The 234,493-nt window shown below is 28.5% G+C and overlaps 11 protein-coding genes and 1 long non-coding RNA gene across 18 annotated transcripts; 5 read left to right on the plus strand and 7 right to left on the minus strand.

Annotated features, from left to right (window-relative positions):
• The first annotated feature begins 1,855 nt into the window (after positions 1–1,855).
• On the plus strand, positions 1,856–23,444 carry LOC132919762 (proton-coupled amino acid transporter-like protein CG1139). The gene is made up of 10 exons (XM_060981584.1): positions 1,856–2,017; positions 2,223–2,296; positions 8,531–8,650; positions 12,366–12,516; positions 15,137–15,258; positions 16,261–16,345; positions 16,597–16,869; positions 17,806–17,984; positions 18,859–19,031; positions 22,244–23,444. The coding sequence occupies exons 2-10, from the start codon at positions 2,250–2,252 to the stop codon at positions 22,483–22,485; spliced, it is 1,392 nt and encodes a 463-aa protein (XP_060837567.1). The 5' UTR covers positions 1,856–2,017; positions 2,223–2,249; the 3' UTR covers positions 22,486–23,444.
• Positions 23,445–25,040: 1,596 nt separating this feature from the next.
• On the minus strand, positions 25,041–28,223 carry LOC132919078 (uncharacterized). Its single transcript, XM_060980427.1, has 3 exons — positions 28,142–28,223; positions 27,220–27,305; positions 25,041–25,289 (listed from the first exon to the last, which is right to left on the minus strand). The coding sequence occupies exons 1-3, from the start codon at positions 28,221–28,223 to the stop codon at positions 25,119–25,121; spliced, it is 339 nt and encodes a 112-aa protein (XP_060836410.1). The 3' UTR covers positions 25,041–25,118.
• A 14,086-nt stretch (positions 28,224–42,309) lies between these two features.
• Positions 42,310–44,177, plus strand: LOC132920913 (uncharacterized). The gene is made up of 2 exons (XM_060983644.1): positions 42,310–42,516; positions 42,651–44,177. Exons 1-2 carry the CDS (start codon positions 42,445–42,447, stop codon positions 43,974–43,976), a joined length of 1,398 nt encoding a protein of 465 aa, XP_060839627.1. The 5' UTR covers positions 42,310–42,444; the 3' UTR covers positions 43,977–44,177.
• Positions 44,178–44,528: 351 nt separating this feature from the next.
• Positions 44,529–47,043, plus strand: LOC132923117 (actin-like protein 6B). Of its 4 annotated transcripts, none has more exons than XM_060986947.1 (4): positions 44,529–45,395; positions 45,489–45,651; positions 46,362–46,541; positions 46,614–47,043. In XM_060986947.1, exons 3-4 carry the CDS (start codon positions 46,431–46,433, stop codon positions 46,827–46,829), a joined length of 327 nt encoding a protein of 108 aa, XP_060842930.1. In that variant the 5' UTR covers positions 44,529–45,395; positions 45,489–45,651; positions 46,362–46,430; the 3' UTR covers positions 46,830–47,043. The 4 variants fall into 4 exon arrangements, with proteins under 4 accessions (XP_060842930.1, XP_060842931.1, XP_060842928.1 ...); XM_060986948.1 differs by having other exon boundaries at positions 45,489–45,566; XM_060986945.1 differs by having other exon boundaries at positions 44,529–45,651.
• Positions 47,044–59,165: 12,122 nt separating this feature from the next.
• LOC132920647 (uncharacterized) lies at positions 59,166–81,276 on the minus strand. The gene is made up of 6 exons (XM_060983194.1): positions 80,864–81,276; positions 76,084–76,549; positions 73,105–73,213; positions 61,474–61,806; positions 61,124–61,392; positions 59,166–60,783 (listed from the first exon to the last, which is right to left on the minus strand). Exons 2-6 carry the CDS (start codon positions 76,536–76,538, stop codon positions 60,294–60,296), a joined length of 1,656 nt encoding a protein of 551 aa, XP_060839177.1. The 5' UTR covers positions 76,539–76,549; positions 80,864–81,276; the 3' UTR covers positions 59,166–60,293.
• Positions 81,277–93,723: 12,447 nt separating this feature from the next.
• LOC132919462 (melatonin receptor type 1A-like) lies at positions 93,724–204,042 on the plus strand. 3 transcript variants are annotated; one of them, XM_060981097.1, is made up of 5 exons: positions 93,724–93,959; positions 131,656–131,801; positions 177,355–177,619; positions 191,562–191,899; positions 195,446–204,042. In XM_060981097.1, exons 2-5 carry the CDS (start codon positions 131,775–131,777, stop codon positions 196,079–196,081), a joined length of 1,266 nt encoding a protein of 421 aa, XP_060837080.1. In that variant the 5' UTR covers positions 93,724–93,959; positions 131,656–131,774; the 3' UTR covers positions 196,082–204,042. The 3 variants fall into 3 exon arrangements, with proteins under 3 accessions (XP_060837080.1, XP_060837081.1, XP_060837082.1); XM_060981098.1 differs by lacking the exon at positions 93,724–93,959 and adding an exon at positions 104,259–104,451; XM_060981099.1 differs by lacking the exons at positions 93,724–93,959; positions 131,656–131,801 and adding an exon at positions 168,654–168,800.
• Positions 152,968–195,452, minus strand: LOC132919465 (uncharacterized). Its single transcript, XR_009660630.1, has 3 exons — positions 194,978–195,452; positions 153,301–153,401; positions 152,968–153,243 (listed from the first exon to the last, which is right to left on the minus strand). It is a non-coding gene; the product is annotated as an uncharacterized LOC132919465 (long non-coding RNA).
• A 1,664-nt stretch (positions 204,043–205,706) lies between the features above and the next one.
• LOC132919464 (queuine tRNA-ribosyltransferase catalytic subunit) lies at positions 205,707–208,529 on the minus strand. 2 transcript variants are annotated; one of them, XM_060981100.1, is made up of 3 exons: positions 208,434–208,529; positions 208,262–208,341; positions 205,707–207,307 (listed from the first exon to the last, which is right to left on the minus strand). In XM_060981100.1, the coding sequence occupies exon 3, from the start codon at positions 207,253–207,255 to the stop codon at positions 206,077–206,079; it is 1,179 nt and encodes a 392-aa protein (XP_060837083.1). In that variant the 5' UTR covers positions 207,256–207,307; positions 208,262–208,341; positions 208,434–208,529; the 3' UTR covers positions 205,707–206,076. The 2 variants fall into 2 exon arrangements, with proteins under 2 accessions (XP_060837083.1, XP_060837084.1); XM_060981101.1 differs by having other exon boundaries at positions 208,262–208,506.
• A 3,604-nt stretch (positions 208,530–212,133) lies between these two features.
• On the plus strand, positions 212,134–218,199 carry LOC132921638 (uncharacterized). The gene is made up of 10 exons (XM_060984773.1): positions 212,134–212,336; positions 212,630–212,901; positions 212,966–213,162; positions 213,499–213,576; positions 215,081–215,170; positions 215,231–215,445; positions 216,114–216,223; positions 216,290–216,447; positions 216,519–216,677; positions 216,740–218,199. The coding sequence occupies exons 1-10, from the start codon at positions 212,326–212,328 to the stop codon at positions 217,574–217,576; spliced, it is 2,127 nt and encodes a 708-aa protein (XP_060840756.1). The 5' UTR covers positions 212,134–212,325; the 3' UTR covers positions 217,577–218,199.
• Positions 218,200–221,586: 3,387 nt separating this feature from the next.
• Positions 221,587–222,028, minus strand: LOC132919079 (uncharacterized). The gene is made up of 2 exons (XM_060980428.1): positions 221,913–222,028; positions 221,587–221,860 (listed from the first exon to the last, which is right to left on the minus strand). The coding sequence occupies exons 1-2, from the start codon at positions 222,026–222,028 to the stop codon at positions 221,587–221,589; spliced, it is 390 nt and encodes a 129-aa protein (XP_060836411.1).
• Positions 222,029–222,116: 88 nt separating this feature from the next.
• On the minus strand, positions 222,117–223,864 carry LOC132921085 (uncharacterized). The gene is made up of 5 exons (XM_060983920.1): positions 223,422–223,864; positions 222,854–223,106; positions 222,541–222,795; positions 222,289–222,474; positions 222,117–222,190 (listed from the first exon to the last, which is right to left on the minus strand). The coding sequence occupies exons 1-4, from the start codon at positions 223,623–223,625 to the stop codon at positions 222,290–222,292; spliced, it is 897 nt and encodes a 298-aa protein (XP_060839903.1). The 5' UTR covers positions 223,626–223,864; the 3' UTR covers positions 222,117–222,190; position 222,289.
• A 6,340-nt stretch (positions 223,865–230,204) lies between these two features.
• On the minus strand, positions 230,205–232,085 carry LOC132919085 (formin-like protein 2). The gene is made up of 6 exons (XM_060980433.1): positions 232,014–232,085; positions 231,175–231,253; positions 231,001–231,047; positions 230,829–230,919; positions 230,708–230,770; positions 230,205–230,634 (listed from the first exon to the last, which is right to left on the minus strand). The coding sequence occupies exons 1-6, from the start codon at positions 232,083–232,085 to the stop codon at positions 230,225–230,227; spliced, it is 762 nt and encodes a 253-aa protein (XP_060836416.1). The 3' UTR covers positions 230,205–230,224.
• Positions 232,086–234,493: the final 2,408 nt, after the last annotated feature.

Below are 234,493 nucleotides of genomic sequence, written 5' to 3' on the forward strand. Positions count from 1 at the left end.
TAATAATATAACAAACAAAATAAAGTAAAATAACATCCCCTGTTGGTAACTTACCAATACTTAAATAAAATAAAATAAAACAAAATTAAAACATATTAAGGACATCACATCAAAAGTTATGATAAAACAAAAAACAAAATAAAAATAATTAATATATCAGCATTTTTAGTAACTAATTAATTATTACTAATACTAATTTAACGTAAATTAAAAATATTCACAATATTTTTTTTTATATTTTAATGGTTTTTTATTTATATTGTTGATAACAATAGAGATGGATAGACCACTACGACTTTCCCTCCAAAACTGATCTTGTTATTTATGACTTCTATAGTTCTATTGAAGTTAGGAATGATATGTAAACAATTTTTAATTATAAAATAAATATAAATTAAAAATTTAATAATTTTTTTTGTTTATGAGATGATGACAATATAAAATAAGTTCGTTTTGAAAAAAATCCATAATCAAAATATTAAAATTATATTACAACTACAAAGGAAAAAGATCATTTTGATAAAAAAATGGAAAAGGAACGTTTTGCTCAGAAATTAAGGAAATAGTACATTTTGCTATGAAAAATTTGTTTCTCCTATGATGCTGACATATGAGGAAAAAGTGTATTTTGTAGGAAATTGGAAATAGATCATTTTGATTTAAACGTACACCTAAAAAAGGAACGTTTTGCAGAAAAACGCGATTTTCGATCGACTATTCCATAGGGAATAAGTGAGGTTAGCCAAAAATTAACCTCGCCATTCGATTTCCCTCCATTATTTCTATTAGAATCAATACCTAACTCGATTTTATTAAAAATGGAAAAAGTCCGTTTTGAATTGAAACCTCTCAATTATTGTACCATAATTATTAATCGTATCAGTCGTACTCGGTTGTTGGTATATATAGAACTAGGTTCATAGAAAATATTTATCTAAATTGGGTATCTTGTAATTAGAATGGGAAATTATTTACGATAACATTTCAAGGAATGAAATAAAAGTTGTATAGAATATAGATATCAGAACTTGACGTTTTGTACCACAGATTTCTATATAGAAATGTCAAATGTGTAGTATAAAAGTCTATATTTTGTACTTTTTTTTCTTACCATTGTAATATTATAAATGTTATTTTTAACAGTTTACTATGGAAATTCGAAAATAAATGCATTTATTATACATTTTGTACTGTACACTCCGTACTCTATAGCTAACAATACATGATATTAATGTATTAATTTACTTAAATTTTTTTTTGTTCGTCAAATGTGCGTGCAAAATGATACTTCTGTCCCTCGAAAGATTATTCGTGGGTGTAACACTACACCCACATGACCTCACTTCCCCAATAAATGCCACCACTGAACCGGATCATATATAAATTCAACTATAGAAACATGAGCAAGCTAATATTGCGAGTGCTGCCCAATAAGGATGTTAAAAATTGGCTGGTAGTTCGTCGTCACCGCGTGACCGAGAAACGGACGGGATAAAATAAAATAGTGTATGATACGACGAACCATTATTATTATTACGGTTGTTATTATTTTTGCCATGCATTTCCCCGTTTCACAGACACGTATAAATATAGGTGCATCTTCGGGACATCGACAACTACGATAATGTATGCGTAGGTACGACATTGTTTGTTAATATCACGAATCCGTCGCGGTCGAAATGAATGGGAAACGTGGGTCGTGCAGCCCTTTTTTCCCGTCGGGCTACCCGCGATCGCACAACGTCAACAACAACAATAATAATATATCGATCACGGTCGTTCGCCACCGCTGCCGCCGCTGGTGCCCGATAGTGGGGCGCATGCTCGACACGAGACTGGGACGAGTGCCGCTGCACTACAACGAGGCTACCATACGCGTTCAGTAGTTGCGGTCCGCCGGTGAGCATTTATTGACATTTCGGTTATCCGTCGTCGCGCGCGCACGCACGACAGTCTACGTCGGTTTTTTCTCTCGTTATCATATATAAAATTCGTTTTACCGCCAAAATTTCCAAAGGTGAGACTCGGTAGATCGTAACACACGAGACCATAATATTTTAATGTTATTGTACTGTACAATTATTGTTGACGGACAATCTCATTAATATTGTACGCTCATTACATGATTTTATTGTAGTGCACGTGTTTCGATTTCTTATATTATTCTCACACCACCACTATCACCCGAACATCTTGTTAATTAACGATTGCGTTTTTTGCAGGTACTTACGAATCATCGCAACGGCGACATGTCTGAATCGCTTTCGCTGACCGGTATTGGACCCCCGTCCGGCACGTGAGTATAATGATAATATAATACATTTTTATATATATACATATTTATACGATACACTTATATTATAATGACATGAGCATTTTCGTCTTTCTACCCACTAACGTGTTCGCGTATTTTGTCCGTTAAACAACCGCTGTTTTACGGAGGGTGTGGTCATAGGGGGGTTAGATATTGTATTATATTATTATATATACGCGTCGTCTACAACTGCGCATTTCAGCCGTACACCACGATGTTTACTTGCGTGAGAATACGAGTTGGATGCCGCAACACTATACTCACATTTGTATTATTAACGCCAAAATCGTCATCGTGGAATTCGTTTTCAGAGGTATTTCTTCACTGTGCTCTATTGTCCGTTTAGTCTTAACACGATTCACGCATTACGTCCCAGCTGGATGTAGAAAAATCGATACAAATCGAAAGATGTTTACATTTATAATACGTGTTTTGAAAATGTGGGCACACGAAAACAAAACACGGCCTGTATCACTTTTACCTACCTGGTAAACCAGTTTTAGGTAAAATTCTTTTGGTAGTTGTAGACGTGGATGGGAGAGTGGGAGCAGGTAGGTGTAGGTCGTTTGGGTCGAACAGTTTTTAAAAGACCGTGTGTTTGGGCTTTAAATGCACTCTTGCAGCATACGAGAATTTGGACGGAATAACATACAACCCGTACCAACAGCAAAATATATTTTTATGCTCGACGACATGGATAAATGTCTGTTTTTGCACAACAACATGCCTATTTCGTTTTTATTTAAAGACATTGGATGGACCGTTTGTAAACGCGTTAAAAGATACGAGATCGGACGTTTGGGTAAAATGAAATATTTTCTTTCGAAATGCTCAGTGGAAAACGGGGGACAGTAATCATTGGTACATGTATTAAATAAACTAATTGTAAAACATGGTTTACGATCATTAGATATACACTATTTAGCGGTTGCATTATACTTGCTAATAGATATTAACTACTATTATGCAGTAAATGAGACCAATTCAATGCACGGACGTTGTGACGTGTGTATATATTATTTTATTTCACGTGTGCGTTATAGAAACAAAAGATTAACAATGAATATTGTAATGAAAAATATTATGTTAAAAGGTTAAACGCATTATTTTTACCAAAATATTTGTTTTATTTTATTTCTATTCCAATAAATTTTTTATATGCAATGGTAGTATGTACTATCATTGATTATAAATACATTATTAATAGTCAATGGTACTATGTATGATGTTAACTTAATTTTGGTCAATTATTGTTAAATTGTGCTATTAGGTCAAAAATATTTTTATATTGTTTACGTTTGCGTAAATATGATGTACATTAGTAACTAATAATATGTTTTGTGTTCACACTTCAGAATCTATTAATATTGTTTGTTGTGATTAAAGAGAATAGAGCCGATCATTATTTTTCTAATATACTAAAGTGTTGTAATAACAAATTTATATTATCATATTATAGTTGTGTGGCTTAATAATAAATTTCATAAATATTGTATTATTATTAAATATTTCTGAACTTTGTACCAGGTAGTGATTGTTCATATTCGTTAATATTCGAATGTCCGATCGGCATTAATTGGGTACGTTCGATCGATGATAAGATCATGGCTATCGATTACGTGTTATTCGTAATTTGTTTATTTTGGGGTCGACAATAATGTTGGTTTGTTTCCTACAAAATAGTTGCGAAACGTCCAAGCGGGTAACCGGATATTGTATCCAGGAATTTTTGTCAATTGACAATGTAATAAATAATAATTGGTGCTTGTCCGAAACATTATCGTTCAATGCACAATATAGTTATTTTTAATTAATGGCAATAATTGTGACATGATACTGTGTATTATACTATGGTTTCTTGATATTTTGTCTGTCACACTACTTAGCAATTAAATATCCAGCCTTTTTCACGTTTTAGTTGTGGCTATTTTTTATTGTTTGGCGACGAAAAGTTTTCTTTGTAAAGATGATATTATATGAATACGGTCCTCACTTTCCGTTAACCAGTTATAATTAATTTGCATCTTTCTCACCAGATTGTGAATTGTCAGACTGTCCGTTTTTTAACCGTTACTAGCGATTGAATTGTATAAAAATAATCGGATTTAAAGGGTTCATAAAAAAGTATCCTAAAAAAAAAATACCAATTTAACTCATTATTGCCCTTAGAAATGACATACATTTTTTTGGTGGGTCAACTAGTAAGAGAAAAACGGTGGTTTAATTTTTGGAATTTTTAAAACTTTTTTTTTTTATATATTATGTCTTTTTATTATTAAAAAACTTTTTTATCTTAATTAAATTAACAATTACATAATATTGTATATTATATGTATATAAAAAAAATACTGAATTTAGACACGTATTTAATTGAACGTGTACGTCATATTGTTAACATAATTTATTTACAATTTCGTTGAAATTTTTAATACACGATTAATTTTATGTATTTATTAATATTTCTATTTTCAAATTAGCTAATATTTTTTAATTTATAATTTTTTCAATAATAATCAATTATTTAAATTTAAATTAAATTACAATATTTAATTAAACATGCGGGTACATTAGTTTTTTTGTTTGTTTACCGTGGGTTTATTTTCCGACTAATATTTTGGTCTACCATTATTAAATCATGTGTTTCGTTGAAAAAACATATTTCCTGAATACTCATACAATTTAATATCGTCGTCGTATTATTACCTTATAACTGAGGTTTTATTTTGATGAATTTATTGAATATTTACCTCTATATTTATTATTTACAGTAGGTAATTTTATTTTATGTACAATAAGTAAACGTTTTAACGAATACAGCAGCATTGAGAATGACAAAAAAAAAATATTTATAGCTGTTACATTAATAGATACTCAGGGGAAATAAATTAATAAAAGTGTACAATTAACAACATGATTTGAATATAAATAAATAATTTCTTAAAAGGTTTTAACTTAACTGTGATAATATTAAAGTTAAATATCATAAATGTGAATTATATTTAAAAAAAAAATTGAATCGTGTTTCACATTTCTGATTTATTTTTAACTGAATTAATTTTGTTTCCCACAAATTTATCGTAAATAATGTACTCGAATTTAGATTTAATTAAAATGACAAAATGTTCCTCGATTCACAGTATTTTTTAAAGCATGCTCAGTAATTAAAGTTATTATAACTGTCTTATCAATATAGATACTTCAATATTAAAGATAGTACTTGTTAATTGTTTTTATACATTAGATAATTTCTAAGTTCATTTAAATGCGATTAAATGTACCTATTCTTTTTTTGATAACGCTTATCTAGCCTATTAATATTATTAATTTTTTATTATATATATATTATCTTTTACAAGTCTTTTAATATTAAACTTTTAAATATTTATGCATTTGAAAAGTACTATTAATTTAATAATATTTTGACACCTCTTCTTTAAGTTGACAATTTAAGCATTTTTACTGCTGCATTTGATTATGACTCAAAAATATAAAATATTAAAAAAAATAATATAAAACCAATACATTTATCAATGCTTAAAATTTTAAACAGATTATTCAACTTGATAAAATTTAATTAAAATTAATTTTAAATCTATAACAATGTTTTATTTATCGATAGAAATATTCAGTAAACCGCCCAATTTTATTTTCTACACGAGAAGAATAAAAAAAAATAATAACAAATATTTGGATATTTTGCAATTTATATATTTTGCTTTAAGTACAACTTTTGTTAATTTTTGGGGTGTTGCCATTGGTTGACTTTCACTCTCACGTCTTCTGATTCCTTACTTCCATCTTGTACTAATTGTTTATTGTACAGATTGTAAGTTATCATATTTTAGATTAAAAAAAAATTATTTTATGTCCTATAATATGTGTCAAATGACCTTTTGACAATTAATACATTGTCAACATCCAAATTAATTTTCACTAAAACGTATTCGACTGTTTTTAATCAATTCCTCTGCGGCTCTGCGTCAAATATGTCAAATATCTATTATTAATAAAATATGTATATCAACTGAGAACTTCTCGTTTATTTGTGCCATATTACGTATTATATTTAATATGCTATGTTTAGGATATGTATAAACACTATAAACAAGAGGTGTCCATCCAACTACATTTAGTTGCCCAAAATTAGAACATTTATAAATTCAATAAAGCGCTGTAGAAAGTCTCGTCACTGTAAATATAGTATTATGTGTAGAAGATTACACTGTAAAGCGATTGTGTTGTTGTAAGTCTTGTAACCATAGAATCCTGGTAACTGGTAAGTATTCGCTTGAAAGTGAATTCGCCATTGCGAAATTAGATAATTAATTTACGTTAATATTTAAATTGTAAATAAACTATACCGTCATTATATTTGAAAATATTCAACCTATTAAGCTTTTATTTAGTTCTATTCGTACCAACTGTTTTAGATTCAAAAAAAAAATTACGGAGAACAAAGTAATACCTATTATTTATTTATTTTTATTATGTTAATTTATTATACCTATTAATTACATTATAAATTCCAAAGTAATTGAATCATATATTATAATTATAATTGTAATAAACTATTAGCAAGTAGAAAGGTTAGTACTATGATTAAATAAATGTCTACGAATTATTTAACACTTGATACAAAAAAAAAGAATGAATTTCTAAAACTCATTTTTATAATATACATTTCTTTTACTACTATGGCTTTTTTCTTTTATTTAATTCGACTTTATACGATATTTTAATAATTAAAATATTTATGTAGTATATACTTCAAATCAATGATTTTTTTTTCTTATTAAATCGTGTATAAAAAATTAAACGTACAATTTGTGAATTTACAATTATAAATAAATTATATTTCAATTTTAATTGCATCAAAATATTTTTTTTTCCATACATTTGTTCCGAAAAATTTTATTCTGATTTTCAGTTAAATTCAAATAATCATTTATATTTTTAAATCAATGAAATATTAATTATTGTTTGCTATCAAATAAGTTTAGTAATTAGTGGTGTTGAGTTATATTTATTAACTGTTATTTACAATTTCTTCTTTAACATACGTTAAATGGAAATAAAAATATATACTACATAGTACATAGGTACGTACAACAATAAGTACTAGTTTTGTTCTATGAAATAATGATGATACGTCTCTACGATTTTATACTTGAAAATAAAGGAAAGGAACGCGACCAATGGTTGCGATAAACCATGGGGCCCTGGTAGCCACTTCTATGAACATGTCACAACGCAACATGCCTAAAAAAAACTTTTTATCTATCTAAAAATTCGATCAGTATTACTTATTATATTTCTTTACAAAGCGTATCGTTTTAAACTTATTATTAGTAAGTGTTAAATTTGAATGCAATGACAGGTATTAATGTATACGAAAAACGATTCTGAACGGAGACGATTTGTCAATCTAGGATAATTAGTAGGATATATTTTACTCGATTTCGTAAAAAATAAATTTCATATGCTCATAAAATTTTTTCTTTATTGACGTTGGAATTTTTTTTTTACAGTTATTTGAAGAAAAAGTTATATAGAAAACCTTGTATTGGGTTTTTCTAACGTTAGATATATTTTGAAAATTTAATCGTAAATAAATAACGCTAATATAAACATTTTGTGAAAATTTCAAGTATTTACAGTGATACATATTTTTTCGAGTTAAGCAAAATCAAAAAATTGATTTTGTTGAAAATGGTTATGCGTAAAAATTCTCGTTTTTCCATTACTTTTTCATGGTTTTTTCTGACGCTTTTGAAAACTACTGGAAATTTTTTACTTTTGACCCCCTAAAGTACCAACTAGATTCAATTTCAGTCAAGTCAAAAATCAAAGCACTATTACTATGTGATGACAGACAAAAAAAAAACACATCACTCTGTTTAGAATCTAAAATATCAAAACATTTTGAGAGTTTAATTTTAATATACCTATTTATGTAAAAATTGTTGTTGGTTTTTGAAAATTATGTACATTTACCTCTGTTATATATAAAATGTATATAAATAAACTTGGTATATTAATTAATCAAAAGGATTTGTGGAAACTAAAATCGTTAAAAAAATTGGAATTGTGATGGAAAGATAATCACATGCATTATTTTATATATGTATATAATATATGTGTGCAGTAGTTACAGATTTCTTTAGGTCAGGTACCTACATCAATTAAAATTAATTCATATTTTTTTTTTATTTTTAGCAAAGAACAAAAATCAAAATCATACGCGGTGAACGTACCACAGGAAAATGCATCGCTCAACGCCAATGGATCTCCACCATACGATCCTCACGCGCACAGGATACTTGAACATCCCACTACGTGAGTTTCATTGATTTGTTAATAATTAATATTACCATTGTTAAAATATTCAAAATCACAAATCAATGTAGTAAAATTTTAGTTCATATACTAGTACTAGTAAAATAGTACAATTGATGATTACACATTTACATCCAACAGTTAAATCGAATAACGTAGTTACTTAAATTAGTTTTATGATATTTAAAAAAAAATGTAATATTATAAAGGCGCGTGAAACTAAATACCCCTGTTAGAATTAAAAACACTTATTTTCAACTCAAAATATCGATCACTACTTCCAATTTTGGGAGTAGTAATATTGGTGTATCATTATAATATAGCCATACCTGTTTATCATAAATATTATTATACATGTTACAGTCAACGTATGAAGTGTAAACCATAAAGCTAAAAAAAAATAATTATATGACCAATTTGTATGGTTGTTAAAACATAACCGTGTTATCGTTATGGAACTAAACAAAAAGTCGTCATAATAGTATAATACATTATTATTTATTTAACTAATTTTAAGTTTTAACGAATCAAATAGCATTGGGGATAGTGTATACTTAAAAAATACCTCACCTAATAAACTGTCATTATTTGTGTTGTGGTGTTTCAATAATAAGTAGACACTATTATAGATTTTGAAATTTGTTAGTCTACGCCATTACTCATTATTGTAGGGCTTAGGACTTCTAGTACTTAAAAATTTCAAAATATTATGCACTTATGCGCTCAAAACTATGCTCTAAAAATTTTAATTCAATGATCATTAATTGAAATAAAAGTTATTTATAAGAAAATATATATTTAAATGAAAAAGTGAATTGATCGAAAACTTAAGTTTCTTTTTGTGCCATACACGTTACGAAAAAACTAGGCATGTGTGCATGAGAATATATTTACAAATTACAAATCGTGACGGATAACTAAAGTTTATTTCTTACGAGGTATGTACGAGGCCCAGTGTTATTAGCTCAGATACTATCTTACCATGGCGAGAATTTTTTTTTATACCAAAAATGTTTCAAATGTGTTTTTATTTATTTAAATTTATTCAAGACTAACTGATATATTATATAGAAATTCCAAAATGTGTTCTCATTTGTTCTAATATAAGTATACCTACTTATTGAAATATACATTAATAATATATAATATAATAATGATAAATAAAAATATGTAAAATTAAAGGTTTATTAAATTATATAGGTATCACTCATAATTGCTTACTGAATAAATATTAAAAAAAAACTAGAAGTTTTCAGCTCTAATCATTAATTATTGTGAAATATACGCCGGATATTTTATTAAAATGTATTTACAAAAAAAGAATCTGCACTTATAATATAAATTTCTAAATTATCAAAAATATTCAAAAAACTATTTCCTGACTTTTATTTCATACAAATTTCTTAAAATATGAAAATATTTTACACTCTATCTAGCGAGCCAACCTGCAGGGAGTAACATAGTATATTTCTTAATTTCATTGCTTACCACTTCATATCACGTATGCGTGATCAATAATATTGCAGCTAGTAGGTATTATACTATTATAATTTTTGTACATGCGTTCCGCAATAAACAATAATTGTCATCGTTTGAAGACGTGCACGGCCATCAGATGAACAATGTTATGGTTATTGCTTCTTAGTTATTATATTATAATATGCAATACTTGACTGTGCACGCGTTCAATCCTACCATCGTGTTGTATGATAATAATATACAACAGATATATATCGCATATGACTTTTATTTAAATTGAGAACTCGCGCACAGCTTAGTTCAAATCGATAGCGATGGCCCTTCAGATACACTCGTCTCGTCTGACGAGCGTCGTACTAAATAATAATATATCGATAATTATGATTATTGCCACTACCGCTTATTCGATGTTCATCGTATGTATACAGTTTATTAAAACCTCGATTAAAACTATAATAATATATGTGTGTATACTGTATACATAAAATCGTTGATGATAATAAATCGTCGACGTTCATAATTATTAATTATTAATAATTATTATGCGTTAATTGTTAGTTTTACTGTTGAAATGACAGCAATTCGTGTAAATATTTTTGTTTGTTATTATGTGTGACGTATACAGTGCAATAATAATATCACTGTTAAAAAATTATAATACATATATACATCGTGTCATTGTGTACAACTATGGTACAATTGACGTAACTGATAATGTCATGATTAGGGTTCGGAACTTGTTGCACTTAAAATTATCGAAATATACAGTCAAAATCATCAAATATGCAGCTAATTTTTTATTTTGTTTTTGAAAACACAAAAAGCATATTATAGTTATAAAAAATAAAAATAAAAAAAAGTGAGCAAGTGGGTATCGCTCTGCTGTATAATAGAGATGGATAGTAGGTCACTATAATGGATGTGTTAAATTTGAATGCAATGACAGGTATCATTGTATACGAAAAACGATTCTTAACGGAGATGATTTGTCAATCAATGATAATTAGTAGAATATATTATATTATTACCCATATTTAAATTGTAATATATCGTTATTTTACGCGATTTCGTAAACAATTAAATTTCATACGCTCATACAATTTTTTCTATATTGACGCTGGAATTTTTTTTTTACACTTATGGATAACCTTGTATTGAGTTTTTTAACCTTAGGTATAAATAACGGAAATTTTATGAATTTTCAACTACAAAATTATTTGTAAACAAAAATTACATTTTAAAGATTTTTTGGAAATCCAAATTTTTTTAATCGGCATTTAAAAAAAAAATGTTGAAAAATCGAAAATTTCAATGGTTTTTAAATAGTTTAAAAAAATTCTAAATATTTTGAAAATTTAATCATAATTAGATAATGCTAATATAAACATTTGGTAAAAATTTCAAGTATTTACAATGATTCGTTTTTGAGTTACAGCAAAATCAAAAAATCGATTTTGTCGAAAAGTGTTGTGTGAAAAAAATTTCCGTTTTTCCGTTATTTTTTCAGGGTATTTCCTGACGCTTTTGAAAACTACTGAAAATTTTTTAATTCCCCCCCCCCCCCAAGTACCAACTAGATGCATTTTCCTTTTCAAAGAGGGGCTGAAGTCAAAAATCAAAGCATTATTATTACTACTCCAAAACATGATGACAGACACAAAAATAAAAAATAAATATATAAAAAAAAACACATCTTTGTAGAATCAATACATTCACCACTCCATTCAGAATCTAAAATTTAATAATTAGATGGGTACATAATCGTGATTAACGAACGAACGTGTACCTACTGTATTTCATTTTGTCGTACGATTTATAGAATCTAGATGTCATTAGGTTTTACTACAATTATACAATTGTGGATAAAAATGTTGATTCTTAAACGACAAAGAAACTATTGTAAACAGACGTACGAGTCAGATACAACCTTAATTTATTTTAAAAAATATTTTTGATTGTTTTCCAATTATGATTTTTCCTGACAATTGTACGTACATACAAATTTAAAAAATGCAAAATATGCACAAATATGCACTTTTCCAAAAATATGCAAAATTAAACTTAGTATTTAGTAATTTAGTTTTTCCATTTCATAAACAAATTTATAACTCACCTAAAATAATTTATGACCTCTACAAAAAAACATGCAAATGCAAGTAGTCCCCCGAGCCCTAGTCATAATAGTATAATACACTATAATGTAATATATTTATGTTTATTCTTTCGCTACTTATAGAAATAACGAGACACTCATTCACTTGCTCAAAGGCAGTTTGGGAACTGGGATTCTGGCTATGCCCAACGCCTTCTACAACTCTGGACTGCTCATCGGAACCGTGGGAACCATACTAATCGGCATCTTATGCACGTATTGCTTGCACGTTTTGGTAAGTACCTACCGTTCGGATTGTGATTGTAACGTTTTTGTTGGGTGAAAAATGGGAATTGGTTATCACTATGCGTTTTGATGAATCCAATCTAAACGGATGTCCTCTGCATAATCGCATCGTGTTGCGTTCGGTCAGCAGAAACATCGGAATCGGGTGCGTCAACCTGCATCCCGAAAAAGAAATTTTGTACTTTTTTTTGAAAAATTAGTAAGCTATTTGTAATAATTTGTAACCGCAAAATCAGAACTTGAAACTAAGTCTTAACTAAAAAATAAATGTTTTCTTAAGGAATACTCAGTTGGTATCCCGAAATCAAAATTTCGATTTCATATCAAACTAGAAAAATAGTATATGTAGGTGAACCGCCCAGTTATTGAACACCCTCCATTAATTGAATATCGCTCACAAATGTTTTAATTTTAAGAAAATTATGTATCTAATATGAAAAATTAATTAAGTTATTAGTATGTAACTAATAATATGTTTAAGAGTCATTTGGTTTTTTATTGATTTCTTATTAATAATTTTAAAGTATACAGGTATACCAATCTTCCAGTCCAATTGTATAAATATAAAATAAAATGCCAATTTATGATTACTTTACAAAGTAAAAGTTACAAAAGTAAACAAATCCTAAACTGTCCAATCACTGGTCTGTTGACTCTATATGATTTGTCATCTTTTAAAATTATTTTTACTCAACTATCGAATCTATATTAACTTCCTTGACCCAATCACTTTCTTGATATACAAAATTATATTAATCATCTTAATTCAATAGTAAATTCTATAGTACCTATACTATAGATTATTTTAAATTTAAATTTAAGGATAATTGTCAAATTTAAAACCAATTTTCTCATGATTAATGTATATACTTATCGTTTATAAAATACTACGGTTATTGTTACATTGTTTGTTTACGAAGTTTCATCATAAATGATTATTGAAACATATTTCTTTTTTGTCTGTTAAATAAGATTGGTAACCTCTATACTAATTAACTAATTTTTGAAGAAAATTATCAAATCTGATTGGCATGGCGTCATTATTAAATACTCTGTTTTAGATAATTAAAATTACTTTATTAATTTTACTGATTGATGTGGTAACCAAATATTCCGATTACAACACTATACCAACAAGTCTTTTATTAAAAGTTGCTACATTACCATTTTCAATTGCAACGTCGGAATTAACTTAGTCAACGCTCATATTGGTAAAAACATTTTCGTGAAACACTACTAGAGAAAACCAATTAAATGGTCGTCTTATTAAGTGTTTATAGAAGTAATTCTGAAGTATTAAAGTAAATTCATGAAACATTCTAAATATATTTATTTTATAAAAAGAGTCAATAATCGTATTTGTATAAATTAAAAATTGTTTTATAAATTTAATATTAGAACGATTTGTATTTTATATTTATTATTTGTATTTGTACTTTAAAATTTTATGCATAACAAATTAAATCATTGTTTCAACAAGTTTATAAAGAAATTAATATTCATTAGTATATTTAATTTAATAAAGTACCTATTTAAAGGTAGGAAAAAGGTACTTTAGCTTATTGTAGATCTTTATATATACTATAATTATGTTATGTAGGTAAACATTTATTTTTTATTACATAAAATAACAAATTATAACAATATATTTGAAACAAAATTAAATTTTATATTGTATTATTGATAATTAAACATACTATAATTTTTTATAATTTACGGTTATAAATTATTAAGAATTGGTTACTAATTTTCTAGTTTGGTTTAAATTTATAGTGCAAGTCTGACATCAGCTCAGCATTCGAAAAAGTAGACACCGATTCAGGGTAGAGACTTAGGTTAAAAAATTTATTTTGTGGTTACTTATTATTACAAATAGTTATAAATTTAAAAAAAAAAAAATTTGCAAAATTTCACTTTATAGGGATGCCATGTTGACGGACCTGGAAGAAACGCGTCGCGAGAGCTGGTTATGTTTAACTACACTAGTATGTAATGTAAAATTAAAAATCCTATTCTTAATTATCTTTTGTGTTTTACGCGGCCGCATTGAAAACCTATTACATTAGTGATATCTATGTATGCTACACTAGTGTGTTACCGATTCCTGTTCTTTTCGATATTTCACGCCCTATATCGGGCACCGCTATATTATGATGCGGTCAAACTGGTCATGGGACGCCTGTTTCACACGTCGGCGGATAAAAGTAGTTCAGTTAATTTTTTAAAATTTTGATGGGCAGTTTTTAATAAAAATTTTTGATCGATCTTACATACGAAATTGTACAATATAATAGTATTTTATTAACAATAATTATTATGGTGTTCACTATTTTACTTATTTGAATTAGTAAGATACTACAATGCAAAAATAATATTATATAAGTTATAACATAATATTCTTTTTTTAATTATTTATAGTTATTTAAGCAAAAATGTATTAATAGCATGTTAAATTGTTTAATAACAATTTTAAATATTATATTAAGTAGGTAAATTAAACATTTTAACATAATAAAACGTTTAAACGTATAAAAGGGACCTTCTGAACGGTCTACAGACGTATATCTAAGTTTTTAATAATATACTTTTTTTTCCATTACTGACAATAGGTTAGATCTCAGTACCTGTTATGCAAGAGACTCCGAGTGCCCATACTCAGTTACCCGGATTCCATGAAATACGCCCTACAAGACGGTCCGGCCTTTTTGAGATTCGGAGTTCCTCTTTCTGCGTTGGTGATTTTATTTCAACTCTAACGATTATACCTATATTACGTCGTATAAATATCTGCTTGCTCTTAAAAATTACAATAATATATTATGTGAAACGAAATTTTGAATTTTTGATGGTATTTAATAATACAATTAAATATTTTATACGTATGAAAAATATCAAAGTTTACTTTTGAGTGACAAATAACAATTACTGAAAACAGTTTAAATAGTTCCAACTTGACAAATTATTTAACATTTAATTGGTTTATAGTTTAACTAATATTTTTTAGTTTTTATTTAATTTACTGAAATTAAATTTCTTATTATATTTTATTACAAATTTCAAAATTTGTGTTTTTGACAATATTTTTAGTATATAATATTTTATGAACGTAAATTCTGCATGTACCTAGGTCGTATACATTATTAATAAATTTTAACCTATAACTTTAAAGTGTTCATAGTTAATGATAATATAATCCGTAGTCAATTCTATACATTTCTCTCTTAACTAAATAATCATGTACCTATTACTGATTATGGTTTACGCTTGTATATAATATATATTGTACAAAAAATAAGTTAAATATATTTAAAAATATGCACTTTTATCTGAATACTATCATTAAAAATATTATAAGAAACTGAAAAATAAATACATGAAATTACATTGTGTAACTATTAGATCATCATAATATGCATAAACTTAAAAAAAAAACAATTCTAAAATTCTTCAGTTACCGCATATATTTATATTATATATGCAGTGCAACGCAGTAACGATATACTTCCTACGTGTTTTTGTCATCATTATTATGACCTTGGCAGGTCGTTATTTAGACCATCAAGCGACTGCTATTATAATATAGACCAATCTGTTTAAGCTTTTAAAAAGTTGAGAAAAATAAATAATCAAACCCATTCTTATATAAGCAGATTACCTATTTAGTAGCGTATTAGTAGTACTTAATTTAGCGCTGTCGTTCGGAAATATATAACGGATTTCCGTTTGTGTGCAGGTTTGTCGTTGACGGGTTCTTGATCGTCTATCAGCTTGGAATATGTTGCGTGTACATCATGTTCATCGGAACCAGCATCAAACAGGTTAGTGATTATAATATACATAAAGTTTTATTGCTTGTGCAAAGTACAAGGGCCGTATTTGGATATTTTACGCTCTACAGCCACTACATGTGTAAGCCGTTTGTCCACTAAACCTATTAAACGACGATTCAAGCCTCAGGGTCAACATATTATGTATATGTTTTTGGTGATATATGGGGGGGTTGCTATAATAGCTGTATATCATTTTAATCATAGCTTTCGTGTAAATAATCGTTTTTTCTGCTACACAGGTGGTGGACATTTACATCGAACCGATGAATGAGCGGTACTACATGTTGATGATTCTGATTCCATTGGTGGCCATCAATCTCATCAGAAACTTAAAGCTTTTGGCGCCCTTCTCGCAAGCAGCCAACATCATTACTTTCGTCGGACTTGCCATTGTACTCTGGTACATATTCACTGACCTGCCACCCATAACTTCGAGACCGTTGATCGGTGAACCGAGAAAATACACCCTATTCGTAGGCACAACCCTATTCGCGTTGGAAGCCGTCGGTGTGGTAAGTTTATTGTAGCTTCCGATTAGCTGTCAAAATAGTTCTGAAGTCTTAACATTAATACGTATATTATATTATGAGTCATAATTTATGACATTATGTACAATAATCGACAATTGAAATATTACTTTTTTCTCGTTGCAAGTATCATAATTATGTCATCGTTTGAACACTATATATTATATATTATGTTACCGTCATTGATGTTACGACATTGACTTGTTAAATCAGCTGATATTATAATTCGATTCATTGGCTAGTATATAATAATATTATATATTATAATACAACATCTAAATACAATAAATGGATTCGTACTTTAAAATGTAATAGAGGTTTATCACGTGGAAATAAGTTATGTGGCATAACTTATGTCCATACATGATCTCTATATAACAGTAATACAATTTAAACACATCACGTCCTTATCACAATCCTGTTAGTTTTATATTGACTAAATACTCTTAATTACTAATGACAATGCTTAATCATACAAATGACATTTTCATATTAAATTGTTGTTTGTATAACTTTAATTCAGCATTCCCTAAAGTACTTACACCAATATTATCAATGCCTATGAAAAATAATTAGAGTCAACATAGACTAGCTCGTTTAATAATGTCTATAAAAATCATTGATGGTAGTATTTATATATACGTGTAGATTTCTCCTACGTACGATATAGATACCTACCAATCTTGTGTAGATTTTTATGAAATTATTTAGATATATAAGTATTTTCAACATTTTTATGCAGACATAATTGTATATTTAATCACGTTTTGCATGAGTAATGCGTATTGCACAAATAAAATGAAAATTGAGGTTTTAAGCTACCTACATTTTTATATTTTTATTCGCCCTCCTAAAAATTCACCTTCTGACTATAAAAATAGTATTAATAATGCATATATATATATATATTGTTGTATATAGGTATTGGCGTTGGAAAACAATATGAAAACCCCGGCATCTTTCGGTGGTACAACTGGCGTACTTAACATCGGTATGACTATCATCACAATTATGTATGTTGGAATGGGCTTCTTCGGGTACGTCAAATACGGCGAAGATGCAAAGGGAAGCGTGACGCTTAACTTACCGAATGCGGACATGTGAGTTTTAATACATTTTTTTTATGTATATTCCGTATTGGTAGGTATTTGTTCATTTAAATTTTTCGTTAAAAGTATTATGCTTCAGATTACGGAAATTAAGAATGTTGGTTACCATTCAAAAAAAAAAAAGGTCTAGAGTGAACTCTTCAATTAACTGAAATCTGGCTTATGGGTAAAATAACTGAAAAACCTAATATTTTACCATAAAATGTATGGTAGTGTACAAATATTGTAAATTGTTTAGAAAGATTAAGTACAATTAATTGTTATATTATACATCATCCTATATATTATTTATTTTTCCAATCTTCGTTCGTTTAGATGAATATTTTTTATTCCTAGACTATTATTTAACTTTTTACTAGTATTATTTATCCAATAAAAATAACAGTAATTAAAAAGGTTCAAAATAAACCAGATTAAATGGCGATTATCGAGTTAACATATTGTTATTAATTACTCGATTATTATTTAAAATTTTAAAATATGTGTAATTAAAATATAAATATTTTACATTTATATTTTATATATTTTAAATATCTTATAGTGATCGAGGAAGTATATTATACTGACAAAATATTCAGATTAATTACATAAAAAAAAAATCGTATTTTTTTTTCTTTTAGTTGCAATAAAATTAAATATTGTAGTAGGGGGAGGGATATAAATAAAAATAAATAAATACAGGTGCCCACCGAAAGTTACAATGTTCCAGTTTTTTTTTGGATTTCGTGTGTAAAAAGATGATTTTGTTTCAGAGGATGAAGGAGTCAAACAGACTAATGTGAACTTAAATATTATTAGTCATAGAAGCCTTTCCACTATTATGTACATTGTATTATACATTTTTTACAACTGTTATTTGTTTCAGCCTCTCGCAAGCGGTCAAACTCATCTTTGCGTTCGCTATATTCATCACATACGCACTTCAAGCGTACGTGCCGGTAGATATCATCTGGAATACATACATGAAGAAAAGAATTCAAAACTGGGACAAGACGACCATGGAATATCTGCTCCGCATATCCGTTGTGCTCATTACGTGTAAGTATAATAATAAACTATAAACACAAAATAGCTCTATGTGTTGCTGCTGGTTACTTAAATTGGAAAAAATGACTGTAGGTCCAAAAAATATGTTTAATTTTTATGATTTAGGGGTAGTCCATTTTTTTCTCTAGGAGGAAAGGAAGAGTTAATTATTTGTAAATTGTCATTATTGTCAAGTTATAGTTTAGCTACAAATATATTATAACTAGGTGCTTACTGCTTAGATACGTTCACGAAATTCCAACTAACAACACCCGCGATAGGTAATTTTTTTAATATACACATATAAGGTTGATAAGTACGGTTTATTTTAAAGCCGTGTTAACTTAAATGTGTTCGTCAAGATAAATTGGTTAAAGATATTTAATACAGGGTGTAACAGAAAAAATTGTCAGATGTAATTAACCAACTTGTAATAAATTTTATTTTAATCAATCTTATCATAATTTTAGTTTTTAGTTACTTATTTTACGCAATTTAAGCCCAATACCACTTCCAAAATGTATGGGGTTCTCTACGTATTTCTATAAATACTATTTCTTTTCCATTTAACACTCCTAAGATTTTTAGATCTTTTTAGCCCTATCTTCCAACTGTTACATAGGCTTCCCCCTAAAATGGTCATATTTTATGTCGGCTCTATTTCGTGACTTAAAATTTATTTTAATATTTCATTCTTTCTCTTCATAAGTCCCGACCACTTAACTCCGATGCTTACACTTATTGTATTTTGCTTGTTAAATGAAGTATTCATTTCTTTGTTAGATATTGTCTCATAAATGTTAAATATATAACGTGCCGTATCGATCGTAAAATATCATAAATATTATAGAATTGGACATAAAAACATAATATTAAACCTACCCATAATGTTTAATAATTTGTAGTTATACAGTCTAATACAGTCCTATAGGTACCTCTATCTATTTTAAGAACGAGTTTTCTATTTATACTATTATTTTAAATTAATTTTTGGCATAGCAGATTTATTTCAAACCTACCCGTCATCGTTTGTAAATTAAATCCATCGGGAAATGTAAATATCCAAAATAAAGTAAAGAAAAAAATAATTTTTAACCAGTTAGAAATGAAAATATAGACGTTAAGTGTTCATTTTTACCGTTTAATTTTGTCATAAATGTTTTACATTTGAAAATTATTTTTTCAGCAAAATTATATAGTTGTATGCATTCATCTAAATAATTTAAAAAAAAAATTATTTAGTTTTATTTTCAGTCCAACCCAAATGTGTTTTTAATACTTAATGATAATTTATACATAGAATCGTGTCGTACATTCGTCTCGTTTATCGACGAGTACATGTTATTTGTTAAAATACTATGGTATAGTTATTAGTCCTTATCATAATATTATTATGATAACATTGCAGTTTAAAGTAATAGTATAGAATTGTATATAATGATTACACTTAAAAAACTCATACCTTCGGTATGATATTGTTAATTGCCAAACATTCACTTTGAAGTAAGTCGCTCGTGCCAAATGTCGACGATCATGTATATATATATTTTATTTATACCGATTGCCAACACGCAAATGGTTTATAAGTGTATAACATAATATATTTTGTTTCCAAATGTCGAGCTTGACAGTCTACAAAATATTATAATATACTAGGACCTATATTTAATATGTAATACATCGAAAATTCAATTACACAATTTCAGTTGGATACAAAACATGTAGTAACATCCTACGTCGTAATGTCGAATGAAAAAGTTGAATTTCATATCCTGTTTTTCACGATTGTCGTTTACATCTTCTATGAATCACAATGTGTATAATTTATTTACTTATAACGGAAGTAATCTCTAATGTTTTATATTTTAAGGAAAGTCTTAAAACATGTTCTTGATAGTCTAACTAGGAAAAAAAAATTAACATACCTACTTAATATATAGGTACTAAAAAGATGCTTGCTTACACTGTTAGATTATACTGATTATAGTACTATTTTAGAAGGCAGAAGTACGTACATTGGTGGCCAATTGATAGATAAGATTGTATAGACGTAGAGTAATCAAATTCCTATTTTTATCAGGCTTTCAATATCATGAATATGAATAGATTATTATTATTTGCATTCTTTCAGTTCTTTTTTGTCGATGTACCTATGTGTATTTTTATAACGTTTCATATAGGTTTTATAATTTTTATCATGTACTATACATTATATTATAAAACAAATGGGAATATGTACTTTAACTCTTACAGAATATTACGCATGATAATGGGAGGGCCATAATAACAAGTTAGGGTTGTGGACGAAGGCGGGTGGGTGCATTTTTATCCTTTAAAAATATTTATACGTAAAACGTAAAAAAGTTATTATGTATAGTTATAATAATTATTTATTTTTTTTAAATGTATTAAATTATATATAATATGTCTTAAGCACATAGTAAAATCAGGCTAAATGTCTATTTTAAGTCAGGCAAATACTTGTAATAAAAATGAAACATTTTGTATTATTTTAAAAATTTAATGTATTTTTATTAACTATTGTTATATTATAAAAAAAAACCTATGTATTATTTATTAATGTGTAAAATACATAGGTATATGAAATATTTTTAATTTCGTGTCCTTCGGTACTATTGTTTTAAAATTTAAATTATAAATAAACATAAGAAATTACTAATTAGGTGTGATAGTATGAGTATACCTAAATAAAAAGGTTATTTTAAAATTATAAATTTTTGTTAATTTTTAGTTATTGTTTGTTGTCATGTGTTATTGGTTGGTGGAATTTTCTGGAACATTTCACTTTTTTTTTAAAACAAAAACACCGAATGGATTTTTTTTATATATAATAGGAATATATAATTAATAAGAAAAATATTGTTACATTTTTAAAATAATACAAAATGTTTCATTTTTTTTATTTGCCTTACCTGAAATAGGCATTTAATTAAATATATAGGCGAATAGTAAAATTGAATAAAAATTAAATTATTTGACTTTATGCCTACGACAGTACGACATATACATAGTTTATTTTTAACTGATAAATAAAATTACTTAAAATTATTCACCGTTGCAAATCAATAGCGATTGATTACACACGGTATTGAAAACACTGGCAGTTTAAGACATCTTTAAATCGAAAAATATTATGATTACTATTTACTAATACTGAAGTGTAAACTATATATCTAATATTTGTCTTAAATGAATGTTTGCAGTCCTGTTGGCCATTGCCATACCGCTGTTGGAGCTGTTCATTTCGTTATTCGGTGCCCTGTGTCTGTCCGTATTGGGTATCGGATTCCCGGCCCTTATCGAGATCTGCGTCCTGTGGCCCGAACGTAACTTCGGCCGCTTCAATTATGTACTCATCAAGGACATCATATTGATCATCATTGGCATTTTAGCCCTGGTGCTGGGCACGTACATCAGCTTGCAGGACATCGCCAGGAAGTTGTAGTGCGAATACAATATTGCATGATTATTTTAGTCTATTAAGTTATTCCCTTTATTTTGCGAAGAAAAGTTTTACTGGCCGTGCCTATAATTTACTATTATTATTATTATTATTATTACGATTGTGACCATACTTTTATTTCAGTTTAATTAATTTATTATTTAAATTTAATTTTTGCGTGAACGTAAATCGCGCGTGTTCACAGGGTCTCGTCGTTTCGAAGTATATTGTACTTTAAAAAAACAACGAGGTTTTTACGTTTCACGAAGTATTTTTTTTTTTTAATTTTCTGATATGCCGTAACTCGGTGGTAAAAAATCCGTCGGATCTTGTGTACAGTTCAATAACGGAATTCGTGATCGATTTGATCAATACGTTATTTTTAATCACTGAAAGGAACAGTATCTTTCCCATACGCATTTTTCGATAATTTTTTTTTTCAATGATAGTTCTGATGTTTATATTTGCCTCCGCCATATGTAGCGTTTGACACTAAAATATAGGGCGAGAGTAGCTCAATTTATTTTGTAAAAAAATAATAAGAAATTACGTTATTAGCATGAGGTTAACATTTTGAATGATGACAATATTTTATTTTTATACAATAAACGGATTTTTATAGTGCCTTTAGCCAATAAACTATAATAATAATGTTAAACTTAATGAATATTATACTGTTTAGAAGGTGTTATGAATAGTTTTATATTATATCTTTAAATTTACATTATAATTAAAAGAAGAAAACAATATGTGCTGTTACTGACATCTTTCAGTACTCCTCTATTTTAAGTTGAATTTAGTGACTGAAACTCTATTAGTAATAATAATATGTTTGTTATATTGCAATAACATTGTTATGTTCGGGCAAATGTGCCCATAGTAAAGCTGATTATTTTTAAATACTATATAATATTAAGGTTTTATAAAACATTGTGTAAATAAACACTATTATTTAACAATAATATGGTGTTTTTGTGTTCAATAAGTGCATTTGAATAATTGTCTAGTTTAATGGTATTAATTTATTATTATACTTATGCAGATACGCAGACAAATATATTATAAGAACTTCCTATTTCTAATCGCTCATTTAAATATCATATTAGTGATATCTGAAAACTATAAATATTAAAAATATATGTTTTATACATATAGTCTACAGATGATGATAATAGGTCTTTCGTCATATTTAATAATTTAAGTGTTTACTATTATAGTATATAACTGGACACTTATAAAACAATAAATATTTGAAGTGCTATTGTTTTGATGTTATATCAAATCCTACTCAATAAAGTTGAATTAATTTAATATTAATTTAATATTTATACATATTTGCATTTATTAAAATCTTTAGTAATCTGATCCCTTGCACAATTGTATCGTATGTTTTTGAAGTTGTACATAATAACAGTATCAATTGTAATTGTTATTGCACAATAATTTTAGGTAGTGAATATGTTATCGTAACAAATATAATTTATAAAATGTTATTATTGGTTTATGATTAAGTCATTATTCATTAATAACTCAGTATAATATATATGTGGGCAATTTTTAAATTCCATAAAATTCATGATCAGAAAGCAATAATACAATGTAAAAATTACATGTATACTAAATTAAATTTATGCCAATAATTTACACATTGATAATCGTACTATAAACTATTAATGTATCATTACCACTGAAAAATGATCTAATTCAAGAGGATTACTCATTATTAATTTTCTCTGTGTGACACATAGCAAATATTATGTTGTTTGCTTAAATATAGTAGTGAATTGACCTATATTTAAACTTAGTGTACTTAAGCTAAGTTAAACTTAAACACTAAGTGTTGGCATGTTAGCTTTTTTGTAATATTTAAATTTCCCCGTGATAGGTATATGTATGTTTTTAAATTGTAATATTTCAAAAACGCATAACTTGAATTATTAAATGCAAATATGCTACTTTGTTTGTAACTGGGGTACAGCACATAAGGATGTGATGTTCTCTTGGTTATACTTTAAATTAAAAACATAATATGAAAATAAAATAAAATCTTCAATTAGATGTAGGTATCATACAATATACACTACTTAGTATTTAAATATATTATATGGGTTGTTATTAAATGTTGGAAAAATAAAATATAATTATTATTAGGTATTGACTAATTGTTGCCTGTTAGTTAATTTTTCTAAATCTATTCAGTAATTCTTGTCGGCCAATAATTGTTTCCGATAATCGCTATCGCCCCACGTCGAGTAGCAACCGGATACAATTTTCACACGCGCATGTCAATACATCATGAAAAATTAAATGTATTATTGTTCATTCCGGAATATCTATGTGTAATTTACTATTGCCTTACTGGTCTAAAACTTATGAAAAATACGCGAGCGGCGATCGTTTGCCTCGAAATTGACTACGTGTGGATGTAGCGAAATTGCCTATCCAATTCGCCGAGTTACGGACATTTTTATGTTCAATAATACGAGATGAGTAGACGACGCTACGACAGGCCAATAAAAACGTAGTAAACAATAAACAAATTGGTTGGGTGGATAAAATAATATAATTTTTATTGGACGCAAAACATGGTAACAAATATATGCCAGCTAATGACATTAAGTTTTTTCGACATTCGTTCATAACTGTACTTTTTCACCGGTCTCTGGATCGATGATGTCTATGGCTTTGCTCCTTTTCTTGGATACTATCCGCGGAAACGAAACTCTGTTGCCTTTGTACGTAGGCCACGAGCAATCGTAATGCGATCCGTTTGCGATGCACGTCGATGCGTCGTCATCAACAAACGTCTAAAACACGATTAAGTTAATGCCTGGTTAGAAGCGCTTCTGTTTCATAATCTTTAGACTCGCTAAAATGTTTAAGAATGTTTTGGATGATTATATTTCTTCCCGTTAGTGTCTAAAATTGATGTCCAGTCAAGTCTTCTAAAAGATTAGGTGTACACTGGGCAGACCCACAAACGACAAAAAAAAACATAGTTCTATTTTCAAAATATCGAAGATTTGAACATTTTAATATCAACGTCAAAATTGATTGACAATAAGTGACAAAAATTGAAGAACAGTATTAAAGGCTTTCAGTAGCGTATCAAGGAATTTTTCAAGAAGGATTCGAATTTGTTTAATATGTAAAATGTATTATACAATCCGTGATTTTAGCATCTTAAGAATTTAAAATTCTGTCAATCAATGGGAAGGGTCCAGACTCTCCCCCTTGGGTACACCCCCAAAGCTTATTTTATTTATTTTTATCGTATTTTAATCACTTATCTTAGCAAGCATAATACTATAATGTACCAGAAATTACCTTTCTTATATTCAGCTATTATACAGGGCAATAAATTTCAATAAAAGGTGGTTATAGTTTAAAATGAAAATAAGTATACCATGTTATAATTATATATTAGTTCATATTAATTAATTTATTTGGACTATTGGAATAATGCTAGTTATTTTTAAAATACATTATTTTGAATTATTGAATATTAATATAATAAAATAATGCATTGTATAAAAATTTACATTTGTGTTGTATATTTTATCAGAGTTTTATTGTAAATTGTAATAAATATGGAGCCAATATTGATCAGTATGCAACACGTGTCTCTCATATTTAAATGTATTTGTGAGTAAATCTTATGCAAAAATTAAATACAAAAGTATTACGGTAAATAGTTACAATCAATAATAATATACGATATACACAGATTAAAAACTGTACTCTCGAGGTTTTTTTTCCACTTCAAGAAAATATTGAAATATTACTGATTTTAAAAACATATCCATCAAAAGTCTTAGTAATGTTTTTTTTATGAGCGTTAACGAACTTCCTGTCGGATTTCCCATAGGACTTCTCACGGCTTTAATTGATAACGTACGAGAACAATAAAAACACTAAACGTAAAAATAAATCCAATATAGATGAAGATTCATTAATGTTTCGTTGATGAGTATTTTATTTACTCTTCTCGGTAAGCATTAAACATTTTAAACACGTAATGACACCCAGATAATATATTCTACACTGTCTACTAAACAGTCCTTAAGTGCCAGACTTATCGTCGAGTGTGACTATATACGTCATAAACTCATAAACGCGATACTTATAAAAAATATTTACTTGGCAAATTGATTGTTTACTTTTCTGAAAGAAATCGATATTCAGAAATCCTCTCTCGAAGTCTCGAATCGAATTAGTATTTATTTTGTTTTATTTATAAATATGATAATATGCGTTACTCGTTCGTCATTACTCATTTGTAATAAATAATAATATAAGTTATAGCTGGGAATGGATTTATATGCATAAATGTATATTTTAATTAGAATAAGATATTTAAAATAGGTAGGTAATAAATGTTTACAATTTAAATTATTCATAATACAATTATATCATGTTCGTAAATATTTTGGCGTTTTATTCATACACAAATACATATATTATTGTCGTATTTTTCAAATATGCGAGAAATTATTTCAAAATTAGATTCAAAAACTTCTATGGCAACCGGAGAAGTTCAAAAAATTATGCGAAATGATTTAATTTTCATCTCAGAAAATTATAATTATATAATATATTATACATAATAACTAATAAGTAACATTTAACATTCAATTATTTAAATAACTCAGTGCACATTAATAATATTATATTGATTTTGTCTTGTATACTATTCACTAATAAAATAAATAACTAATAACGTGTGTTATAACTCACCGGCCGATTTCCGCCACTTCCCATGCTATCGGGTTTGATGACGAAGTATTCGGTTTTGACTTCTTCCATCTCTCTGTCCAAGTAATCTGCGAAAACACGGAAATGTCGATCGTGAAAAACGGCGTACTAAACTGGTACCCATTGGAAGTAAACCGTTCCGATACCAGGGTCGTATAAAGCGTTTTTATTTTTTTTTCGTTACGTTAGAGCTCGCGTATACCGTATTCAATGTACGTGTACAAAGTAGGTGCGAATGGTGCGATACGGCGACGATTAAAAAAATTATATCTTAAAAGGGAAAAAGGCAATAATTGTGTTAAAATAAATGCTGGACAATATTTTTTACGTTAACGATAAGTCAAAATTAATTTCGATTATTAACAGAATAATTACACATTACTACGTAATAATAATTATTATTATATGCGCTGAATACCGTTGAGCAGATCCAGTTGCGACTTGATGTCAAAATCGACCATCTTGCTTTTAATCTCAAAATTTTATTTCAAATTTACTTCTTAGTAAAACACACACTACGATCTTGGAAAATATACAATGTAAATAACGGGGACGACGTGGTTTTATCTGTCGCAAACTGTTTGTGTGAGTCGACATTGGCAACGTATACACCTGACTTTTCTAGCCAGTCAAAGTTTATTCGGTTGTTTAATTTTACTGTTTTCATAAAATCGTATTTTTGCCAGTTGCCACTATCAGTGCCCGATGACTATGATGAATGCGATCTGGGGGATCTTAGACTTTACAAATTTCAGTTTAGAAAATACCCTTTCACAAGTCACTTGAGTAGAGGGTAACAGTAGTACATATTTATAAACTGTAAATAAATTAAGAAATTAATTTTAATGAAATCAAAGTTCATCAATTATAATATAGGCACAGGCAATGCATTTAACACATTTACCACAGTCTACTAATTCAATTTTTTCTCCATCTTCGCTAACATTGATACTATATGTATCATTTAATACACTATCTGGAGCCATACTTGGTTGAAAACTTTCAAACTGACCAGCGAACTGCTTCAGCGTACCTTACAAAATACTTTCTGTTCTACTCCAGCCAACTCACAAATGGTTTCTAAATCATCGTTAGGAAATATATTAATCGAATTAATTGATGAAGAAGTTTTAGGGCCCAACCAATGACAACCTTTGAAAAGCCCTTAGCAACACGTACCTATAACCTATAGTTTGTATATATATATATTATAGTGTAGTTTTTACTTGACTACTTCATTTCGATATAGCAGTAATGTTAATAATTAAATAAAATATTTATCAAACCTATTGTACGTTCGATCGCTTGTACGGGGGTTCGGCATATTTTAAGTTCCACTAATAATTAACTAAAAAAAAAAGCTCGGGGCCAGCCAGGCCGACACTGAATATTACATATTAAATACAAATATATTATATATCATTATATACCTACTTTTTCGGATTTGTAGCATATAGTACGATTGTGTTATCATTTATTAAGTATAAATCGCATATGATATTGTATAATTTTTATGTCATGTAAATTATTATAGAATGATATAACTTAACAATTCAAATAGACTAAAATGCATTGGTACGCTGAATTGTTCGTTGTGTGATGTTAAGCTATTATTTCAATAATAATAATAATTCAAATTGATTTAAAAATGAAAAATTCGTGTAAAACGATCGAATAAAAAATTGGCAAAAAATCTGGGCGGCCGTGTAAAGCATGCGCCGCCGCAACTATGCCGCCGTGTCCGGATTCGTTTTTGCTACATCTGCCTTATGTCTAACCTATGCATTGGGACCTAACGCCTAACCCTATATATATATATATATAAACTACAGTTTGAGTTGAAAACTACTGCCGAATATCGAGCACCGTTTCCTAGCCGTGACGAATTTTGAGTTGAGCACTATTTATTTACCTATATGCAATTCGTATAGTTCGTATGTCATGACTCATGAGACTTGGATATTCTTATTTCTTATTAATTGTCTATTTTTTGTATTTGCGTACAATATCTGTTGACACATTGTCATTTTTACGTGTATAACATACATTTATAATAAATGAATAGGTAATATAATAGTAAAGAGTACAGTACCTACCTATTTGAATTTACCAATTTTATTCAAAAAATTTATTTCCCGTAAAACTATACTTGAATAATCAATATAATTTACATCAACACTTCAAGCAATAAATTATAGTCCAACCCAAACTTATTTATTGTTATTATTAATATTATTTAATACTGCATATTGTTAGCAAAAACATAATAACAACGTCGAACAGCAAAATGTAAACTGTACATAATATGCAATATACATATAGTGTGCATGGTTGGGTGTGATGACATATTATATTTATTTATCATACTATAGTGTATACACTAATTTAATGTACCTACCAAATTTATTCAAATAAATGCTTACACCTGATCACTATAATTCCATATTATATACAAAATACATTTTACAAATGCCTTTTAAAATATTACTATAATTATATTATTTATTATTTGTATTTATTTTTTATTTTTTTTTTTATACATGCTTTTTTTATTAATACATGTATTTTGTATTTGTGTTTAATTATGTAGGTATATAAAATAAATATGATTTATTGATTATTCAATATTTTAAATCTTGTAAGATCAGACATGAATATTCAATGTAACGTATTCATAATTTTTTCTTCAATTTTGTATTGTTTAAAATAACACAAAAAGAGTAATAACTATTAACTACATTTCAATATATAACTATATAGTATATACTATAGGTACATGATGCAGGTAACTAGGTACTTAATAAACACAACATTTTATATAATATTAACTTTTATTAAATATTAATACAAAATAATGAATAAGTAGTATAATTTATGATAAAAATATTCTTTGAAAATGATGTACTCCTCGACAGACTGGACACATTCTAGGATAATGACCATCCAACACTGAAACGCATATTTCGCAGATCCAGGCATGACCACAAGGTATCACTATATGCTGAGCTACATTTTCACCAGTAGTAGTTAAACAAACCATACAATTCCTTGAATTGTGTGCTACTTCTGGTGTATTTTGTGGTACTTCTAGTTCGACTGGTTCTACAAAGTCATCTTCTAAAACATCATCATTTGACTCATGATTATGTTCAATACCTAGTGCCCAATGTCTTTGCCTTCTTTCATAGCCAGCACAGGAATATGAACATTTCATTAAAAACATAGTACAAATGTGTACATAGTTGAAATGCATGTACCATCACGCTAAGACTGCGGTCGAAAGAACTAAAACGAAAGTGAACGAAAGTAAATCATAGCGAAAATGTCGTAGATCTAATATCAAAGGACATACCCAGAGAATTGAAAGTTTATGGCGCCCTCTAAGACTAACAATCGTGAAAAATATGTGTGGTACAACTCCAGATTTTCTTCCAAGGTGTAATATATAAATATATTTTAATATAATAATAATACGAAGGTATGTATATAAATATATAATACAAATTACAGGTATCTCATTGAAACGTAGTGGAGAGGTATTAATAAAAGTGACATATTTAACGCTTTTCTGAGGGACATGGCACAAGCATTTTAATATTTATTTATTTTATTTAAATTTTTTTTATTTCATTTTATATTTATTATTGAAACAAATAACGAGACGGCGAAAAACGAAGTCGTGCGTTGATAATATATATATAATAACTTAGGTGCGCATGAAACGGAAAGTAGGTAGGTCCTATACACATCTACACAAACACATTACGTTGAGAATATTCAGTAAAAAACAAAACTTTTTGGTCATCCCGAGCCATCTTCATGAGTTTATAATAATGATATCTTCGCGTCATGCGTGAGTGCCTAGCTATTTTCACATCCTATTTGACAATATATACCTATGACGTTACGCTTTTATATAAAACAATACACACAATATACAATCTATGCAACTGGCACTCAGATGACTTTCGAGTACATAAATAAAAAAATAATTGCATTTCGTTTCTTTGTCTATTAATTTTATTTTATTATATTTGTATATTACTAACTTATAATATTATATGTTCACCTTTTACAATTCATAATCAAATGTGCCTGTTAAAGTTATAAGTACAATAACTATCAGTTAAAAAATAAACTGAAAAATATTTAGATATTATAAATATCCTACCTCAATGAAAAGTAAAATAATCTTCATCCCGACTTTTATTTCTGATTTTTAATTTTTTGTTTACAATTAAAACGTTTTATTACAGTCGTATACATAATAAACCAGTGTCTGTTGTGATAATTAAATATTAAAGTATGTGTTCTTTTTTGATAGAATGCAATACAGATCGCCATTTATTTTTTAAAGCGGGACGTTTTTTCGTTTTTTAGGAACAGGGTGACTATGCCGTCCAAAGTGGAGCGTATAGCCACATTAGTTATTTATAATATATTGTTATATTTAGGTAGGTTGAATTTCATTTCATAAATAATATTACGCTCTTCTAATGTATACCTATTCAGGTATATATATAACTATAATATTAATAATATAATATAAAGCAACCGCTTTTGTTGTCGAGATGAAACAATGAACGACTAAAATCCAGGGAAATGGGCCACCCAGAGAGTTTGATACACTTTGCGCCACCGCCGTCTCTACACATGTACGCGACCAGGAAATTCGCTCGCCTACAGACACCACAGCCATAATCTACGGACGCCTTTGCAAAATGTGTGGGAAATTCTTTCTGAAATCGTGTACATAGGTGATACTCTAACCTTATAAAAGTTGAAAGTTATAGCTTATGGTTATGATATTATGATACATATATCATCGGAGATACATACAACTCCATCATGAAGTGAAATGTATAGATATCCGTAAGGACTTGTACGCCAACACTATATTGTCTGGAGGTACCATCATGTACCCTGGTATTGCCGACAGAATGCAAAAAGAAATTACTGCTTTGGCTCCATCTACAATGAAAATCAAGATCATTGCCCCGCCAGAGCTAAAATACTCAGTATGAATTGCAGGAGGATCTATCTTGGCTTCTATGTCTACCTTCCAACAGCTGTGGATCTCCAAACAGGAGTATCATGAATCAGGTCCATCCGTCGTGCACAGAAAGTGCTTCTAAATACTTTTATATTTATTTTCCTAAAAAACTGTAAACTGGCTTTGTTAGGTGTAAGTTAATACGAATGTTTTTTAGTCTATGCTTATACTTTGGATTCAATAACCAAAAAAATTATAATTTGACATTTTAAAATTCCCGCTAAAATATTAATTCGCATTAAAGGGTTTAAATGCATTTCTTAATACCGGAGTAAGAGTTAATTCGATTTGACGAATCGAACTAAATAATAAATGCGCATCAGCTTAATGCGAATTAAAAATGCGTTTATACGCACTTAACTGTCTTAACTCTCGGACTAACTCAATGCGCATTGAGTTAATGCGCATTAAGTTATTAACTGCTGCATAAAAACGTATAGTATAAGTGTAATACTTTATACTACTATAGATATCTTATAATATCTATGCATACTACTGGCTTCTGTCCTATCCCGTCCATTAATATAGGTATTTAGTATTTATTATTTTTCTCAATTCTTCTTAATTCTTAACACGGTATGAGACTGTTTTAACTTAAATTCAGTATAACATATACTTATATTTTTATAAAAATCATTTATTATTGAAAATTGGTATAGCACAACATTCATATCAAAATTAAACACGAATAGCGGCATGCTATATGGTGAGGATGAAATCGGGACCATTATTTTGATTTCCTTTTTATAGGAGAATGAAATTGAAGTGATTCCACGTTATATGGTAGCACAAAAAGAACAGGTAAAAAAAAAGAAAAGCCAGTATTGAGAAAGAAAAATACACTCCCTGAGGTATATAAATATAAGCAATCAATGTTAAAAATGATCAATCTTGTGTGACTTAATGTATTTAAAAAAAAATTAATAAATGGCCTGAAAATACTTAGCATAAAAATAAAGCATTTTAGAGGATATTGGTTAATCTTAAAAATTAAATTAAACAGGAGTATGATGAATCAGGTCCATCCATCGTGCACAGAAAGTGCTTCTAAATACTTTTATATTTATTTTTCTAAAAAACTGTATTTTTTTATTTGATTTTTTCCTGTATTTTATATTTTAACAAGAATCAAAATTATGAAATAAATCCTATGCATTATGCTTACATTCCAGTAAGTTATTTACAACTCAAAGCATTCCTTTATCATAGCACGTCTGTAATATACCTTCTTATACAAATATGATGTATTTCTAATCTTGAAGATATTTTGTAAAGATTGCAGTATCTGTCTGCGTGGGTTACCAATTTTAATTGGCCCACAGTGAAAATAATCTCTAAATAGATAGGCCAACACCACTGTGTGGGTGTAACCGATTTCATCTTGAAGCTGTATCTACTAAGTAATGAGTAACAACATTTTACCTAGTTCTGAATCATTATCAGTCGGAGCGAGGCGATGGATGCATTTGTTTTAAATATGTGTTTTATTTTATTCTTTTGTAAAGATGGCGTCATCTTTAGTAATTGTAATAATGTTTCAATTGTAAAAATTGAGAGTAGCTTATGGTATGAACAATTGAATCTATACTATTTTCATAAGCGCGTTGTATTCAAACTTTTAACTTTTAAATTCTAGTTGCTGTGATGACAAAGTTTATAAACAACTGCAATCGACTATGTGTAAAATCGTTCATCTGGTGGAAAAACTCGTGTAAAATTGATTTTATGATATAATACTATACTTTCTATCTAGATGAATTTAAAAATATAGTGAATATGTGGGTAGGTATCGTCGCGCTGTAATTCCTAGATTCATGACTAACGCATTGTGATGTATGTAGTGTGTATATTGTCCAGTGACAGCGACAGGATTTTTAACGCCCCAACAGGGGGGGTGAATAATTTTATTAGCAAAGCCTCCCACAGTCCACACCCTCCTTTATTACAATATCATATCAACTTATTTTACATTACATGCACAAAAATGTCTTAGATCAAACTTATTTTTAATATTAATTTGTAATGTACGTATATGCTATTTATTATAAAATTCTCAAGTTAAGTATAGTCAAACAAATAGAATATATATATAAAAAAATCCATCTTGAAAATATGATGTATATAAATAAATATCATTCAAAGTAATGTTTATGTTATTAAGTTTTTTTTAAAATCCAAAACACTACGACCGTATGTCATTTTTATGACAAGTTTACCCAGCTTACTAGTACTACAATATTTATTTATTTATTTATTTATTTATTAATTTTGTGTATATAAAGACTAGACTGCTGTACGTTGTGTACACCTTTGTTACTAACACGATATAAATTATAAAATAAATGTCATCGAGATCATTATTAGTACCTAAATCAAGACGCTAAAAATAAGGTAATTGTAGTTACAAAATATGATAATATAGTGTTTCCGTGTATTTCAAAATTAAACAATCCGTTATATTATTCTGCTTTGTAAACAATAATAATATTGTTTATAGCATTTTTCATAGTTCAAGATATTAAAATATATTTTAGAAACTTTCTGGGAGAGTCAGTGATCGGGCACCGCCTTCGATATTGGTGATATTGCTATCTGTCACGAATTCACTATGATAATAATATATTATTATTTTTATACATCTATATTTAGTAAATATCACTATATCAGTTTGTGAATAACGTGACTTCATCGAATTTACAGTCTTTCGCAAACGATCAAGAATCAACGGAAGTCATCTTGCAGGACGGCATAATAGTGATGAATGGATCGTCCGATTATAGAGACTCAGGCGTGGATTAGTAAACACAGACACACAGTTATTATGTATATACATATGCTAAATTTTTTATGTTAAAGTATAATATAATATTTACAGTAAACATTACCACGCTAATTTTATTATTATTAGCAAGTACCTATATAATCATGCAAACGTGTAGGTATTATTCTTTTTAAATCGGATTACAATCAATACATTTTTTATTATAAGATGACGCAACACCGGAATGAAGTGGTTGTCTAAGTCTTATAATCGTGCAAGATGTAACATAACAAATTTATGTGTAGAAAACGATTTTATGTTTTTAACTTAAATATCAGAGTGAATTGATCAAACCTAAAGATAAGAACATAATATCTGCTATTTCTCGTCGCTTTTTTTTTACAATAATATATTAATTTTTAAGCGATGAGCTATGACTTATGAGTATGCAAAAATATTAAAATTCTTATTACTCACTATAAATTAAAATATCGTAAAAACTAACAAAAGATCACAACGTACCCGGTGTTCTTTCTTTTAGTCAATTTATTCTTATTTTTAAGCTAGCTAACCACACAAAATTTATTTTATTGAATGCTAATTTGCTTTGTTGTATGTTTGTAAGACGGAGACCACCTAAACATGTGGGTGTACTATCCTCGATATTCATTCGTTGTCTCTTCATGCACAGTACTAAGCTATTTAGATATACAAGCACTAAATTAACGCTCCACAACACCAATTCAGTTTTTTTTTCTAAACGAGTAAAATTTCTTTCTATGATTAGACATAATTGCGATAAAGTGATAAAACATTGTCCAGGCTCTACGATAAAATTTTTTCTATATTTTAAATTTAAAGCTAGCCATGGTGATAAATAATAAACGAGTAACCTATATAGGTACTTATTACTCAATTTTAAAAGTCATCGCATAAAAACAACATTATAGAGCGTGAAGAATACCGTTTTCGAGTTAAATGTAAAATAATATGATATAAACGTAATAATAATAAATCTTTTATGGAAATGCTAGTGGTGTATGTAACTGCTGTCTGTTTATTCCTTCGGCGAGTGTGCACGACGTAGAAATACATAAAATATGACCAAGTTTGTTTAATATATTATGTACGTATTACGTTCTACATTTGATCGTGACCGTTTAACCATTTATGTTTATATAATATTTTAGTGTACCTATAGACTATTGACTTTGAATGCTGGTCTTGATGATCGATATCGATGAATTATTATTATTACTTAATATTTTATAGAATATAGATCATAGAAACATTATAAACTATATGCTTCATTGAATTAAGTACCGACCGCCCGGCGAACCGACTCTTACGTCGGTGTACGATAATATATATATTGCATAAATCTATATATTAGTAAAAGGTAAAAAAAGGTTTGTGTGTAGCCGTGTAGGTTAAAAAGTGTTATAAAGTTGTAAGCAATCTACAGCTAAGTTTATGGCCGTAGCTATTTTCCTCCAAAAACGAGATACCATTTTCCTCCCCATTATTTTTGACTAAAATTATGTCTATTTTCCTCCAATATTTTAGCCAGTGTTGTAGTGTTCCGTTCCGAATTATAAAGATAAAATATGGCTAGGATCACATTTTACGCGTATCTGTTGATTCAATTCTGGTCACTTAATTTCTAGGTATGTAATTACAAAAAGTAAAATAATTATTCATATTATGTCTAATTTTTATTTTCTTTAAACAGGTATTCATTTGTTACTTAAAATGTCCTATATAATTATAAAAAATATATAATATTTTACAATATATACTGTATAGTGATTTTACTATATTTTATATTTTACATATTGTCTGGTTGCATTATCATCAACCCTTATTATTAATTATTATTTATTATCTAATATTTTATTATTATTTTAATTATTGATTGATGCATCTTTATCGACGTACGTATTTTTTTTATTATATTCACTCTGATTTTAGCCACCCGCCAAGTTCGGCGTGTAAGGTGGATTTTATATTATTATATTTATACTTCAAATATTTTAACAACGAATGACGATTTTATTATTTTATTTATTGGAGGAAAATGGACAGTGGAAGAAAACAGTATATCTTGTTTTTGGAGGAAAATGGACCCGTCCAAGTTTAATCACACCCGTGGTTCCGAAATTTGGTTCATAGATAATCGCTAATCGTACACGGGATAAACCGGTTAATTGTTATCATAATAAAAACAAATGCATACATTTCTTTTATTGTGGTTTCATGTAATAAATAGTACCTATAGTCAGTGCTTTGGGGGATTCAATTTTCAGTACCATTTTACAAAATAATTAAAAATTGCATTAAATTAAAGTTAAAGTAGTAGTTTCTGCTGCTTTATACATTATATGTATTAAGTAGATTAATGTAATTGGAGTGTTAAATTTAAATTAGAAAAAACAATACTGAGACGGTCAGTCGACCTATATCACTTAAATATGATGTATTATTATGACTCATAATATTATATAGTTTATTGGTATTGCAAAGTTATTTATTTTATTTTTTGTATTAAGTTCGACAGATCATAGATTACATTTTTTCCAAAAACATTGAATTTGTCATAATTATTATTTTATAAATAATAAGTATAATTTATACCGTATTATATTCTTGCAGCTATTAACTTTTGAGCCAATAGGTACAACCTATTTCCGTAAAATAATGTGAATAATACATTATTAGAATCAATACTTAGCTTAAGATTAATCTACATTATATGTCAAAAATATCATTGTGTATATTATAACATACTCGTAAAAGTCTTATGTTCCTAAGCAAAATGTTTTTAAATAATAAAAAAATAATGAACATCTTTAATACAATATATAACTTCAAAATATTTTTAAAATAATAGCATAAGTAAGAAATACTCTCATAAAAAATTGGTTAAAACTTTAAGTTATCAGTACATAAGATTATTTGTTTTTAAACTATAACACATTATACAAATTGTTTTAGAAGAATTAGTTTTTTTGGGGGATGAATATTAATACACAATAAGTCTTAAAATATTGAACTTCAAACAGTCATAAAAAAATAATGTGACTTACCGGTAAACCTTTAATTTTTGTTAAAAGTAAAAAAAACCAATGAGAATCACAATATTAAATTTTTAAATTTTTATATAAAAAGACAATAATAAGTATATGAATATCTAATGAAAAAATAATAATTTGAAAATTGTATAGATTTAGACAAAATTTGTCAACATTTTAATTTAAAACGTTTATAAGGAAATATCGGGACAATATATTTTTGATTACAGTAATTTAGTTAACGACTGATGAGGAACCCTGTATTAAATTTTAAATCATATTTGCCAATTACCTATCAATAATTTTTTTTCGGCTTAAAAAAAAATAAAAAATTTTAATTGTTTTAAATAGTGAAAATGTTTTTAAAATTAAATAATGTACAGGAAATCATAATGTAAACAGTTGATAAAATGTTTAACATTCTATAATTAGCATTTTTGAATTAAAACTAAATTAATAAATTTATTTTGCCGAAATTATACAAGTATGGATAATAATTTCAGTTTTTCTTAATTTTTTTTTTCCAATATTTTGACAAGATCTGAAATTTTTTATTTTATTTTACTATTAACCACCCAAATTACTAAATAGATCATATTTGCTACAAGAATTCACGACAGACGAAAAATAAACTACATATTTGTAAAATCAATATAACAATATACATTCATTGCTACGTCCAGGATCCAAGGTATCATTATACTTGACTTTATTTTATGCATCGGCCTAGTGGTCGGTAACCTTTTTGGACTCTCGGGCCATATTCACAAATTAAAAACAGTTTTTGGGCCAGACAAAAATAAAATTTTTAATTCTTAAATTATTTACTATGAAAAAAAAAATATTGTCTAAAACTTTAAAATAATAAAATATTTAAAAAAAAAAATTTAAAGTCGGCCGTATATAATAATAACCCGCCGGTTGCCATTGGACTGTATTGGACGATCGGAAATAAAATATAGGTACCTATACGTCGTCCGGGTATCAGCTTGTAAAATGCAATAAACATTTATTTTAATATGAAAATATACTAACGGAAGTATCCTTCTACGCTTTTCGGTAAAATATAGAGCTGTGCCACGTTTACAGTTCAAACGACCTGTACCGTCACCGAAGAAAAAGCTAGCTTAATCAATGTAATTATTGAAATATTTTATGAAAATGAGAGTATTTTTCATGTTCTGAAGGTTGTGGTTTGACTTTGACAGTTTGACGACTGTTCAATACAACTATTAGAATTTAGAATTTTTAATCGTCTCCTACGAATGACGACGATTGTCGTTTGCCACGGATGATAGATAATATGTTTTATTATAGAACTCTTTATGATATTATAGGATTTATTTTTCTACTAAGGGGCTCTCTGGTGAAACTCGATTCCGGTGTGTAGAAGGCGCCTTCTTGGTTAAGTGAAAATCGTTTCACCTAACCCAAGGTGGATATATACGGTGGACCAGCTCAAAAAAAAAAAGACACATAAATCACTTCAGCTATTTTCACCACTAGAGCATGATGTTATCAATTGGTGTCTCAAGTAATGAATAGGTACATAATCTTATATTATAAAATAATATATAAACCAAGTGATTTGAACTTAATTTTGCATTACTTTTAAACCTAAATTACATTATAATATTAAGTAAAATAACAAATATGCTTATTACATTTTATTTTAAAAACAATTATTTATACAATAAAAATTAAATGAGTTTAGATATTTTTTTTAATCTCTTTTAAGTATTTTTTTTTAGCTTCAACATCTTTATTTTTTTGTTTACATGCAAAAATCATTCTTGTTGTGAGATAAAACTTGGTAATATGTTTAGACAGTTGAAATTTATGTTCATCACAGCCAACTTTTGGATAGCCACGATTCTTAATTTCATTTAAAACTAAAAAACAAATTAACTTATTAATATCATATCAGCATTTATTAACATTTTTAGTTTTAAATTAATGTTTTACCCTCAAATAAAATTAGTTGTTGAAAATTATCTTTCTCCAGTATTTTAACAATTGCCTGTTTATAAGTATATATTAAGTTAAGTAAAATATCTGATGGTATAAATAAATTGCCTCGACTCCTTTGTAAGGTGAAGCAATCATGATCTTCAAAATCTTCACATTTGATTAATGTTTTAAAACACTCTTCACAGGATTTTGCAATTGAAAATTTCCGTGCCTGTCTGACAACATATCTCACAAAATAGGTAAGAGCAGAAGAATCAATGTTATTTGACATATATATGTGTATATCAACACATGGTTGTTCAAAATATGTGTGATCAGTTAATTCACTAAAATCTCCAGAATCTAATAGTTCATCCAATTTATTTTCAAATTTTAATTTTTCAGTCAGCTCGGTATTAGAATTAGATTTTATATGTATAAAAGAGTTCAGTATTTCTCCACCAGAAACGTTACTACCCCTTGGCGGTTTAACTAATGAGTAAAATGACAACAGCCTAAATACTTGAATAAAATGAAGTGGATCAGGATGCTGATTTGATCCACATGCATTACGTAAGTTTCCAAAGAGATGCTGAAATGTTATATTTAATGTTTATATATCTTTTAAATAAATATTGTAAAAATATTGACAATTTTACCTCCAGTGCATCTTGGTTGATTCGCCTTGTCATAAAATATTTATAACCAACTTCATCGCAAATATGTTTAACAAGTTCAAGTGTACCTTTTAATGTGACAACAAGTCCCTTGTATGTTTGAATTGTCAAAAAATCATTTGGATTTGTTATAAGCTGTTTCCAATTGTATAAATATTCCAAGTATTCTCGTACTACCTATAGTCAGTAAAATTTTAAGTTAGGTAATCATATAAGTTGATACAATTACAACTTTTTGTCCATGCGATGCTTTGTCAGATGTTATAGAAGTATGTGCAGTTCTAGAGTTCATAATATCAATTAACAAATTAATTTTCCTAATAAATTTAATAGTGGGAAGACATCCTTTAAAATCTTCTAAACCTCGTTTGTGCAATTCTTCCAAAGCATCCGCCACTGTGCCACTAAAAAACTAAATATCAAGAAAACATATTAAAATATGTTTTAAAGTTGAAAACATCAGTCTTACAGTCATTGCCATTTTTACATTCATTTTTTGAAACTGATGAGGGTATATATGATTTTTATTTATTTTGTAACACAATTTAATATGATTTAATATGATATCCACCTTGACCTAACCTAACCATATTTGTGAGTTATCAGTTTTTCTATAACTTATCATTTAAATGATAAAGTTTATTCCATCGCATGCCTGGTTCTTTTTTTAATTCAAAAATAATAATAACATGCCGAAAATTGTAATTGAGTGTCTAGGTTTCAGTCATCAATCGGTAAAATACCGTGTCCCCGTCGCTGGCCCGGTTTTATCTTTGAATGAAAAGTTATGGAGACATGGAGTTAAAGTAAAGTTATATTTTCACAAAAATGTTATGAATTTTCAACTCCCAAAATCCTTGCAAATTTTCGCGATTTTAACATATTTCGTAAATATTTATAGACTTTTGATTTTTTTTTTTAACTAAAATAAGTACAACTTATTATAGGTTTATAATAAACCTAGTAAATTTTAAAGATTTTTTGGAATGCCAATTTTTTTTATTGGCATTTCAAATAAAAAAGATTTAGATAGTGGATTTCCGTTATATTTTTGTTAGTTATACACTTATACGAACATATAATAATATAATATGTGACATATGTACAAACATTTTTAAATTTTTAAAATCAATATTAATTATATAAAATATTTTGTATTTTAGGAATTTTTGTCCAACTTTTTTTAAACGGACTTTTGGTTCGCGATTCATTTATTAGGTTATTAGGTTGTTATATAATAATAGTTAATGTATCACTGACAAGTACAATTTAATTTGTACGGCTTAAACCTTAAACTAATAAATTGCTTAAATATATAAAACAATAAAAATTGTTCTGACCAGAAAAGTATAATTAAAAACTCAATATTGATAACAAATTAATTAGAATCACGATTAAAGATATACTTATATATTATTATACAAGGTGGATATATATATAATAAAAAAGAAAAAAGTCTATTCAGATTAACCTTGCCCACTCGACCGACGAAAACTTGTCCGGTTTGCGCATGTTTGTTGCCACGGTGAGCCGACGCGTCGCAGGTATATACGTAGTGAACAATAATATCACACATATTGACGATTCTACGGTGCCACAAGTGTTTCACGCGTTCAATTCGTAGCACGTTAAAAAACCGCGCACCCTCCATTATTGTTTATTTGCTATTTTTTTTATCTTTATTGTGAATTCAACATGGCAAGCAGTTCTAGCGAAGAAGATGCTCAATATGTCCCATCACCAATTAAAAAACATAAAATGGGAAAAGTGAGTATCAATATAATATAAAAAATGTATCATAACTTTTTTTTAAATGTTAAAAGTATTTAAATAAAACAATATTTGATTCTCAATTATAAATACTTCCTCCAATACGGCATTTTTATTAAGACTTATTTCAGGCTATAAATGAGGAAGTAAGAATACGAATTGTAAATATGTACAAAACCATCATCATGAACGAACCTAGCATCTCCGTGAGACAAATTCGTAAACAGATATCGGAAACGTTGGGTGTTGGTGAACGTTCAATTCAAACAATAATCACAACGTACAAGAAGACAAACACTGTGGCTGCTCCAAAACAGACACGTAAGAAAAAATCTTTTCGCGATATTTTTGATGAATTTTCAAAAAACGCAGTACGCAGACATGTGCATACCATTTGGTTTCGTCGTGAAATTCCGACAGTCGATAAAATCCACCAAGCCGTATCCGCCGACTACAGTTTGCCTTCAATATCGCGTACCAATTTATTTCATCTTTTGAAAGATTTAGATTTCCGGTACAGTAAACGCAGTAGGAACAGTGCTATGACTGAAAAAAATGAAATTGTTGTGTGGCGTAGAATGTATTTAGATAACATTAAAAAATATCGGGAAGAAGGTCGACATATATATTTCCTCGACGAAACGTGGGTGAATGCTGGAGATTGTACATCGAAAACGTGGGTTGACACAACAGTACGATCTCACCGGGACGCATTCCTAAAAGGTCTATCGACAGGTGCTGTTAATCCCTCGGACAAGGGCAAAAGGCTCATTGTACTCCATATAGGCTCAGAAGATGGCTTTCTACCCGGTGGTTTATTGTGTTTCGAGTCGAAAAAAAACACAAGCGATTACCATGATGAAATGAATGGGGACACATTTCGTGAGTGGATGGAGGGCATTCTACCTCTACTACAACCGAACTCCGTAATTGTTATGGACAATGCGTCCTACCATTCTGTCAAAATTGACCGAGCCCCAACATCCAGTACCCGAAAGGCGGATATTATCAAGTGGTTGGAAGATAAAGGAGAAGTAATAAATCATTCAATGGTTATCCCTCAACTTCTACATATTGTCAAACGTTTGAAGCCAATACACAATAAGTATGTTATTGACGAACTTGTAAAAGCGAAAAATCATACAGTTTTACGACTCCCGCTATACCACTGTGAGCTAAACCCCATCGAACTGGCTTGGTCATCAGTGAAAAACCACGTTCGGATGAATAACACCACTTATAAGCTTCCAGACGTAAAAAATTTATTGATAGAGGGCATAAAACGAGTCGACGCAGAAATGTGGAAAAATTTTATAAGCCACACCAAAAAGGAAGAAACAAAATTTTATAAAGTCGACAATATTATTGACGAAGTCTTGTCCGCGGAGAAATCAGATGATTTGACGATGATTATCACGGGAGACACTTCATCTGAAACGGATTCAGATAGTGAATAAATTTTTTGTAAATATGACCAATTTTTGTAAATAATTGTTTAAATTTGTGTGTAATTTTTGTAAATATGACCAATTTTTGTAAATAACTGTTTAAATTTGTGTGTAATTTTTGTAAATAATTGTTTAAATTTGTGTGTAATTTTTGTAAATATGAATTTAATTTTTGAAAATAACATGAAATAAAATGATTTTTTTTAGAAATATGAGGAATTTTCGTAAATATGAAATTGTATTTATTTTTTAGTTTTAATTTCTTACTAAATTACATATATTGATTACTTTTTGGTTTTAATAATAAGTATATACAACGTAGGTATTGTGTTTGGTGCAGAACAATAAGGTAAAAGTACAAAAAACAGTAAAAAACGGTAAAGAATAAAGTATAGATTATAGCATTATAACCTATTGGTAATAATTATTTCGATCGTGTTATTATGATTCCCTGTATGCACGGCGGCGGCTATCGATAACGTCGCGTTACGATAGCAGTCGACAACTAACGACCAATCACAGTGCACCTGACTCTTGCCAGGGGGGTCGGACGATTGCCGGCGGCTCAGTTGCGTGCGCAAAAGTGGGCAAGGTTATTCTGAATACAACGTAATTAATTTTATGGTGTTTTTTTCGTTTTAAATAATTGTAATGAAATATTGTGCAATATTGGCAAGACTGGATGGCGGTTTTGAGTCGTATGTTAGAACATGGTGCTAAACTAGGCAATCGAATCAACGCAAACATCAAATATTTGAATATTTCATATTTTCATCGACAATCGACATTAACTCGTTGTGTGTCCCTTGAAAAGGTACTTTACAACAATACCTATAAATACCTTCAACCTCTGAATTTTAAACAACTTTTATTTTTTTATCAAATATACTCTTATTAGGTATGGTAGTTGTAAGTTATATAAAAGAAGTGTGAGTTGCTCCGCTGTCTATCACAATATCAGTAGAGCGGCCATAAACATTCGTAGCTAATACAGCATTTTTGCCCAGAAAAGTAACTGGCACATTATACTTTTCAAACACTAATTCGACCAACTTTTCTCTTTTAGATCTAATGTTTAATGAAGACTCAGTAAATAATACTGGATGATATTGTGATTCTGTTTGTAAGCACTTTGAGTAAGAGTAATCCAATATTTTCTCAAACAAATCCCAATCGTCGATCATACCATCCTTCATATAGCTTACAGCTTCCATACCTAATAAGAGCATATATTTGATAAAGAAATAAAATATGTTTATAATTCATTAGCTGAAGGTATTAATTATAGGTATTATTATAAAGTACCCTTCTAAGGGTCACACATTGAGTTAATGACAGAAATGGTTATGCCTAAGAAGATACACCAAAAGCAGCAATACCAGCAGTGGCCAGTAGTTGGTGTCTCGAGCGATGGTACAGCAGAAACTAGTATGTTAGAACCTGATACAAAATCAGGCAATCTCATCAACGAAAACACCAAACATTTCATCGACATTAACTCATTGTGTGTCCCTCATAAAGGTCACTCCCTGAAGTAACAACTTCTTGGCATAATTATATGTTTAAAGTAGTTATTCAAGACTTGAAGCATTCTATACTGTAAGTATCTGAAGGTCCATATGATGAGAGAATAATATCAGCTCTTCCGACTTCTCATTTTGAGTTTCTTAATGGCTATAATCAAGTAATAATTTAAATGTTAATTAGTAAAACTTAGAAATGGTTATATTTTTCTAGCTATTTTGATCTTAAACTTTGTAAGTGATTGGATGATACCAGTTATAATAAATATTAAAAAAAAATAAAATTTCATGTCTCTTCAAAACACTAGCTAACATTTATTAATTGAGCAGAATCAAAAAGTCTAAAGCTGTTAAATTATTCTATTAATTTACTTTTTTGGGTTTATTTATTTTAATTAGTCAACGCCAGACAGCAATTACACAGTTTAATAATATTAACAAGTTTTTTTTTATTTATAATTAATATAAGTGATTGTACAGTAGGTTTTTAATATTTCAGTATTATGTATTTACATGATATGTTGTTAAAGTGGTATATAAACAATCACTTTTAAAAATTTTCTTTCTTGTGTGACTTAATGTATTTAAAAAAAGTTAATAAATGGCCTGAAAATACTTAGAATATCAATTAAGCATTTTAGAGGATATTGGTTAATCTTAAAAATAAAATTAAATAAAAGATTTTACTATTTTAAATGACAATATAATTTTTAATTTCATATTCTGAAGCAGAATATTTTTTATAGTATTTCAATACAAAAAATTGAAATTTGAACGAGTAATTTATAAGGTTTTAACTGTTTTAAGTATTTAAAATTTAGATATTTTCAACTAAAGAGATAGCACCTTATATTTTGCATTTCATTTTTAGGAATTTGGCAATGAAAGATTCAAAATACCAGAAGCTTTATTTGATCCGAGTGCTAGTATTGGTGATTCCATGTTGGGTATGAGTCAGATTGTTACCACAAGTGTTGGAATGTGTGATGTGGATGTAAGGCAAGCATTATACAACAATGTTATTGTCACGGGGGGAAATTCATTTTTACAAGTAAATTATTGAATTGTGTATTAAATTGGAACACATAATGTTTATTAATTTTTGGCATTTATAAATTCAAAGGGTTTCCCAGAAAGATTAAACAGAGATCTTTCTGCTCGTATACCAGCTAGTATGAGATTAAAATTGATTGCACCTAATGGATCCACTGAAAGAAGATTTGGTGCCTGGATTGGTGGTTCAATATTAGCATCAATTGGAACTTTCCAACAAATGTGGATTAGTCATCAAGAATTTAAAGAAGGTGGTAAAAGTCAAATTGATCACAAGTGCCCATAGTAGATTATTACTTATTATTTTATATAATACAATTTGTATACATTTACTTACTCTTCATACATACTGTAGTATGTATTTTATAATAATAATAATATTAAATTAATATTAATTTAAATTATATTATCATCTTGGTATAAGAGTATGCATGGTGAGTTATTAGTGTTCATAATTAATGTAAATTTGTTATTAATAATATAATAATTATTATTTCTTATGTGATCCAATTGGTATGTTTGATTGTAAGAATAATGAGTGAATTATGAATAGTAGTTAAAAATTGTTACTACATCAGCATCTTAATATTTTTCAACATTGAATTTATGTTCAATACACATGACTACCCTCCAGAAAAAGTGATTTATGATTATGATAAACCAGTATTTATACTATTTAATATATGAAGTGGAAAAAAACAAACGCAAAGAAACTGCCTAAAATAAAACTAAAAATGTATTAATATATATCTTATAATATTTTATTACCTATTAGGTAATGTACATATTTTGTACATGTTCAAATCTTCCATTACTTGACTCATCAGATGCAATAATTCTTCTTGAGATTTTTCTGATTGATCACTTTTAGAAAGAAAATTATTTTCTACTTCTATGTTTAACTGCAGAACATTGTAAAATTAATATTTATTATTTTATTTTCAATTATACAAACTCTATACTAAGAACCAGCACAAATGAATAATGAATTTATAGTTAGGGAAAGTATATTAAAAGTAAATTTAGTCTTGTCAACTATTTGCTAACAACTCAATGACAAGAATACTAATTTTCTTTACTAAAATCTTAATAATATGACTGAGGGCTAAGGGGTAAACAAATGTCACTGATTTCATTTGCTTGCCCTGAATATAATTAAAAATAAAAGCACATACTCAAAACGTAGATAATTTTTTACAGTGGGTTCATAATGTAATATTGTAATGTATGAGAATTATTGTCGCAAACAAAACACAAATTAAAATAGTATGCATTATGAAGATATTTTTGATCATTAATTTGTATTGGTAATTTTATTTATAAAAAAATTGTCGTCCCTTGTTCTAAAACAAATTAGAGATACTCATTGTTTTAAAAATAGTAAACTATCATAATGTCGCAGTAAAAATGTTGTTATAAAGCTGATATTGATAATGATTGGCTATTCCAAACTAGATTATACTCAACCCTATTTTTCATATAATAATGAATTTATAAGTTTCAAATTTTGTAATTTTGAAATATAATTTAAGGATATTTTTATATTCTACACTGTCCACTAAACAGTACTTAAGTGACTTATCGTTGAGTGTGACTATACGCAATAAACTCATTACCGCGAAACTTATTAAAAATATTTACTTAGCAAATTGATTGTTTAATTTTCTGAAAGAAATCGATGTTCTCGAAATATCGAATCGAATTAGTATTTATTTTGTTTAATTTTATAAATATGATATGCGTTACGCGTTCATCATTACTCATTAGTCATTAGTTATAAATAATAATATAAGTTATAAGTAGCTGGGAATAGATTTCTATGCATATATGTATATTTTCATTAGAATAAGATATTTAAAATAGGTAGGTAATAAATGTTTACAATTTAAATTATTCATAATACAATTATATCATGTTCGTAAATATTTTGGCGTTTTATTCATACACAAATACATATATTATTGTCGTATTTTTCAAATATGCGAGAAATTATTTCAAAATTAGATTCAAAAACTTCTATGGCAACAGGAGAAATTCAAAAAAATATGCGAAATAATTTAATTTTCATCTCAGAAAATTATAATTATATAATTTATAATAATTAATAAGCAACATTTAACATTCAAGTGTTTAAAATAACTCAGTACACAATAATATTATTATTAATTTTGCCTTGTATACTATTCACTAATAAAGTTTGTTGTAACTCACCAGTTACCGGGCGATTTCCGCCACTTCCCGTGCTATCGGGTTTGATGACGAAGTATTCGCGTTTGACTTCTTCCATCTCTCTGTCCAAGTAATCTGCGAAAACACGGAAATGTCGATCGTGAAAAACGGCGTACTAAACTGGTACCCATTGTAAGTAAACCGTTCCGATACCAGGGTCGTATAAACCGTTTTTATTTTTTTCCCGTTACGGTAGAGCTCGCGTGGCGAGTTTCTGCGTAAATCGTATTCAATACGTACGTGTAAAAGGTAGGTGCGACGATTAAAAAAATTATATCTTAAAAGGGAAAAAGGCAATAATTGTGTTAATATACATGCTGGACTTTATTTTTTACAACATTTTTAACAAAATTTAAACATTTCGCTTTTTCGCCGATAGGCAACGTTGCGGTGTATGATTTTCGTTTCCGTGTCGACACTGTTTAAGAAATTGTTTTTTTATCAACACTATTAGTGCAATTTTTAGATCAGGGGAGGGGGATAATTTTATCCTCCCAACCGGGAAACAAGAGTTAAAACCAGAAATCTTATAAAATTAAAATCGATATTTTTAAGTAGGTTACTTCTAAAAGGTTATTTTTGATTTCAATAAATTTTATAACTACCAAAAAAAAAAGTTTATATATATATATTGATTGCTTTTTCAAAATCTCACAGGGAAATTATAATATATTAATATAATAATATATAAATAATAGACAATTCGATCTTAATCTAAACACCCCTTAACATTAAATATAAATATATTATATATTTTCTGAAAGTAAATTTGGATGCATCATGCATAAATTATATTCCGATTTTATTAAATAACATATTATCTATTTAAAATTTAAATACTAGTTGCTTAGATTATAGTTAAATTAATACAAATGGTAGGCTGTCATTTGTTAATTTATTGAGCAGAGAAAGGGTTAAGCTTGGCATATATTTGTCAATTACCTACCTGTAAACATAAAAACACGTACTTGATTATACCTACATAATTTTAATACAATTTTAAAGAATGTTTATGTATTATATATTTTTATTTATGCAGCAACATAAGTACACGAATAATATATTTTATTTTTTTTACAGGAGTGGTTAACTGAGTGCCAAATAATTGTGTGGATATTGGGCTGGGTAAATTGAGTCCGAAAAACTTTAGCGTCCTAGGTGAACTGAGTTCCGATTTTTCGAACGAATAATTTATAAATAACGACGATGTACCTACTTAAAAATAAAAAGTCTCTACATTCAATGAGTACTGTAAAGTGAAACAAGAATTTTGAAATATGAAAATAAAATATTTCAAGATTTGAATTCGTTAAGAACATGTCAAATAAATTTTTATCATGTATTATGTATACATAATAACAATAAATATTAATAAAAAAAAAAAGTTAACTTGAATTTGTATAATATTATAATATATTATTATATTTAATGAATTGTGATTTGTATGTACAACGTATAGTGAATTATATTAAATATTAAAAACAAAAAAAAGCACATTTTTAACCACGCCAGTTGTTAACATAACAGATGGTCCTAAGCCTGTAAAAATGAGAAGGAAAATGTGTGCTGTTTTGGAAACTAAACCTATTATAAGCCAGTTTACCGTATACCTTTTCAAATCCGGAATTCAGTTTACCACATGCAAAAACGGTATTTCTGACTCAATTTACCTAGCTCCATTTTTTTAAACTTCTTACATAATTTATGGAACTAAACATAGACTTGGCGGGCCTAAGTGTAAACTCAGCTTGAGATTACGAAAATCAATTAATAAAATTAATCTATTTTATTTAATCTAATAAAATCAATATAAGAACCTGTTAAGAGTCATAAGACTTCTATATCTAAAAATACCAATTTTAATTTTAAAGGGGTTTCGGTTCTTTGCGGTTCAGTTCTTGGCGTGTAATTTTATTCTGATACATATAACATAAATGTAAACAAGATATTTAAAAGTATACAAGTTGAAGCAATTAAAAGTCAAATAATTATTTTAAAAAGTTCAAACTTTTTTAATAACAAGTTATACCTACATAATTTGAGAAAAAAATATTTTATAACTAAAATTAAATTAATGCTAAACTAAACATTATTATTTCAAAAATTTTAATTTTTAGAAAAGTTGACGGCTAAAATAAAATTAATTAATTCAATGCCGATACTTTAAACCAGAAGAGTCGTAATATAATACATGTATTATATACACAAAAATACATTATTTAAATTATATTAAATTACAAAATAATATAATATTGATAATAAATAATAATATCTTTACTGGATCGTTATTGTATTAAATATAAAATTATTGGAAAAAAACTTTGTTTGTCGGAAAAATGTGTCACATATTAGAGTTAAATCGAAAAAAATATATTATATTTAAAAAAAGATACCTATAAGTATAAAATGGGTATAGTACAGAAATCAAAATTCTCGTTAAAATATTATAGTACCTATACTTAAGTGGGTAATATTAAATAATTAATATTTTTACAATATAATAATGTTCTTTGGAAAAATAACGGACATATGGAATGACTCGTCGCTGGCTAGTAATAAACAATCTGTTGTCTGGGAGATTTTCAATTTTTTTGTTACCGACCGTAAAATATTTTAAAGGCTCATTAACAATAAATTCTCCGGACATATTACACATTTAGTCTCAATAAATACGATAAAATATTTATTAGTGTAACAGTCATGTCAAGAAATATAGAACAGTTTATTGAAGAACTAAGGTTATTCAATAATGAAAACGTACGAGCGATACATAACGATCTAGTCTTGCGACCGTTAGTGTCTAGTGAAGATCGTTCTCAATTTATTGACGACTACAATGCAATATCTACGGAAATATTGCAGATGGAATCACCCGAAGATGACTTGATTGGTACAAGTAAAGAGGAGGATATAGAAATGTCTGATGGTATACCAGAGATAGTGGAATCTTTGTCGACCGATGATAAACCACTAGATGACGATGCTAAAGCGGCAGCGGCAATCGATGCGGACGTCGTGGAGATAGAATTGAAAAAATCGTCGCCCGACGTTAACTTGGCCGATACAAGCAAACAGCAGGAGATAACAACGTCCGTGCAGCTGGTACCAGAAATAGTAAAATCTTTGTCGACCGATGATAAACCACTAGATGACGATGCTAAAGCGGCAGCGGCAATCGATGCGGACGTCGTGGAGATAGAATTGAAAAAATCGTCGCCCGACGTTAACTTGGCCGATACAAGCAAACAGCAGGAGATAACAACGTCCGTGCAGCTGGTACCAGAAATAGTAAAATCTTTGTCGACTGATGATAAATCGCTAGATGACGATGCTAAAGCGGCAGCGGCAATCGATGCGGACGTCGTGGAGATAGAATTGAAAAAATCGTCGCCCGACGTTAACTTGGCCGATACAAGCAAACAGCAGGAGATAACAACGTCCGTGCAGCTGGTACCAGAAATAGTAAAATCTTTGTCGATGACCGATGATAAATCACTAGCGATTAACACTGGCGATGTTAAAGCGGCAGCGGCAATCGATACAGAGGTCGTGGAGATAGAATTACAAAACTGTATACCAGTCAAAATAGACAAGGAGTTACGTGAAAATGAATTGGTTGGTGGAAGCGAAGTGGAAGCGATAAAGAAGGATGTTGTGATGGCTAGGGGCGAGGAGGTAAAAAATAATCTTGGAGAATTAGTCGGGTGGTTGGCACCGGGTGCAACCATGCAACCACTCGTCACCCCTCCACGTCGTCGAAGATTTTCGACGGCGTGGAAAGCGGTACGACGGGCTTTGGGATGCATGTGCTGCATCCGGGCCGATTAATGGCTCGAAGTTCAAGATCAGATAATCATAACTTATTGTATCATTAAAATATCAGTATTAAAATATAGTATATAGTATCAATATTAGTGTATATTTTTATAAAACTATAAGTTGTCAATTTTGTAATAATTGATTTATATACTTAATAGTTAATAATACAAAAAAATACAATTTTTAATTTTATTAACATTTTTTAAAAATAACAATTTTTTGAAAAAAATCAAAATAAATTGTGGCCAAAGGGCTCAAAAAGCATATTAAATTAAATTTTGTAATATTGAACAAATAATTAATAAAAAGTGTGAAACATTGTAAACAATAACTAAAACAAAACGTGTTAACATGAACAAAAACAATTATTCTTTTAAAAAAGGAAAAACAAAATCAGGTAAAGGGAGGCGTGTAAGCGTATAAGAAATGGCTTCTGCAGTCACCTGTGCAGCGTTCCCGCGACCCTGTAAATACTTACCTGATACATTTTTTGAAAATGGTAACAATAATTATTATGTCATTTGGTTTTATAGAAAAAAATCATGCCTTTAAGGCTTTAAATAAAACTAACTAGTTTGAATAAAATATATTTTAATTGATGTACTTACCTACATGTCTTATTCATCGAATTAAAATGGTTGGAACCCAACAAAAATACCCGGAGATTATTGTTATACTGTACCTACAACAGTAAATGTCGAGTTTAGTAATACGGTGGACAAGATTTCGAGAGTTGGCTATACAATGGATGTATGATTTGAATCAAGTCGTCTTTTTTTGTTAAATTAAAATAATAGGTAATCTTCGTAATTTATAATATTACATGTAATGATTTTATGTAAGTACGGTATGTGATTAAAGTGGCTTTATTATTTTATTGAATGACTATGTAATGACTAATGAATTATCTTAGTAAAATATTGGCATTCCAATTATTCAAGACTACAACAATCAAAAAATATTTTATATTTTTTTTTTTATAAAATAATTTAAAACTGCTAAGGATATTAGGTAAGTACAAAACATAAAATAAATAAGTTGTGAAAATAGTTTATTTTCGGTACCTACACATATTATATTGTTTTTATTACTACTAAAAATATGACGTATTTAAAAAACAGCGAATTATTTTATCGACTATCGAGTAATGAATTTAATAACCAATCACTGTTTTGAATTAAATATAATACGAGTATTGTTGCAGTTTTGAACTGGACAAATGATAATAAAAAAATTGAGTACACATATATTGCCATCAAACAATAATAGAGGAAGAAGTTGGTAAATCACGGATATTTACCATATTTAAATTTAGTCAGCTCATATTTTTAGATTAACGAATATATAATATTCTCTCCTAGTTAGATGATTTTTTTACATTTTATTTTAGTTTCCCGACTTTTTTATGAGTTATCTCTGACATTTTGGGTAGTAGAAATCTAAAAACCAGACAATTTTTTGGATATTTGGAATGTTAGAAACGATTAATATTTTTTAAAATTATTTAATTGTCTATTATGTAGATTATGCAGATATACATAAAATATGCTTTAACGAGTGTATATTTATTTATAAAATGTATATTCTATTAGGAACTTCGCATATTTTCATATATAATACGTTAAAAATAAAAAATCTTACCTATATGTTATCACATTGCAGATAATATTATAGAATTTTGTGTATATTTTTTTATTAAGCGGTTGAGTAAATAATCAGTGATAGTTATAATGTAGATCATTATGGGGGATGCAGTCGGTCGAGTTTTAAGGAAATTAATTAATTAATATAGGCAATATAACATGATGACATTAAGTGTTTGCAATGTAAACGAACATAAGACGTGTGTTTAAGTTTAATCTGTAAACGTTTTCGAACAATATTTCTTAGAAACCATCCTTCGTCGCCACCAAACATCGTAAACAATGAACAAATTATGCGGGTCATAAAATATGTTGTTGTAAATAGTAGATTATATATTACCATTTTTACTATTTTTTATTACAGTATACCTATTACCTGTAAACGTTATAGACTATACACTTTTATATAATTACCCAATCATTCCATACTTTACATTTGCTCAGAATAAAACTAGTAGCATTCACTGTTTACTGTATTTTTTTGTTGGGTTTTTACATTCAAACACGAATATTGGAATACATATTATGTTATATGTATGAATAAGGAGCTAATATATTACAGGTACTGTATAAGTCACTGCTTACTGATCGACAATCACTAAAACACTGATTACTAATGAAATTATGTGAATGATAATGCATTTACAAAATAAAACAACTGTACAGTTTTGGTGGTAAGTGGTTGCCGTGTATTATTATATTATTTTATAAACATTATTCGTATCATGAAGTTATATAATTATATAATTATAATATTCGGAATATACGAATTTCAACAGATATAACAGTAAGCACTATGCTCCTATAATTTCACTCCGATCGGTTGTTACTTAAAATATTCGGCGTCAGTTAATTTACGTACGTGCAGGCATTGAAAATAATATTAAATTATGATGAACCTTTTTCAATTTAAAAAAGTGACTTTTAGACCAAAAAGCCAGATAAAACTGAAAGAATTTGGTTTGATGGATTTTAATTTTTAAAACTGATTTTAATTTATTAACAATTTTACTGGGTTATTGTATAGGCGATTTTGAATATCTATTTTTCAGATGTGTTATCGATCAATAAAAATATGATATTTTTTTATTTATATTATTCATATTATACTTTCAATACTTGGAATTTTAAAAATCGCCTCTACAATAACCCAGTAAAATTGTTAATCAATTAAAATCAGTTTTAAAAATTAAAATTCGTCTAACCAAATTCTTTCAGTTTTGTGTGGCTTATTGGTCTAAAAGTTACTTTTTTTGTCATCGACTACAGACCCCTTTACTAAATCATTCGCAATTCTTAAATTATCGGTATTGAAATCAAACTGACGTTTAAAACAAACACAAATATAGATTAGGTTGTATATTTTAAAGGGTAATGACTAATGAATGATAAAGTGTACCCTGTTTTCTGGGACACACGGTATATATACCTAATATAATAAACGTGTATCACTGAAACAATATTTTTATTATCATTGAACTAATAATGTATTGTTAATTTAACAAAACAGCTACAATAAAATAATGTCATTCCAATAAATGTTAGATGATCTATTTTGTCAATATATAATTAATAGTATTCTTTTCAGATAATTAGCGTCTTGTAGGTCGCTGAAACATTTCGTGTTTGTTTGAAATGTTTGCGAATCCAAAGACGAATCAATTCCATATTTTTTTTTCATTAGCTGCGTGATTTGCAACACACAGTCCATTGTAGACATCTATAAGAAGATATATACACAACGTATTACATAGGTAAATTATATTGTCGCACGCAACACGACGTGCCGATATCGTGGTAATCGATATTTTTAAATTTTTATTCGAATTTCTACCGACCTGAGAAGTTATGAAATTAAGTTGTGCTTACGGATTCCGTTTTGCCCACTCCAATAGTGGCGTAAACGTCAAACCATAATATTGTCACCACGAACCGGTTGACAGACGCATAGACCTTATAAGGGATATTGGACAGGCGTCGTTTCAAGCAGAACCAAATAAGTTAGCAGCGCCAAGCAACCCAGTGGCGTCTTTTGGCCCGTGCAGGGTATACATTTGCGTATTTAAAATCTGATATTGTAGTAATTTGGCTCACTTTATAAATTTATTGGCCTGAATAATTGATAGTGGCTTACACTTAAGTGGCCTAATCTATACACCGTGCGTAATAAAAAAATTGAAATGACTCCACTGAAGCAACCAATTGATCACGTTAACGTAATAAGCAACGTTTTTAGTGTGAAATCATTGCCATAACAAGTATCGTTCTGAAGAGATATTATGAATATATATATATGATAGCCGATAGGTAATACAAATATATTATAAATGTATAATATATATAATTTATTTATGAATATTGAATATAGAATTCAGAGGTCAAAAATATATAAAACTCAAGACTATGGTATAATACAACATAAAACCAAAATTGAAAATAACAATCAACTCTATAGTTGGTAGGAGCCTTTTGAAAATTGAAAAACAACAAAATATTACTATATTAGTTTTGTTAAAATTGATACTATAACAACGCGAATACGCGATTACGCAATAACGTAACTATAATAGGTCATAGGTATAATTATTTTAAATAAAATCATTTCTTGTTTAAAATTTATTTACTATGAGTCTTAGAGCACTGATTTATCTATAATATATTAATAATCTAAATAATAAGATAAATATAAAACTACTTAAAGGTCACTTTCTATGATATATACCAACCTCTCCACGATGTAACTAATATAGTTCTTAAATAAAAAAAATTAATAAATTAATATTTTATATTAAACAACGAGAAGTAAAAAATAGGTCAAAGTGTAAAATAAAACCTAGGTCTGATGACTATGTACATCATACATAGATTGTCTACGTTTACTATTATTGCTTGAAAATTATTTTTTTTTGTTTTTAATAATCGTTTTGAAGGTCTGAAGGGTTCCTGGTCACTTTCTCGCTAGTGAATATATAGTGATATCCATTATCATCGTGTTAAATGTTGTATGATGTTAGTTTTAGTGCAAACCATATAGTACCTAGTACCTACTATAAACGGATTCAATATATTATATTTTTTAATGTGTACTTTAACATTTGTTTAATTCTTATATTTCTTATATTTCTTATATTCTCATATTTAAATATAAGATGAAAATGTAAATTTTAATGTGTAGGTACATCACAAATATAAAATAAATTATCATTTAAATATTTAGATTTTCCGATAAATAAATGGCTCTGAGCAAATTTTTGATCGATTTATCGAGGAACTCCTAATAGCCGGAAAACCGAGGTAAAATCATAATAAATAATCGTTGAAAACATAATATATAAGTTCTAGTCCCACAAGTCCTCTCTTCTCGAGTTACTCCACCTATATAGAGGAGGGTGGTGAAACCTCACAGTGAAAAACGTCTATAATACCTATAACGGCTATACAGTATATACACCGCACCATCCAAGACGCTCGCCCAATCGCGATTGGATTTCGTTGTAATATTCTCTACACATTTATAAACATCCGTCAACCGACCACTGACACGTCGTAGACTACGCACGTGTGCGGTATATTTATTTATTTTTTTTTTTCGGATAGACAACCTCGTTAAACGGTACAACGTTAAATATATTATAGAAAACAAAAACAAGCGAAACCCACGCGAATAGCCAAAGTGAACACGTGTAGGTTACTCGTACGAATAATATATTACGACGGCGCGCCATTAAAATTCATTGTCGTTCGTCAAACACTACAAATACATTCGCACACCGCAAAAAAAACCTCACGGAATATAATGTCGTCCGCCGATTGTTATTATTAATTCACTTTCGTGCCGTCAAACGACGCGCGGACGGAGTCGGTGAATTTTAAATCGATCAAAACAAGACACACGTGTCATAATATTGACAACGAAAAAAAACAATTACCGACGGTCACGGTGTAAAATATAAATATCCGAATATAGCGATCGAATTCGTTTATAATCAGAACCATATCGGGTAGTACTTGCGCGGCGTCGTGCAGCAGTTCTGCAGCTCCCGTTGAATACTACGTTACAACGAATAAATTGTACACGGGTACCTATACAAACCGCGGCGTTTCTCAAACTGGGTCGAGAGAATTTTTTTTTTTTAGATTCAAAGATATCCATATGCGTTATTTTATACCGTATAAACATAATATAAACTACATAAATTATAAGGTGCTGTTGTATCAGTCACAGCGGGAAACTTCGTATACGCCTCGTTATTAAAAATATATTTGTAATATCATATATAATATATGTATGAATTATAAAAATACATAGACTTAAAAGTATGTAAAGTATAATGAAAAAACTTTGATTTTTTAGGACCACTTATTGATCCTGTAAAAGTGAAACCATGTGTGTATAATAATATGGCAAACAAACACGGTGTCCCACTCACTTTTTTCCGTGTCGACTGTTGTTGATATTTTGCCAAAAACAATCAGCACTGCAGACATTATTATTATTATTATCATCATCATCATCATTGCTTACAATGTCGACGAACCGATGACTCGTTTCGTTTATATCCCGTTAAATACGTGTTGTATATTTGTATATATAGTATATTCGAGACTTGCACACCATTATAATAAGTTATTATATTATTAATAAGTAATAACATAATATAATCGATTTAGCACTTTTAGCAGTTTCAATATTGTTATTGTACGAAAAATTTGTTCCGAAAACGTACGCTGCGTTGTCGTTGTCGACGGTTTCGCAACAATCATTGTCAGCCGAAAAAATATTTACAATATTACGCTTTTGGTAATTCGTCCTTTATAAGAATATACTGTGTCCATACCTACAAGGCTACAAATAAGAGGTCACGAATTCGCCAGCTTCAAGCTCGAAAATTATAGCCCGTACGCGTGTATACGCGTGATAAGAGACAACGTAAATACATAATAGTTTTATTTTGCTTTCAAATCTGTTTGATATATTTATATTAAATTTAATTATACAACGAACAAATAAAGTATACAACACATTAGCAATATTTTTTGTTTACACGATAAAAAAGAAAACTAAACATTATTAAATTACAATAATATTTAGTAAGTATACATACTTCGAAGACAGTAAAATTTTTTATTTTTTAAAAGTAAAGCCTAAGGCAAACAACGTTATTGGTCTAAAAAAAAAAAAACAATCTATAGTAAAATATATTAATTATTAAATTAACCAATTACATCGTGTGTAATATATAGGACCATCAATAAACTAATACTTATTTTAATGTCTTTTTTAAGAAACATCCGTTATACTCCTGATCCCCGTCAGTATACAAACATTGTCTTAATAGATATCGTAATATAATATAAATGCAACACTGCCATAAATAAAATATTGTTAAATAACAAGTAAGCGTATAGAATTGATAAATAAAAAAAATTGAAGAATTCATTATTTAATATTAAAGATACATAGGAATAACATAATATCGTTAAATAGGAATGATGGGTTTTCTTGAACATTAACGATATGATAAAGTAAATATATTAATACTGCAATTATTGTAAGTTAAAAAATAAAATTAAAAATCGTAATAAAAACAATAAAAATAGCGAGAGATAAGTATGATGATTAATATATTGTAACGTAGGTACATCACACGAAAAATCAAGACTTAAGCACCTACCTCTACGTACCTATCGGCTAGTCTACCCACATAATATTATATATCTACGAAGATAGACTTAGTGTAAGTAGCGCAAACAAACTCCGAGTGAACAACGACGGCGTTGATAAAATTTCGTAAAAATAGTTTTCGTGAGTACAGGCACGTCTTTCTATCAACCCCCCTCCCCCCAGTAATGATAAACGAGATATTTGATACACCAGTTAAGTATATCAACAGTAATAACTTCCCCTAAATTAATAATTATAATAATAATAATAATAATATAAACAAACTAAAATTAAAAAAAAAATAACAATACACGTGTTGATGTAGATAACACTTTTGACGGAAAACTTTTCCAAACCTATCTGGTTGCGTGCACATATTACATTATTATTATTTTTACTGAGACTCGTCGACGTGCTTCTTGGAAGACACGCGTCTGATAAGCTTCCTGAACGAAGAAGTCCACTTGGCGGAACGGTTGAATGACGTGGACGACGACGGGCGATGACTGCTACAAGCCGGAGTTATCTTGTTTGGATCAGTTGGCGTGGCTGACGACGACGAGATTCCAGAATCTGAAGAGAACTGGCGGCGGCTTCCGCTTCCGGTGCATTTGGCTGGTCGGCCTCCGATGTCACCACAGACGTCTTCATCATCGCTGGCAGAAGAGAATGCGTCGTCGATGTACGATACGAACCGGGACAGCGATCCACTGGCGACCGACCGTTCTGGCGTCGACGGTGGCGTGTGCGGGAACGAGCACGCAGACAGGCGTTCGGCGAGTTTTGCGCACTCCAGTTCGATGTCAGACGCGGACATCCGGTCGGAGGAACGGCGAAGCTCGTCGAGCGGGAAACAACCTCCGATGAATCTCGAAGTCTTCTCCCTGCATGTTTTGAGGGCCAATAAAAAAAGATGAACATTATAATATATAAATGCTGACTAAGACGGTATATTATAATATAAAAATTTAGAGCGATCTATATGGAAAAAAAAAAAGAGAGGTAGTTGTGAACGCGAAACTTAATTATTTATTGACTAAAGTAAAAATATAGATTTAATAAAATCCTCAAACTGTTTACTATATATAAGTATTAAGCAGCGATATTTTTATCCAACATAAAACAAATGATGTACTTGACAGGTTAATATTGACAAAAAAAAAAAACGAATTTACCCCTAAATAAAATTATCTATTCTTTACTAATTTCGATGTTTGGACTTACCCGTGTCTGCTTGATGTGTACTCTCCAAAGGTAGCTCTGGTATACGAACAAACGGAACACTTCTTGCGCCTGCATGTAGCCAAGTGTTTCATACCTTTCTGCAGCTGACTGTTCAGAGTGGCTGACTGTTTGGCCATCAACTTTAGTTCGTTTACCTCGCGCTCCAGACCAGACACGCGCTTGGCCTTTTGACTGGCCTGTCTGCTGTTGGTGTGATACAAGTCGGCTTTCCGCCCGAGATCCTCCAACACTTCTTTAAGCCTCGAGTTCTAAAATAAAAAAACCAACAAAATATAATTAACAAATTTCAAACATTTTCTGCAAATAATTATAACATATAATCGTTATACCTCTTTTTCAAGGGTGTCCTTTTCGGCTGCAATCTCCGAAAACTGTCTATACGCGTCCATACGCGCTCTTTCCAAGTTGCGCCTAGTGATTTCCGATGATTCAGCCTGCATCCGCAGCTGTCTGTACGCTTCATTTTTCTCGCGCTCCAAACGATCCTTCCACTTGACCATTTTGTCTTTTTCATTGCGCAATTTCTCGCAATCCTCTTCTAATCGAATAACCTTTTCTAGCTGCAGAAATAGTTCTTCTTCTTTTTCGTGCAGTTCCAAGTCCCGGGTCACCAGCTGTTTCTCTAGCTCGTGGTGCGTGTCAATCAAACTGTCACGTTCTGCCTGCAAAACAACGCAAAAAAAACATCGCCAAAGTTAAATATATATATATATATTTATACCCATTATACATAGATACATACAATACTATTATAATAGTATACTCTCAATGACCGTATTTTACCCTCCCTCCCGGTGCGCTTAGAGCCGTTCATCAGAACTATACATACAATAATCAGGTCAACAACGAGCACGGAGTCCAGCGGCACAACGCTACCACTATTTTCCACGCACCGTATAACAATACAAGGAAAGATACCGGGTTTATAATCATATTATATACGTCACGTTTTCGTGTCTATTGTGTGCGAAACTAGCGTTGTAGGCTATTCTATCGATTAATCTACGAGACGATTTCGATTGGTTTCGTTCTTTTATACCTAATAATTATTATTGTTATTAACGTAGAGTCGTATACCGTATAGTTATTATTATTTCGTTTTTATATCGTATACAGAGTGTAACAGAAAAAAACCAATAAAAGTAATTAACTCACTAGGTACCTTGTAAAAAGTGTTGTCATTATTGATTTTAAAATTAGGTAATATATATTTTTTTTAAATGTGATAAGTATTGATTAGAACAAAAGTTATTGAATAGTTAGTTAATAACATTCGTCAGCTAATTCTGTTACACTCTGTATATACAGATAAATTAAACATCAGGCAATTCCCGAATTGTACACAATTGCTCTCACCATCCGATGACAGTTTACCGTTATGGCGGCTACCAATATCGTCATCATCACATCAGGTCGGATCTCTATATATGTCGAGATATTTCATGCTGTACTATTGTACACTGTTAACAGAATACAACTTTTGACCTCGCTATAGTGCCACGATTTTTATTATTCTTTTTAACGCAACACTAGGAATTCTGTTAATCTGCCAAACGATACTTAAATCGGTTACACGCTCGAAATGTTAAAGTGGTGTGTATATTTACTCAAATGACCGCAAACGGTTTATGCATATACCGCACATAACCGCTCTACGCATAATATTATACCACTACGCTGTAGGCTATAACACAGTTTAAAAGAATTACCTGCATATATGTAACATTTTAACGATGGTGATATAACTTAAGTAATATGTAGGTATATGAATCAAAATCATAACATTTAAATTACCTATGTATGTAATACAATGTATATGTAATACCATATTTGTGAATGCGAATATTATAGTGCCTACGTAGAAAAAAAATTTTTAGATTACATAGTTAAGTTCTCAAACTCGTTTGATTTGCTTTATAATTTTCAAATTAAAAACACTGAGATACATCATTGATGATTTACCTTTCTCTTGCGTACACAGCATTATAGGAAAAGAAATGCAATTTTGAATCTCAATTCGAAAAGTGAACACAGGTACTATAGTATATAGAAAAGAAGACAACGCACGAAGTACAAACATTACAAACATGTCTTATACTCTTATAAAATATATAACCGTTTTCAGGAAGTCAGTATTATATGACTATTATAAATTGTATATCATTATCTATTGATATAAAGAAGAATAACGCGGTCTATAATTATTATTATTATTGTAAAAAGCTTTCATTGCTGAGAATATAGAACATATATAGAAATTTATAATGTATATCTGTGTGACTGCCTGTGTTTAAAGAGAACGCACATACGTTTTCTATACAATTAAATTAATTTTTTTTTTTAATTTCGAACACCAATCCAAACGACTTATTTGCGTTTACCACAATTAAACGACGGCAAAGACCTAAATGGAAATAAAAAAAATCGATGAAATACGGGTTCATTTTTACCGCAAGCAAATTCGCGACACCGCTAACTCGAGTCAATATATTATATTATACACGCTTCACGGGACACCACAACCTGCAGTCATTCAATATACTTAATACCTTCCTCGCGAATATTATACGCAGCTAACAAGTGTTATAGCCCACCTACGACTTACGCACCGTCGTTGGTTGCACGATAAAACATATTACATACGAAATACGAGACGAATACGATGTAGTCTTCTTTTCGTCTTGTCGTTATCCAATTAATAAAAATGCCCGTTGAGAATAGACCACATGAAGTCAAACAAGCTACGTACTTATAATCATTTACCGCATGTGTATAAAAACGGTAAATGAAATCTCTGGTGTCATTATATTGTACTTTGCACCGATGCGTATATAAACTGCAATAAATGATTGAATCGATAGTAAACTATTATTATATACGAATACAAGTTTTATCGGTATATATCGAAATAAAACAAAATTGGAAATTTCGTTTGCGATAAAATTGATACATTATAAAAGGTTTTATATATAATTTATATGTCTTAACTTATAATAATGGAATACTCTGTGCAGTATGTTCAGTCGAATCGGAACGGAAATGTATGTTGAGCACGAACTGCTGTGAAATACGTATTTTTAGAATATATCTTGCAGTACGTTGCCCTTTTATATTACTATGAATTCGGGACCTTTACGCAGCGTAACCAACTGGTTTTATTGGAAATATTCAATTTTGAAAAAACGAGCAAGTAGGTCAGTAGAATGATGATTTTGTGGTTTTGGCTCGTTAATATCGATTAATGTCAATTCTTCATTTCCTACGCATTCGAGACCATCATGGAATTAAATAAAAAATAATTACAAAAACAACGTAAATACAAGATGTTTATATAATATATATTTTTTTAAATCTGAATCAATACGTAAATCAAAATCGTGCATTATTGAATTGAGCATTTTTTTGAACAACTCTAAACGTGCTTTGAGTATATAAACAAATTGCGATGTATGAATTCAAATTGTACTCCCACAAAATGTCAATTTACACATATGCGGTACAAAAGAGAACGTCTGTCTGCCAAACGTTCCATATTATATAAATTTTCGACTTAGCCAAATCACGCATTGCCAAGACTAGTTTAGAACCGTTATTACCAATCGTGGCCGTCATCGCATGAACCTTTGTACAGTATAATATAAAATAAATAACATACAATGATCAGATTTGTTCTACAACGCATTTCTATGTTTATAAAAAACCTAATTTTATCAATTCCGGATACAATTCGATTCCGTTTTTGGGTTTATTTTCACATACAAGACGATAGGTATAACTGCAGATAGTATCTACAATATTATGTTAGACGATAGTGATTGGTCGGATGACTACGACACGTGAGCGAGTTTTTCTTTGACTTCTAAAGACACATATGAATATATGATGTGACGTCGTAACCGGAGAAGTCGCCGTATTTGGTATCGGTCCTGAGTAATTAGATATTATAGTCACCGCCGCGTGTGTTATATCGATAGAATTTTTCTTTTCTATCGTATCTCCGATGATATGTATCATAATATCATAAGCTATAACTTATTAACTGTTATAAGGTTAGACACACCAGTATTTCATAAATTTATTTTTATATATATAAACGTGTTAAAACTTAATGTACATAGTAACAATTTATTACTAATAATAAAAGTGCAATTAATACGAAAGGGAAATCACTCGCAAGAGGTGTGTATCCCTACAACTATGTACACGATTTTAGAAAGAAAACGAGAATTTCCCACACACTTCGCAAAGGCGGCCGTAGACTATGACTGTAGTGTCTGTAGGCGAGCGAGTTTCCGGGTCGCGTACATATGTCTAGAGTCTAGACGGTGGTAGCGCAAAGTGTATCGAACTCTCTGGGCGGCCCAGTTCCCTGGATTTTAGTCGTTCATTGTTTCATCTCGACAACAAAAGCGGTTGTTTTCATATGATATTATTAATATTATACTTATACATATACCTGAATTGGTATACATTAGAAGAGCATAATATTATTTATGAAATGGAATTTAACCAACCTAAATATAACAATATATAATATATTATAAATAACTAACGTTCCGCTTTGGGCGGCATAGTCACGCTGTCCCTAAAGAACGCATAACGTCCCGCTTTGAAAAATAAATGGCAATCAGCATTGCATTCTATCCAAAAAAAGCACATACTTCAATATTTAATTATCACAACAGACACTGGTTTATTATGTATACGACTGTAATAAAACGTTTTAATTGTATATAAAAAATTAAAAATAAGAAATAAAAGTCGGGATGAAGATTATTTTACGTTTCATTGAGGTAGGATATTTATAATATCTAAATATTTTTCAGTTTATTTTTTAACTGATAGTTATTGTACTTATAATTTTAACAGGCACATTTGATTATGAATTGTAAAAGGTGAACATATAATATTATAAGTTAGTAATATACAAACATAATAAAATAAAATTAATAGACAAAGAAACGAAATGCAATTATTTTTTTATTTATGTACTCGAAAGTCATCTGAGTGCCAGTTGCATAGATTGTATATTGTGTGTATTGTTTTATATAAAAGCGTAACGTCATAGGTATATATTGTCAAATAGGATGTGAAAATAGCTAGGTACTCACGCATGACGCGAAGATATCATTATTATAAACTCATGAAGATGGATCGGGGTGACCAAAAAGTTTTGTTTTTTTACTGAATATTCTCAACATAATGTGTAGGTATGTGTAGATGTGTATAGGACCTACCTACTTTCCGTTTTATGCACACCTCGTCCATATACATTTAACGTTACATCAATGCGCGGTATATATCATGATGTCAGCGCAAACGACGATTAGACAGTTTTATTATATTGTTTATTCTTTTTTTAAATATTTTATTTTTGTTATCACGACTTTCTAATATACACGACACACATACACTCACACATACACAATGCACGCAACACGCAGGTCGCCACAGCGACAGCGCTGTGCGTGTCCTTTTCGCGAAAGGACGCGAATTGCAAAATCGCATTATTATTATTACCCGTATATAATAAATATATAATATAATATATATAAATATGTGAATAATACAGACAATACTCGTGTTTGTATATACGAATTTGCGGTAACATCGGCGTACCGGGTACAACGGATTCAAATATATATATTATTCTGTGGCCTTGGTAAACACGTTATTGCAATTATGTCCGGTATAGATACGTATTATGTATATACACACACTTCCACTGCGTCACACCGGTGGCTAGGTGAAAAATATAATAACGTGTTTAATGTACAATGTCGAAAACATTATAATGTTTTACATATAATTTTTTCATGCAGCGCAGCGTTATTATTTTTCACATTTTTCACGGCGGGCATATTTGTTTTTAATAGGTAACCGAAACTGACATTAATTTATCGACGTCAACAGACAGGAATATTATTGTTTTAGCGAGTAAAACAAAACGCAAAATAGAATTGTACAAGTATAAGTACTAATGTTAAAATAAATATCCAAACAGAAACAATTGACGGCTAACTAAGCCGAATTTAGGAATCAGGGCCATAAACATCATATTCACCCAGAAGGTTTACAGCGCAATTACACTCGTTTTAAAAATATAAGTAATTAATAATTATATAATATATTACTTTAAATGATATATAGCTGCTTTGTTTACACACATATAATTGCACGCAATATGAACTAGTTATAACTTAAAGACAAAAACAAATTTAATTAATGTAGTTTGTTTTAATTATATTAACTTGTAGTACACCCTTCCTTTTTATATAAAACAGTTAACAGAAAATAATTTATACAATGACAATATAATGCATGTAAAAACATAATTTTATCGATTCTGATGAATAATTCTTTATTTCCAGCATTTTTCTTCTCGTTTACACATTTTATATTTTCCCCTGCAATAATTCAGTCCTATGTAATTATGAGAAGATTGAGGCAAAATTGAAAACAACTCACGATACTAGCACTGCTTTCGGTATAAATAGAGTGTGTGTTTAATATTCAATATATTGTTGTATAACAAACAATATCTGCGTGTAATATAATATTAATATATATAAGAACGTCCTGGCTGATCGCGCTTTTCAACTAGGTTTGCACTGCACGAATTCCCATTAATGTGTATACGGTATGTCGAACTACTAGAAATGATTGTTTAAAAGTTTTTACTTGAAAATATTATAATCGATTTTTTTCTCATTTTAATCTTTGTTAAATCTGTCACATCACTACCACCAAAACATATTTTACTACCTATTAAGTTATTATAGTATTATTTACGATATTTGTATATACTGTATGAATGTTCGATCATTAAACTTAAATCGATGATTTAATTGGTTATTGGAACTTTGTTGCAGTAGGAACACTATGAGACATATAAGTTATAACTTATAAATCACTTTGAGATTAAATTAATAAATTGAGTTTTTACACATTTTTACACAAAACAAACAACTATATTAATCAGTAAAATGTATATTGAGATAAGATGCATTGTTTTTATTTATTTCTGAAAAGGAAACAAATTTAAATAAAATTAGATTTTATACTTATTTAATTATGGAAATGTGGGCACATTTTATTAGCATCGGTAAAATAGAAATTAGAGGGTCCGCAGTTCATGAAATTTCTTTCAGAATCGTGACGGAAAAAACAATTGACGCTAATAATACAATAACTTTTGTAGTAATGTACAAGTTCATAACTAATACATAGATATGAGTGCTCGCTTGACGTACACGGTACCTATATATATATTATTATGTAAACAGTATTAACGTAGCGCGCACAGCCGAAATACTCTATTGTCAATTTATTATTTTTGTATACGTATTGGCGTATTACCTACGTACGTAATTTTTTAAAATGAGAGGAACGATAATATAATAATGTCCTCAAGTATATTATTTAAAAGTAGACAGTAGTTATTATTTTTTTTTTACCACTTTAATTATTAACGGCATAATAAGAATTAATAACTAATAGTATAATAATAGAAATCTGTAAAAACACTTTCAAGCTCAAAACTATACAATACCATTATTTGGACACGAAACACGATCACAACTCATAACTATTACTACTATAATATATATATATATATATTACTACTATATAGTATAATTTAGTACTCCAGTACCGTACTGAGTACTGAACTACAAACATGGTCAAATCTTATGTTTAAATGCTTTCATTTTGTTTAAAGACCGAATCATCTTGCGCTTGTCTATTGTTCGTATAATATCGTAATATCGTATACTGATTATCATATGGGCGTTTGAAGAAACGGAAGTACCTACACGATTTCCCGTTACGGATGCACATCGAATATTTGAATAATTTAACTTAAGTGTATTCACGACATAAACATTCTAAAATATCTCAATGGGATTTTTTTTTTATCTACACACGATTTATCATGCAACAAAAATATCAATACATCGTTGACCACGGAGAGTTCGTGCACGTTTCACAGTGATACAAAATAAGTGGATTAACAATTAACATGTAAAATGTCTCAGATATCACTGTTGATAATAATTATTTATTATAGTATTGGATTGAGAACGTATTGATTTCGATTCGAAAATTATGCAATTCTCTAAGTTTAAATTATATTTGAACTTTAACACATTTCGAAATTTAGTTATTGTATTGATTATATTGGCATCTGACATCTATATCACCATAAAAAAAAAACAACGAATATTTTTGTTTATTTTTTAAATTTTAATATGAATGACAACAGATTCAAATTGAAAAAAAAAACTAACAGAAATATAAAATTAAAGGTTAATCTCACGAACAAAACACAGATAACAACAAATATTAATACATACAATTCTAGTAAAATGTTTCAATATTACCTGAAGTACAGAGATTGGCAAACGATATCCCTGAATGGAAGTGTATTGTGAGACCCGAGGTTAAAATATTAAATAAATAATAATAATTAATAATTTTTAATACAATTATAAATAAACATTATTTACTCTTTGTGTACTTTACATTCTTTACTAAAAAAACATTTTCGTGTATCTATTTCACTATAAAATTAAAACCATGAAATATACCTGTTTAAATGTTTTTTGAAATATTACTTAGGTACACCGAGGTCTAATAGTTATCATCAATTTATAAATAACTATGGGATTATATAAAAGAAGTAATAATATTTCAACATTATAATAATTTATTATAAATAAAAAATAATGATCGCTAAATGACCTGATTTTATAATAGTCCAATTTTATTTGTCTATGTAGGCCACTAGACATTGTTATAAATTTATAATCATTATGTTCGTAAATTATTTTATTCAAAATTATTGATAGATTTGATTAAACTAATTAAAAATTGAATTACAAAATATAAAAATATAAAAAATAAAATAAATATTATTGATCAGTAGAATAACTGAAGAATATGTAAAACAAAAATAAATTAATACGACTAGAGAACTTTGAATAACATATTAAAACATATTAAAACTAAATGCAATTATAATATAATATGTATACATTTATGTTTATAAATATATAATTTTAAATTCGTTCAAACAATAAATTAACCAGTAATAATTTATTCAAATAAATATTTAGTAGGCAGTATATTATTAAAAAAATACATATAAATCAATAATAATATTTAAAACAAATAACAAGATGATGATGATAATAATAATATGTTAATCAAACATTTAAGAATCATAATTTTCTTGACGTTTCTTTTACATTAATTAAGTTATAAAATTCGATAAACTGTCAAACACGAAATATTGAAGCACTATATCCAGACGCCCAAAATAAAAATCGATTTATTCGTTGAGCATGTACATGTTTCATTCATTGTAATATAAGAAATTACACACTAAAAACAGAAACGACCCACCCCGGTTAGAAGATAAATGATAGCTTGTCGACTTCCCGCACGTGTATGTTAGTAGTTTTTCCGAACAATTTGGGTGGAGCACTAGCTACTTTATTTCAAATACATACTAGTTGCAACAAACTTTAATATGATGGAAATATTTTTATCCATTAAGAGGAATACGAGCCATGGAAGTATGAGACCCCTTTATGTAAATGTAATTTGTATAATAATAGAAGTAATTTTAGAATGGGAATTGAAAATATTTGTTTATTTTCATTAAAATTATATATTCGAAAATAAAAACTAATGGACGTTGACCAAATAATAAAACATTATACATAATGCATACCTATTCAATATTTAAAAAATTAAAATGTTCAAGTAACAGTTGATATTATCGTATTATTTTAAAATTACGAATAAATAATACACGACATACCTAAATATTATTTAATCATTCATACTTTGTTGGGACAATATTCAAATACGGTCATTTAACATGTATTTTGGTCCAGTCAAATTATTATAACAATCTATTTTTATATTTGTGTAATCTACACTTGTGTAGTTAAATCTTAAGCTATTCGTTTTGTAAATCTAAAATAACCATTTTATATTTTTATCATAATTTTCCGACGTTATTCAAGAGAAAAACATCTTATAATTGGTTATTAACCAATGGTTAATTTAATTGTATAAGCTAAGCATTGTATTTGTGAAACATTGTGAGATCGGCGTCTAGGAAAACGTTTAAAATTAAAAGTGTTTATAATTATTTATAATATATTTCCTCGTATGTCACGTTGTTTACTACGATAAGTTGTTAACAAAAATATCTTTTTCGTTTTTATTGTCTGTAGTTTAAAATAATTATGAAACAAATGGTTACAAAATAGTAAATACCAATATAGAATTCGTAATGTATTCGTAGAACCCGTACCGCTGAAGTTATGCAGACATATTTAATCATTTTTATTTTAGTTTTTAAAATAATTTATTTAATTTATTATAATCTGGAATTTAAGAAATTGAATAACTATTACATTCATAACCGTACAAAGAAAATATAAATATATATATATATATATACAAAATGGCAAAACCCAGGCTTCAAAAACCAAGCTCAATCAATACGTAGTTTTCAAAATGTTTGACAAACATACTCAATATATACAATTGAATTCACATCGAATTGTATTTTATAGATTATTCACAGCGACATTTAATACTTTCTTTGTACTACGTAAAAAGGTATAGAAAATAAAAATAAGACCTCTAAGCAGTCTAAGCGACTTTTTACACGCGTATAATAAAAATGAAACGCATCCTAACCACCGTCACTACCGATCATTTCCCGATACGGTATCCATTTCACATACGTGAATCCAGAGCCGCCTGTTTCTTTTGACGTTAAATGTGGGTCACGCAAGAAGCTGATCTCTCGGCAAAATGATTGTGTCAGTATATGCCCTAAAGGCAGAGTACACACCACAATCACCACAACTGCACACACACCGGCCTCACCGCCGTATTACACTTCACTAACTAGAGGTTATAATTATTTCTTTTCGTTCTTACTGCAGTTCCCTTACGGTCGAGACCCTCAGCGGATTTATCCATCGTCGTTTTTGCCTTGGAAACGTACGCATCAAGGAGACTCGTGTGTTATAATATAATTATTCATTCAAAAATACTTTTTTTTTTTAACGATATTGTATAATAGTATAATACCAATGACCGGGGAGAATAGGTCAGCAAACACCATATACACATAGTCATTATAGCTGAGTACGAAAAACTTATCGATAGGATTTCCTGATGGAGAACGGTAGAGGTAGTAGGTGCCCACACGAACAACTCTCACTTCATGTTCACAGTAGTTACATAACGAGTGGACAACAATTACAATTTATTACTACTTGCCTTCGTTGATTATTATGTGAGCGTAATGATACATTTATTTTTAATAAACCACGAGGTTGTTACTTTTTTAGCGTTTCTCGTATTTATTTGCGAATTATTTAATAACAAACGGTTTAATTGTTTCAAAAATGATAAGACCTGCCTACCTGCCACATCATTGGTCATATGTTACGAACAGGAAGTTAAATCAGTTTTTCTCCGCTTCGTCGGTAATCACTAATCAGTATTTTTGACACTCGAGTTAATATCTACAATTAGTAGAAACGCCTAGTATATTGGAAACGACTAGAAGACAACATAATATAATGTACTAGGCTTTCTCCTGTTTTGCTTATGTGCGTAATTATTATTGCCGATGACCTAAATACAGTATTAGTGTCATCGAGACCCACCACTATGTAGAATCAATGTTTAGGCTTAGTTTAAACGAATATAAGAATCATCTTTGGCCTCCTAATGCGCGGTTTTATATCATTGTGGGTGTTGTCGCACAAACCAAACATTGCAGGAATAGTGAAAGTGCTAATAACCACAGAATAACGAATAAAACAAAATATAATAATATGTACGAGTATATCGACCTATATATTCGTTCCGTATTATTCTAAACTCGCCGAACAATAGTCGCATATGGGAAGAGAAAAACTCACCTTAATTTCATGATATTTTTCTTCCAAATAGTATGCCAAGCTTCGAGCTTCTTCGTATTTTCGAGATATATCAAGATACTTTTCGTAGTGACGTTTGAACAACACAAATCTGAAATAAAATATGAACCTGAATTAAATCTTTATTATTTATCATAAAAGTTGACGTTCATTACAAATAAAACGTTACAGAGAATGAAGACATCCAATCACAAAATGAATAATAAATCATTAAACAAAAATAAATAAATCAACGTAAATTAAACTTTTTTGTCTATAAAACATGCATAACTCTAATACGAATACATTTTTGCAGTTCAAGTTTTAATGAAACTTAATAGCCTTTTTTGCAAAAAACGTTTGAATCATAACAAATGTTTTTATTATAATTTCTAGTTTGATACACTAGGTGTCTAATTCATTTCTGTAGTATCAATATGTACTACTCACACGCGTTTAAAATTGTTAGCTTAACATTTTTATTTAAAATAAAATTTAAAGCTATAATACTACTCTAAACCAGCGTTTCCCAAAGTGTGTTCCGCGGAACCTTAGGGTGGGACAATCTCAAGGGTTCCGCCAGATGTATGTGATTATTGAGAAAATTATTTTATATTATATTTGGATTATTTATATTATTAAAAATTATTATTTTAAATTATTTAAAGAAGGGGGTTCCGCAAAACACAAATTATTTCTCAAGGGTGCTGTGGTCGTAAAAGTTTGGGAACCGCTGCTCTAAACAATGTTCCTTAGAAATAATTAGATAGAATTTCTTGGGAATTTATCTACCGGAAATCTTATTATCGAATTAACCTTGTGATTTGATATCTCGTGAAACATGAATGAACTCGACAGAGCAAAACCGCATGTCTTGTAACAATTTTCACCTTTCAGCGTTACAATTTCATAATTAGAAAATAATGTATTAATATATAACGGGTTTTAATTTAAAAAAAGTCATATAGTTTATACACATCAGTAGATCGATACACATTATATAGGTACGCAAAGTACTAAGAACATTCTTTATATTATCCTAATAATATATATATATTAGGATTTAGGACATCAGGTACTATAAAATAGTTTTATATTTTTATAACGTATTATACAAATCATTTGATATTTATCATGTAAGTAATTAACACAAACAAAAATGAGACTAAATAATAAATTAAACTAAAAAAATTATAGTTTTTATTTTGAAGAATATAGTATTACATTATAAATATCTATGTATAAAAGAAGCTATTATTATTCTATAGAATAATAAAAGTTTTAATATTCTCATATACGCGTAAACAAAATTTTTTTTAAATAATTAGGCAATTTAACCTGAATATACATAATACCTAAACTATCAACATTTTATAGCTTACAAGAATAAATAGGTAGAATAAACTTTAATTAAAATTACTCATAAAGGTAATAAAAATAATGAAGTCATTTTCTTTTTTAAATTATGTATACTACAACGCATTATAATTATAGTCACAGACGGTATTTATAAATATATAATATATATGGCACATTTAAATTTAAAATTCATATTAAATATCGAATTGAAAATTTTATGTTCATTATTTCTTGATTTTTATTACTAATTTAGTATGTGCTGTGGCTATTGTCATAAAATTCAAAGTAATATTAGTATATTACACAATGAAATGGTAAATATTTATGACAATACAACAATTCGGTCACACACTTAATTGTACCACTCACGTAATAATTTATTCAATTAATAGAGCCACACAGATAAAATTAATCGTATTTAAATATTTAGTTATTTTTAAATTAAATAACCAAATAGCAATATAACCAAATATATACTTTATTTTTTCTTCGGGAAATGAAAAAAATGACGCAATTATTGTTATTAATGTATATTTGTAAATGCAAGTATTGAAGTACACATAACATTCCATTACAGATACATTTGTACTTATAATTTATTATAACACACTTAAAATCGTATAATAACGGGATAAAAACAAGTAGTTAGGTGTTATTATAATTTATGGTTTGGATTCCGAAATAAAGAATATTATATTGGTTTAAAATTATGTATATTTTTATGTTTGTAAATTGTTGTAAACAAAAGAAGAGATCGCCATTAATTTTATTAAATTCAAATCTAAAGATTATTTTCAAATATTTGGTCATTAATAATTATTTACAGCACACCTTACCATGAAACTGGTCAAGTTAGTTAGATATTATTAAAACTCTGAGGTTATAAACGTGTTCGTCAATTCGTCATTATGCTCAAGGATAATATTCATGTAGTCATACAATAAAAAATTGCTTATTTATTTCGTACAGTTGTAACAAATACTTTGAGAATATTGAATTACATATTACATCTTATTAGAAATAGGTATCGCATTATAGTATATGCCATAGGAATAAAATTAAAATATAGGTACTATACTAAGATTTAATATAAACCATTAATATCTCAAATTTACCATGTTCAACAAAAATGTCATAATGATTAAAATAATATTTATGAATAAAAACAATGACAACTAAAATAATTGGAAGAAATAATTGTGTACCTATGAAAAGATAAGGGTGTATATATTAATTGTCATTTAATGTTTATTATTTATGGTATTAAATGAAAAAATTAATTTAATTCTAAAAAATTGTATTAGGTAATTGCAATATATTTTAAAATTTAACTAAAATGTATAATAAAACATGCAAAGAATATAGTTGTTATTCAATACTTTTAACAAACCTAGCTTTGATGACACAGCCATACAGAAATTTATTCAAGTTTTATGAATTTATTAATATCTAGTTTATTTAAAAATGTTTACATTAACAAAAATACTTTACGAAAACTGTAACATATTAAAATTCAATTAAATTCTTAGCTAAATACATAAAAAAATAATTTGTAATAATAAAAGAAGCAAACTTAGTTGTATTTATATAATATTAATTTTTATGTAAACTGTTATTCATTACCTGTAAAAGTCATTTTGAGATATGATGTCACCAATGCTATCTTCTGGGTCAATGCGATCAATTACACTACTTCTTTTATTAGCACCCTCTGATGAAAAATCTCCAGTTAACTTCAATAGCGGTGTTTGATTTGATTCTGGGGCAATGATAGGAGATTCATAGCAAGCCACAGATATTCTATGATCATTAACTTCATCGTCATACACCACACATGCATCTTTTTGAATTTGAAATGCAGCATCACTAATACCATGCTGCATATCAGGTGGAGTATAAGGAGCACCTTGTAATATTAGATCATCACTACGGCTATGTTTGAGTTCACTATTCATACGAAAACTACTACGTGGACCAAGTACTGGTGAGAGCATCCCACATCGATACACCTCACGCCGAGGAGAGTTATCAGCCGAATGTACCATTATATCAGCCATAGTATCTCGTTTACAACTCATATGGAAGGACACTAGAATATAAAAGTAAAAAATTAAATTAAATAGTACACTAAAATTATGTTAAAATAACAGATAATAATCTAGTTTTACATAATTTTTACTTAGGTATAAGTTATGAACAATAAGTTAACACTTATCTTTAATTGAATGAGTTTAAATTAAAACAAATCTGAAAATATATTTCTAACCTACCTATTTAAATATGTACAACTGGTACACGTAAGTATTAAGTATTATGATGATTTTATGTCTCAATTGATTAAATAATAAAAATTACAAATTATAGCTATCAATATTATTCTGTAAATTAGGTCATTCAGATAAATGTAAAAGTCCACAGGGCTGTTATTTAATAACTGGTAATTACCTATTATAAAACATGTGAAAGAATACCTTGAATAAGCAATTAATTTTACAATTTTATTTAAATACCTATTCAATAATTTATCACCTATATTTGAATTTTAGAATGTTAAGTATGAACTAAGAAACATCATCATTAATGATATAGATAATATGTCTCAAAATCTGAAATGTAAAGTGTATATCTAGAGAGAGATAGGTAATCAATATTTTCAATTTATTCTTTATTGAATACATTAGCTACCTTCTTATTCAAAAGTATATTAAAATAAAATATAATAGGCTAATTCTTTAAATTCATAAACTTGTAGTTATGATAATTCTAAAATTACTTATTCTATGCTTGCATAAGACAAAATAAATATCATAAAAAAATTCAATTAATTATTTTTGTTATCATAATGCAAAATTATATCTTAATTAGTTTATTTCTGAGTTTTTTTTAGTGATCTTCTAATTTTTTTTAAGTAGATACAACTAGAGAAAGGATATAGACTTAGAGAAACTAGGGATACCAAATTGGGAAGAAAAAGTACAAATTTGAGAAGAATGGAAGGAAGTGTCGGTGGCTGCAAAAACTTTTAAAGAGTTGTGATGCTAGGAAGAGAAGAAAAAGAGAGATATTAGATATTATTATTTTGTCTTATTAAATTTATTAATTGTTTAAGTGAATTACATAAAACATAAGCACTTAATAGTGTATGCTTGATTATTTAATTTAAATTTTAGGTACCTATTAAAATGAAATTCTTATATAGAAAGTAATATATTTGCTAGGAACTATCATAATAATTTCTATATTTATGTATTACACAGACATAACAATTTAATAATACTAACACAAATATACTGAGTTAACTATTTGATACCTATTGGCTATTACCTAAATATTATAGTTCAACAAAATACAATTTGGACATTTAGTCATAACTATCTTTGATCTATTTAATTAAGTTCTACATATTGACATAAAGTACAAGATTTAGAATGAACTATTTTATAATTAGTGCCAAACTGGGTATAATTTTTATCCTGATAACTGTAGTTAATGATAATTGACAATAGTTAAGAGGACGTCTCACCATAGATAATATATGCGTCTCACCCGCATGTGTTGTCTTCGTCTTACAAACATACGATATAGTAAATTTTTATTCACCAGTTTCAATAGTGTGCTTTTAGTTTTAATATTAGAGTGAATTCACATATTATCAAACTTTTAGGCAAGAACATTATCTGTGTTCTCTCATTGGTTTTTTACGATTTTTTAATTTTTAAGTGAATTATAAGCATTTTAAAATATTAAATAATTTCATACTCATAACTCACCTATTAAAATTAAAAGCACACTATTGAAACTGGTGAACGAAAATGTACTATGTCCTACATGTGTAAGACGGAAACAACATATGCGGGTGAGACGTCCTATTATATTCTCGGTTATATTACAATAGTTTAGACATTTTTTGACAGCAAGCCACTAATTATTTTCAAAAAATACATTACATACTTAAAATGTGTTTGTAAGCTTCAAATTAAGTGAAGGCTAGCTGCACATGGTTAGCGGGCTGAAAACCCTGCTTATATAGTTAGATAATAAATAGTCTAACTGCATGTGTTTCTATTATATTGTAATCTAATAATATAAATTAAGTATTGAAGTATAATAATTGTGATCCCATTAGGTTAGAATAGATACTAAACCAGAAATTTATTTTTTGGAAAAAATTGATGGAAGACATAAATAAACTGTTTTAAAATATCTGCGTTGTGTGTGTATAGGTAAAATAGTGCGATGGTAAAATCATAGTATAGTAAAAATTTGATTTAACATCATTCTATGTTATCCGTTATCATTATAAAATATGCAAATGCAACTGGCATTCTCAAATCATACACTAGAAGGTGATTGGAAAATCGGAGAAACCATGTGCATTCAAAAATTTTAATTATATGATAGCCTGTAATTTATTATGTACATTAAAATGCTTGGATAGATCAAAAAAAAATTCAGGTTGGGTTCTATAATGTGTTTGTACCATAAAGGGATGCACTGCATAGAGCTTATTATTGGACATTAATTGAAGCAACAATAAAATAGAAATGTTTAACTCTAAATCTATATGTTTATTTTAAAATTTCTGTTAACTATCATAGTCCAGTCCTGATGTTGACATTTAATTAAGTTTCCATTATGTACACTTTCAAAAATGTAATGTACTAGGTATTTACTCAATTTCCAATTAAATATAATGATAGGTTACCAATAAACTATAATATTATGATTTGTGTTATATTTCTTAAATTAGGAATCCTAATCCTGAAATTGTTGCTAAAATAAGAAAAAGGGTCTATACATTTTAAGGTTATGTCACAGTTATTGAAAAATACATCATCATAATAATTATATTATATAAAATTTGCTGTAAACCATTTTTATACCATTCTAGTTGGTAACTGTTTTTAAATTTTGTTATTGTTAAATGTACATACAGGTTAGTGTCATAAAAAGTAAAAATGATTTATTTAAAGTTGAACTTTTTCATATTTTGTTAGTTTTTTAAATAATTTGGGTATAAAAAGAATTTTAAAGTATAAATATTTATTTAACTGTTAATAATTTATTATGCAATGTTATTTTTATTTTTATTATATTTAACACATTTATTTATTTTTTTGAAAATAATGAAAATAAAAACACAATTTTAGTAGAATTTTTAGAATTTAGATCCTTAGAAAGGCAAATTGATTTTATGATTTAATTAGTGGTTTTCTTCTGATGTTTTTTTCTATTTTCTGCCAATACAACTGGTCAAAAGTGGTATGTTATTGAAAATATATATCCAAAAATGCATTTAAATTGTACAATAGGATTCTATTTGTTTACTTAATCTTTCTTTGAAACCAACTAGGGTTAACTGAATAAAACTAATATAATAAGTACAAAATATACTAAATAATAAACCTACCTAACTGTGGAAACTTTTGGTAAACTAATAATTAATAATATATACATTATACTTACTCATATTACACTAACAATACCTACTAATTATTGAAAATTCAAGAAAATGATTATCTAGACATAGTTGTAATAATGTAATAATATATTATAAATACTGAATAAATACATTATATCTCATAGAAATAAAAGACTTTGTTCTAACTGTCCAACCTAATTTATAATTTTTAATTATAACATTTATCATTTCCTAGGTCAGGAATGTTCCCACTGTAGAACGCATTAACATAGTGTAAATACCTACAAAGCAATTAATTTATAAGGGAATTAATTATTATAACTATCCTTAAGATATCTTTAATTTTGAAATATGTTTTGATTTAAGAATGCATGTGAAAACTTATTACTGTAGTAAAAGAGATAGGTAAGCAACTCGGTAACCAACTTAGTATATTATACATCAAACTTTAGAGTGACATAACTATTTTTCTGTTTGCTTTGTGCAAGTCTCAAATGATGCGAACGTTTGTCATTTAATTAAATGTATAATAAATATTCTCAGTGTTAACGAGTAGTGCAAAATTTTTTGAGAACGTTCAGTAATATAACAGTTGCATGTCATCTAGCTGTCATTGGTAACCGAGTGCTAACATTTTCTGATGGCGAGATAACACAACTATACCTATCAACTTATATTCCTCTACGACAGGCTGGTTTTTGATCAGCAAGATTGAAAACTATATAGGTAAGTACTTGATCTTGGTCCCTTCAACATTGTATTCATTTAGAGTTTAGACGAATAATAAAAAAAAACCTAACATTATCGCGTTATCTTTTTTAACTGTATAGTGTGGAGTTGAAGTTTTCCAGAACGATTTAGGCCACCCGCACCCCTGATCCGCGATGTGCGTAATGACTGACACATCTGAATCGACCACGGTAATACATAAAGCATCTCGCACCCTATCATCCGCGCCTAGATAATCGAATTAAAACTCACCATCAAACGTGCGACGTTCCTGTTACTGGTCAATCGATCGCCGCGGTCACCACGATGCGCGCACACAACTATTCGACAGTGTCACGGATTCGCACGGCGGACGTGTAAAATTATTATTATCATTTATCAACTTGTCCCGCACATCGGGTGGCGTAGACGACGGAAACGACGACGACGCGACTAGCAGAATCGAAACGCACTGCACACTGCAGTGCACGGACACGACGGCGCGCACGGGCACCTCGACACGGGCACAAACAATTGTGGCGGCGATTGTTTTTACGTAAGCGTGCGTGATGATCGATTTTTTTTACGATAATTGCGCGTGCAAAAAAAAATCGTGAAACGCCTTTTACAGTTATACCGAACCCCAAAAACATACACTTTGACTGGTTTGTCTATTCATATTATTCTTACGACGGTTTTTCGACTTTTTGGATTGCGTTTTCTGAAGTCGCGTTTGTTTATTTCATTGGAATCTGCAAACTGAAAAGTTGCGACTATCGTGTCGATAGCACGGCTATAATATGGTATCTATGGTCGTGGTTGACGGCAATGTCTGATAAGGGAATGAAACGCATCATGGCAGCGCGGATCGTCGTACTAATCGTACTATTGCTTTTGTGGTCGTGTGCGTAAGTTGTGTTGCCCCGCGACCTTTTGTCCGGCGACGACAACACGCCGAAAACGCTCCGTGGCAAACGAACCCCACCGGACATCGCGTCGTCCACATTCGTATGAATCATGAACACTAGAGAGTGTTGATGGAACGTTTGTTTAATGTCTATATGACTATATTGTATAATATTATATTATTTCGAAAGATGGCACTGGTAATGTCTAAAGCTGTGTAAAATTTGGTAAGTTTCAATATCCACTGATAAAATAAACAAATGTTGTTATTTATTTTATAATATGTTCATGAATAAATCTTCAAACACGTCTTGATGTATCGTTAAGTGAAATTCGTAATATTATATCATATTTTCGTGATCAATTAAAATTTTTTTGCACTATAACCGAAATCGTTGCAAATTGATTGTTGGTTCACATCATTGGTAGAATAATTATATAGAGAATATAGTATTATATGAAACATACTAAAATGATGCAGAACTAATAAACATAGCCACAAAGTCACACAGATAATACCTATGCGGCTATGCATTATTTTTATGTATTACTGTATTAGCTGTGCCTCATTAATAAATTATTATAACCACCATTAAAACTTAAAAGTATTAAGTATGCAATATGATTATGATTTAAAATTTAAAATTATCCATGTGTAGTTTATATATTTAAGAATCATTTAATATAACCCAAAAGACATTGCGAATCTTGTTAATCTAGATCAGGGGATAGTTCCTACTAGAGACAGTTCTCGATAACAGGTAACATGACGTATGGTACATATTATATAATTCTAATATTTACGAAAATTCTTAGATAGGTTTATTTATAAACAACAGTTATATTTATATAGGTAATAATTAATTGTATTTAATAATTTACTATTTTATGTCTTTTATTTTAAAATTCTTTTTTTCTACAACTATTGACTTTGTATACCTTCGATCAGGTGTGTACTGGTAAAAAAGGGCACGGGAAGCTACATATAATGTTTGGATAAATAACAATACATTGTTAATACATAATAATAGAGTACCTAAATATAAAAAATAGCTGCTCAAAATGATCAACTTATTTCCTTACTAGCTACTATATTGATGTATTATTTATGATGTTTATTATGTAGTTATTTAATTATCTTATAAATATTAGATTTAGATCTATGATCCATGAATTAATCAGTGATTATTATATAACTTATTCATTAAAAATTCACATTAATTTAAGCTAAATTGACTTAAGTATATTTTTACCAATTGGACTGTAGTATCCCAGCAACTCAGCAAGTCCACGCCAGTGTACGATATGATACATTTCTTGTCTGTATTTTGTGTATATATTTGTTAAAAGAATTTTAAAAATAACAATCTATTTAATGATTAATTTAATAAATAAAACAATTATTTTTTTTGGTATGTTGAATTGGGTATAGCGTAGATTGACCTAATAATTTGCAAAATATATAAAAGTATAATAACATATTATATGTTATATGTTATATATAAATATAATAAAATTATCGTAGAATAATGATGAGTATAGATTTGTAATATAAAAAAATGAAAACTTTATTTTTCAAAAATATGCTTAAAATTGTATTATACTTTTAATTAAACTTATTGAACAATTTGAATGTTTCAAGTTATAATAGTTTTTTTCTGAATTTAATAATACAATTTGTTCTAGAAAAAAACCGCTATTTCACGCGTGAATATCAAATGTTTTCAAAATATAAGCTTTTTATTTATGCATTTAATAATAATTGTTTGGTATATAATATATTGTTATATGTTGATCGTAATTGTATAGGTTTTTTCATATGGCTTTCGATTTCTGGATATCACCATTTCACTGATTTTTTTTTTCGTTCTTAATCATCATCACCAATATATTGTCAATGTAAATTTATAAATTCTTGAAAAATATTATTAACTAACTGTTAAAGGAAATCATCATTACATTTATTTAATCTAATTTTACTTTTACTAGTCTACTAGTAATCGTTATAAATCTGGTGTTTTACATATAATTACCTAATTTATTTATTTTTTAATAACGGCTACAATAAATAAGTTTAATGTCTAATATATCGTACTATTAACAGTTAATTTCTTCTTTCTTCTTATTTCCGGCCTTGAGACCATTATATAGATAACTCATAAGTACCTATACTTTATTTGTATTCTTCATATAATAATTTATAATTATTGTTTAGAAATCCAGTTACCTATAATAATATAACTTCTTACATACTTTGCAAGTTTAAAAAATATATAATCGAGTATAACAAAATTTTGATATACGATGTATAAATTAAATTCTTTATTTTATTATACTAATATTCTTTTATAAAATATGAAATTACATATGTCTTTTATTTATTTTATATTCTTATATATATATATTTAAAAAAAGTTTTAACATTAAACAATTCAATATTTTTTACATATTTTCTTTTGAATAGAATTGTTTAAAATGTTAAAAATGTAAGACAAAGGACAAATAATGAGAATTTAAAACTGACATTATGCACATATACCACATATTAATATGATATAAGTTATTCAGAATTTTTTTTTGTCTTAAACATTCTTGTACCTTTTTTTATCTCACTATTATATTATTATAAATTCAATACTCAAAGTATAATAACTTTGACTAGACTGCATATACCTCGGTTATAATACTGAATAGTTAGATAAATATGTGTCATATGGTTGTATTCAGTAATAGTGTATAAAATTATGCTCTTAATCTAATATTAGTGTCGTTGCCTGTTAGCTTCTTTAATAATATTTTAATGGTAAAAATTTAAATAGGTACCTATTTTATTTCCCAGCATATAACAGTGTTTTTTAAATTTCATTGATGGTGTACGGGAGTAATAAACTGAGTCACAAATAATTGGGTGGATATTGGTACTAGGTAAATTGAGTCCTGAAAACTTTAACGTGTTAGGTAAACTGAGTCCCGAGTAATAATATTTTTCGAAAGAATAATTTATAAATAACGACAATGTACCTACTTAAAAATAAAAAGACTCTACATTCAATTAGTACTGTATAGTGACTATAGTCACCAATTAGTGATTATCGATTACTGATTTACTTACTTAAATACATTTAAATATATATATATATATATATATATATATATATATAACGTAGCAAAAAGGTAGGTAATTAAAATGAAAAAAATAACAATAGAAAACAATTTTTTTTGAGACAAGAAATGTTGAAGTATATGAAAATAAAAATATTTCAAAATTTGAATTTGTTTATATAACTGGCGTGGTTAAAAATGTGCTTTTTTTTGTTTTTAATATCTTATATAATTCACTACGTTGTACATACAAATCACAATTAATTAAATATATAATATATTATAATATTATACAAATTCAAGTCAAATTTTTTTTTTTATTTATTACTATTTATTGTTATTTATGTACATGGTAAAAATTTATTTGATATATTCATAATTAATTGTGATTTTTATGTACAACGTTGTGAATTATATTAGATATTAAAAGCAAAAAAAGTACGTTTTTAACCACTCCAGTTATGTTAATATAACATAATAGTACCAAGCCTGTAAAAGTGAGAAGGAAAATGTGCTGTTTTGGAAACTAAACCTATTATAACCAGGGACTCAGTTTACCTTATATCTTTTCAAATCCGGGATTCAGTTTACCACAAAAACAGTATTTCGAACTCAATTTACTTAGCCCCGATGGTGTATGCATTGAAAACAAAAGAAAAAAAAAGATATTTCAGAATTTATCAAGTTTTGTGACCACATACAGTTACATATATAATATTAAGTATTTTTTAGATGGTGAGTATCTAATTTTTCACAATATTTGACATATTTACCAATTTTATCACTTAAGCCACTTAGAATTGCAGGAAGTAGCCTATAGGCTGATTGTAAAATTATTTTTTGTTATTTCTCATAAAAATAAAAATTGATTACCAGCGATAACCCTGCAATTTCCAGGTATAATATGTTCACACCGAAACCTACATTTATACTGTCGTTCAATTCGTGACACAATGTGCAGTAAATCGTATTAGTCGCAACAGCGCTCTAAGTGATTAAGCCTCGAAATGCACTTCCTAAATGCGCTTAAGGTATGGAAATTCATAAATCTAACTTTAAATTCTGTAAAATAAATACATTTATAAAAGCAACTCAGCCTTCCTAATTTTTCTGAGCATATGAAATAAAACCATCATTCCTCGAAACTTCAACTAAAAGCCAGCAAAAGTTTTTAAATACGCCGATAATCACACGTAAATACGCAACGCCATCTTTACGTTCTTAGTAATATTTACTGCGTTTTTGTAATTTAATTATCAAAACTATTGATAATTTCATCCTTGATATTCTTAGAATATATTTTTTTTAAATATTTATAGTTTTTTAATCAATAATCTAAATTTTAAGTAGCGTATTTGTTTTATGATTTAGATCTTAAACTTTAAAATCCTAATGAATATACTTTGAATAATAATATTTCAATTTTTTAAAAAATAATAAAGTTTTTTGTATACTACAGGAGTACCTACTTACAGACAGTTATAAATATGAAATATTCTTTAAAACATAAGAAGGTAATATATATTACCTTTTTTTTTTAGAAAAATAAATTATTAATACAGGAATAAGGTCAATAAACTAACGTATACTAAGATTGCAAAGTTATTATTGTAAACGCTGACTTTATGGCGAGAGCGAAATGTCAGTTTTCTTACTTCTGTTATCTACCATGGTATCAATATAAACGTGTTTGTGTGTAACGATGGTACGCGGGTAACTGACGATCTAGTCACAGACGAGTGTATTTTTTTTTTTGTATAAGTTTAAGAGTTTCCGACCATATTTTCAATTTTGTTTAAACTCTTTTTGGTCGTAACTATTTTTACCTTGAAGTTTTATTGTGCTGTTAACTTAAGTCGTTGCAGAGTTTAAAGGCATAACGCATAAACGTAAAATATAAAACGTATTATAGCTTATAGGTATGTAAAACGTAACTATGTACTTCATACTAAGGTTACATAGACAAGCGCTGATAATTTCAGATAGTATGTGATGTGTGGTGCTGGAGATACTCTCACAATGATCTTTAATACTCATTGTATAGATTTCTATAATTCTGAATCTCTCATCAAAATAAAGTAAATATGTATAATACACTTGTAAAATAGTACATTTTTACCCTAATGTAAGAGTAATATGTTATGCAGGTTTGAAATGTTATATTATATATATTATACAGTAATTAATATGATAAAATACACGATCACACTGGAGAGTGTGGCAGGGGCGCAGGGCTATCTAACTAATATATAATATTAATAAAGTCATTAAATCTAAGTAATGCGTACTGATGAGGAAAAAACGGATTATATTGATTATAACATAGTGTAAAAACTTTAGATTGCATTGAACAATAAGTATTAACTATAAACTTAAAATTAAGCATTAGCATAACATATTTTATGTAACCACCACTCTCAACAGGATTATATAGTATAAGGGAGCTGTCCGTTAAATGATCTCGTCAGATAGTTTTCAGTTAGACTTGACAAATATCTTGTACAGCTTTTTATAGCTAGGAATATAGTTAAGACACTTAGGAGATAGCATAAGTACCAATTACTAGTATTGATTATAATCTGGAATTTGGTTGCAACATAAGTTCATAACTCAAATATCTTTAAAAATATTTAAATTTTAATTAATTATTATTGTTTTAAAATTTTAATAAATAATTATACCTACTATATCTCAATTACAAATGAACAATGTTCATTATTTTAACGTTAAAACGAACAAACATTATGGACATACACTATAATCAAACTGTATTGTAAGTGTTATGTTATTTGTATTAAATAGAATATTACTAAGTGTACTTATATTAAAGTCTATTGTATACATATTAATGTAAAATTAATAAATTGTTATACTTTACAAGCAACCATTAATTTTCTTAAAAATATCGTAAAAAATTGTACAAGCTTATTTTTTTTCAAAACACAGATTTATATAATATATATATATATATTTATTATATCATTATATACCTACTATGAATATTTAATATCATAATATCTAAATGGTTTTGGAGTTTGGTCCTTTCCAAGTAGAAGAAACACTATAATTTAAAACTATTAATTTTAAAATGTACATCACTTATTATATTGTTATCAATTATCATGTATAGGAATTTTTTATAGATTATATGAATATAAAATATCGTTATAGAAAATTAGATGGAATAAAATATTTAAAAATTATTTAAAATTTAAACACGTATCATAAATGTGATGACATGTATAGTTATTATGAAAAATGTTTCCCCTATAGGTAAAGCCTGCATAAAAAAGTTCTCCCTCGATAATTTTAACCACAAAAATCGTAATCCAGCTAATAGATATATTATTTAGGTAGTATTTGAAATTTGATTGTAGTTAGATTATCGTAGGTAGGTTATCGTAAAATCTGTTAGATACATGAAATAACACGTTCGGTTAAATCGTTTCATGTCACTAAACAATGAATAAAATACCATTAAAAAATCCATTATAAACACAAAAATTTATAAGTATACATAACATAGAGCCACAGTTTACAAGGCACATTATTGACAAATGTATAGATATAGCAACGCGCGGTTATTGCAGTTAATGGCTATTATTGGTAAAATAAAATAATAATAATTAGCATAGACACGTAGGAGCCCCGTTAGAATTCCTCGTTTTAATTGAATGTCAAAACCATTGGATGTAATTTAATTGTCCAGTGTGCTTTTATAAATGTGTTATTAGTTATTAGTGATGTTTGAAATATCATTGTGCAAAAACAGTACTTCTAGTGACTAGCTCCTATATCATATAATTTCATAAAATTAAATTATGTATTTAATATGTATTAATGTATTATAATTTATTAAGGTGAGGCTTATCTGTATAATTATAAGGATGTGCCGAGCCTTTACTGATTAAAGTGTAATTGGATATAATGCGAATTTATACAGAGGTCAAATGAATAGTACGTATGACTTTATCGTGACATCGTAAATGTATAATACATAGCATTACGTTGGGTGGTGTATTTTGTGAGATGATATACAGCGTAAACATTATTAGTTATCTGTATATAATTGTAGTTCTTATTAATATTGAAATTTATTCGTTTAAAATCAGTTTGTATTTCTTGTGCGAACAAATTTACATAAAATGTACAAAATTATTTTACTCAATTAACTGTTATGTTTTCAACTAAATTAATTATTAATTAATTGTATGGAATTGTTAATATATTTCTTATGATACTAATTGAATAAATTATAACTTATTCGTAATAATTTTTATTTTTAATTTAGGACTAATTTTTCTATTTTTCGTATTCTCAAGTTAAAGTGATACTTTAGGGGCATCGATTAAAAATTAATAATCAAATATTAAAATAAATAAATCATGTTGTTTAGTTAAGACAATATTTATCATTATTTAAATTCATTTTTTATAAAATTATTTTTATCATACTATTTTATAATAGGTTTGAACTTAAAACTTATCACACATATAGTATATAAGACAGAGTTCTAAATAATCCATAATTCAGTAACTACTACATATACCTATTAAATCATCGTATATCATTATTTTTCTATTTATGTGAATAACTAAAATATAAAAATAATTATAAATGGCAATAATTCATAATATATTATGTATCGTAAGTATAAAATGTTGTGACCTTAAATTGCCTATACGACACGCCGTATAATCATTATACTATAATGTATTAAACATGGTTATAGAACGATTATCGTTATAATGTGTACTATAGGTATTATAAATAACTTCTATTTAGAGTTGAAATTAAAGAAGCCAGACGAATACTGATACTATGACATGATATTTTTCAATCGTCAATATTAAAATTACATTTCGTTGTTGTCGTGGCATGGGAGGTTTTCGATTAGAGTTGTTAGTAGTTATGTGGTGAATCATACACAACGGTGAATTATGAACGGTGTATTTAAAACAGAATGTTAACAGACAAGGTAACTAGGATCGATGCTATGAAGTTAATGGAATTCGTAGTTAAAAACGAGTTTCAAAAGAAATATAATACATCACGCGCAATAGAAAAATAGGTACGTTCACGATTTTGGCCACGGATAAATATAAGTACATAGAAACGGTGAATTTCTAAACAAAGTTAATTTTTGTTTTTTGTGAATAATAGTAAGTATAGTTAAAAATTATTATGCCATCGATAAAATATTTTAATTTACTATAGGTACTGTGCATTTTTATTCACCTAACTTCAGTGTAATAAATTATAAACGTAATCGGAAAAATATTCAAGAAAATATTATTATCAATTAAAAAGATTAATAACCTTGTATTGGTATTGTAGCGCGCTCGAGTTTATATTTTCGCGAATTTTTTTTAATAAACTGTTCGGCGGGGTGTATATATACTTGATTATTGAAATAATTCACGTTGGTTTGGATATTGCATTTTCAAAGTACCATAATTAAAGTAGTCGTACGCTTTCTTCTCCAGCCGTAATATTGGACTGAGGTAGTAACTGAGGAGAGAGTCTTAGCATATTGAAATCGGTATTTTAATTTATAATATTATTTAAAATAATGGCTCTTAAGCGACGACTGAATTATTCTATGTACACGTGTAGAGTATAAACAGCAAACAACACGTCTTATTGTTATACAATCATAGTTCAAGATTTATGATCAGCTCGTAATGATTTTTTACTTTTAAAAATATATATTACAATTTAAATTATTTTTGTAAAAGATAAAAATATTTTTTGTGCTCTCTACAATTATATTTTATTTTGAAATTCGTTATAATATCATGATCAATGATTCATAATTTCATACTTTATCAAAATTTTTAGAAGAATATTCTGTTACAGAATATAGAAAAATAGGAATGAAATAATAAAAATATAGAGAATATTATATAGGCGTATATTAGACATTAATAGCCTTATATCACTGCAGGTAGTAAGGATAATATAATATGACATTATAATATTTATGTAATAATGAATGCATGCTGGGTATATATGTTGTAGTTCTTAGGTATTTTATTTGTTGTAAAATGAAATATGAAAATGATTAAAAACAACCTTCGCTCGAATAATATGAAGGAAATTTGTGAAAAAGACCGATGTTAAGTGAAAAACGAGATGCAGCACGTTCAGTTTGCACTAAAATAAAAATAAAATAAATAATAACAATAATAATCAGATTTAATCCATCAATTACATCGGAAACGAAATTTAAAAGCAAACTGAACGTTTCGACATTTTCCAAATGGTTTTTAAGGACGGGACGTTGTTATATAATATACTATTTTCTTTATTTTAAATTATGATACGTTTTTTTGAATATAATTTTTATTTAAAATTATATTTTATTGATACAATATTTAACTGTTGTGACTGTGTGCATCGTAAATAACAATTTTTTTTTTAATAAAGATTATTATCAGTTTTTGTTATGATTGTTTTACTAAAAACGTCATTCTGTACCAAATACCAATATTATGTTATATTTAAAAAATAAAAATAAAATTTTGTTCAACACGATAAAAGCAGCAATATACCTCTCGCATTCTACGTTTTAAATACGAACGAGTTTGCAGAATCGTAAATTTATGTTTGATGACCGCATTTGCTTAGCATTGGATTATATCTGAAGCAGCTATATAATAATTTATGAACTTGATTGAACAATAAAATAGTGTTATATTATTACAAACAATTATTATAATTTGTTTAAATATATTAACTGTTACCAAAATACCTAATATCATAGTTTGATAATATTTGGTGTATGCATTACACAATGTATGTTATTATTGTTAAACATTCGTCGTATATTGTAACATTATTGTAACGGAACGCACACAAACGGATGGAAAGCGTACTACAAATGACAAATTAAAATTTCAAATTTATTTCACCATCACCATATTATATTATTAATCACTTCACTTTTCGATAATGTTTTTAGTGTTTTGGGTTCTTCGATATATTGGTAGAGTTCAGATTTAATAAGTTTTCAAGCAAATTCGCTAAGTTAAGTTTCAAAATGTATTCACAATTATGTTCTGCGTCGGGTAATTGAAAAACTTTCCTCCATTAATTTAAATATGAAATTATTATTTTAAGATCTTGCTGAGTTTGCACTATATTATTAAATTGACATGTGAAATACATATTTCAAAGATCTGTTGATTATTGTTAATACAACTGTTTGAATTATAAATATATTATATTATTTACGTAATGTATTGCATACTTTGAACATATTTACACGAATCGAATATAATATATTATATATCTAGGTTAGAACATTACTTCCATTTTCTGATTTCGTAGTATACTACATACAATATTTATTATAATATATACATATAATATTATATTATAAAATATTAATATATATAATTAGTATAAAGTATATTATTAATAAATTTACGTTTTGTGTAATATATGCAAGAATTCAAATTGTCAAAAAAAACTTTGTAAACATTTTTATTTCAATTTAAGTCCATAAAAATGTAAGACATAAATTAAATATTGTATAAATATTATAAGACTTTATGCACAAAACCATTCCGTATAGCCAAAACAATTAAGTAATACAGAGCAATTCAATAAGTGATGATTAAACGCTTTATATTATAAACTTTTTAAATACACACAAACGCTCTTAGACCTAGTGTTTTTATGTAGATTAAAATACCGTTATCTTCTATAACGTTATTGTCGGAAAAATTATCATTAGTGTTATAAGTAAAATAACATTCACTAATAAAAACATTTTATTTTTTTTTTTCGTTGTACTTAAGCTAACGCTAAATATAAGTATACTCGATAATGTTATCTTTTCATATAGACATTTTTTTATATTAATCGATTGAATCAAAAAAATGTTATATTTTTCGCTAGGTATATGGTGTATTATGTAAAACATTAGTAATTCAAGTAATTGAAAAATATAGTTATTAGTTCCAGTAGAGGCGATGACAGGTGCAACAGCGATTAAAATTCTTAAATCAAGACACTGCAAGCTATGTAATAAGTTTTAAATTGTTCTCTTAAAGATAGCATAATATATTATTCATAGTACTTATAGTACACACTACACATCTTCTGACAGGGCGTCACCCTACTTATCACTGTGCACGTAATTACGGAACTGACTAATGTAGTTATGTATTTGGGGTGGCACTATTTTCCTCTAAAAAGCAGAGAGTTAATATATATTTTCTCGGAACATAGTTTTAATGATTATGCATATACTTCTATAATCTATATAAAAATAAGTAAACATGTTTTTTATACTAATTAAATTTACTAAATAAATTATTTTCTAATAAAATCGAAGGACTACCGAGAAAACCAACGGCGTGGAGCAATCGACAATGCAATTAATATACTGCAAAACCAAGAAATTTCTAAGTAGGTACACTACAAAAAGTAAAATAATTATTTATTTTTCTTAAAAAATAACTTTTGTTTTTCTACCCGAGACAGTCGTAATTTTAAACAAAACGTCTCTATTTGTTCGTCATTGATAAATAATATATTGAGTAATGAATTGTTGCAGATTTATTCAGAGATGAAAAAAAAATGTACAAATAAAAACCGTTTATTCCACTACCTAGTGGCCTATTCACACAAGCGCATGCCGTATAATGAAATTTATATACGAGACAAATACAATAAATTGAATAGGCCGGAAAAAACGTGTATAGTCATAATAAGTACATAATCTTTTTATATAATTACACATCGCCTATTCGTGAAAATGAGTAATTATAAGTTTGAAACGGAGGGAAAATTTGAAGACGACGAACTGAATAATAATATTAACATGTATTTCAAACACTGCAAAGACGAATACATGGGAGCTGCAATGCTGCATATGTAAGGTGCCTGCTGATATAATATTATACATACGCGTATTGTTGTCGTCGTTCACCCATAGCCGAAGTACAGGTACCTGGTGGTGCAGTTTCAAGGGAGCCATTTACCCGCGCAAAAACAGACACTTTCGCACTGGTCGGTGGGGCGAGCGTGTGGGGAGGCGTCACACCACACGACTAGCCGGCGTGCGGCGGCGTCGGCGGCGGCGGGGCGGCTATGGTGGCTGTCCGCTTTTCACCCGCGTTCACTACCCCCGGGAAACAGTAGTGTAGCCGACCATACCACGAGCTGGACGTTCCGAGCGTGTATTATATTATAATATACATAGTGTGCGTGCACCGGCTTTGGATTTCGATCAGATTTTTTTTCCACTATCCACCCTCGTCAACACCTGTAGCACGGTACTATCTGCAGAGGTCTGCGATACATACGCATTTAAAAACATAACGTTATATACACGGTCATCAGTGAACAGGTATGTATATAATATAGTGTGTAAATTATTATTTTCATCGTCATCATTTTAATTTATTGTTACTTTATTAACGTAGTTATACGTGGAGTTATCGAGTCTGTTAACAAAATATTAGTTAATTTAATTTTTGCGTTTTAATTCAATCATTGCATTCTCATCACTTACTTATGGTCGTGTATGGGCTACTTGTTCATATAGGAATGATGATTATAAATTATACTGAAAATTAAATATATTTTTTATTTGTAGATATATTGATTGATTATTTTTAAATGCAGCGTACCTACTTAACAAAAAAATAAAAAAAATAAAAGGCTTTAAACGAAATTTAAACCCACCATATTTCGTGCATATTTCTGCAACGGACAATAAAATTCCATCTGCAAACGATGCGAGTCCTAAAGGATTCGCTCATTTGATAGTTGGGGAATGACACCTATAGAACGTTGGAATATTTTTAATGCGCTTCTACTGTTTTCGTTCGTCACCTGCTGTATATATATATAAATTATATATAATTTCGATTAAATTTTTCACTTGTTATATGTACCTACACACTATGCATGTAACTAGTATAACGCTAACGGCTATACACGAACGTGACTGGTAACTGTAATGCACTTACGCCGAGAGCAGTTCAAATAATATAACATAAATAGCAAGACAAAGCGATTTCCCGGCAATCCAGCAATTACAAATCGAAACGAAATGGTGAGAGGGCGAGGGGCTGTAGCCAAAGGACGTTTGTAATACTGAAGTAACAGAGTAAAACCGAGTAAATAGAAACAATTTTAGACTTTGGAGTTGGCTTTCTGTAAAATAAAATAACTCATGTTATGGTAATATTATATAATTCAATTATATATAAACGGGTAGGTACTTTATATGCTGTATATTTATGAATCAAAATGTTATTATATTAGATTTTATATACATGTCTGCTTATACCTACTTATTATGAAACCAATATACCAATGTAACAATAGGTACAAATATGTGGTAAATGGTAATTTAACTAACAATAATATAAAGTTGACAAATAACGTATACTGTATATAATATATAAAGAGATAATAATTTATTATGATGTTTATAACTGTATAAACTGATTTTAACGGTTGTTTTACAATAAAATTATAATAGTTTAGTTCAGTTATTGAAATTTAAAAATAATATTATTGTTTACCACCGAACAACTAAATCAATTAGATTTATTTTAATATATATATATATATATATATATATATATATAATGTTTTAATAATATCATTTATAGGACTTGTATAAATAATATATGAATGTATATAATTATAATATATAATAAAATAAATTAATAAGTGTTATTGTATTTTCTATTTAAATATATATTATATTTAACAATATATATTTATAATAAATTATAAATTCATGTCATTACTCATTAATAGGTATTATGTACAATCAAATATTTCTAAAGAGTATTATTGAACAAGGTACATTAAAAGATCAACATTACATACGAATATATGATAGTATAATATAATGATATAAAGTAGAATAAGCCACTGCGATGGATAATAGGATAGGTTATAAAATATTATACATTCAGAGGATATACCCACGCCCCACGAGGAAGCAGAAAATCAAATATCAGTAAAGGATGCTTCCGTCATCGTATATATGTACACAGTGAATATATTTTGTTATGTTGGTCATCACTCATCACTCATTGACCCATGTTTATATAGGGTAGAAATCTCTCATCGTTTTTAAACAACAATTTTTATTAATTTTAAAAGGTAATATTATGTACATAAAATTGTAAGTACGTAGTATCTGCCCATTCATTTTAATTTGACTCTGCAAAAAGTTCTTTATTCATTAATAATTATAGTCTTATTTTAAACGTATGTTAACATAATTCAAAAGTTAAAAGAAAATTGTTTGGTCATTTATGGAATTGCAGGTACGCAAATGCGGACATAATAAACAAGTAGTGGCTTTATGCTTATAAGTCAGTTTTTAATTTAATTGCGCTTTATTTTTTAATGACGTTTACTTTGATTGTTTTTTATGTACTTAAATACGAAATCTAGATGACAATTTTTTTTACAGTGAAAGTTTGTGAGAAGAGTTCAGGCATGATTATGTATTAATGTATTAATGTATAAACGTCTTCAGTCTCGATTATTTTTACAGATTTATAAAATATGTACGTATAATATTATGTGAATGAAAAAAAAATACTATTGAAAGAAACATATAAGTTTTATGCCTGCTAGTATAAAATTTTAAGTTATACAGTCTTATTACTATAGGTATATACTATATTGTATTGCATCAAGATGGGCAGATGATTTTTGAATTGTGTCCACGAGACAAAAGTTCTGGGAACATTAACGATAAGGTTTGAATTATAACATTTTATTACGTTATATTACGATAAAATTATTTTTATTATTATAGTCATTAAGTACTTTTTCTGTAAACGTTTAAAAGTGCTATAATTTACAAAAAACCAACATTTTATTTTTAAACCGTTATGACAAAAACTGATGTGACAGATTTGTAAGACGAGATTAAAGCATCGACTTAAATGGTATTAACCAAAAGTTCAAGCTTACTTCCTGTAGGTATAATGATTATGATCATGTATTTATTTTTAGGTACTAAACGAATATTGAAAGCAATTTATTTTACGTTTAAACGTTTTTCTTTCATTATTATTAATTCGATATTTATGTGCGAAATACCTTTCATATCTTTGTTTATTCAAAATCTAGGAAATTAGAAATAAATTGTAATTGAAAAATTCTCGAAATTTTGAAAATATATATAGGTATTCATAATTTCCACCTGTACGTTTTAGAAAATTCATAAATTTATTTATAAACTTTATATTATTATTGTAATGAATTTAATTTTCTTCGTGTTCTTTTTTAATAATACGATCCAATTTTAGATGCTTTACGAAAAAATGTAGGGTCTAAAGTCTATCTATTTTACAATAATAACGTGCTGTTATTATTAGTTTTCAAGTTTCAAATAGCCAATAGGTGTGATATTAAGGTTTTTTTTAAACTGTTCTATGGATTGAAAATAAGATACAAAGTTGAATTAAACAAGTAATAAAAAGGAATTGTATAAGCTGATTAATTTAATTAAATTTTTATTACTATTATATTCAATGTTTGGTGTAATATAAGGTATATTTTTTGAACGGGTGTGTGTATGGTATACAAGGTAAAATAGTGTCAACAGTTGACAATGACATATAATTATTTTTCATATATCCTTGGAGAATTTAAAAAATATCTACATGTACGAGGTATTTCACCAAATGTATACTATGACAATTTTTTTATATTTAATATTTTTGGAAATGATCATCGCGGTAATTTTCATTACAGTAGTTTTATTTTATCTAAATTTATGTATATTTATCATAAGCCAATAGAGGTAATTCATGTAAATAAATAAAAATAAAAATAAATAATTATCATTATAGTAGTAAAATAGATATGAATGTTTTAAATATTAGGCTAGATACAGGCATTTGAGTGAATATAGTGTGTACGCGCAAAGATAAACACAGTGAACATTCTGTAGGTAAATGACGCACACTTAAATTTGACGAGACTAATTCAAAATATTTCGCTGTTGATACAATTCAGTATTCTTTGGTAATTATATCTAATAAAGCATCACTATTTTCATTTATCATGGTTCATTATAGTGAATAATGATTATATATAAATAAAGATTTTAATCAAACACAATATATATTCGATATAATGGATTAGATATTTAGGTATATGGGTGAAAACGGTTAAATATACTATGCAAAATATTCAATTCAATATTAGGTAATCCATGTTGAAATGAATTAAATAATTTATAATAGGTAATGATGTTATTAACCGAATTTTTTGAATTAAAAATGCATATAAAAGATATTGTGTTTGTATAAAAATATAATTCCGTTTTAAAAAATGTACATGTTTTCACCGCATTCACTCGTTCAAGGATAAACTTACTATAATTATGTAGGTATGGTAGATTATTCTTTGTACGTATAAAATATTAATCTATACAAAGAATTTTAATTGGTATTAATGTAGGTACAGCATATACCATATATAAATCATTAATTATAACCATTATATTTTTCTTAAAGAAACGAAAAAAAGGTACCGAAAAACTACAGGATACAAGATAATATTATTATGTTTTGCGTTTGTCTCACTTTGCCTGTTTCAGAGTAAACCATCATAATTAACGTATTATCATGCATCATATTTTAATTTCAGTTCATCACTGTTTATTGAACTTTACACAATAATTACTAATTAGGATCATAATATAATAATATATGTATATGTTTACACAAAAACGGTTAATTTTTATCCATTTCATATAGAACAACTATTGTAAGTTGTGATGTCTAGTTCATTACTAAACATGGCTAAACAAAATGACTGGGATTTTATAGAATTCGTTAGTCAAAAACACGTCAATAATATAACATTAAAAAAAACGGATGTTCAGTAAATGTAATAAATAAAATATATTCTGAGAATCTGAGTTGCTTTTTAGCCTAAAAACCCGGAGGAAAAAAAAACATCATTAAACTGATATTATAGCTACGTTCAGTCTTAGTCATGGACCAGAATTTCAATAACAAAAAATATATATTAAACGATCATGCCCATTGTCACGCATCGTCACCGCACGGTGGAATGCAATAGAAATTTGCAAATGCCATTTTGAACATAATATAATATAAGTGCATCGTGTATAATGTATAATGATGTAAACGCACGCAGTCTCTTTCGCAACCATATTATATGACATACAGCATAATAAATACTCTACAGGGATTTTTGCTCGGCTATCAAAACAGGGGTTTCTACTTAATTTCCTCAAAGTGGATAGGAAGTAAATTATAAAAAAACACCACGAGAAAATCAAACAGAATTATAATATTATTTTCATGCGTTTGTGAATTTTTTATTTCGCGTTTTGCAGACAAATGACGTGATGACATATACACCTAATATTATTATAGCTTCGGGCGTACAAACCGCGAACACAATATAAAAACTTCGTCGCTGTATTATTATATTACTTTATGTATAGGCACACGTTATACCATTGTATTGTACAGTTATTAATTACGCCTTTAAGAGCAGTTCGTTTATTGCAAACAAATGTTGTCGACGAACACTGTTATCTATATGTTTTCATGTACGTAAAAATTATTATTATATTTTTAATGGCACTCATTTTAAACGATCGTGCCGAATTCGTTACTCGTTCTATATGATTTATCGAGAGTCCTTAAAATCCGTATTTTTGTTCGTTTTCAAATAGTATACGAGCTATATGTATAGCCACGTTATAAAGTACATCCTCTACTTTAGCTAGCTAATTATATACGGAACAATATAAGTCATTGCCGTCGTATAAATTGGATTTCTACCGTATTATTTTGTAGTTAACCCAATCTGCGGACCGTTTGCCGAAACACCAAGCTACAGATTAAAACGGGGCCCGTGCCAACAACTGAACAGCGAACTCGATATCGTTGTACATACTCAGACGTCTCGATCGCCTGGCTGACTGCTGGGGTTAATACACTGGGAATATTATGTAAATACTCAGTGGTCGTCGAAATGACTTAAGACAAGACGTATGGTCTCGATTGGCGATATAGTGAAAATGTAATAATATATTATATATTATTACGAAAGTATCAATTATCAAAGGTTTTAAATTACCTTTAAAGTCTTGACCATATAATAACATCATTAATGCTATTTAGAAATTGTGCTATAAGATATTAAAATAAAATAAATATGTGCATGAAAAAAAAATCGAAATATATTAATTAAACCAGGTAGGGTATACTAGGTGTAGATATATGTATGTTCAAATTTTAATATTTTAATTTGTTTAATTTTGTTATTATTTTCGTAAGAATAAGAGGTACAAAATGAATTTATATGTATTAGTATAAAATTATGTTCACCGTTGAATGATCGGTCTCCGATTGGTGAATGAATTGTGTTCCGTCAACAGTAGACCGACACAATTTGCTGTCCACTTCAAAATATATTAATACAAATTGAATTACTGAATAAAACAATATCACTAGAAATTTGAAATAATAATCGAACATAATCCGAAGTGTCATTGAAAGCATAATTACCCTTTACCCTTAACCCGATCTATACGGAAACGGTAACAACAATAATTATGAGTAGGTATAGGTGGATTTAAGGAAGTAACCATTGGATGACGTACGATAGTCATACGCCGCTGTACACAATTTTATTGTGGCGGCGTTATCGCGTGCATAATTAATTATTATTATCTTAGTACCGACAAAACGATCAGAATTGAAACTCTGTCGTCATACGGCTGCGTCACGCACGTCTCGATCGGAAACGTGTCCATGGGCACCTTTGAGGGTTTCTCGGAAGAACTTATAAACGCGTTAGTGGTACAACGATAATAATATTCATAAACGCACGTTTGTATGTATTAATTTATACACGGTGGTACCGAATTAAATAAAAAAGTCCCATTATTATTCTGTTATAGTGTTATGAAACCAATAATATTTTGATAAAGGGTCGTAGTATATTCGATCGACCGATTATTGAACGGAGCTCGTCTACAAAAACTTTTTCACCACTAGAAATGTTATCAATTATTTTCACTGTTTATGTATTTAGGTAGCTTTTACCGGCGTCCTTATGCTCGCGGAGTAACATAAATCTAGAGAAAAAAATCGCCATCTTGGAAAGTACCGGCCGAATGAGATTTCACGTTCCCATAACGTAAAATGTTCGACTTTTAAAGTTAACATCATTAATACACATTTTAAAATTTTTATTATAAAAATCATAAGCCGCGTATGATTATACAATACAAGACTGTATTCACCGGAAAAGTGCTGAAGCTCGGTTGATCCAACGCCACAATTACGCATGGACTTAATCAACTAGAATAATATATTATTATAGTACTTACCATATGTTATTGCATGGTGTTATACATTATTTAAATCACGTTTAGACATTGTAATAGTGACTGAAAATTGCTTAATCGTCGTAACTGATACTAATTTATATCCGCCTAGTGTACTGTAGCAATATTTAGCTAGCCAAAGTGTAAACATAACGTGAAAAGTATTATGCACTCATGTATACGCAGGAGTGAGGGAAACTCATGATGATGTTTATCTCTTACCCCAATTTATCTACGAAACTTCGGTAACTTGACCCCTTTAACATAAATAAATGATACAAAATAATTAATGGATAATTATAAATTGTTTACGATATGTTGTGTGTATCATAATAAAATCATTAAAATTTGAAAGGTTGTCTATAACTATTTTCATTTTTGTACTAAACCTTATTTTATAAGTTTAACCCTTCCTTCTTTTAGGGGATCTATTAAAAATAATTGTCTGGTCCTTCATGCGAAATTCCAATAAGTACCTACACCTCTATATATGTGACGATATAAATTCCAATATCTGCATACGTAATAAATGTTTTTTTGCTACTAATAAATAAAATATGTTAATTATTTGGATGATAATGGTGGACGTGGTACACACTACATTATATTATTGATTTTTTGGGTGACCACGGAGGCATGGACTTTTGGTTTATTGAGTGATAACGGCCTCACTAAGTACCTTTTTGTATCTATTCGCACGTTAACCTGATCATCTCGGAAAGTTAAAATGGGTGCACACTAATTGCGTACTAAGACAGATATCTAACGTACTTTTTTGAACGAATTTCATTCCGGATGTAACCCGTGTTATTTTTTCGCTTACATTTAATTTCATTAGTGATTTCTAAAGCTATATTACCAAAAGCACATACAATTAAGAAATTTAAATTTGCTTAATAAGCTTGAACTTTTTTTGACCTATAAATTTGAAGGAAATACTGAATTTTTACTAATATAGGTATATGTGTCCAATAAAAAAATCATATGTACTTACTATTAACGATTTTATATATATTATAAAGATGTCTGGCCTATGAACTATTATTTAATTACTGAGAGGGAATCAGGGAAATCCATATATTTCATAATATTTTTAATAAACATAAAAAACCATTATTAAAACTAGTTTCATATATGTTTATATAAAATATAAAATTTATTATTTTTAGCTTAATGTTGTAATACTAAATATTTTCACAAAAAATAATTATAGGTACATTTATAATATTTTAAATCAGTTTGGAAACCACTGAGAACCCATAAAAATATATGCTTAATAATTCAACTGGAGACGTAATTCGTGTTACCTTTATTTTAAGATAATAGTAAAACGCAATTCGGGGGACTGTAACAGTATTATGCAATTCGTGTGTATACCTAATAATAATAATCACTTTTGCAACAACAAAAAAAATACATTAACATTTACTTGATATAAATTTAACCGCAGTGAATTGTATATTTTTTAAACATGTTAAAATCATACTTTACTATTATAGTCACTAAATAAATATTATATTGTACGTATGTTATATAAAATGAATAATATCTATAAAAATCGATTTATATAAAACATTCACGTACTCGTTCGTACTTAGCCATATTTTATACGAACACGGTATTCGTATATTTTGTACAGCTTACAAATAATTCGTAAAATGTGTTACTTTATTCAGTCTAGCAGTGGTTTTTAATTTGATAGAACTGTGCGAAATAGTGTTTTAATCTGTCTTCACCATGATATATATGTTTGAAATTTGTTGAATATGCGTTTCTTTGGAAAGTATACTGAGTATATTATGGAAATGTATCGTAAGAAAAAATCTAGTCGTTATTCATCTACTTTATTTTTAGTGAATAAGTCACTTATAACTCTTGTTGCTAATTAATATTTATACCAGATCAATTATCGAACGAAAAAAACTAATAAGACCTTATCGTTGTGTTTCATTTTATACAAGCAATATTTAAATAAACAATATTATAGACATAAACGTTTTATTTATAAATATTATGATAAATTTATACAGTAAAATAAAAAAATTCATTTTTTTGAATTAAATAAAACAATAAACCGACGTTCACTCGAACAATTTATTATAATATTATAACAATAGAAACAATACGTAGAAACTAAAAACAATAAAACACTACCAGTGCGAAATAGCGTAACAGAAAATTATTCTACCGATATTAATACGAACACATAAACAGTTCACGATAATAATAGTAAATACTTGATAATAATAATGATATAGGACATGGTAACAGGTTATTATATTCAAATTACAAGGTGTTTTTTATAAAGATAAACCGTTATTTTCTAGAGAAGTATCTACAGACGTTTTTGAAAGTATTTTTTTATTTTTATATAGTTTAAAGTCATTATACATATAATTATTTATACTTTTTTCGTAATAATTTTTCTTTAGGTTTTATTTTTTTAATAACCATGTTTACATTTTTATTTTTATACTTCAAATTTGTGAATTTTCTATGAATTTCAATAAATTAAATTCAAATAATGAACGTGCAGTCAATTATATAGCTATATTCATTAGAAATATTTAAACTTAGATGATAGAGATTGCAGATAAGTAAACCGCACAATGTTGGTCCGCTTCACCGATAATCTAAACTATAAATACTTACTTATTTTTCGAGAAAAACCGCGTATGTTTATCGATATCGGTATCATCGAATTAATGCGTTAGAAGTATGTTCAGACACGTTGTCAGCATATAGCGAGTGATTGCGACCAACGGTATCAGTGGCGTGCTCACGGGGGTAAAAGTGTGTCATATCATTCCGTAGGGTCTTATGTTTGTCTATTGATTTCTCATAACTTCTCATTAAAATAAAAATTCATATTTTATCTTTTTTTCAATGTGATTTTTAATTTTTTTTCTGTAATAACGTGGTCGAGAACAGTCAAAATTTCATATCCCACTCAACTTTTTTTAAACCAGGATGGCGAGCACGACTTGTCGCGTGCGATATCCGCTTTCGGGAAACGGCCACAGCGTTAACGATATATAGTGCATAATATTATAATATATTATAGTACACAGCTACGGTGACGACATTATTATTCGTTGGCGTCGACGCACAATAAATTCGCGTTAATCCGACCGGACAAACACGAACGTTACGCGAGACACAATAATATGCGCGTCGCTGTGTGAAAACCGCAGCAGAAAACCGATCTGGTGAGCTATCAACCGGACGCGCATAGTATTATAATAATAATATAATATAATACACGCCCGGTCGAGCGTTTAATCGGACAGATGTTCGCGTGATTTTCCTCATCGCTCCCGTCAGCGGATTCTGTAGACAAATCCGTCTACACGGCGATACCGTCGCTGTATAATATATAATACTACATGCATAACGCGTAATAATATATCGGACACAATATGTTTTCAGGCCGTTCGATGTTGTGATTTACGCGTATATACAGTGCATGAACTGTACCGTAAGTATTTCATTATTCTGTACGGTTAGAGTTTTCTTCACCCCCGTTCAATTAATATAATATAAATCGATTACATGTCGATATGGTTATATATATTATTGTCTTCAAATGACGTTTGGATTACAATTAAACGTACCGATTTGTTTCTTTCACTAAATTTGTCCCGCGACTATATGGGCAATGGCATGTAATGTAGTAATACTGATGACGTGTCACTGCCATTAACGTAGTTATCGATTATTTTAATTGGAATTTTTTTATATATACGTCTTACGTGCGTAATATTCCCTAATGTCGCTTTTTTATTAGCACTCGAATATTCTGTGTTTTCCGATTTTTTATTATATTCAAAATATCAATTCGATTAGAAAAGGCTATACGCGAGTATATCTGGACACAACTTAAAAAATGGCCACTATTTATAAAGTCTTAAAACTATTAAACAAAATACATCCTACAAACGATCATGAAATAATTTAAATACTCTAATTTATACTTGATAAATATACTTCGAGTAAAGAAATACGCATTAGCATGCTAAGTATAATATATTAGAATAATGTACGCGTATACGTGTACGCAATTATTATATTATACATATAAGTATAGATAATATACATGATTATATTTTCATATACGTACGTGTATGAGCGATATTATATATATTATATAACATAACTATATATAAGTAACGCGCTATGAAAAGTTTATGCGCTTTATCGGAAATCAATATTTCGACGTTCAAATATATATTATAAGCATGCGCGGAATATTTTTTTTATGAGTTTCTTATTATGCAAATACAAAGTGCTTTAGCTATGACGTTTATTTGTTTTTATTTTTTTACTTCTCGTTGATATATTATACGCCTCTAATTTCAGCGTAAAGCTACAGGTAAATAATATATACACATTTCCAACTAAACGTAAGACGTCAAAATCTAACTTAGTGGTCAGGGGTTTTCACCAATAACCACAATAAGGTTTGGCATTCACATCGGGTTGTAAGAACGGGATTGTTCCTGAAAGTATAAAACACTTAATACTTTAATTTTTATGTATTTTTTTTTATTTTAACAATAGGAATATACGTTAAAATTTTAAGTTGAAATTAAATTTAAAAAAATGTTGTGATGTAGTAAAGAAATAATCAGTAAACGAATTAAATGTGGATCGTTGGAATAATTTGGTATTATGGTGTTTAATAGCATCGATAGATAGATAACCGGCTAATAATTCGAAAACATTTGCTAATTATATAACATTTAATTATAGTTATGTATTGAAGTACCTACTATATGGATATAATTTTAAAATGCAATTATATTTCTTTGCTCAATAGTTTTATTATAGGTATTGTAATTTATTTAAAATGTTCTTATTGATTTTAAACGATCTATATTGTCAAACCAATAACTTCAGCCAAGTTTTAATCATTTCGTGGAAAAACATATATCTAGGTGCAACAACTCAGAACAGTGGAATAACGAAATACAATTCATTCAACTTACAAGTTATATTTGTACTCTCATATACATTTTAGATCAGAATAAATTTAATTTTAATTAAAATAATTAAAAGTTACTACATAATGTCACTATTTTACTCATAGAGTTCAATAGATACAAATAAAAACTATTTACTGTGAAAATTAATTTTATATAACTACATTCAAATATTAAATACAAACTTACAATATATATATACACATAATATAATATATAATTTATAAATATGTGTAACCAAATGTTAGTCAAAACACTGGAATTTAAAAACTCCAAGTCGAAGTATAATAATATCCAATTTGATAGCCAATTTGCACCAATAATTAATGATAACAAGTAATAATAAATTATTGATTACCACTACGCAAATTGCGGTTAGCACCAATGTCCAATATTTAGCAGCGTATATGCATTACAAATAATAGCTATCTAGTTGTGTTATATGTCTGTGGTTTTATCATATTTTTATACTGGTCTTTGGTGTACGCACGGTTTACCTTGAATTATTACTGTGTACGGATATAATACAAATAAAAAAATTAAATTAAATTAATTATATTACCACTTGCTTAATTTCATAAAAACCGGCGCAGTTTACAATATAGTGGAATGAAATTAAAATATTAGATTAAAGTCCCGAATCATTATTATTATTATTTACGTTATGATATTCACGATAAAATTTGTTATACAATTAACAATTTAAACGACGACACAGTATAAGTGGGCTAATTGTTTCCTTGTTACTTTTATACTTAATACTAAGTAATACCCATCATTGGCCTGCTGCAAAAAATCAATCATACGAGTTTATAATATATATATATTTGCTGTTGTATTAAATTAGCTTTTATATTTTTAATCGTCGATATAGAAATATTATTTATAGTACAACAATGGCTATTTTATATTATAAAAGTCGCATGAAAGTCAACTAAGTTCGGTATTGAAATTTATAGTTATATCGTTATTAGTGAATAGCGAGTTCGTTATTGCAGTAAAAAAAAAAAAATTCTTTTATTGATGACTTCAGATTCGGCTATCACTAATCAGAATCACACATTTTTGGCATGCGGTTTACTCGTTATCATTATTGAAAGTTTTAATAATTATAATATCTTACCTGCAAAGAATAATAATTATCGTAAAAGCAAAATATAATAAAAAAGAAGTTAACATATTTTTTTTCGAAGATGATTACGATTTATGAGGTTGAAATACAATAAATATACATTTTTAAAAACGCTTACAATTTAAATAATGCTAATCGACATCTATTATTATTATTATATATTATCAAACCATTTATATAATTTATGAGAATTGTAGTAGATTATTGATTATTAAATTATATACCTACTAAATACAATTTTAAATTGTCCCTCTTCAATAGATAAAAAAAAACAACGTTGAATATTTTAATAGATATTTTTGTAATATATTTATGTATACGATGCAATCATTGTACATAATATTTATGATTTTTTTTTCAATTACTTTGAACGATTACACTGAAATCTTATCGTTCGCTTTAAATTCAATATAAATGTTATAAAAAATATATTATATTTATTAGATCAAACACATTTTTTTTTTCTAATCGAATTTTTAAGGCTTCAGAATCTATAAGACTGCTAGTCTACAAAACATATTTATTGAATATTTATGATTTATGATTCAATATCTTATAAACAGCAATATGTTTCCGTAAATTTATAACTCAATGCCCATATACATTTACCGCATAATGATTATTATCGTCATTCGACTCGCCAAGTTCAAAACTGAATTTTCCACTCAAAGACACAGCAGCTACACATACATAGGTACATACGTATATCTGTGACTTCGTTAATATTTGTACCATTACGACGGGGTAAATCAAAAATATAAATAATCGATTCCACCTAACTGACGATTGTTTTTGTTAGGTACGTCGACACGTCGCTGCAACGTGATAAATGTTTTCACAGTCAATCTCTCTCAAATCTATAGACCATATATATAATATATACACCTACACACATACACAAGACGAGAATATAACGTATATACGACTGCCACAGGCTTTCATTAAAGTAAATCGAATTTGTTAGATCCATCGAGTTTCCATTTTTCCGTCCTTTATAAAATCGCGAACGATGAACTGCACGAACACCACCGTCACACAACATTCATCAAACTTGACGGCGGACAGCGTCCGCCGGTCGGTTACGTGACCGAAAAATCGTGGCGGAAATCAATGCTGAACCGGGGTGGTTGCATTATTATGCGCGTATAATCGATTTGGACGGACTTTATGCAGCCTTGGCAGTAAACCGATTTTGTGCCGGCGTATATTATTTATACATATTATATAATATAATACATAGTAAACGATATTGCAGTTTCGCATGTACAATATTTGCGAAAAAAATGTTCGTAAGTTTGCGGTGAAAGTCTGTAGCAAAATATCACGTTTGTCATTAATCATATACCTACATTTCGAGTAATGTGTGCAAATTGAGCATAATGTACGCGTAACTAATAGTATCAAACGTACGTTTATACCAATATATGAATCTGTCCGTATCTTTGTATTAGTGTAGCCTTTGCAATTATTCTAAACTGACGTTTTAAGACACATTTGATTTTCAAAAGCTCGCGCAAGAGTATAAGGAGATATTTTGTAAAATTTAAACAATAATTTTGAAAAAAAAATTATATATTTTTCTTAAAGATTTTCATATTATTAATGATATTCTAGAGATAATGTTTGTCTGTTTAATACATGGATGAAGAAGGTACCTTTGTTTTGCGGATCCATACTATATTACGCTGTGCAGTATGCCAGTATAGGACATGATGAGTCATGCTTATCGATGACAACTGTTCGTCGTCACTCGATTCTCGTCATTCGTCACTAGTCACAAAAGCCGCTGTTTATGGCTATTAACATTGCTTTCAATAATAATAATTCTATATAAAACGATAAAAATATTTATTATTTGCTATTTACAGATTTTGATTTTAATACTACTACTTTTATTACTATGTGTTTAATAATATTGAAATGATGGGACACGATGCTTAAAAAAGGGATAATCTCGTTTTAAACGGAACGAATAGTCATTTTAATTATATTATAATATTATACCGTTCCAAAAGAGAATACATCAAGAGACGGACTGGTTTCCGTCTAGCGGCGCGCATCTCCCACATAACGGCATAGGCAGTGACAAAGCGTAATCACCATATCGCCTATATAGCTTACGATAAAAGAAAGAATTGTTGAAAGCTTGAATAACATGTTTTTGAAATCGAAAAAATAACACAAAAACGCTAATCAAACAAAATAAAATAAATCACTATAGAAAAAATGTCCTTCTAAATTTGTTCAATCAATAAAATATTGCGAGTTATGTGGTTCGCTTAAACAAAACATCATTGTAAACCGATAAATTATTAGATATTTATATGATTTATTAGTGTTGTACAAACCAAACTCGGTCACTTTAATTTTCTGTGTCCGTTTGATTTTCCAGTATAGTCGCCAGAAGGGTATCAATTATATTATAAAAGTTATAAGGTCATGCTTATATCGTATCGTTATAAAGTTTTTCATGACAGAATAGATTTGATTTAATCCAGAAAAAATATATCAATACGACCAATGATAACTTCGTGATGAATCATTCAGTATACAACATTATTAAAACATTTGTCTTAAGAAATAAGTGATTTTTAATTAATGCATAAGTATATAATTACATATTTCTAAACATTTCTAAACCAATAAAATGTTACGCGCATAGGTATAAAGACCTTTTTAGTATATCAACAAATCGTTACTGTTTTACACTAATGAAAAATAATTTTACTTGATTGAAATATTGAATACTATAGTTCGTAAGTCGTAAATTATATACTTAAACTAAGAATAATATCTTAAAATAATAAAATAATAAATTATTACATTCGACATAATTTATTACTATGACAATTTAGTTTTTAAAATTTTCTTGGTATACTTAGAACTTATGTACAAAATTATAATGTATAACCATAAGCACTAGTTTTTCGATGAGTATACTAATAAATAAATAAATAAATAAATAATACAATTATTATTAGCATAGAAAATAAGAAATTTAAAAAATGGTGCTAAGTTAATGTAATCCAGAAAAAAGGTCTTGGTGAAAATATTATTAATATTATATTACTTTAATATTTTAATTATTTGTTAAAGTAAAAATAAAAATCAATCATTATTATTTTAATAATTAATTCAAGGTCGTAATTTTATAATTTTACCTGCTTTCATTTGTCCTTTTAATTTAATGCATTTATGACAATAATATTATAATGTCGAGGATATTTTTAACCTAACCTTTTTAATACCTAACAGTGATGTTAATCACATTTTTATTACTTTTTAAAACATCTCTTGGGAAATATAACTAAGAAAGGTTATACCATAAGAAATTAATATTATTTATATCGTACAACGCGAATGCTTGTTTAATTTTACTTTGCAGTTATCAATAATAATAAGTTATTGTTTTATACGCTTGACACAAAATTATGAATTTTACATTCAATATCTTTAATCAGTTTTTGTATTTTTTTTTTTATTATAACTTATAAACTGATAACCAGTACTAACCAGTACAAAATTGGTAATATTTTTAATTTTAAGAAAAAAAAATCCGAACCACTTGTCTTATATCTTTAATTTATTCATCTCAAATTGTATATCAGTACAAAATATTTAAAAACAATGAAAACTTTACAAATAATTCTGAGTATAGTCACTCATTTATATCAACATAGCATAATATTAATAAGTCACATTCAAATATCGTTCGAATAATACATATTAAATAGATACAATAGACATTTTTAAAATGTGTACTAAAATACCTGTTGTATAGGGATTATAACACTGAAAAATAATTTATTACGATCACTGTTAAATTAAAAAAATAATATATATTAATGTTGTCAAATTGGTATATCCTGTATAACAATTTAGTATGTGTTTGGTACTAATGATAACAAATTACAACATAATATAGATATAATAGTGAAAACAGGTATTTTATTTTATATTTTTAATGTAGAATACTAAAAGGAATGTTACAAGTATGTGATGAGTTTTGTAAAATATTACATTTAATGTAAAACTAATTTGTTTAATCTCAATATGTATCTAACCAATCAGTTAATTCATGGTAAATAACTAAAATGTTAAGATAACATTTATATATTTTTTTATAACTTTCATATCAGCAGATATCAACATAACAAAAACGCTTAATTTAAGTGGGATTAGAGTATTGATTATCAGTTACCAAACACATAGATTTTTGAGAGTGTGTATGTTAATTGTATGTTAAATTATGGACAGTTTTAATGAAAACAACTATTATAATATTAATGTACCTATCTGATATTTTATTTTAAGATTTACTGATCCAAACCAAATAATTTTTTTATAAGAATGGATTAAAATAATAGTGGAAATTTATTATACAAAAGTTGAAGATTATTAATAATTAGTCACGTTTTATCTTATTTATAAATTGTGGTGCAGTAAGAAGTTCTTACTCTAAAGTTTTGTATATACAAAAAACTAACAGTTAAAAAAAGTACTTTTTATCGTTTTGAATACAAAACTTCAATACGGAAATGTCAAAAGATATCCCATATACAGATTATTAATATAATGTTATCGTTAATCACGTTATTTTAGTTACGCGTTTACTTTTTTTATTACTCAAGATACCTAATAATAATGAATTTTTTTTATTTATACAACGTATTTATTATTATGTTATAGCCAGTCGATATCGAGTAGTATTTGTTTTTATATTAAGATTTTGTGAATTTAATTATAATAATATGTTGTTTTATTAAAATCGGTTCATCGTGATAGCTAAATGGCTTAAGTACAATAACGTGTAATTTAATTTACATAATGCCGGTCATATAACTTTGAACTTTCAAATAGCTTAAATAGTTAAATCTTTATATAATCTTTATACAAAGGGATTATGGATATAGAAATTTCTGTACTGACATTTTACATTGTAACTTCTTCAGTCGCTTGATCTAAGTTTCTATTATATTAATGGAATAAGAATGTACTTATTAGCTAACAGGCGCAGTATATTTGCATTTTATGTGCAAATGACGTACATATTATATATATGTTGCAATTTCTGTTTGATGCTGCTAATTTAATTATATTTTCCTTTAGAATTCGATACTTGAGAGTATTATTATCAAATGAAGGTAATGATATTTTATTGAAATTAACGGAAATTGTAATATGTCTGAAAATATTAAATATTGGGTTGAGTCGTAACGTTAAGTTAAAATTATTCATATTAATTTTATATAGGTGCAAAAGAAAAATTGAAAAGTAATAAAAATAAACTTTTTTTAAAAATTAAATAAACATCCACTACAGCAATAGTCATGGAGATTATAGAAAAGTACAGAGATAAGCTTAAAATTAAAATTACTGATAAATTATTGTTTTATATTTCTTGGTAGATATAGCCATTTTCATAAATATGAACAGTTAGATTGTATAGCGGTGGGGTCGGTCAAAGATGAGGAGTGAGGACTATTAGTTACTTAGGACTAAGTAAAAGAGAGGGTTCATTCACGTTATTGTATTATATTGTTGTAAAAATATACTATTATAACCATCAATGACCACCACCAACCAAAAAAATAAAAAATAATGAATTTTATTTTTTACTTATGCTTTGTTTTCGTATAGACTACGAATATTCATATCTCATAATGTAATATATTGTAATTGTTACTTATAATTATATACCATCATGGAATACATCTCAAGTTCCAACGATGAATAATTCATAGTTCGAATAGAAGGACACTGTAATAATTATAATAATTCTCCGTGCAATATGGCAATATGATATAGAGAAGAACTAGTTACTGATAAATATTTAGATTGTTTTGTGTAAACGTTCATTTGTTACTAGTACAATAGTATATTTGCAGTTGTTTGATGGGCTTATATTTTCGGAAATCAACTGTTTTTTTATTCTATGAATAAAAAAATCTTACAATAGACAAAAAAATAATTTATTGTTTATGATAAAAGATTGATTTTGTCTAAAGCTGGTTTCGCGTACAATTTCACGTTTTATAAGTTTTTATTTTTTTTTCCAATTATTTAAAAAATTCAGTAAGTTCAATTTATTCCCAGGAACCACTCTAAAAGTCGGAAATCAAACCATTTTTTCATCTACTTATCGCGTATACATATGAAAAAAAACATCATTGTAAAGTATTTATCGTTCCGCTCATAATCTAAAACGAAATAATATTATAGATATTTTATAACAAAAAAATATTTGATGTATTAAAATAATAAATATATATGATTATTGTAACCGTGTATACAATTTACAGTTAATACAGGCACTCAATAAGCCCATACACACGCTTAAAATGTAAATACTAGTAACAGACATTAATTTTAATATACAAAATAATATAATAATTTAACAAATTGTTACGAGTAAATTAAATTATTTGTACTATTTTAATTCGTTTATCTATTATAATAATATTATGTATATAATATGTCACTTAATTAACAACATATAACGTAGGTACATGTTATTATTGTATTCAAGAGACTGTATAAAAGGAACAAAACTAATATTATTTAATAAATATACTTAAGTGAGTTTCTACTAATATGACAGTACTTGAATGGTTGAATAGCATGAATGACTTAAAAGTCACAGAAAAATAATTAAATTTGAAAGTGGTAGTACCGTCGAAACTCAGATTATACCATGGACATACCTGCTGCTTAAAGTCGACGTCTTCAATATTCTGCAGTATTTATCGATAAAATGTGTAATACCTACGTATTATGTTATTTTTAGCGCGTAATTGATTATGTGGAACAAGAAATTAAGCATGAATGTATGTAAAATATATAATTATACCATATTATAACTATTATGAATTAATTTGATCCACCGTAACGCGTTTGGAAAAAGTGTATTGACCGAACAATTTGAACAGCTATTTTTCTCTATGATAAAGGCTCATAAGGATCCTCAATATTTTTATTATGTGTAGTATAGGAAAGTTGTCTTATCGTTTTATTTTTGTCGTTCCGAAGAGTCGAGACTCATTGGAATCAATTCGTCTCGGTTGTATTCCCTCGGTAATCCATTTCGTCTCCGCGTACACATATCACACATATATATATATGTACACGGACGTCATTATTGTTATTATTTTTTATTATTATTATTATTACTACGTAGTTCTTTGTGAAAGTCATAAAAAAAAAAATCGAATAAAATTACTGCACCGAACGTCCAACGGCTTTATGTTGTTCCGATATAAGCAAACGGTAGCAGAGTTGTGTAATGACCGAGTGCGTATATATATTATCTATATATATATATATATGTATAAACAAGTAGGCATAAAATAAAATAAATGTTTATTATATCGTCGTATATACGGATGGGCATCCGGGAAAAAAAAAAATGACATGGGCGGCGGGCCTGGTCGAAACGTGTGTGTACCTATAAAACGTGCGTGCCGTCGTTCAATTAAGTCAATAATTTATGAGTCCGCGTTGGTTATGCGGAGCGGCATACACCGTGTAATAAAAAAACATTTCCCACCGGGCGCCGCCGCGGCCCGTTATCGATGATTTTTCTGCAAACGCGGTAAAACAGGTCGGGAGAACGGACAATGTAAAAATGTTATCACGATATCCATAATCCATACATTATCATTATGTCGAGAAAATAAAAATAGAACCGCACGGACCGCGCGCGCGATGATCGATTTGCGGACGGCGTCTTGGCTTATATTAATTTTCGTGCACGGTCCTGACACGCGATGTATATAGACGTGTTTTCTCGACAGTCGCCGAATATTTTATATTTTTACCCGCACTGGCCGCACTCCACATTTGTCCGAATTGCCGTGCCGATGAATTGGCAACGATTTATCGGTCCGGAAAAATGTCCTCATTTCATACACGACGGTTATACGTGTTATATATATAATGTGTGATGTATATTGGATATGTACTTAAAATTTGTTCATGATATCAAACTCTTATTGACCGAATTACGACAGGTGTAATACGTATTGTTGTTTGTTTACTTTTACATCGCGAAATCGGATATTTGAAGTACACAAATAGATACTGTAACGCCGTCAATATAATCGATACGAAAGTTCACGGGTCATATTATTTTCGTGTAAACACCTAAGACTAAGACAATATAATATAAAACACGAAAACGCGTCAGAAAACTTTCAGACTACCTAGCGATACGTCAATCCATCTCCGAAGACTGATCCGTCCAACAGCCGACCGTGGATTCGAGCACCGGATTTTCTATAGTCATATTATATTTACGTTACCATAGCAACCGGAAAAAAAATGGACCCGCTAAATCAAGATTTTTGCAATTCGACTTTTCACAAGTTAACTCCTATACATACCATAGAGACATCGCTTGTATATTATGTTATATACTGGTTATTCTCGTGCATTTCGTTGCCCGTACAAAATATATCAAAGTTAAATTTGGTTGCCTAATGCTAAAATTTAGCTTAACGAGTGTGGATAGATAATATTTTTGGTTTTCTGATTTGGTGTAAAAATTCTATTTTTGACTATCAATTTATATAGCTGTCCCGTCTAGCGCTGCCCGTGCAAATTTTTTTAACCATTTAAACGTAACATTTTTAAAAATTATTTTACACTCAGTTGATCGGTGTTAGATTAAATATTTTTTTAAAAGTATTACTCAAAGTTTCTATCTATTGATTTAATAATATTTCTTTGTAAACTATAATATTATTCGTTTTTATGATCAGAGGCATAGATGTGTAAATTTTTTCTGAGCTCATACGGCAGCAAACAATTTCTATACTATATTATACACTTATATAATTTATATTTGTACACTTTGTCGCACATCAAAATTACACCTTATGTATGGTCCAAACTTTGTTCAGCTCGTTATTTTTACTCGTCGCTCACAGATGACATGACATTCCTGTATACTTTTTTTGCATATTTTTCGATTATTTAAAAAATTAATAACTTGATTTTTAATTAAATTATAATATACCTAATTGAAAATGGGCTTATACCCTTCTCTGCCCGAAGAAACAAACAGTGCTACATCGTTGGATTTCGGGTTTTTATCAGTTCCATGGAAAATTGTTAATTATTTTAATATATTTTTATAATGGTTTTTTTTTTAAATAAATGTTACAAATTAACCTAATACAATATTGACAATTCTTGTAATTGTATTAAGCTCGACTTTATTATTCATATTTTATCGTTTGATATTTTGTGGATGGGAGTTTAGTCCTTAAAACTATACCTATATCTGCTCTGTAGTGTATTTTTTCATTTAAAAAAACCGCACGACGATCGTATGAGTGGTTGACGATGTTATGGACATTTAAGATTTAAACATGTGTTATTTAAAATATATTTATGTCAGCATTTCCTAGAACCCGATTGCAGTGCAATCTACCAGGGTTGATTGTAAATCTAAGCCGCGCAGAAATTCAAACACACAAACAATCTCATCAAAATCAGTTCATCTGTTTAGACGGAATTCAGTGGCATACATACCTACAGAAGAAATAGATATATTATGGTTACGCATTTTTTTTTCAATCAGAATTTTAAAATCATTTCTATGATCCAATATAATATATTCTGTGCAGTAGAGAAAATATCAAGTAGCTCGGTACGTTAATTACCGATTTATTTTTTGGTGTACGTCACGCGTCGGACGTATACCATGGTCCATGATCATTAAAATATTAAGGTCTCCGTGAGTTTATCGATAAACTAGCCTACATACCAATATCGACCTATTCAATAATAACGACGAGCGCACGCATCGATATAATATTACGACCACTGTGCAGACGCAGACCCACACACTACCACTAGTTCAGCATTGCTTCCTCGACGACTAAACGAATAATAATTATTGAACGAGTCGACTGGCAAAGACGGTTCATCGTGTCTCCACTCATCGCAACACTATCGTGTACTGCTATCATGTTAATCGTTATATTCACCTGGATCGATACACGTCGATGACTCTTGCACAAATGCTTACTCGACGACTGAACTATCCCGACACTGAAATATTCGTGACCGACCGGCGTGCACGCGTGTGCGGGTTACAATATGGTATCGTGGCAAAATGTGTTATGCGGGCGAATTCGTTTTACGACTAAGCCGTCACGACATTATACAGCAAGACGTCTGCAGTACACGGTGACACGGCATACGCGTACTATATTTCTCGCGTCATTTAATCACCGGCCGATCTGCGGCGACAGTGTGCGGGGATTCTGTATCGCAATAAATAATAATGTGCTTATCATCGACATTTAGATAGGAGATTTGTAGACGGGATTCGGGCGACTGATTCCGTCAGCTAGACAGATCGGTATTTGGATCTGCTGCGCGTCGATCGATTGTCCATCATGCGGCTTTACAGAACCCGATTTTGCGGGACAAGGCTGCTGCAGATACACACCACGAGTATAAAATACACAACAATGTAATATGTGTTGCACATATTACGCGAGGGTAGATATACGCGTTTCGGCCGAAAACCGCCGACGTTCGCGAAAAGATACGATTTTATTTATAATAACGAAAAAAAGTCGATTCACAGCAGCAACTCACAAACATTTGTTCTGGGAATTACGTATTTTACCGGAGTGACGGATGTATAACATTTTCTCCTCTTCTTGTCCAATCCGTTATATGCGGTTGACAATCTCGGCCAATGACGGCGGCAGTGACGTTCCGTTAAAAGTCAGGACCAGTGTACCGAAATTAATGTCACATGTCACGAAATTGCGGTCGTGTACGTTTTATGCTTTCCAAAAGTATTTTACGGTTTTAATGAAACATAATACTTATCACATACTTAATTTATTATTTAATCATTTGTATCATAGTAATTCCTACTGCTACATTACTGTTTTTTTTTTATGATTGCTATTAAATTATCATGTTTGTTTACTATTTATCCGGTTTTGTTAATAATTTTCTGCCAAATTCACAAAGTTAACACACGAAAAAAAAATTAATTATTCTCAATAAATGTATAGATGTAAATGACAAAATAATAAAACTGGTTTATCATCGTATAACTTTGTTATTTTTGTATTAAATATTGCTAATTTTTCGTTAAATCTGTTTTTTTTTTAATAATACATAAACATAATTTTATATCAGTGATCGTGTACAATTGAACACCGTTTACCATTAAACGTTAATCAACCTGTGAATATGATTTTAACAAATTATTAAATTAATTGATAAATAATTAATTTAACTATAAAATACAAAAAAATACACTATACAACCATGCATAGATAATAATATATGAAAAAAATAATATAATATATCATGTGTGAATACCGCCCGAGAGTGATCTACACGCCCGTGTACCGAAATTGCATATAGGCCACGCCGACTAACGAACATAATATTATTTTATCCAATTTATCCTAAAAAAATAGACATTAATATATTATTAAAAATAACAATATTAATAATATTTCAAATGAAAAATCGTATACCTACCACATACTGGGTTTATACTTTGGACTCTGGTGCACATCTAAGATTCATAATAGTTATAATTAATATTTCGAGCACTGAAAATGTTCAATTATAAACTTTAAACGTATTACGATTTATTCTATCAACAAATTATTAATAAATAATTAACATGATTTGAATTAGTTAAGTAGATTTAAGCTACTTTAAAAAGCAACTTAGTAACTCACATTTATAATTTATACTACGTATCATAACGCATTGGTTAGACATTTATTATAGTATGGAAAAAGCCATTGAAATATTTTGTACTTATACTAAAATTGATTTTTTTGATTCCATTATAAGTTTTTACTTTAAGACAATTTGTACATATTTATACGGAGGATAAATAGCTGTAGAGAAACTTCTTAATTGTTAGTTTTAAGTTTCTACAACATCATCAAATGAATTACAAGAATATTATATTCAAAACTTTAACCGTAAAATATAGTAATATTGTAAGTCACCAATATAAATGAAATAGAAACGTCGGACGTTTGAGTTTATTTGTGCACGAACGTTCTTCTACAAAATATCAAACGAGAACACTTTGATTTTTGCTAAATTGTTTAGCCGACATTATATTATAATATGTCAGTTTTTCAGATATTATAGTTGCACAATATATTCTAAATTTAAAATAATAATAATAATAATAATAAATTGTTAATAATATATTATGAAAACTAATGTTGTAAATATTATTAATATTATATTCAATTATCATACTATATTTGTGGCCCTTTAAACAGCCGATGTTTTACCGTTCACTAATAAATCAAAATATTCTAATTGACTGTTAAATATCACAGGTAATAAAAATAAGGCATACCGAATGAAATGTTCAAACAAGCGGTCGTCAAAATATAATTGATTTAGTGACCTAAACCGTCGAGTTGTTTTAAACAGCTATCACAATAATATTTTTTGGTAATAAATCTTACGACTCCGAGTATATGCACACTATAATAAAGCTGTTGCCAGCTGTTTTCAGAACTTTTGGTGTATCGCATACGATAATACCCCTACCAATTCGCTACCGGTGACTGTAATCGTTTTCAATTCACCGCGGTGGAGACTTGGCTGATGTTAATGCGCGGTTACCACGGTTTAATGTCCTCCACATAAATGTTCAAGACTTGGGTACAAACGTTGGTCGTATGAATCAAACACCCATCACAAACCGTTTAAAATGCAATTATTTCAATATTATAATATTATATTTATAAAAATAAAGTAAAATGTCGATTAGTGACTAAAAAACGATAGCTGCTCGATATAAGCTGGTGTTTGCTACGCGTACTTTTAAAATTAAAATAAAAGTCAGAAACCATTTTTTAAATAATCAATAAGAATAAGAAAAAACTTTCGGAGTGAAACTTTATTGAAAATTCGATGAAATACAGGAAAAATTGGTATATTTACTGGTATTTACAATTTACACGAACCTCCCAAAAGTGTTGAGATTTTTTTGTGATTCGTTTATGGTTATTACAAATAATTCGTATACGTCCAAGTGTCTAATGTCATTGATACTTTTTTATTATAATAAAAAAAAAGTGCACAATTAATTTTATAAAAAATAATGTGTCTTAAGTAGAAATAATTTTCTTTACGCATTACATGAAAATGCATGAAAATAAAAGAACGACTTCTTTAAATTAAAATGTACCTATATCAACATATTTGCCCAGAACATGATTACAAACAAATAAATAAAAACACGTAATATTAAAACTAAATATATTTCTTGTTTTCTCTCAAGATATTAATTGTTTGATTCATTCTCGTACAATTCTAACGGTTCGCTCGATATAATGCATATAATATTAATTATTAATATATATGCGATTTATTTGCTTTAACAACAGACAAGAGCTGAAGAACTCTAAGAATACCAAAAACGTTCTCAGAACGAATTCGAATATCAATCTATTTATAAATTATTCAGACACACACACACACACACACATAGGTACATTCGTCGTGGTTTAACGCCATCTCCACTATCGTATACACACCGCACACTCTCTGTGAAATTTTCAATTCCCGAATAATAGTCGATTTATTTATATTTAAATTAAAGTTCACCCGTTAGACGAATAGGTACTTTATTATGGAGTATAACACAAGTGCTGTGGCTCGCCTGTCATTCCGAATATAACGATACTTGTTATATATATACATATATTTATACCGTTCCAGCTGCATTTGTGCCGTAATACTATACCGAGAGAAGAGAGAGAATAATAATAATAATAATGTTTTACGTTCATGATGAGACGCATGTAAGTGACAACGGGAGACGTCTTGTGTAGTTGTAAATGGTGTATTTGTCTATAGCCTGCATGTGGTTAATTCACGCTGAATTCATATATATTATAATATAATTTTATGCGCTTGAAATGATCTCCACACTCAAACTTAATTGCTACAAGCCTTGGAGATTATAAGAAAATAAAATATAAAATCATTTTTATTTCTTTAGGATAATTTTATTTTTTTACGTTACATCAGCTGTTTACAGCTAGCGAATACATAATATGTCATATGATATATCAAATTATATTATTATTATATAACTATAATATTGTTATTGTGGTTTATGTTGTAGTATATATTATAATGGCTTCTATTAGAAAGTATTAAAATGTAATACCGATGATGATGATCTCTCGAGTACAGAAATATCGATTTACCATTACTAGAGTAGTAGAGTAACGACTTTGTGGTCTAACGTCGTGCAATTAGTGATAGGTATTGTTGTTTTTTTTTTTTTTTTACTGTTTCTGTACATTTCTTCGTGTTTTTGTCTACATTTTAAATTATCTTTATTTTTACGATTTACACTCTACAATAATTATAATAAGTGTATATTATGTATAAATAGCATACATTGTTATTAATCGTAATATACATTTTTTGTTTAAAAATACCGAATTGCGCGCGATCAGAAAATGTCTAGTCTTTATTGTCGCGTATATCGTATGCAAAATATGTAGTACTTAGTACTGGCATATACGGACGCGTGTTATAATACATAATATATACACACGCCCTGCAAATATAATGCAGTATAACTCACGCATAAATTGGACCGAAGAGAACACTGAGACGCGGTTTTGCACTTAGCGCCGTTTCGAAAATTGATTATTGAGAACGTTTTAAGCGATGTTTCGCCGCGGCCCGGTTCGGCCACTAACCGTATTTCCAATCAAAGTCCGGTTAAAAAAACAAGTGGAATAATCCTATTATAGTTTATGAATAATAAATTTATGCGTACGTATCGCATATAATATAGTATATTATACAGTCATCATCATTGTTTCGATTTCTAGTTTGTGTATCAAATGTATTATTATATAATATATATACCTAGTGACACATCATATCGTATCATAGACGTGGGCGGCTCGATCGATTAACTGGCCCTCTTGTCTTCGTATCTCACCCTATCCACGTAGGTACACCTACATAATATTCTCCGTGTACTGCGAAAAGCGATATACCTACTACGTGTTGACATTTACATAACACGCGCAGTTTGCCGACGACCGCGTGTCGTACACTTCTTATCACGATTTTCAGTTTACTCACGGGCACAATACGACTGGCTACGTCATTATACGCGTATTATAACGAAGAATTTCAGTTAAACTAACGTTGGGCTCCAGTGTTTTATATATTATACAAGGGGGTGTGCGAGAGAGAAACTTTTGAAATGACCGTAATATGGTATAGTCAAATCGATAATTTAATGAGCGCCCGTCGCGGCGGCACCCGTTACATATTTCATTGAGGTCTGTTGAGGGGCGAGTATTTTATATACGTATACACATAATAACAATATAAACACAGGTAGGGCGTAGCAAGATGGTCACGGTCTGCTTGTGTGCGCTGTTGAAAATACTGTTGATATGCACCTGACGATTCGTTTGAGACTTTTGGTGCGAATAAACTGTAATAACCGCATTTCTACATCGAATTCGTTATATATATATATATAATAATAATGATAAAAGGACGATAGAGTTTTGAGAAAAATAATCGTATCGGTATAACGTATAATACTCACGAAGAAAAGAAACATTTTGGTGAGTGTTCTGATTAAAGATAAAATATTATTAGGTTAGACGACGGTTTTAACTTTGTGTAAGCTATAATACTATCACTGCGACCTTGATACATTTTTTTTTTTAATGGTGTAACAAGAGAATATTGTTTAACTTTGCACCATAAAAAATAAATAAATAAATATTATTCATGAATATAATTATGGTTTTTATCGTTTTGAAATAATGTCCATTGTAAAATTCTTATTCTCGTAGCTTTTATATGTTACCCAATAAAAAATATATAAATGACAGACAGCGCAGCATTTTTAATATGTTTTACTATTAGTTTATCACTTCATATAATATGTAAAGCGTATTGTAGGTTTTCGATTAGGCAACGTTCGTATATTTTAAATAAGTTAAGTTTTGTGTTTTAGTACTCGACAAGCGTGGTCAAAACGCGTTTATAAAATTAAATCAATTATCAATTTGTATAGTATCTATGGTGATAATTGCTATACACAGCTGTATTTATATATTTATTCTTCAATAAGATAATGGGCTCCGCCGAACAAGTTCATTTCGGGACTGAAAGAATATAAATGGGCAGCACAATTAATGGTGAAAACATTTTAAAGTTCGACTTTTAATGTAGTATTTTTATACAGCGTCTAACGTGTAATCTACCGTACATGCTATTTACGGTAAAACGTGCAAACTACCGATATACCAATTTACTGTACAACATTTTATCAAAACTACAATTAAGATAACATTATGTCTGTTTAAGAAAAGGTCTTTTCTTAATAAAAGATATTTAACCATACGATAAAAGAGAATTTTAAATTAGTTTAACCGTGACTATTGTTGAGGTTGATGCGATAAATTCGTATGGTTTTTGTGTGATTTTAATCTTTAATCAATGTTAAAACTATTGGACATTTATACAGATATAATACAGTGTAATGTCATGACGAAATCATGTGTGGGTAATTTTTTTTAAATTAAGACGTTTTAAGTCCAATGTATATAGATTTTTTTGAAAAATTTAAAAAGTTTTGAAAAATAATTTTAATTATATACATATTAGGTTTGCAGGTTTGATAGAACTCACATTTTAATAACGGTAGATCAACAGTATAGCCGGTAGATCGCAGTGCCTATTTTCAAGTAATTGCGTTTCATTAATTATAAATCGATATCACCCGATCCTATATTATTATTCATAGAAAATACGTACGAATTTCAATCAGTGCCATAAATAAGTATAGTTTATATATTATAGAGAGTAGAAAAATGAATATATTGATAAATTCAATCGAGATGTATACATATAAATATATAACGTATCCTGTAGTTATCTTATGATCTAAAAAATATATGCTCATAATTCAGTATAAAACTGTGCGTAATCATATTATCTACTTACACGATGCATCGATTTAGTAGTTATAATAGATAGAATAGGTGGTATAAAGCATTATAGATGGCAAACGGGACCAATATGATGTTGTATCGTCATAATATACTATTTTTAAATGAAACATTGATTATTTAAATAAATATTATTGTTTAGATTGAATTTTTTATCGGATGACTTTTTAAAACGACATTTTTTTAACATCCAGGATAATTTTTTATTCATTTTACGATAAATAATTATTATACTTTTAATTATTGAATAATTTTATTACTATTTTTAAATTTATAATACTGACGACTTTCACGAAAGCTACACATATTACATCCCAATAACTCATAAACGAGTGTGATCGCATACAACAAGAAATTATATTTATTAAAATGATTACTGACGTAAGCTTCTCTCGTAACGTAAACTGTAGCTAATGGTTCTCTTGTGTTTGCATATAAGCCATGCTGAAAAAAAATATTAAATTATATTAAGAGGGTTTTTGGAACAATTACAATTTACATTGAAGTATAATGTATATTTTAATTGAACTAATAAATGTTTAATACAAGCCGACACCCAATATATAATTTTCAGTAAAACTTTTAACATTAAAACGTTCAAATAATATGCACTGCTATTATTTTAGTTTTATACATTTACTTGTTTACCGTCAACGTTAATTTATGGTAACTAAGTAGTACATAATACAATATAACACTATAACACGTGAAATAAGAGTATACTCGTATAACAAATTATTCATACTAATACAATAGAAGTTTGTATTATTCTGTACAGCAGTAAATTTTAAGTTATTATATTTTATGATAGTAAAAACACCGTAATAAAAAATGTAATTACGAAAATTTATAATTTTTTTTTAATTATTCTCTATAGTCTCTTACTAATCTGTTCGTTATGCGTATCCTTATTCGATTTCTCAATCAAACATTTATATATAATAGAGTGAATTCAATATTTCAATGTACAAACCGTAATCAATATAAATTATTACAACCACATTAAGCTTGGGTGTGTTATACGTATGGAAAGTTTCTTCGGACATTATAGGTATATACTTCGCGCTCATGTGTTATATTGAATAAGTCGCTTTTAATTGTTTTATGAGCACTAAAATTGAATTAGCTAAAACACGTTGATGTCGATCCGTATACTCAGAATACGCTACATTACTACACGGTAGAAGCCTTCGTGGTAAATATTAAATGTATTTAAACAAATTTTTAAGTTTCTAATAGTAATTTATAGTAATAAATATAGTACCTCGTTAATTATTATTTATGATATTTACCTACTCGTCACAAACAGTTTTTCGCACAACAAATGATCTGTCCCGCGCAAAGTATACTTACTTGAAGGATTAATAATATGTTTTCGGAATAAACGAGATTTACGTGTACATGAATAAATCGATCTTCACTCTCGTCACATTTTCTGTGTAAAAAAAAAAAAAACCACGATGATTTACTATTCACACTACAATGACGTTTCCGAGTAGAGGATAGATTGTTTGTTCAAAAAAATGCGCGTTCGTGTAGAGCTCTCGAGTTTATCAAGTTTGATAATCATTCTAGATCCGCGCAGATGTTTTTTGATATTATAAAAAAAGGTAAATAATTCTAGTTTTGTATATAACGATATAAGCGTATTATAAGAATAATAAATGTATTTTTGTATAGCAACATATTATAAAAACGAAATAAAGATATGTATTTACGTATGCTTATATTATGCATTTTATATATCATATACAGTATACAAACATACGTGGAAAAAACTTTTATTTTTATATAATATCTCATTTCTTTTACTGGTCTCTGACATAAACCATTTAATTTGGACACGTAGAAACAAACAAACAAAAAAAAAAACTATTCTAAACCGACCGTGTACATGCGAAAATAGACATTACCTACCTACTAGAAAATGTAATTTATTTCATTAATTAATGTTTTGAAATTTATTTCAGTCACCACGAACAATATTTCATGTCTTTCGAAATGAGTTTTTGCAAAATTTTCAATCTGTTTTATAGAATGCTGCACCTTATATAATTTGTATGTATTTTTTTCCTTAACGAACACTGTAACTCAGATACGTATCGCATGTGAACCATATTGTTTGTATTATTTTATTTGTGATGAACTTATCGGAGTCAGATCAAGTAACTCTAAATTTTATGTCGAAACTTGTGTGCCAGCGAACTTATTATAGTGTATATTTAGGGCGTAGGATTACAACGATTTGTGTGTCTTGGACGCAGATTTCTAGGCGCCGTTCGGTTAAATTTGTCTGCGTCTAGTCGGGAAAAAATCATAAACATGTCGCGCACTACATTATTATTATTATATTATACAATGCAATAATTCGCTATTTCCGTTATATTATTTAACGGTCAGATATAAAAGCAACGTCGTCCGTCTAGTTAATATACGCTAACGATTGAATTTAGGCTTTTATTAGCGAGAAAAATAACGGTATGTATATATATATATAACTCAATAATACAGTGCAATGATAACAACAGTGTAAACAATATATGCACGATGAGTGTGTACGAATGCATGAACATATAATCCACTCGAAATCGACGAGCACTCGGGATATATTGCTGCTCGAGGGTCCTCGTTTCGGTATTATACCTGCGTCGTAATAACGACTCGAGCTTTTGGAACAACAATATTATTATATTATACTATACACAATACATTGCATCTTTATGTTCACTCATAAATTACGAAAATTCTATAACACACGCACAAAACTTGTATAATATTGTCAATTCTACCGTTATCTGTCATCGGGACTTTTTATTTTTTGTCAAAATAATACCCTCGTCACCCCCTCCCTCCACAACATCCGATGTTACCACACGACTGTCGTTATATAGGTATTCGAGAAGAAAAGACAAATTTAAAATAGCTTACAATATAATAAATTATGTTCCTATACAATACATGTATATAATAGATGCATGGTGTCAGCTACCATAAAAGTTATTTTCACTATTTTCCTCCAAGTTGTTGCATGCGATTTATTTGAATCGAATCTAACGTTTATTTTATAATACATTTTTGCAAGTGACTGATCGACGATACCAAATGTCTTTCCTGTTCTAAATAATAAATTATTTTTATATTTCAATAAAAAGTATATTAATATTTGTCATATTATAAGTTCACACGTTGATTAAAATGTGTGTGTGTGTGTGTGTGTCTGTAAACACTTTTTGAAGTAATAAAATGCTATGATTTTTAAAAATGAGGTCAGTTACTAGAAGAAAATTGGATCTAGTCGGTACAATTTCATATACAAAAAAATATAAAATAATAATTAATACTTAGCAAATTAAGAAAGAATACATTTTACAAGGATATATTTAATTTTTTTTGCTATCAACTTATTTTTGGTTTTTGTATATTATTCAAGAAATGCTTCACTTGCATTTAAAATCTACGTCAGCTATCAAAATGTTTTTGAAAAATGGTAGCATACTTACCCGATTTTGACCGAGCTTTAAGCTAAACAATTTCTTGAACGCTACGATTTATTATAGTACTCACTTTCAAATTTATAATAATAATAAAGTACACCGCAGTATCCTGGTCCTAATGTATAACGCTATACCGCCCAGCTTTTTAGTATTTTGATTTAAATCAATACGTACAGATATTGGAATATAAATTTGGACCCAGGATAGTTATTATTCGTATTTCGTTTGTTATTTATTGTTTCGACGTCGTTAGTGCAACGCATGGTAAGGTTTAAAAGGCAATGTGTCCGTAGTGAGACGAGCGTGCAGCCATTGTAGACCGAAAATATTAATCATCGACCAGAATAAAATGACGTATAAAGGCCCACAAACTGAAAACGCTCCAGTAAACCCGATTAATCTATATAACCTCACGGCTCTTTATTGGCAAGTCTAAACACAAAGTTTAAGTCGATTGTATAGTTTCCTGTATTCCTATTTATTATAATGTTTGGTATTATTATCATTATGATTTTCGTATCAATTTAAAATACATATAATTATTTATTTATTTGTGTCATTATGTTCGCTAGTTGTGTTTTATTTAACTAACAAGTTTAAATGGCTTAGGCTAAGTCTTACCTGTTGCAAATAAGTGTTGATTATTTTATTTACCTACCTCGTTATTTTTACCCCTCACGTATTGTGAGGTGTCAACAATGTGAATAATGTTCAGTTGTAGAAACACGGAAAGTTGCTTATTGGATTTTTCAATCATTTATTATAAAACATTTATTTTAGCACAACGTTACTAGTTTTGTACCTTAATGAAGTACGAACTAGATTTGTAATATTTGTATTTTGTATAAAACATTTGTTGACAATCTAAAAAATGTTTTTTATTAATAAAGTATATATAGTTATTTATGACAATATAATATGCATGAAACAAGTATATAAAACAAATAATACTGACTCAATTTCACAAAACATCGTTAGTTATATGAAAATAACATTTTTAATTATTATTTTACAGAGTAAAATGAAAATAACTAAAAGCGTTAAAGAAGCACAGCGTTTGAATCATAAATATTTTAACAATAAATGATTTCGTATAAATCGTACCAACGGTTATCTTTATATTTATACACGAGAAAGTAATTTACTGAATTCCTTTTAAATATTAATGATTGATTTTGAAATTGAATAAATACGGAAAAAGTGATTTTAATGATTGATAATAGTATAAATTCATTGAAAACTTGATTAGAGATTAAATAAAATGTACGTTGGGAAATTATACGAATACATTATGAACAATGATACGTTATGACTTATGACTAAAAAATAAATGCTTTAATAATATAAATACTATTTTATTTTGTATTAAACATTTGTTTATTACATAATACACAACAATAAATATATTATATTATTAATTTTCACTATTTCATATATATTTCATAAATTATTTTTTTTTATTCTCAATTTTGTAATGCTCCAAAATGATACGAATAGTATTAATTACAATAAACTATATTTTTTTTTTAAATTTTTAATTGATATTTATAACTTATAACTAGTATATTTAAAAGATTTTATTTTTATATTTTGGTAATAAATATTTTTTTTATATGATTTTAATATTTAATTATTTTAAATATGATAAAATGTTAATTATATATGAACATTTGGTACATTGTTAACAATTATACGGTAGCTGATTTATTATTATTTTTATTATTAATGTTTTTTTTCCTTGAAGAAGATAAAAAAGAAAACGTAAGATTAAAATTAACTTGTAGACTAAAATAATAAATTATACATTAAAACAGATTGTGCACTAAATTAACAGTTAATGAAAATGTTTGGGTACTTTGACATAGTATAATAATTATTAAAAATAAACTTACCAAACTACTAATTGATGAATATTATACAATTAAAAAAAAAAATGCAAAGACTTTAACGCAATAAAATGTCGGTTTAAAACCATTTAAATCTGTAAACCTAATATTGTTTGAATGACATAAATCCCTGTAGAATGATAAGGTATGTTTAATCCATGACCAACAAACGACATTGAACGAGTATATGTTTAGATATACCTGAAGACCAAAGAAAGTCTGACAGTTTTAGATTAACATTTTACACAAACAAACAATCTTCAAGAAAACGTTACATATGCATGTTTTTTATTTCAAATATAAATTACGTACATTATACCAAATTTGAATTCAGCAGAATCAATTTTATATATTACACTGTTGTTACTTTTGATATCAGAGTGAGTTTGTTTACTATTAAACTTAAAAGCAAGAGCATTATATTTCGTTGTACATCGGTTAACGTGATATTTTAATATTTAAGTGAATTATAAGTTCAAATATAAGATATTGAAATTAAAAAATACGAATAATTCACTCAAAAATTGAAATATCGTGAAAACTGATGAATATATATGATATTACTATTATTTTAAGTCTAATTGTAGAAGCCAAATCATTATAATCTCAAATTACCAAATAATCCAAATAAATGTAGTTAAAAATACAATCCGATATACGCAAATCTATTGTATTGTACCTACGTTTTAAGACGGAGATTATATGCGAGTATGACGCGTACTCTAAATCTTAGAGTCTAAGACAATATGTATATACGAATTACGAGTTAGTATATTTATTGAACTAAAATATAGCGAAGAGCGTAACTATTATATGATTATTGATTATTATTTAAATTATCGTTTATTATTTATAATTATTCGTTCCATTTAAAGTTTTTTATAATTGCAGTAGGTACAGCACACTTAACTGTGTTACGGTGTAATCGTTTTGTTTATAATTATGTTTACAAATTATTGAAAATATTAACCATACATTCTTTAAAAGTTTCACTAATGTATAATACAATGACTATTTACATAAAATGTGTGCTCATAATAAAAATTATAAACGAATCCTTATTTACTAATACCGTTAATAATTGTGAAAATTAGCTGCATTATGCGACGGAAACAGAAAAAAATACACATTTTATAGATATAGTGAGTAATAAGTATATTTTGAAATATGTTTAATAAAATTATTTAATATTATTAAATTTAAATTAAAGTTGCACAAACACTATTTTGTGCAAATTGTTGTTAGTTCGTGGCATCACGGGCATCTAACTAAAAAACTACTAATAAAAAAAAAAAATTACGTTTTCTTCAGTATAATCTTAAACTTAATTAGTTACTTATATGTTTGCATTAAATATTAGTTTCTTAATAATTACCATAATTAATAATTATATTGTGTTACGTATATGCAATCATAGTTCATCAAATAATTTGATTTGTATACATGAATATGCTATGTATTACTATTATTTTTATTAATATGAGAATTCTATTGTTGTGATAAGAGTTAGTAAGCTATTAGTTTTAATCTTCTTTGTACCTACTTGTTTAGATTTAGTGGCCTAACAATATGTCGTCTTCCGATTAATAACTTTTAGTTTCATTTTTCAAAATGTTGTATCTATATAAAGTAAAGTTTATAAATTTACTTTCAATTATACAGTTCAATTATTTTAATACCTAGTTAAACAATAATGATATAATAATAATACAAATTATAAAAAAAAGGTCGGTTAATATAATTAAAATATTGACAGCTATAAAAATTATTAAAAAAAAGAAAAAAGTTACCTATACAAAAATATTTACGCAAGCATATTTCGATTAAAAATGATAATAATATTTTATACAGGCGAAGTATTTAAACACGGTGTACATAAATATTAACGAGTACTCGTTAAGTTATTAAGTATATTATAACGATGTTTAAATTACATTATCATAATTATTATAACAGGGATAACTGCAGGAAACGGTGTTATTTAGTATAATATACGACAGCGATGGTTCAAAGTTTCAGACATAAAATTAATCTTAACGATGATAGGTCTAAATACATCTCTCAATTGTACACGTTTTAGTAAACCGACATTTAATTTAATAATGCACTGGGAATATACTGTACAGATATAATTTAATAATTGTATACGTTGTGTTTTTAGATCGCTGAGCAATAAATTCGAGTCAATTATCGGGAATAAACCGCTAAGAACGAGAGCGGTGTTCACCATAAAAGAACGCTTCATTAGCCCCACAAGACGTGGTCTAATTGGGCTTATGAATGTTTAACATGTCTACTAACCTAGAAGTAAGTCGTTACGATATTTTAGCTTATACGTTTTTATCGCGCGTGAACATTATGTATTTGTTACCCATCTATATTTCAGTGTTTTAATAAATAACAATAGGATATCATATGCATTTCGAACGAAGTCAATTTTAAAGCCATCTGTTAGGTTTAAGCGTAAATCGTGTGATATAACCGCAGCTAGTTGTTAGCTATTTGATTTCAGTTGTATTTTCAAACAATCGACGTGAAATATATTTATGAAACAATAACACTTTCGCATCGATGTATTGGTGGTCCGTAGTAGAAAATCACAAAAATGTCATACATTATATTATTTTAGTAAATACTTGAATATACTAAAAAAATAAACCCAACCTAACGATTAAAGGTTTAGTTTGAAATATCGCGATTGAAATTAGATACAATCGATGTACGAAAAACCAAAAATAAATTAAATGATTTAATCGTTTACAATCGTTAACGTTATCGTATACAATCACAATCTATTACGAAACGAAGATGTTACAAAACCGACAATCTGTAAAGTGTATGTATTTACAACTGTCGTGTATACTTCGGGTATTTGTAGCTCCTTATCGATAGCTGGGGCATTTTGGTGCGTATTTGAATGCATGTCGAAACGGAATAACGTACACACTGATAAAAAAGATTTACAACGAAATATATCACTCGTGAAATCAAACGTTTCCGATCGCGAAATTTAAAATCCCCGCAGTGAAGTTGTATGTACATATTATATGGGTTGGCTATAAACATGTTCTACGTACCTATACACAGCATCGTTTGATTTATCGGTAGCTCCTAGGGTCTTCGCTGATTTTTCATCCATAATTACTCCGATCTATCATGAAATATTTATTCTTTTGCCTACTTCAGTATATCAGATTTGATGTTGCATTATGGTAGGTATGATTTTTTAAATAAAAAAGATAATGGCTGTGATATATATTCCGCGAAGCCCTTTTCCATTAAGTCAATATACCTACCTAACCAAAACATCATCATTATATTAAATTAACTCCGACGTTATAACAGCGGTGCAAGCCACAAAATGACGATCATTACACTTTCGACACTTCATGACTAATTTAAACGGTTTAATCGTAAAATCGGCTGTTGCACACGTATACCATATATGTTTTGTGGTCACGGCTATCAACCCCTAAACAAATTCGCTTCCTCGATTTCATCCTTATACCGATCACTCCAAATTTCAACCTTAATTTGTATATAATTCCTTCAAATCTCTTTTCCTACAATCATCCCAACATCTTTCTCTCAAATTTAAATGATCATCTTGATTATTTATTTATTATAATTCTTCAAACTTTTCTTAATGCACACATATCAGTGATCCATAACGACCGTAACACATAAAAAGTACCTAGGTTGGGTTGCGTATATAATATATATGACACTTACTTATCCAGTTTTAACATATATACTAGATATATATATAAGCAAACATGTATATAATCGAACTTTTGTATTTTTATATAAAAGTTAAGGACTCAATAAAATTGTATAGTGTCCTACCTGATAGAGCTAAGGAACTCCTATTGCTTCCTATTGGGATATTATTCTTTAACGGATCTCGGTATTCGCGTCATTCAACTGTGCAATAACCCAAATCTATATTAGTACTGTAGTAACTTAATAAATAGTGTTTTTATAATGGTTATAACTGTAGTAGTTGTGTTGTCGTAACAATAATATCTTTTTGCTCGGAGAGTTGGACGACGCGGACGAGACGCAAACGAGCGCACGCTTTTATTCCACTAATGCCGTCTCCACCACCGCCACGTCACGGCGTTCGCCGGCAACAAATAAACGTCTCCACGGTTAACGTTCTCTTTTTTTCTTTTTCTTTCCTATCATTTTTTTTCCTTCCCCGCCCATTCCGACCATATTCCACCGTGATGACGGACCAGACGATTTGTCTTCGTCGTGTACTTTTCCCGCGCAATCCCTTTACGCTCACGTTTACGGACATTTGTATGTGTGTGTGTGTGTACTCGCGCGTATATTAATACACACCTCCACGTGTATGTATACATAATAACATCGTTTACGCGTGTACACAACAATCGGCACGGCCGGAAGCGGCCGGGCATTAAGTCGGAGAAGGTATACGAGATAGACGCACACACAGAGTCGGCGTTAAAAATAGCCTGGATGAGGGGATGTTGGTGAGGATTGGGAGAAGGGAATCCTCAAACAGCGCGAGCGAGCACAATCGATCGGACGACCCTCTCACACTCGCGGTAAAGAGAATACTCGCGTGTGATTGTCTGTATTATTATTTTCTCTATAGAAGAGGTATACCCTTAAATATATAAATATATATTCGGTATAAACGCGAAGCCGAAATCTCAGTTTCGATATTACAACGGTCTACCGTTTTTTCGTCTCCCCAGTTTGTGCTGAACATTGAACGCACATTGAGCGTGAATGGTTTGCTTGTTAGTATTTTTTTTTTTTTGTTACCAGAAAAGTAATATAATGCTGCAAAATAAATGTATACACTTATTATACGTATATAGGTATTTATTTGTGATGTGTGTCATTATATTTTACGAAAACGGTCATATCGTGCGTATAATATATGATCGACAGGCAAATAATCTCGGAACAAATATACCTTTACAGTATATCGCTCCATGTCTCGATATAATATAAAACATCAGCCAAAATGCATGATCACAGGTGAAGATCTTTAATACGAATATAAATTATTCCTTTATATGTGTATCGCATGTTAAGAAACTTCACTCGTTTTTTAAATTTACGGTACGTTGAATATTCTATTTATACAGAATTTAAAGTAAGAGCCATAGGACATGCGTTGTTGTATGTATTACGTTTCATTTTAATACCCGAAAACTATATTTTTGTGTATTGTATATATATATATATAATATAATAGAGTAGTATCTATAGGAGAAATATTTTTTTTTGTTTTTTTTTTTGAGTATAAACAGAACATTGTGTTTTATTTTTATCAACCATATTGTAATAATGTAAAAAATAAATAATGAAAATATGAATAAACATATTATTATAATATGGAATCACTTAAAATAATAAACGTTGTTGATCAACATAAGCTTTATATAAACACACACATTAATAGGTAGTATTACACATATTTCTCCAAATCACCAATTACACATTTTAAAATAATGTTAATTTTTAGTGTTAATTGAAAAAATTACTTTTTAATCATATTAGATTAAATACATTTTTATGTTTAGTTCTATTAGACAAAGTACATACTTTCTTCTTAATATTTGGTTGAGTGTTTTAACTTAATATACATATATACGTCGAAAGAAGTAAAACAAACATCTGAAACCATTAAATTATATTCAAACCTATATTTGATCGATTCCGAAGAGAATTACAAATGCAATTTGTCCATCAATATTGGATCAGCTTAGATAAATAACTTAAGTGGACGTTTCACCCGCGTCCCGCAGAAGTTGTGTGTCTGAGTTAGAAACGTACAACTACACAATACATTTTCGTTCAACACTACAAATGTTGTGTTGTTAACTTAAACATTAGTGTGATTCTATTATCAAACCTAAAGAATAATAATATCATCTATAGAATGCTTTATAGGCTTTTATTAAAATTAATAATAACTATGTAAAATATTACAATTTTAAAGTGATTTATAACCATGTAATAAATTAAGTTTTAAAAAGCTCATAACTCGCTTTAAAATTAACATATCAATATAAAAACCCACGAGGTGCCCTATATAAATACCTTAAGATAATGATATTACCCGAAATTGGTTTTCCTGAATACAGGTTTTCTATAATACGCTTTGTTTGTACAACAGAGAAATAATACATGAGGGTTCGGCGTTCGCGTAATCGTCCTCTTCCTTTTCAAAAAGATTTGAATTATTTTTACTAATATATTAGCCACGCGCCAAATGTGGACTTTATTCTCATAAAAATCATTAAAAATATTTTCCTATGTACATTATACAATATTTTTGAAAAATATGATCGTTTATTTAGTTTATTATTTATACTATTTTACAGTGTCGATAAAAATAGTACAATAATACGGACGCAATTATTCGTTTAAACATAGGTACTGGATAAAAAATATATATGTTCGTGACGTTATATATAATATTACGTTTATGCTCGATATTGTTCACGTAAGTGTACTCGTGTATTTATTCTTTATTCACCTGCATGAGGGTAAGTCACGCATTAGTACTACATGGTTTTGTCTATTGATAATTTGAAATCTGACGATGAAGCGTGCTTGGGAGCCACGAAAATATTCGAATCCAATATTTCTTGAGACGAGTACGTTTTTCCTTGGGCCTTAAGCTTGATTAAAGATCTTATACGTACTCTGCCAGCTACAATTATCCGGACATTTTTATTATTATTCCGTGCCAAAATAATGTCTGAGGATGCTTTTTAGTAATCTTTTAAATTAAAACTTTTAAGATCCGATAAATGTAAAACCCTTCAAAATGACGTAAGAAACGCGTTGTGTTACAAATACAACGGAGTTGTAGTTCTATATCTTAACTATATTAAAGTTGTACGACTGTTACAATAAAATGAAGAAAATATTCTGTAAATAATTCAATGTACGCACAATATAAAATCTCAAATACCACCAGTGTTGGTTTGAAAAAATAAATATTTAACTTTTAGACGTATAATGTATTTTAAAAGTAGGTGCACAATACAATATATTTCTTTTGTCCTTTTTTTTTATTAGCAATGACACTTATTATGATGAATTAGTATGAAATTATACTGATTCATGTACAAGAAATTAAAATATACATTAAGTATTTTACATTTTATTAAACAAAAATTATAAAATATACCTATAGTTAGTAGGTAATTAATAATTAATATATATATATATATATATATTATTAAATACGGTTATTGTTTTTATGTCTTTACTTTAAATTAGAATAATGAAGAAGAATTTAAAATGATCTATAAAACTTATAAGCTGTAAACTTAAATTTCAATTTTAATATACTAGGGCATTGTATAGTTATAGAAACATTATTATTGAATATGAACATTATGTAATTACAATATTATAAAACTAATATTTAGCAGCTAATTAAGCATAATAATTAATGCATTTTGAGGTCAATATTTTGCTGATTAATTTAAAAATAAACTTTTTTGTTTTGTTTTAGGTAGTATCTTTATAATAAACTAAATGTCTTGTTTTGATATTGTAGAATACTTATCACTATATAAAAAAACTATATATTCGGGTTGTACGCTGAAGGCGAATATAAAATAAAACAAAAACCCATTAGGTTCCAAAGTACGAGTACAAAAGGTAAATTTAAAAAAACCCCTATGTGAGGCATATACTAAATCAAAATTATTGTCATTATTTTTTGTTTTGTCATATACCCAAATCAAAAAACGATTATACTTCGAACATCAAGAGAAAATCCATAGCATTATGACATTCTATCGTGTGCAGGCATTACTTATTCGTTTTATCATCGGAAACTGCAGTGAACTTTCCGCTGCATGGTTGTTAAATGACAAAATCAACTGTGGTTGTTTTGAAACCTTTTAGCGTATTATTATTAGAAATGCAGTACAAATAAAGGATCGTTGGTTTTGAGCAGTGTACCGTAAACAAATAAACAAGCAGACCTGACACCTTAATGCGTATACGCGTTCAACATATAGCATAATAACAATACATATATATTATATATACAGTGTATATCAGTCAAGCATCAAAGCTACTATACGATCGACATACATATACTTGTATAATATATTTATACTGATCTATGACCAGAGAGCAGCGCCAGCCATCAATCTGCATGTTCAATAGACTTGCACATCGCGTCAGGATTTTGTACCATTGGGTACGTGTATTTATATATTGTTATAAAACAGATGTATTATACATTTAATTGCGGGTGGGTTAAAAAAATGCATACACGTGAAATACCGTTGTGATATGCAGGTTTTATTGAGTAAAAAAACTTTAAATTGTTAACACCTATCGTGAATTATTGTTCTTGACAAAAAAAATAACCATTATTATACAAATTTATCATTAACAATTATTAAATCAATGATGATATCCAAACGTATACACGTAGTCGTTTTGAACGTTTTGAACTTGCCCGATCTATATCGTTATATAATGAATTATGGTTTAATTGCTATAGCCCTATAGGTGCCCGTTGATATACTTACTTTAAGAACTGCTGTGAGCACGATCGATTAACAAATGGTACGATGTTGGAAGGGGGTGTGTGAGATGTTTATTTTGTGTAATAGAGTAAAAAATATTATTATGTAATGTCGAGTAAAAATAAATATATTTAGTAAAAACTTAAAACACAAATTTCAAATAATGAAAGGTCACGTAAACATTCTATTTCAAAATATAAAATCGTGAACTATACAGTATAATCTATCAACTTGCATAAAGGTCCTTAAGACTCGGTGAAAAACACATTTGAAAATAGTGCTTTCGCCAACTACCTTGTATATGATATGCTCTTCTTAGATGGCCAAACGGACCTATCTGACATCTCGCCATCTCGGTGATAATTCTCACAGACTACCTATTCACAATGATATGTGTGCTTGTTGAGTGCTGACGCAGAATGACATTCTATATTCACATGTAAATTTCCCATACCTTATCCTTCTGCCATTTATTATTCACATTGAATAGTTTTTACACTTATGACTTAGCATGGAATTAGGTTACATTACAGAAATAATACATCCATAGTTTTCAATATGAAAACTGTGTGCGTGTGTAGATGCTTATGACTCAATATATTTTATATTAGCCCGAGCACGTACCGAGCAAATGTCACTACGTTATATACGTAGGTGTATACCACGTACGGCTATAAAATTTATGTCGCCGTCCGGTTTCTAATCAACAAGGTTGTAATTTATTAGCAAAGCCCATTTTCTGCGCGTTTTTGCGCGCAGTTCAATCCAATATCGGTTAATTTGATTTCACTGTAAAACACGCGAAACTGTTCATCGGTGCAGCATGTGATCATTGCAGTGATTGCTACATAAACATTTGTATAAACACACGTCGACCTTTCTGCTATCTTGTTATTTAAACGTATAAATTAATTACGTTAATGGTGTTTTTGGTGCAAAACAAAATGGTAATAAAAATGGAATAAATGTATGGTACGTATATGTATAATATACGCTTATGGTTTTTCATTTTCACCTACTATATTATCATAATTTGATTTGGACGTCTAAACATAAAAAAGATGAATTTAGGTCACGAATTGACGAAAACTAAATAATATATTAGTGAGACAAGTAAAACATGTTTAGTTTATTAAAAGTTCCAATTTGTCATAAAATTAGAATGCTTGTGATGGACATTAAAGTCACGAAATCATAAAAAATGTAATTAAATTAGGAAAACGAATAGAGTAGATTAATTTTATTAAAAAAGACTGAAATAAATGATGAATTAAATAGCCAATTTTCACTAAAAATAAGAAAAACTAAACATTTTTCTTTCTTTTACATAAGTGTTAAATTGTAATTATATTAAACTAAATATAAATGGTTATTTATTTTTTAATAATATTAAAAACTATAATGCATACAGAAATTATACATATAACAATAGATAATGAGTATACTTTATTTAGCATATTTAAGTAAGGAAATTCCTCCTTTAAAATAATTCAAGTATTTAAACTAATAGCATTAAGTATTTTAGTCCTCTGCGTATAATTATCTATTTATAATAATCTATTTTATACTATCATAAGATAATGTCCTTTAGATTAATAGTATAAACATATCAATGTCATAAACTTCAATTTTCGCTTTCAAATTGCTTACAATAGTTCTCATTTCTATTCATTTGTATAATTTGTTTTAATTGCCTCTTGCCTCCTCCCTAAAAGGTTTTATTAATAAAAAAGTTTCAGACAAATGTATTCATTTTAAACTGTATTACAAAAATTTAGCAATAGGTAGGTAGTAAAAGTTGAATTTTTTTTTAATTATTTAATTATTTATTATAATTAATCATAACTTAAGAAAAAACTTTACAATAAATATTTAAAGAGGTAAACAATAAAAAGATAAATTGTCTATGATTTGTTATTTATATATTTTTTTATAATTATTAAACCTATATTTATCTATACAATATGAGTTAATATAAATCATTGATATGATATTTATAGTATTATATAAACTTTTAAATCGTTACGAAATTATTTTACAAAGGTTAATCTTGGATTTTTCAAACCTAGTGTAATGTAATATCAACGGTCAATGAATTCTTATTTCTAAATAACGTGCGTCTTTGTAATTGTTTATTTCAACAACTGACTTGTAAATTATGCATGTGATTTAGCGCAATTTGTACTTCTGCTTTGACGCAATGCCTGGCGCCTAATCCTCGGGAGCACAGGATACGGACTACACGTGTCGTCAGGCTGTAATTACACAGTGTTCAGTTAATATTACATACGTAATACGCATTCGCGTATAACGACGTAAAGAAATTCGATTATTCATGGTCAAAAATTGTCCGTACTTACAGTCACGAATACAAAACTAAAATACACAAAAACAAACAATACTGAGAGCTGATATTTTGATAGAAAATAGTTTATTTGTAAACTCGTTTACAACGGTCGTAACGACTATTTTATAATATACGGACCAATAGAAAATACGTGGTTGCCCACTGGACACGAGCGCTTACCGTAAACCATAGGATTGACGGGACCTTTGGGATTTAACAGTTCACCAATCATCGGGTTTCGCCTATAAATATTTAGGTAAATTTACCAAAATGTCCGTTTGTGAATTCCAACGAATTACTAACCTTTTTTGTCTCGCGGCTCACCAGTGCGAATATCCAGTAATGTACAGTGCACCGAAATTCCATTGAATTTGATGAACTCATACAAGACCCACAAAGTGCAGATATTATCACTTAAGGATCGTCGAGACGCGTTGCTCTTTTTTCCCGAGGATTACGTTTCAGTTGCAGGAACGTTAAGGTAGAATTCACATTAGTCATTTATATTATTCACAGGTGCCAAATCCCTTATATGAATACCTACAATTCCATACGCTTTTACGAAGATTATTTAGAATTTAAGTATAACGTATTAATGCGCGGGTATATTATATCTATGTTACATGTGTAGCTTTCTACAAGCACTTGTACGCTAACTCCGTGTAGACTTGTAAAATCATTGTAAAACCTCCGTAAAACAGTCGCGGAGCATGTGCAAATTGTTGTGTTTTATCAACTCCTATTAATTTCGTATATCGCATATTATATAATATTATACATATAATACAATTTAGATACTAGCATAAATTTCGAGTGTTGTAGATTTGTCACATTAGTGTAGGTATTATTATAACAGTATAATAAATTTGATGTATGTTAAATGAAACGCAAAAATATCTACTGTTCATGCGTCTTATAGTATTTAAATAAAAGTGCATGAATCTATATCGCATGCATAGTATAAGTAATTCACCTATCCTTTGATATCACGATCTAGATTCTAGATCTTCATATTGCTGTTTTCTTTACATATTAATTTTTAATAAAATCGTTCTGTGGTCTTAAACGCTGCACAGCAAAAATTACTTTTTACAACAAAAAATACTTAAAAGATTTCTTGTATAAAAAATAATAATAATAATTAAACATTATATATTAATAATCGTATAAATAGGTACCTTTGCTAATCGTTTCGTACTAATAATTGTTTCGTAAGGTTTATGATAATTTTTTAATTAATTTTTACGATTGGTCCAAACGTTTTAACGTTTTTTAACGTTTTTTTTACTGCGTGGCACAGTAAATTGGTATCGATCAAGTGTTGACACAGATGTTTAACCGAATACTGTCGGATAAATCGGACATTGTCTCTGCTGTAGTTGAACACCGGAATACGTCCTGAAAATACACGTGTTTCCGCGTACGGATTACGAACCGCAGTAACCTCGCTGCACTGTTTGCACGCAGTGACCTCATGATTTCCTTGAAAATACAAACAACAGAAACAACAACTGAATTTAACAACTAATATAAATACTCTCGACATTGCCGACTACGAGACACGCTTATCGTGCACGAAATTCCGTCGCTGGACTTCGTTCTGCCCAACATGTCCATACGCGCCGAACTAATGTACGATTGCCGTCGTCAAATCCATTGCGGTACAACAGTAACTACATAAATATCCCGGAGAAACAGTAAAGAACGGCAACACCAACATTTGTGTGTTATTTAAAATAGACCCACCTTATTGTATGTATATCTATAACTTATTGATTCTATATGTATAGACGAATATTACGCGTGTACGTGGAATGAAATACAAAACTAATTCAAATCAAATTTCGAATAAATACATAGGTTATTATGTCATTAAAAAAGGGACGAGAAGGTGGCACAGATAAGACGTATAAATAATTTTGTATACATATAATAAACGGTGACCGGATAACCAAGCATTAATGTATACGGCGAATAGTTGAATATTATATGCATATCTATTTCAACGTTACTTTGAGTATATATAGGAATTAGGGATTAAGGATATTACATGTCTTATGGTATAAGTAACTGTTTAAGTCGAGAATTATAATAAATTATTCGTATAGGTACACGAGATCGTATGATTATAGTGGGTTGTTATTCATGAAATATGTAATATAGTGATGTAAAAATGTAATTTACCGTATTTAATATTTTATTTGTGTAATACCTATCAAAGTCTTATTAAATTATACATATTGTCGTATTATATGTTATTAAGATGTATGTGTACATATGATATCATACGGCATTTAATAACAAATAATTAATAATATTTTCTACTTTATAAGTATCAAACTATCAACAGGACTTTACAAAAACCTTAAAATATTTGTAACTACTCAATATATTATATTATACAAATACGACAAGCGTCGGGCTTGTTCAAAACATAGTTATTGTCTATTCTCATGCTAAATTATACCGTTTTCCATCAAACACTACTAACAAAGTTGTTTATAATATTGTCGTTAGGTAAAACCATAGTTGAATGACCATTCTTGATTTTGAAGAATTTATTAATGTCAGTTTTTTTAGTGTTTATGTATTCAAAAATTGGCTGATCAAGTCTGAAATTATTAACCCTCATGTGTAAATGTCACGTATAATAAAATACCTATTATAATATTTGTTAGGTATTTAAAGCCTTTTTGTCTAAATGTGTATTATGAAACAACCATTGTTTCGTGTAGGGGTGTTCCAGGAGCTTATGCACAAGCTCGGATACAGTAAGACCAAAGATTTGATCGTAAAATGGTTTCGTTTTTTTTACACAGATATCAATATCGTGTACAAGGTATTAATATAGATACCGTTAAGACTCCGAAGACGCATTCATATTATATTTTACCGGAGGAATTATGCAAATTTATAAAATATCTACTGCAGATGAATTGTATTCGAATGTAATACAATACAATTTAGTCTGTATTAAATGTAGAAGTTTGAAGTCAAACAATACTAATTCTTATATTGTTTTTTTGATTTTTCTTATTGGTTAGCCATCGTCAATCGTTATGGATCGCCACGCAACGATAATTGCAACTTAAACAATACTACAATAGATTTTATGTAATATTGATAAAATAAATTTTATGTTTTAGCCATTTCGTTAAAAATCATAAATTAAATAACAAACATAAAATTTGATATTTTCATTATTTCATTCATCTTTGAATTATACCAAAACATTTTAGATTTTTTGAAATATGTTAATAACAATTACAATTTAGTTTTTTCCCAAAATGCTATTATTATTATTATTTTTTATTTCTTTCGGTTATTTTATAAAATATTAAAAATTATTTTCGTTGATCTTCTCATTTTATCCCAGGAACCACCCTCGTAGTTAGAAGAGTAAAGTATTTTTTTTTTACTATAAAAAGTGTCTTCAGATAAAGAAAAGATACATCATTGTAAAACTAATAATTCATCATTACACACAGAATCCAAAATATAATTCATTATTTAATTTATTGTACTTATACACGAATATAATAACAGATTCAAATTATATTTATTAAAAATAAACATATTATAACAAATTGTATTAATTATTATTTATTAATAAATAATTTTTCTATGTATTAATTTTACTGGAATGATGTGTGTTTTTTAATTTATTTTTATGTCTGAAAACACTTTCCCAGGTAGAAAATTGCTCGGATCATCGACTTTAAGAGGTCTTTGGTAGTAAATAGCAACTTGTACTGGTACTTTTAGAACGCCAAAATAAAAAATTATCAGTACTATTTAATGGCAATCAGGGTAAAAAAATATTCAAACATTAATTGTTAAAATATTCATGTTGTTAATAAAAGAAAAATATTTAGTAACCTTGGTTACCAAAAGAATTAGATCATCTTCACTCAGAATCATTTTTCATCGTATAAAATGATTTATCATTCAATTCAAATTTAACACATCCATCGCCTATTATTATTATTCAATAAAAAGGTATCTAAACGTTGCACCTACTGTGCACCATAGCAATTACCTACTTGATGCTTATTTTTTTTATCCTACTTCAATAATTAACCTTTTTATACAAATCATACTTGAGGTGCACTTATTTATCTTTTCGAAGAATAGAAAATAAAAATTATGTGACGTAACCACTGAACAACATTTATTACACACGATTATTTGATACGGATAATATTTTATTTTATTATAACATCAATGTAGCCATCCTACAATGTTAATTCATCCGTGTGTTTTAATCGTTTTCAGAACAACTAAAGCAATTGCCAATTAGACTAGTAATTACGTACGATTGAGATGATTAATCTGTAGACATTAATTATTTTATATACTATATAGTAAAACGATACAATGTGATAATTATGTGACAATGTTCCAGAAACCAAAAGGTTCTTTTAAAGACTAATATAATACAGTTTTTCAATTTATAGTATTATATCGTATTAAAGTATTATATAATATATAAAATAGGGAATTTTACGATTGAAGTAAGAATACTTTGCACTTTTACCAGCTCCAACTTATTTTATATTGCTGCGCACTCGTGCTTACCGCATGACTATAATATACTCATGGTTCAATATAGTTTGAACTATTTGTAATATACGTTTGCTAATTAATTATTACTAGTTACTTATAAACTTGAGTAGAACTCAAAATTGCAAAAAGCTTACGTAAGGTACTTGTTATAACTTACAACTTACAAGTATAGTCACGGGCGTACTTATGGAATAACTGAATAGCCATGAACAGTGTACAATTTAATAAACATGGTTTTATCATGACTAAACTTGTACAAGTATACAATATACAAAAAGTATATAGCTGTCTTGGTTAAAACTGTACATATAAAATAATTAACTTACAAATGTTTTCTGCACATTTATTATTTCATTAGAGATGTAAGCTTTGGAAAAGTATTTCAAATTAACTATTGTAAATGTTTTATATATGTATATATATAAATACATATTATAAAGTTATTCTGCATCGTTATAAACGTCAATTTAAAATTCTTAAACAAAAATCGTTATGTCAGTTTAATAGTTTTTGATAACTTTTTGTGTTTTCTTGTATCCCTAATTTGGATTATTATATTATGATTCGCGACTAATTTAACTCATGGGATAATACTACGTTACAATAGTCACACGCACACAACATATACACACACCACACACGTACAATCATGTTGTACCTAAACGTATATCGTTGTTACTCTTTTTACTACATTACTAGTTTAATAGTTTCATTGGTTATATTTATTGCTTAGGTTGCTGTTGCAATCGTTTTTCAACATTTTACGACAGAATATCGCCGCGCGTACAACATTAACGTATAAAATATCCTTCGTTTTATGTGGTATAAAGATATAATAATGACCAACTGTATTATGCCCGGCATTGCCCGAGGATAATGCCGAGATTGAAAATTCACCTGCGGTAGATAGTAGCATATAACTTTTTAAATTAAACGAATATTTGGTTACGGTTTTAATACTATTAATAGCGGGTAAGTTTACCTAAAATAACTGGTTCAATCTATTGTCTAAACCTCCCTCATCAGTCGTGAAAATCGGCCAAATATTTTATTTCTGAATCAATAAACTTCAACCATACATTTTATCTGAGGTTCCAAATTATACATCTGCAAAATTTTATGACAATTTTTCAAAAAAAAAACTGTGGATTTTCAATATTTTCATATGTATCATTTAAACAGAAACTGACTAATCATACTTGTAAGTATTAGTTGACAATCTATTACCATTTCCGTTTTTGCCAAAATCGGTCAAACATTAAGAATATAGACCCTAACTATTCACTTTGTTTCTTATATATTATAAAATAAGTTACATAATTTAACTTTTACACAGATTAACTTTACTAAGTAGCTCTTAAATTAAAAAAAAAATAGGTACATCAATACATAAAATGATATCCAATCATATAGTGACCATTTTATTATCTGTATTAATCTGCGACAAAACCAGCCACCCACGTACGAACAAACAAATATATTCGATTAAGGTGATCCGAAACAAAATTCACGCGATTCTCTCTCAAGTAATCTTGACTTGTATTGAAAACGATATCGTAGTATTTTAATCCGTATGTTATAGACGACAGAGAAATATAGACATTACGATTTGTATATATTTCATTTTTTATGGGTATGGGCGGCGTATTTTATAACGCGTTACAAAAAATATATTATAGTCGACGCGGCGTGCACCGTACGCGCAGTATAAGCGCGTATAGGCAGTGTGTCGTTCGCATGAGCTCCTAGTCCGGGTCCACGGGAACGTGACGCAACACGTCTGCCGCCACACGTACACAGACTCACGACGACGGTGATCTCGCAGCATACGGATGATGATCTGATTGGCGGGGGCGACGGCGGCGGCGGTTTTATCTCGACCGTCGCGGTACACGCGTACCATATAATAATTATTATTATTATTATTATTGTACGAACAATTCAGATTCGTGTGCTGATCACCGGCACGCAGGCGGCGGTCCACATGAGGCCCTGATGTCGAGGGAATTGAAACGGACCCGGTGCGTCGGAATACGCGTCGAAAACGCACTGCGATGCGCGAACAACCGAAATGATGCGAAATCACACCGCTCACTGCACACCCACTATATATAACACGTAATATTATTATTGTGTGATACGATATTGCGCCCCACCCCCCCCACCCCCCAATAACAAACCGGACCAACGCGACGACGCCACTGAATCGGTATACGGCGGTGTCCCCGCGTATCGTAAGCGTGACGGGGCTGATAAAAATATTTACGACGATATATTAATATTTATTTAATAATATTATCATATATTATTATTATTTCTATTAAGTAGACCAACCGCGAACGGTGTCTGAAATACTATTACCCGCGTATAAGAGCTGCTTAGCTCTCCGGCGCGCGGCCCGAGTCGCATGGGATCCTGATACGACGCAGTCGATCTATGTCATAACTCCGCGGGGCAAGTTGACCGGACAGGTGTACCGAAGAAAATACGGCGATCGATGTGATCGTAACCGGTCGATACGCGTTAATAAATATTAATAATATTAATATAATATTATCATCGTCGTTATAATATTATTATAATGCACGCGCGGTTGTTGAATTCGAGTCTGTCCGTGTCCCGATAACGACGTGTAACGTGCGTGTTCGGCGGCCGCGCGCGCGTCCGGCGCAACACGTGTGCCGGAAAGAGAGGACGATAATATTATACGCGTCCGACGTTTGAAAACAATGTTGTTTGACCATTTTTTTTTTTTCGTTTCGTTTCTTCAAATATTATTATTTTTATTATTCGACTCGTCCGTCCCCGCCGCCGGCTGATCGCGACACAGAAACCGTTCTCCGCCGCGGAGGAGGAGGCTGCGGCTGCAGCGGCGGCGGCGACGGCGGCGGCAGCAGTCAGCGCTCTATCGATTGGACGCGCGTCCGCGGCGGTCGCCGCCGCCACCGCCGCCGCCGCCGCTGCCGCGTGCTTCTTCTCCTGAAGCTGCAAAAGTCTCGTCGAACACGCGTCGCGCAGAGTTCGCGGAAATCGAAAAAACCGAACGCGATGTGTGCCGGAATTCGTGACGTCAAATCGATCTCTGCCGGATCCCGGGTGTGCCCCGCCAACGAAGACGTGTTCGGTTCGCGGAAGTTAGGTACACGCACATTATAATATAGCAGTCAAATGTCTATTGAAATATGTTGGCGTACCGGCAAAGGGTGCATATTTGTCGCGAATAGATATCGCGTTATTGTCGTCGAGCGGCTGCACGCCCGCGAGGTCTGTCGCATTCGTCTCGCGACCGTCGTTAATTATACCTTTATCATAATATATTATTATAACATTACGAGAAACCCGAGTTCGCGAAAGTCCATGACATGATAATATATATCGGAAAAGAGTTTTTGAGGTTTACAAATCAAAGGAATAAACCATATTTTTTATGAGACTTTTATACGATTTTTTTATTATTATTATTATAAAATGTATGGAATATTTTTCATTGCATAGTACTGCAGTCTATTACAAACATGAATAGTCGGCGTATATAATATAATCGTGGCCGTGGTACGTGTCTTGAATAGTGCGAAGATGACAGTTAGTGGAACTTTTATATCTTTTGTCCTTTAATATTAAAAGAAATTGAATATAATATTATATATTTGAAATTTAATAACAAATACCTTAGAATACGATTTATAATCTAAGTAACTAGTTATTATCTGCTTTACACGCTTTTTTTTAGTAATTGACTCTACTTAAACTTTTAATAATGTTTAAAAATAAGCAATGAACTTATACACTCTCAAAAATATTATTTTTACAAATTTTTTTCACACAAAGTATTTTAAATCTTAAAATACTTTTCTATCGTTATGACAACACGTCACATAATATTAATAAACGTTGTTTGAAATATGAACTTTATGCAGGTCACATTGGACTCTGATTTTAAAATATCAAAGTGTATTTTATATTTTCAAAAGATGTAATAAACATCTTTATATCATATATACTTTTGATTAATTCGAAACTGATCTTATCTTTTTTATCGTTATTTAAAGTTGATTAAAAAATGAATCCTATGTGACCTGAATAAAGATTTTCTTTTAAAAAAAGTGATCTTTTTTTTATTAATTTGTTAACGATTTTTGTATTGGCTTGTTTTTATTTTAAGTATGAAATTTGCCCGAATTTTCAACTAATACCGACTAAGAGATTTTTTTAGTATGTTTTTATAGATGCCCCACTGCCTAAAATATTTGAATATTTTTAATACCTTTACCTTACACCAAACCATGAAAGATAAAAATAAAATATAAAAATTAATAATTTTTTTTTTTTAATCATACAATAAAATAATATGTGATATAAATATATGTATAATACTATTATAATAATTAAATACCAATAATATAATAAACAAAATATTTTTGACAAAAATTAATGCAATCTACCGTATTACTGATAATAAAATAAATTACTATAATTGCAATACCTATAAACATACGTATATCTTAAAATTACTCTATTAATATTGGCAAACAAGCCTATCAGACCGTCTTCGCTCTGAATCATTATTGGTATGTAAATATAAAAGATTTATTTAACTTAATGTCTATACTCTATTTGTTATTTACTTTGCCTCTTTTAGTACTTAAAAATCAATGTTTTAGTATATTCAGGATTAAATATTCTTGCATTTAAATCTACGTCTTGCATACAAGGTTATGATATAACTAAATCATATAAATTAACACAAACATATAGCCATATAATTATGTATAAACGTCCGTGTTTACATTAAAAAACCTCTTTGAGATACAGATAGCTTTAACCATATTTTATAATGGTTACTCAATTTAACTAATGCATTTGTTTTTTTATTCAATATTCATAATTCAATTTAATATTTTAATACAATATGAACTCAGAACACGAAAATCGTTTATTTATTTTTAACTTATTTACAACATTGTATTACATTTTAAATCAGTTTTTTGATTCTACTTAAATGTTAGGTTTTCAAGCGAAAATAATTTTCTTTATCAATGCTTATCAAATTTGTACTCAATCTGATTTTTAAATACGTTAGATCAGTGTTAAAATAAACTATTTCTAATTTCATAATACAATATGTATCTAATATCTATATCTACCTATTTGAAATGATTTTTCAACGTTCAATATTAATTTTATTTGTAATTTTTTTTTTTTAATTTAAAGTAAAACGGTTTTATCACCAATAATAATGTAAGAATAACACGATGAATTTTTGTGATAAAACTTTATTTTGTTTTTCATTGAATTATACTATATTAACTCTTATATTTCTCCTTTTCAAAACAATAATAAACCATATTTTTTAATTTTGTATTCTGTAGTGCAATATTTTTCTGAATATATTTATTAATATTGTACACGCTCGATCAATAGTTTATTATTCAAAGTTTTAATGAGTGGGGTTGGAGGAACCATTCAATGTATAGCCGCAAACTTTTAATTCTGATAAATAAATGATAAATTATTGATTCAAGTTTGACTTGTGCAGTAGTATACTCTAAAAAATGTTTAGTAAAATATTTTAAATGTTATTTCAGAAATTAAATTTAAAAAAATATAATTCCCCTTATTAAATACATGATAAAAATAAATAAATGATTGTCGTGTCTTGACAAAATGCAGCTACATATTATAATTGTTATTTTTTATAAGTATATACTATAATTGATCCTGCACAACAATGCTCGTGATAAATAAAATTCCTTTGGGTTTACCCTTCTTAAAATGTGTTAAATGTAAACTGCACAGATTTTATACACGGTTATTTGGATTGTTTGACCAGAACAATATAAAATAACATAGTATCTTAAATAGATGTATCCAATCATATAACTACTTTACTGTTTGTAACTAATAGCAACAATATATAAATTAAAAAAATTATAGCTTTTCATAACTATATTCAACATGTATGAGTTTAAAAATAAAAAGTAAGTAATAAAAAGTAGCCTATTGCACTAGGATTTTGTTAAATCTATTGAAAAAATGCCTATATAAATCTATCAAAAACTGTGAATATGTGTAAGGATAATCTGTTTTTGGCTTTTTTTTAATAATATTAATCATCAATTAATATTTTACAGTTATACAATAATTACCTTATAATATAGTAGATGCTTTTAATTTAGTATTTAATATTGAAATTTAATCAAAACTTAAATTCAGCAGAATAAATACTTACGTAGGTAGGTTTAATGTCAAACGGAGTCTAATATTAAAAATTAATGTCACTTTAATCCACAAATCGTAAAATTCCTTACGTTTTACACAAGTGTCTCCAATAAAAAAAACATTTTTTTAGTACAAATGTACAATAAATTATATAGCCAATGACTTTTAGTCATATTAATATAATAATATATATAATATGATATATATATAATATCAATATACATCAATATATAAATGATTTGAAAATATATCAAAGATTTGAGTATAAAAGAACAAACTTTAAGTAATAATATATAGTGGAAAAAACAAATCAAACTACTATGTCTATAGTAAAGCTTTTCAAATTATATCTTTTAGTTCATGGCTTGGATGATGGAACCGAGTATCACTTATTTTCAATTTCAAACCATTTATTATAAAAGCATTATTTATAATAAATTAAAAACATAAAATATATTTTTATTAGTATTTATAGAATAATGTTAAAACAAAATTGTATTAGACATTATTTTTATTTCCTAGATCATAGTGTAAAATATTAATTTTTGTGGATTTCTATAAATATGTATAAAAAATGTTCTTATTTAAATTGTGCACTTAAAACAGTTATATTAGTTATCTACCTTAGACTCGTCTGTACATCGTATTGCATAACGATTTGAATACATAGAACAAATATACAATATAGATCTATTGAATACACATAAATCGCTAAATGATAATAAATCATTACCTAAGCTGTGACAATAAATTAATTCTGTCACTTTTCGGTACGCATAATAAAAATTAAAAAACAACATTTTCCAACGTCGTGCTGCGCATAGCAAAATGGTCTAAATTAAGTCTACACTACTGCAACCGTTGATAATAAATGACCAAACCTCTAAATAACCTATTATCTTCCTGCCATATGAATAATATACTACCTAAACTTGCTATACTCGCGTATTATTATAGGTATAGGTAACGTGTATATGCTTGTATACAATATATGTTGTTTTATTGTGTATAAATATACAATATACACGCCGAATAAAATATAAACAATGCCGGATAAGGTTTTGAAAATGTTATTTAGTGGAATGCTTATAGCAGCCGTACTTTTGTAGTTGGAAAATTAACAATATAGTGGAAAAACGATAAAAGTAATTTGGTGAGCGTATAATGGACCTAGCCCGCTGCTAATGATTGCTTTGGGCTTTTCTTTCCACTCTCCATTCATAAAAATCCTCAGCCGAAAACCTTTGTAAGCATTCCTATACTTAATTATTTTAATTTCTTGTACATTCTCAGACGTTTATACACTATAGGCTACTCTCTATCTCTGTTTCATTCCTACGACCCTATACATGCTTAAATATGTTTTTTATTCTATGAATAATTATGTGTAATCGTTTTTATTACTGACGTGATTAACATGACGTATATAATATCAAATATTTCGTATTCATACTTTTATGTTCAATGTTTATAGTAATTTATGTTGTTACATTAAGTAAAGTTAAATAGTCCAAATAATTCAAACCATCTACATTTCAAAATGTATTATAGTACTCTAACATACCGACATCTGAACTATTCCTATTTCCAACTACCTTAACGTTTTATTTGCGAGACGCAATACTACAGCAGAGGAAAACAATATTAAACAGTTGCCAGTTGGTTTAATTTAATACAATAAGTTCTTTTTTCATAATTAAAGATTACAAAACTATTTTAACTATATATAACTAAAATTAACTAAAAATTTGGAAAATTTATATTTTTTAATTGAAGTTGTTAAATTAGTGTTTAAAATTCTTACAATGCTATAGCCTATAGGCTATACATATAAATACTTTTGCATACATATTGTTATATACTTATATCTTACATGTATTTAATTAAGCTTAATAATAATATAGACTAGGAAATAATTACCTTTATGTAAGGTTTGAGGTTATACATAAAATATCTATAGCATATTATAATATTGGTTTTACAACTATGTGTATTTTAATTTTTCTAACGTCACATTTTGGAGCAGAAAATTCCATCCAATCTTTTAAAATCTTCTGTGGTGATGCCTATTCTAAATATCTTCATATTAACACGGGAAATCTTTAAAAAAGAATATGCGTGCACTTACTTTCTTCAGAATGTATATATCAGATATCCCGCATAACAACATCACAACTTTTGGCTCTTTTGCTGATGATAATGGTTATATGATTGCCTCTGATCCAAATCCTGAAACAGCATATTTTGAACTTCAAAGTCATTTTAATCAACTACAAACTTTTTTTTAAAAAATACGGAAAATAAAAATTATTAAATCAAAACCCTTATACTATCACTGCAAAAAAAAAATATAAATATATTATTACCTATACAAACTATTCATCTTTACTATAGATTTTTGTGAAATCCAATTTAAGAGAGCACAAAAAAATCAAGTATACGAATTATACAAGTTTTTCAAAGCAATAAACAATGCGTTTTGCTATTTTAGTGATCAAATCTTTCATGATGACCATCACTGAACAAGAATTTTAATTCAACAAACAATTCCATTAAAAAACTGCATTATTATTCATATCCTGTCATATCATTTTTATTCTCTCTAGACTTGGCTGGTACAATCCATCGATTGAAAAAAAGTGGACCATGTACCAAATTCTTATTTATATTCAATTTTATTAAAAAAAGATAGTTGAACTCGAATATCTAGATAAATTATTATACTTTCATTATTATATATGTGTATGTATATATAAAGAATAATATCAATAGATATTTTTTCTGATCATGTGAACTTCATATCATATTTTTCTTTGATTATTAATACTTTTATGTTAAGTAATACAATAAAAAAAAATTGTATTCCTTTATATAAATCATAAATAAAAATAATTTAATTTAAAAAATATATATAATTTGGAAATTAATAACCTATAAAAACTTAACATTTTCATTTTTCACCAAATACTTTTTGCTTAGTTTAAGTTATTTATAGATAGTATTTTAAACTTTATTTTGTATTATTATTTTAAGCGAGTCAAAAAGTTTGAAAATTTAATACAACATTAGTTTCTAATAAGTTATTCTTTTATAAATTTAATAATATTGAAAATACATACTAGGCTTAACTTTTATAAAAACGTTTAAATTCAAATTTTGAAGAAATAAGTTATTTATACGAAAAATACCAATGATTTTTTTATTAATTTATTTTAGTTATTTTGTTTTAACTAAATAGATATAAATAGGAAGTAGCTTTTGAAACTTTTCGTCAGTAAACATATAATTATTTTTGTACACATTATAGCCTTTAATATTTCAATATTTTAACTAATTATATTCTATTTAATCATCTAATCTATTTAAAACATGAGAGAATTAAATAATAATAATAATGTAAACAATAACAATATTATGAACGTTTATTTATCTATTGATATTTATAAATATGAGAAATTATATTATTAATTTATAATATTTTCATGGAAACGTTATCGTTGAAAACTATATTCTAAATAAGATACTATAATAATTCATTAAAACATAATCTTCTATAATATACTTTGTATTTAATTTATTTTATTAACACAATATTTTTTTTTCAATTTTTAACCTATTGATATAGAATAAACACAATATGTAGTGTTTTTAAGTAAGCGATTTATATTATTTTTATTTTTATAGTCATGAAAAGATGTCAAAATCAAAAATGAGAACAAATATGAAATAATTGTTATAAATTACTTTTTTATATAGGGGGCACTTTTCTATGAGTTATTTCACTCGGAGTCTACAAAAAGCCAAAAAGTAAACTAATTAAGTCCATATACGTACTGATCACAGAAGGCTTTTGAATGAGTATTGTGTATATTAAAATGTATTATATCTATATGAATTTATGTAAATATAATTTGTCAAATGGTTTTAGAGTTTGTCCCCACTTTTTTATTTTTGTAATTAGCAGTTCGAAACATTAAAATATATTTGGCTCCATAAAAGTTTTCACTGGGGTTACCAATCCCTCGTCAAATAAATACTTTAATTTAATATCTCAAAAGTACGCATATGTGTATAAATTACAATGGTTATCGCTTCATTATATTTTGATGCTAATTATATTATGATTATTGCACTATTACGCGTTCCGTTCTATTTTTTTTCATTATAATAAAACACCAAGCGTGTACGGTGCTCGTCGTAAACAAAAAATTATAGTATTATCACTGTGTGTCGAGAAATTAATGACGATTAATCAATCAGACGGTTCGACGGTAAATATTGTGTGCATTGTAAAATTATAATTATTTCAAATATTTGGCAATGCTGCGCGCGGATGTCACTGCAGTATTTACACGACAATCAAAACGGATTATTTAGAAATGCCAATATATTATATACACGTAGCATATACGCCAAATATAAAAATTTTAATCCCAGAGTTTAGTGGGAACACGTAATTTATAATTCATACTAAAATCAAATACCGCCCTGCAAAACTCGACACTGTACAAACCGCCGGCGATTAAAATACATAATAATACATCCTATTGAACGCACGAAACTGTGTGCATATGCTAACACACACACACACACACACAATTTTCTATTCTATAATATACCTATACTGTTAAAATAATTCCGATGTCGAATTTCAGATAAAACGTATTTCCATTTTCGTGCAGAATTATACACAATAACCTAGTTAATATAATATTGTAGTATAATTGTGTTCACGCGGTTTTCCGTTAGTAGTTAGGTATATAGCTGCAGCATGCATAATATTCCTAATCATTTCGTTGAATACTCTTGTTCAAACACGCCATGATAATATTCCATAGAGCGATTTTACCAAATTCGCATGGTATATATTGTGTATACGTATATACAGGCATGAAAATAAATTTATAGTATTTTGTTTTAAATATATAAAAAAAAAACGAACTAAAAACGTTGAATGTTTTCAAAATCGACGACTAAAATATTATTATGCTGGTACTGTAGAACAATTCGCTAAGCTCGATAATGGTCTGTTTACATGAATAATTTAAAAATTCAACAATTTTTTATATTTGCTGGCATAGCTGGTACCTACGTGAAATATATTCTAAATATATCGTAATTTATGTGACTATATATATATATATGCATGTATAGGCAAACACTGCAGTGGCGTGTTAAAAGGAATTTTTTTAATTACAGTTTGCATCATCTTGATTAAAACGAATTTAAAGGCTAGATTAATTCGGTGGTCGCTGTATAATTATAATACATTAAACGTAAAAAAATTGTGTTGACTATACACTGAGTATACAGTATATATAATATAATGTAATTAAATATAGTTTTAGAACATTTCTGTTATTATATTATATAATTTCAATTTCTTTTAATATATGTATAATGTATATGTATATAGAATACAGATGAGGTTTCTCCTCTCATTTGTTTATAAACTATAAATGTTTAGAACTTTTGGTGAACTAAAATTATCTGCATAATACGCAAATAACAATGAGATACCATAGAACATAGGTATATACTATATATATACATTCCAATGGTTGAATTACACTTTTAGTTTTCAAGTGTCCAATCATACATATAAACTCGCAACGTTTTTAATTGTTTTATTCGGCCGATTATAACCGTCAAGTTTACTGTGGGTTAGTTTAATAAATTGCCGTAATTTAAACTTGTTTAAGGCGGTATTATAACATGCACGTATTATAATATTTTACAACTTACTTTACTCAGGATAAAGATATTATTCGTAAAAATTTTAAATCGAAGAAACTGCATAGTGCATGTATTTTAAATTTGGATTTATATCTTCCACAAAAAATAAGCGAAACTAATATATTATAATAATGTATTTAATAACTAATCAATTCTTAATTTTTAGTTAGTTTAATATGAGTACAATTATACAACATTCAAAATACAAATAAAATTATAATTTTTCAATTTTTCATTCTATAATTTTAAAAGGAGGTTGTATACAAATATACTAATTAATACTTCTATGGTACAAATAATTTGTTTATTTTATACGTTTTAACTTTTAAGTCACATAATAATTTGCGATTTGCCATTTAAATAATATATTATAATATTAAAAGCTAATTAAAAAAAAAAAAAAAATGTTTAATACATCTACTATAGTAGGTCTGTAATACTTATAAATTATCACTGTTTTCTTGATTAAGACAAACAAAACTTTTTGTCAACAGTTTACGACTTTTAATGTATATTTTATATATTGTAAAAACACTAAAAACCATTTTACATTGAAGTCATTATAATTAATTTCACTTGTTAGTTTTATTCATATTTATCTTATTGAAAAAAAATCGTATTATAAAAATAATGTATAAAATATAATGTGCATGTGGTGTATTGTGTTAGTTATTAAAATTATATTGTAAAAATAAAAGAATAACGAGCTTAACCATTAGGTATTTTTATCGCAATATGTTTATTCCTGGCATGACACGCAACATTACAAAAAACATTGAATTTTTTGCACATCTATACTATTAAGTATATTATACATTTTATTTTTTTAATTGTTTACATTAAACATATACTCTATTCTATATAATATTTCGTTATTAAACTCTATAAAAGTGTACACGTTTAACTGTATTAATAAATTTCTCATCGGCCAAAAACAAAAAAATTGTTGGTGCTTTTATTGGTACACATGTTTTGTATTTACCTTGATTTAATTTATTTTATTGGATAAAGCACTATATAGTATGTATACTACAGAGGTTATAGCCATATATTTTTAATTTTAAGTTTTGTATAATAACGATGGTCAGAATATGTATTTTCAAAGGAAATGCTATTTCCATAAATATTACCCTATGGATTGTTAGGTTATTGTACATCCAAATGGTTGCTTATTAGATCTTGGTTTTAAGTTTAATAGTAATCTCAATCCAAAAGGTAACATTGTGGTAATATAATATATAATATATTGTAGGACATCAAAAACTTTCGATGTATATATAACTTTTAAGAGGGGAAAATATTATTATTTATTAGGTAATAAGTATTTATACTATATAGTTATTAAGTATCATAAGGTATTAAGACTTTTTGTAAACGAAGATCTTCATTCAAAATCAAACGAAGGATAAATCCCGTTAATTGCCAGTTACGTGTAAATACGGGTAAGCAATCCATATAACTATTATAATTAGATCTAGTTTAACATACCAAATTGTAGAACTTATGTGGTTCGCTGCTCTATACACATCACTGCTCACATTAAGTTCATTTTCAGTTACTTTTATAGTTCTCAAGTAAAAATGTAAAAAAACTCAATATTTTATTTTAAAACAAATAAATAACATCATCTCTATAACTTACCATATCAAAATATGTGTTGGTTTATAATTTATTAAAAATACATGTCCAGTAGTCATAAAACAATTAAGTAATATAAAAACGAGCGCAGTAAATATTCTGTACAGCGTTCACAACAATCGTTTATGATAGATACTACCTAATAAAACTGATTCTAAACCCTTATTTTGCTTATTAATTTTAAACTCCTCAATGCCAGATCAGACTTTCTCCCCTTTTAATGTTCCACTATCCATATAAATACATATGAAAGAACCTTTAAGATGCCTAATGTTCTTATAATGTAGCATGTAGCTAATGTTCATTCTACATTTCATCAAAATAAATACATTTTATACATATTAAATACTTAAATCACATAAATTTATTGCGATTTTTGATTAAAAAAAAATGTACTTATTAGTTATTTAGTTATTTATCGTTACTATTAAATTATAAACGCATATGTAACTTATTGATAAAGGGTTTTCTCGCTTATTTATAAAATAAATACACACATTAGCAGACTGCATAGAATTTATAAAAATAAAGTGTTTTTTTTTTTTTTTTAATAATAATACTTTATATATTATAAACGTGTTCCTGCAATTGTTTTATGAGCTAGTGGTGACCACTATAATATTATACCAATATATTGTATAGGTTACATAATTTATTGAACTGAATTTATCGCAGTGAGGCTCGCATGCTTCAGAGTTGTGTGGCAAGTAATTTACTCATTTCACAAATGTAATGTATAAAAATAAAAGGTATGCTCAAATCGCATAAGCCACAGAACAAAATTCTCCGAAGGGAGTATGAAATAAAAAACAAACTGATATTTTATGTATTCCAATATCGTCGAGATTATTACAATATTTCGTATGCACTGAAAATGCACCACAGCGTGTATGGTGTATATACATTTTTTCACAACAATAATTGTTTTGGGAGTTGTATATTCACATTTTATTTAATATTATTATTATTTTCTCGTAACTACGTAATGTCAAATGTGTTGTTCGAACTTATTAATCATTATACAGAGTACTTCACAAATTATACTCATCCCATATTTATTTTTATAATGTTGTTTTCAAATTCTAATTTTTGAGATTTTCAAGTACTTATACTTAAATATCATATTTCGAATACTTCATATATATATTTTGAACCATTAAAGCAGTACCCTGTGGTGATACAAAAAGAGTAAAAATAATTACTTTGAATTATTTAGCAGATGACAGTAGTTTTCAACAATTAAACGTTATGAAAGTACCAAAGATAATAAATATGGTTTTACAAATGGGTAATATAATATATTATGTTATATTTATTTGTTTATCTTACAAAAAATCTATAGATAAGAGATTCAATAAAACACAATGGATAGTTTAAATGATTTGCAAATTATAACAGGTAATCTGTAAATAAAATAATAATCTATTAGAATTTTAAAAGGTGTTTATTGTCTTAATAATTACTAAAAATAACATAATAACTAAACAAATAGTACGTTTACATATTACATCTATTTTAATTTTAATTCTAACCATAGTCGGGGCACTCGAAGTAATATCATAGATTTATTATCCTTAGTAAATACATAAAGTTTAACAAGTTGGAAACAACTCCCTTGAATTTTTATTTAGATACATTAATATTAAAAAAAAAAAAAAACTAATGAATAATTTAAAGAAAAAAGGGTGACTTCTCGTTTTAAAATCAGAATTTCGCCACAAAACCCTCTTTAAATGGTATAAAAAATCTCAAGTATTCGAAAATATATAGTATTTAAGCAATTTTTTACTATTATTATATTTGTTAAAAACTATTAGTCTTAACCACGGTATATTATAATATATTATATAATATACCGTGGTCTTAACATTACAATTATTCAACATTAATATATTTTAGATAAAAAAAAAAATAATACATTTAAATTGATAAATTCGATTATAATTAACAATTAATTTAAATAGAAATAAAGTGTGAGATATTAATAAATATCTAATATTATCTATATTTATTTTAAGTATATATATATATATATGTATATGCGCGCGTGTGTGTATAATCCAATACCAATTGAATATGTCTAGGTTCCACATTGTAGAGTATGAACATAGGTACTTGTTGGACCCCCCTGTATTATGTAAAATAACTGTTTACTACTGCACAACTGTATTAATGTAAGATAATTCAGTATAAAGAATTAAGAACATCGGTACTCCACAATACAATCAGATATCATACGATAAAGCTAATGATGCGTTTTTGGTAGGTATAATGCTAATATATAGTATAAGCAATATAAAGTATAAATTATGAATATATTATCATTTATATGTATGTAATGTGTGTATGTTGAAAACGAGTTTTCGCGGGCACAGTTACAGTTTTTTTTTTGCCCGAGTATTTTTTGTTACTCTTTTCTGATTTTTTGCAAGACCACGAACACATTTAGAATATAACATTTTTAGTGAAAGTATAATCTACATGTTCACTTTTTAATCTTTAAAGGTGATACGTGATGCATTTTGAACTTTTTTACTGCTCTTTATGACGTATTTTCCAAAAAAACCACTCATTAATGTAAATCCAACTTATTAAATAGTAATTTTACTACTTTTTTTAATTTGTAAAAAAAATCTTATTTATTTATGAATAATTTGTTTTAATCTTATTACATTTATTTTACGATTTAAAATTTAAATAATAAGAATTGCTATTTACTAATTATAGTTAGTAGAAATTACTAAAGTACAGATTTGTATGCAATTAAATATTAGTATTCTTTTTTATAAATAATATTTTCAAAACATGACAATTAAAAAATGCATTAATAAATTGTTATATTATATATATTTGCATAATTTATCTTCAATGAATATTTAAATAAAAATTATAGCAAAATATTATAGTCAGTCGTCAAATAGAACGAAAATAATACTTCAGCTATTTATACCACCATTCAAATTTTAATAAACAGATTTATAGTTTTTCTAAATTAATTGTAAGAAAAAATGAATGTTATTCTTGTAGAAACACTTTAAAGAGGCAACTTTAAAAACATAATTAAATAATATTTTATCTAAAAAAACAGTAATAACTTATTATTAACAACACATTAAACAACAGTAACTATAATTTGTACACGTTTTTTGTCGATGTTTTTAAATCAAGTGAGATATTTATATTCAGTAGAGCTTTTTAGATTTTCAGTGGAGCGATGAATGTATTGATTATACAATGGTGTGTGTATAGTGTGTGTATCTTTTTTTGTGTCTGTCATCGTCTTTTGAAGTAGTAAAAATGCTTAGATTTTCAACTTCAATATCTTTTCTGGTAGGACAGTGAATCTAGTTGGTACTCTGGGAGGTCAAATGTAAAAAATTCACAGTAAGTACTTTTCTTAATAATTGGAAAAAAAAATAATAAGGAAAAAATGAGATTTTTACGCAAAACCTGCAGTTTTTGGCAAATCGATTTTTTTTATTTTTTTGTAATTTAAAAACGAATAACCAATGATAAGTCTAAGCTTGAAATTCATTGCTTATATTATTATAGTTACTTATAAGTATTTTATTTTGAGATAAAAATTGTAAAAAATAAAAACCGACAGTTTTTTTTATAAACATTTGAAGTATGAATTTAAACAAGATTAGATATTTACACTAAGATTAATAGTTATAATTATTTTATTATTACCTATTTAAAAAATATATTGGTTGACACTTGAAACTTTTGCGTACCTATATTATTGAAATTGATTGATATATAAAATTTTGAATTCAAAATAGTTAGATAAAGTTATTAACTATTTATACTACAAGCACTTATGAATAGCTTATCCTATGATATAATGTTACTGACTTAAAAGTTAATAAAAATAATACATTATATAAAATGTATTAATATATACCATTATAATCGTACTTTATATTATTAATATAATAAATGCTATGTTTTCTACTAAATTAAATCAATTTACCATTATATTAATAGTAAAATAAATTACTTTAAAAGCAATACCAAAAAAACATTTCATGAAATACTTATAGTAATATTAGTTAACAAATGGACTTCGCTCAGAATCGTTTTTCGTAAACAATGATTTATCTTTAAGTTCAAAGTTAACACATACATTACGCAATACACTCGACACTTACTGTACAGAAAATCTGTTACCTAATTTCTCCCTTTTTTCTTTATAATACCTATATTGTACAAAAATCAAAAATTTAAATTATAATTGATTAATTTATTTTTATTAAATATCTATTAGTTATAAAATAAATAATATACATTATATATTTGAGATAATTGTAATGGTTTATGATTATTTATTTTTCGTATAAAGTTTGTATACCACTAATTTATAAGTATTTATTTAATAAAATACTTTTATCTCATTTATTTGAAATAAATTTGATAATTATATTTTACTTTTCTTGTCAATAATAATTTTAATAATTTAGTTTACGGTGATAATATATGTAATTCTTTTTTATTAGCTTTTTAATATATATTTAATTTAATTTAGTTAAAAAGATGTAGAATAAAAAGTTAGGTGTTGAGGTATTCATATTTTTTTTTAATCTTGACAATAAAATATTTTTATAACATTATTAATGTACATATATTATGCTTTAATAAATAATTTTTATCAGTGTTATTTACTTACAATAAATTATAATGAGTACAATATGTAAAACATTCTTTTTTATTTAAAAAAATTAATAATTTGTAACAATCTGTACACGCATACATAATAATAAGTTATTATGATATCAAGATAATTTGTCAACTATACACTATATTTGTTGACATTGTTTAAATTCAGGGATTAGTAATATAATTTTTGTGTGAAATGCTTTTATAATGCAGTTTTTTAAGTTAATTTGTAGTTTTTATTAGTAGGTCATTGTGTAAGTAGAGCTATTGGCTCGTTATATACAAAAAGAACTAGTAATGATACAAAGAATAATATTTAATACGCTTGAATGGGATGAATAATGCTTGAAGATTAAAATATGTTTAAAATAAATTTATAAGTACTCGTAAAAAGAATTTATTATTTTTTAAATATATTGATTATATATTACGAGTAACCTTGTATTAAATGTTTAATTCTTAATAGCTATACATATTATATAATCAACCTAAAAGTAAGTTTGTCATAAAATTATAAACATTTTAAATATTCATAAAACAATATCACAAGTAAACATTTCCAAGATATATAACATAATATTATAAAATGCATAGTATTAAATTCAATAACCTTGTATTAAAATGTTATGTAGTTTAAAATATAGCTTTTATGGCTCATAATTATATACGTTCGAACAAAGGCAGTATAAATAAATGTATTTATATAAAAACGTCATAAAAAGAATTGATTTCACTGTATGCAGCTCAGTTAAAATGGCCACGAAAATTATTTTAGCGTCGTATTCCTTATGCAATTATATTTTTGTTTGCCTGAAAAAATATTTATAATTTCAAAAAATATTTATTTTGAAAGTACCAACTGTGTCATTTCTGTAATCAATATAAATGCATTATTCATATATAACTTTTTGAAACACTTAGGGAGAAAATGTTTTTTTTTGAATAAACCTATTCGACTATAATTAAATAAATAAATTACGAATACTTTTTTAAAATTTAAAAAAATATTTTTTCTTTTGTATTTTAGATAAAAATTTTTAACTTAAAAGCTCTAAAAACTTTGATATACTTCTAGAACTGTAGCATTTCTCTATTTATCGTAAAGTAAAACACTCAAAGAGAATAGAATTTCCAAACGTCGTCCCAAGATATTAAACCATCCAGACTCATCAATTTGTGGCGCCATATTCTGCATTCAAAGAAAACGTTCTTACGAAACGTTTTCGTCTATGTTTTGTACTAAAGTTAAGTTTAGGTGACAACACATTATATTTGAAATACGTTCTACCTCAAATTAAGTAAACATTACTTAGATTTTCGAATTTGTATTAAAGATTAAAAAAATTAATTTTTTTGTTGTCTGTAAAGCTGTGCAATAATAAAATTCAAAATTAATATACGATATTGTAAAATATATTTTATGATTATTTATACCTATATAATATTATATTTTAACAATATAAAATGAATGAAAATAATGCAGTGCATTTTCTATTAAATTCATAACATCATCACTGCAAATGACACAGCATTAAATATAACAAGAGCAAGTTGAAGGATTATTTTAATAAGCTTAGAAAATCTGATATTCAATTCTTCAGGAAAACTTTAGGGTGTATCGTTATCCCACAATATTCTCCGATTACTAATGATAAAAAATTATCTTTTGTTGCACACCACGTTGTACTGACCTAAATTAATATACTTCCACTAAAATAATTATAACGAGCAGCCATAACTTATAAATAATTGTCACATTAAATAAGATAATGTTTAATAATTTAAAAGTAAATATAATCAGAAATTAAAACCTATATAGTAAGCAGGCCATGGATTTTATTATGAAGTCAATATATATATAAATATGTATATTGCCTTTACAAAATATACTGTGCGCTTAATTCGATTTTATTCATTAATTTAAACTTTGAATAAAAATGTATTTCTAAAATGTATATATATATATATATAATACATAGTTATTTTAAAGAGTTTGTAAATCGACTAAAATTTATAAACAATTTCAATTTTTCATTCAACTACTTTTAGACAGTTTTTCGATTGATAAATGTCTCGTATTTCAAATAATTTTTGAAATAACTTATCCGTTTTGTACGCTATTTAATTTATGGAAAAAATCTCATTTACATACTTATTAGATAAAAATTAAACTTTTGATTTGAAAATGATTAATGGGTTTGTCGATTATAATATATTTGTTGTTATAACAATATAACTTATAATCATTTAACCATGTTGATATTACCCAATAATGTAATATAATTCACTAAATTAATTGTATTTTAATATACATAATACCTGTATATCCATGTGTAGATATTATGTGTTATCTATATGAGTTTCTATTTTAATGACTTTGGCTATCTCAGTATGTATTCTTATAAGTAAAATAGACCCACTATATATCATAGATATTTTGGTTATTTATTAGTTATATCATTATTATTATTACTTTTTATCGTAAAAAGGTATAATTAATTTGTTGTTTATTAAAATAATTGTAAAAAAAGACTTCTTGCGTGAAAAATAAGCAAACCTTAATTTTAAAAGTTTCTTGAATGTTATAATATATTTAAGTAAATTTTTTGCAAGTATCAATCATTCTTTATAACTTATAAGCCACGTATAATTTTTATAAACTTTAAATTACAATTTTCTCTACAACTTTCAGATGGATTGGAAATTATAGTTTTATGTCAAAGCCGCAATAGTTACTAAAAGTTATAACTTATATTAATCTTGATTTTATTGTTGTAAACCATTAAAAATATTCCACCGTAGTATTAACTGGAAACATGGGTACTTAATGTTCATATTTTATTTTTTTTAAGGATTTTAAATTTAATTAAAAAACGATGTATTATTCTACAATTATATTAAGTTTACTTATTATTATCTTATATAAAAATGTAACTTAGCCACCGAAAATGGTATGCGTTGATATTAAATTATATATAATGGAATATAAAGTTTAAATATAATTTTATAGCCCGAAAACACGAGTATATGGGGTAATTTTTATAGTGATTTGAACCTAATGGCTTGTAAAAAATATTACTGGTGGGTGTTGACTCTGGACGGAAATGTTTATTCAAAAGGAAAAAAAAAACAGATTTATAAACAAAAAACTCAATACTAATTTACGAGTAATAAAGCTGTTATAGTCTCAGATTTAAATACTTTTCATGGATCATGTTCTAAGCAATTGATTTTAAAACTTAAAAAAAATATATTAACATATTGTGTTGTTTTTAATTTATTATATTATGTGCAAAATATTTTTCAATATATTATAACAAAGAAAATATTTTATTTATTTTTTAAAATCAATACAGTTAAGTTAGGCTATATTTTTTTCATAAAATATAATTTATTTTTAAAGTTCTGAACAAAATTTGTTTAAATATTTTGAAGGATCTCAATATTAGATAATACACTTAAATATACTTTTAAACGAAATTAATAGCGGAACGTTATTGAAATAAAACACATTTTCCTATGGATTTTATATTTCTAAATGTTTGTCTTACTTTCGTACATCACTTCGTCACTATATACGTACTTATATGTATATAAACTCGATTCACCGCAAGAAGTATCGAAACATTATGTCATTAATCAATCACAACAACAATTTATTATATACTGTATGAGTAAAAACTTTGACGTATCCACACACAATACATTTAACAAGTCAACTCAACCGAATATCGCTATATTATAATGCTTTTATTGTGTAGACTGTAGATATTGAGGAAAAAATTAATATTTATTTTTCGGTTATTTAATAAAAACAAAACGAATAACTTATTATATAATTTGGCTATAAAATCGAACTGAAAAATGATAAATCTTTTTGAGAGACAATATGTACCAATAGTATGCATCGTAAAACAAATATTATGGTGCTAAAAATGTAGGTACAAAATAATTTTATAGTTTATTCATAGATAATTTTAGTATACTTAAGATTAAACGAGTAACAAGTGATTCACTTATAGGTAATTTTTTTTTTTTTAAACAAAATTTATACCAAGGAAAATATTTTGTTTCATTAAAATATGCAAATATGTTGAAAATCATATATTGTTATGTACCGTCGATGATCCCGTACTATAATGAAAATGGATACAAATTTAAAAATTACCCACCCGAATGTATACGTTTTAAATTTATAATTATATAATAACTATACATTTATCATTCTTGTTTCTGGGAAAATTCAAAAATCATTTAATCATGTCAAATTTTTACTGTAGAATCAAAATTATTTGAAAAGTTTTTATTTTTATTCACGAGAAATTATTTTATTTATTCTATAATTTTAAATATTTTTTTAAAAGTCAAATAATATACGTCATATAAATTATGCATAATAAATTTTAAAGTACTAATACTTTGAGCAAAAAGTTTTTATTCTTTATTATTTTGCATAAGGATTGTTCTATGCAAACTTTTTAACGGGTTATTTAAATATATATACACGTATCATATAAAATCATAAAGTATAATAATTGTTACACAGTGTAAATAATAAAACAAATGAACATAAATGTTATTTCTGTTTTAAAAAAGCGATGAAATAAAATTGTAAAAAATGCGACGAACGCGTAAACAATCGTAAATGTTCTTCGTTTCACTACGTAGTCACAGTGATAATAAATTATATAGTATACAGTGAGATAAATAATGATCATAACCAGAGCGGCAGCGATGGCGTATAACTATTGCTAATTTAACTTGTCGTAGAAGACTGCAATCGTATGGTTCTGGAACAAATCATATTATAATATTATTCGTCGGCCAAAAACCATCGACACTCCTTCGTCCATAAGAGGGGTAAAACAAATTATCGTCGGAGATGTATACCGCTGCCTGCACCCGTCCGTGCCAAATCAGCGTGTTCCCGTTTCACCGGCTAATGCCAAAACAGAGTTACAATAATAATAATAATAATAATAATGATAACAAAAAAATCGACTATATTATATTGTTCATTGGCTGACGTATATAGTCGTCTAGACAAGCGCGCGTGATGTGTTACACGCATGCAGTGTACTCGTAAAAGTGTTCGCAGCAGTGTACGCCACGGATTCAAAGAGTAAAATAAGCAAACACGATGCGAAAAACCGGGTAAGCGCAAAAAATACATCCATGAGTATGTACCTACGTCTATTACGTCTATATATATATATATTTGTACTGACGTATGGACGCTTGTTTGGTTCAATTTCTAAACTCGTGTTACGATCGTAAATTCGTAAAGTCTAACGATCGAGTGGTATAAACACGAGTTTGGCGTTGACCGTGGTAGGTATATACCACGGTACAAAGAATCACACACTGTAGACACATATGTATATACTTTACGTATCTCTCGATCGATTCATTTAAAACCACACGGTGCGGACGTTCGGAGTGATGTATTTAAGCCAGCATACGTCGTGAGACTTTAGTCTGAGTTTTCTCTTCTTTTTTTTTACACTGAACGATCGGTTAACGAGTCGTATTTTTCACCGAAGCTAGTTTTTTTGTCCGTCCCTCGACAAAATGGACAATACTTTGTTGAAAAAAGTAGGTATCGCTTGTTTACTATATCTACAATCCAATCGCCGCAATCGCCGCGCGCCCAAGCAGACCGTTGTGCTGATTTACGATGTAATATAGTTTTAATTTATATTATATTTTCATCAGGGTTTTTTTTTTTTGTTTTTTTTTTAACTGGTGTGTGACACGTTATAAAAATGATTCAGTCCCGATTCGCCGACGTTCAATTATCCGACTACTCGTTTTGCCGACGTGGAAACCGGTATTCGGTAAAAATGGAAAAAGTTCCTATTCTTTGACAAGTCGTAGTTTTACAAAATACAAAAAAAATGATTTTATTCAACAAACAAATTTCAAACTTTACTTCATAGCACAAAAAAACTGCAATCGGCCACAACAAATGAAAACTAAATACTCGTACAGAAAATAAGAAAAAATATTATCATTTTCAAAAGAAAGGTATCGTATTTATAAAGTTGAATGACAGATTGACATATAATAATACATTTTTCGTCTATTAACGTTACAAATTATAATTTTAAAGTTGACTTGAACAATGTATTGTAAATTCATACATATAATTTAAAATAGTAAAACAATAATATTTTTTAATATAATTAATTTTGAACTAAATATAATGGATGAGTTGAATTTCGGATATCGACAAAACGGTGTGTCGATGAATTAACATGTCGGAAAATCGGTACGTCATGATAAAAATCGTATTAAATTATCTCACGCGTAGACATGCCTATATTACACCACTGCTCTGAAAATTATAAATCGAATAGCATTATTGTTGAAGATACACATGGCTTACCTAAGCGTTATAAGAATCAAATTAAATTAGCCTACGTGTAGACATACCTATATTATACCATTATTCTGAAAATTATAAGTCGTATAGCATTCTCGTTAAAGATACACATGGCTTATAAGCGCGTCACGTTTTATTTCAATTGCTGGCAGTGGTTCGTTTATACCTTTATAAACGCTTCGTTGATTTTTCACTATTTACAAAACGTAACGAGACTACTGATACCTATGCGTTCAATTCCATAAAAATGGTCTACATAGTTCTTAAAAAATTAAAGAAAAAACAAAATAAATTGCAAAAAGGTTTTAGTAATTTGTATAGCAAATAATGTATTTTGATATTCAGAGGACCATTGTACAACTGTTAGCTTCACAAGTTAAAAGTTACCTTTAACTAGTATAAAATTAACAGCTCATAGATCTAAAAATATATTAAAAAACGTATCTAATCAGTCCAAGAAACAGTAACTAATTATTGTATATATACATATATATTATATATACCAATATAATATAGCAATAATATACCTAATGTCCTAATATAATGTATAGGTCGGAGTATAGGTACTGTATATTATAACTGCAACAGTAAGAAACATACTTAGTGGGGATCTGAGGGGGCTTGATTCACGAGTGGTACAATTGTAAGGGTGTAAGTGAATGTAAAAACATGAAAGTATCAACAAAAAAAAATGATTATTTGTTTTACATATAATAATATTATATAACGATAGTATTATAAGCTATAAATTATAATCTTAGATTATAATGACATAGTTTATAATTTGAGAGAAGGGAATTATATTTTAAACCTAAATACCTAAATACAATGTGGTACATCAAATATAATATTATCATAAATAATATAAAATATGTATAATATTAGTAGTTATCTTTTCCACCATTATAAATATTATTGAAATGTACATTTACTAGCAACCTAATGGATTATCTGAAAATAATGTTCACTTATGAAATATATAACCAAATAGGAATAAATATTCATGTTGCATTCAACGTTAACATGAATTTTATGTTAAGATAAAGACGTGTTGAATACAATATATCATTATAGCATTATCTTATTTTTTTTGTAGTTAATAAATAAAATATGAACAAATTTAATATATTGAAATTATTTTAATGACTAAATGGAAGTTTTCAAAAAGTAATATACTAGGGGTGCAAAGAAATATTTCGTTGATTTTAAATAACTTGTATAATTAAAATCCAACTATAATAAAATACTTTTCAAATCTTATATTTCAATTTGTATAAGTACATCTAATTAAAGTTTATGTTTAAAAATTCAAAATGTCACCAAACAATGTATAGGTTCATTTTTATAAGTATCAAAGTTAGTCTGTATTTACTTTACAGTTTTTATACAGCAATCTGTATATTTTCGTCCTCTTTTTAAATTTATCTTTTATTTGTTAATGATTAGAATCTTGATGATTTAATTTAAACAAGTGTGTATATAACAAGAAATAATAATAATAATTTATATTGTTCAAAGAAATCTTAAATAAAAAACAAAAGAATTTAAATTAAATTTATATCATTAAAGGTATATGTGAGAAAACTTTATATAATTCAATTACAGTCATAAGAGAAATAAGTTATCAGAGCAAGTTGAATGTTAAAAAAATAATAAAAAAAAAAGCTTGCAAATCTCTTTTTTTGTTATTGTTAAATTTAATATTCATTTAAAAATAATGGCGATAAGTTAAATCGAAAGTTGTACTTAAATTCACTGTATTAATTTATATGCGCGTTGAATATTTATGTATTCATTTTTAGGACCCTCAAATTCTAAGTATATTTCAATAATCTTTTAGTAGTCTGTTTTCCTTATTATGTACTTTTATAAAGATTTAATTAAAATCACCTTTATGCTTAAAAGCTATTACATAAAGACAGGACGGATGACTTAATACTATAATAAAATTACACAACAAATTAATTATTATTCATATTGTATTAATCCTATTAACAAAGTTGATTCAATAATAAATACATTAACTCTTGAATTGAAAAAAATATATATTTTAACCTAACTCAATAGGTATATTATCTTTAAATAAAGTCATACTATTATATTATTATGTATAAATTGATATACAACTAATGAGAATCGTAGTTACAAACACACACATTTTTTATGTGTATTTATACAAAACGATAATATAATAAAATGAGTTATAACGAACTGTCAATGCATCAATACAGGTACATACTTCAAATATATTATATAACTATAAATACATATTCAAAATGTAATGCATTATTTATATTATAATATAAATGACAGGTTCAAGAATATGATAATTGGTGCAATTCGGTTGCTAACCTAATAAATCAATAACATAAAACTACAATTATTAATTGCTTCAAAAACTAGAATACAAAATACTAATCTAGATTAATTATTTTAATCACAAATATTTGTTCACGCGTCTGCAGACGAAAAGAAATTTCAAAACTTTGTTTTTAAACTTCGTGTAATTTCCTTATTTATAGAGTATTTTACCAAGCATACTCACCCCCATTCTTTTATTTTATAATGGATTTATTCAGATTCTGAATTGTGGAATGTTTAAATATACTTAGAGACCATATTTTCAAATTCATGAGACATTTTTTTGTACTGCTTAATGAATGTCTTGTGGCAATACAAACTTCTGTTTTTCAAACGAGAACTCCTTCCTTTTTAGTATTAATTATTTAATGAATAATTTTTTTTAAGAATTTTGATATACCTAATTCAATATTCGAACGAGTAATTTTTTAAGTTATTAAAATGTTTATACTAATGATAAAAGTCTATAAATCAGGTTTAATAAAAATATAAAATAGATGTAATTTACCTAGTGTTTATTATACTTGCACTATTTTTACAAATTACAAATGTTGATAGATTAATATTAACTACTAATAGTTTCAAGTCTTCACAGCCCTCATACTTTAAATTGTATTTTGATTTGTCAACATTTTAGAAATAATTCTGCTAAATAATTTACTATAGCAAAGTGTAGTTCTCATTTGAAAAATAGAAGTTTATATTCCACAAAACGCTATTTATGTAATACAAAAAAATATTAAGAATTTAACATGTATATTTAAAAATTAAAAAAAAAACAAATTTTGAATAACAGAAATATTAAAAAATAAAAAAATGAATGAACATCCTTATCGTGAATCAAATTGTATAATACAAATATTTTGCAGTATAACATTTTTTTATTTAAATTATAATAACTATACAGATTTATAATATTTAGAATAAAAACCACATTTGATCGTTTCATCGTTTGAAATAACATTATAGTCATATTTTAATATCATGTTTAATCTTAAACAAAAATAAACTTTCAAAAAGACTATAATTAATAATTATTATAATAATAATAAAAAAAACAGAATAGCATTTTACAAGCTTATTAATACTAACAAAATATATCAAAACATTTACATACGTACAATAAGCTGCACATTGCACATATTATTATATTAAGTATAATATATTATACATTATGCATATACCCTATACATGCTCATATTGAACAGGTTTTTTACTGACACTTCAGTGATTTTTTTAATTTCAAAGTTTATTTTGTCAAAACGTTGTTTTCGTTCTTCGTAATAACATATTATATTATATTACAGTCTTATATGTCGAACCCGGTTTCCCGTCACCGTAGACCTCAGAGAAGTATAATTTTCTATACGTATTCTTCAGAATGACAAGGTCGCACTCAACTTCAAAGTTATGTGATTAATAAAATACATGTCTAGGCATCAACTAGTTAAAAGTTAAATTTAAGTTACTTTTAAATAGTTTAACGAGTTTCTTTTATAAAAAGCTAACTTCTAACTTAACGAGATATTTTCCATTTTTTAGGATAGAAATAAAATTGCATAATATTAAATATTCAGTCATTGTTCTATGTGAAATTTTTTGTTCGATTGACAACAATACGTCTTCGATGTATAAGTATAACATTATTTATTACTCATTTTGGGAAGTCGGTTGTCACTCATCAGCTTAAGCTTAAGTTTTAATCACGCTTAGTTAGAATTAGTTTAGAGTCAGAAGCCCGATCGACGATGGACTATCGGGTTCTCGGGTGCGTGACTCGGGTCTGTGGCCTATAAGTTGTTTGTATAGCTCTGCAATAAGTTTACATTCAATTATTTAACTTAAATGTTAAAGTTTGTATGCATTTGTTGATAATTATAGCATATCAATATACAGTGTTACGTAATAACTGTTTATGCAGAATCGGGTTGTATTGCTTTTTTATACGACGACGTTGATAATGATATAACTTCCTTTTGCTTTATTTAAAGTTATAAAGTTTAATTTTCTTCATTCTTTGTTATTTTAGGCATAACTAAACCCACATTAGGTACACATATTAATTAAGCTTATGTGTTTTGTGTATTTTGTGGAAATTGTGAAAACGATACGTTTTGTTGTCGAACTGATTAAAAATATACTATACACTGTTTATACTTACCAATTTAATGTTCTTGTAAATTCATATTACATAATTTAGTTTATCAAAAATTTTAATTGGATCTAATTAAAACTATTTAATACTTTTTAATAATAACCTAACTTGAGCTGAAAAATAAAATAATAGATAGTTGTTATTAATTGTATAAATAGTGTATGTATCGTATTTATCAAAACAAGTTATTCCATAGGTAATGCCTAGCTGATAAACAATAATTACTTATACTCATATACTCGTACCTAACCTACCACTCATATTTTTAATAACTTTTACCTTAGCACTGAGATTTTCTCGATAATGGCATGCGTTTATAATTATAATATATGCTAAAATAAAAATGAAATATATTAGATTTTTAAATATTATTTTCTACATTTTAATATTTATGTATTTCATCAACTAATATATTGTATAATATAGTAAAGATAGAATTTTATTCAAAATACCATTACGCATAATTAGGTAAAAAATAAAAAAACTAACCTATAATTTTTCAAGAAAATTAAAATATATATTTTTATGTAATAAAGATAATTATAAATAATTATCATATAATAATATTTCAAAATTGAAAAAGAAATCACATTATATTATTATGCATAAAACAAATATTTTTGAATGTGCTATGATTATAATATTATTGATGTCCATATCATTAATTCGTATTCATCACGTTATGTTTTGTATTATTTTCATTCTATACAATTATTTCAACAATAAGGGTTAAATGTTTACACTCACGTTAATTTTGTAAAACCGTTTATAACGTATTATAATAATATTATCTATAATAATCTAACCTAACCTAAGTGTTATTATATTTATAAAGTTTGAATTCTTTTGTTGCTTATCAAAAAAGGTAAATAAAAAATCTTTCCGGAAAGTCCAACACACGCCTTGTTACATCTTCATGTCATACATAATTTAAGTAATCTAACAATAACGTACCAACATATTTTATTCGTGTTGACCACACGTGACGTATAATATTATATTTTGTTTGCATACATCCAATGATATATACTATTATTATACGTTTCGTACGTTAAAACGCACTATAAAACATGCGAATAATAAAAATAAAAATTGATGTACGTAATATATATATTTTATATTACATATATGTATATATTGTTCTAGTTCAGTTCCCATTATCATTAGGTAGGTACATCAAATTGAATAAACACTCCGATGATGAATACTATAATATATTAATATACATCATATTATTGTAGTAAAATCTTTTTTTATGAATACCTATGAAATAAAAAAAAGTGTTTCGTGGTAGATTTAATTTATTAAATGTGTGGTAGACATCATATAATAAAGTTTTAATAATAATTTTCAACATCAAATAAAATTTCAGGGATAAATCAATATTCGATATCGAATACAATACGTCTTTCTTTTATACAATTTATTTTCATTATGGTATATATCTATGTACAATAGGCTTACAAATGTAATACCCTAGAGGATTATAGCTGGAATAATGTAGCTATATGTCTAATTAAACGTAATCACACATTTACTGGAACACATAAAAATATTATATCTTATTTTAATTCGCAGGAGCTCCCCTACTTTAATCTTATAAAAAAAAACTATATGTCTATGTATTATAGAACTTTAATTTTAACCAGCAACTACAGCATATTACTTATATTATATTATATCGTATTATATTTGTCCGTGCCTACAACACTGTAAGAGCCGGAATATAAATAAGATAATTTGATAAAACTCGTCTTCGTCACAATGAACATATTGTTCAATTGCAGACTACTCAAAATCCTCAACATTGCCATTCATTCATCAGTATATTTGTTTACGATTATAGTTCTATCATTATTTCTCTCTCTTTCTCCGTCAATGTCAGATCGATCCATTTCACCATGGCGTCGTCAGTGGCGGCGTTTGACATGTTTATTAAAGCACGCATGCGACACGTTTTCTCCAAGGTCGTTTTCTACCAGAAACTCATTAAAAGGAATTTTATTGGTAACTGCTAAACCCGCCTGCGCCCCATCGTCGCATATATCCTTTGCGAAGAATCCTTGGCTAAAGTATGGCGCCGACCAGCGTAATGTGTCTGACGTCGATCTGTTCAGAGTTAATCAACTCCCGCGACGGCGTCGCATGCAATTATTTTACTCCTCAGTTTTACTCAATAGCGTGTTTAAATTTCATTTGCAGAACTCGTATAATATAATAAAAAAAAAAAAATATACATTTATTTTATTAAAATAACAGCACCACGTCCGTCAGGGTATAGCTTATTACGACTGCTGTGAATAAACTAAAATAGGGTAATAGGTATTAATAGTGGATTTAAGAATTTAGGACAAAATATCCTGTACTAAAATATCCAATGGATAAAATAACCACTGTACAGGACAAGATATCTAAATAAATATTTTTTTATAAAAACCTGTTTAAAAAGAGATTATTAACACATTATTTTTTTAGTTAGATACATTGTTTAAATTACAATTTAAAAATATTGAATAATAGGTATAATAATTATATCTCTAGTTAGGCTTGGACTAATTTATTATGTCTACTGTGATATAAATTATAGATATGATACACGTAATTGCAGTGTAACGCCGATAACTAAAACAATTTGTAACTAATTTACCTATTATTATTTTATAAATGTATTATTAAATGTTATTGGAATGTGATTTAAAAATAAACAATGTATTAATATTCTCTTTTTAATCAGGTTTTTATAATATATTTTTTTATTTGTATATTGTCCTATATAATTACATTGGTTATTTTATGACAGGATATTTTGTTCCAATACACAGTTTTAAAGATACGTTTGCATATTTAAAATTCTAAAACAAAAATCACGAAGTCAATAATTGTATGGGGTGCATTTTAATGTGTTTCGAGGTTATAAATTAAAAAGTAAGGTTTTTCGGAAAAATTATTATTACTGTAAAATCAATAGCCATAAGACAGAGTTTTGACCCAACCCATAATCTAATGTATATAGGAAATATATTTCATATTTTTATGTATAATATTATATAAATGATTATAATGTTATACATACATTTATTTATGCATTACGCGTACCATAATAATAATATTATTCTGGATATAGTTCCTAAAAATTATTATAATACCTAATAGTAACATTCTTAGAATTGTGTAACGACACCTAATAAACAATTTTTTTCTAGTACCGTAAAATATAATTCTTATACTTACTTTGTTTTTAATTTTAGAATCCCATTTTAAATTTTGACCAATTCAACGTGACGAACGCGATAAACGAGACGTCCAAAGCTATCGTAGAGTCGGTTATGAGCACAACGATGATAAACGACGGACCGCTGGTGGACAGCGACGCCGTATCGCCTGTCACGCTGAGCATGGAATGGAGTAGGGTGGCCAGGCTGTTGATCATGCTCGGCCTGTCCGTCATCGGCAGCATCGGTAACGTGTACATGATCAGCTCGGTAATGATTGAGGACCATCTCAACAAAAGGGGTGAGTACTTATAATTGTGCACCAACGACATTATAATGTATAATATAATATTATTATTCGAGTTATAGAACACTGCACAGGCTGATATTTTAGATTCTGAGTGGGGCAATGAATGTATTCAATGAATGATGTCTGTTATTTTTTTTCTGTCTGTCATCATTCTTTGGAACAGTAAAATACGCTTCGCCTTTAACTTTGACGATGTTTTTTGGTTAGCAAATTAGATTTAAATGAAACTTGAGGGAGAAATCGAAAGGGAAAAAAATTTACAGTACCTTTTAAAATATAAAGAAAAAATAAAGAAAAACGGGAAATTTTACGCAAGACAAGTATTTGACAAAATTGTTTTGTATTTTCGGTGTAACTCGAAAACAAATAACAGCAAAAACTTTAATTTGTTTACAAATATTCTATAATACGTGATAAAATTTTCAAGATTTTGATTTTTTCAAGCTAATTTTAAATATTTTTAATTTTATCTGCAAAAGTTTGAATATTTAATACAAAGTTATAAGTAGTTTATACTAAAACTAAAATATCTTAAGGATATTTAAACACACTTTTCTTTTCATAGACATTTTAAATTCAGATTTAGATGATTTTAGTAATTTTATTGTACTTAATTTAAAAATATTACTCATGGATAGTTTAAACTTTTAACATATATTATTATATTTTATGTGCACAATGACATTTTAAAATGCCACGTTTTCGGAAAAAATTGAATTAATCTAATAACTAATAGTAAAATGAATTACTCTAATAGCAATATAAATAAACATAATATGACATGAAATATAGTTAGTAATATATTATGCTAACAGACCGTCTTCGCTCCGAATCGTTTTTCATATGCAATGATTTATCATCGAATTCAATTTTAATACAATATACATTACAGTGAGTTACGCCTCAATAACGAAATTCACTCGACACCTACAGCAGAGCAGTTACCTAAACTATTTCCCCTTTTTTAAATATGAATCAGCAATTTATGGCGTGATTTTTTAGTTTAATATAGATATTTTTAGTGGTTAGATACCGAATCAAAATAATTCTGTGAAACATTACAATATAAATACGTTGAAAGATTTTACTAGGAGTAATTATAAATTGTCCATAGTAAATAACTATTATTATAATGCTAGTCGGACGAAATGAAGTGTGGTGGCCGATGGGGTATTCCCATGATATTCGTTGTGCTTTTGCAGAATATGAAATCGAAAACAATAAATAGGTTATTGGTATTTGAAAAAATATGAGCTATAAAAATATTGAATAACTCAGAAACGGTTTAAATAGAGCACTCGAATTATAATGAAATAAAATCAGATTCGTATTTACTTTAGAGGAAGTTGGCGCAATATTTGTTTTTTTCTCTCAGACCCAGCGCAACATACACAAAACGTATTCACATAAAATAAAAACATTTATTATTACAAAAATTATAGAGAATAATATTATTAAGGTTTCGATATAACATTGGTTTTGTATTTTATTATTATTATTATTTGACCTATTTGACTTTATATTCGGAATTTAAAAACAAGAAAACTTTTTTTTTATTTAAATATATTTTAAATTATTTTGAGAGAGACAATATTTAGTCAAAATCGATTTTCGATATGACAAACCTACAAAAATATTATTCTCTATAATTTTTTTAATGGGTAATTTTACTTTAAAGATTTCTAAAAACACAAACAAAAATGATTTCGCGTGAATACGTTTTGTCCGTGTTGCGAGTTGGCCAGAAAAAGAAAACAAATAATGTATTGACGTCCTCTTAAAACCTTCACAAATAACCGCTGGCTAATTTACTTCAAAAATATCGCTCAGTTACTCGATAAAATAACAAAACACCCTTCCGACATCGTACAGCAGCCGTGCAAACCGTAGTTAAACACCATACAAACCATATTATCAAGTCAGCTAGCGGTTATACGTATATAATATTTTACGTTCAGTTCAGTTCTCGGTACCGCACTACCGCGTAAAGCGTATTGCTGCGCTATAGAGATTCAGTGAGAGACAAAATTAAAACATAAACGCGATGCAATTTAAAAGTAAAAAATGGTTTTCTCCGCTCGCGTTTAGTGTACATAAAAAAAATACATATGGAACGATGCCCGCAACGTGCTGCGGCAGTCTGTATGGCGACATCGTGTAGTCTGATGTCAAGATGGACATTCGTCTCGACAGCCAGGTGTTGATTGTTATAGTATTATTAATATTATTGTTCGTTGTCGCTCAAAGTTTTGTACTCAGCATAGACGTGTGTGGCTATACCAATATATATGCGCTAGTCCGTCGTGTCGTCTACTCGACGTCGTGTGATGCAGACAATAGGTACGATATATTATACTATATATACGGTATTAAACGATATTTTATAAAATTTTCAAAACCGGATAAATTTTATGGAAGCGCTTCTGCACGGATATTCTATTCGAATGGATTTTCTTAACACTACTAAGATACAGACAAAATTTATAGATATCGTCGCCCGTCGATCGGTCATTTGTACACGTATAACGCGTATAAGTAATAGCCGAGACGTGTATATACAATATAATATGCTCGCTTAATGTACGAACGACATTCTGCTATAACGCAGTATAGGATATCGTCTTCTTTTCTTTTTTTTTGGACTTTTAAACATATATATATAAATATATATATATATATATATATAGACTCTAGTCACTATAGAACAATTTAATATTATCAATAACGGTTTATGTAGATATATACAATATATCAGGACGCGTTAAGTCCGTTAAGAGTCCGAGTCGTTTTCGACAAGGGATCGTTTAAAATACCGCTGTGTATATTATTGTATTATATATATAATTTAGTCGGCGGTGGCGTGTAATAGAGCTAAATTTATTGCAAATTGTTATCCGGCATGCTTTTTTAAAACACCTCGCTCTATTTTTACGTTTAGTTAGAGAGTTCTCCCGCCGTGCCTAGTCCCTATATACAGCAAAATATATTATGTTCTGTGTACATGATAAACATACTATGTATTTACTTACGATATAGGTAATAGAACATAGCAAGTCTTAGAATCCACATATTTTTTTTTTTTTAGTTCTGTAAAGCTATACATATTATGAACATTTCATACATTTAAAATTGATAATATTTAGTCATAATGTTTGTATACATTAAAATACCAACAGCCATTAATAAAATGAAATACTCGCTTAGGAAAACCATACAAAATCAACAACTGTTAAAAAAAACTCTGTATAAAAAAAAAGATAAATTATTGATCGAGATGAACATAAATTATTGATCGAGATGAACATAAATTATTGAAAACTTACTAGAGTCTCAGCTATCCACAAGTATTTTCGACATTTAGTTATATACCTATTTTAAATGTATATAAACACCACCATATTTCTAAGATAGAACTATATAATATGAACTTACGTACATAATATTATATTATAATCTAACATTTAGATACCAAGCTCTATGTCTAGTTAGTAGTAGATAGTATCTTTGTTCGGTCCTGTGGGTATTTGAATAAAGGTTTTCTTGAACGGTATCTCCGGACTCCGGATGCTGTACAGCGGTGGCGTACAGAAAATGGGGCACTTATATAGTTATATCTGAACGACCTATGGGAATTGCATTTATGCGTATGTACTATATACACATTGTACGTATAAAATACATGTGTGGAAGTAACGAGACTTGTTATACGTATATATATATATATATACGGAGTACCGTGCTCGATCTTTACCACGTCGTTATATTATTGTAATATATGTATATATATATATATATAATATTATGGTCGACGTTGGCCAGCTGGTATTTATAAGCTGTTGATGGTTTACGCAACTGTAAGATTCTAACATAATACCGTCTAAAACAGATACTGGAAATTGGAAAAGCTGCCCGGGTGGTGTTTTTAAGTTATTTCACGTGCACGGGTAAATATCCTTTTTGAATAACATGTGTAATATAAGGATAATAATAATAAAATTATTATTATAATCCTTCCAGATTTCTTCTTAGAATAAGACACAATATTTCATAGTAAAATATTTACATAATGCATAATTTATACAACACTACACTAAGTAGTATTCCATTTCCATATTAAAATAACTTTATTATGTACCTAATAATTCTGTTAATGCATTTTGATAATAATCTATACTGCAATAATTAACATACTTTATGCATTTAACCGGGCGTTTTAATAAAAATAATTTTATAATTATTCTATGGTATGGTCCCTGTGACCTTGTTATAAATTATAAGAAATTCATGTGACTATACCGAGGAAAATAATATTGTTTGTTTCTCCACCTTTTTGACCAAATATTTATAACATATCGTTCTTCATCTTTCTCGTTCTTTTATCAGACCGTACTAATTTATATCTAAATAGAGACTTATTTATTTAAACAGTACTCTTAACCATCGATATTTTCTCAGTGGTCTTTTTCTTATCAGATTCTTCTTTACTGTAGTAAAATATATATTTATCGTGATTTGTATTAAATATTATAGTGATAATTCAATAGGTAACATATTTTTTTTTTTTTTTTTAATAATGGTTAATCTCATAATGAATTATTGAATATAAAACACAAGTTTTTGAATTTTTTTTCTTAAAAAACTAATTATTCATTAAATAATCAAATACGAAAAGGCAAGTAGCATACATTTAAAATGACCCATAAGCCACATTTACATAAAAAATAATAAACTTGAGCATATCAAACGTCAAGACTATAAGGTAAAATGTGTTAAACTATAACAAAATTTAAATAATCTATTCTTTGGTTCTATCGTTCTATGGAAATACATTTGAAATTCAATTTATGTATTTAGAATACCAAATGACCTAGTAATATTATATTGTTTAATCTACTTTTCAAACTTTATTTTTTACAAGCTACTTTTGAAGTTGTCCTATTTTTCTTACATGAGCATGACACTTAGTAATGTTTTCATAATTTATATATTCGTACTTTACTATAGATATGTCAATTTCAATTAAATCCTGAAATAAATCAATGCGTATCCTCATTTCTAGATGACTGCAGCAAAAATGATTCAGCTCAGGAAACAAACTTTGAACGGTTATATCTAAAGAAACTTGTACCGTTCCATTAAAGCCCGTGAACTAGGTATAACAAGTCATTGCGTTCGAGCAATAAATTACTTCTAACTAGTGAGAGCACAGACGAATACACATCGCGTTCGTTTTGATTTACTGAGCCGTATGATTGAAATAACTACATACTTATTCTATATATAACTCGTTCGCCATATGAACGCATTATACATATACATATACATATGCGTGCACGATGCATACACAGTGACGTACATACGTATAGGTACATAATTGCATACCGCTTTTCAAATCAAATGTATACCGGTTAATGGGTTATCTATATTAATATTATAAAAGCTAAAATACCGAACATGTAAATTAATATTTAAAGTACCTGCGGTTATTATAAAACACGACGTTTTCATACCAAAGAACATAGTCGAGGAATCTAATCATCATATTACGCGCGATATAATGTCTATCACCTACTACAAATTCGTAACGATATATTGTGAACATGTCATAACAATATCATATCATATATTTTTACGTTTTTAAGTCGAAATACCAATACCGCACAACAGCGTTATGTCGACAGCAGATATCACTACTATACATTGCATCGCGCTGTATTTCACCAGTTCCTTTTTCAGGGACCGTGCGTCAGTCGTGTTTGTTGGCACACTCCCTCTGGGGCTAAGGCTACGAGCCGTGCTCAAAAACGAGATCTTGCGCCATCTGTTATTTATCATATGCATTTATTGCGTGTCGTCATGCCCGCGGGACCGATGTCCTGTTTGCTCCGCGGTGTCTACTGCATGTTCGTTCGCATGCAAAAAGTTTCGAAACGGAGCCAGCAGAATAGAGATGCGTTGGAAGCTCGGGTGGATGCTGTGCGGAAATCGCGTGACCCGAATGCACACGCTGTGCGAGGAAAGTGCGATGAAAAATGTATAAACGTGACCTAAACTCTGAATACCTCCGTAAACTGCAAACACTGAACCCGCGATTTATGTACAGTGGTAATCCGCGTGGGACTATAATATCTGAATATTATAATATATACGGGCCGAGGCCTTTCTCTCTCCTGTTCAAACACGTGCATGATAATATAAACGAATTTCATTAATAGATCTATGTTTTTACCTGACCTATCTTGTTCTGCGGTGTGCCTTTAAAAAAAAAAAAAAAATGTAACAACATAAATATGATAAAATCATATCGTTATAACTATTATCAACGATCTATAACGATAGAGTTTTATAAAATTACCAGACACTTCGCTTTACGTCTACTGTTAACGTAATTTATTTCTAAATATCACATTACCAAACCTTCTATTAAATTATTATATTATTATACCTAACCATGATTTATATATTATAATATATACTTCCCGCAGCGTATAATATACCCCGTATGGCCGCTATCATGTTTTATTTCAGCACTGTTGTTCTGCAACAGTTAAACACTTTTCGTTTAGACCTACACGAAGTCTTCGTTTTCTTTAAAACGTACACACGAGTTGTGATAGTATAATTTTTATATTATAAAGATAGCCTGCTCCTACATGCTTTTTTGCTTTTGTTAGAGACAAATAAAAACGATTCAAAAATGTATGCACTTTGTGTATATAGTACTGTATATATTATTATTTGAAAAAAAACAATTCTTACGGATAAAATATTCACGAAATAATCGTAAAAGGCTTCTAAATAATATACACTTACGAATATTGTCCGTTGTACGCTGCGTTGACACGAGTTTGCCTCTGACAATTGTATAATATTATGTATATACGCGCGATTATACGAAAAAAACATGTTGCAATATAGCGGCATTGCAATACGGTAATTTTACGCAAAACTATCATATTAGATCGGTATTATTATTATAATATATTTTGCAATGCGTACAAGATCAAAATTGTATAGTATATCATACAAACGTCATCGATTGTTGGTTATGTTAAAAATCTCTCGAAATACGAAATACCTTTTTTTTTATGAAATTTATATCTGTAAACTATTTATCAATACGAGTATAGTCTGTATAAAAATTTACATTTAGTTTAATAGGTAGTCTTACTAACCTACAAAATGTCTAAATATAACCAACAGATAAAAAAAACAGTGTATAGGTAGTCGGCACCTAATATAATATTATAATATATTTCAAGCCTAAGTTTGTTACCTCTACTTGTTTCTAGTAACTTTCTGAAAAAAAAAATAAGCAATTTAAAAAAGTTCAATGTTTCAGCCTTCAAACACTATTATTCTCATACGAATAAAAGAATAAATATATGATATACATACTACACATATATTATTTACATTAAAATATGGCAGACAGACGTGTGCAGATTTAACTGGGGTGAAACAACAATATATTTAAGTGCGTAATAGTATATAACTTGAAAGTATATACGGCACCGCACACGAATACACGATCACTGCTTGGGTTTTTGGTTATACCCTGCAGTGTGCGTATGTCTGTGTGGAGAGGGGTGTAATAGATCACCCTGAAAAACTTTTTCATCACAAGAAATGTAAGTTTTGTCGTCATTGCGTTATCGTTAAATTATATGAACACAATCACATACTCGCGAAAAGTTTGATCAACTATAAAAGAAACAAAGAAAAACAACGATGTCGTCGTGTGTGTTGGACCCTTGTAATGAGACGTAGGTACTGCTTATTGTTCAAATCCTTGAAAATGTAAAATTATTGCTTGCAGCACTCGTCCTTCGTCTAGCCTGTAAATACGTGTTTATATCAGAATATAAAAATTGTGATAGACATAAAAAAACACGCTTTTATAAAGCCAATTAATTCTCGGTAGGTCGGAAAGACCGTCCCGTGCAACGCTTATGATAGGTAAGGTTTTCCCGCTGAAGGACATCTCGCATGACGGTGTACTTGAATAGGATGTACACGGTACTGCAGAAGCGTATTGAATTCTCGGGTGTGGCGAAAACCACAATAACATAGTCCGAGGTTTTGAACGACATTGTTTTGGTAAAAGATAATAATTTAATATTATTTTTTACATAAAAGTCAAAAATATCGTTTTTTTTAACATAATCAATATGTCCAGATGAAACAAAACTACACTTATTGCTATTATACTTTTTATTTACTATATATTTTTGTTTTCGAATTCCCAAACCATCAGTTTTATATTTTCTATGAAAATGCAAACGGGTGTACGTTACGCATTGTGCATAACAAAAACATTTTCAAATGATAAATGTGTGTGTAGGTTCGCCAAATTCGCGATGATATTATGATATGTCCATGGCAATAATATTGTAAAAGCTGCTCTACGATATATAGTAACACAACTTATCGGTTTTTCTACTTAATTATTAATGGGCATTACCACTAGGTGCCAATCCATTCAAAAATGTCTGTAACTTAAAACAAACTATAACTCTTCTTTAGTTAACATTAATGAATTACATAAAACTAATAACAAATTCAAAAAAATATCCCAACTTTTTAATTTTTAATCCTTTATTCTTTTAATAAAAACTTGTATATATTTTGTTAATCAAAATTATTTATTATGTAAATTAATTAATACTAAAATACGTTTTTTAAGTAATAATCTAAATCTAAATACGTAGGTATTTATGTATTAAGTATTATAATATTATGTTTTTTTATATATTATATGTTTTATTAAGTGCCTACATGCAATGATGGTTCTATAAAATATTTTAACTAGGTATTATATTCAATTAAATTATCAAATGAGTACCTAAATCATTAATTTTATTTTTCGTGTATCTATACATAAACTAATAACTATATACTTGGAAAGTAAATAAAATCAGTTTCGATTAATTTTAAGACTATGAAAACGGATGTTTTACAAAATTTGAAAAAAAGTCCACCAGCAATCAGGAGCCAAACGGACATTTGATTAAACGAGATAGAATTTTTTGTTTTCAATTTACGATGTATACATTTTTATATAGGTACTATTATCTTGCTCTACTATCACATATAAACCGCAGTGTTTTAATAAACGTTCTGTACTCATAAACATTTATATAAAGTACTTAATACTCATCAAAGAATAAGATTGTCTACAACAATGATAAAATAAGTTAAAATTATTAGTAATACTACTATTTCAATTTGGTTTGTTTACTTATTATTAAGTTGGCTTTAATCCTATAAATAATGGTTATATAATACCATGCGCACATTGTATAGAGATGGTAAATATTAAATCGTAACACACGTGTAAAAATTCGGACACGGACGTGAAAACTAATTGTGCTTTAGTGTGCTCCCAAAAATAATCGTTAAATATGTGAACGTTTTGATCTCAGTCGTGCCTAAATGGATAATATTGTGTACGGATCGTGATAATATGGCGATTGACGTTTATACGGTGGTTATATTATTGTACAGCAATATACGTGTAGCACTCGCTTTGTATCGGACCTCGCAAATTACATACAGCGACGAATTCCGCGCTCACAGCGTCCGTAAACGAAATAATGGTCTGTACACACATGTACACATCTCACGATGATATAGTCATTTTACATATGCGTTTTATGTCACAATTTCGTCGCAGCGGTTGCAGTCGACCGACGATTTGGGGCTGCAGTTCTGCGAATGAAAACAAAAGCTCGCCAACTGCAGAAACCCCGGCGTGTTTCCTACTCGTACAACACACCGTGCACTGCATGCAACACGCCTCACCATTTCGTAAAAAACATAATACAATATAAAAATAAACACAAACAATAACGCGTATCCAAGTCATACAACATTATATCCGTTTCAATTTGGAAAACGCACGTAACAGCGCATATCTATTATATACGTAGTGCGTGAACAAGCTACGCTAAAATATTGAGTACCTATGCGCCGTATATACTGCACAGGCATCGATAACAATGCGTATATATATACAATAAGGTGCCCGGCGAATATCTGACGTATTCACACGTTGTTTTTATGTAAAATAATATTATCACGTGTTTCTGATACACTCATCCGTACACCTAACCTTAACACTCGTATTACTATTATACTTCCGCAACAGTCTTTTCACTGCACCTTTCGTATATAGTTCTATTATACTTAACCACGTATAAGCTCGTAAATTAACTTTCCGGCAATCAGTGCGTGGTAAACTTGGTATACTAAATTATATAGCTTAAAAAGTTTAAGTTTGACAAAAATATATATAGGTAGTTTATAGTATTCAATGGTACGTTTTATCAGATAGAAATTAGCTGAATTCACGCGTCGTCACATATTCTACTGTTTTGTAAACTTATTGAACCGTACTTACGTTCTACAGTATTTACGCAATATTATCGCAATACGTTTTTTATATTATATACAATAAATGCACTGTTCAATAAATGCTTAATATACATGTATAAATAGTATCTACATACATACATACATATTGTATATTAAACATATTATCGAGAAAAAAACATTTACAAGCCCGTCAATTAAATTTTTTTGTGAGAATGTAATTGAAATTGAAATGTCAATTGCATACCAACATTTTGTTTTTTACAATAATTATAATAAAGAACAAATATAATATCGAGTTTATTTTATGTAATAATTATTCATTTTTTTTTTTTTATTAAAATTGTATATGATATTCATCATTAATTGATTTATATTTTTTAAACTTGTTTTCATTTAAATGTACAATATATTTCTGAACTACTGCATTCACGATCGAGTGAATAATATATATATATTTATAATTTTTTTTTATTTATTTATAATATAATCTACAACTTGTTACAAATATAACAATAAGTAACAGTAATTAACGATGTGTGATTTGAATGACGAATTTAAGAAACCTTTCAGTAAAGCCTTGCACTTTTCAGTTATTTATATACATTTATTTACGTTCATAATATTATAAATACAATTTGGACATTAACTAAGTTAACAAATTCTGACACTACTGCTTTTTTAGTATTTTTTTGAGATTATCGGGTATATTGGTTGACGCAAGTACTAGGATTTGTGTAGTTTTGAACATTTAAGTTGAATTGTCAGTAAAAAGTTTTAGCTACGTCATGGACGAGTGAGTAGGCAAAATCATTATGTTAGGACTAGTTGAAAACGTAAAAGGGTGCTTTAGTTGTTATAGTTCTGAGGGTTTAGATTGGAGGCATTGCATACGGTTGATGTTTGAAAATTTTTCATAACCCGAATTGGATTTCGTACATCTACATTGACATTGGTATAAATAGAGTTTATATTTTAGTAGTTATGTTGATAATTTTATGTAGCTGACCAAAGTGCCATCATAGATGTTGCATATTTAAAACAAAATATATAAAACATGTATACTAATAATTTTTTTTAAATGCTACATTAGAAATCGTATATAATATATTCTAATATCAGTTATTAATTGTTTTATGAAATTTTAGTAAACCAGTAAACGTTCATAATTTATACATATACCTAGTCACAGTAAAATAAAATATTTCAAAGTCCTCGTGAAGTACAAATTTCTTGAAACATGTAATTTTTTAAAAACTTTCGCACTTAATTCGTAACACAGTAATTTGTACCTTCTACGTGGAAAAAATCAAAGATCGTCTGTTCGAGCCTTGAATGGTCCAATATCATTCAATTGGAATTTTAATAACAAGAAAAAGAAAATTAATAAAAGAAATTCGCCTTAGACAATTAAGACAACTATAATCAATAATCTATATTTCATATATTTATACTTATATAGAGAGATTGGACTTTAGTGATAGAATGGTCGTTATATTCGCTTGCTGTCCTAGAATATATGGTCCTTCTACGAGCATATTATATTGTTATATACGAGGAGTTAGGTTAGGGCCCTTTAAGTTTAAGAGCGTAAAAACATCAAACCATATGTATAATAGATTCTGAACGCGTTTGAGTTTCTTTTTTATACGGCGCAGAAACGATGAAATATATGAAAAATAAGAAATAATAGGGGCATCAAAATCAAATTACACTACCCACTTGCAGCGTTAGCAAAAAAGTTTAATAACTTTTTGTGGCTTGGTCATTAAATGTCGAAAAAAATGTCATTTTTCTCTTTTATACAATATAATATAATGTCAATAAATAGACACATTCGTTAGCACTGCAGCGGTGTAATAAGATTTCCGATTCCACTTGAAATCGTTAGGACTGTACGATAAGAGTCTGACATACTCAGACTACGGAAGATTTATTTATTTCGATCCTCGTCGGCGCAAAACAGCTGCGCAGTGTAAATTCATTGTGGAGTGAACCATGAGGTTGATATATAATATAAATAAAACATAATACACCTCGTTATCTATATAATATCGGCTCAATCAGGATTAACAAAAATATGTGAAACTAAAAGACTGCGAGACGATATACAAACGTGTGTGAAGAACAATATACAGTGTATTATCATGGCATTATATATATGGTGAAATACTGTGAAAGTTAACATCAGGCCCGGATTGGGCCGTAAGATTATTATGATACGTGGGCCGCTTGCCCATGTATCTAATAAATGTATCAAATATCTGGCTAAATTAACTTAAGCTTAAGAATTGGGTGCTAATCCGGCCCTGGTTAACATTTTAAAACCCGTTTAGCTATCATTTTAATTTGTAATAGTACGTTTGTAACGAACACACCATAGCTTGTTTTATTTATTTTTATTCCCCGAAACGCATTAATCTCAAAGCAATAAAGCGATAGTAATATAACAGAATAAATTTGATTTAATTTATATTTCATTCATTCTATGGTAATATTGTGAACAAAATATAAGCTTAGTACCCTGCAACGGATTTTGTTTGTTGTGATTGGAATAATTTTATAGTGTATAGGTATATAATATAATATTATGTATATAATGTTTTAAAAGAATTTAATTAACGTGTACATAATAATATTGATCGTGTATTATTATATTGTATATGTATATTATCTCTCTATTGTGTCATACACAATTGTGTATATTATTCCAAAACCTACGCTGTTTTTATACACATGGCACATTCCATGGTGTTTTATATAGGTAGATACAGAAATAATATTGTTATTGATGAAAATCCGCCGAAAATTCGTTTATTATTATAGTGTATTGAGTGTGTACGTGTAGTGTGTACACTACACATATCGGTAAGTACAACGTAATCATGTTTACACACATATTGTCACATTAGCGTATAATCATGCAAATGGTTCGCATTAGTAGTGTGTAGTATATTTTAACAATAAATATTAAATAATCATTGTACAACTATACGATATGTACATAAAACCAATATTAAAATTTATCTCGTAAACTAGTATCAAATTTAATGGAAAATCTTAACTATAGCCCGTAAATGTTCATAATTATAAATATTAATAACCAATTAAAAAAAAACTTAGTTGTAGATATTAAGTTGTTACCTTGTTTTTTTGACAATTATATGAGTGTATATACTGTAAACGCTCCTCATCGTTTACGTCTCCATTTCTGGTTGACAGATCGATAACCATTAAGAGATTATCAACTTCACCACATTTTATACTTTTGCTATGGAAAAAAAATAATGATTACTTGTTAATTTAATTTTTTGACGGGGTGGCTCAACTCTGTAATACCTCTTGACAGTGATGTACTGACTTTACGGAAATCTATAACGTTGTATCGTTCGTATATTTTTTGCAATCAAAAAGTATTTTATAATCTTATTAAATTGTGATAATATGATATTATTGTATTAGATTTAATCGCAAATAATAATAACGTTCGTCAAATATCCTGAGTAGACTGCGTAGAATATATTTGTGTTTAATTTAACGTATTGTACACTCGTTTCAGGCAACACTTTCGTGGCGAACGTGGCGCTGGCCGACCTGTTGATCAGCGGGCTCGTCATTCCGGCATCTGCTGTGGTCATCCTGTCCGGTCTACAGGATTCTCCGCCGGTGTGCCAGTTTCAGTGGTTCCTGTCGATTCTGTGTTGCCTGGTAACCGTGCTTACCATGGCCGCAGTGGCGGCCGAGAACTACATAAGACTCTGTCTGACGCCCGAATGCTACGCCAAACTTACCGTCACGAAAATCACCACGCTCTTGTTCGCTATTTGGATCGTCAGCTCGATCCTGGTCACGTTACAGTTTGTCTACAAGATGGGACCGGACTATTGCGCCAAAAAGGTAAGGCGAGTGCATTTGTATAATATCATTAATATCATATTATTTTATAGACGTCGATAAATAATTGTATAAATTATACAAAATAACTGAAAATAACTGTTTGAGTCGATATTTCTGTAACACATCTTGGATTGTATGCAATCAAATGCTATACTTAACGGTTGTATGTTGTGTAACTGCTTACTATTTATGACGTGAATAAAACATAACTATTTTTTTGCGTATTTTAAAAATTTTAAAAGCTGAAATTAGAATATTATAAGGTTTTTGTTACATAACTGCATTATATAGATTATCGGGGAAATAAAAAAAGGTGATGTTCACTGCTTACTCCTCACGACTCAGTATTCAAGTTTTCCAAAGTTTCCTAAACAATAATGCACGACTTTCTCCCTAATTATATCTCTATACCACATTGCCACATGTGGAAGACACATATTGTATAAAGTATAAATAAATATTATAACTCGTACAGTTAATTGTATTATAATACATGTATTAGGTGTATACTTGTGTATGTAAATCATGATCAAAAGTAAGTCACGTCAAAAGCCATCTCACCCGTCAACTCTTTTTTTCCAAGACATGAACTGCTTTTTTATCAGTGCGTCATTTTTCTGACAAGAGGTCAACAGATAAATGCGGCGTTGAATTATATATTTTTTTCGTCGACTCTTCCGAGAAAAATAGAAGGCACTCGGAACGTTCAACGTTATTTTCAGTTTTGAAAACCTTCTGGTATATCTTTATATGTTCGTACAGCCTTTGATGTTGTTTTACTAACATTGTTTTGAATTGTTGATAATATACGCATGATGGACAATGGTATTATTATACTAATTAAATAATAAACATCGGACCGACTTCATATCATAATAATACGCGCACGTTCAAAAGAAACGAGACGCTCAAATGCTCAATAGAGAGAAAAAATGCAGTCACCCGTGAAAGACTGCAGTATAGCGAATATTATATAATAGTATTGCAAAAATAACGATTCTTTTCCATTTTTAGACCTTTATCTAGTAGTTATTTGACCTTATAAGGTTGGATAAGTTTTTATTTTTGTGTATCACTATGCTGCAATACATTCTGTTTTTCTCATTATTGGTGTTGGAATCTGTATAGATGTCGAATGAAGACGCCACTGTCCCCATTATTATCGGCAGAGATTTTTTTCTTTACAACCGAATTAACAACAGCAGCAGCAGTAGGTACAGCATGAATGTTTGATTATGTGACGCGGCTATTGCAGCACAACAATAAAGAGAATCGCACATAACATAGATACACCAAAAAATAAAAATATATCATTATTATCTATTAATATCACTATATCGTGTGTGTTTTCGATAACCATTATCTATTTTATATTATAACGATCATTATTATCAACGATGATGAAGTAATAGTTAATACGTTTTCGATACTTTTTTAGACGTAATATTGACATCAGTTTAGAACGCATTGAACTATAACGCTCATCGTGATCGACCCTTCCTCCCTCTCAAAAACTGTCACTCTCATCTCGGTTGTATTAATTTTAATCAAAAATAAAGAGAAGAAGAAAATAAGGTTTCGACTTTATATTCAATTACACACTCCCATGAATCGTTCAAAACTTTAGTAATTTCGTTGACTGCAGTGTGTATACCCCTATATATTAATTATTATTATATTGGCAGGCGGTCGTCACTTTGATAAAAACCGTTCCCATGACAATGGTTATTTTCCAATTTATTTTGTTTTTCAGTACACGCTCCCAATATCAAGTCTTCTACACCAAATTAATCTTAACATTTTAACAACATAAGCTCGTACGAGGGGACATACACTCGACAATACTAATTACCCATAGTGTCTTCTCTGAGGTCAGATAGAGAATACACATCAGGGTTGTGAATTTAATGCATCACTAGTACATTATTTTAATTCTGTTGTTTTTTTGCAACATTTTAGAATAAATTAAGTTTGATCAAGATTTATCTTATAAATAAGTTCTGTATTATTAATATGCACATGCACGTACTTATATAATATATACTATTAATTTTTAAAATTGTTTAATGCATTCATTTTACTGCAGCAACCCTACAGTTTATTATTATTATTATTACACAGTTTTATCGACGTTTTCGCGACGCGCGCAGACATATTTTATCTATATAATAATACGGATCTACTTAATATATGATATGTGTCACACCCAGACGTGCGTGATATGGATAAGAGCGTTTTAACGGGAATATAATAATAGAAGATAGTCGCTATGGAATGATGCACACGCGCGCGTATATTATAAATTCAATAATAATATTATATGAAGTGTTGTATAGGTATTTTTTCGAGAATATAGAATCTATCCTATAGGACAGGGGTAGGAACCCAGGGATTTTTGTAATATAAACCAATATTGAGACCCGAAAAATATAAATTAAAATTCGATTTTATTATAATGGAACAAAGTTTTCTAAATTTAAGACTTATTATATTTTTTTTAATGTATATAAATTCCCGATTAAATTTTTAGTGAAATATATTAGTAATTTTTTACGGCTTTGAAAATCACGATTTTGCAATTATTTATAAAAATAGCTCATTTGCATACAAGAAAAGGTTCTGAACCTCTGCGATAGGGTATCGTATACTGATTTTCGTGAAGATACGGCAGTCGTAATAAAATCAGTAACGAGTCACGCGTATTATAATATGCAGCCTGCAATAGCCACAATACTTATACACAATAATATGAGATACGTCGTAAAGCTCCAGCGGGACGAACTCTGAGCTAATATAATTTACAGATGTATAGGTTAGGTTAGGTCATTGTTGAGTTTGACATATATATATATATATATAATAATATGCATACAAAACGCAATAACATATATTATAGGGTAAGTAATAAAATTTGTTCGAACCAGTTACACTATTAAATATAATATGACTCTAACATAGCCTACGGGTTTTACTACATAGAGCGTTCAATTCCAATATAAAAGCCTTAAAAAAAACTGACAAATTTTATGTGTCTATGTACAATATACATATAAATATGTAGTTATATAACTGACTTACCCTGCAGCAATGCTGGCCGGACCTGGAAAGAAGACGCTATCGGGTTCGATTTGATATTTTATTGCCAAAAAGTGGTATACAGCATTACTCCAAAGGTCTCTGTCTACAATATACGCATATAACATTACTCCGGAGAGAGGTCTATAGTATGCACGTGATAGTAACACATGATTTTTGAATCCGTCCAAACTCATCTCGCTGCTTTCTGTTTATATATTTTAACGATAGCCGATACATGACAAAATTCAGTACAGTTTTATACGATATAATATAAAAAAACACGTATGAGACGTAGCTATATCGAGACGAATATTCCGACAACGCGCGTTAGCGAGGGGAGGGCTCTATTGGGATGCACAAAAATACTAAATAATAAGAGATATTACAACATACGACTACACAGCTGTATACTATGAGTTATGACTACACGTGTGTTCGTTTACATAATTACATGCTGCCGTGTTGCAGGTGAGCAGCATCGTTCCGACACAGGCGCTGGCGGCCGGTGCCATCGTGCTGGCGCCGTTGCTCATCACGGCCGGGCTGTACATGCGCATCACGTACCAGGTGCACGTGGCCCGGCTGAACCCGAGCTTCAAGCCGCCACTGGCGTTCAACTGGGACTACTCGCTGATGCTGGCCAACGCGTACAGCTTCGTCATGTTCGTCGTGTTCTGGGCGCCGTTCGCCGTCGTCCTGGCGCTGGCCACCGTCCAGCGGCTGTCCGCGCAGGTGTTCTACAACCTCGCGTGGCTGGCCCTCAGCAAGTCGTGCTTCAACAACCTGGTGTACTGCGCCGGCAACCGGCACTTCCGCAACGCGTACGTCAACCTGTTCCACTACTGCTGCTGCAAGACAACGGTGACGTTCTCGCGGCGGGCCCGCGACGGCGTCAGCCGCCCGTCCGGCGACGTCCGCGTGCACATCATACCCGGCTACAACATGTACTCGTACACCAGTCCCACCAGGTCGCGCGAGTCGGGGTCGTGCCCGCTGCAGGGCAGGCCGCGGGCCAGGGCCAACGGCGGCGGCGGCGGCCTCGGCTGCGGCGGTGGTGGCGGCGGCGGTGGCGGCGGTGGCGGCCGCGACGTGTACGAGCTGTAAGCCGCCGGCCGATGATACTATAATAACAATAATAATATAATATATGATACGATATTACCCATACAATATATAATAATAATAATAATATGCTGTTAATATCGTCCGGCGCTATATTAATATAATGTTATTATTATGACTCCGCTCCGAACACGCATTAGATAGGTATATACCGTTATTATTATCATTATTATTATTATTATTATTACGCGTGCGATTCATATTAATATATGGCAATATATATTGTATATATGTATACATGCGCACGATTTTTTCTTCCCTCGTATATTATATTACATAAATATTATATAAATGCACACATATATACACGACATTACAAACCCCTACCCCTCTGGAAAAGCGCGTTCGCAGCATTTATATACACACGCGCGCGTCACACTCGCATCATTATACGTCCTATACATACAACCATATTATACATAATAATACGCCGTAATGCAATACAATAATATTATATGTGTATAGTATGCCGAATGATATTAAATTATGACATGCGCGCGCATGGTCACCGCCGCCGAAATTTTTAATTTGCGTTAAGGCGTGGAACGTAAGTCTCGTCGATTCGTCGCGTGTATATGTTGCGCGCAGTAAAAGAATAATCCTCGTAACTGCGGGGTATGTGCGAGTTCTATGGTCGGGAATGTCGGGCGACACGCGTCACGTGCAGACATAATGCAGTTATAACGCATATAATAATATTATTACGGATACGTGTGCGGGGTCGGCCGACCACATGCGGCGGACGAGTAGGATATTTCGGCTAATTAATCCCCTCTTCCCATAGCCGCCACCAACTACAGTCGGACGTTTATAACGAGACGGCCAGTGCCGGGTTTAACGAGAGGGTGCTGCAGGGGGTCGCACGGTCAAACGGGGCCTCGAGGCCGAGTAGGTACTTTTGGAATAAGCTTCGGGTCGTCGTCCTAGATTTTCTGACTTAGTAAAGTGATAAATATTATTGTGGATATTGAATAATGGTCGAGAAAGAGATTATTTTAGGGAATTACCCGCACCCGTTGATTTCAAACTATTCTGGACTCTCTTTCATCCCTATTGTAGTGACTCTAGGAACACAATATGAGCCCAATCATAGTTGAAACGTTTTCTTTTTAAAATCCATTTTATCAAATACGAAGAAAAAATATATTTCATAACTAAAGTGTCAAATTACTTATGAATAGATTTTTCCAAGATCAGCCATTATTAGTAGTTACACCCCCGGACTCTTGAGATCTAGAACCGGCACTGGACACAATCTCTCTGTAGATCTTTTGAAGCCGACGTGGCAAAAAGGCCTTTACCCGCGATCGCCGATAGGTATAGCGTGCAATATAACGGTGCAGCGCAGTCGCTTCGCATGATATGATTATTTTATTCACTCGTCAAACCGTATTTATTATAATAGCGTACGATGCCGATATACATGGGCGGTAAGTAGTGTCAGCTAGCGGACGGGAGGAGGGCGGAACAAAAATAGAGCCGTCCGTCATCGAGCAAAACGGTGCGCATCACACGCCGCCGCCACACGTGTCAATAAACGACGTCATAATTGTACGCTTACAGTAATAATGACTGCAGTAATAATATGCAATGTGGCGCGATAAAAACTGGTCGACTCTCCACGACTATATACCTATATACATACCTACCTACGGTTTGGCTCGAATGCCCAGACCGACGCGCACTTTTGTGAAACACGAAACGGAGGCGACAGATTTAGAATTATATTTTTCTCCTCGAGTAATATACAGATGAAGTACATATACCCCATACGTATTATATAAATCCTAAACAAGACGGCGATGGTGGCGGCAGCGACGACGACTTATTATGTGTGGCTGCAAAAGACTTTCTCGGTATCGTTTCTGATTTTTCGTATTTATTGCTGATCACAATGTACACAGTCACTGTACACACACTTGTTGTGCATAATATTTAGCACGTGGCGGGGGTTGAAAAGGAGCTTTTAAAAGCATGGTTTGAATGGTACTCCACGAGAACATTGTCGCAATATTTCATCGAGAGCATAGGACCGGAGGTATGATAATATACTCGCTAACATCCTGATACTTATTGTACCGACTACCTACCGCCATAGGAATATCGATATATAAATATTATTTTATTCTTCAATTTATCCCCCCCCTTCAACCCACACTTGCATTCCGACGTGGAACTCACCCGTTGTTCCGTATATTCAGGAAACCAATGCATTCCATCGTTGATTTATAATATATTACATAAGAATGTATATATATATATTATATATACTATACCCGTCCACTGTCCCGAGCCAAACAAGCGTTGTCAATTATATTACATGTATATACAGTATATATATTTATTAAACTATTTATAGCCCATATGGCACGTCTTATTTATTACACATAGATATATAATATATTTACACTGCAAGAAACGCGCAATTTATTTGAATCGTATCGGATCGGCGACATAATTTATATAATAAAAACAATTAAAAAACGGCAAGTCTAAGTAACATAATAGCATGATACATTATTATACGGTGACAATTATTAAATGTTCGATTTATTAATGTGTGATAAATAATAACATGCAATCGTCGTTTCGATTATAGTCGTATAAATATCATACGTTTAATAACTGGTATAGGTAATCTTTTATATTTTTTTTTTTCATCTACTGTGCTAGCTTATAATTTTTGCACGTCCTCTGGACTAGTAATAGCTAATAGTATACAATATGTTTGTATACGTTTATCAAAACTTAACAAATAACAATTTAAATTTATATATAGAAGATACAGGTATATTTGTGATAGCCATTTCACTCGGTTACACCACCTGGTCACCGTCGGGTTAAATATAAGATTCAGATTTATAAATATATATTATGTATAATATCATATGCGTTTAACATCTATTCGCAATCCCAATAAAAGCTGAAGCCTGGACAAATAATAACATAATTCTGTCGATTTAGATTGAAATATTATGGACCGTGGCTTAATATATTGTATATATGTGCGGGCGAATTTCAGCAATTTTAGCGATTCAAAACAATGAAAAATTAAATTCGAAAATAATCCCAAAACTACTTTATCACATATCTTCCACTCAATCCTCCCCCGTTCGTACAAAACAAATAACTGTAATAGAACCGTGTAATAATAAATTATAATATTTATCACGTCCATTTATATTGTTAGATATAACTTATAAGAGTATTACTAATACATCATAATGGATACAATTTGAAATTTGGATTTAGGGACCACTCGACAGCCGATATAATATATTATACAGGTTTTAGCTGCTCACGCTTGCAAATGATCAGTGGTCGTCATGATTTAGTTTTTTCGTTTAAATAAACCATATGCATACTAGCACAGTATAGTACGTAATATAATGCTTAATCTGTATTCGAAATTTCCGCACACATACATAGACGGTTTTACGAAAACAAAAGCGGATCGATGTCCACCGATGCAAATATACCGGAACTTTTTGTTTGTTCGTATTAAAATATGAATATTATATTATTCAAAACGTTATAAACGACTGAGTTTCCGACCATATATAATATTTATATATAAATACATAAATAATATGATGTAGTATTAAATATGTATAATATAGTCATTTGTATATTATATAATACGGAATAGGTAGGTAGTAGGTGTATATGTATAGGTATACTCGGAAATGTCATGGTAATAATAATTAACATAAAAACATAAAACACAAAAGGCTCTTATTCACAACTATTCCCATTCGCAGTATTATTCTGTATACACAACATAATATATAATATAATAATATGGTGATTTTGATTGTTTGCTTTGACTTTATGAGTTCAATAATAAATAATAATTGCTATTCGTCAAATTTCTGTTTTTCTTCTCCAATTACCCTATATTCTATAATAGTAATATGATATATTATATTACACTGGCACACCGCACTCGATGCAATACCTAACTATTTTTTAATTTATTTCTATCGAACTGAATCGGAACAATTAACAAAAACATATTCACGAACTCACGTCTTCCAGTAGTATCCGAAATTCTCGACGTTTCCGTAGTACCTAATGTGCATAATTTGTTCACAGAAATAAACTGGAGAAGTAGTATTATACATTTTAATGTACGCTTTTAAACGACTTTTGATTGCCATCGCCACCTCTATCGTGTAAAGTTTGAAGTACAAAATATAGTGCGTGTTCGAGGTTTACTGTTTGGTATAAAAAAAATCACAATAATTACGTAGGTCACATAATAAAAATTATAAATTTGCTACCACACACTGTTGTACTTTTACTTTTTATACCTAAAGGCTAATGCATTTGTGAATTGCAGTCAAAAAAGGAACAACTATATTTTGGTTTCTTCGATTTCTGTTTTTCATAATAAAGAGTACTATTATATCGCCAAAAATACTTATTCGTGATTACATAAATAAATAGATAAACTAAATTTACTTTTGCACCCTCTCATTTAAAAAAAAATAGATTCTTATAAGTATCTGACTTGTAAATAATAATTATACTATTATATTGTTATAACATTGGTTAGAGGCGTATAAATTGTATCTAAATATAAATACCTACCTCCGAAGCTGAAACACAAACCTTATACAGTAAAAACTTAATATAATAAATAATAAATACCGTATATTGGTATTTACTATTTATTTTAACTACATTAATTTAATTTTATATTCAAATTATAAGACCTGTAAAGAGATACTCTACCAAAAATTAAACCACGTCCATTTTAAAACGTTAATGGCCGACATACTTTTAACGTAACTAACTCGCGTTTTGGTTTAAACAATCTAAATTATTATTGTCTTAACTCTTGGCTCTTATTTTACGTTTTATTTTTATGCATTGTAGCTTACATTGTTTGCACATTTACACTTTTGTATGCACAATTCGTTGTTGTAAAGCCTTTTGGAACACAAAATTGCATTATATGCGCTAAATATGGAGATCTTCTTAAATAGGTTGGTATAAATGAAATACTTAATAAAGAATTCGTAAAAGTGAACCAAAAATACGAATTTCTACATTATCGTTCAGAAGTCACGTATCGAAAACTTGAGTGACAGGCATTATATTATTTAAAAATAAAGTCTATATAATAATTTATTCCTACCTACTACCTATGTGCTACGTCTATTAAATAATAGTGAATATATGCTACCTGTCCACATTTTTATTTGTACAATTATACATCAATTGAATAGAAATATCGCTACACACGTGTGCCATAGTATATATTACGAAAAACTTTTCAAAGACCACAATAATTGATTGTTAAACACGCCTCTGAAAGGGTTTCGTGTAATTATGTTAACATAAGTTACTATTACCACTATGTATAGGTATACGGTTCTCCATTATAATAAATATATTATATTAATTGTTTGTAAATAAACAATACGAATACACTTGAAAAAGTATGCGTATTCCAAAGACAAGATATTATAAATGTTTTAGAATATATTATTGTGTTATCAATACATTATTTATTTTCAAAACATACAGGCACCTAATTTTAAAAATTGTGAATAAAATGTCTTCAAATGTAATTATTTTATTTGTATACCTAATTACACAGTCACATAGATAGACGCATAATAATTTTACTCAATATAGTAGGTACTTACCAATACACTGCAAGTACCTATTCATAATAAATATAGGTACATAATATACAATCCCCCTCGATTTTTTTATTGACTTAGAAATAAAATTATATTATGAAAAGTATATAAATTATGTACTATATTTACCTTAATCTGTGTGTGTGTGTGTGTTGTAAAAATTAAGAATATCACATGCTACGTGCTGTGATCAGCTGTAATTTTTAAGTACCTACCTAGTATAACATACAATAATATTATATTTATGTATGACTATATTATATATTTTATAAGTAAGATTAAGTTACATAAATATTGTCATAACAAATTGTATTACACATATATATTATACTATTTAAATTTATATACATATTATTATAATATCTTATCTTAAAACTTATTTTATTAATTAAAAATATTACCTATCTATGTACTATGTAATTACTATATGTATTGCTATACAGCAACTTAAAAAAATAATCTTATAATAAATAATATGGTGTACCTATTTTAAATTACAAGTGCTTCGTACTTAAACTTAACTTTAGGTAGGTACCCATTATATTATTAACATATAACATGATTGATATTAGGTAGGTACTTATACTATTATTGTTTAAAGATTTAAGTTTAGACATGCATTATACACAATGACCGACCTACCTTCAGGCGGTATTTTTAAATAGCCTATCACTGTAATGAAACATGAAACATCCAATTTAAGACTAAATTTTGTGTCAATTTAATCTATATAGTAATTTTTGAACATTTTTATCAAAACATAAATTATTACGTATATATATATTTATAAAATATATAGACCTAACCACTTATATATTATACCATCACTAAGTTTGTCGCAAAATTGAACAAAACGGTTTCTTTTTAAGTATACTTACCTATTACCTATGATCTTTGTGTGAACCTTCCAATATTCTTTACTGTAATATTGTACTAAATAATTTTATAAATTTATGGTATAATTATGAGTTGGATGATAATTGTTTGTTTCTTATCCAGATAGGTGCCTTGTGCCTACATTATTCGATTTCACTTTCAATGATTAATACTAATTACCAATATATCATACATAAATCTATCGCTTTAATTTTATAATTATTTTACAACATCTTAAAATATTTAATTCAGATTTAATTTATTACATATCATTTGCATTCAGATTAACTCGCAGCCGGTTTTTTTGTTTTGTAATAACGAAATAAAATATTTTATAGACATATTGTACGTCGTTAACAAAAAAAAAAAAAATCTCGTGAAATAATAATTGGGACCACAATATTTTTTCTACTGGTAATTTTCAACAACAGATTATAAGGCTATAACAATTTTTTTTTTTATTAAATATTTGTTTTAAAAATTGAAAGTTATACACGTATTGTTTAAAATCTAAATCTGTGATACAATAGAAAGGGACGATTTTTGAAATTGACAAATGCTTTAAAAGGGTAATTATATTTAATAATTTAATTTCTTAAACTTTTAACGTCATGCTGTTCAACACAAAAATATGTTATACAAAAATTTATTTTTTTCGCTCAAACATCGTACTATTCACTATTAAAACATAATTGACAACTAGGTACATTTAGTTATTTTAATATGGCAATGGTAATATGTACTGTAGTCCACAAAATAATGTATAACTAAACAATAACTCATAAATAGTTCACAGCAACACTTGATTTTGAAATATTTATAAACCATATTTTTCATAGGTCATCATTTTTATAGTGGAAATATTATAATCCCAATAGGCTACCTAAAAGCCAAAATTATTAAATCATATTTAAATTTATGGATGTCAATATATATTTAAAAGAAGTACACACAAATTATATTTCAGTAAAGTTGTGATTGCGTAATATAATTTATACAAATATTTTATATCATTTTTCAACATAATATATTTTGTTTTTCATTGTGTAGGTCTCGTATTATAATAAATTATAATTATAATTTATATGTCTTTCCACATAGAAAAAATATTATTATTTTTGTTCCTAAAATATAACTCGTAATGTTAACATTTTTGTATGTCAATAATGCATATAATTATAGTTGTAAGCAAAAACATCTGTAATTTTATACTTAATATTTTGTGTGCGTAGAATTTAAAGTAAAAAACAAAATTAATACAAGAAAATTATTGATTACTATTCACCTATATATGCATAGGTACAATATTATATAACAGTAATTTATATCTTAAGATAAGGTGCTTTTTTTTGTGTATAACTAAAATTATGCATGTTTAAATATCCATAATAATACAAATACTTGAATGTTTAATTTGTCTTTTATTTTTTGAATCTTGGTCTAAAATCAGTGTTTAGAACTCAGTAAGTGAGTTGATTCCCAAGACCTACTTTATATATTAGTTGTTTCCCGGCCGCATTGGCGCAACCAGGGGGGGACTTAGCTCCCAAATTTTTTTGATTATTTAAGATTAAATAATAATTTAAGCATAAAGTAGTGAAAATGTGAGATAGGTACATCCTACATCCTATGCAATATGACGTAGATAATTATTATAACAGAATTATTCAAAAATAAATTGTATAAATATAAAATACTTAAGTTTATTTTGCAATATACATATAATTTAATAAAAATATTTTTATCTAATAAATATTATACGGGCATGCGGCATCTACCAGTGGCATTGCGGCGGTCATCGTCAAATATTTTAGTTTTATTTTGATGATTAAAAATGGACAAAAAAACTTATTTAGTATTTTTAATGTACCAAAAAAATTATCCGTGTTTGTACAGTTGTTACTATTGACTATTGATATAAAAATAATCTAGACTATCTTCCTAGTTTTTTGAAAACATGAAAGTAAGTAAATTTTAGGTATTTATTTGTGGGCCCCCTTAATATTTTAGATCTAATTGCGCCAATATCCCGGGTCATTAATAGGTATGCATGAGTTGATTCCCAGGCCATTAAGATGTAGGTGCGAATTGATTCCCTATTGTTGTATATCAATAGATTGAGCTGTTAGAAGTGCAGTCGAAGTAATATATGTATGAAATGCAGGAACAACGAGACTAGAAAATCCATGAAAAACTGAGAAAAAAACAGTTTTTTGAGAGAAGTGATATCACGGTATACTGGTTATCTCATTCCCTGTAGAAGGCAGATACCAATTTTTATAAAATCAATGTGTTTTACATTTTTACTTAACTACTAATTTTTTTAATAAATAATAAATTATAATATAATACAATAAATAATTGATAAATAAAAATTAAATGATTTTCAAAATATGAAAAACTAAAAAGAACATTTTTGTGAAACTTGTCAGCCAACCTTCTCGTGGTCTCTCGGATTACGCTAATAGGCTGAATATTTGACTAAATATTGAAAAAAAAAAATAATGACAGGAATCAACTCGAGTATTATACTTTTTAATGACCCGGAAATCAATTTGTGCATACCTCATTGTGACTTGGGAATCAACTCAACGGTATCGGTGTAGGTAAACAGGTACCCGGGAGGCTGGGAATTAACTCGTACGCAGCCGTTTAGAAATCCAGCTTAGTTCATAACCAGTTAGGTAAACCTTATTGTTTTTCATTTTTTAACACTATAATAGTAAGAACAATAGAAGTAAACTAAAATTGATTGAATACTAATTTAGTATTTACAATCCAATAATTAGTATTAAATGCTACAATGCTAGCCACATAACTCATGATCTTAAGTTTTTGATCACAATATAAAAACCAAGGTCCTACTTGGCTAGTTATAAAATAATTTCCAATAATCAACTTAAAGCCTTATTTTGAACCAATGATAGATGTTTAACAGTATAATTAATTTACTTACATACAGGATAGATAATTTAACATAAACATACAATTATTTAGTATTGATTTCTGATGATTTAAATTTATAGGTAGGTATTCGTATTCATCACAATGAAGTGGGTATATATCTAGACTTGAAATAGAGTTGGAAAATAGATGTTAAAAGATTTATTCAAATTTTGTACAGTTTAAATAAATGAGTTAATAGTAGAATTTAATTGTAAACAAATTGTACAAAAACATTAAAAACATAATATGACGTCATATAAATTATGTTAAATTTAAATGTTTAAATACAAATACAAATATTATAAATTATTCAAATAGTACCAACTTAATTTAAATAATGTATACTTTAATAACTAAATAAATAAATACAATTATATTATTTTAATAGTTATTTGGTAGTTGGTATCTTAATTTCCAATCAATGAAAATTATGAAAAAAATATAAAATCAAATAATATTGTATGGTTTGTAGAACAACATATGTGCTTATAATGTTTATTTTTATTTTAGTTCTATATTCACCGACTGCAGTGCATCAATACACCACTGTGGATAATTCTTATCTGGATACATATTTATCATAAATTCCTGAACAAATTCTGGAAATTTGTTTACCTTAATGCTTTCTCTAATGCCCTTCATCAACTGCATTTGATAATTAAGATTATGCACTGATAATAAATTGCAGGAAACAGCTTCAGTAGCAACAATCTGATGTATATATGCTCGAGTATACGTCTTACAAGTAGAACAGATACAATTTTTTTCAATCGGTCCAAAATCCATTTGGAACTTTTTTTGTCTTAAACTAATCTGACCATTTGAAGTTAATGCACAACCAAAACGAGCTGTTCTTGTCGGAAATACACAGTCAAACATGTCTGCTCCTAAAGCACAACAAATTACTAAATCAACTGCAAATCCAACTCCCATCACATACTTAGGTTTATCTTCGGGTAACATTTGAGTAGATAGAAGAACCATTTTCCAAAAATCTTCTTTGGCTTCCCCGCCACTAAGACCACCTATAGCATAACCATTTACTATTCTTTCTAAATGTAAACTGGCACTTAACTTTCTTAAATGTTCAATAAGACCTCCTTGGACAATTGGAAATATATTTTGTTCATTAGGTCTTTCATGAGCACTTAAACAACGATCTAACCAGCGTGTTGTTCTATACGTAGCTTCTTCCATTCTTTCATTGTCTTTTGAAGTAGTTGGTACAACATCATCTAACTGCATCATTATATCTGCACCAATAGCATTTTGTATTTGAATAGACTTCTCAGGAGTTAACAAGCTTTTTGTACCGTCATAAGGTGATTCAAAATTAACACCTTGTTCATTAATATCAGCCATATGTAACAATGAAACCATTTGAAAGCCCCCAGAATCAGTAAGTAGAGCACGTTTCCAACCCATAAAATTATGAAGTCCTTTGGCTTTTTTTAATAATTCAACTCCAGGACGTAATCCCAAATGATATGTGTTTCCTAGAATAATTTGACAATTAATGTCTTCCAGCTGTTCTGGTAAAACAGATTTAACAGATCCTTTGGTACCAACAGGCATAAACACTGGTGTTTCCACTGTATAATGTGGTAATTTCATTAAACTAGTACGAGCTCTCGAAGTATTGCAGGTGGCAATCACATCAAATTTCAAAGGTTTTTCCATCTCCGGTTTTTTTTTTAAATAAGTTTTGATTTGAACTTATTCAAATAATTTCCTGAAAGAAAAAAATATATAAATAAAATACACATTATTTATAATTTTAGCTTTAAAATATTGTGATTGGTATGAAAGATATCTTTTACATATAATTATTTTTGTAAACACGTGTCATTTTAATATATTAATAAAAAATGCATTATAACTTTAATATGAATAAGTATTTATAACATAAAAATTGAAAAACAGCTAGGCATAATATAACAGTGCTGAAAATAGTTAACATTAAATATTTAGAACTATCTACAGGAAGTTATTTTGATAATAAAATCAAGAAAAACAGTGTATTAACGAATATTTTAAATGTTAAAAATTATTTTTTAGTGTATTAATGTATTATTGTAAAAATAAAATAATACACTAATTATTATAAATTTAAGCATATACACCTCGGAACTCTGAAGTATTTCAAATATAATTTCTAAACTTAATGAAGTAGTATAGCAAGATTAATTTGATTGTACAAAATAGAATTCTAGATTAAATTTCATAAAAACATATATTTTTGAATTGATTTTAAAATTTGAAAACTACATAAATTAATATGCTGTTATAAATAGTAAAATTGTTATTTATTTTATTCCAAAGATCCAAATAAGACATTATAATTGATTGTCTACTCATATACACATAGCAGAGGTTCCCAACCTTTTTTGAATCACAGCACCCTTAGTCATTTTCTAAAAATCCGAAGCACCCTATGCCTTATGCCCTATAAACTAAAAATATATTTTAAATAATTTTGCGACACCCTGGTTGGGAATCTCTGACACAAGGATTCAAATACTAAATAATTAAACACAGTGATAGGTACTTTTTAATGAGACTCATAAAACCGTATTTACCAAAAATCTGTAACTATTTATATTTGCATTTATATTAAAAATAAACATTTAAGATTATTATAATTAATTCTATACTTAAACTAGAATATAATTAATAAGTTACTCACATATGTAAATAAAAGTGTGTTAGTCAATCAATACCTATAGAAAACATTCAGTTATAAAATGATTTCATCAAATCCAGTACCTATAATACAATCAACATGTTAAATATAGTATTGTACAAATGAAAAGTAAAAAATTAAAAAAAATATATTTTAAACGTATTATTTTGTTTACTATTTTTTCCGGTTGTATAACATTAGATGACAATAACAACAAACAGCTAAAGCTTCAAGCAAAAAACAAAATAATTATTAATTGTTATATTCTATGATATTGTGCTTATCTCTTATCATTAAACAACAATATCGATTAAAGTTATCAGTGTCCGGCAACTTACCGGTAACCGCGCATGGAAACCACGTGCAAAGTAACCGGTTTTGGACTTCTGTGTTATTGGGTTAAATACATATTATAACCACAAAACAATTATTCTGTGTTATTACTATGTTTAATATTTATATTTATGTAGCCCATAGAGTAATTACTATGATGTAGCCTAAGGGCTGAAGAGTAAGGACTCCAAGGTCAATTAAAATACTCTATATATACAGAGTAATTCTTTTATTATGAACCACTCATTATTTCAAAAAGTATTCATGTTTTAAAAATATTTAAAAATATAATTTTTTAATAAAAACGTTTTTTTTAACAACTTGAAACTATATACCTAAAATAATGTTTTCAAAAACATGAATACTTTTTGAATTAATGAGGTGTTCATGATAAAAGAATCACTCTGTATATATCATAATATTGACTTCTCGTACAAAGTATAGTCAATTAGACGTATCACGTATACCTTAAATCATATATATATGAACTAAGATAAATTAATAAATTGTTTATAATATCACGATGTTAAGATTTGGTTTCTTGACGTTAATTGAACGAATATCTTATTAAATCGATATTACACTGTATAAAAATAAATAAATTATTAAATATTTTATTGTATCATAATAAACAATTATTATAGTATAATAGCTGATCAGTGATCACTAAATATACGGGTACTGGAACTAAGCAAGTATCGCTAGTAAATCTTCTATTCTTTTCCCTCAATTTTCAAAAAACTTATAATATGTATTATAAGTACTTAACGTAATTTTCCCGAAGCTAAAAGACAATATCGTATAATATATGAGGTTGGCCCAAGACTCTTCCCTTAAGGCTCTCTATTGTTCTATTGTACGGCCTATACTTGAGTATGGTGCCATTATTTGGGACCCTCGTACTGCTGTTAATGCTTGTCAGCTAGAAAGGGTTCAGCGAAGGTTTTTCCATTTTGGCCAGCTACTTACTAGGCATTATTTGTCCACCTCATGATTACTCTCCTTGTTGCCGCTAATCTTGGTTTAGTTGCTTTAGCTGATCGCCGACGTTATTTTGGCAGTATAAAGAAATTAATTTCGGGGGAGGAGGGGTTAAAAAAATGTCCATTCTTAAATTCCAATTAATTATACAATTAAAATCAATGCCCGTACCGACCATACATTTCAGGGGGGTTTGAACCCCTAAACTCCCCTATATATGCCATTATATTTTGGTAATACATTTTTAAAAGACGTACTGACTGCAGGTGTTATAGATTCTCCTTCTTTACTTTCCCTAGTTACATTTAAAGTTTCAGTAGTTCCATAACGATCCTCCCGCTCTACTGCTATATTTCACATACCCTTTAATGCCACCAACTACATGAAAAATGAACCTATAAGACGTTTAATGTCGCATGCCAACACGGACCCCACCTTTAACTTTCTTAATTTTTAATTGTACACACACTTAAAATGTATTTCTATTGTTTTTATATTTAATATCATCGTATAATAATAATTGTAATTTTTTTTGCTGTATATCAGCTAGCTCTATTTAATTTTATAAAGAGCTCAGCCCGTATAATTCATAATAAATAAATAAATATTGTAGTGGGCTATCTTCACAAGATCTATCTGCTACGACCGTCTATACTGTGCTCTATTTATTATTAACTATGTGTAGTATTGTAGTCTATAAATAACGTATTGACATTTGACATGCATGCCATTTTTGCACCCTTTTCGTTTCCGATTCGTGGAGTCCGGTTCCAATAGTTTATGCCATCATGAATTTATGCTATAAATTTCGTATAATAAGAATGTATGGTATATTGATCTAGAACAAAGCTATGCATATAGTTTTAGATAATATAGATATAATATGTTTTATACAAAAAAATGTTGATTTCATCATTGTACTTCAGAGATGTACCCAAAGCCCAAAGGGATGCCAAGTTCACCACTAGCCCTTAGATTTGCAATTTTAATAAAAACGTTTATGTTTTCAGTTTTTTACCATTAAAATGAAGACTATCGTTAATAAAAAAAATATATAAAAATAAAATTATAAAAATTATAAATTTTTAAATATTTATAATTCATAACATATATTTTAAAATTTCAAAAAACTTACGTGAGAACTTTAAAATTTTAGATATTATTCTCCCTTTTAAATTTAATTAAATATTCCGAAAGCATATATAGCTAATTAACCATAGTAACCATTTTTGCGTGGATAAGACTGAGAGAAAATCATAATTCATAATATGCTAATAAACAATAAACGACTTCCAATTAATTTAATTCAAGTTGGAATACCTGCACGAATACATTACTCCTATTTAGATTCTAAGCCCTAATGTTGGATGTATTTCCAGATACAATAACTCAATGTTATTACTTATTAGGTATAACAATAAATCATTTAAACAGTTATTAAATAAATACGTATAGGTAATTTAATTTATAGTAATTTAATAATATTATGTTTGCTATTAAAATAATGGTGAATGGTGACTAGGTGGGGCTTTGAATATATTAAAAAGTCAAAAAAAGTTTGCATTCGGTGGCTTTTTGCCTACATACAAAATGATAATATCTTTTTAATTAATATCTGTTGGTTACGAAGTAAACTATAGGAAGGTGCTTATTACTTGTACATTATAATACCTATGATTATGTACTGTGAAGACAAAAAAAAATAAACGGTGGAAGTCACTGTGCTTTTAGTAATCTAGTAGGTAGGTTTGATAAGCCATTGTAGATAATGAAAAATAATTTTGAGCGAAGGTAGACGCAGACTATTAGATATGATATATTATTATAGTAATTTAAAATAGCTCAGAATTAATTTAAATATTTTGAAAATTTTACTGTGTAAATGTGTAATGGTTAATAAACGCATTGGTGAAAAATTCTAAGTCCAGTTTTATTTTCATATGGTTCAATTTCAAATTTTTAATAATATTAAGCATTAAGGTATATTATATCTACTTTATATTGCCAAGTGGTAAGTTTACATGGTTTACTTTTGAATTTTTGATAATAATCAATAGGAAATCATTAAAATTGAAAATACATAAGTTATAATCAACGAAGTTCTGTTCAACCACAAATATATAAAAATACTTTATTTTTATTTATCTGTGTGTTCAACAGACTTCAAACAGTTCAAACTATTGTACAGTGAGAGCATGATTATTGATTAAAGTATATCTTTTAATCTTTAATCATGACTGAGAGTGAGGATGATCATGATTGTGATTCATCGAAAAATGATCACCAAAGACCACGAATTAAGATTTACCTATTAAGTAAATTAAGGTATATGGTATATCTTAATTCGTGCCAAAGACCAAAAGTGAATAATAATTAACAATTCTGTGCTAAATAGGATCACAGAATATATAAATTTATATATTCGTTGCCTCATTGGTATTTTGGTAATAGAGCCATGTAAACGCAGTTAGTTTGGTAGATTATTTTATGTTTTATGTTTTCTTGAAGTGCGCACACTGATTCTTATCATGTACTCTTTGCTTATTATTATTTCTTAACGATAACTTTAATTGTATTTTGTAAATTCAGGGTATTCGGCGGCATTATTAAAATATTATATTAATTCCTAAGTTGACAAACATTGAGTTTTTTTCTCAATAACATCAGTGATTTGTAGTTTTTATATTTTGGATCGAATTATTTAATTTCGAAAACCGGTAATTAACTGTTGTTAAAATTGAACGAATTTAATTATGTCGCCAAAGTGAGTATAAGACGTTATATATTATTTATGTACTAAATGTATATCTGTCTATATAACAATAGAATGAGATATTTGATCTAACTTTAAGTTGTTTTTTTTTTTTGAAGGGGGGATGGATAGCATTATTTAAAGTAGTTTTTCATATGTCCACACTCCGATTTCTTTTTCTAACGTCCATAAATATGGGGCTTTTAAAAATTCTATAGGATTGAAGCCATGAAGCCCCCAAGAATGATACCTCATACATGTAACATACTATTGACATAACTACATTTTATTTGTTTGTATTGAAGAAAAAGACGTGGAGGGTCACGAGGTCGTGGTAGAGGTATAGCGAAAAGAAGAGGTCCAAAGCCGCGTCAACCTTTGTCTCCAGATACTCCTACTGCAGATGATACTGATGCTGAAGGTACATCCACAGATGGTAATGTGTCGTTCAAACAGGCCATGTCACCTCCACAGTCACCAATCAGAAAAAAACATGCTGATTACAGTGAAGAAAGAGAGCTGTCATTACCTCGATTAAAACCTACTGTCATTCCAGAAAATTCTACATTCCTATCAAGTAAAAATATACTTAGAGAATTGTTTGTATTCTTATAGGTATTTAAAGAGTTTTTTTGTTTTAGTGCTGGACCGTGATAACAAATCTGACTATATAATGACAGATGATGAATTGGACCATATTCAATGGGATCTCGAAGCAATGCTAACCAATGTAATTGTACGCAGAAATACAATAAGAGATGAGCTAAGCACTTTTGCATCAATGCAGTTTGCTCGTTCTCTACATAGGATGGCTAAAAACCCTAAACTTCCTACAATCGTAAGTATTTCTGTTGTGAAAAGTATGTTTCTTTAATACTATTGTACAAATAAACATATCCAATGTTTTTTTATTATTAGTTATTACTAATAGGCTTTTTTGCACAATGCTCAAGCAACATATAAAGTTTGCAATATATTAGGATATTAACTCAATAGATATATAGTAATTAATAGTATAGTAACAGTAACATATAAAAAATTAAAATATATAAAACATTTTTTTTCGTGTATATCATGAATATTTTTATGTGAGAAATACATGAAATCGTGATGCCAATAATCTATGTCTAGAAAAAACAAATTTTACTAATGTTTTGTATATTAATTTTTACAGAGACCAAGAGCTGCTGCAGAAATATCACCAGTGAATGAATGTCGTAAGATGAAGGTTGAATTTGATCCTACTAGCAAAGTAATTATAACATATTTTTTATTTAAATTTCTACTCTTTATCAATATTAAAGTAAACTGCTCAGGCTAATGTACTCTTCACGGGAACACAAGTATGTCATTATCTAAGAAATATGGTGTGTGTCTCACACTTATACACTAATTATTTAATGAGATACAGGCGTTTGAAAATATGCATGTGACGTCATAGAGCCGAAATCGGAACAGCAGCGTAGTTTTACATGAAAAAGTATCTAGATTAACACAGCGATTTCAATCTTTAAATATAATATTTTTAAATTTATTTTTATGTAACCTTAAATGTTTTTTTTGTTTTTATGACACTGGTGTGGTAATAATTTTAATATACTTTCTAGTTTTTTTATAGTAGATAAAACTATTATAGTCAATTTTGTAAAATTTGGTTTGCGCGGCAATATAACGCGAGTTGCAAACTCAATAATTTTACTAAATTATAATTTATAATATGTATGCAACAACTAGGTATATTTATTTTTAAATCACACCATTGTCTTAAGCACATAAATATACTTAGGATTATAAAAAATATATATATATTTATTGTATAAATCAAAATACTTTTACAAGTAAAACATAGGCGGCTGCTCAGTCATCGGCTCTATGACTTCACGTGGCTATTCATCAACTCTCATTATCTCGTTGAATAATCATTTTTTTAACTTCAGATTTTTACAAAACATTTTTCATTGTGTTAATTACAACAATACACCAATAAACTTAAAATTTAAAAAAAAATTAGTGTTGTGATGTCCCTTAAGAGTGAACTGCTAATACAGTACAGTAAAACCTCTTTATAACAGAATAGCTTGGGACCAACACATTTTTTCGTTATTAAAAGGTAGAAAAAAATAAAGTTTCAAGAATGTACATATGTGTTAAAAATTATATTTTAGGAAAATATTTTTTACAATGTAAATTTATACTTGAACATTACAATATATGAATTAACATTTAACATTTAAAATTTAGTGATGGGAACTATCGAACTATTCGATAGTAGTTCACTATTTGAACTATTCGATAGTCATCTATAACCTATTCGAATATGAAAACTATTTGAATAGTTTATCGAATAGTTAAATCGTTTTGTGTATAATACATAAAAAAAAAATAAATAAAAGTCACTTTCAATAACAAAACAATATTTTATGTTTCATAAGACAATTTACTTGTTATCGTATTATAAATTATAAAAGTAATCGGCAAAAATGCTGAAATTTACAATAACGATTACATTCTTTCATTATCTACTTTTAATATCGCAATAATACCGTTATTATTGATATTGAATATATTCATTTTATTATCGACGTAATTTCTAACAAAAATTTTGTTTTTTTTTAACTCTCTATTACGAAAACTCTCTTTAACGTAAGAAATCTCTTAGTCCCTTCAGATTTGTTATAAAGAGTTTTCACTGTATATTATATTATTAGATTATTTTTTATTTAAATAGTTATTTAATTTTAATTTATTTATTTTAGGAACTACCACCAAGCAAAACTGAATCAGCAAATAAATTTTGGTTACTGGTTGAACCATATTTATCGCATGTAAAAAAAGAAGATCTCAAAGTAAGAATATATTAACAATTTTTTTTTTTTTAATTATTTAATTTGAATGAAACTTTTCAGTGGTTAGATGACCTAGTTAAATCGTATAGCCCTAGTAAAAAATTATATGAAATACCACCCTTGGGTGAACATTATGCAAAGAATTGGGCTAAAGAAGAGCTAGAAATGCAAAAACATCAGTCATCATGTTCTCCACGTCCGCCTAAAAAACTTAAATTTGCTGAACGTATACCCCCTGATGTTGTAGAATTAGTGGAAAAAGCTAATGCTGCTATGTAAGTTGAATTTTAAATATTTAATTGTAAGTATGTATAAAGAATATAGTAGCTTACATTTTGTGCAAAATTACTTAAGTAAATACATGAAAAATATTATTTATTGTACATAAGAATATAGTATTCAAATTCCAAACTGCAACGATCATTGTTTACGGAAAACTACTATATATTATTAAATATTATGTGTTTTTAACTCTCGCCAATGGTGCTAAGTCATTAAGGCACTAATTTTAATGTATCAGTAATTGTAGTTTTTGTAAATCAAATATTGATAAATATTTCAATTTACTAAATATAGCAAAAATAAATAAAAATAATTTAAGTTTTAAAAACTATATTCCTACAATCAAAATTTAAGTCTAAAATTATCTCCGTTATATAACAAAGTGTTTAAATAATTATACTTAAAAGTTATCAAGTTAGTATTATAGTATTAACTTAATTAATGCTTAATCGCAAAATTTTAAATGTAATATGTATAAAAAACAAGTTAGCTATATTCTTCTTTTACACTAACATAGTTAATTTATTAAATTAAATTAAATTAAAAGCAATAAAACTTTTTTATTCTCTTTTATTTATGAATTGTTATTTTAAAAATCTTTTATATCAAACTATAGTTTTCTCACATACACTCATAAAATAATATTATTTAATTATTATAGACATGATGGTAATGTATACACGCCAGTTTATCAAAGAGTTATCACAGCTCTTTTAGATCATTCAAATTTGTCTACAGAGGATTCTGAAGATATGTTCGCAGAATTTGAAGGTGAATTATTTACATAAATACTCACTCATAAAAATAATTTATAATAATTTTTAAACTTATTTTAAGATGACGAAAAACCACAAGAAATGAGCAATGTTTGTAAAGAATTTTATGCAGAACAAAGTGTCAAGAAACAATTGAATAAATTGGGACTCATTGGTCGTAATTCTAAACCGGTACCAACACCAGAAGAATTACTACCTTCTTTGAGTATAGCTGATGAGGTATTTATCAAAATATTTTATTCAAAACATTTTGTTTTTATATTTTTATTTATGTAAACATATTACCTTAGGAAAATGATGAAGTTTTAGAAGAATTAGTCAAGTGTGATAATGCATTAGCTCAATTAAGAGAAATGAACAAAAATCATTTGACTCATTTATTGGGAAGATGCCGTAAAGATTATTATCAACAAATTATAAAAAATAAAATCGAAAAAGTAAACAATGAGGTATGTTGAATGTTTGTATCAAATATATAGATATTAAATAATGGCAATTTGTTTTGTTTTAGATTTTAAATTTTAAAACACAGCAAAATGAATCATGGTCAAAGGAAAAGAAAATTGCTCAAATGTCTGAAGAAAATGATGAATTGCATTTTTTATTAAACCAACGAAGCAATTTTCTAGGACAATTGCAGTCAGTAGCATCCGAATCCAATAATTTGAACCTAAGCCCATCTGTTTCAGATGATTCAGAATCTAGTGATGAAGACTGTGAACCATCTAATGTACATATTAAGACTGAACCATCTGAAAATGATACTAGTGTAAAAATGAACAACCTAATAAATGATGAATGTCAGGCTGAAGAACGTATTGAAGTTAATATTAAACAAGAAATTATTGATGAGAAAATGGATTTTGAAGAAGCTAATGACAATAATAAGGGTGTAGAATATGTTGAAAATGTCATTAACGAAGAAGTTCATACTGAAGAAATAGACATGACTTCACGTGAAGAAAATCAAATAGAAAAGGATAAAGAAGGCAAAATTAACCAAGAGGACCTAACAGAATTACAAACAAATGTTAAGGTCAATCCACTTGTTCAGATTAAAGAAGAAGAAAGTGGTTGTTCAGAGAAATTTACTATTGAGCGACGACGTAGGAAGTCTAAAAAACATACTTCAGAAAGCGAACAGACTTCTAAAATTGAATCAAGAAAACCAATTAAAATTAAACAGGAACCTGCTGATTATGATCTAGAATTAGATCCTTCAGAGGATATAATTGATGGTGTTAAAAGAGAACTTCGACCTCGAAAGTTAAACGAACCACATATTTATTTTGAGCCATATGACGGTTCCACAAGCGAAGGAAGTGATTTTACTGATCTGTCAGATTAATTTTAATACCAAGCATGCAACAAGTTGCACATTAACAACTTCAGTATAGCAAAGGTCTCACTATTTATAATATAAAAAAAAAGTTTAGTTTGATTAATTTTTTCATCTTAACAATATGTACTCAATTTTATTGTATCAGAGTATAAGATTAGTTATGTAATTTAAAGTAATAAGAGATTTTAATGTAATATTTTACTTTCATTTTTAACCCCATATCATACTGACACATAGATTGTTATGTCTAGTATCAGACATATATGGTCTGTCAAGTGCATTACCCATTAATCATAATTCATATTTATGTTTATTTTTTGTAGTTTTTAAAATTACAAATAGCCAAATACTATAAAATTGTATTTATGTAGCCATTAACAAAAGTATTTATTATTAAATGTAAGTAAATACTTATGATGTTAAATTTAAGTTTAAAATGTATTAATAATCCATTTATATTTTAAATTTTGATCCTGTTTTTATCTTGCATTTAATTTATATACTTAATACTTAATTAGCACTATGCTAATTCATTTTTTTAAAGAAACATATGTTTTTGTCTTGTTATAAATCAAGTTTAAATAATTTATACAAAATGGTGTAAAAAATAAATTATTTTAAAACAATAATTTATAATAATTATTATTATATTATAAGTAGCTCACTACTATGCCTACACTAGTCAAGTTCAGGAATGTACTAGGATATGGCCGTATTTTGTTGGCAAGTGGTCAGGGATCACTTGCCCATCACCCCTCATTAATTTGACTATCTGTATGCCTGTCAAATAATCTAGTTGTGCCCCTGTGCACATAAATTATTCAATAAGGACATTTCTTAAATTAAATATGGCATGTAAATAAACTTAAAGTTCAGTGTGTATCTAAAGCATAAGACTTGTTTTATGAATCATAGTTTAATGAAGTATAATATTTATACTCAACTTTAGACATTCAAAAGATATAAAATTATATTAAATGCAACCTTAAAACCCACCCACAAATATCTTCAACATACATTTTAGAATAAATATACACTAAAGTGGATATCGCTCTGCTGTATAGTAGAGATGGAAAGTAGGTCAGTATAACGGATGTGTTAAATTTGAATGCAATGACAGGTATACGTATTATTTCATACATTATACATATTTATACCTTATTTTTTCAGGGTTTTTCCTGACTGACTACAGCCCCTCTTTGAAAAGTAAAATTCATTTAGTTGGGTTTTTTTTGGTGGGGGGTCAAAAGTAAAAAATTTCCAGAAGTTTTCAAAAGCGTCGGGAAAAACCCTGAAAAAATAACGGAAAAACGGGAGATTTACGCATAACCATTTTTCGACAAAATCGATTTTTTTATTTTGCTGTAACTCAAAAACGAATCATTGTAAATACTTGAATTTTTCACCAAATGTTTATATTATGGTTATCTATTTGCGATTAAATTTTCAAAATATTTTGACCTTTTTTAAGCTACTTATAGACAATTGAAATTTTCGACTTTTCTAAGTTTTTTTTCTTAAAATGCCGATAAAAAAAATTTTGCTATCCAAAAAATCTTTAAAATTTAATACAAGGTTTATTATAAGTTGAACTTATCGTAGTAAAAAAAAAATCAAAAACCGTTAGTCAAAATTTTTGTTTATAAGCATTTAAAGTTCAAATGTTTGCAAAATATATCGAAATTACGAAAATTTGTAAGGAATTTTGAAGTTGAAAATTCGTAAGATTTTTGTGAGTTATATCTAAACCTAAGGTTAAATCCCAATACAAGGTTATCCATAAGTTTTGCTTCAAGTAACTGTAAAAAAAAATTCCAGCGTCAATATAGAAAACATTTTATGAGCGTATGAAATTTATTTTTTTACGAAATCAAGTAAAAAAACGATATATTACAATTTAAATATAGGTAATAAATTATTACTATTACTAATAATGTAATAGGTATATTTTACTAATAACAACACGGATTACGGAGCGAGGGGTCCCGCGGCACGCGAATCACCGGCCGTGGGCAACCACCGCGCAGACCGCAACGTGAACTTCGATAACGCGTTGTATACACCCCACACCACCGCCCACCCACAAACCTATATGACACAATCATCACTGATACCGTATGACGACTATGACGAGGTACACACAGTGAGATACTCGCTGCCGGAGTTCCACCGAACGACACCCGAGGACCCGGTACGGTTTATACATAAGGCCGAATCGACTTTGTATAAAACGCATATAGATAGGACGGGCTGGACAAACATTATCGAACCTCAGCTAAAGGGTGCAGCCAGTACCTGGTGGAACACCGTCAGGATACAGGACTACACCTGGGACGAGTTCCGTGTGGACTTTTTACAAAAGTTCAACATGGACATACAGTCCCGGCTGCAGACGGAGATAGTGTCCGTCCGGCAATCACCAACGCAGTCGCTTACGGAGTTTTTTACAATAAAAAAACCAACTCGCGCGCCGCATCAACAACGGGCATGTCCCGGTGCTAGCTGAACCACAGCTAGTACATACGATAGTCGGATTAACGCACAGTGAATACCGTACGCATATACGACTGCAACGCCCCAACACATTTGCGGACCTCCGCCAAATCGCGGCAATTATGGACACACAGGCACGTAGCTAAGGGGGGGCCAGGGTGTGCCTGGCCCACCCTATTATGTGTCCGGCCGTAGGCCGGCCCATCCAAAGTATTCAGAGGGGCCCATTATTATACAGTGGCTATTAATTTTAATGGAATTTTTAATATTGTCTAAATATTGCACAAATAAAACCAAATATATCGGGTTTTAATTAGAATCTAAAATAAGTTACGTAACTAAATTCAATCCATGTCCATTTCTGGAATAAAATTTGTATATTGTATTGCATTTAAATTCTGTTGCTACCAAGAATCGGTGATAATTTATTTTTATAAGTCATAATATCGTCAACGATTGATTAGGAAATAATTGCTATTTAAAGCCTAATACTGTATAGTGTATACTAGTATACTAGCATGTGAAAGGACTTTTTCATGTCTAAGAAGATTAAAAAATTATATGCGAAATTGTATGTCAAATGACCGACTCGTCAGTTTGTCAAGTATTTGTATAGAAAAAAAAATTGCCAAAAGTTTGGACCTAGATGAATTTGTTAATAGATTCTCTATTAAACATAAAAATAGAAAAATACTGTTATATTAGAACATAAATTATATTAATTGTATTTAATTTAAAGATTATGTCTATATATTGAATATTTGAATTTTATTATTATTAATTATTATGATTATTAAAAGCATTATTTGTATTTGATTTATATTTATGTATTTTTATCAATTTTTTTTTTTTTATTACACTTATTAATAATTAGCATAATGATAAACTATGGTATTATTAGGTTATATACTTATATATTTATAGTAATGATATTCTAATAACTACCTCATTATAATATAAAAAGGTAGGGGGCCCATCTAACATTGGCCCACCTAGTGAATATTTTCTGACTACGTGCCTGTGGACACACCAGATCACCCGCCCACACAATCGTTGACGAAACCGGAACGCGACAAAGGCGGACGCCGGACAGTCACGCGCACCGCGCCCACCACACACACCGCGAATATGGGACGGTACCGCGGGAAGGCCGCTACCGCGCGACCCGTGCCGGTACTGTGGAGGGCCGCACTGGAACAGTGACTGCCCCGCAAACGCGCCGGCTTCGGGAAACGCCAGGTGAGTCGGCGGACCATAGGCGGATATCTAGTCACATCCATGGGGGGGCTTAAATTTTTTAATATATCCATTAGCGTTAACATATTATTAGACACATCAATCTGCAAGTTAGTGGCTCTCCTACTTTATTCTAGCTGAGGCGCCAAATATGTATAGGTTATATGAACATAAAAAAATAAATATTTAAAGCTATTAAATTTGTTTTTATTTTAATGTTATTAATCTATTTTTTTTGCAAATATATCAATAACAATATCGGTATTAATACATTTTTTTTTCTTGCTTTACGCGCCATTTAGGCGCTTCACAGCTTCTACCAAAGTTCTCCAAACTTCTCGATCCTTTGCATCCTCAATACTAGCTCCATTGCTTAAACTCTTCAGGTCGTCCTTTACTCGGTCCAACCACCGTTGTCTTGGCCTTCCTACAGGTCGTTTTTTATTTGGTTTGTTGATGAGTACCTGTCTTATCAATCCACTCTCTGCACGCCAAACATGGCCAGCCCACTCTAACCTTTTCGACCTTAGGAAATCTTTTAAATTGGCTGTATTAAACAGACTGTTTAAGTCAGCATTTATTAATACATTTAGTTATGTTTTTTTCAATATACAATATTGATGTGTTTTTGAACCGTTCTTGCAACATAGAAGTTCGAAGCCAAGTTTTAATTCTGCGCATTGCCGAAAAACTCCTCTCACAAGTTGAGGAACTTATTGGTATTGTCATAGCAACTTGAAATAATTTATAAAATTTAGGAAAAACATTTTTTGTTAAAACTTTTTTTATATAATTTAAAGTTATACATTCTTTTTCAGTAAATTGCATAATACAATTCTTTACCACTGCCATTTCTGACTTCAATACATCTTTAGATACACACATCAAATCCTGAAAAATATATAAAATACAGGATTACTTTTAAAAATAGAAAACTAGAGTGTAAGTAGGTAGAAATTAATTTTTATAAATGATAAATCAATACTTACTTTATAATGATAGATACCTTTTTTCTAGATTTATCAAGATAGCATCAAATACAGGAAAGAACGCATTTTTTTTAAAATAACTTTCAACAGTTTCATTAGTTTTGTCGATACTATGTTCAGCACTTGTGGTTGCAGTGACATAAAAATGTTTAAAAATTGTCGGCTCTTGTCTTTTTCTTTTACATCCTAGTTAAGTAAATATTTACTTAAAATTAAGAATTATAAATAAATATATGTATAATCAATGCTTACCTTTAGACGGTGTTTGTATTGATATGTCATTGTCTTTAGCAAAGGTTTCTATTTCACACCAAAGTTGAGAAAAATATTCTGTTGTTCTTAAATTTTTAAAAGTCATCATCACACCTTGAATAATATTTTTAGATTGCCCTAAGGTTGCAGTTTTTTCTTGAAATTTGTTGGCAACAATATTAATATTAATTAATACTTTATGTAAGATAAATAAATAAACTATAAATCGTCCACTTTTTAAATTTGTTAATATTCCTAAAACAAAAAAATTGAACTTTTATTCATTAATAAATTATTACTTATTATAATATACCAATTGCTTCATTTACTCTTCTATCATCTTCATTTTCAATTTCTTCTTCTAAAGCTTGAATAATTGCTTTATAACTTGCTTTAACATACTCTATATTACGATAGCGGCAGTTCCATCTAGTATCACTGAGTCTAATCATTGAACTATTTTTTATCCCTAGATTGGTTTGAATCTCAATTAAATTTTGATTTTTTGACGGATGTGAAAAATGTATGTATAGGGATTCTAAAGTGTTGAACATATTCCTCGTTTCCTAATATTGATATAATAAGTAAAAACTAAAATCATTAATATAAAAATAGGTATATAAAAATATTCATTACAAATGTTCCAATTTCTAAAACCAACTAGAAAGCTATCTTCAAAATTGCCACTATTTCCAGTGTTAAAATTTCTACAAGCAAAGCAAAAAATAGAATCTTTCGATATACTATATTCAAGCCATTCATATGTTTTGTAATGCTTATCATTGAACGCGCGATTTTGTGTACCGAATTTAGTTAGTGGATATGACTATATCATTTAAATTAACATAATTTAAACTTAATTTACTAATATTTATACTTACTGTTAAAATTGGTCGCACAGGGCCTGTTATTAAAGTTCCTAAGTCAGAAATCACAATATTTTCAATACTTTTTTGTGCAGTTATATCAATTTCTATACCAATATCTAATTGTTCATTTTGAGATTCTTGTGTTGTCGTTGATGAGAAATTAGTAACAATTAATTTCTGTTTTTTGATATTAAAAATGTCTAACACTTTGGCCATTATAAATTAATTCGTGTTGTGTAAAGCAACACGCATAAATCATATAAAATAAAAATGATTAACATGTACAATTACAAAATATAAATAATTTATTTTGAAGTCGGAGTGTAGTCAGAACGTAATAATATCGATTTAATAATAAGTGATGTGGGAATAACGGACGAGGTAGGCCGTATCGCCACAGTGATATTGATTAGGATAACATTAACCATGGCTAAACTCTAAATATAGCCATGATATTAACGTTCATACACAGATAACAATAGTTCATGGTTTGCGGGCGGCATTCATAGATAATATATATATATATAGGACATAACAGTTTTATCAGCATTCAGTGGTAATTATGGGAACAGTTTGAAAATAAATTCTTACAAAATAATATTTTTTTTTTTTTAAATTTTGATAATTTTCTAAAATTGTATCAATATTGTATGTTGTAATTGAAGTAGAGATATTACTGATACTAGAACCTTTCAAGGGGCTTGATTACGTTATGGGGGGGAGTTAAGCCCCCCCCTCACAATATCCGCCTATTAATAGCCCCAGGACCCCCCGTAGACGAGGACCGCCTCGAGGAACGGCTAGTAGGAGTACCCACCACCCGAATCACCACCACTACTAGCACGCCGGCCGACAACCTGTTCGCCACTACGGACCCGGGCAACACCACCAGCGAGCCCACCATAACGCACGCTACGCTCGTGACGTGGCAGGCCAATGACCCCGACACGCGTGACAAAGTGGACAACGGGACACCGGACACGCCGGCGCGCAATACCAGGCAAGCCGCGGAAAAAACAACAAATATGTTTTTACCGACGGCCTCCTGCGAATAAATTTGCGCGACCACACACCCGTCATTAAACCACGTCAAAAAATACAGAACGTGATTTGGACATACCACGATCACGTCCTAGCAAACCACCCGGGCTGGAAAGAAACCTACAGGGCGATAAAACATCGCTTTTACTGGAAAGGTCAAAAGAACGACATCCGACTGTACGTCAAGTCGTGTCACATATGCGCGTGCACCAAACCACTAAACGCGCGCGCAGATGACCCAATGACCGCCAGAACACCCCGCCACCCATGGGAGGTAATCAGCATAGACCTCATGGGCCCCTACCCGTGCACGGCAGGGGAAAACAATATTTACTGGTTGCCACGGATATGTTTAGTAGGTGGATCGAGGCATACTCCCTAGGAACAGCCACTACAAAAACAATAACCGAAACGCTCGAACGAGAATTCTTTTCACGTTACGGATACCCCCGTGTGTGCCTAAGCGACAACGGCCCCCAGTTCGTAGCAAACGATATGCGCAACGCGATCGAGCGGTGGGGAACCGAGGGCTGGACAACTCCGGTATATCACCCGAGGGCCAACCCCGTCGAACGGCGCAACCAGGAAATAAAATAAGGTCTACGCGCTTTACTCACTAACGGTAACCATAACACATGGGACACCAAAATACCCCCCATATTATTTTCGATCAGGAATAGACGCAACGTCCAGACAGGATACCCCCCTCGGTACTCGACCTCGGCAGGGAAGGTAAACGATCGGGTGATTGGGCACTGAGTAGGACAACTGCCGAACCGATCGAACACAAAAATATGGACAGGGAAAAGTGTGAGAAAGACGTACTGGACATACCACCGGTAACAAGTGGCCAGACGCAAACCAAATACAAAACAGGTGACATCGTCACACTACAAAGCGCATCACCTGTCAAAAGCGTACGACAAATTTCATGCCAGTTTCGCACCAAAATGGTGGGGACCGGTAAGACTACACAAACGCGTAGGAAAAGGCGTGTTCCTCACGGATCAACAACCACCGCGCAAAATTCACGTGTCGTGTCTTAAACGCGCGACACCCGCAACACACCCACACCCCAATACCACCACAAACAGATAACGGCAGGTAACGCTAATTATTGGTTATTTTATTTTTTCATCACCCGCACACAGTCAACAACAACAACATGGACAAACGATCTGCAGCCACCACCCCCCTACAGCAAGCCGCAGAACTGCTGGAACGCAGCCAGCAGCTAACGCGGAGGCAGCCGCCCACGCGACTACGACAGCACGGGTGCGCCGGATGTCCACGGCAGAGCTACGCCGGGACCCGGTACTGTGGGCAGCCTACACCCGCGGGTGCGACGACCGCACGTCGGTCTTCCGCAAGGCGACCAACGTGGGTCCGACACCCGCGGGAACCGATAGGTCCCGGAGCCCAAGACAGCACGTACAGCCGGCTGGCACACCGCGACCGCCCCCGATGCAATCCTCGTTAAGATATTAAAATATAATATATTAATATTCTATTTACCGTAGGTACTACGTGTTATACATAAAAATAATCATCTATAGAAAATAAAAATAGGTGTTCATTCCTAATATCTACTGACCGTTAAGAATAATGAACATTCAGAGTTCAATCTTCAAACACCGCACAAGAGTTAATGGCTGCAGTCTACGAATCAATGAAATCGAATACACCAACTCACTGTTGTTATTAACGAAATCATCGGTAATCGTATATTATCATTATCGCAATACAATGATTTTAAAAGAATTTTTTCTTTATATCAATGTTTATACTTAAAAAAGTAGGTATTGTACTTAAGTAGATATAGCTAGATTTTTTCTTGTTTTTAGACTAATGCTTCTTGATGTAAATACACGGTGATTCTTTTATCATAAAACACTCATTATTTCAAAAAGTATTCATGTTTTTGAAAATATTTTTTTACATAGTTTCAAGTTGTTAAAAAGACTACGTTTTTATTAAAAAATTATATTTTTAAATATTTTTTTAAGTTTTTTACTTTTTTGAATGACAACATGAGTTTAAATTTCATATTCCAAAGCAGAATAATTTTCTGAGTATTTTGATACATAAAAATCGAATTTAGGGAGAGTAGTTTATGAGTTATATATGAGTATTGTATTTAAAGTTTAGACAAGGGGATTGGTGACAGTGGCGTGGTACGGGGTTACCCCACAAAATGTTTGTACACTACTTCGCTTGTCAAAGCTCTAAATACGTATAACTCATAAACTACTCGCCCTAAATTCGATTTTTATGTATCAAAAATCAAAATACTCAGAAAATTATTCTGCTTTGGAATATGAAATTTAAACTCTATGTTGTCGTTCAAAAAATTATATTTTTAAATATTTTTTATCATTATATTTTTTAAGTTTTTTACTTTTTTGAATGACATCATAGAGTTTAAATTTCATATTCCACAGCAGAATAATTTTCTGAGTATTTTGATTTTTGATACATAAAAATCGAATTTAGGGCGAGTAGTTTATGAGTTATACGTATTTAGAGTTTTGACAAGCGAAGTAGTGTACAAACATTTTGTGGGGTAACCCCGTACCACGCCACTGTCACCAATCCCCTTGTCTAAACTTTAAATACGTATAACTCATAAACTACTCACCCTAAATTCGATTTTTATGTATCAAAATACTCAGAAAATTATTCTGCTTTGGAATATGAAATTTAAACTCTATGTTGTCATTCAAAAAAGTAAAAACTTAAAAAAATATAATGATAAAAAATATTTAAAAATATAATTTTTTAATAAAAACGTAGTCTTTTTAACAACTTGAAACTATGTAAAAAAATATTTTCAAAAACATGAATACTTTTTGAAATAATGAATGTTTTATGATAAAAGAATCACCGTGTATTTACATCAAGAAGCATAAGTCTAAAAACAAGAAAAAATCTATTAAAGACGTATGTATGGAGTATCGCCTTGTACGGGTGTGAAACCTGGACAATAAAAATGGAAGAAAAAAGAAGACTTGAGGCGTTTGAATTAATGTGGTTCTATAGAAGGATGCTAAAGATAAGTTGGATGGACATAGTAACTAACGTAGAAGTAAGTACTGGAACTAATATCAGAAGGAAGGTTACTATGGAATAATTTTGTTGCATACTAAAATTTTAAGATAATTACATGCATGTAATAAGAATATTCAAATTCAATGGATATCATTATATATATATCATATATAATCATATATATATATATATATATATATGAACATACTTATTTATTACTTTTTTATTTAAAAATTTATGTATTATTTGTGAATATTATATTAATGCGTTTAAATATATTAAATATTTAAAGATGTATTTACTATGAAAAAATTGAAAATGTCATTAATAAAGGGAATTATAAAATTATAAATGTATAACTGAGCTAAGTTAAAATTATTTTATTTAATGTTTATAAAATATTAAACATATCCAATAGGTATTGTAACTATCAATACGATTTTGATCTTATATTAAATTTTACTAAAAAATGCAATAAAATTATATTAGCTATACAAATAGAATTTATGTATTAGAAAATGTTAATCATATTATATTTTATCAGAATTATTTAAGTGTAAAAAATATACATTATATATAAAATTGGGCTCTTATGACTTGAAATAAGGTGTTATTGCTTTAAGCATAAATGTGTTTCACAAATATTAATAATATGTATACTTATAACTAATCATGTGTTGCACAATCATTGAATTTATAAATATACCTTATTCCAAAATTAACTGAAATCTAACTACAATAATTTACGTTAAGAGGACGCCATACCCACATGTGTTGTCTCTGTCTTACTAACGTACATCATAACAAATTTTCGTTCAGTAGAATACATTTTGTGATGTTAGCTTTAATATTAGAGTAAATTTACCTATTATAAAATTTAAAGTTAAGAATATTATCTAGACAATGACATATGATTTTATTGATATTATTATTTTAAAGTGAGTTATGGACATTTTAAAGTTGTAATATTTTGCATAGCTGTAACTCACTTTAAAATAATAATATCATTAAAAGCATATGTCATTGCCTAGATAATATTCATACCTTTAAATTTGATAATAGGTAAATTTACTCTAATATTAAAGCTGACATCACAAAATGTATTCGGCTGAACGAAAATTTGTTATGATGTACGTTAGTAAGACAGAGACAACACATGTGGGTATGGCGGACTCTTAAAATAGGTACTAATATAGGCTTCAACGAAAATAATCAATAAAATTTCGCTTTTATTTTAGGAGGCCAAAAAAAAAAATTACATTTCAATGATTTTACTTTTGAGTTCTCACTAGAAAAAAAAAATTAATATTGATAATTTATTGAAAAAAAGTCGATAAAGTATTTAAATAAAAGTATTAGAGTTTTTATTTTTTAAATACTGGTTTAAACATATTATTATTATTTTAAATTGAGCATAAAATTACTAGCTGTTATTTTTAATAATATCGCCCATTATATATAATGCATAGCACACACCTAAAAGAATAAAAACAAAAAAAGCAAAGTATAGCTACATTGGTGAAGAAACCCCAAAATATACCAATACTCAACACAAACAAATAGAATTATATCCAAAAATCAAACGATTAGGATTATTAGGATTCTTAATACAACCCAGTTATATGGACATTAGAAAATCTGGAACATTGAACATAAAAACAAAAACAAATAACCCAACACAATAATTATATTTATATCATGTATAATTTTATTTTATTTTTTTTTTTTTATTTTTTTTATTTTTTTATTTTTTTTATTTTTTTTTTTTTTTATTATATAGTAAGTTATATGAATTTAAAATTTATTTTATTCAATATTATAGTATAATAAATGGGGTTATGAGAGTACGAAAAAAAACACTGGGATAAATGTAATGTTACACACACTACGATAAATCAACCAAACCAAATTAATTCAATACATTAACAGAATAATATTAATATCTCATACGAGATATGATTGAGTCATGCTACAATCGACAATTTGATTATATTCAAAGGCGTTATCTCAGATCAGAAGATCAGATATAAAAACCTATACAACATGTCACTCGTTCCATAGCAATTCATAAAACGATATAAAATATATATTTGCTAATAAACAAAATATAACTTCTATAACTTCGTGATATAACTTGCTAATAAAAAAGTGTAATAACATATTATAACAAATCTTATATTAAATAAAAAAAAACCCGATATACGTGAGCTGTCAGAGACAGTCCAGAAACTACATAAAATAGTAGAGAAACAACAATTAATAATTGAAAAATAGAATAATTTCGACGAAGAATTGAACTTCAAATCTGATATAACATATGGTAAAAACGATTTAAACAGGATGATTACAAATATCAACGAGTTCAGAACTATATATATAATTATGTATAATAACTATGAATAAACTATGTTTATAGAATTAATACGTATACTTATCGATAAGAGCCAACTTTGTCTTCTTACGTGACTTCTGCAGTGTTCCGAAAAAGATTTTAGACTTTTTACTATGATCATATTATTTTTACATTTTTGAATTTATCCTACGTCGTTCGCATCGGATATAATTGATACGCGTCGTATTGACAATGTCATCAACATATAAATATATCAATTATTATTATAGTTTTTAACTAATTATTTTAATACATATTGTTATAAGGACTAATCGTACATACGTCATTTTGTCGTCTTTTGGTATCACTTTGTCGACTTTGTGGACTTGTCGACTTAACCGACTTTTTCGGCTTTGTTAACTTTGGTTTTGAATATCCTCTCGCCAGGTGGTTTTAATATAACTGATTTTAATATTTCTGTTGTTATGGGTATTCTATATTGTTGAACAGTATTCACTTTCGCCTTAGATGCAGGTGGCGAAGCCGTCGGTGGCGGTCGTACGTAAGGTGTCGATACTTGAGTCATTGGTGGTGGCGATGGCGGTGGCGGTGGCGGTGGCGGTGGCGGTGGCCGTGACCGTGGCGGTGGTGCATAAGCTGTCGATACTTGAGTTATTGGCGGTGTTGGGGGCAGTGGACATGATGGAGCCGAAGTCATCAGAACAGCGGCTCCAGTGCCCAAGTTCTGTCTCGTAAATGAATAGTTCATTGCAATAATGTGAGTTGTATTATTTGTCACCTCCCCTACACATATACACACACGATACAAGAATTATTAATGCAATTATGTAACATAATCTGATATTTTCCTAATTACTTTCTAGGATCTCTATTCTATTTTTCAATTTTTCATATTTGATATTGGGCGTTTTGTAGCTTCCTAAACGATCGTTGGTCAAAAAAATTATTTTTAATTTTATTATCGGTAAGCATATTACTTTCTATAAAGGTCTTCTGAGTTTCAATTATAATTTGTTGTTTTTCTACTGTTGATTGTAACTTATTGACAGTCTCTTCAAAACGTTGCAACTGAAAATTAAATAAAAGCCATTCATTAATATCAATACAATTATTGGTCATTCGATTATTCAATAATTATTTATTTGATACTTGTAATTCTCTAGATGTTTGTTTATCTTTTTCATTTTCATACAGTTCTAGAAAGTATTAAATTATACAAGATAATCAATTAAAAATTATTTTGTAATATGTTTATTTAAATAAATAAAAAAAACTAACCTTCTAAAGCTTTAATGTTTTTCTTTAAAAGTTTTTCATGATAACTATTTTTTTTTTCAATCATAAGTTGTTGTTTTAGTAATGTTGATTGTAATTTCTGCACAGTATCTTCATAATGTTGCAACTAAAAATTAAATAAAAACCATTCATTAATATCGATACAATTATTGGTCATTCGATTATTCAATAATTATTTGTTTGATACTTGTAATTCTCTAGATGTTTGTTTATCTTTTTCATTTTTATACAGTTCTAGAAAGTATTAAATTATACAAGATAATCAATTAAAAATTATTTTATAATATATTGATTTAAATTTAAAAAATACAATACTAACCTACTAATGCTTTAAAGGTTTGCTCTATAAATACATTTTTCTCATTTATTTTGTTACAGGTTTCTAAAATATTAGTAGGTACGTATAGAAGTTCACTTCCAGTTTCCGCATCAAAAAAATGATCATCAACGTCATCCTCACAATAGAAAAAGGTAATATTACTTTTTAGTTTGTATTACAATGTATTTATATAATTTATTAATGTTATACATTATATTTCTTTTTAATATATTTACCTACCTATCTTACTTCAAAAGTTTGGGATTTTTTTTATCTTAATATTCACAAATATTACTATTGAATATTGAAAAATATTTTATAAAATAATAATGATCGATTTATCATAAAATTGTTTTGAGTTTGGTCTCGCTCCATTTTTTTAAATGTATTTTAATTAACTTAAAAACAATTATGAATTTTTGAAACTTTTTCTTAAACCTAACCGTTCTATTTCTATCTGTTACGTATTTTAATCCAGGCTACGATTAATAAGGTATGCCAAGCTATTATATTATAAATTATAATGTATGTTTAATATTTTATTTACCTCATTTACTTCATCAGATGAATTTCTTAACCCACAAAACTTAGATATACAATAGTAGATTTTATTAAACATTCTGGTTATATTTATAATGCAAAAAGAAAAATTAAGCGCTTTTTGATTTGATATATTCATTTGGAGTTAAATAATCCACAATCTAAAATTGTTGATTCGTAGAGCCTAGTGATGAATTTGTGTATGTAGTTGTTGTTACGTTTTAAAATTTAAGCCAGATAAAAGATAAAAAAATTAAAATAATGTCATTTAATTTGTCAAGTATTAATTTAACATTAAGTCATACAATTTTTGTCAAACTACACAAAATATTATTTAGAAAATTTGTAAATGTATAAATTATGTATCATCACTTTTTATTACCACTCAGATTATTATTATTAACATAATTGTTCGTATAAAATTATTTCGAACAAGTTACAAGTATAAACGATGTCTTAATGCATAAGAATAAGCTATATTATTTATTAATAAATAATAATAAAAAAAAAATATAGAAATGGGTGTATTCTCTATTTGGGAACAACTACGTGAATTGTACTCAAAATACTTATGAATTTACTTCGAAAATATTTATATGATATTATATAATTATTACAGTTGAATTTGTATGGACTATAGCTGGAAACACTTTTGAATCGTCTAAGACCATAGTAAATTTCGTGATATAGCATTATTATAGCAGATTATATACTGCGATATCAAGTATTATTCATAATCTCGTCAAATATGACTTATGAATTACAAAGATCTGAGAAAACTCCCCTGACTCTCTCTAGGCTGCATGTATTATTATTCTTTTTTAAATATAACCATTATTAAAATATATCATAATATTTTTAGTAACTTATATATTTCACTTTTTTAATTTAATAACTGATTCCAAGTATCAATTATACTGATAAAAGACTTATATGTTAACAAAATTAGTTTAAATTAACTTAAATATGCGTACACAATCTTAAATATATTCAATCGCAAACATATGTCTTTGACGTCAAAGTTGGACATCTAACTAACAACTAAATGTATATATTTCTAACTCACATCAGGTTATGTCGAACGGTGTTTAGCCCATATAGGCTGTTTAGGGTGATGATGAAATTTGCTTAATAGTGTTGGATAATGAAGAACAAGTTGATTATACGATATTAATGATATTATACGATATGCAACTTAAGATTTATTATTATAATTAAAATTAAATCATTAAACATATAAAGCACGTTAAATTATTTTAGAAAATATGTATATATTATTAAAATACATTTAGTTTGCTTATTGTTCATAATATCCTTTACATATCATACCGAACTTATATCAGGGAAATTATTTAGGTTTATTTTAATTTAGGAAATTATATTATAGGTAAATGGTGGTAAATGTATATTTAAGGAATATTTTTTTTACTTAAACAAGGTTATTTTAGGTCAACAGAAGCCGAAAAATAAGAATTAATATTACATATATATATATATAGTGATGCAATTATGAAAGTATATTTGTGATAAAATAAATAGTTTTGGAGGTGTTCAGTAGAGTAGCAATAAATATTGTTGGTGATAAATGTACAAGTCTAATGATAATATTCATTGGGAATAATAATACCTAATGATGAAAAATAATTGATTTTTGCTATAATCTATATCATAAATAATTTCAGTACCTAATTAAATTGTTTTTATTTATTTTTGATAAAAAAAAAATATTATACGTTATATTATAAGCAGAGGTCAGTAAATATATTTTATTTAATATACCTACATTTTATATATAATCTACATACCTAACTACTCATGTCATGTCTTATTATAGTATAATAGGTCGTTGATACAAGAAAGTATCTAAAGAATATTTTTCTTGGTTACAAAAATATTTTATAATATAAACTAATTTATAAAATAATGCATGACGATTTCATAAAATAAAATTATTGGAAAAGGATTTTGGACAACCTACCCTTCATTTATTCATTTATAAACTAAATGCTTAGTCTTGTTACTATTCAGGGTACGTTAGTATATAACATACAATTAGATACCTATTGATAATAGGTTTACTTGATAGTATTTTAAACATGTTATCATCAAATTTATATCAACTCTAATGATTTAAATCATACATGTTAAAATATTAAATAATACATTATATTAAATAAATATATGTTTAGTTTAATATAGGTAGGTTCTAATAAGTGGTACCTATACTAGCTATTGAGAAAAAAAACAAATACCGAATAAAATATTATGTTTTTATACATAACTCGTATTTGAATAACACATTTTAATATTATTTTCATTAACTATTATAAAATGTATTTCCGTATGTTTTTTATCTTTAATTTAATATGTTGTATTTATATTTATTTTTTTAATTTTATTGAGATATTAAAATAATATTTGTTATTTAATGACATCATATAGACACGCTAATTATATTTTAGTTTATTGAATTTAAAAATATTAGCT

This window comes from Rhopalosiphum padi, chromosome 2, assembly GCF_020882245.1.
Source record: "Rhopalosiphum padi isolate XX-2018 chromosome 2, ASM2088224v1, whole genome shotgun sequence".
In the NCBI taxonomy this organism is placed as follows: domain Eukaryota; kingdom Metazoa; phylum Arthropoda; class Insecta; order Hemiptera; family Aphididae; genus Rhopalosiphum; species Rhopalosiphum padi.

What these genes read in the sequence shown, in the direction of transcription:
- LOC132919079 (XM_060980428.1), bottom strand. Translation starts at nt 222,028, where the DNA reads ATGACAATACCAATAAGTTCCTCAACTTGTGAGAGGAGTTTTTCGGCA. An exon ending in TTCAAAAACACATCAATATT is followed by an intron (nt 221,861 to 221,912) that starts GTATATTGAAAA and finishes TGACTTAAACAG; the next exon opens with TCTGTTTAATACAGCCAATT.
- LOC132921638 (XM_060984773.1), top strand. An exon ending in AAATTCTACATTCCTATCAA is followed by an intron (nt 212,902 to 212,965) that starts GTAAAAATATAC and finishes TTTTTGTTTTAG; the next exon opens with TGCTGGACCGTGATAACAAA. An exon ending in AATTTGATCCTACTAGCAAA is followed by an intron (nt 213,577 to 215,080) that starts GTAATTATAACA and finishes TATTTATTTTAG; the next exon opens with GAACTACCACCAAGCAAAAC.
- LOC132919762 (XM_060981584.1), top strand. Translation starts at nt 2,250, where the DNA reads ATGTCTGAATCGCTTTCGCTGACCGGTATTGGACCCCCGTCCGGCAC. An exon ending in ATACTTGAACATCCCACTAC is followed by an intron (nt 8,651 to 12,365) that starts GTGAGTTTCATT and finishes CGCTACTTATAG; the next exon opens with AAATAACGAGACACTCATTC. An exon ending in CGTTGGAAGCCGTCGGTGTG is followed by an intron (nt 16,870 to 17,805) that starts GTAAGTTTATTG and finishes TGTTGTATATAG; the next exon opens with GTATTGGCGTTGGAAAACAA.
- LOC132919464 (XM_060981100.1), bottom strand. Translation starts at nt 207,255, where the DNA reads ATGGAAAAACCTTTGAAATTTGATGTGATTGCCACCTGCAATACTTCG.
- LOC132919462 (XM_060981097.1), top strand. Translation starts at nt 131,775, where the DNA reads ATGTTTAACATGTCTACTAACCTAGAA. An exon ending in ACATGTCTACTAACCTAGAA is followed by an intron (nt 131,802 to 177,354) that starts GTAAGTCGTTAC and finishes TTTTAATTTTAG; the next exon opens with AATCCCATTTTAAATTTTGA. An exon ending in GGACCATCTCAACAAAAGGG is followed by an intron (nt 177,620 to 191,561) that starts GTGAGTACTTAT and finishes CACTCGTTTCAG; the next exon opens with GCAACACTTTCGTGGCGAAC.
- LOC132923117 (XM_060986945.1), top strand. Translation starts at nt 46,431, where the DNA reads ATGTTGGGTATGAGTCAGATTGTTACCACAAGTGTTGGAATGTGTGAT. An exon ending in GGGGAAATTCATTTTTACAA is followed by an intron (nt 46,542 to 46,613) that starts GTAAATTATTGA and finishes ATAAATTCAAAG; the next exon opens with GGTTTCCCAGAAAGATTAAA.
- LOC132920647 (XM_060983194.1), bottom strand. Translation starts at nt 76,538, where the DNA reads ATGAGTTGTAAACGAGATACTATGGCTGATATAATGGTACATTCGGCT. An exon ending in AAAAATATCATGAAATTAAG is followed by an intron (nt 61,807 to 73,104) that starts GTGAGTTTTTCT and finishes GTTGTTTTGCAG; the next exon opens with GCAGAACGTGACAGTTTGAT. An exon ending in AGGACACCCTTGAAAAAGAG is followed by an intron (nt 61,393 to 61,473) that starts GTATAACGATTA and finishes TTTTTATTTTAG; the next exon opens with AACTCGAGGCTTAAAGAAGT.
- LOC132921085 (XM_060983920.1), bottom strand. Translation starts at nt 223,625, where the DNA reads ATGGCCAAAGTGTTAGACATTTTTAATATCAAAAAACAGAAATTAATT. An exon ending in CTGTGCGACCAATTTTAACA is followed by an intron (nt 223,107 to 223,421) that starts GTAAGTATAAAT and finishes TATCAATATTAG; the next exon opens with GAAACGAGGAATATGTTCAA. An exon ending in AAGAGTAAATGAAGCAATTG is followed by an intron (nt 222,796 to 222,853) that starts GTATATTATAAT and finishes TTTTTGTTTTAG; the next exon opens with GAATATTAACAAATTTAAAA.
- LOC132920913 (XM_060983644.1), top strand. Translation starts at nt 42,445, where the DNA reads ATGGCAAGCAGTTCTAGCGAAGAAGATGCTCAATATGTCCCATCACCA. An exon ending in AAAAACATAAAATGGGAAAA is followed by an intron (nt 42,517 to 42,650) that starts GTGAGTATCAAT and finishes GACTTATTTCAG; the next exon opens with GCTATAAATGAGGAAGTAAG.
- LOC132919085 (XM_060980433.1), bottom strand. Translation starts at nt 232,085, where the DNA reads ATGTTTAATAAAATCTACTATTGTATATCTAAGTTTTGTGGGTTAAGA. An exon ending in TCAGAAGACCTTTATAGAAA is followed by an intron (nt 230,771 to 230,828) that starts GTAATATGCTTA and finishes ACGATCGTTTAG; the next exon opens with GAAGCTACAAAACGCCCAAT. An exon ending in TAGAATAGAGATCCTAGAAA is followed by an intron (nt 230,635 to 230,707) that starts GTAATTAGGAAA and finishes GTATATGTGTAG; the next exon opens with GGGAGGTGACAAATAATACA.
- LOC132919078 (XM_060980427.1), bottom strand. Translation starts at nt 28,223, where the DNA reads ATGGCTCCAGATAGTGTATTAAATGATACATATAGTATCAATGTTAGC. An exon ending in AATTGAATTAGTAGACTGTG is followed by an intron (nt 27,306 to 28,141) that starts GTAAATGTGTTA and finishes GTGTTTTCGCAG; the next exon opens with ATTACTTGGACAGAGAGATG. An exon ending in GAAGTGGCGGAAATCGGCCG is followed by an intron (nt 25,290 to 27,219) that starts GTGAGTTATAAC and finishes ATCGTGTTTTAG; the next exon opens with ACGTTTGTTGATGACGACGC.